Source organism: Euleptes europaea, chromosome 3, assembly GCF_029931775.1.
Source record: "Euleptes europaea isolate rEulEur1 chromosome 3, rEulEur1.hap1, whole genome shotgun sequence".
In the NCBI taxonomy this organism is placed as follows: domain Eukaryota; kingdom Metazoa; phylum Chordata; class Lepidosauria; order Squamata; family Sphaerodactylidae; genus Euleptes; species Euleptes europaea.
In genome coordinates, this window is record NC_079314.1 from 46,878,768 (window position 1) to 47,163,508 (window position 284,741).

At 41.4% G+C, this 284,741-nt stretch overlaps 3 protein-coding genes across 9 annotated transcripts; 2 read left to right on the top strand and 1 right to left on the bottom strand.

Annotated features, from left to right (window-relative positions):
• The first annotated feature begins 1,239 nt into the window (after positions 1–1,239).
• Positions 1,240–70,870, top strand: KMT2E (lysine methyltransferase 2E (inactive)). 3 transcript variants are annotated; one of them, XM_056846964.1, is made up of 25 exons: positions 1,240–1,410; positions 19,824–20,008; positions 20,993–21,107; positions 23,764–23,993; positions 24,878–24,958; positions 29,996–30,054; positions 33,852–34,024; positions 35,375–35,413; positions 39,951–40,163; positions 42,895–43,025; positions 45,136–45,253; positions 46,291–46,400; positions 47,098–47,362; positions 51,010–51,108; positions 56,790–56,954; positions 57,160–57,468; positions 58,565–58,819; positions 58,989–59,133; positions 62,304–62,557; positions 63,111–63,167; positions 63,340–63,897; positions 65,963–66,255; positions 67,928–68,016; positions 68,284–68,375; positions 69,223–70,870. In XM_056846964.1, the coding sequence occupies exons 2-25, from the start codon at positions 19,938–19,940 to the stop codon at positions 70,729–70,731; spliced, it is 5,430 nt and encodes a 1,809-aa protein (XP_056702942.1). In that variant the 5' UTR covers positions 1,240–1,410; positions 19,824–19,937; the 3' UTR covers positions 70,732–70,870. The 3 variants fall into 3 exon arrangements, with proteins under 3 accessions (XP_056702942.1, XP_056702943.1, XP_056702944.1); XM_056846965.1 differs by lacking the exon at positions 51,010–51,108 and having other exon boundaries at positions 1,241–1,410; XM_056846966.1 differs by lacking the exons at positions 1,240–1,410; positions 19,824–20,008; positions 20,993–21,107; ... (4 more) ...; positions 35,375–35,413; positions 39,951–40,163 and adding an exon at positions 42,203–42,327.
• Positions 70,871–83,539: 12,669 nt separating this feature from the next.
• On the bottom strand, positions 83,540–181,355 carry SRPK2 (SRSF protein kinase 2). 4 transcript variants are annotated; one of them, XM_056846968.1, is made up of 16 exons: positions 181,110–181,355; positions 141,825–141,982; positions 132,260–132,368; positions 130,905–130,992; positions 130,563–130,650; positions 128,958–129,064; positions 124,485–124,650; positions 120,420–120,445; positions 117,904–118,150; positions 115,113–115,601; positions 106,541–106,641; positions 106,345–106,452; positions 98,425–98,494; positions 97,643–97,735; positions 97,175–97,267; positions 83,540–84,144 (listed from the first exon to the last, which is right to left on the bottom strand). In XM_056846968.1, the coding sequence occupies exons 1-16, from the start codon at positions 181,145–181,147 to the stop codon at positions 83,960–83,962; spliced, it is 2,166 nt and encodes a 721-aa protein (XP_056702946.1). In that variant the 5' UTR covers positions 181,148–181,355; the 3' UTR covers positions 83,540–83,959. The 4 variants fall into 4 exon arrangements, with proteins under 4 accessions (XP_056702946.1, XP_056702945.1, XP_056702948.1 ...); XM_056846967.1 differs by lacking the exon at positions 181,110–181,355 and adding an exon at positions 180,517–180,572; XM_056846970.1 differs by lacking the exons at positions 97,643–97,735; positions 181,110–181,355 and adding an exon at positions 180,517–180,572.
• Positions 181,356–255,225: 73,870 nt separating this feature from the next.
• Positions 255,226–278,171, top strand: PUS7 (pseudouridine synthase 7). 2 transcript variants are annotated; one of them, XM_056846065.1, is made up of 16 exons: positions 255,226–255,632; positions 257,767–257,851; positions 257,962–258,063; positions 260,907–261,051; positions 263,769–263,786; positions 265,503–265,614; positions 266,609–266,686; positions 268,431–268,559; positions 269,801–269,926; positions 270,748–270,809; positions 271,723–271,883; positions 274,144–274,270; positions 275,204–275,305; positions 275,665–275,794; positions 276,698–276,789; positions 277,986–278,171. In XM_056846065.1, exons 1-16 carry the CDS (start codon positions 255,256–255,258, stop codon positions 278,120–278,122), a joined length of 1,983 nt encoding a protein of 660 aa, XP_056702043.1. In that variant the 5' UTR covers positions 255,226–255,255; the 3' UTR covers positions 278,123–278,171. The 2 variants fall into 2 exon arrangements, with proteins under 2 accessions (XP_056702043.1, XP_056702042.1); XM_056846064.1 differs by lacking the exon at positions 263,769–263,786 and having other exon boundaries at positions 255,229–255,632.
• Positions 278,172–284,741: the final 6,570 nt, after the last annotated feature.

Genomic DNA, 284,741 nt, shown 5'->3' on the forward strand with positions numbered 1-284,741 from the left:
CCGGCAATGGCTGGCTGGAAAGGGAAGGCTTCCCCCCCTCAGCGCCAGCCAAGTCAGGGCACCCGGCTGCCCGAGCCAGGCCTCTGGGAAGCAAAGGGATGGAATCCTGGACCCACCGACTCACGAGGAAAACCCCCCCCCCATCGAACTCACTGCGGCTTTGCTTCCACGAGCTTCGCAAGGGACAGTTACTGGCAGTTAACTTTTAGCTCGCTGAAATCAAATCGCGGTGGTTTGTTTATGGGGTTTTTTTTCGGGGGGGGGGGAAGGGCATAAACAGATCTAACATTGCAAAGCAGTTTTTAAAAACCCACAAACGTTCACAACCTTGTGCCACATGGCTTAGCAGAGACAGTATTGACGAACGTGGACTGATTTTTTTTTTTTTTTTTTGGTGTCGCTCGTAATGGCAAAGACGCACACACACGTTTAGAGGCAATTTCGGAGGGATGTTCGTCCGCAGCAGCAAAATAAAGCAGGGGCCCGGTGGCGACCTTAGAGCCTAATAATGTTTATTTGCAGCATGAGCTTGCGCAAGGCACAGCTCGCGTGCTGAAGGCAGCCTTTCCTCAGAGCCCGAGCGACCCACCGAGCCGTCCGCTCCTGTCAGTCATCCTGTTTCCTCGTCGGGCGCTGCCCTCGTCCCTCCCCCCCCCCCGCCACCTGGGAGCTGAAAACAGACCTGCAGCCTCACCCTCCACGCCAACCCAAACAACCCCCCGCCCCGTCCGACTCCCAGCGCCGCCTCCTCGCAGTCCCACAGCGCAACGCCTTGTGTCTTCCATCCCATTTCGCTCTCCGCTTCTTGGCCGCCTCGCTTTTGTCCTGTTTAACGTCCCCACCCCCAATCCGCCGCCCCCTTCGCCCTAGCTTCTTGCAATGTGGACCCAAAGGAGGACTTTGCCTTCACGGGCGCACCGGCGGTGGTGCAGCCCATAAGCAAAATGGCGGCTGTTTGGCTTCGTCCTGGTAACCCTGCCCCTGCCAGGCGGCCCTGGTGAACCCCGTGCAGCGGGAGGAAGGGAGGGGGAGAAAGCGACGCCATTTTCCCAGAGACGGAGAGCGAGAGAGGCAGTGACATAGGAGGGAGCGTAGGCGGCTGCGAGGAGGGAGACACGGGAGCAGCGGCGGCAGCAGCAGTTGGGGAGGGCGGGAGGGATTGGGGGGATTTGTGCAGCGAGGTCCCCGAGGCTAAAACCGAGCTGGTCTCCGCGGGGCTGAGTGCAAACGAGCAACCTTGGGGGGTCCCCGCTCTTGACCCTCCTTCCCCTTTCCCACAGGCAGCTGAAACGAGGCTCTGTCCTGCTCTAGGCGAGGGACATCTGCAGTGGGGCCGTTGCATTGTTTTGGTCGGGCTAGGAGAGCGGCTTGGTTCAGGGGGTGCTGCTGCCTGGCCTGTGATCATTACAGGTGAGTCCAGCACTGTTTCTGATGATGCGTGTTATGTCCTGGGAGGAGTGCCTCAAAGGGGCACGGAGGGACACCGACCCCCCCACACCCCCCCCAAAGGAAAAGGTTGACAGAGCATCTCATTTCCTCTGGTGCGTGTGTGTGTGTGTGTATATATATATATATACAGCTAGACTTATATGTGAATTGTCAATTGTGAATGTTCTCTTACTCTGGATTTCTGTTTCATCTCTTTGGGGGGTGGGGCGGGGGTTGACTTAAAAAGGGAAAGGGAGCCGCTGTATCTTGTGAATATGGCGCGTTATTGTAACTGGAGATCTGTGAAGGGCTTATGTTTATTAATTTTTGGCAGTTACGCTAGCCTGCTTTAGGTTAAAGAAATAGCAATTGGCGAGCAGGTTATTAACGAGATAAAATAGTATGCGTCCGTAGATCTGCCCCCCCCCCGAAAATTATGTAGGATTTTAAAGGGGAGCCCATTATTGTGAGCTTTGAGTTTGACGGAGACGGCTTCTTCGCCCTCTATGTTCTGTTTTGTGATACGAATATGGCTCTTTGTGGGCCTAATCTTCCCTTCCACACATCCCCCCATTTCATTTACCTTCCATCTTCTTCAGCCTCAGCGCTGTGCCGTAAGACAGACAAACGGTGAACACTTCCAAAGACTTTCTGTGGCAATTTAAAGGGGGGGGGTCGGATATGGGTAGCAGGGAGGGATGATCCTGAGTTTACAGCTATAAAATGGGCAGTAGCAGACTATCTTTTATAACCAGTTCTGTGTTGATAGTTTTTTTCCTCTCACTCTCTCTCTCTCTCTCTCTCTCTCTCTCTCTCTCTCTCTCTCTCTCTCTCTCTCTCTCACACACACACACACACACACACACACACACACACTCACCCCGCCTTCTTCCGATCTCTGTTTGCTTTGCTTGAGCGACAGGCATCAAACCTCCTTTCTTGAAAGGAGTTGGTGGAATAGACCCTATTGCTGCAGACATGGGGGAGGAGGAACAAACGGTCCACTGTGTAGTACTAAATAGGGTAGAAGAAACACAATGTAGTCCGATTGGAAAGTCCCGTACTCCTCTGCAGTCAGTGGTCGAGGAATGTACAGTGAGGGTCCCAGTTCAATACAGATCTATATATTTAAAAGTACCGTTCCTCAATAGCCGCCCTTCCGATTTTTGCGTGGCTTTTGCCTTAGTTTTATTTAGATTACCTTTAAAGGATTACTCACAAAAGGTACGTTTTCTTTTAAAAGCCTAACCAAGATAAATTAGGAACGTCTACAAACATAGCTGACCTGCAAAGGGCATTTGAAGGAACACGTTATACTTTTAAAGTTACTTTCGGTAAAAGTGGACTAAAAACTGTAATTTCCCTCTTTTGTCCTTTAGAGATTCTAAAAATGGCGGCCCCAGGCTGATGTTGTGGTAATCTAATCAGCTCGGGTCTTCCACACCCCATGCAGTGCATTTGTCTGCAGCACATTATAGTCTTAATATGCTTAAATGAAAAAGGCTGTTGTCTTCAGACCAGGAACAAAACATTGTCTCGACCTTAGTACGATTAAAATGCTGTGTTCCAGCTGATTAATTTTATTGGTTGTGTGAGAGAAAGGTAAATCAACCAGACCACTCTTCCTAGAGGAGGGGGAAGACGAGGGACTTGTGTAGTAGCTTTGGTTTTTGTGTGTATGTGTTTGAAGTGAGTTCATATGCATGCCATATTAATCTTTTCACTTTTGTTTTTTAAAATGGTGGACAAGTTCCTGTCTCTCAGCCTACATTTATGCTTTAATAATGGTTAATACATCTATAAAACAATATTAAAATAAAGTGATATTAAAACACTCCTATTCGATATTTCACTTGAGATTGTCATAGCTGTCAAACAATATAATTTCTTCTCTATTAATAATCTTTTTCTACTGGCCAAGTATTTTGCAGGGTTTCTACCTCCCCACCCACTCAAGGAACAAACTCTTTTTTTTTTTTTTTTTGGTTTACTTTTCTGCAGGATTTCTCCCCTTCAATATGAAATAATATTTCTGTACAGAAAGTGATTGTTCTTTTAAAAAGTGCTTATTTTTTGACAAGGGAAAAGTAGGGTTTTTTTAAGTCACTATTAGCTTGTTGTCTGCCACAAAATTAAAAAGATGCATTCCTGATATGTTTAATACAGTTGGGAACAACATGTTTTTTATTAAAGTATATAAAAGCGTCAGTTCCTTGCATTTCTATTAATTTGTAATTCTGACTACTTTAGTACTTTGATTCCCAAGTTTCAACTTCAATATATACTTCTGGATTTTACAAATCCAAAGAACAATATTGTTCTTATAGCAGCCCCCCTTTCTGCCAAAATACTATTAATTTAAATATGTTAACTTTTTCTGTCTTGCATAATTGATAACCTGTTTCTTAAACAGACAAGAGAGAGAAGCAAGTATGCATCACAAAGTTGTTCATGCATGCTTTCAGTACGTTGTGAGGTACAATGTATGATGGTTTGGGCATATTGATTGTCCAGGAATTAAAATCTCTCTTACAGTTGTTCTCATTTTAACAGAATATTTTAAAATCCATTTGGATTTTCATAACTTGCTGTATTCTTGTAAATTTGGAAGAGCAAAATGATCTGTGATTCTGTAATTTTATAGAGGTTTTTGTTTAGGTAATAATCTGGAATATACTTTTGTAATCATTGAGTTTATGTGGTGTGCCTAAAAGTGAGGTTTACTTTACTACTCTTACTTTTGCTTACAACATTTGATTTAACCCATCTGGGGTTCCATAAGAACTGCATTAATATTGACATACTGGAAGGCCTATTTGTGCTTCATTGCACATTGAAATCTATGGTTTCTGAATTATTTACTGAATGAAACCATCAGCAGGATTGTTTGGTCAGAACCCATCCATCAATCTAAGCACTTTATACAGAATTAAAGCCACCTTAAGGTCTTTGTTCTGCATTGTCTCTAACACCCATTGCTGAACATCCTATTCCAGAGTAATGGGTTGTGATCTCCAGTTTGGGAATTACTGGACTAATGGCCTGGTTCCTTGCAACTTTACTTGGAAGTAGGTTCCACTGTGTTCATTGGACCTTACTTCCACATTTGATTTTAGCCTAAATTATTGTTATTATAAAGGTTCATCCCTTGCAAATCTATTTGGTAAGTTCAGACTATGGCATTTATTTGAGTCACTAATCCTGCAAAACATAAAAATTACAGATTTCCAAGTTAAAGGAAGATGCAGCAGTCTCTCATGAGTAAAAATATGCATGAAGGCCTAGAATGAGTGTGTGGAAGAAAGAACTATTTGACTACATATTAGTCTGAAATTAGTGTTGGTCACTTTGAAATGTCTTGAATGCCATGAACCATGCTGTGCATTGTAACAGGTTGGGGCCACAGTACTAGGCTTCAGTAAACAGTTCTGTGGCCTATGTCATTATTTCCCTATCTGAAAATAAATCAATACCTCTTCTTTGGTCCCCTATGCATAACATGTTCTTTTCTCTTTTCAACCTGGAGAATGAAGAAATGGCATACATCTCAGAAAATTAAAAAATTCTTATTTTTCATAGAGCAATGATATATTTTTTATTTTTAATATGGTAAAAAGGTGCAAAAAACTTTGATTTGAGTTTGACTTGCAAAAAAGTTTGCAACCTTGAGCAATATCAGAAGGGCTTTGGTCAATCCAGAAGCATTGATTTAATTTTGAAATGTACTTTCAGAATCAAACTTACATTTAATAAATGCTGAAGTATAGTGCACTATAAAATGCAGCAAACTGAATTAACTCAAAATTAACTAAATTTTGTAGTATATTCCTTGGCTCCACCATCAACCAAAAGGGAGACTGCAGCCAAGAAATTAGAAGGAGATTGAGACTGGGAAGGACAGCCATGAAGGAGCTAGAAAAGATTCTGAAGTGTAAGGATGTGACTCTGGCCACCAAGACTAGATTAATTCATGCCGTCATATTCCCTATTACTATGTATGGGTGTGAAAGCTGGACAGTGAAGAAAGCTGATAGGAAGAAAATAGATTCCTTTGAAATGTGGTGTTGGAGGAGAGTGTTACGGATTCCGTGGACTGCCAAAAAAACAAATCAGTGGGTTATAGATCAAATCAAGCCTGAACTGACCCTAGAAGCTAAAATGACTAAACTGAGGCTGTCGTATTTTGGTCACGTCATGAGACGACAAGAGTCACTGGAAAAGACCGTCATGATAGGAAAAGTTGAGGGCAGCAGGAAAAGAGGAAGACCCAACAAGAGATGGATTGACTCAATAAAGGAAGCCACAGCCTTCAGTTTGCAAGATCTGAGCAAGGCTGTCAAAGATAGGACATTTTGGAGGACTTTCATTCATAGGGTCGCCATGAGTCGGAAGCGACTTGACGGCACTTAACACACACACACACACACACACACACACACACACACACACACATGAGAATATACATGGGCTGATTGCTTTAATATTAACCAGAATGTGAATCGACAGAATTATTTGTGAAAACTCCATAATTTGATGTAATGTTGAAGGGATGTAATGCTATGCAACTTGTACTGAAGGTGGGAAGAGATTGTTGTTTCTTTTCTACAGTTAACTGGTGAACTGTCCTTTTCATTTGGTATGTAGGTTTAACCAGGGCATTTGCCACAAAAATGTAAGCTTGGAGTCTGTTTATTCTCTTCAAACAATACCATACAAAAGAAACAAGGCAAACCTCTTGATATGCTAATTCTGATCTTGAGATTTTTAAAAAAAATAACATTCTGGTTTCTGTGTGTTGTCAATGGTTGATTTTTGCTTTGTTTCTGTAATAGTTTAAAATACATACATTATTTTAATCTAGGAAGAAATTGTGTATTTTTGTATTTGTCAGATGTTAATATAAGTAGGAGGTGGGGCTTTGGGGGATTTTGCTGGCATACTTTTGACTGAAAGAAGGAAACTGCATTGATGCATGTTGTAAAACATCTTAAACTGCAACAGTGTAGTACACCTTTTCATCAGCATTCAGCTGTAAGGGACCTGTCCAGAACCTGAGACAGTTTCATATATCTGAAGACATGAGCTGTGACTCACGAAAGCTCATATCCTGCCAGAAATGTTCTTAGTCTTTAAGGTGCTACTGGACTCTTGCTCTTTTCTACTGCTACAAACATGGACACCCATCATGATCTAGTTTCATATATGTTTGCCTAAATAGCAAGCTATGTACCAATTTGGTTTAACACTCATATTCTTGAACATTTCTTACAGAGATGCTTCTTCTAAATGAACTTTCACATTGGCATTGGTCTGCAGGAGTACAGCTTTTGGAACATAAAAACAATCTGATGGACTGCCCTTTCTCTCACTAGGGCACAGTTATTCGCAGAGCGAGAAAAAAGGGCCTCAGTATTTTATCCCCTAGGTATAGTTGTCCTAAATAGAATACCCAAGAATGCTCAGCATTGCAAAGTTGTAGCACAGATATTCCTTTCAATTGGTGATCTGTGACAGATTTGTAAAGGAAAGGCAACACCCTGCCCTAGAGGGGCTTAGTCCTACACAGCCCACATTTGGTTATGGGTGGGAAGATTTTGCCATCTTGTATAGTTCTGGAGAAAATACAATTGGATATACTTTTCCCTCTCCAAATCAGGAGGCATGTATAAGTGCCAATCTCTCTTGGAAAGGTGCAGCTACAACACTGTTGTGACCCTATGAGTGTCCATGCCCCTCCTCTGAGGTGTTTGAAAGTTAAAGTTTGATTCAGTGGGAGTGGAAGAATATGGAGGTGAGGATAGTGGGGTAAGGAAATACTTGGGCTTAGTTTCAGTAAAGGGTGAGGACATTAAGATTGGGGTGGGGGAGCTTGCATGACAGGAAAAAAAGAGGGAGAAATGTTGTTCCTGTAGAAGCAAGGCCCAGACCTTGCAGATCTTTTGCCCTTGGGGTTTACTTTTCATAATTCTTGGGAATTGTTGGGCTTTCATTTTGCTCCTACATGTCAAAATCTATTAGTAATTTCAAGGTTTTGGTGAATTCCCAGGAGGCTGGAACAAATGATGTTTGCTTTTAGATTTTTTTTTGTTACCAAAAAAAGAAAAAGAAAAAAAAACCAGAATACAGATAGCAGTAAAAGAGACGAGGTAGGGAATAGTAACTCATCTCTGCTGGAGAGATGTTGTTATCTAGAGAAGCCCTGTCTTCTGACCGCTAGAAGCTCTATATAGGCTGTTTCTGGATTCTGAACTTGCGGTGCAAAAACACATTCGCTGCAGCTAGTGGCTAGAAACTTTCATAATTTTTTGCCACCCTGACCTGGATAGCCCAGGCTAGCCCAGTCTCTTCAGATCTCGGAAGCTAAGCATGGTTGGCCCTGATTAGTATTTGGATGGGAGACCACCAAGGATGTCCAGAGGCCGGACAAAGAGGCAGGCAATGGCAAACTACCTCTGTTCACATTCTAGCGTATCTGAAGAAGTGAGCTGTGGCTCACGAAAGCTCATTCACTGCCAGAAATTTTGTTAGTCTTTAAGGTGCTACTGGACTCTTGTTCTTTTCCACCTCTGAATGTCTCTTGCCTTGAAAACCCCATGGGGTCACCACAAATCAGCTATGACTTGACGGCAAAAAAAAAATATTTTGTCAGAATGGAAGTTGTAATTCTCACAATGACAGATTGTGCCCCAGGAAGTAGATTCCCACATTTTCAAGGAAGATGGTACTTTGTGCTGGACTGTTCTGGTGGGCTCTCTGTCTTGGCTGCTTTGAAAACTAATAGGTTTATTTCTAAACCTGGACAACTCTTACTCCTTTGAATACTTTTAACTATGTTGGAGAAGTACAATAAAGCTTTACTGTAGTAAGGTGTTATAGGTACTGTTACTAGTTGGTGAGAATATTAGTCTATTTTTGTTGTAATACCCAAACAACTAAGACCAGAGAGAATATTGATGTTGATTGCCTGAAAGATGTATCCTGAATTCTTAATTGGCTAACAGTGCAGTCCTGAGGAGAGTTACTCCAGTCTAAGCCCGTTCATTTTAATGGGCATAGACTGGAATAACTCTGCATAGGATTGCACTGTAAGTCAGAAACCCAAGCAGGATTTGGTACAGAGCTAGAAACTTATAACTGGATTTGGTAGATTCTACTGAGGTTCACAGTAACAGTTTTGCAGTCCTTTTTATTATAAAAATATTGAAGTGTGTGCCTGTTTCTTCCCTATTCCACATACACATTAGTTTCTTATAGGAAAGAGGAGAAAGGCTGTAAAGGAACCAACATTCTTCTCCGATCAGGTTGTCAGTGCAGCAGTGTGGCCCTATTCAAGTGTAGGAGGGGATTTTAGTGGTTTTGCTGTGAGCTCAGTAAAAATATACATTGATGCAGGATTGGGGGAAGTCACCTGATAGGCGCTGACAGATGAACCATTACAGGTGATCAGTTTACCCACATAGTAGAATTCTCTTATCATTGAATTGATTTGTTGTCTGTATTGGTAAGCTGTGTGAATTTTTTTCGATACACATCTTTATGTGAGGTAAAAGCTGGAATCTTTACAAAGTGGTAAGCCTTCTCCACATTTCTCACGTGGTTGTATTAATAATCCACATTCATTAATGATGTTCCTTCATGTAGTAGAGTACCATGGCTAGAATCTTCTTCAGAAAAACTGTTTGTCTTTTCTGCTTTTTCACCATTGCTTTTAGATTCGCACTGTAAAGTGTTTATATATTTTGAAAGATTTAAGTAGCAACTTTTGGGAGGTATTCATTCAAATTTTACTTATGATTTCATGTGTTTGAGCTTGTTTTTAAAGTGAGAAACTGTACTCAGATATCTTTGATGTTAAGTTTGTGTGTTTGGGTTGGATGGTGTGTGTGTGTACACAGTTAATTTTGATTATAATGTGTGAATTTTTGAGGAGATTCCGCAGGGGTGTGTTTTTTCCATTTTGCATATATTGTTTTTAAAAATCCACATATAGGCAACATATGTGTACCATTTAAATTGTGCTCAGTAGGGGCTTGTTTTAACCTCTTGTCTACATTTATAAACAAAGAGCAAGTAGCAATCTATGGAGGTCTAACATCTTCATTCCATAATATCAAACAATACAGTAACTTGGGAAGAGAGACCGCAGCTACAGAACAATCTAGCACCAGGCCACATCTATGCTAGCAGAATGAATCCGGACAATCTTATACAAGCCTCCAAGAAATTTTGCTGTAGGGCCTAGTTGCCCTGGACCACAGTGGCAGCTTTCAAGCTATGGGAGTTCCTCACCTGATCTCATCTGTGCTACAGTGCCACCATTATACATTGCTGGTAGGTGTTACTGCATCTTGTAGGAGGAAGAGGATCAGTTGATTTGAGAAGTTGGTAGGGTCCCATATGTTGTTACAAAGGTGCTGTTGTCTGGATCCTTAGTCTAAGCAACCTGCACCTTACAAGTGGATTATCTGCAGAACCACCTGCTAGATTCTCCAATCCGATCATTTATAGTAGATATTTCTGTTGGGCAGTGGAAGAGATGAAATTGTAAAAGGAGGCACTAAACATAAAGAGTAAAATTAAGAAAGGACAGAGTAAAAAGAAAAAAAATCTTGATTGACATAGTCTTCTGTCAGTGTTGTGTATCCTGTAGACTCCTCAGCTGTAAATACCTAACTGTAGTATGCCCTTGTGTCATGTGTATGTGATATGCCAGAAACGCCAAAGTAATACAATGGACCCACCCTCCTGCAGAGATCAGGTATCAAGTTAGGAGAACTTAAATATCAAAAAGCAAAAGAATGCGGAGTTGACTGCTATCCTCCAGTGTCATCAAAGCACTATAGGACACCTGTGTAATAACCGTATGAAACAGAGAAACTGGACAATAAACTGGGTAGTCTTAATCCAGTTTAATATTTTTGCAATGGCAACAGTTGAAAAGAAGTTATTTGCTCTTAAACCATTGTTTGTAATGTATAATTTGTGAGCATCAGAAATGGAGTCTAGTAAATGAATAACTAGCGGAGAGCATTTTTCTGTGGTATGCAGCAGTTTAGAGTAAAGGCTACTCTGCTTGCTATTTCTTTGTAAAGTTCGAAATGTTTAATACGGTCCCAGACCAACAATAAAAAACTTTTACATAATAAAAATAGTAGCTATATACATCAATACATCAATAAATATATAATCAAACATTCGTAGGGGAACTATAAAAAACACAAGCGTAACTAGAACACAGTTAAAACTCATTCGTTGGGTTCGACCCATGCTCGTCTAGCCTTCATAATTCGCCATCCAAATTTGGCCATTTTAAAAGTTAGCTCGGTGTCTTTAACTGAGAGCAAGTTAGAAAGGCGAGTCACTCTAGTGCTCCCTGAGTGGTCAGCTATTACAAGGGAAATGTCTTCTCTTATTTTATTATAAATTTTGCAGTCATAAATGACATGTTCAAGGGTCTCTATGCTCCCATCAGAACAAGGGTTTCTCTTCAGATCGTATAAATCTTTCGCTATTTCTTTGTATGATTGACAGTTTAATTATTCTAACCCTTCTAGTTTCACTTTTTATTTAATGGCGGTTGCTGTTAAAATATTCACCTTCCTCTGGGTTTCCAATAAATAAATAAATAAATAAATAAATAAATAATACAATAGAAAAAATATGTCCAAGTCAAGGATTCTCAGTGAGTGGATCAGATTCAGGTCAGCATGGAAGGTCATGTAAATAAGCGGTACTCTTTATATGAAGCTGTTGTCCTTTACTGATTGCAATCATAAGTGAATTTATGCTGTGTTGGAGTCAATAGGATTACCAGCTCTCTATGGGTTTCAGATTTCCTTCTCAGTCAGCACAATTCCTAGATGAAGAGAATGAGACAATTGCAGTAACTGATAATGGGACTCATATACAGCTGTTGTTGCATATTGTTTTCAATATTTATTGTTCTGTCTCCTGGAACAGAATCATTCAGGATTTTGAAAATATGATATAGATCAGTTGGTTTTGGTTCGAGGAACCCTTAATTTCCTCGGAAGCTTATTGAGCATTTTTCAATGAGAAGATGGGTAATGATGGACAAGCTTTCCTGAAATTTATGACCATATCCGCCATCCCTGATCTTCTTTTGTAATGTTTAGTCACAGGAAGGTGTAGTACATATTCTGTATCTGCATTCTCAAGTTTGTGGGGCAATGGCAAAACCTAATGAATCAAGATAGTGCCCATGCAGATTCTGAATGTGTCTTGGAATCCCCTGCACCACCGTAGGATTTCTTGGTGGACAGACGGATGCGAAGGTAGAAAATGTGAAAATAGTTGGTAGAAGTGAAAGGGTGAAATAAGTTAATGTATCTGTACTGGGGTTGCTATGCAGAGGAAGGCAATGGCAAACCACCTCTGCTTGTTTCTTGCCTGGAACACCCCATGGAATGGGTTTCCATGAGTTGGTTGTGACTCAATGGCACATACTTTTTGTATATATCAGAGTTGGTAGGGGAGGTCATAATGAGTGAGATTTTGGGTATGTCTAATGCTGAAAAATCTTTAGTTTTGCATTAATAGAGCTTTCAGGTGAATATTTGCTGAATGAAAGGGAAATGGATTGTGGCAATCTGATGTTTGTGTTTAGACTTTTAACAATTTCTACTAGAAACAGACAGGTTGCTATTGGGGCAGACTTTGTTTGTTTGTTGTTCCAGATAACGAACTTGCATTTATGAAAGCAGAATACAAAAAAAAAAAAAAAGTTAGCATCAGGGTTGATGGTTTTTTTACCTTTTTTAAAATGTTTATAATCCAACCATTGTCATTAGGGATACCTGTGCCTGCATTTACAGAAGTTGAGATGAAGTTGGTGTGGTTGCTTCTCTTTCAAATTCTGATGGAAGGAGGCCCATAATTGGGCGTGTCTCAGGGATGAAAAGTGACTTTAATGGTTTGTTTTACCACATCGAAAGCATCATCTTGGCTTATGCAAAGAATGAGACATAGGCTTTTTTCCCGTGATTTTAAGTAGTTTTGAAATGTGCTGCTTTAAATGTTAAAAAACGCTTGCCATCTGTGCCTTCATTAAAGGCCTGGAGCCTGTGAGCTGTATGCCACAAATTCTTTGCCATCAGACCTCTTATGTTCTCTTCTGTGCCCCCATAAATGTGTTCCTGTTTTGTATTGGTGTGAACCTGAGTCCATGGGCTGTGTTGGCAAGAAGAATGGAGATGGGCAGGGCTAGTTCATAAGAAAAGACCTTGGTCGCTAGAGTCCCTGTAGCCTATAGTCTCAGGTCACTCTTGCTTGGATTAGGAAATTGGTTTGTTTGTACGACACTTAAAACTTGAAAAACCTTTCTGGAGTCCTTCAATGATAAGAAAGAAAGGGAAGGAGAGAAAAACAGTGGTTGGTTAGAGCAGACAAACAGGCTCTTTCCCATTTCTGGGAATCAGAATGTCAGTAGCATTTTCATTGGAACATAAAGGGAAAAGTCTGATAAAAAGAGGGACTGTGGATTCTAACAAAAAGAGGGACTGTGGATTCTAACAACCATCATCAGAAGAAACACAAACACTTGTCATGCTCCTTTTCCTCTAGTGGTCCTTTTTGACCCCTGGAAAGTAGATAGGGATTAATAGCTGGGGATTAATAGACATGGAGGTTAGGGGGCTGCACTGGGGAGAAGACCCTACTGTAGCCCCTTGTTAATCTACATTGGTCCTTTGAGCCCCAGAATCTAGTTTTTGGGAGTTGGAAGGGACTGCTGAAGGGAGGGGAATGTGACAAAGATTTGTGTTCCTTCCATTGGTGGTAGGTTCCAACTACATCAACATTTCAGTAAGGGCCCGGTGGACAAAGTGTTTCCTAGAGTCAGATTTTCGATAGTTTTCCTTATTTGTCCTAGAAACATACACAGAAGTTGAAATAGTGACTTTTAATAGGTGACTATTAAAACTGTCTAGTCTGAACAATATGGATAAGTGCTGTAATTTTTCAAAATATTTCTCTTGGAACACTTTAGCTGACTTCCTGCCCTTTTAGGAAACAACAGCCAGTTACTGAAAGCTATAGATCAGAGATGGGGAACCTCAGGCCCGGGGGCCGTATGCGGCCCCCGAGGACATTTTTTGTGGCCCTCGGAAGCTCCGGGGCCCTGCCGGGGAGGAGGGGTGCAGGGCAGCCCTCCCCGAGGGTGTTCCTGGGGCTGTGGCTTACAGGGGCGCTGCGGCGCCCTTTGGACCTCCTCTTGCCGACTGTCGGCTGTTGGTCGGCAAGAGGGGAGGGGGAGGGATGCTTCCCCCAAGGCTGCCCCCTACAGCCACGATGTGCATGAACACCACGGCACATTGTAAGCCCTCTCACTGCCTGTCGGCTGTTGAGCAGCGAGGGGGGGGGAGAGGCCGGCGGCTCCCGGCAGCAGAGCATGCATGCGGGAGCCAATCGAGCTTCGGGGGGGGGGGGCTTTTGTGGATTCTGGGGGAAGAGGGTATGGAGACTGGGGCCCAGTCGCATGGGGCTCTGTGCGCCGCTGTGTGTGTGTTGGGGTGGGGAGGCTGGGGCCTGGTCGCACGGGGCCAGCGTGTGCAGGTGTGTGTGGGGGAAGGCTTTTCTCTCTTTTCTTCCTCTTTTTCTGTCACTCTTTCTCCTTTCTCCCCCTCTTTTTCTCTTTCTTCGTCTCCCTCCGTCCTTTTATTTCTTTCCCTCCGTCATTTTCTTTCTTTCTCCCCCTCTCTCCATTTCTTTCTCCCTTTCTCTCTTTCTCCCTCCCTCCCTTTTCCTCTTTCTCTGTTTTCCTTCCTCCCTTGCTGATCAACTGTGCGCTGCGCCCCCCTGGCGCCTTGTTTGCTCGGGCCCACCACTGGCTGCCCTCTCGCCTGGGAGGGGGGGAGCGGGGGCACCCTGCAGGCCTTCTCTGTGTGGCCTCCCCTGGGGTTGCCAACCTCCAGGTGGTGGCTGGAGACCTGGCAACCCTAGCCTCCCCCCCACCAGGAGATCTACACCTGGTATGGCCCCTGAATGATGTCATAAATGTGCAAATGGCCCTTGGCAGGAAAAAGGTTCCCCACCCCTGCTATAGATGTATCTAGAATAAGACTAGGCTGAATAAATATTCTCATTAGGAACTTTATCTTTTGCATGTCAATCGATAATTTATTTCGGGGGGAATGGTCCATTAAACTGATGTTTCATTATGAAAGTCAATTGGTGTCGTGTTGAATGAAAGCCGTCGTGTTGAATGAAAGCCGTTGTGTTGGTGTTGCATGTGACTTTCCTGGAAAGAATGACAAACATGAACAATGGAAACCAGCAAAATAATGGTACCTGCAGAGGCATAGTGGCTAAGCGTGGGTTTTCTGTTTGCTATCATGCAACATTTTGTAGAGTTGTGTATAAGCCAAGCTGGCCCAGATGGCCTTTGGGGCTCAATTCTAATTATTATTATACATTTATGTAATGCTTTTTAAGTTTTCAGAGTGCTTCAGTAACATTATCTCGGTAATCATTACAGTAGCCATGTAAGAGAAGCTGTTATTACCATCCCTTACATTGCAGATAAGGGACAACCCGTGAAAAGGTATTTCAGTCTAAGCCCATTGATTTCAGTGGGTTTAGACTAGAGTAGTTCTACATAGGATTGTACTGTTAGTCTGGGAGATACTGTTTTATTGGTGGCCATTTAGTGAGTTTGTCGCTGAGACACAGTGTGAGCCAGATCCTTTCTGGTTAATAATCTTAGCCACTATACTAGCTAGTAGGAAGGAGATGCTTCTGATAGTGAGTGGGTGGGCTTGATCATAATCCCTGTAAAACAGGTTGTGTTGGGCTGATATGGATTTAGCTGTTAAATAACACCATCTTCATATGGCTAGTAATTTGGGAGTTTTGTTTTCTAGGCTAACTTGAAAACATATGGTAAAGGACATTTCAAGCATTGGCAACTGATATAACTTTTTCCTTTTTTTCCAGAAATGGGGCAGTGGTGTCTTTATTGGTGCTGAATTAGAATAAACGTGGACATTCAGATGCTCGTAAAACTAAGAGCAAAACCAATAGCAACTAAAATGGCCAAAAAGTGTGCGAGCTTCTCTCCAGTGCTCTTCATTGGACTGGATGTTTTAAAAAATGGGGGGGGGGGCGGTGTTGATTGTCGCACCCTTTGTATGCTTCTGTTTGCAGTGCCTTGCAGTCTTCCTAGGTGATGGCGTAGCACTGGGTGGAGTTGGTATCACTTTGTACCTTCAGCCCTCTGGGAAAAAGGTGGTAGAATAGTGGCAACTTCCACTGCTAATATACAAATTGGTGCTTAATCAAATGCCTCTTAAAATCAGAAGGAACACACAAGTCCCTTAAAAAGCTGACAGCAGAAGAAAAATGTGGTAGTTCTTACATTAGCAGTACTGGATACTAATTGTAGTTGATGCAGTAAGTAAATAGACAGTGGAAGCCAAACTGGGTAATGTTACTTAATTTGGGGTGGGGCAAGCCACCCTATCATTTCAGTCCTTTCCCACGTCTCAGTCCTTATTTAACCATTTATTTGTTAGTGCTTTTCATAATAAAGCTAACAATACATATAAGATTTTGGTATGAGTTGTTCCCAAAAGTTACTATGAGGTGGCCTGCCTTTGGGACTGCATTTCTGTGTCATATGTTAACTTGCAAAGCAGAATAAATTTCTAAAGGTGTTACATGCATATGGAATAGAGTTGATGTCTAGTTTCTTTAAATATTATCTCAAATTGTTTGGGCACTGATTTGGAGAAGATGAATGAGTATTGTTTTACTTTAGTCATCAGCAGACGGTAGCCCATAAGCCAAATGTCACCTGTGGAAAACTGCCACTTGCCATGTATGTGGCTGTCAGAACTCTTTCTTGTTCATCTTGCTTTCTCATTTGCACTTTTCCTTATCAGTTTCCCGTATTGGGAAGCTGGGGAGAGCATAAGACCTTATTCCAGAATCCATTTCTGACGTAGGTGGAGAAGGAGGGAAAGTGGACTTATGGAACACTTGCCTAACAATGGCTCTGCATTTGCTTATTGCTTCCAGATTGCATATCTTTTTCTCACTTGATTGCCTCTCTCTTCCTTTCCCCCCATTCCTATGCTTCCTGATACAAAGAGACTTGTGTCTGCTGATTTGGCCTATTGCCTTTTCAGTACAGGTTCATCAGCAAACTTACAGCCCATTCCTGAGGATTGGGCTGAAAGTGTAGTGGAGGCAGTGGGACTCTGCCACCAGTGTAAGTGCCCTCTTTTCATAAAATAAGAGGCACTTATGCTAGTGGCGGGGGAAGTTCCATTGGCACCTGGGCACCGTGGAGCTACATGCTGCTCCTCCGATGCTGCAGCCTCCAGGACCTAAATTCCAGAAGAGAAATGCAACGTCAGCATGGGGGGGGGGGGGGCATTCCCAGGGCGGAGCTGACTGTAGTCAGCTTCCTAAGCCCCTCCAGCCCGGGACCACCTCCTCTAGCAACAGTATTACTGCACCAAGTTTTTCTTGGCACAGCATCACTGTTTTCAATGGGGCTTCCCTCCCCCATTTTGATTTTTTTGTTTTAAAGACTTTTTTTAGCATTGCAGCGGCTGGGAAACCTCTTTGGAGGCCACACCATCCCCAGCCACTTCAAGGCTCAGGAATGGGCTGTTAGTTCAAGATCCGCTGCTTAGTATGGTGCTTTATAGGAAAACAGTGTAATCTGTTCTTTTTTTGAAAGGAAGGGAGAATCATGTAAATTTTTCTGAGCTCCTTGGAGGAAGGGCAGTATTAAAAATGGGCAGAACTTTCTAACTGGCCAAATAAAAATACCTATTGTTAATGTTCTTGGGTGTGCTATTTTAAAACTTTTAGAGTAGTTTTGCATGAACACCATGGTTATAAGATGCATGTTGCTTTCAGGTAGTAAAGATGAGTTACTGCAGTTGGTTGAACAGCTTCACCCAGAAAGTAGTAATGAATGGATCACCATCAAACCGGAAAGAGGTATTAAGTGGGATTCCACAGGGATCAGTTCCGAAAGTGGTGCAGGTTATCTTCATTGAGCATTTGAGGTGAAGGATGGACTATAACCCTTGCCAAAGGGATTGGGACGAGTTTAGAGAGAGCCAAAACAGTCACAATAAATTCGGTAAATGCCATTGTAGGCTGCATTTACAGAAATGTAGCATCTAATTTATGGGATATAATAAGGTTGTGTGTTCCTCTTGTCTCTGGGCTCACATTTGTTGTGACACATGACATTGCTTTAGAGTTAGTAATTCACCAATAGAGAGAGAAATCTTGTGTCAGTTAACTGTAAGAACACTGTTCAAGCTACCCTGTTAAAATGCCATATGAACACAGGGACAGTGTCATCAACTGGTGAACATTCTGGGATGCGTAAATGAATTTCCTACCACAGCCTGCTGTACCCTCCAAAACTATTCTCCTGGGGATTGGTAAACTCTGGGAACCGCATGGGGTATGCAGTAGGAAAGAAGAATCTGAAAATCATCCCTCACCCCAATATTTCTGGTTGTAGAATCTTCTGGATTCTATAGGACCCATTCTTCCTGTTTGTTGATTCAGCATTATTAGATCCACGCAATATCACATTCGCAGCAGTGTCAGTTTTCCTTATATTTTATGTTCACATCAGGCTCTGTAGAAATAAAAAATATTCATGACAGCCTAAATGGAGAGCTGAATTTTACATAGCACAAAGCCATTAAAAAATGCATTAACTTTGCAGCCCTAAGAAATATCTGTAATACATGCAATAACAAGTGTCTGTTCTTCAGATCAAGATTTCCTCTGTTTAGAAAACCAACCTTTTTAATTCTGTTTTTCTGACAGATGTGTCAGTTTCATTCCTGCTGAGGGCAGTCAGAGCAGATGGTAAGCAATGAAACAGTTCAGACACATTAGAAGAGGTGTGCTTATCTGTCTTATTCCACACATATTTTACAACTGTAGGGAATAATCTGTAAACTTGGAGTGTGAATACAATGATTTGAGGTGCTTAATTCCACAGACTTAATTTCATATTATCATTGATTATTGAGCAACACCTTGCTCTGGGAACTAATGAAATATTGCATTTATGGGTACCATGCTGAGCTTCCAAGCTTCACTGCGTACAGTGCTACAGCTGTAGTCAAAGTATTAAAAAAATGTAGTTCATTTTGTGGCAAATTTTTAAAAGGGAGAGCAGTTGGTTCCTTGCCTCAGTTGGCAAAGGCTTCAGAAAAGGAACTCAGATGCTTTGTGGTTCAAGTCTTGTTTGGAGCAGGAAGATGGGTGCAAGCTGGTTTTCAGGCTCTTTCTAAAAACAGCTGGCTTATTTCACACAGGAAATTGCCTGTGGCATGAATAAATATAAAACATTATGAAACAAGAATACAAATACGTTAAACAACCACCCAAACCTTGTAGTAAAAGTAGTGAAGCATGCATGCACATACCAAACCCATTTTGCTACAAATGATGTTGGGAATAGTGCTCGAAATGGAATTTTAAGTTTTTCGTCTTAAAAATCTTTCCCCCTCTTCCTTAAGTCATTGTATGATATAACATTTGATGAACTTTCTTTTGCTTGGTAAAATTAACAGGGAAGCCAAGACCCTTTAAAAGGACCAGAGAAACTAGATAAATAAAGGGAAATGAGATTATGGATTTCTCTAGGGCCTGTTTAGGTGGCTTTCATGTTGAATAATCTCTATATTGGACCTATACTGAGGTGGAGTGACTCACACTATTTCATTGACAGATTAAATTTTCTATCCTGTGGTTCCAGAACTGGATATTACTCCTTCCGCCCCCGTGATGTCATCACCCAGTCTCAGCAGATTAACAGTAATGGGGAGATTGGGCCCCAGGTTGAACACTCTATGATTGGTGCAGCCCCAAAGAGAGTGAGAAAACTGTACTGTACTCCCTCCCCTGCTGGTGCTGGGTTGAGTAATGGCAGCTGGAAAAAATTACAGTGTATGCTATGTGGTCCCTGGTCTGCCAATTGGCTATCTGTGGAGAGAACCTTCACATACGTTATTATAACTGTGTTTTCCATTTACTTATTTGATAAAGAGTTTTCCAGTTCTTTTTATGTTGTATAACCATTAGGTCTGCCATTAACATAGAAATGTGTGTGCGTGTGTAATTTGCTCCCTGTGTTGGCATACTTCTGAGCAGAGGTATTAGCTAACCAAATTATTTTGAGCAGATTTGGATAAAATTAGCAAATGCATGTTGGGGGGGGGAATGGTTGAAGCATGTTTTGGCCATATAGACTAAATGTGTTTTTCAGTCTGTAATAACATGTATTTTGCTTGAATTTTTGTTTTTATATCGGAAGAATAAAAGAAAAAACTTTTAATCTGTGTTGCAGTTTTGAAATAAGTGATACATTTTCTTGATGTTGTTAACAGAGTTTGTGGATGCACTTAGATGTTTGCAATGAGCACTGTGGCTGGCATGCCCCAGTGTTTTGGATACCAATGCATACAACTCCATAGTAATCGAATTTATCAGAAACGAACGTCATGAGCATAGTGGTCCCGTTGGGGGTTGACACAGCGGAAACTTCATTTTTGGAAATGGCTGCAGGCTCAGAGTGAGTATTGTAGCATAACTGCAAGTTTGCAGACTTTATTGTGTGTTGTATTTTTAGTCATCTGTAAACCATTTGTTGCCAAATTTCAGTTAACCCACTTCTGAGAGTAAATGACAGGATTGAGGTTTGCTCAGCTTTACCTAAAGCAAGTTATGGTTTTTTTAAAGTATGAGTTTTCCTCTTGAAAGTCTGACTTCAGTTTTATTTGAGAATGAATATATTAGAGCATTACTATTCTAGAAGAAGTTACTACTTTTAAAAAACTGGAATTTTTAAAAGTTCAAATACAGTTTTTAATCATTTTATATAGCATTTTAGCATCCAGCGCGAGGCTCTACTACCTTTTTTCCCCTTTGCTTTGACCTATTTAATTTATTTCATGAGTAGCTGGAGAAAATAGAGTGAGACTCTAAATGCTGTTATATAACTAGTGCTTAAAATAGAAGAATATTAGTCAGGAGCTCCTTAATTTTTTTCTTGCCTTTGGAGGGTGTTGCTTTTATTCTGCTATCCTCCCCACCAAAATGTAGAAAGTGGCTCTGAATATCAATGGCCCAGGAAACCTGCAGTGTTGTGCTTATACTACCACTAGATGTCATTGGTGAAACTTACTGGGGTTTCAGATAATGCTAACAGCATATGGGCAGACTCCTACGCTTCTTATGTATTCACAGAAACAATAACTATTATTGATGCTAATGTACTCCCGCCTTGCAGTCATTTTTGTGCAGCTGTATTTTATGTTGCACAACACTGTGGTATGCGTTGTTCAGATGGAAGCTCCGTTCATCTGATAGTACACTACAGCAATTTGAGTCCTATAGCTAACGCTATACTAGAAATTTTCCTTGGCTTCCATTTGAACTGCTCAACATAAACATGGATTTTTAAAAACTTTTCAGTGACCTCTTAAGTACTGACAAATGAAAAAACAAAATGAAAATGCAAGAACTGTTAAATGTGAAATCTTAACTTTTTTTTCAGACCTGAATCTGTAGAAGCTAGCCCTGTGGTCGTTGAGAAGTCAAACAGTTACCCACACCAGCTATATAACAACAGCTCTCACCATTCCCACAGTTACATTGGTTTGCCTTATGCTGTAAGTTTTTTGTTTAAACAAAACTACTTGTTCAAGTTGTTCTTTAAACCCAACTTCAGATGTTCTTCAATCATTTACTTTTGTGTGACTTTTAATGAAAAAACTCCACTGAAACAGCCAAATCTGGACATTAGAGAGCAGGCTGCTTTTAATTTGTCTCAAATTTCTTGCTTTTGTCCTTTTTAAATAAAGCAGACCCCCCCCTCCCCATGATTTGAATAGAATAGATTTGAAATTGAAATTATTCTGGGTAGAGTGCTGCGTTCCACTTACCTTGATACTATAAATATGTTTTGGCATCTGTTGTACTAGAAATGGCAACTAAAGGGGCAACTGAGGCAACCAGAGCAGCATCTCTAATTGGCAAGTGGGCAGAGGTATCCAGTTCCATCCTGCTTGCCATTACAAAGTTCCTACTGGTAAGGCATGGGATTATGCTGCCATCTCTGGCTTTTGGCCCTCTAAATACATTGTAAGATGCCTTGTAAGGGACTGCTTCTGTTCCCAGCTCATAGAGCTACATCGATGACTTATGCAAAATGGCTGTGTTGCATGCATATAAGGTGGTGAGAGTCATAGCAGATGTCTTTTGAGTCCTTTTTAGTTACCAGATACAGCCTTGAATGTGTCCAAATACGTACCGACGTTTGGCAGAACATGGCCTGGCTGCTGCTGTGCCATCACCCAGCTGAACTTCCTACCTACCCAGTGCTCACTTAGTGACAACTATATCTGATCCTGTGAGCTCTTGTTTCAAGACTGTAAGTGATTTAACATCTGGAAACAATGACGGAGGTTAGATCTAGAGGAATATCATAAGAGTGCAACTGGATCTATACAGCAGTAACTGTATCAGTTAAGTCTTATCCATTTTTCTCTCTGGATTCCCCCCCCCCCAACACACACACATATATATTGTTCCAGTTAGGAACTAGTGGTGGTAACTAGCCAGGTGCAAGTTCCTAAGACATGTATAAGACAAAGACAACATCTTTGGGGAAAACAGTCATTGCCTTTGCTGAATGCTCTTTCCAGTACTTAAGAATTCTGGTGGGCAGGTGAAAGAGCCTCAGAAAGTAATCTGTATTGCTTCTGAGAAACTGGACTGTGTGTCACTGCTCTTGTTAGAGTTAAGAGCAGCTTTATTTTTTGGCTTATATTTTGGGTTGAAATGCTCACGTAGAGACTTCAGAAGTCTTTTTTAAAAAATTATTATTTTAAGTTAAAAACAAATCAAATACAAACATGGGTCTAAAATACAAGATCACAGAATATAATACTGCTACAGACATGAATAATACAGGCTATAGATATAAATAATACAACTTCTCATTCTGGACAGAAAAACATTCCATTTTTCAAACTTCTTAGACATTTGGCAGTCAAATGAACAGGTTAGATTACACAAACAAATATACTCCACTAGTTTCTCCAACCACTTCTCTTTCTTCAGATTATATTCTTCTTCAAATTTGGGGGCAAGTGTTAAGCTTGCAGATGTTACAGCGTTAAGAAAAAATTCATGGACATCTTTAGGAAGGAAATCCACAAAATTGAACAACAACAAAAAAACCTTATGGGATAATAGTAACTCTTTCCTTATACCTTGAGAGATCACTGTAGCAATCATATTCCAGTATTCTACCATTCTGCTACATTGCCACCATATATGTATAAAGTTTGCATTGGCAGTTCCACATATCCAGCAATTCCCTTTAGCCCCTTAATAATTTTTGCCCATTTAAAGGGTGACTAGACTTCAGAAGTCTTAAGCTTGATAACATCTGCAGTTGTCATGGACCTTAATAACAGATAAGATTGTTGTTCAACATGGATCAGAGATAAACATCAAAATTCTGTTAAGCTTTTGTAATTTGGGGGAAGAAATGCTATATTTACTTGTCAAAGAATAATAGAAAAGGAATAAACCTTAAGTGATCTAGTTATTGCTGTAAAGATCCAACTGTACTTTATGATATCCTCACAATCTGCAGTAGTCCACAGATGAAGGTTCTCTTAAATCAATGAGCAGTCCTTGGTTTAACAGGACTGATGTGTAAGATGCCTTTCCAGATCAGGATAGCCTGCCCAAAATCTCACATAATTAATTGAGAAGCCTCTAAATTGTTACCATCTTAAGGTGGCTGAAAGTTAAAAGTTCAGTTAAATAAAAGGTTCAAGAAATTATTTAAGAATGTTTATGCCATACTTTGCCAAATTGTTCAAAGTGACCTATGTCAAGACAATAAAATGGAATGACAAAAATAATTTACTACAGGCCTCTGGAACAACGAAGAATTTTTAAAGTAACAGCAGATTAATTACAGAGAATGAGACTAATACAAATCTAGAACATCCTATCCCATATAGTACAAAAGAAAGCAGAATGAAATAAAGATCTTTACCTAGCAATGAAGGTTCCAGGTAGACATCTCATGGGAGGAGGTTCCAAAGTCCCAAAACCACTAGTGAAATTGCCTTATCTCTTGTCAGCAACCACTTCACCTCTAGAGGAAGGGGTACTCTGAAGAAAATAATAAAGCTGGATTTCTACGGGAAAAGACTGGGGTGAGGGGACTATTGAAACTGTTTCTATAAAAATTAAAATAAACACAAAAAGCAGAAATAGATTATTTTTCTAAAATGATTTTTCCAGGATCATAACTATGGCGCTCGCCCTCCTCCAACACCTCCAGCTTCTCCTCCTCCATCAGTTCTTATAAGCAAGAATGAAGTAGGCATATATAGTGCTCCCAATTTTGATGAGACCTCCAGTGCTACTACTATCAGCACATCTGAGGATGGAAGCTATGGAACGGACATAACCAGGTGCATTTGCGGATTTACACATGATGATGGATATATGATCTGTTGTGACAAATGCAGGTAAAGTAGTCTTGCGTCTACACAAATATTTAAGCATTTTTACTGTGTACCACAAAGACATGCTTCTTATCATGGAGGTCCATTCCCCTCCTCAGCAAACTGTTCTTAGGCTTATCACAGGAAATTGAAAGGCAGCATGGAAAAAGGGAATAAACAGAAGTTGTTGCCATTTCGCCCTTGTGATGGCTGTTATTGTGCTTGCCTGTACAGGCAGGGGAATTGACAGGCCAGCCAAGCCAGTAAAGACAAGTGGGGGTTGCACAATTTAGATCTCATCGTGAACCTATGGAAGATTAAAGGGGAAGCACTGGGCAGTGGGGAACCAAACTTACACTTGTACAGACATGATCCAGTGCCCAGGGACTATGCCATTAATGCCCTTATGACTAGAGGGGAAGCATGGCATTTTATCAAGACGTCTGTGCTGTCTAAAGCAGAACTTGTGGGGGGGGGGCGGAATAGTACGTGTACAGGCAGCAGATTCCCTAGGGATCTATTCTGAATTGTCAGCCTATGCTCACAGGCCAGTTTGTATATGAGCAGTTTCTGAAATGGAAACTCTGCAAAAGAACAAAATTCAGGTCCCTGTGTGACATTTTTGCATGCCCCTTTTGATGGCACTCATGGATTGAATTGTCTCATCTGTTTTAATGTTCTTTTGAAGTTGCAGATGTAGTGTTGTCAAGGGAAGGAAGGTGATGGTGGGTATTGGGGGAATAATACATAAAACAGATGATGTGTAGTAGAGAAGACCTTGTAACTGGCACAGCAGCACAGTATTCTACCCATTACAAGGGAAACTTCAGGGAACTTTGTAAGTCTTGAGTACATTTGAATAGTTTTTGCAAGTAACACTTTCTATATATTTTCCTCCCTAATTTAAGTGTTTGGCAGCACATTGATTGCATGGGGATCGATAGGCAGCATATTCCTGACATATACCTGTGTGAGCGTTGTCAACCTAGGTGAGTAATATATGGTTAATCAGAAATTACTGGTGTCAGAATATATCACTAGAATGGTCTGTTTAATGGCCCTGGTCCAGAGATTCTGGTGCATAGCACTGAGATGAGTATGCAGATGCATGTAAGGATCTCCACTGCTGAACAGGTGGACACCGGTAGCACTGACAGTTCACTTATCAGAGAGAAATGGATACCTGGAATCAGCTTCCCCAAGCCCAAAAGGCAATTAGGGCTTTCAAAAACAAATAGGTCACCATCCATTTGCCTGGAGAGACCAAGAACAGCAATCTGTGCACAGAAGGTGGTTTCCTTATGCAGAACAAGATCAGTGAAAACATATGAACACAAACATATTGACCAACAGATTAGCACTGACAAAAAGTTTGACATTGCAACTAATATTTGACCCGGAAAAGCCATTTGGGAAAAAAAAGTAAATTTATTTTATCTATAGTTGATGCAATATCATTATTTCCTCTTTAACTTATAGTGGAGATTTAATATTGCTTTGCTATATTGTCAGCCACCTGAAATTAAACTTCATATTCACCCCCTTCCATCTTGCTGGCAACATGAACATGGCATAAAGGCTGCTTTATGACGTAACGCAGGATGATTCAAAGAAATAAAGTTGCTTTCTAGCATGTAAACATCAGGGCGACTGGACCTTAGTTCATATAAACATTTGATAAATTTCTTTAAAAATTAAATGAAGTAGCTTTTCCTATTAAACACTAGCCCACAAAAATACTCTTTCAATAAGCATTACTAGCCATTTAACAACTTTTTAATACCCTAGTGTCTACTCTGTAAAACACACTTCACTTTTTATTACATTATTTGTAATAAATCTGTGATATTGTTATATTGTATTGCAGAATTAGTCATTGATTGAAAATGTGGTATCTTGTCCATAAAGCATTTTAAAGATCAGAATGAACAAATAAAAATTCAGTGGTCCCAATCACAAAGCCCAGGGACAGGTTTTAACATGTAGATCAGCTCTCCTATATGAGCAAAAATATGCCAGGTTGTGCACTAACTCCCTAAGCACCCTTGTGTGGAAGCTTATGAACACAGTTATGTGCTAGGGAATGCATGTCCAAATGCATAACAATACGTAAGCATCTGTGTTCTGCTCCTCTGTAAGAGGACAGTTGGAAATCCACCGCCATCATGCAGCATCTATCTCCCTCTATGTTCTGAAAGAGTCAAATGACCTTCCATCCTATAAGGAAAAGGGCTAAGAAATTTGTGCAGCCAGGCAACTGTCTTTCTAGCTATTGGCACTTGAGTGTGCATGAGAATGGCTTGAAGAGAATGGAAACAACCACTACTATTTCTTTAATGTATTTTTATGGAGCCTTAAAGTATGACATTCTCAATGCCCTAATGAGAACTGGGAGTTAGGGTAAGGCAATGCTGTGCATTACAGGTGATAGAAGCAATGCAGTCTTATTGTATTTTATACAAACTACCTTGAGTGTTCTTCTGGATTAAAGTCAATACAAATCATAAATAAGAGTGGAAATCATATTGGCTGTGTGGGCAAAATAATGATGTTGGGAGGAAGATGGACAGCTAAGGGCTGGAGTCGGTCTCTTCAGATTTTCTTCTAGTCCACACGTAATATAACAATGCTAATAAGACAACAGTAATTTAGGAGGATGATCCTGGATGAAGAAACTGGACTGGTTAGGCATGACCCAGTGTTAGAAACAGCTATGTCCAGCTAATTTGTTAGTCCAGAGTTGTCATAGAATAGTTAGAGATGGTTGTGGTCCATACAGTTTCCATCTAAACTCATCAGATGTCCTCTCAAACCAGTTGTCTTTTGTTGATTGCATGTCCTTGGTGTTCAGTACAAGGCATAGAGTGAAGATTCCCTAGATGAGTCCACAGAGGTGGTACTGGAATTAGTGTTGGAGACTTCCTAAGGTTTAATGCTGGGGGATTTCAACATCCATGTTGAGGTCACCATGTCAGGTGCAGCTGAGGACTTCACAGCTGTCCTGACAACTATGGAGCTTCCCAGTGGCCCAATGAATGCTGTAGGTCATATGCTTGACTTTGTAGTTCAGTTTTAGAACTATATTGGGGGTGAGGTTCAGTGGTTGAGATCTGCTTTGTATAAATAAGGTCCCAGGTTCAGGTCTCAGATTCAGTCTCCATTTAAAAGGATGATATAAAAGTCCTCCATCTAAGGTCCTGGAGAGCCGCTACCTGTCGAAGTAGACAACATTGACCTTGATAGATCAGTGGTCTGGCAGTATAAAACAACTTTTTGTGGGAGCTAGCTCTAGCTCTGTTCTCGTGGACAGATCATCACCAGGTGACATTTGGATTTATGGAAATCCCTGACTTTATTAGGTGGATGGATCAGATATGGTCCCAGTCTACTGAATTAAAAGAACTTCAAGATGTTCTCTGCTGCCTTGATAAGCATTTTCACTGATGCTGTCATTAGTCCCTGGAATGAGTGTTTAACATAATTGATCCTAAACACTCTTTCTCAGCATAGTAATAAAGTAGCTCTTTCTTCGTCTGAGAAGTGCTAGAAAGGAAAGTGATGGATAATTATGAAAGTGTAAATGACAGAAAACCTAGAACAAATCTAGTTGGTTATGGCTTGGAGCCCAACTGGTGTTGCTGGTGGCAACTAAACATACTGCCAGCACTGAATCTGTAAAATGCCATCTACTGGAGCTTTTTGAAGTTGCAAGAAATCTTAGCCATCCTCCTATCTCTTGACTAGTAAAGTTGTCATCAGCCTGCCATGGCTTTATTTGAGACGCGTTTTGCTGATAAAATCTCTCTCAGGTGTTCCAGCTTGGACACCACATTGATCAAGAGTTCTGAACCAGAAACCACTTGGCTAATCACAGTTGCTGGCATGATCAGTTGATTCCATTGCCGGATTCTAAGTATTTGAACAGATTGCCTTCCTGACTCCTGTTTCTTCATGGCTGACAGCAAAATCTTGGTAGATATTGCCTATCAGATGGTAAATCCATCTTTGCTGAAGAAGCATGTTCTACCAGCTGTGAAAGCAGTAGTAGGTACTCCTAAAGTCATTGGACCCAACTGTCCTTGGTTGCCTAACTTGGCTGTGGCTCAGTGGCAGGGCATCTGCATTGTAAGCAGAAAGTCTCAAGTTCAATCCCCAGCATCTCCAGTAAAAAAGATGAGAAAGACCTCTACCTCTGAAATTCTGGAGAGCTGCTGCCAGTCAGAATAGACAAGACTGACATTGGGAGACCAATAGCCTGACTCCGTATAAGGCAGCTTCAAATGTTCATAAGTTGTAGTCAAGGAAGGTACTGAGGAGTGGGTCAGCCTCAGTTACTTATGGTGATGCATTGACATTGATTATCACAAGCAGCTGTAATAGGGTGTCAGGCTTTGCTTTAGAAGTGAAGTTGTTTTGGTCACTGTAGTTGATTACCTTTACCAAAGATAGGAATAGGGCTGTGTAAAAATTCTTTGGGGTCTCTCAGCTCTTCCAGTATTATTTGACCAGTGTCATTGACTGTGTTTTGGGGTTAGGTCTTGAGGGAGGTACACTGTTCTACAGTGGCTCCACTACTTCACTGAAAGATGGCTTGCAAAATGTAGTGTAGAGTGGTTACTGTTTTTCCTTATGGGACCTGTCTTATGGAGAACCTCAGGGTTCTATTCGTCTCCCATGTTGTTTAACACATCTGTATGAGACCTCTGGGGGAGTTTATCTGGTGATGTGTAATGTGGTGTCATCAATGTGCTGATGACACCAGCTCTATTCCTTTTATCAGAACCAGGTAAAGCTATTGCTTTTATGTACTGGTGTCTGGAGACTGTAATGAATTGGAAGAGAATGAGTAAACTGAAGCTCAATACGTGTTAAGGCACTCAAGTTGCTGAAAGCTGGTTAGCAAGGAAAATACCCACCTTAGTTTGGGTTACACAATGTCTGACAGATCCAGTTTGATATTTGGGGTTTTTCCTGGACCCAGCTTTCATTGTGGAGTCCCGTGTAATCAGTATGCTCAGAAATGCCCTTTACAAATTTAGGCTGATCTGTTAGCTGTGTCTGCTACTAAAACAAAAGGATGCGGCTGCCATCATTTATGCCTGGGTGACTTCTAGATTAGTCTGTTGTAATCTGTTCTATGTAACGCTAACTATGAATAATGTCAGGAAGTTCCAGTTGGCCTCAAATGCTGCTGCCTATCTTTTGTCAGGTAAAAGCTGTAGGAGATGCATTCCCCCCCCCCGCTGTGCTGCAAGAATTAAATGATTCAAGATTGACCACTAGCCACTAGGAAAAGGGTCTTCTTATTAGTTATGGAACACTCTTCCCCCAAATATTCACTTGTTCCCCTTGCTTACCTCATTCCAGGAACAACTGAAAACTGTTCTCTTTTGCTAAACATTAACATCTATCAATAGGACCTTAATTGCTCAGTGACTGGTTGTTGGGTCTTTTTGTTGTTTTTTGCTGCTGTTTGAGATTCAGAGGTGTTTTTATATGTGTTTACATGCTGTGAATGCTTTTGAATTAGAACATGGTATTTTTTAAAAATTCATTTTCACAATTTGTATGTTTTAAAAGGTAAATAATGCGTGAATGTGAATATATCTCTTTAGTAGTTCTAGCTAAATAGTTCAGCTCTTCCGTCTCATTAATGATTCAGCTAGAGCAGAAGAAGCAAGGGGCTTTAGATGTGTCTACGTTATTTAGTTCTACTGTGTTTTATATCTCTGTTTTGCTCTGGGCTTTATACTGGTATAAAATTGCTAGAGGAGGCAGCTCCATGTTAGGTGTTTCACAGGGAAATACTATACAGAATTATTCCAGTCTAACCCCATTGATTTCTGTGGGCTTAAAGTGACGTAGCTGCATAGAATTGCACCGTAATTAGCGGTGAAAATGAGTTAGTATAGAACATTTTATATTTTTGATTATTTCTTCCATTTGACTTGTAGTCTCTGTAGAAAATTTTCCTTAAATGGTGCACTAACATGTTTTTTTCTCTTTGTTTCTTTTTTAAAAAACAGGAGTTTGGATAAAGAAAGGGCAATGTTGCTGCAACGTAGAAAAAGGGAAAACATGTCAGGTAGGTGGTATCAAAGTTGATAAAATCTAATTAAGTGGATTACTGAACTCTCTAATATATTGACACTGAATACTCTGTACCTTTTGATTTAAAGTCTTATCCTGTTATTGTTTCACCAAGAAATTAAATTGACTTTTAAATTCATCAAACAGAATATGTACATGGAGTGCCATGACAATGGAAATTGGTTCACTTTTCTGCATCACAGTGCTACTTCCTTCAGTGGTGGTTGCATAAAGCACAGAATATACCTCTTTAACATCACCTGCTCTGTTATGCTCTTTCCCCACTCTTCTGAAGGCACAGTGAATGCCACAGAGACTTTGAGGACAACAGTTTGGCTTTCATTTTGAATATTTTCAAAAAATGACTTTTGTGATACAGCAAAATGATAAGTCTTAGACAAACACATCCTTAAATATTATTGTTATATATCTGGTGCAAGGGAAGACAGTATGGTATAGTCCAGTCTCATCAGCTCTCAGAAGCTAAACAGGGTCGGTATTTCAATGGGAGACCACCAAGGAAGCTGAGGAAGGCAACATAAACCACCTCTGCTTCTCACTTGCCTTGAAATTCCCTTGCCGGGGTTATGATTAGGCAGTTGTGACTTGATAGTACTTACGTAAGTATATACTTTTGCCAAGTTTTTTGCTGTTAAAATACTGAGAATACACCTTGACCTGGACTTCAGTTGTAAGATAGGCACACCAGAAGAAAGGCTTAATACATGCATATAACCTTTATTGGCATACCGTAAATAGTTATGATCAGAAAGGCATAATACTCAGCCCGGTCTAGTTATGGACCATTTTGACCCTGTTTCACTGATGAATGTTGACAAGATCCTGGGATCTGTAAAGGCCACTACTTGTACTCTGGATCCTTGCCCATCCTTGCTGTTAAAATCATGTAATGACCACATCAACAAACCTATAGCATCTATTGTAAATTTCAGTAACTCAAAGCACCTTCCCTCGGCCATTGAAAGAGGTAGCTATCAAACCTCTACTTTAAAAAAAGATCCCTTCGGAAAAACAATGTGGCCATCTAATCTCCCCTTTCTAGGCAAAGTGATTGAGAGAGCAATAGTAGGCCAACTCCCATATTTTCTTGGATAACTCATCTGCTCTAAATCCTTTTCAGATATTGGTCTCCCCTCAAAATTAATTCAGAAACTCCAATTGTGCAGCATGCCGTGGCTTGGCTATTATTGGGAGCTAGAGGGAGCGCACGTATTTCTCGCATTCTGCAGATGCTCCCCTGGCTGCCCATCAGATACTGGGCTCAATTTAAGGTATTGGCCATCATGGCCCTCCGTGGCCTTGGACCCTCGTATCTGCCAGACCACCTCTCCCCCCTATGCTCCCCCATGACAGCTTCGCTCATCTGAACAGGACCTTCTGCAGGTGCCAACTTGCCAGTGGGCAAAATCAACAACTGCCCATACAAGTTCCTTCTCTGTTGTGGCCCCCACCTTGTGGAACAGCCTGATTGAAGAGGTCAAGAAGCTTCCCACTCTCCCAGATTTCCACAAACTATGCAAAACTGAATTATTCAAGAGGGATTTTCTACACAGACAATAGAGCTGCACTGTACAAAATGATTCACAAAATTACTTGGATAAATTATTAAGGACTGTGGTCTATACTGCTATGAATAACTTGCTATAAATAGGATCCTCATATGTAATTATTGCATCATGTAATGTGTCATGTTAATATGTAGGTTTTGCTTCAGTTCTGTTTTTAGATTTCTGGTTGGATCTACAACCCTAACCCCATTGCATCAGTTATTGAATGCCCCATCCTGTTGATTGTATTGACTCACTCTGTGTAATCTGGGTTGAGTCTAAGTGAGAAATGTAGACTATAAATAATGTAAATAAGAGTAAAACAAAACAAATATCAGAATACTAGGGAAAAGATATTGAATGAATAATTGGGTTTTCTTGCAGTAGAAACCTTTCTGATGAGTTTTTTAGTTTGATGAATGTCGAACAAATGCAGAAGCATTTTTAGAATGTCAAGATAAGCTAAAATCTTTTTGTGATGCTGCTTTTCATCTTCATGTTTCTGCGAGTTTCCTTTCCTTTTTACCTCTTCATGGTCAGCTTAAGATGGCAGGGTTTGAGGAACTAGACCTTGTTTTGGTCCTTCTTCCTTAGTGAAGACATGTCTTGATCATTAAGTGGTGAATTTATTCTTTGATTGGGTGAACATAACATTTAATTTCTTCTAATTATTCTAAATATAATATTAATACCAACTGCCCCTAAACTAACAGTTGAGTCATAATATATATGCTTTATTCTTACCTTACTACTATGGCCTATATGTCCCTTTTGTTACTATTATCCACTTATATATTATTCAAAAGGATTGTGAAGAACCTTACCAATATAATCTTTATCTAAGCAGATCATCTCTGAACATATTTTGTTCCTACATAATTATTCTAGCCAGGATTAAATGCTATCTCAAATATAGTATAATGCTTATTGAATTTCCATGTGATAACTTACTTCAATAATGCTAAGTCCAATACAATCTTATAATGTAACAGTTTCTAATTATGCAATCTTTACAAAACCTATACAAAATACAGTTCCCGTTTTTGTTGAAACTCTTCACTGGATGTTTTGTTTACTTAATTTGTCAGTTTAGCCATCACTGCTTACTCTGCTAATGTATTTTTCCAATCTTCAATGTCTGGGCATTCTTCTAACTTCTACTTTGATGCAATAACAACTCTTGCTGCTGAGATCATATATGACCCCTCACCTCATTCTTGAGGCTAAAGAGACTTGTTCCTCTTAAAAGTTTTTTTGTCATCAGTCATTCTAGTGAAGAATAAACTACATTTAAAGAAGAAATTAAGTTTAAAGAAGAAATTAAATTTAAAGGCTGTCAAAAATAGGACATTTTGGAGGACTTTCATTCATAGGGTCGCCATGAGTCGGAAGCGACTTGACGGCACTTAACACACACACAAAGAAGGAATGTTTCTGGATTTCCACATTTTTTCTGTGGGCAAGATGTCAGGTTTCATCCTTGGCATCTCCCACTGAAAAAGTCTCTGGTAACTGGACTTTGTCAAAAATCCTTTAAATCCATTCATCTATCCTCTATGGTGATATGCTCTATAAGAGAAAGTAAAAATTCTGTGGTTGTCTGCCTTGTCCACCAGTCGCAGGTTTCCTACTATTCTTTCCACACCTGTGTCCCTCTGTGGGCTCAGACCCAAGATCTTCCCCACCTCTCTGAGGTGAGATTGCCTGTCTTCCCATTAATTCAGTTCAGTACTCCCCCTCCATTCATGCTTGCTTGTATGCAGGGGGAACAGGATCCTATTTTATCTTATAGGAATCATCTGCTCCCAGGTGCTCCACCAGTTGTGTGAGTGGATCACAGCTGTTAAATCTATTGTATGGTGGTATTTCAACAAAACAAATGTAATTGTGAATTTCTTTTTTTTTTTTAGTTTAGTTTGCTATTTAGGTTAGAGCTAATGACCCAGGTAATTAGACCAGTGCTTTTAGAAAAGTAGAAACGTCACTCAATTATCCGATTACCTGAGTACAGTATTTAATAGGCCCTTTTGCACAGGTCCTCTTTAGACCTAATCTTGTGGAAATAAGTTTTACTGATTTCTGGTTACCCATTTTCAATTTCATAAATTTGGAAAAGTTCTGCATGTGAATATTTACAGTGGTTAGTGTGATTCATTCAAGGAATATTTCACTATTGGACAAAGTTTACATGATTTATTTTCATGCTTCCTTTGTGTCTTTGAAGATGGGGATACCAGTGCAACAGAAAGTGGTGATGAGGTCCCTGTAGAACTATATACTGCTTTTCAACACACACCAACTACAATTACTCTGACTGCTACACGAGTTACCAAGGTCACTGAGAAGAAAAGGAAGAAAAGTGGGGAGAAAGAACAAAACATCACAAAATGTAAAAAGGTAAACCAATTTTTAATATTTAGAGCAGGGGTGGGGAACGTCAGGCTCGGGGGGCGTTTAAGGCCCGTGAAATCATTTGGTCTGGCCCTTCATGGGTGGCAGATCTCTAGCTCAGAAGGATCTAAGACTGGCGATCCGCCCCCTCCCCCGGACAGGAATAGCCTCTATTCAAGGCAGATGTGAGTTTGTTTTGTCGAGAAAAGGAAACTTTTTCCCCCCTTGTAGAAGAGTCATTAGCTATGGAGCTGCTAGGACCACCCAAGAAATTGTATTAACCCTTTCCCACCCGGGCCATGGAGAAACATATTCCCTCTGTACCACAAGAGGGCTGGGGGCAGAAGTGGCAACAATGGAGAGGTTAAAGGGGGCAGGGGCAGAATGCGTGGGGGGCGAGTTCTTAGCCAGTGTGTCCTCATTTCATCCCTGCAGGCGGAGGTAGCAGGAGCCGGCTGTAGAATCCGGCCCCAACCATGCGGAACAGGAGCAACTCCGGCGTGTGGCTGGACGGCTATGCCTGGCTGGTGCAACAGACCATCCTGTGCCACCAGGTGGCCGAGTGCGCCACTGGTTGGATGCCTGCCTGCTTGCCCACGCCCGGGGGGGGGGGCAGGATTGTCTGGGGCAGCTGCCTGCTTGGGGCTTGGTCGGCTAATTTTTAAGTTGATAATTTTGTATGACCCGCGAATGATGTTATAAATATCCAAATGGCCCTTGGTGGAAAAAAGGTTCCCCACACCTGATTTAGAGTCTTGAGCAGCTTTCTATAATTTATAGTCACTGCCTTTTAGAAATTTAGAAATATGACCATGCAGGAGATTGGAAGGCAAGGGTCACTTGGTTTGTCTCTCACTAAAATGACCACAGAGATTGGCTACTGCTTAATGGGATGGTATCATAGAGAAGAGTTAGTATAAGGATACAAAGATCTCAAAGGAATGAGAGGGTGGAAGCACAGGCCTAGTGAAAGGAAGGTAGGATAAAGGGAAGTTGGCGCTGGGCCTCTCAGCCATCACAACACATCTTTATGACCGTATTTCCCATGCATTTTCCCATGATTTGATTAGAATCTCATTGATTCTAAAATAATGCTGAGCAAACAGGACAAAGCTGAGAGTGAAAGCTGCTGTACTGCTAGTAAAATGAAAATTCATTCATGAAGCAAAACTTCTGTGGGTTCTTTCTCATAGTGCTGCTGGAGGCTTTTCTTTTTTGATCATTTATAGGAAGTTTTGCTTTGGGTTTTCTTCTGCAAAATGCATATTTTGTGAAAAGTTGTGTTACTGTTTCCCCCCAGATAACGTCTGTTTTAATTAAAATACTTTTAACATGGCAGTTGTTTGTTTATTTCAGGCTTTTCGTGAAGGTTCAAGGAAATCTTCAAGAGTTAAGGTAAATAGAGCTGCTATTGAAATGCTAAATACTTGCAGTTCCATCATTTTGTTTATGGTATAGTAAACAATTATTTTCCTGTCCATTTTGTTTATCGTATGGGAGTTGGAAGGCAATAGATTGGTTCATACCACACATTCATAATTTCATAACTATAACTTTGTATGTGTGAATAAATATATCAAATACCAGAGGCAGAACTTTCATGCTCCCTCCCACATCACATGAAACTCAACACTTTAATTTAGCTCTGATTTAAAGTGGTATACATATGTGTTTACACAACTTTAAGAATTACACAACTTTAAGGTTGACAATGAGGAAATGGAAATTGTTCAAGACTTTCTATTCCTTGGCTCCACCATCAACCAAAAGGGAGACTGCAGCCAAGAAATCAGAAGGAGATTGAGACTGGGAAGGGCAGCCATGAAGGAGTTAGAAAATATTTTGAAGTGTAAGGATGTGTCACTGGCCACCAAGACTAGATTAATTCATGCCATCGTATTTCCTATTACTATGTATGGGTGTGAAAGCTGGACAGCGAAGAAAGCTGATAGGAAGAAAATAGATTCCTTTGAAATGTGGTGTTGGAGGAGAGTGTTACGGATTCCGTGGACTGCCAAAAAACAAACAAATCAGTGGGTTATAGATCAAATCAAGCCTGAACTGACCCTAGAAGCTAAAATGACTAAACCGAGGCTATCGTATTTTGTTCACATCATGAGACGACAAGAGTCACTGGAAAAGACAGTCATGTTAGGAAAAGTTAAGGGCAGCAGGAAAAGAGGAAGACCCAACAAGAGATGGATTGACTCAATAAAGGAAGCCACAGCCTTCAATTTACAAGATCTGAGCAAGGCTGTCAAAGATAGGGCATTTTGGAGGACTTTCATTCATAGGGTCGCCATGAGTTGGAAGCGACTTGACGGCACTTAACACACACACACACATATATATATGTGAACCTATCCTGTATATCAGATATGTTAACTTTTGCTGAGGAATTTTTTTATGAAATAGACTGCCTGAAATCTGTTAACTTTGATTCTTCTTCAGAGCGAAAGCCAGTTTCCCTGATATTTCAATTTACTGAAAGAATCAAAAATTGAAATCTTTCCCAAAATGGCTACTTAAGCATGAAAAGGTTATAAGTTCACCTAGAATTTTAGATCAGACTTCTTAAAAGAAAGATCAATTATATAATTTGTAGAACTAGCAATTTGTGTTGTCTGCAAAGAGATGAAAGTTAGTACCGACCAGAGATGTGAGGGTTTGAAAAATTAAAAGGGGTGTGTGTCAATTTTTTTGGAAGAAATGTTTTGATTTGTGGTTTTCCAGTGGAAAAATGAGAGTTTAGTGAAAAGCTGGAAAATGTTCCTACAAAATATTTTGTATTTTAGAAAGACTGGGATGCTTTATGTTTTAAGCATTATTTTAGCTGTCCTTTGTTTCCTCAGATTTTTTTCTAAAAACTAAGACTGACATTCTGCAGTATTTGGTAGTTACAATTCCTGCATATCCCATAGCTATGTGCAATTCTTAGATCCTCGTGAGATCTCTTCATCATCTGCAGCATGTGAAAAGAAGTGTTCTGTTTTTGGGAAGCATACACACAAAATGAAGAAACATGAAAAAGCAGAGACGCATGTTTGAATCCATGGAAACGTTAATTTCTTTAAAGACCAAAGAGATGAAAATAATGGTTCAGAATCTGATGATCTTTCAGAACCTGATTCTAATCAGAAATAGATTTTGAGATGGTAGTGCTTTTAAGTATACAATTATTGTTTAAATGACATGTGGCTACTTGTCCACATCTGTCATATTAACAGTAACAAAGAGATCAGTGTTGTGCTGAAGTGTAATATGAGGATTTACGGATAGTCCTCCTTACTGTCATCTGTTACTGTTGAGGCAGACACTAATTTTCTTTCAAACAACTGGCAGCAGTTGGAAAGAGGAAGTGTCTGTGGTGTTTACTATACACGGGTCCCACAGTTACCTATGGTGAACAGGTGTTGCAGGTTTTTTTTTTGTTGTTGGTTCTAGATCAGTGATACCCAAACTATTTTGGGCCACTGACCCTTTGGTTCCTTAAACTCATCCCCAGTGCCTCCTCACCTTACCCTATAAAAAGCATTATTCAGAATAGTGGTTTGCTATTCCACTAAGCAATATAGTAACAGTATAATTCAAAACAGAAACAATCAATTGCATATTTATTTAAAATTGAGCTAAAACTTTTAGTTTAATTTATTCAACAAAATTGATGAACTTCATCTAGTGATACCAGCTTTTCAAAGTCTAATAGTCATTTAGCAAGAATCTTAGATACTACATTTAGTAAGTATTTCACTGTTCAGTAAATTGTTAATGCGATGGATGGGCTTGATGAAGTGATACCAGTTTCCCAATGTCTGAGTTAAAGCCATTCAACAGGAATCTTAAATCACCATATTCAGTAATCGAGTCGATTTCTTTGCTTGGAGAGAAGTTGGATGACCATCAAATATGATTTTGGAAATGCAGCAAGGAGCCTCTTAACTACTGTCCATAGTGCAGGATAGTGATCAGAAATTTACTTCTGTAACCAAAACTCTTCTTAAACTTTGGCTTCAGCTGAATGTCATTTTATAGTTTGATTAGTTCTTCCACTACCCAACTTCCTCAGTATCTGAAAATGGATTTATTACCCAATCTGGAATTTCCATTGAAAGAAGATGCTTAGACGTATCTTCATGCAGCATATCCAAATGGTCACAAAAAACTTGCAGATCATCATCTTGTATCCCACCTTTCACTTCTAGCTTAGACAGGCTTGGAAACTGATATATTGTGACAGCCAATATTGCATTTGAATAGAGTAAACTCTGAAATAAATGTAGAGACAACAGATCTGGCCTTAATATGATTGACTTTGTTTTCTTGCAACTGCAAATTCATTTCATTGAACTGTGCAAATAGTTCTGATAAGTAAGCAATATCATGCCTGATCTCTTTGAGTTCATTTTTAGGCAAAGCATTTGTGTCTTCAAAAACTCCACAACGATGTCAAAATGATTGTGAAAGCATCTTACACAGTTGCCTTTTGATAGTCAACATACTTCACTTTGAAGCAGCAAATGTTCAGAATCTTCGTTCTCAACCCAGAGCTCCCAGGACAGTTGATCATTGAGAATATGGGCTTTAATTTTATTTACTGCAGTAATGACAGTGTGTAATGACTTGTGCAGGTGATCACTGAGGTTTTTTGCAACCATATATTGGCGATGAATGACACAGTGAATGGTGAAGACATTTAGCATTGCTTGTTTCGAGTAAGCAGCACACCCACAGTAGTGACCAGTCATTGATGGTACTCCATCAGTTGCACAAGCAAGTATATTAGTAAGCAGAATGTCCTTGACTTTGAAGAACTGCTCAACAATAGGAAATGTTGACTCCCCTTTAGTATCTGATTTGAGTTGCCTTGCAAATAACAACTCCTGAACCAAACTTTGATCTTTTATAAAGCACACATAAGCAAGAGGCAACATTCAGTTGCCTGGCAAAGTTGACTTATCCAGCTGCAATGCTACTTTTGTTGTCCTCAGTATGCTGCACAATGTATCTTCCACATTTTCAGCCATTTCATTTATGCGTCTTTGCACTGAATTGTTGTTGAGAGGAATCCACCAGATTTCAGCACTATGCAGAGGCAGAAACTTGGAGTGCCATTTGCCAGCATCTAGGCTTTAGCCGAGTCAGTCGTAAATAAGTGAACAACACAGTTGAAAGAGCCCACCTCCATTGTCCCCCTGCCTCCCCCTTGCCTCTTAGCGCCCTCCTAGATAATCCCACTGCCCCTCGGGGGTGGTATCACCCACTTTGGGAACCATTATTCTAGATAACACTAGTTGGAGAAGAGATGGTGTTGGATCCAAATAATAGTTGACTGGGGATGTGCTTGCCAAATGGATCCTTTCTGCTACCTTCTGAATTTTGCATTCCCCCATGTCACCAGAACTGCTTATCTAGCACAATGTGGTCTGCAGTGCAGGGAGCTGAAACTTATTATTTGGGACCAGTAGAATTGTGTGCTGTTGTGGGGACAGGAAACAAGAGTGCTGGAAAACTGAACAAAGTACAGAATGACTGAAGACTGTGGGACAAAGTTGGCAGTGAATTGGAAAACAGGAACTCAGTGAAACCATGTGTCATGCAGTGTTTGAAGTGAGGAACGGAGGCACTGTGGAGAAGGCAGAACCGAGGCTGTGCCACTGGGCAGGCAAGGAAGGCTGAGACTCCAGGGATTGCTAGGTCTACCGTCAAGAACAGGCATATTTTGCTGGCTGCACTTTTACTGTCATGGCAACTTAGTGACCTTGGTAAACCACAAGGGCCAAAAAAGGAAGGAGTAGATGGGGGCTGACTTTTGCACTGGTTTGAACTAACCATCCAGTTAGTATTCTCTAAGGCTTCTTGTTTTATACTAAGTTTTCATGTTCACCAATTTCCATGAAGTTCCTAATTTATATTTCTTAATTTGTGATTTTAGGGCTCAGCTCCAGAGATTGATCCTTCTGACAATTCAGGCTTTGGATGGGAATCTAAAATCAAGGCATGGATGGATCGTTATGAAGAGGCAAGCAACAACCAGTACAGTGAAGGTGTTCAAAGAGAGGCCCAAAGAATAGCTTTGAGATTAGGAAACGGAGAGGACAAAAAAGAAGTTATCACCAGCAACGCAATCTTCAAACCTCCAGTAGAGGTAAATGAAAGTATAGTGAAGTAAACCTCTGCCTTGCATGTGATGGCACTAACATCTTCCACTTTTCTAGGGAGAAGCGGGGTTTGGTGTATTGGAGGCATCATCTTCCTCCTTTTCTTCTGAAGGTTTCTTCTGGTACAGGACAGTATTTTTTTGTTCATTTATTTAGTTACCCAACCACTTAACAAGGAATAGTGTGTTACCAGTCATGAGCATTAACTACCAATATAAGTGTCTCAAAATTGGAAAAAAACTTTCAAATCAGAATAATTGTATGTTTTGCAGCATTGTTTTAAAATGTGGTGGTATATGTGAACAAGCACAGAGTCAACCTGACAGGTTTAAACATTCTCTGGTGTCTTACACTATATAGATAAATATTAACATGTATTAAATACAACATTCAGTATTTGAAAATAGCTCTGTTTACAGTACATACTTATATAGTGCTGTTTGTTCTAGAAGGAGCCTCTCTCTGCCACGAGGAAGCTGCTCAGATGCTGTGTCCAGGCAGTCTGAGTTCAAGCTTTTGGTGCTGCTTGTTTTCACGCAGAAGCACCTTCCTTTGAAGATACCAACAGTTCCATGTGCCTAGAAGAAAATAGATTTTCTTCGGGTTGCTGTTACATGGCAGTACCTTTCATATGTTGTGGTTTGTGATGTTCTGAGAGAGAGCTTAATGGCTTCATGGCCTCCAAACCTAACTGGTACTATCCTTTCTTTCATGTTTATCTCCAGAGGACCTTCATGTACAGTGTTCTCCATTACTGTCACATCAGCAAATGCTGACGTAAATGTGGAAAAACTAATGCATATTTGTTTTAAAAAGAGTGCATAAACATTCAGCTAGAGAACATGTCAATAAGTATTGGTACAAAGATCATGTAATGCTCATGTACTGTACCATGCAGTAATCATCTTTTTAGTCAAATACATGTAAAAAGTTTAATGACTTAGGTAGTCTGTGCTTCTCTCCCCCCCCCCCCCTCAGATGAAGCAACAGATTCAGTGGGTATGTACAGGAAGATAACAAAGCTAATCTGACTCCATTTAATTAGCATTCATGTCCTCCATTTAATTAGCATTCATGTTAAATTCTGCTCTGGATTGTTATTAACTAAACCACCTTGTGTGCTCTGATTAAAAAAAACTGTTCTGGGAAGATTCAGTCTGATTGTAAACAGAATAAGCAAAAAAACCACTTGATATTTTAAAAACAAAACAAATATGAAACAAAAGAAACACCTAACTTATGTACATTTAGATGTCCCAATACAGCTATTAATTTTTAGAATTTTATCAAGCTAGGTTGAAGTAATATATTGCATCATTATTGTAACTATCTGTTCTTGAACGCTTGTGCCTTTTTTCTCAGTGGAATTTGTGGTGATTGAAGAGCTTGAATATATAATGTAATCTTAACAGCTGTGAAGTAAAAATCACAACAGTAGTATGATAATATTCTTTCCAACATGAAAAATAAGTTAATTGCCATACATTAACTTAACATTAATAGTCACAGCACCTATATCTATCTTTACTGTTTTTCAAACTGTGCAGTATTTTTCTGTACTGGCACACCATACACCCCTTCCACTAAATCTCCACCTAGTAGAAGAAAATTATGGCTCCAATCCAATGAGTATTTTTTGAAAAATAGTAAATGTAGAGATTGTCCTAGCACCTGTTAATTTACGGACGTTCCATTCATTGTGTTTTATGTTTCACCAATGGCAACATTGAAGAGCCTGTTAGAAAGTTCTTACCTTTAATCAAGAGTGTTTACCTTCCATTCCCTTTTTGAAACACTAGGCTAATCCATCTTCAAAGATGTCATGCGATATTTTCCCCAGTAGTCCCAAGTAAATATTCCTTGTCAGTAAATTAGAGAAGGGACCAGCACACACTATTATACCATTAGCTGCCTGTCATGCCATAGAAGGAATCTGCAAGCTATTCGATCACTTAATGTTGGTAGGGAGAGACTAAACATAAAGGAAGTTATCTTCTCAGATCTTGTAATAAGAAGCATCTTTGCTTCTTTCCCTCTAGCATCAGCATGGCGCACGTGACGCACTCCTTGGAGGAATGTCCCTGCTTGCAGAGACCTTCGCCTAGATATAGGCCAATTCTCTTTTGATCAGAAGTGACACAATTACAAGAGGTGTGAGTTCCTTAGTTGTTGTGTCAGAGTACAGTAAGATTTTGCTTAGAAAGGCATATTCCCATCTAAGGCTATTGAAACGTGCAAGAGGTTTCCTTTTCTTAGAAAGCAGAATGTTGACGAGATTTTCATTAAAATGCATCTTACTTGCGTCTGTCCTTTGCTCTTGCTTGCAAATAAGAGAAGAGACTGCATATTTCATGTGTTGCCATTCCTTCTCTCCCCCTCCCATGAGAAGGTGTTAAACATCTTTGAGGAAAGAGTATCCTAATTTACATTGAAAGGTTTGTCTTGGTTTACAAGTCTCAGAATGTACTGATACTCTGAACATATCCTTTCCAAAAAATAAATTAAGATGTTTATGTAAATATAAACTGAAATATAGAAGCATTACCGCACTTGTTTATGTCTTTATTAAGCAACAGTAGTTAGTTTTTCCCTTTCCAGAGTAAGGTCAATTGACTTTTTAACAGAGAAATAACTTTAACAAATTTAAATTACAAGTTGTTCTTTATAGGCTGTGATCCACTGGATTATATCATTGAAATTCTTCTTTTCTTCTTCTAGAGCTATATTCAAAAAAATAAGAAAATCCTAAAAGCTGCCAAAGACTTGCCTCCAGATGCACTGGTGATTGAATATCGAGGGAAGTTCATGCTGAGAGAGCAATTTGAAGCAAATGGATATTTCTTTAAGAGGTACATTTCTTTAAAATCTTGCTTTTATTATGTACAAGCTCTGGGATTCTACAGTTACCTTTATTTTTCTGAGCTTCTGGCGCACATGTCTTTGTGGCAATGAAGATAACAGCTTTCTACATCTACTCAATCTACTCAGGTTTTCTGAAATACTATGAAGTTAACTTTCTTCACCTAATTTGACAGTCGGGCTACTCCTCATATCCTCCACAGGACATTTGATACTTCATGGTCAGGCTCTTCATTTCTTTGCCTCCCCTGGCCTTTTCCATTCTTTCTTGTGCTCTGCTGTTTTAGCTTAGCCTGCCTCCATCACTCAAATCTTCATTTTCAAGGGAAATCTCTTCTGCCTGTCAGTTCCTCACAGGACATCCCACCTCTGTGATTTTCCATTCATCTTTCAGAATAAACAAAGTATTTGAAAGGAGCCAAGTCTGTGTTTGGACAGCAACTTGCCTAGTTGATTTAATATTGTTAACACTAAACCAAATTTGAAGGAAATGCAGAGGAGGGACTAGAGTGGGTGCTTTGTACATCCCTTGCTGATCTAGCCCCTGGTTTGCCAAATTGTGGGGTAGCAGCAGCTAGCACAGGGATTGGCGTAGTTTCCCTTTGGGCATTTGGCACAGTAAATTTGCACAACTGATATTTTGAAAACTTCCCCAGTTACATTTGTCTCCAGCCTTGACGTATTATGTTGTTCTCCTTTTTTTTGTTGATTCCTCCCCCCCCCATATCTTCCTCCCCTTTCCTTGTCTAGCGCTGAATTGTTTCCTGCTTTATTCTGTAACATGCCAGGTACTTCGAGGTTTTTGTATAAATGAGTAGTACCGTATTTTTCGCTCCATAACATGCACTTTTTTCCTCCTCAAAAGTGAGGGGAAATGTCTGTGCGTGTTATGGAACGAATGTGCGCACAGAGCCGGCTGGGCGCGCTGGAACGACACGAGCCGGCTTTCCCCGCCCGCCTCCCAGCTGGAAGGTGGGCGGGACGCACAGAGCCGGCTGGGCATGCTGGAACAGCGAGCCGGCTTTCCCCACCCGCCTCCCAGCTGGGAGGCGGGCGGGGCGCACAGAGCCGGCTCGCGTCGTTCCAGCACGAGCCGGCTTTCCCCGCCCCGATGGCCAGCTGGGAGGCGGGCGGGTCGCACAGATCCGGCTCGCGTCGTTCCAGCGCAAGCCGGCTTTCCCCGCCCCGGCGGCCAGCTGGGGGGGGGGCGTGTTATGGTCAGGTGCGTGCTATGGAGTGAAAAATACGGGAATAGTTATCTTTCACAATCTGAAATTAATTTTAGCGGGGTACTTAAGCATCCTAGAAGAAACTGAAGGTTCAAAATCAAAAGAGAGCCCCAAAGTTCCTTACCTATGAAGAACCTCCTCCTACATTTTCCTGTACTTACAATGAAGACTTCTCTTTACTTAAACATCCTTAGCATATTAACCTACATTATCCAGTTTATAATGTGCCACAAGTTTCCATAGACCAAAGGTTTCTGCCAAGAAAGGAAATCATTTAGTAAATGTAACTCCAGATAAACTGGAAACAAATGAAGTGTACTACTCTTTCCCCACCTAGGTTAGCAGCCAGACTGCCTAAAGTGAGAATTCTTTCAGAATCCCAAGTACAGAAGAGTGAATGTAAAAGCAAAAGCACTCTAAGATCCTCCAAGAAACCATTTGCTTAGCATTCTGACAGAAACTGTCAGCTCTGAGCAGCTCTGATTACATCCTGAAAAATGGCAGTGGCATCCCAAAAGATGGGACTTTGAAGGGGTGGGATTTTTATTGCCTGTACTAGGAATGCTCCATATATGTACAGCAGGTGGTGCTTGGTTCAGCAGAATCAGTATTTTATTAACATTTTATAAGGAGATTGTTACATTAAGCCAATTTTTGTTGTGGGTGTTCCTTACACTTTGATAGTAAATCTGGAAAGCAGTTTGAATATATGGAATAGTAATTCTTATCATGGGGGGAGGGGAATAAATGTCTTATAATTAAATATTTGCTTCCTAATTTATACAAGTTTTTCGAAGCTATTGTAAAAGTAATTATTTTTATCGTATAAAATACTTTAACCGATGAGGGTGCTTTTTTGTTATTGTTTCAGGCCATACCCCTTTGTTCTGTTCTATTCTAAATTCCATGGGCTAGAAATGTGTGTTGATGCAAGAACCTTTGGAAATGAAGCTCGGTTTATCAGACGTTCTTGTACACCCAATGCTGAGGTAACTTTTTATAAATTTTGAAATGTTTCGTGGTTTGTGTTGTGTGAAGCAGGCCCTTACACTCAACTCTGCTGTATTTGTTTTGATTCCCAGTAATACAATAGCAGATAAACTCAAAAACTTCAGGGAACACATTTTACATCAAATGCCATGCTTTTCTACCAGTGAAAAACAGAGCAGGGATTTTTTTTACCTCTGATTATTCTTTAATATTACATCTATGTTGTTCATTCTAGTGGACCATTAAAACAGGTAGGATTGGATGATGCAGAACCACAGACAAAGTGAATTCAGTGGTGGGATTCGGTTAGTTTTCACTTCCTATAGTGGTCCTGTACTGCTTTTCAGTGGGTGCGGAGGCTACATTGGGGAGGGGGGATAGTATGAATCCCTTTCACATTGTGAGACAGGATCCAACCCCTTGAATATAGGCATATTATAGAGGGGAAAGGAAGGGAAAACTGCACACCTGCGTAAGCCCTGAATTGCTTTGCACAGCAAAAATGTTATGTGTGCATCAGTTGCTGATACAGGAATGGGGAGGAGGGGAACACGTGAGATATAGTTCGTTCTGTGAATGACTTTTCTGTCAGAAATTGTATTGAGCTTTCCTTGGTAGACATTTTTTGGTTGGCTTTGCCTACTGTGGCAGCCGTTTTTAGGTTGGCTTTGTCCCCTGTGGCAGCCATTTTTTGGTTGAGCCTGCTACCCTATATCAGAATTCCAAAGATGCCCACAGGCTAAAAAAAAGTTGGGGACTCCTGCACTATATCCTTAAGATTAATTTTTCCAAATTTGTAGGGTTTGTAGGAATTCTTCAGAATTCTGCAGTTTTTCTTCTAGAAATGTATAGATGGGTTATATCCTTTGTGGGCTAGTTTATAAGTTAATTACATAAATAAAAATGCTTTCTTCTTTAATCACCTATTTGTAGCCTTTACTAAAGAAGCAATTACAGAATAGGTTACTTGAGTGGAGAAATCTAAGAATTTTTTGCAGCACATTGAGACATACTTAAGTCTGTTTTCCTTGTTTAGGTTAGACATACTATTGAAGATGGAACCATTCATCTTTATATCTACTCCACCCAAAACATTCCAAAGGGAACAGAAATAACAATTGCATTTGATTTTGATTATGGAAATTGGTAAGTGTAACTGAGCATCATGCATCAGGACCATGTTGTTTACCAATATGATATTGATGTAGTCATTCCAGTTTCTTTTTAAAATTGCAGTAATTGATTGCCCTGAGAATGCAATGATCTTAGAAGTCCTCCTCACAAGGAGTAACAGGGAATCTGGGAGAGTTTTGCTTCAAATGGCTTTAGGAGCGCAAAGTCAAGCTTTGGTGTGCACACTGCTAATGAGCAAGACTTCACGTATTGGACAGGGATTATCAAAGAGCTGCTTTAAGCAAGCCTTGTGGAATTTCTTTGAACAGCAGACCCACGTCATCACATTGCAAACTTATTTTGAGACTTTTCTCGGTTTCCAAGGTGGTTTTGATGGAGGATAAATAGCTGCTGTTTGAGAAACTCAAGATCAGAGCTGCTTTGGGTTTGTGGAACTAGCAGCACAGTCTGTTGGCTCCTGGCTTATGGTGGTTGGCATCAGTGGCAAAGTCTAAAATTGAGTTGGCATCCATTACTTTATTTGAAAATTAATTTGGTAAGCGAAGATTAATTAAGGTTGTAGTCCCTGTGAACTCTGTGGGATTTTCTTCAGAGTAAGTGTACATAGATAGGATCAGGTTGCACAACAACAGATACCATTGTGTTAACAGTATTTGAACCTCCAGCAGTTATATTGATTGTTATGTTTAATTTTTCCATTTTTTTAAAGCAAATACAAAGTGGACTGTGCTTGCCTCAAAGAAAATCCAGATTGCCCAGTTCTTAAACGAGCCTCTGAGCCTACAGAAAACCTCAATACTGGTTATGAAACCAGAAGGAAGAAAGGCAAAAAAGAAAGGGATGCTTCAAAAGAAAAGGAAACCCAAAATCAGAACATCACCTTGGATTGTGAAGGAGCAGCCACCAAAACGAAGTTTCCAGACAACAGACAGAGAAAACTTTCTCCCCTTAGGCTTTCCATCTCAAACAATCAGGTATTGCTGCACTTTCTAGAGTTCAATTTACATAGGAAACACTCCTTTTGATGCTGAGGCACAGGTGTAGGCACTCATTACTCTAATGTGTGTACAGAAGACCTGCTCAGTTAGCTTCCCCATTTGCTTTGGTGGAGGGGCAGCTCCGTGTGCAGGTGAACTGTGGACTTCGGAGCGCTGTGTAACTTTGGTGCTCCTGATCCTGCAAGGAGCCACTGGGTTTGTGTATGTTTCAGTTAGCTTTAAAATGAAAATATATTGTACTCCAGCTTCATTTCTTTATAATTAGTTGCCTTTATTGAACTATCTCAGAAAGGATCAAAATGTTTGCTTCAGATGTTTTTTGCAGATTGCTAAAGTAAGAGTATCATGCTGTGCCTCATGATCCCAGGATCATTCTCTTTGATTTATGGATTATCATAAAAATATGAATACTAGAAGCCAAAATAAGAAAATTTGTGCCTCATGAAAACCATAGATGTATGTATATACTTGCTTATGCAACAATTCTTACTGGATATATTTTAGGTGAAAGATTCATTCCCATCTCACAGCCTCTTCCCATCTTATGTTTACACAAAGCAGGATGCTCCTAATTGTGTGTAAATTATTTTAAAATGTTTACTGACATCTTATCGGAGATCAAGATATTTCTTAATCTTTAACTATTCAGCTTTAAGGGGATGTTAGACATATAATTGTCATGTTGGAATTGTCAATGTATCTAATTCTCAACATGGCCAAGTTTGTAGATACTTTAATCCAGAGACTGGAACCATGAACAGATGGGACAGCTCTTGCTACCAACCTGTGAAAAGTTTCAGGTTTGTAGAAAAATCTGAAAAATTTAAAAGGGGAGCTTAACCCCCCATAATGGAAGCAGAGCCTGTAGCTTTAAGAAACAAATGGCCTCATTGGTTGTTGTTAGGCAGTTGCACAGTATTGCCAGCCTTCAAGCCTTGGTTTCTGTCAGTAAAGGGAAGGGGGCAGGGCCCTTGCTTTGGCCTTTGAGGGATTACTCATTGGGACCAGGCCGGGCAGCAACCACTGGGTGACTTGATACCATGCAGCTTGCATGATTCATCAAGGCCTGGCTGCTTGCACTGGTTCAACAGCAGGCACCCCAAGAAAGCCAGAGTTGTGTAGTGGTTAGAATTTCAGGCCAGGATCTAAGAGACCCAGGTTTGAATTACCACTCTGCTGTGAAAGCTCACTGGGTAGCCTTGGGCCAGTTATACATTCGTAGCATAACATACCTCACTGCATGGCTGTGAGGATAAAATGGAGGAAAACGATGTAAGCTGTTTTGGATCCCCATTGTGAAGAAAAGTGGTGTATAAATGATGCTGTGTATGTGTGTGTAAAGTGCCGTCAAGTCGCAGCTGACTTATGGCAGCCCTTTTTGGGGTTTTCATGGCAAGAGACTAACAGAGGTGGTTTGCCAGTGCCCTCCTCTGCACAGCAACCCTGGTATTCCTTGGTGGTCTCCCATCCAAATACTAACCAGGGCTGACCCTACTTAGCTTCTGAGATCTGACGAGATCAGGCTAGCCTGGGCCATCCAGGTCAGGGCATAAATGATGCTAATAAATAATAAATCCAACTGAAGATGGGAGGCAGATAAAAGTTGGATTGGAGGGTGGTAGGAAGGAGAAGAAGAAGCAGGGATATATGAAGATACGGGAATTGCCAGGAGGAGGGGAAAAGGAAATAGTATGGGAGAGGCCTACAAGGGAATGTGGGGTGCCCCGGCACTGCATAACTGAGCCATGGTTTTCCAAAGTGGAGGCTGCTTGGGGAGAGGAGGGAAAGCTGAAGATGGGGAGCAGATAAAAAGGCAGGTTGGCTGGTGGATGGGAAGGAGAGAAGAAGCAGGAAAGGGAGAACCTATAGGGATTTTCAGAGAAGGTAAAGAGGAAATAGTGGAGGAGGGGAAAATTAGATGCCCCTTGTGAGCCCCCACTTGTAATTCTACATTGCAGAAATACACTATAGGAAGAGGTTTTAAGTGAAGATTTTCCAAATCATGTCTTTTCAGATTTCTAAAATGTTGGCGGGATTAGACTCTTACAAACGGTCTATTTGATGTTATATCTTGCTTTTCAGCCAACCTTAGTCACTACTCTTTAATTCCTTGTGAGGAGTCAGAAGTAAGATAGGATTAATAAAGATATTGTGATGCTTGGAGAATATGTGGTTTCAAAGGTTATTAGATGTGTTTAAGGGATTACATCTAAATAGTCAAAGCCACTGTTTGGTTTCCCACTGAGCTCATAAGGCACAGCATGTAATTTCTGATCTGCAGAGACAACATAGTCAGGGTTTAGTGTTCTGTTGGCAAGGACATATCTGCACCTTGTGTGAATTGTTAATTCAGGACACTTTTTCGTACTGATATACTAGTGCTGCTATGGTGGCAGTTACACTTATTCATGCTTAGTGCAGTCATCCTGTACTGTCCCACCCCAGGTGAGTTCTTGTTTTTCAAACTCACTTTAATTACATGCATGAGAAGATGTTTGTACACAGACTACTGGCAAAACACAACCATCACTCACTGGCTTACATCTGAGTTGAGAAATAATACTGAGATTCCAGTTCATTAAATCTGAACTTCACTGTTTGTTTTTAAAAATTGTTAAATACAGACCTGAGACGGGCAAATTTGTATTGTTTGAGAAGCACTTTGGCTGAAAAGCAGGCTATAAATAAACTTTTTGTATTTTGCATGTGCATGTATGCATTCACCCCCACCCTGAAAAGGTGGGATTCAGGCAGGTAAGGGCACTCTCCAACACATCCTCAATCCCTCTAATTCTTTTAAATTCAAATGTTGCTGAAAAAAAGGTTTGGGTAGTAGAGACCCACAAGGAAACAGTGCCCCTAAAGTTGTGTCATAGGGACACAAGGTGTTCGTTGGTAGTTTTACTGGTATATGTGCAGGTATACGTACATTTTAATGGCGTGGGAAACTCGACGTGATAATCACAAAAGTACAGGAAGACAGACCATTTGTTACCGATGGGGGCGTGTGTACTAATATATCCCCAAGTAGTATTCCTTTCTCTAGCTGGTATTTTCACGATAACATCCTTTTGTACATTTGCTAAAATCTAGTACTTGTGAAAATTGGCTCTATGGATCTTAAAATTTGTTTAGTGTGAAATTTATCATATGCAATATTTTACATTAAAAGAAAAGTTGCACTAAATAATAGCTGCATTAAGATAGGGCACCTTAGTTATTCTGTTCCATGATAAAGTCTTGTATAAAATTGTCTACCAGCAAATTTCTCTAAGTACTATTTTTTTGTGAGGACCAGAAATAAGAACAGGTAAAACAAATCTGGCTTACTTATAAGTAGTCTGAATACCACTGTTTAGAGACTACATGTCCTGATAAGAGACTTGGAACCACCAGCTACTACCTGTGATGAGAATGGAAAATATGGTTTAGTCAAGTTATTTATTTGTAGTGCTATGAAAGTGTGAGTGCTATGGTTTTTGCATGTTGCACTGGTTAATCGGTTGGCTGATGTTGCAGTCGTGAGGCTTCTTAGTATTATGTAGTATGTAGAGCTCCCTAGGTTATAGCAGCAGCAGCAGCAGTAGTAGAGCTTCTGTAAAGCAGTCATTTCCATCTTTCAGGAGCCAGATTTTATTGAGGATATAGAAGAGAGAACTCCTATTAGCAATGAAGTAGAAATGGAATCAGAGGAGCAGATTGCAGAAAGGAAAAGGAAGATGGTAAGTTGGGAAGCTAGTAGCTGCTTAAAGCTGTCACTAAAGTTGAGTGACAGCTGCTCTTCCCATGCTGATCATTGCTGCCTTTCTTAGGTATTTAGCATTTGAGAATATTTGAAATTTGCTGCTGATATGTGCTAGCAACATCTAAAGTTTGCTGTTTGAGTGAGTGAATGGGTGTAATTCCATTTGTACCTTGTTACCCTCTGAAAATGGAGTGTTTGCTTATGAATTGTTTTCTGTTGTTGAAGTGTCACAGTTTACTCCCTCCCCCCAAAAAAACCCTTACTATACTTGATCTTGATTATTGCAATTATTTTGCTTAGCTGCCTTTAAATGCAGGGTTCATGGTTTCTGTAAGTAACTACTTAAATTGGATACATTCCTGTAGACTGTGAGCAAAAAAAATTATCCATGCAAAGAGGACAAATGTTCAAATACTTATCCATGTTTTAAAAAGCGCAAGACCCCTTCCCCCCGGAATTTCCACATTTTTCTGGATTTTGCTGTTACATTTGTGGCTGTAACTTGTAGGAGGCAATAAAGGTGGGATGTTGCAAGGGGAACTGAGCAGCAGAGAAAGTTTTGGGGAGAAGAGAAACAGTTACATGTCTCCTTCCTGAATACCATTGATTGGCCCATAATAGCTGCTTGGTTTTCCCTGCTTGTTGAAGCTCCTAAATCTTCTTACCTAGTCTCCCCACTTTTGTTGAATATGACAGGTAGGTAACAATCACATTGCTAAATGTTTCTAAGAACGTGCCTCTCTTGCTCTTGGTATAAATTCCCCATGTGACATGGTTTCTGACATTCCTCCTTCTCTTCAACATTCCTTCTGTCTGGGATATGTCACTTGCTCTTCCTGCTGAGTATCGCTAAAGCTACTTTATTCTAAACCTGACTGCTTGCCATCTACCCCATCCTGTGTGTTTGCCTGTCTTGCTGATGTTGCCTTTGGAGTTTTGTACTGACCTTTCAAGTTGAACACTTGATATTCTCTGTGAGGAGGTAATGAGCCTGGGGTCATCATCGTCCCGTTTCCCCCCCCCCCCCCCATACTGCAGTGCCATTCAGTATTCCACTCCCCGGGGAGAGGCAACCTCATTGTGGGCAGAGCAAAATTGAGGGAAGAGTTTCAGTCACTCCCATGTACCCTCTTTTTGGATCTCCTCCTGGCTGGTGTCTGTTAGCTGTCAGAGAACATCCACCCACTCACCTCCTTGGTTATCTGAGCTCCCAATTAAGAATTCCACCCTGGAATGCATAGGCCTCAAGCTGGCCCTCAACTCATTGAAGCAAGGGACATCACCTGGGAAACTCCGTGGGAGAACCCTGCCCTTGCTAAAGGGGAAGTCCCCAACTCTCTTCCAGGGCAAGGAGACTAAGCTGGTGGTCATCAGTGGTGATCATGCCTCCCTTTCCCCTCCCCTCCCCAGGTGGGTGGGAGCAGACTCTTGGGGATGAAGGCAGGGCCTGGCATCTGTCAACTCCTTGCTCATCCACAGTCCCTTAAGGAGCCCTTAATATGAAATGGCTCCTCGTCGCCACCTTGGGCAAGGAACGCCCAACTTTGCTTGGGGAAGTCCAGGAAGGTAGAGGCAGACTCTAGACACCCCTTCCTGTTTTTCAGCCAAATCTGCTGCTCTTCTATAAGGTAGAGAGGGGTATCTCTTTCTGGAAGATACTCTTATCAGACTGCTTTCACAAACTGGCAATCTTGAGGTTCCTTTCAAGGCTTTGTACCAGGTCACAGCTGACTTCTGTATTAATTTCAAGGTTCTTACCATTGAAGGTGTGTAGCTTAACACTTCCTCCTTCCCACCATCATTCTGTCTAGGCTGCACCTCTTTGTTCTGTTCACAGTTTATCTGTCCTCCCAGCTGCATATATATGTCTGCTCCAGTGTCTCAGCCCTCTCTTTTTCTATACATTTTTGCCATGGTAGTTCCTCTGCCAGGAACAACCTTCACCACTCCTTCCGTCAGGTTATTTTCTTCTTCTTTTCTGGATGTGATGGTCACCACTGTATTTCTTGGTGCCCTCTTGCTTCTTTCCCCAACAAGTTGCCAACCCCTGCTTTCTTCTACTGTGGTAGAAGTACTTCAGAAGACTGCAGGAGCAGGACCTCTGGGCCTGCAGAAAGTACCCATTCAAAAATAGCTGCCCCAGTCATAGGAGGATGCTTGGCGTGAAACTTTGCAACATGTTGTAATTGTCCCCCCCCCCATGGCAGTTGTTCGTGATTGTTCTTGTCTCCCATGGCTAAGGGCCATGGGTGGTGCCCACTGTTCTTTCACAAAATTTCAAAAGTACCCACAGGCTCAATAAGGTTGAAGATCCCTTGTTTAGACTGATGGGTTTCCTCTGACAAAGCTTGGAGTTGTATGACTAACCAGTCAGTCAAGCACCTTGCTCAAGAAAGCGATATATGTTGAGAGTTGTTTAAATCTTGTAGATCTAAAGAGGAGTCTCACAGCTGCCTCCTTGAAGGCAACCAGAAGGAACTCTCTCACCTGATGAACCATTTACCATTTACGACTCCAGAGATTGAGCCAGGTAGTCTTCTTGTTAATGGTGTAAGCCAAGATAGGCAAAGGTCACTTACAAACCTGGTTGGGCTTACACTTTAGAATAGCTTGTTTACATCCTTTTGCTCCAATAATGGAATTCATTTTTTTAATTGATAAGACTACACTCCAGTGTCCTGAAACTGATCTGCTATAATAACAGAGTCCCAAGTTGTTACAAATTTAAGTAGTTTTATCTGTGAAAAGCTTAGCAAGAGGATCATAGTGGGCCATTGGGCAGTCTAGGTTTATACCATTCTAATCTAAGAACCCCCTTGCTACCTGGAATAGCTCTGCTGGGCTGCTCTGAGCAAATGTAATGGTGACAGACACATGAGCACACTGTGTCAAACTCATTTGTTACGAGGGACGGATATGACATAAATGTCACTTGGTTGGGCTGGGCCATGCCTTGCCAGCCCAGATCGGGACTGAGGGGGTGGCTGCCTTAGCTGGCTCATGGGCCGGATAAGACCTCTCAACGGGCTGGATCTGGCCTGCGGGTTGATTGTTTGACATCCATGCTCTAGACTATTATGCACTCTAGACTGTGTTGGGTCATTTCTTTGCAGTGAATTTTCCTCCATTCATGTTCTAGACATTTACCAACCTGCTTCACTTTCCCAGTTTCCTTAGTATACCACGTACAGGGCAAAAGAGCATTCTGAGAAAGAAGCGGAATGCAATAAGTGTACTTTGGAGGTGTATGGTGATGTTTTGGAGCCCTGACTACAGAGTGAAGAAAGGTCAGCTCTGTATGGTAGTGGGTGGGTACTGTGACTTCCTGCTAGCACATGTCTCCTGAAGCAGAAGGAGAGCACAATTGGCTACTCCTTTCCACTACAGCCAGCTTTGCCAATTGCCTATCCTGAATGATAGCAAGAGAGGAGGATGTGCTCAGAGGAGATAGAGAGAAATGCAGTTGGGAGATGCTTGCAAACAAACCCTAAAGGAGGACTGGGATGTGCATCTTATTAAAAAAAATTAGTAACCTTGGGATTAGTGTAAAAAACTCCTTTGAAATATTTTTTCCTTTGGAATGAGTGAAATACCTTTTTTTACTATAAGCTTTTGCTCACTCAAAATGTGTACAATGCATATTTTTGTGTAAGGCAATCTGCTTCATTAAATAATGAAATTTCCTGTGTATACTGTAGATGTATACAACATATTTTCAAAGATATGTTAATTGTTTAAATATGGCTAATTTTGTTTACAATTACCATGGTGTTGAAGAGTTCAGTTCTCAATATTACACAGCTTAACTCAATGGGTTGTATCCAGCCAGCTTTTTATTCAATTCACCCTATTCCTCTCCTTAATATAGCCTCCATCCCACACAGTTTTTGTCTATGCAGGTTCTGTGATCCCCAGCATAGTATTTTGGGTGGCTAAAGGGGACCGTATGCCCCCTTTTTTACCAGTGGAAAAGCAGGTTAGAGCTAATAATGTATCTAACTATGCTGTTAGTCCTATTGTGACCGTATGAAACTGTTTCTGTCCAAATAATACACTTTCTTTGTTTACTGCTAAAGTTGAAGTATTCTGGAACAAGTTTTATAAATAGAAAAACAGCCAAAGATGTTGCTTATCTTCATGTTCAGGTCCCCCCCTGTCCCCCGCACCAGTTTTGGGAGACAGTGGCCTGTATCCTACCACTCCACTAAGCAGTTTGAAACCTTCCTCTCACTTTATTGGCTCTTCCTTCAATGGAACAGAGGTACAAGTCGGAGGAAAACACTGTAGCTGAAGCAGGTTTCTCCAGCCCAAGGAAAGATACCACCCAATGAGATGCAGCATTTTTAATTCTGTGTTTGTTTGTTTTTTGATGTGTGTGTGTGTGTGTCACTTACAAGAAGTGTTGTCTACCAAATTTATATAAATGCATTTTCTACACTTCAGAAAGTCTAAACCTTAGTACCCAATAATCTGCCTCTTTAGACCAGGCCTAAACAATTTTTTTTCATAGCTAGGAGCCTTACCCAAAATTAAGGAGCCCAGATTCATCCATCCCAAACACATGCTTTTCTTTGTTCTCCCCTCCCACCTTTGGAGGAAAAATCTTTGGCCAACTCACCAAGCACAGCTACCTGCTTGCCTTCAGCTTTCCCCCAGCTGGGCATGTATCCTAGCAACAAATTAACTCTGTGTTAGAAGTCAACAGGGCATTCCTTTTAAGGGCTGACTCCCCTTTCCCAAATCCTCTGTTTAAACTCTGTAACAGAGTTTACAGGCTGAGAGCCACTAGAGCTTTAGGCACCAAGAGCAAACTTCAGGGCGCCGTGGCAACCAATGGCAATCGTCAAGGCCTGCTCTAGATTCTGAAAAACTGAGCAGTTTTCCCCCTTAAACTTATTCCTACTACGTAATCAGTAGTATAATTATGAGTACCATTACATCGTATCAGCTGGTGAAATCTTAAAATGTTTGTATTTTGGTACTCCCACCCCTCCACATAATTAGTTCAGTATTTCTACTGACAAACTGAAAATAACTATATTGATTAAATACTGAATGTATTTTTTAAATAGCATTTTTACTAGACATGCAGAGAAGACAGTCTTCAAATGTTTTGTAAATGAATTGCTGAATTGAATGATAAATAGATGTGGTATAAGAGTACAGCATTCCCAGTACATTTGCTTGTCAGCTAATGCAGACGTAATTCTGTGGTTGAATCCTAAGCAGTGTGAGTTAGCACCAGAGGAAAGTAACTTCCCCACCTTGAGTGGAGCCTTCTGTGTCCTTAGCCTCCCCCAAAATTGTACTTCTGCCGGTCACTAACCCAAGTGTGGGGAGCAAGTTGGGAGTCTACAGTAGGAGGGGGGAGTTGGCAAAAATCTCCCACCCCTCCTTTGCTGACAGAAAAGCTGTCCCATGGGAGGAATGGTTGCTGCACCGGTGGAATGGGCATCTGAGCGCTCAGGCCTGGGTTCCTTGTGTTTTGGAGCTGTTCATGTCAAACACAGGTCTATATAAATATCACTCCCAGTTTGCCTGAACTTGGCTTGTATAGAAACACATTTGGAACAGTGATGTATTTCACATACTTGCATTGTAAGTGATTTGTCTTGGATATGAATTCTTTGAAAATGAATAATTTGTTCCATTTTGCAGACCAGAGAAGAGCGGAAAATGGAAGCAATCCTTCAAGCTTTTGCCAGGTTAGAGAAGAGAGAAAAAAGAAGAGAACAGGCTTTGGAAAGAATCAGTACCGCTAAAACAGAAGTTAAGTCTGAATGCAAGGATGCACAGATCATCAATGACACCGAATTTGTTCAGGTAATTTCAAAAAGTTTTATTAGTTTTGAGGTGGTTTAAGAGCGAGGCATTCACAGCCACTTGGCGCCAGCTTTTATGATTTGGGCAACCAGTAGTGACTCTTTCATTCAGATGTGTATAATCTCAGAGAGGGGATTCTGTTCTGTTGCAGTAGGTGTGTAACTAATCTTTGTGTTACTTCTTTATGTTACTTTTATTGTACCAGGAACCAGCAAAGGAGGAAACTGCCACCAAGCCAACCCCTGCCAAAGTCAATAGGACAAAACAGAGGAAAAGTTTCTCTCGTAGCAGAACTCATATCGGGCAGCAGCGGAGACGACATAGAACTGTTAGCATGTGTTCAGATATCCAACCATCCTCTCCCGACGTGGAAATTAGTTCACAGCACAATGAACCTGAAAACACTGCACTTTCAGCTGAGCCTGAAACAGAGACAACTGTTGCTGAAATAGTTACTGAACCAGAAGCCCCAGCACTTAATAAATGCCCCACTAAATACCCTAAAACAAAAAAGGTATGTGCCCTTCTAAACCTAACCAGCTCTTTCCTTAAAATGCATATAAGCAGGGGCATAGTGTCTGTCACCAGCTCTGTTTTGGGATGAAAGGCTGTGTGTGTATCTTGGAGAATGTGGGATAATGTCTGAGTACCCCAAGTCATTGAATGAGATTATTAAAGAAGGCAAGGTTATCTCCCAACACACACATGTGCACACACAGTTTCTTACTCTAAGGGAAATAGGAAGGCTGTAAATCTGCTGTTGCTAACGGACAAGTTGAGCACCCACACACAGGGGGATTTCCAGAATCATCTAGTCCAACCCCCTGCACAATGCAGGAAACCCACAACCACCTCCCCCCTACACCCCCAGTGACCCCCACTCCAGGTCCAGAAGATAGCCAAGATGCCCTCCCTCTTAGCATCTGTCTAAGATCATAGAATCAGCATTGCTGACAGATGGCCACCCAACCTCTTCTTAAAAACCTCCAGAGATAGAGCGGTCACCACCTCCCGAGGAAGCCTGTTCCACTGAGGAACAGCTCTAAAAGTTAGAAAATTCTTTCAAATGTCTAGATGGAATCTCTTTTGATTTAATTTCAACCCATTGGTTCTGGTCCGACCTTCTGGGGCAACAGAAAACAACTCGGCACCCTCCTCTATATGACAGCCCTTCAAGTACTTGAAGATGGTTATCGTATCCCCTCTCAGCCTTCTCCTCTTCAGGCTAAACATACCCAGCTCCTTCAATCTTTCCTCATAGGACTTGGTCTCCAGACCCCTCACCATCTTTGTTGCCCTCCTGTGGACACGTTCCAGCTTGTCTACGTTTTCATGGAGGATAGGGTTATCCTAGTCATGATGCATACCTATTCTCTCCAGGATCAGAGGAGCATGCCTGTTATATTAGGTGCTGTGGAACACAGGCAGGTTAATGCTGCTGTAGTCGTCTTGCTTGTGGGCTTCATAGAGGTACCTGGTTGGCCACTGTGTGAACTGACTGCTGGACATGATGGACCTTGGTCTGAATCAGCATGGCTTTTCTTATGTTCTTATGATGCAGTTGGAAACTTTATGTACTGCTCTGGTAACATATTTTCCTTTCTGTTCAGCACTTGGTAAATGAGTGGTTAAGTGAGAAGAATGAGAAGCCAGGCAAACCGACGGACAGCCTTTCAGAAAGGCCTCTGCGTATAACGACAGATCCGGAGATTTTGGCCACCCAGTTAAATTCGTTACCCGGTCTCACTTACAGCCCACATGTCTATACTACTCCTAAGCACTATATTCGTTTTACATCACCGTTCCTTTCGGAAAAGAGGAGGCGGAAAGAACCTATGGAGAACATTATTGGATCTTGTAAGAAGGTAATGTTTCATCTCAATTTACACTTCTTTAGATGTTAACATAAATAGAGAATTTGAAACCAACATGCCATCTGATGTGAGCAAACCAACTTACGTTGGCATGTGTAACATATAAGCAGCCAATAAGAATTATATATAAAATTTTCATTAGTTTATTTGTTTATTGCAGCGTTGGTTGAAGCAAGCACTGGAAGAGGAAAACTCAACAGTTGTAGATAGATTTAATTCACCATCTCATGAAAGATCTAGAAGTCCTGCAATCAATGGTGAAAGTAAAAGCCCCCTGTTGTTGAATGACAGCTGCTCCTTACCAGGTGAGGCTTTTTCATATGCTACAAAGCAGTCTTTTGAAATAAACCCTTTTAAACACAGACAGGGATATAGTGTTCAAATAGCCAGGCAGCCAATTATTTTTCGCTGCTTTGTTGATTATGTTATTCATTCATTTAGCATGCTTATCCTACACTCCAACCAAAACGGTTGAGTCTGTTTACAACAGGGGTGGGGAACCTTTTTTCTGCCAAGGGCCATTTGGATATTTATAACATCATTCGTGGGCCATACAAGATTATCAACTTAAAAATTTGCCTACTATATTTGGTCAAACATTTAGCCAAGAGGCACAACCGGAGATGGCTCCAAGTGTCTGCCACGTAGAGCGACTCACTTTTGAGCTCTGCCATCCCCAGCTGGGCCCGAGAGATTAGGCAGGGCAGCAAACACAAGATGGAGTGAGCAGCAAGCCACTCAGGGCTTGTAGGCAAAGGAGCCCCGGCCAGTAACGCCCTGATCCGGCACTTTCCAGCCCTACGCATCTTTTGCAGGACTTAGAGGGGAAAGAACCAGAAGGGAGAGAGGGTTCCAACCAAGCCCCAAGCAGGCAGCTTCCCAGATGACACCCCTCCCACACAGGCAAGCAGGCAGGCATCCAGCCGGTGGTGTACTCGCCCACCTGGTGGCATAGGATGGTCTATTGCACCAGCCAGGCGTAGCCGTCCAGCCGCACACCAGAGTTGCTCCTGCTCCGCATGGTTGGGGCCGGATTCTACAGCCGGCTCCTGCTACCTCCGCCTGCAGGGATGAAATGACACACTGGCTAAGAACTCCCCCCCCCCCCGCACGCATTCTGGCCCTGCCCCCTTTAACCCCTCCATTGTCGCCACTTCTGCCCCCAGCCCTCTTGTAGTACAGAGGGAATACGTTTCTCCACGGCCCGGGTAGGAAAGGGTTAACACAGTTTCTTGGGCGGTCCTAGCAGCTCCATAGCTAATGACTCTTCTGCAAGGGGGAAAAAAGATTCCTTTTCTCGGCAAAACAAACTCACATCTGCCTCGAATAGAGGCTATTCCTGTCCGCGGATCACCAGTCTTAGATCCTTCTGAACTAGAGATCTGCCAGGACCCACGAAGGGCCAGACCAAATGATTTTGCGGGGGCCCCAGGCCTGACGTTCCCCACCCCTGGTTTACAAGGACATCAAGCATACAACAATAGAAAATATGACATCATAACAATATGAGTATGTGTTAAAGCCAACCTAGAAACACCAGTGAGCTGATAAAAAAGGAATGCGATCAAATCACAGCAATGACATGTGAACTTGAATTTCCCAAAACTTTAAAACCAAATCCTCAGCAAACCAGCTGTAGGCCTGATCAAAGCAGAGCATCACCAGAAAACTTGCAAGGACCATCTCCGTGCAGGGGCCAGGATGAATCAAAAGGCTTTTGCTTGGTGCAAGGAAATTAATGGATTGGGCACCAGGGAGGGAGGGGAGGGGAAATATTCCATTGAGGTGTCACAACCATCTTTAGAGGTCCCCTACCTCAGTTTCTCACATTAGGGGCACATGATGTAGGCCCATGGAAGGTTCAGACAGGCAGGTTCTCAGGGGAAACAGGTGGTCTTTTAAGAATCCCAGATATAGACAATTTAGGGCTTTAAATGCCAACACTTACAATTGAGCCTAGTAACAAACAGGTGGCCGGTAAAGTGGACTATGCTGCCTAGAATCAGTACTGCCTAGCAGTCTTGCTTCTCCAGTTTGAACCAAGTGTGGGTTTCAAACTGACTTCAGAGATGCAGCCCCATGTAGAGCACATTGCAGCTATCAAACCTGCAGATGACCAGAGATGTGGCCAGAAGGGCCAACCAGCTGAAGTGAGTTAAAGGCACTATGTGGTACAGATAAGACCCGAGCATCTCCAAATGGGTAATTTGTTCTTTAAGCCGGGGTGGAGTAACGCTGTCTGGAGGATGCTGAGTCTCATTTCCCTGATTGGCCTTATGATGGACAATGATTGAGCTTCTGTTTATTGGCCCTAACTCAGCTTATTACTATCTTGTCCCCTGTTCAGAATATCCACGGTTTCATTTGCTTTTGGTGAAAAGATGGTTTCACCCTCCTACACATAATATTCAATGCTGAGTCTATGGCTGACCTCACCCAGAGCTCATGTAGATGTTTAAAATCAATGATGGCAGAGTAAAACCCTGTGTGACCCCAAAAATTGTACAGGTGTGAACAGTAGTCTCCCCACACCATCTTCTGAGATAGCCAAGAATGAAAGCATGGTGTCTTCTCCTCCACCCAAAGCCAGAGAGATTCAGGAGAATCAACAAGGACAAGCTCCTTGTCTTGCTATAGGGCATCTGGCAGGTTCAGTCCCAAACCCAGGCCTGCAGTTGGATTAAAGTGGTTTCTCAATCTCATCTAACCCTGCCTCTACCTTTTTGAGAATGTTATATCCAAATGCAATATTTGCAACCCTCTGGTGCCAAGGAAGGCTTCTTCAGAAGAGGATTGTGGTTTCCTTCCTGCTGTTTTGTCTTCACACTTTTCTTTCAAAGTCCCAATACCTGAACCAACGGAATCCCTAATAGCTCGTGTGATTAGCTGCTTCTCGCTCTGAAGAGGAGGGCATCTTCACAGTGGTGATTTCTTTCACTTGCCCAGGGAGGCAGAAACAAGATCTTTCACTTCCTGTCTCCTGAGGGTATCAAACTTCCCCCCCAGTTCGTTTCCTGTCTCGCAAAGGCAGAGCAGCGTTTGTGCATCTCTCTGCTGCCTTAGGTCTTCTCTTAAGAACCTTACCCTTTATTTCTTCTTAATTCTATTTCTAAGTCTTCTACCTCTCTAATCTACCTTTTTCCTTTATCTTGCTAAATCTCCTCTGATTTCTATTTCTCCTTGGAGCCTCTACCGATGGAAGCTATTTCCCACCAAAACAAGATGGCGGACATTCAAAATGACAAGTACAGTTCTCCAGAGGATTTGGACCCGGGCTTCCTCATGGCTATGCCACAGTTCCAAGATGAGGCCTCTTGCAGCTCCCTTACCATCCAAGAGAAGAACTATTTTAACCTTTGTGTTCATTTAATATCTGGCCAGCCTACTAGCAATTGTATTCAAGTTTGTCCTTATGCCTTTATTGAGAGTCTTGTTATGCCTGTTTTCTAACTTTTGTTCCTGTTGTAACACACAGACCTCACCACGCCACTAAAGAAGCGAAGACTATATCAGCTGTTGGATTCCACCTATTCAGAAACCTCTACGCCTACTCCTTCTCCATATGCCACACCAACCCATGCTGACACCTCGGCCTCAGATCCATTGTTGTTTGCTACTCCACCTAGAATAAAAGTGGAAGATGAAACCTGTAAGAATGGTTATAAGCCCATTTGCTCGCCTGTTACTCCAGTGATTCCCTGTATTCATGGAAATACAATGCACTTTGAGGTGAGCCTTGCACAGAACTTGCCTTTTTTCAGAAGTGGTACAGTTGATGCAGCCATAACAAGGGGATCCACTAACTGCCCTGTTCAAAATCTATCGGAGTGCCTTTTTAATTCATCAGATTTCAATATGTAGATAAATATCTAGTAAGTGTTAATTGCTCAATCCATCTACTTCAGGCATCTACTTTCTACAAGTTAGTAGAACTTGGGAGGGCTTGAAAACCGTGTGCCAAAACCCTATTTCTGATAAAGAGAGGCACATCTTGGTATTGTTTCCAGTAAACAATGCAGGAATTCCATTTGTGCATACAAGCTGTTGCTGGCTTGGGGCTAGCATCCTCCTGCTCACATAACATGAAATAGTTTGTGCAGAAATCAATTGTCATAAATCATTTCAAAAGTAATTTGCAGAGTTTTAACCCATGAGGCAGGTGGAAAGTCAAACAAGCACTCAGGAAGTTGTTTACAAAACTAGATGTGTTGTCTCCCCTTCCAAAACCATTTCATGTGTGTAATTTTTTTCCCATTTTAAACTTTTTTTTCTTTTGGTGCAGAATATTTCTTCACCTGATAGCTCCCCTGAAGTTAAGAGGCGAACATATAGTCAAGAGGTAAGTCTGCTCAAGATGTCTTTGGGCAAAGACTCCCATTTGGTTTATTATTCAACTCTTTCTGCAAACTGGGCAAATTTAAAGCAGCTGTGTGAAAGGGGATGTTGTTTTAATATATTGCAATGCTATGTTAAAAACTAGCTTAACATCAGAATGGTTTTCTTTTGTGTAGGGATACGACCGGTCATCAGCAGCAATGCTAGCACTTGGCTCCTTTCGGAATTCTAACCTAGCAGAGATGTGTCTGCAGGAAATAAAGACTATTGGATATCTTAGTCCGAGGAATAGAACCGATGGCGCCAGGCAGTGCTCTGGAGAAAAGGAAATGGCTGCAGACCTCCAGTTGGGACTCGAAGTGATTGAGCCAAGTGCACTGGATGCCCCTGGCCACGACAGGACTGATTCAAGCAGCCAACTGGAAACGGCTCACTGTGGACGGGGAACAGTTTACTCCACCTGGGTAAAAAGTCCCGATAGGACAGGTGTAAATTTCTCTGTGAATTCTAATTTGAGGGACTTGACGCCTTCACACCAGTTGGAGGTCGGAGGTGGATTCCGAACAAGTGAGTCAAAGTGCCTGATTCCAGATGATGCAAGAGGCATGTTCATGGAAGCGTCTGTTTTTTGTACTTCTGAAGATGGACTTGTAGCTGGCTTTGGAAGGACTATCAGTGGTGACACCTTGATGGATGGAAATTGCACACCCCAGAATCCTCCACAAAAGAAAAAGGTTAAACCCTTAACCATAATTCATGTGTTTTTTTAAAAAAAATATTGCATAACCAGTTGTGCAAGAGAAATTTTGTGCTACTTAAGTCATTTGTGTTCTACGTTGTTTCAAGTTCTTAAGTGGATTACTACAGACCGCTTTTTAACCAACTTAACACAGCATTATTAAGGTTTATCGGAATGGTTAGCCGTAAGTGAACAAATACTGTGTAAAGTTATTTTCAAAAGTTTTATTTTTAAAACTTATATCAATTTCTTCCACAGCCTGGTTGAACTTTGAATGAGTTCTGAGGAATACAGATGACTGGGATGAAGTGAAGAAGTTCAGATCAGTGGTCATTTCAGTATAGGAACAGCTGGAGACTGGTTTGGGTCCACATGCTGACTCCTCGCTTAGTGGCAAGGAGTCCTTGGATCCAACTCAAAGTGATTGGAACAAAGGGGGTGGAGTTGGGCTTGCTCAGCCGTGCAGCAGCTGCCTTGCGGTTCTGCGGGGCTGCTGACGCCAAGCAAAATTCACAGAGACCTGTTTGTAAGAAATACAACAGTCACAATGACGGTACTTCTTTAGCTTCCCTAATTTCATTTGTTGCTAACTTATATGAGTAATATATTGCACTTTAAAGCAACTAGAATCTTAGAATAGAATCATACAGTGGAAAGGGGCCATCAGGGTCATCTAGTCCAGATTATTGTCTGTTTGGGTATTATTCCCTAATGGGTGAATGTAAATGTTGTAGCAGCATTAGAGGAATAAGGATAGCTTTAAGGCAACTTATTTGCTCAGTACGTTCTTGAGATCAGGAAGCTAAACTACTGGGGATCAGTGATGAAAGTCCTAAATCTAGAGTGAGCAACCCTTCATTTGTTTGCTTTGTGACCAGGGGGCACTCTCATTTAAATAAATTTGTGAACACTCATCGTTCATAGGAATAGACAATTTATTGTATAAAAATCCTTCCTGGGAACTAAAACTGCTTTTCAGCTTCAAAGGCAAAAAATAAGAGGTTTTGGGTTTTTTAAAGTTTTTTCCACATTTCAGGAATATTTTTACTTTAATAATTCTGCTCAAACCATTAAAGTAAAAATTCAGGACCACACTAGAGCACAATGGCCAAAATATTTAATATATTCCCCTTATCCATGCCAGGAATACAGTGTACACATTTGCATATATGCAACATAGAATGATCCATTGTTTCTTCGGAAGTGAATAAATAAAAAGCTCAGCTACAGAGACATACCAGATCTTTCAAGAGAGAGAAATGAGCAAGTTGCTGGCTGTGGGGCAGAGACAGCAACATCAAATCGATAGTCAACAGGTTCCAATTTACACTCTGCTGCTGCGCCAATCAATCTGTGCCTCAGCCTCCCAGATATACTGTAATGGCTCTGACTCAACTCCTTGTTCTAGTGTAAAGGTCAGCAGGCACAGAAAATCCCCCCCATCTCAATTCTCACATTTTACATACAATTCCTCATTATTCACCTCCTTCCAATTTTATATTAAGCTTTCCAAAACTTGTTTATTGGTCTAAAAAGCAGTGTAACCTTAAAAGAGTGTACCAAAATGAACATAAGACACAAATATCTGAAGAGATGGCAAATACCGTATTTTTCGCTCCATAGCACGCACCTAACACGCCCCCCCCCCCCAGCTGGCTGTCAGGGCTGGGAAAGCCGGCTCGCGCTGGAACGACGCGAGCCGGCTCTGTGCGCCCCGCCCGCCTCCCAGCTGGGAGGCGGGTGGGGAAAGCCGGCTCGCTGTTCCAGCGTGCCCAGCCGGCTCTGTACGTCCCGCCTGCCTCCCAGCTGGGAGGCGGGCGGGGAAAGCCGGCTTGCGTCGTTCCAGCGCGCCCAGCCGGCTCTGTGTGCACATTCGCTCCATAACACGCACAGACATTTCCCCTCACTTTTGAGGAGGAAAAAAGTGCGTGTTATGGAGTGAAAAATACGGTAATACTTTGAAGCTAGATTTATGTTTCTTTGTTTGGATTTTACAACATTATAAATTTGCCTAATATCTTGAAATGAACTCAGCTTTGCCTTCTGCCTTTTAAATATAGGTGTCACTTCTAGAATATCGTAAAAGGCAGCGAGAAGCCAGAAAAAGCGGCTCGAAGGCTGACAGCTTTCCCCTTGTTAGCATGTCACCTCATGCTGGTGGTGGAGGAAACAACCTTAGTGCTGCTGATGGGTATAACAGCAGTGAAAATGGGGAGCAAGTGGAACGGGAGCACACTGGAAGTCTCCCTCTGCCCCTGCCAGCCACTGATTACAGCACCACTTCTGAAGAAACTGAAAACTCTTCTTCGTCAAAAGAAGCTTCAAGCGAGAAGAATGAGCCAGAGGTTCAGTGGTAAGCTATTTTTGAAGCTTTTAATGATACAGTGATGTAGTTGATACGGTGGCAAAGTGAACTTTTGAGCATATGTCCTAACCCACAAGTTCAGGTGGTACTTTCTGGAAGCCATTAAGTTGCAGTTGAGGAGGTCTGGCCCATTTGCTTGAATGCAGCTTGGCAGAATTAGATTTAATGCTGTGAACGCCCATGTGCATGAGAGGAAAGACATGGTTCTGAGTTGTCAGGGTCTTCATCTGGGTAAGCTGCTCATCTTTCCTGTAGATGACTGCATGTTGTATTTTTAAAGTGTTTTTTTTTCTGCTCTAAAAATGAAGGATATAGTTGTGGTCATAACAGAACAAGAGAAAAAGCTGTACTAAGTCAGCAACAGCCAGGCAGTTCCCATAGAATTGCTGGCAGGGTAAATTGTTTCAGGAGGGTTCCTGTGTTGGTCAGCAGTAGAAGAGGTAGAGTCAAGTCCAGTAGCACTTTAGAGACCAACAAGATTTTGGGAGTATAAACTTTCAAGAGTCAAAGTTCCCTCCATCCGATAGAAGAAGAGCATGCATTGGATTTGTTTTAGTCAGTACCCTCTCCTTTGTCTGTAAATATCTTATATCATCTTCCCCCTCCCCCCCATGTGCAACTCTTTGGGGTCTTAAATCCTGAACAGGAAATCAAACCATTAAAGGTTAGGTTCAACTTCTCCAATTCTCCTGTGCAGACATTAGTTTTTTTTAAAAAAAAACCAGAGAGAAATAAAAGGGTTGCACCAGTCACAGGAGATAAAAATTGAGGCCAAGGCCAATGGTGCAAAATAAGGTAAAAACATTTTATTACTTTGCTAAAATTCTCAAAATTCTGTATGCATTTCGCCAGGAGGCTTCTTCAGGGGAATCTGTTAGTCTTGCAGTGATTTTCTAAGAAGAGTACAGGATCAGTAGCATAGGGGATTTGGGGAATTTATCTCCTTTAAAAAAAACACCTGTCATCTAGATCAGTGTAAAATGTGTGCAGTGTAGCATCTTTTGAAACACACATACACACACACACATATACTCTTTCTGGGCCTGAGTCAGATATGCTAACTGCTCTCTCTGTTCAGCTTGACATGGAAGTGGTCCATGGACCCTCCCCCCAAAGAACTTCCAGAGTGCCTGGTTTTTTAAACGAGGAATGGCTTTGGTGGTTGTTGGTTCAAGACAACTCAGATAATTGTGTGTGTGTTAAGTGCCGTCAAGTCGCTTCTGACTCATGAATCAATGTCCTCCAAAATGTCCTATCTTTGACAGCCTTGCTCAGGTCTTGCAAATTGAGGGCTGCGGCTTCCTTTATTGAGTCAATCCATCTCTTGTTAGGTCTTCCTCTTTTCCTGTTAGTTAATTAGTTAAAGGCTAAACTCTGGTTTATTGACACACTTTCCTGCAGCAGTTGCCACTTAAACAGCTCTGGAAGTATTGAATTTTCACATCTAAACGTGGGTATTGAAGAAAGCATAACCTGAATTGCCAGTGTAAAGATGGCTGAATTATAACAGACATACAGTTTCATGGCAACAGTCCACCATATGTTCATGCCCTAACATTTGACAACTTTTACCATCTGAGTGTGAATTTGTGTCCCCCTAAAAGTCTTGAATTCCGAATTGTGAAGAATTAAAATTTAAGTTAATTATTTTTTTTTTAAGGACTGCTTCAACTTCAGTGGAGCAAGTGAGGGAGCGAAGTTATCAGCGAGCGCTGCTTCTAAGTGACCATAGGAAGGACAAGGATTGTGGTAAGAAGCTGTCTCCTTTAACTTCTAGCAGTGTTGTAGTGCTCTTAGTCTGCTTCAGCTTGAGTGTGGGGGGGGGGAATCCTGAGCATTTCAGGCTGGAGTGGGATGGGGGTAGGTGAGAAAGCATAGTCCAGATTTATTTCAGTCCAGAAATATGCTTCAGCGTTAAATTTTTCCAGACCTTCCATTGTTTGATCCAACCCACAAGAGAAGTGTTTCTTAACCATGAGGCAGTTTTTCCAATGCACTTTCTTACCCTTATTGCAGATCCTGATCCTGAAAACCCTGAGCCCACAAGTGAATGTCCATCCCCAGATACTTCTCTGAAGACTTGCAAGAGTCCTTTAAAAATGAACAAGGTAACGTAAAACAATCCCAGTCCCTAAATGTGCGTGTACATGGCTTCTTTCCTGGTCACTGTAACTTGAAGGTGGTGATCAGAATTTAGCTTTATGTCGTCTGTGAATAGAGGCAGTATTGCTTTGCCTGCCAGTCAGTGGCTGAGGACAAATGGGAAGTTTAGAGCCCTGAGACTGCCCGGCCACTTTTGAGAACATCATTCTGGGAAGTAGGTGCTCGTCAGAGCCATAAGAGCAGCCTTGCTGTTCTCAGTGCTGATGTACAGTTTTGTTTTATGAGTGTGCATTTGTGTAAGTTTGTACTTAAAATGGCCACCTTCACTACTGAAGCTGTTCAGTTGACCCAGAAAGCTTTTGGGTGGCATCTAAAACAGACACATTTGCAGGAGATACAATCACTAATGCACTGCTTCTAAGCCTGATGGGAAGTCACTTCTAGTACAGTAGAATCGAACTGTTTTTCTGTTCAGATGTGGTTTTGAAGCCTTACAACAGTGTCATGGTGTCCCTGATAACCACATGATATAAACAGACCAGCACTGAAACAATCAGATTGTTAAAATAATTGAATAAAATAAGCAGCTGTGCATCTCAGATAAAAAGCAGTAAGAGACATTTTATCCTGGAAACCTTAAAAGAGAGAGGAGACGCAGACTCCAAGCTTGCAATTGAAGGTACAACATTTTTCAGAAAGCAGACCGGGTTTACAGAACGTAATCTCATTTAACCAGAGAATCTGTTTATTAAATGGGCCAATAAATTTCATAAGAACAGATGTTGGCCATTATGTGGATATGTTTTAAACACGAGTGGATCAGCATTTACTGCTCTTTTTTCTTTATGGTAGCCTTCCTCACCGAGTCCTGCAGCTCCTGCCCACTCTCTGGGGAGAACACCTACAAAGCAGGACGCCCAGTGGGACGCTGCAGCAGCCACTCCAGAGGCTGAGGGCTCAACTCACCCCAAACCTGACCAGCAACCCAAACAGCTGACAAGCACCGTCGAAGCACTTTCAAAAAACCACCCATCCCAGGCCCATTTGCGCAGCACAGCAGAGCCTCTCTCTCACTCCCAAAAGCTGCCTTCTGCGCCACTGAAGCTACACTGTCCCCCTTCACCTCATGTAGAAAACCCTCCCAAGTCCTCTACTCCTCACACACCTGTTCAGCATGGCTACCTTTCACCGAAGCCTCATTCACAACAATTAGGATCGCCATACCGATCTCATCATCCTCCGTCACCTCAAGTCGGAACACCTCAGAGAGACTCTCACAGAAGTTTTTACCCAGCAACGCCGACCCTTCAGCCCAGCACGCAGCCACCGCCGCCCAGCGGGACACTCTTTTCCCAGGCCTCTTCTGTATCTTACAGTCAGTTCCACCAACAAAGTCTCAACACCAGTGCCCCGCCTCCGCCCCCACCCCCGCCCCCTTCCTCTACTTATTATCAAAACCAGCAGCCCCCCTCAGGAAACTTTCAAAACTACAGTCAGTTAAAAAGTAGCATACCACCACAGCAAACTGTGTTTCCCTCTGGACCAAATCAAGCCCTTGCTGGTACAGCATGCCAGCAGCCAGTTTCAGGGCACCATGTAACCAGTGGGCATTTTTTGCCATCACAGACTCCCAGTATTCACCATCAGACTCCAGCCGTTGCAGCTCCGCCGCCTCCACCACCTCCTCCTGCGCCTGGACCGCATCTCGTGCAACAGCAAAGCTCTCATCAGCAGCATGCGGTGGCACATGTCGTAGGGCCGGTGCATGCGGTGGCAGTAGCTCCTGGATCACACCTCCACTCTCCAGCTGCTGGACATCATCTGCCACCCCCTCCTCCTCCTCCCGGCCCCCTTCCTCACCACCATCCTACTCACCCCACAACAGGTCACCAAGGTTTGCAAGCACAACACCAGCACGTAGCCAATTCAGCTCCTCCACCGCCACCTCCGCCACCCTCCACTGTTCTAGGTTCTGGTCATCACGCGGCATCGGCACAAGGACTGCACCATCCATCTCATCCGGGGGGCCCACTTTTTCCTTCCGGTGCTCACTCAACGGTCTCCTATCCATCACAGCCTCCACACCATACTCCGTTGGGACCTGGACCTCAGCACCAGCCTGCTGGAACAGGCCCCCACGGTCCACTCCCAGGGCAGGGTCCTCACCTCCAGCCTCAAGGACCAAACAGTATTCCAACACCGACAGCTTCAGGGTTCTGTCCTCATCCTGGCTCTGTCGCCCTTCCTCACGGGGTTCAAGGACCTCAGCAGGCGTCTCCGGTGCCTGGGCAAATATCTATTCACAGAGCGCAGGTGCCACCGACTTTTCAGAACAATTATCATGGTTCAGGGTGGCATTAAAATGGACCCCTTCTAAACATTTTAAAAATGTTATGTAAAAACTGTATATTTCATATGTACCTGTTCAAGGTACTTTTTAAAGCTTGTACATGACTTTGTATAAAAGCAGACACCAGTGCGCGCGCGCTCTCATTGTATTCTTTCCATTTTTGCTTTGAAAAATTCCTGACACTGTGCCCGTTGAGCCAGTATGAGGCATTTTTTACTTTGTAAGTGAACATTCCAACTGTTTGTTCTGGCAGTAGATTTGATGCTGCAGAAACTTTAACTTTTATTGTTGCAGTTAAATTCATTTAGTGAATGTTTTCTATATTTACTTTTTATACATATGTAATTAAAATAAGTACACAGCTTAGTGATGGCACTAACAGGTTTTTTCCATCTTCTGTCAACAGTTTTCGTGTGCATATAGATAGAAAATGCAATACAGATTTTTTATAGTTTGGTGTGGACATGGCTCTTATTTCAAGTTATTTGCAGACATTGTAATTTAATGTATAGATTGTTTCTAATGTCTCCTACAAGTGCTGTAAATACTGTTTCCTTTTGCGTGTAAAACTGCTTAACGCTTCTCATTTGATATAGTATTGTACATACAGGTCTTTTGCAAAAACGTGTGATCTTTGTGGAAGTAGTACAGTATATGAACTTTAATTTTTTTTTAATATACTGTCACATTGCAGCACTGGTTGGGCATTTTAATTCATGTTAATAAATCACAATTATGTCAGTTTTAACGAACTGTCTTGAGAAGTTGCTGTTAAAAAAGATTATTGGTGTTGGTATTGAAATTACACTGACAAGTATTACACTGTGAGGAACACCTGAGGCCTAGAGAAGCAAATGGCACGATGACTAAATTCTGCTCTTGCCAGGATGAACACACCCATTCAGTCAGCTCACCGCTAGGGAAAAACCCAGCCTTGTACTATCATCTATCACATTTAGCTCTAACAACTTTTAAAATAATATTTGAGGCTCCATAAAAACAGGGCCGGCAGCAACTGGCTGCACCTCTGTACTAATGCCAAGGCCACATAGAAATGGCCACCACAGCAACACAAATACTTTGGCAGGGGTGGTATTCATCCACTGGTGCAGCAGAACTGAGCAATGGGATGCTGGGAGGAGGACACCTGACCTGTGTGGGTTCCACTGAATTATGGGGCAGATCACCAAAGGATGTGTGATATTTAACTTTATGGACCTAGTTCAGCAATGCCTCAACCTTGTTGAAGACGTGGGCATTGGGGATTTTGCGAACAGGCAAGGTGTGCCAAAAACTCAAAACCCTGTAAGGTTCGTCATAAAACACTAGGAGGCAGCTGTTTTTAAAGCGACAATCCCTAGAGCTGCAAAAGCCATGCTTCTTGGGCTCTTCTGAAACCCCTCCTGCTCCAGTGAGGGGAGGAAAGGCTTTTGCTTCAGAGAAAAGCAAGGGAGGCCCCAGGAAACATGGCACCCATGACCACCACAATCTATTTTCCTAAGTACCTTTAAGAAGTCAACTGGAGTGAAGTGACAATCATTTATGACACATAGTCCAGCTACCTTGCAAGTTGGTGCTTTAAAAGATTTGCCTAACTTTAAGCCAGTTCCAAAGCACTGCAGAAGGCGCCCTTGGTTCTGTTCAGCAACAAAGAGCGAAAAGTATGTCCCAGCTGTGATCAGGGCTGCATCCTACCAGGGTGGGCTTGCACTATTGTTAGGCTACAGCCATCGCCCACAACCCGATTGGCTTGTCCATCCAAGGACAAGTGACTGCTACACTGTAACCACTGTAATAGCCAGCGGCACAGGGAGACCCTGCAGGTCTCCTGTGGAGGAAGAGCAAATGTGTGCTGAATTTTCCCTGGGCATCAACTTCCTCATCTCCATAAATAGCTTAATGGCATGGAGCGCTTCTGAATAAAATAGATGCAGGCAGACTGCTAAATACTTTTGCCCTGTAGTCAAAGGCGCACATCCTACTACGTGTTACTGAGTATGAGAAAATGATCCTGATGAAAACAGTACTAAAAAATTTTATAGTTACATTTTTTCTTCAAATGGAATCAGGTCTATAATTACATTGGCATCTTTGTCCTTTTAAAGTTTACCTCTGTATATCTTCAGCACTGTACTCCAGTCAACATCTACCTACAGAAAGAAATGCCTCAAAGTGAGCAGCAGAACTTAAGCTTTGCAATGTAGAGAAGCATTATGGAGTAGTGAGAGAACTTTCAAATCTGTATGCAGTCTGGTTTATATCCCACAAACACAAGCACATTTTACAAGCATGGCAGAACATCAGCATTTCAGCAGCTGCATAGAGATTCAGGTACTTATTCCTGCATAATGATTTGGCACAGTTCAGCACCGCACACTGCATAAGAAACACCTGTTTACCATCAGTAGAAGGTATTCTTGTAAGAATACCTCCTTATGCCATGAGCAGGGAAGCGACTTGACAGCACTTCACACGCACACACACACACGGCACGTGCATTATTATTTTGCCAAGCCTTCCATTATCTTGAGTAGGCACTCAACCCACCCACGCCCAGACCATGCCATGCCTGCTCCATATAAGAAAAAGGCTGAAACACTTGAGGGGGAATCAGTATTCTCCCCACACACGCGCCTCTTGATTATTAGCAGCTGTAGGAAGGGTGAAGAAGAATCTGCGTTGGACAGAATGTTCCAAGATAGCAAATGGAGCCAAGTCACCATGATAGGACAGGGTGACTGTCCCAGCAAATACAAGTATCGAAAGAGCATTTCCCTCTACACACACCACCAGCCTCAGTCATGGGAAGGGAACTCTTAAGAGGTTGAAGGGGGAAGGGGGACAAAGGGGCCTTATTTACCTTCAGAGGGCTCTTTCCCCACCCATCATCATCAACAGGACCTCACTTCACCCCTCTGTACCTACATTACTAAAAGTGGTGAAGGACGTTCAACAGGATCTGGGGGGAAACGACATGAAAAAGGAGATGCAATAGAAGGAGGGATGAGGACTACCCCCCACCTACTCTTCCTCCCCCTCCCCACCCAGGTGGAGACAAAAAAGGGGTCCAGCAGATACCAGTACCATTCCTCAGAGGAACCTGGCTCTTCCTGGATCGCAAAACCACCCATAGGGGCTGCTGTTGCAGCACTTCTTTGAGGCCCAGCGGCCCACGAGGCTGGTGCTCATCCCCATCTTCAGCCTCTAGGCCTAGAATCTCTGCCCTCCTCTGGCCATTCAGTCACTTTACTCCAACTCGGCTTCAAACTCCATGGCTTCAGATAAGGAAGAAGGGGGAGGGGTCAGAGGACGAAAAAACTGCTTCTGACCCAGCCTCAACAAAGTTGTTACAATGGGAGGATTTTCCACACCTGGGGAAGATCACATCTGGTCTAAGATCTGCAGGACAAGCCACTCTTGAGGCTTCTCAAGACAAGATACTATTAGATCTGTTGGCAGCATTTGACACATGACCAGCTTATATTGGTGGACTCCGCAAGGAGCTTGGGGGTCTAGCTGGACACTTTGCTTACCTTGGACGAACAAGTGTCCTTGGTGGAGAAATTGGCGTTTCTCCTCTGGGTTACACCTCCTACTCACTCCAAAGCAGGGTTTTGGCAAATTAAAGTGATCCCTAACAGGACCAGTAGGAGGCAGGGCAGTCCTGCCAAAGGCATGCTCCAGAATCGTAGAATCATAGAGTTGGACCACCAGGGCCATCTAGTCCAACCCCCAGCACAATGCAGGATATTCACAACTACCCCACACACACCCAGTGCCCAGAAGATGGCCAAGATGCCCTCCCTCTTATGAACTGCCTAAGTTCATAGAATCAGCATTGCTGACAGATGGCCATCTAGCCTCTGCTTAAAATCTCCAGGGAAGGAGAGCTTACCACCTCCCAAGGAAGCCTGTTCCGCTGAGGAACCGCTCTGTTGGAAAATTCTTCCTAATGTCTAGATGGAAACTCTTCTGATTTAATTTTAACCCATTGGTTCTGGTCCAACCTTCTGGGGCAACAGAAAACAACTCGGCACCCTCTTCTGTATGACAGCCCTTCAAGCACTTGAAGATGGTTATCATATCACCTCTCAGTCTTCTCCTCTTCAGGCGAAACATACCCAGTTCCTTCAACTTTTCCTCAGAGGACTTGGTCTCCAGACCCCTCACCATCTTTGTTGTCCTCCTCTGGACACGATCCAGCGTATCTACATCTTTCTTAAGTTGTGGTGCCCAAAACTGAACACAATACTCTTTAAATTAACAGAAGGAAAACTAGAAACTAGAAAACTTATTGTGTTAAACTTTTTCTTGTGAAAGCTAGCGAGAAGATTACCCCCAATGCGAATGAACTATATCTAACCATGGCCTGAAGAAAAAGTGATCCTGAGCAGCTCCATACCGAGTAGGGCAAAGATGACTTCACCCCACTATTTATTTATTCAATCATACTTATATCCCACCCTCCCTTGCCAGGTGGGGCTCAGGATGTCTTACATCATAAAATTGAACAATAACTAATAAAATACAGGGGGGACAGCACAATTTTAAAATTCCAGTAAGCTCTCAATAAAGCTGATCTAAAAATAACCAAGAAACCGAAGGACGATGACACCTCAAAAAAGACTTCCACCCCGTACTAAAGATATCATACAATTAAAATCTAAGCAGTGATTTGGGGTCTAGAATAAACCATAGATGGCCTAGATGACATTCTGAGAGGCTAGAGAGAAGACTGGGCCAAGGAAAAAGGAGGGTTTTTTCCCCCAAGACTCAAGCCAGCAGTTGTTCTTAAAGTGCCTATATAATTGTCGCTGTCCTCAACCATAAGCTTGGCCGAACATCTCTGTCTTGCAGGCCCTTCGAAACTGGGCCAGATCTTTCAAGACCAGGTCTCCTTGGACAGAGAGTTCCACCAGGTACGGGCCACAGCCAAAAAGGCTCCGACCCTAGGTGAGGCCAGCCGGATAGACTTTGGGCCAGGGGTCACCAGGAGGTTGTCAGAAGATGAGCGTAAAGCTCTCTGAGGGGTTTATCAGGGAAGGCAGTCCCGTAAATACGAGGGCCCGATTGTTTAGGGCTGAAGAGAAAAAACCTCCAATGTTTCATTCTCCTTCAGTAGGGGGAAGTTATCTTCCTCTGGGATGTACCACAGCTAAGCCATGTCAGGAGGGAAAGAATTCAGGATCAGCAATCCACTACCTGTTGAAGTATTCTGCACCCAAAAGCAGCCGATTAGATAATGCTTAACAAAAATAAAAATGACCAGGTGGCTGTCCTCCATTGATCAACAGGGGTTGATTAAAATGTTTCCGTTGCTGCTGCTGCATTAGAATGTGCAGTGGCCAACTTGGGCACAGGTAGATGCAACACTTCATATGCTTTGAATATACACTGCTTATATATACAACAGTATCTTTTGAAACTCTCTTCCCCAATGTATGGGAACTGTGAGAAACAAACAAGGCATCCAATTGACAAAGAGCAGCCATCTTTTTGATATAACAATGCAGAGCCCTGTGAACATCTAACTTGTGCCGTAATTTCTCTTTTTCATGCACAGGATTTGGACAAAAGGAGGGTTTAGTCAACGTCTTCAGCATCTTGTTTAAATTCCAGGTCAGAAACTTCTGGCAAACGGGGAGATAGTTGAGTCTCTGCATAAAATGTGTGATAAGGCTGTTGGAAGAGAGGATTTTGTCATTATCCAGCTTGAGAATAGATGCAAATGCTGATACCTCCCTTTTTATATTATTTGCCCAGATGCAGAGCCCATTAGGGAGAAAGAAAATTATGTCTTTCTTGCGAGGAACGAGAGGGGCAGGTAATTTCTCCTACACTACCTGTGGAACACTCGCAGGTGAGTTCATAAATGCAGATTGTAGATGGTTTGTAGGAAGCTAGCATGATCTCAAGCACTCCTTGGGAAAATACCTGCATTCTCCAAGGCTCTCCTTTCAATTTCCACATGTCTGGTTCTAGCCATTCTGGCTCTGGGTGAAAGAGTGGACTTTGTTGTAGTAGGTCTGATGATGGAAGGATCTTCCAAGGTCAAGCTAGTGCCATGTTGATGAGATCCGAAAACCAAGGCCTCCTGGGCCAGAAGGCAGTAATCAGTATCACTGGGGCTCGCTCCCTCAAACCCTGTTGAGTAGTTTGGCAATCCATGGAAGGGGAGGAAACACATACAGGAGACCCACTGGCCAAGCATGAGTTAAGAGTATCTTCTCCTTCTGCTTGAGATATTTTGAATCGAGATAGGAACTTGGAGACTTTGCAATTGTCTGGAATTGCAAAGAGATCTATGCAAGGATTCCTGAAGTGACACACAACAGCTCCAAAGACCCTTGGATTTAGTGACCATTACCTCTACCTCTACCTGTCTACCTCTACTCTGCTCAACCACTCAGCTTCTGTGTTCAAGGAGCCCTGGAGGTGCTGAGCTTGAATACTTGCAAGGTGTTTTTCTGACCAAATCAGAAGCAGAGTTTCCTCCTTCTGTAGGGTGTGAGATTGCGTTCCGCTCTGATGATTTATATGTACTTTTGCTGTGACATTGCCTGTCTTGACTAGGACATGCCTTCCAGCTACTAGATGCTTGAAGGCTGGCAATGCCAACATGACTGAATGTAACTGCAGCCAACTGACGCTGTGCATCTGTTTTGTTGTTGTCCACCTCCACTGGGCCATCTGAATCAGGCAACGGGTTCTTCAACCCAGAAGACTAGCGTCTGTCGTCAAAACCAGGGGATCTGAAGGATACTCCTTTGTTTGGATTGTTCTCTTTGCACCACCAAGCCAGAGATAGATCTGTGTAGTGCTGGTGGGATTGGAAATATCTTGTGATGTCTTAGAATGTCCCAACTGGAATGGTAGGAGGGGACAACAATGAAAACGAGCCCACTGAACCATGTCCATGGCCAAAATCATGAGGCCTAGAATTTAGGCTAGGACCATAACATTTTCTGACTCTGGCTCATAGCAGCCTGGATTAGTTTTCCCAGCTTCTCCTCTGTAAGAAAGACCTTTCCCCAAGCTGTGATAATCCTAGTTCCCAGATGGATGATGTCCTGGGTAGGGATCAGGTAACTCTTAGAGGCATTCACTAAAAAAACCCGAAGATGCAGAAAGAGGGTCTTTTCTAGATCCCATTGTGCACATTCCCTGGACGAAGATCTTGTCAACAGGTCAACCAAGTAGGGATATACATGGCAACCCTCAGTCCAGAGGGATGCCACCAACACAATCATGATCTTTGTAAATACCCTGGGGAATGGTGATAGGCCAAATGGCAAGGCCCTGTACTGGTAGTGCAAACCACTGGAGACAAAGCGAATAAATTGCCTGAAGTACGGTGGATAGGAACATGTAGGTAGACTTCCATAAGGTCGATTGAGGTAAAAAAAACACCTGCCTTGGTGGAAAATCTGAGAAATTCTCTTTGAAATTTGCTGAGCATCTTGTTGAAGGACTTAAGATCCAGGATTGCTCATTTGCCCGGTTTCTTCAGCATCAGGAGAAAGATGGAATACACTCATTTGAAAAGTTGATCCTGAGGCACTTGTTCTATGACTCCAATTTGTAAGATATGGAATATGGCCTGAGACATCAGGGAATGCTGCTGAGGATTCCTGGATCTTGGAGAAAGGATAACTTCAAAAGACAGACTATTTACAAAGTCTATCATGTAATTGTATTGAATAATTTCCCCTACCCATGTGTTTTGTGTAGGTCTGTTCCAAACATGGCTGAATAACTGAAGCCAACCCACTATTATATAGTCAGGTGGAGGTGGGCTTTTTGTTGAACTGACAATTATCTGCTCTGGGCTGATGGGAAGCTGCAGGTCAAGACTTGTTCCTGTCCCAATATCGTCTGCTACTTCTGTTGTCTCTATTGTTCCTTCCCATGAAAAAGGAGCCAACAGGACGAAGGGAACCTTGAGATCTGTTCTGAGAGTTCATGCCTCTAACGGTGGTGCTAGATGGCATAGCCTTCCTTTTTTCTTTGGCTTTGACCAAAACCTTATCCAAAGTCGAATCCCCAAAGAACTTCTGGCCAAAAAAATTCTCAATTGAGACAATAGACTTGGAAAAGAGGTCAACCTTCCAATGTTTAAGCCACAGATTGCAGTGAATAACAATGCTGGCTGTTTGATCTTGGGTACTGAAGTGGAGAGCGTCCTGAGAGGCATCCACCACAAACTCCACTGCTCTTTTGATCTTCAGCAACATCCTTCTCTGTGTGAGGGGATCTGGGTTCAGGTTTTGCAGAAGGTCATCCGCCCATATCACAGTGGTTCTGCAGAAATTGGAGAGAACTACAAAAGTTCTAATAGCAAGGAAGGAGGCTTCATGCAACTTCTTCAGTGCTATTTCATTTTTCTCTATGTAAGGCATCATCTCCATCTTCAGATAACACAGCCCCAGATGCATAGCAGCCACCAGGGCATCGGCCAAAGGACCCTTTAAGTCCTCCATAACGAATTCAGGAAGTGAGTAGAATGTTTTATCTATAGTAAGCAAGCTATTCCCTGAACCAGGAATAGCACATTCTGCTCTCATCGCCTCTTCAAAATGCTCAGGGGAGAGGCAAACAGATGAAACAGACACCGGTTTCTTAATGCCTCACTTGTCCAGATTGGAAGAGATTGAAGGTTTAACCTGATCTGTGGAATCCTGTTTATAGATGACAGCTTAAACGGCTTTGGGTTAAAGTTTCAGGGGGAGGGATGTCCTCCCCTGACCATTCCCCTTCTTTTTCAGAGACTACCAACTCAGTTCTTGTGACTGTGTGTCATTCCACATTATGCTCAGTAGATGGCAGTGGCACTTCATACTTGTTGGGCTCCTGCTGGTTGTCCTCAGAGATGGTGGAAGAGTCAAAAGCCCTATCCCTTAGCCACTTCACCAGAGAATTTGACAGGGAATCAGCACCTTCTCTGCACCTGTTAGGATGCCTTTTTGATGTACAGGAAGTCTCCTGAGAAAAGAAGGAATCCAAACGAAGGGTGTGTTGGTCACTACAGCGCCTCTTACAGGGCCTGCTCTTCTGCTTTTTCCCTTTGGAAACTACCTGCTGCTGAATAGACTATTGCCAAGGAAGAAAGCCTGGGGGTCAGAGGTTGCTTGTGAAGCAAGAAGATTGGGCAGGCATGTCAGAAAGGGCATCTGAGGAAGTCCTCTGAAGCCCTGCGCCCTGCTGCAATCAATCAAAGGTGCTTAGAAAGACGGGAAACCCTCATAAAAGGGAAAGGGCGGCATTACCACTACATTGGAAGGCAGCCCTGAGGGAATTGCCACAGCTGTGCTACATTGAGAAGCCTGCACAGGCACTGTGGAGTCTGGGGGTGGGACATCCCAGCCATACCACCGTGGGGCTACCTTTACCAACAATGAAATAGGGGCTTCTCCGTCCCTTCCTCCAAAGCATCAGCTGGGATGCTGAAAGCCCAAGTGGCCAAAACTGAAGCCTCGGCTGCTGCTAGGACTGGAGAGGGGATTCTAACCGATTGCCACAACCCCATGCCTGGGGCGACGATGGCTTGGCACGGTGTGGTTCTGGAGAGGTGAGCAGCAAAGAACCATCTCTCAAAGGGGTCTTGGCCTTTTTTCCTTTGGATTGCTGCCGCAAGAAGCTTTAATGCTGCTGAGGCCATTGATGAGTTTTAACTGCCTTTGACATAGTAAATGGCTGGAAATAACTAGTCCAAAAGGCCCCAATAAACTAGGTTATCACAATCTGTCACACTTTTTTGGGCCTACAAGATGGAGCTGGCTAAGTGAGTCTTGTCTGGAGCAGCAGGGCTTTCTGACTGTGTAAGGTCCACCTCCTACTGGTCCTGTTAAGGATCAATTTAATTTGCATAAACCCTACAAATTTGAGCGAGTAAGAGAGATAACCCAGAGGAGGATGACTTCCCGCTACTGAAGGAGAATGGGAGTAACTAGACAGTTCTGAGCTGGAGGCTACTCTGATGTTTCAATGCTTGCAGCTCCAATATGACAGAAGAGGCAAGTTATGTATTTAACATAATGTTTGTAGAATACATAACTCTCACATGCAATCTTTGAAGGAAAATTTGTTCAGATCATGTATATGTGTGTGTTTTAAAGACTTGATTTCATGCTGAAACTAGTCATGCCCATTTACATCTGCACAATTTCTTTTCCTGCCAGCCAGCCATGAGGGACGTACATAATGTTTGTTTTTGTCAGTTAATTATCTGCTGGGTCGCCCTCTCTCCTTCTTGCTGACCTCTGTAAACTCTCAACCAGATACTATCACAGAAACCAGATTCAAATATTAATGGTTATTTTTTCAATTTGGATTAGCAGTTGTTTGTAAACTGCCTTTGTACTCGTCTTGACTCCAGTTGCAGGGAGAAGTGTTTTAAATAAATACAAAATAGTTATAATTAATATATGAAAAGCATTTTCATAGAATCATAAAATCATAGTTGGAAGGGACCACCAGGGTCATCTAGTCCAACCCCCCGCACAATGCAGGAAATTCACAACTATCTCCACCCCTCACCCCCAGAAGACGGCAACAAAAATCCTCCAGGATCCCTGGTCTGGAGAGAAATTGCTTTCTGACCCCAAAGTGGTGATTTGCATTACCCTGGGTTTGTATGAAAGGGCTGTGAGAGCCAAAAACTGACACAACCCTTCCTGCCCTCCCTATCATGATCTGCCTAAATTCACAGAATCAGCATTGCTGACAGATGTCCATCTAGCCTCTGGTTAAAAACCTCCAAAGAAGGAGGTTTTGATTATTAAATCTCAGAATGTGCAACTCTACCAGCCAAACAAGACAGGCAAGGCGCATACAAACCAACAAAGCCTCATTCCCAGTTACCGAAGACCTGTTCAGTCTCTGCTTTTTAAGCACTCATATTATGCCACATATTCTCAAGCTTGAATTCACATCCATAAGGTCTAGAGACATAAGTAACTGAGGCTTTCAGATCCAACTGAGGCAGTGTGGTGTAATGGATAGAGTATCAGACCAGGATCTTGGAGACCCAGGTTCAAATCCCCACTCTGCCTTGGAAGCTTGCTGGGTGTCCTTAGGCCAGTCACACATACACTCAGCCTGACCTACCTCACAAGGTTGTTGTTAGGATAAAACGGAGAAGAGGAGATCGTTATGAGCCACTTTGTGTCCCCACTGGAGAGAAAGGCAGGATATAACTGAAGTAAGTAAATAACTAACAAATACAATAAACAGTAGAAGTGCAGCTCAGTCTGTTGAGGCATTGTGGGTTCTTATATTTATGTTCTGAAAACAATCCTGTCAGAAAGTGAGGAACCAAAAAATGAAAGGGATGCCTTGTCCCCAACCACACAGATTTGCATAGTAGTGAGGGCAAGCAGAAGAGGAATATGTCTCTCACCTACTGCCATATTTGCAAGGCTGTACACTATGCATTTGACCTCTGCACATTTGATGATGATTTAAGCCAGGTAAACAGAACACATTCCATCTGCATACAGCTCTCATTGTGCCCTTATATGAAAAAGGGGTTATCTTTTCTGAACCTTTTATGCTTTATGGGTAAGCCTCTGTTTCCATCATGATATGCAGGCAGCAACAAAATTAAAAAGGAAATCCTGGTGGAAGGCTACTTTGGTCTAGCTAGGTATGGATTTTACTCTATGTACCCCTTAATTTTATAAGATAAAAGGCAAGGGCAGAAAGCTTATGCACCAAATAGCTTTTGACAACTTTTAAAGTGAACGGTTTGCATTTACCACTATCAAAACATTGCAGGGAGCACCACAGTTCTGAAAAAAACAACCACTTTAATTAGACAACTGCAAGCACCTCAAACAATAGGTTATTGTTACAACACGGGGTACCATCTCACAATCTAGTTATTGCAAAAGCATGTGAATAAATTTAAAATGGACAAAGTCAAGAAAAAGTGGCACCATAATGTGTAAAACCAGAAAAAAAAATACATTCACCCCACTGACTTCTAAAAGAGGCTAAAATACGCCTCTGTATTTTACATTCTAAAATCTGTATTGCCTATGAGTTCTCTTTTGGAATCTACTTTAGGTTTTTTCCTAGGAAAACACTTAAAATTTTGTGTGCAACTTACAAAGGAAGATTAGTTCCTTAATATGTCAATTCATGGGAAAAATAAGCTAGTGCAATTTGTTTTAGAAACATGTAAAGCTATATATGGAAGGAGCATGATCTTTTTTGTACTATAAATTTTGAGTCCTCTCTGTTCTTTCTTTTCCTTCCTGAAGAGGGCGCATCTTTTTTTCTTTCTTTAAAGGTTAAAGAGTCTGCCCAAAGAATCCTTCCCCAAATCTCTTCCAATTATTAAGCCTAATGCATCAACCCTCTTTATCAGAAAGCAATATTAACAAGCCCTCCCACCCAATTCACTGCAGAGCAAGTCATCCAATCTCTCCTTAAAAGCACTTGAAACAGGCAGACGTTCCCCAGTAGTGCTAAAATGGTAAAACTATTGAGTTCTCCTTGGAAAGAAGTCTTAGCCTTCCTTTACAAGGCCTTTTGGGGAGAATGAAATGTCATACATAGGAGCAACTTTCTTTCCAATCCCACCTGGGCACTGCTACAGAAAGGAGCTCTTGACACAGTTCCTGACAGCAGCTCCAGATCTGCTGCATGCCGTTTGGATGCTACAGCTCTCTGGATTTCGTAGCATTACTCAGAAATTTGTGTGTGTGTCCCCCATCCCATTTTTAATGGAAATAAACATTTACAGGGTGCAGTTACATACAATATTTTACAAGAAAATTGTCCCTTTGCCAGAAGATTAGAATTGTACATTTTTTTTCCAATTCTGACTTGGTAATGCCTCACGCTTGTAAATAATATAACTCAGCTAAAATATTTTCCATAAATAGTTACAAAACCTGCCAAAAATACATGAGAGGAGAATAAAGGATTTTTTTTGTTCAAAAAGTGGGTGTCTGAATGCCACACAACACAAGAAACAATGCTTAAAGACACATTAGTAAGTGTTTTCTGCAGAGAGTCAGTAAAACTACCAGCTGAAGACGAAAAGACCACCCCTCCCAAAAACACAGTGCACAAAAAGCTAAATGTCAAACAGTACCTCAAAGCAAAATAAAGGTCTGGGATTGAAGCCAGCTCATTTATGATCCTGTTAAAGAGAACTTATGACAGTCACCGTTTAGGGTCTGATGTGTGGGGGACACGGGGGCTGGCCCAGGGTGAGAGTCGGAGATTCTGCTAAGAATTCAACCAAGGGTGCCTGAGGCATTCACCCGCGGAGGCCCGCTTCTCTGGAACCATTTCTAGCATAGGGATCAGGAAATCTGTAAACTCTGCTGCATCTTCTTGAGGCCAACCATACTTTTCCACAAGGACATCAAAGAGGCTCCAGGGCTTCAGCTTCGTGATGTGCCGAAGTTCTCCTGAATTGGGGAAAGAACCAATTAGTGTGACAACTGGCTTTGTAGCTGGCTGGAATAAAAATTTCCCCTGACCATGGAAAACCTCATTTTATTCACAAGCCAATGAATAAAGAGGCTTGAATGCATATAATCACTCATCTGGATATTTTAGCCCTTTCTATTGGCAAAGAATCAAGGTAATAATCACAGCCTGTATTATCAAAAGGAAAGAATTTACATTTCAGATATACAGGTATATTCATAATATATAATAACACACACCACTTGCCTCACTTCAACCCAGCAAATGTCAGAACTGAAAACTGTAACATGCACTTTCTTTTCTATTTCTGCCTTATATAATTGTTTGTAAATGCTAACATAATCAGAATTCATAAATGAATACCAGAGCCTTATAAGTATGCAAACGTAAAAAGTTTATATGGCTGTTATAATCTGCTGGCTGGTAATCCTTGCTGAAGTTATGGTGGGTTGGTGAAGGGGAAATTTAAACTCCAATGAAGGTATCCCACTACCCAATTAACAATAAACAGATTCAAAGTCTTTATTCTACAAGAACTACTGCTTTTATTGATTAATCAAGACAAGTGCCTGACACCCAAAGGAATCCACAGCAGTTGCAAAGATTCAAAGCACAGTTTAGGCAAATATAGAGTTTCTGACATCATAGTGACATGGTGACTAGCACATTTGTATATAACCAATAACCATTAATCAAGAAAGGCACAGCCAGTAAAAGAAGTCTCATCCCACTAAAAACTCAGCCCTCTCCTGCTCAGAATCTGGCAGCCTCTTCAACAGTGTGGATGCCTAAAGAGAAGGGAGGAGGGCAACCTTTAACACAGAAATGAGAGAGAATAGGCAACAACCATAACAAAACAAGGACAATAACTGTAACTGCAGGCTTGTCTTGAGCAGAAGATAAGGAAAAATAAACTCTCTTGCTAGGGCACCAAGTTCTTAGGAGAAGATTTTTATTACAGAAACAGGAATATAGGGTAAAACGAAGTGCATAGCACAAAAAATAATACACATATATTAAACAAATTATTTCTTTTAAACTAAAAGCATAAATTTCTTCATCATTATTACTCCATTTTGTTCATTCACAGAACGTCCAACATTTATTTCTAATTGCACCAATTGTACAGTAATATCTTTCATCATCACATAGTATTTCCCCCCCATTTCAGTTTAAAGCATAAACACATAATTGGATAATTGAAGAACATATCACAATTAACAAAATACATGTTTCCAATAATCGACTTTATATTTGATAACTTTTGAAACCATGACCAAATCTTCCCACTTTTTAATGTAACCCTCAGTTTGGATTTGTTTAGCCTCCTTTAAAATATTTTGCATCACTTGTACTTGGTTCTTAATTTCTTGGATATTATCATTAGGATAATACAACATTCACTTCCCACTAAGGCCCATACTCCTCCTTGGGCAGGTAGTAAATAATCTAAAACCACTTGATTTTGCATAACAATTTCTTCAGCTGTTGCAATTCATCAGCAATAGTACCGTATATACTCGCGTATAAGCCGAGTTTTTCAGCCCAAAAAAAGGGCTGAAAAAGCCGAACTCGGCTTATACGCGGGTCAATACGGTAAAGGGGGAAGGGAGGAGGGAGGGGGGAACTTACCGCCGCCGCAACCTTTCCCCAGCCGGGAGCGGCCTCCAAAGGCCCCCTGTGGCCACAGGGAGGCCGCTCCGCCGCCCCCGCCGCCTTTTCCCGGCCGGGAGTGGCCTCCAAAGGCCCCCTGCGGCCGCAGGGAGGCAGCGCCGCCGCCCCCGCTGCCTTTTCCCGGCCGGGAGCGGCCTCCAAAGGCCCCCTGCGGCCGCAGGGAGGCCGCACAGCCACCCCCGCCGCCTTTTCCCGGCCAGGAGCGGCCTCCAAAGGCCTCCTGTGGCCGCAGGGAGGCCGCTCCGCCGCCCCCGCACCACTTCCCGCCACCAGGAGTGGCCTGGGGGTGCCTCCTGCAGCTGCAGGAAGGCCGCCGCCGGATCCGCCGCTTCCCACCGCCAGGAGCCCAGAAGGTAAGCCTGCGGGGGGGGAGGGGTTATAAACCGACCCTCAGCTTATACGCGGGTGCCTAATTTTTCCCCATTTTTGGGGAGAAATTAGGCACCTCGGCTTATACGCAGGTCGGCTTATACACGGGTATATACGGTAATAGGATTAAGGCTAGTATAACTTTGGTTGCTGGCACAGAACTGGAGGTGGGGGCAGTCAAGGGCCTTAGTTCACTGCTGTTGTCTTGGCCTGGAAAGATGAATGGAATAAAGAAGGCCCCAGAAAGCATTCCATCTTCCGATCTGGTACCATGGTTTGGTTCTGCCACAGGTGTCTGGTGGCTTGGAGTCTAAGTTGATGTCACACTGGCCTGTTGGATCCCAGGGAGAAAGGAAACCTGCTACTCAGGGAATGGAGGAGTTCTAGAACAGCCAAGTTGTGTAAGTGCGCCAAGGAGCCCCTTAGGTGAGAAGCTGGCCTTGAAGATGAATCAGGATTTGTTCTAGGCTGACAGTGGAGTCCCTTTGCTGGAAGGATACTTTGGATGCTAAAAGGAAGTTTGATCTGTTGGATCTCTTCCCATCTTGTTTGGAAAAAGAGGGCATTGGCTTCTTCTTTCCCTTCATCTCCACAAGGACTTCATCTGGTACAGTATCCCCAAAGAATCCAGAGGCTCTGTTGATCTTAAGGAGGTCTCATTCGTACCTGAATGGGCAGAAGCTAGGACCTTAAAACATTTTTCAGCCCTGAGTATGAATGCTATGCTCAGGCAATGAGGCTGCACTTGCTCTGAGAGCAAGGTCTGGGACTTAATGGGCTCTAAGGGAGTTGTCCCCATCTATTTAGGAGAATTGCAACTGAAACAAGATGGCAATCAGGCTTACCTTGAACAATCTACAGGGCTGCATATACTTGCCAAGGCCTCCTGGCCATGCAGAGTTGATAGGATGCGAGGTGCCAGCTTTAACTTAGCTGTGGGCAGCTCTATAGATGGGGCCATCTGCCACCAGTGCTTCAGAGTGGGAAAGGGCTGGCTGTTCATTCGCTGTCCCTGCAGATACTTCAGCAGGGGAGAGGACAGCAGCAGCAGAAGCAGAGGAGTTGGAACTGGTCGGCAAGCAGTTAGTTCTGCAATGCCTTAGGCCAGAGTACCCTTCCCCAGAAAGGAGTAGAAGTTCCTCTCAATGGAGAAAGTTGATAGAGGGTGGGCAGAAGTGGAACGTTCCCCTGCCCACTCCCCCTCTTCCTAAACTGAAGCCATAAAGTCTGAAGCAAAGTTGAAGTACAGTGACTCAAAATGGCCAGAGGGGGCAGTTCTGGAAAGCGCGGGTGGAGCTGAATGAAGAAAAGCTAGAAGAAAAGCTAAAATGTCTGCTCCTGTGAGTAGCTCTAGGATCCAGGGAATAAGAGCCAGGCTCTTCTGAGGAATGGCTGGATCTATGGGATTGCCTCTGTGGAGGTGGGTAAGGTTTAGAAAAGAAGTCTTCATCCCTCTGTCTGTGGCATTGCTTTTCTTTCATCTTTTAAGCCCTTCTCCCCTCAAACTACACATAATGTCCTTCACACTCAGGCATAATGTAGGAATAAAGGGCTCAGTAAGTGAGCCCTGTTAAGGATGATGGGAAGGGGAGGAAAAAGGAGAGCCCTTCCCAGTGGTAGGTAGTAATCTGTATGCCCCCCTCCCCCGCTTGCCGTGGGAATCCCTTCCAGCCAAGGAAGATGGTGGGAGAAGGAGCTCTCAGTTGATAGTACTTGTATTTGCCGGGGCCTCCTGGCCTTGTGTAGTTGATGGGAGTGAAAGGTACTGGTTCAGAACAGCTGTAGGTGGTTCTGTCAATGGGCCCATCCACCACCAGTACTTTTGTCCACTCCTTGTCTTTGCTGGTGCTTCGGCAGGGGAGAGGAGAGCAGCAGCTGAAGAACAGGCACCACTATCGCAGTCAGAAGAGCTGCAGGCAGCTCTGTTGATGGGCCCATCCATTATTGTACTTCAGAGTGTGAGAGAGCCAGATGTCCATCCCTGCCAGTGTCTCAGCAGGGGGGAGGAGAGAGGCAGTCGAATAGCAGGAGCCAATGTTGCAGAGGCTAGTGCCAGGATCTTGAGGGGAAGAGCGGCCAGGCATTCCTCTCGTAGTGGCTCAAGTCTGGTAGATGCATTGGGGCATTGTTCCATCTAGGACAACTTAATATACTTTCCACTACTGCTGCTTGTGAGCAAGAGGCAGAGACCAGCGATTTTTTAAAGGTATTTTTGGGTGAATTTTTAATAAGCAAGGTGGGAGAGCTGCGGAAGCTCATCCATCTATGGAGCAGGGCATGGACTGCGGAGGTGGAACGCCTCTTCAGGACTGGAAGCCTTTGCAAGAAATCTGCACATAACCTGCCCACAGAGCAAGGAGCAGGCACAATCCATACAAGGATACCTTCCTCCACTGAAGCAGAACTTCTAGTTTTATTTTTAAAATCTACTTCTAGATAATTTTGTGGTATTTACACTACAGCATCAAGCCACAGATCCCTGTGCCCATGTGGCAAAGATACAACAGTCTTCTGGGAATAGAAGGGGCAAAGGGATGCCTGGATCTTGTCCCCCTCCTCCAGATGTTTGTGCACCCACATGGATCCATCTATAAGCATCATCATAAGCACTAACCAGAATGCTACATGAAGGGCTTTATGCTCTTTTGGATAAACCAAAAAAGGCTGAGAGAACAAAGAAACAGGAAAAAAGTAGTATGATGCAATATATAAAGGAATAAATTCAATTATGTGCACAAAACATAACACCAATAATTTAATATAGAAGCAAATCAAAAACAGGAAACAACTGTGCAAATACAATCAAATAATACACACTGTAAGAAGTCGGACCCCTCCTCTCACTAAGGGGTGCCATGGAGGCACAGGGGCCAAAGACTGGCATAAAAGCAAGACACTGCTTCCCACAAAATGGATGCCCCTCAAGAGTTTTGGGATCCATCTTGTGTGTCAAGCCTGGGCAGGAAGGAGGTTGGCAGCTGAACTTTTCCCCTGGCCCTAAGGTATGCCTGGCTGGACAATGGGGCTAGCTAATCCCCACTGTGTCACCCTAAGGTGATTTAATCAGTGCTCCAAGCAGACTATTACTTAGCCTATCTGCACCCATCCCAGTAATCAATTAGTATTAAAGAGAATAACCCAGGCATTCTCTTGGCTCCTGATGACCCATCAAGTCACTCCTACCCTTTTGTTGGAACTCTGGAAAAGCAATCAATTCTTTATCTGTGGCTTTCTTGCAAGCTTACCTCATACTGTCTCAAGACCATTTTGGTGTATAAATATTAGTCCTTTGGCCATTCATAGTGCGTGTGTGTCCTGGATTCGTGCAATCACCCCCGCCTGCATGTGGGCTTCCCTCTTTGCTCCTGGTAACACTGGTTATTTTCCTCCTCAGTGCTGCTTTCCCAGGTTATCCCTTCAAGACTGGGAAGTATCACCCTTCCCTGAAACCCTATCCAACTTCCTCCCTTTTTCTTAGTCAGCTCTTGTAAGCTTTGTGTGTGTATGTTCAATGCTAAAAAATTATTTACTGTTTTTATTATTATTATTATTTAATAAAACCTGTTTCATTTATATACCCGCCTGCTCATTTAAGAGTTCTCACCCGGACGACCCTGGTATACATGTGTTATCAATCCCAGTTACCCCCTCTCGCTCTCTGTCTCCAGCAAATTCCCCCAACATAGGTGGAGACTGCCTGCTTAGGGTAACAACACTGCCAAATACAATAAAACAGAATGCCAAACACATTCTGGTACAAAACCTTCATCAGAGGCTCATGACCACAACCAGCAAGTTAAACAAATTAAATATTTCCACATCTGGGTATCTCTGGTCCGAATAACAACACCAATATATGTGTGTGAAATTAGCATGGCAAGACACACACATATAGTGATGTTGTTATTTGTACTAGAGATACCCAGATGTGGAAATATTTAAAGACTGGTTTTATACAAAGAGCATTTAATTCACACTAAGAAATTAATTTTGTTATCTTTCTAGTTCTTGTGATTTCTCATGTCTTTTACATTGTGAGTTAGATATGATTGTGCTAATTACAGTCATAAGACATTGATGAAGTCTTTGTATAATAATAATAATAGTAAAATTTATTGCAGTCATAGACCAAAAAATATCAAAGTACAGATTCTATACTACAAGTCTAACACAAATACCTTATATAAAATTCTATGTAAAACAGTATGAAATATAAGGGTAGATCTATAACTAATACTATTCTTTATCATTTCCAACAACCCTTTTCTTGCTTTGAACTTTGACCACATAAGCTGATGAATCTGGCCACTTGCTTCAAAATAGTGGGATTTTCTTTTCTTTTTAAAGATATTTTATTAACATTTTCAAAAACAAAGGATAACAAACATATACAAACACTTCCATTCATACATTTTGTGCTTACTTCAGGTTATCAGTTTACATGAACATTGTTTTGTTGTTATGTTGCTGAACTTAACTGTGTTTATACTCAAGAAATTTATCTTTATTTACTACTTATTCAAGATATGTATTATTTTCTATCTGTATTAAAAAAAAATCTACAGTTTCCAGTTAGCATATTCAAAATAACATTCCCATTTCTTCAATGAGTCTTCAATCATTCTTTCTTTCAAGATGTTAGTTAATCTGGCCATCACCGTGTATTCTTCCATTTTTTGTTGCCACTTTTCTAAATCCAGAACAGTCTCTTGTTTCCATGATGCTGCCAGTACTATCCTTGCTACAGGCGTCAGATATCCAAAAAGTTCTTTATGATTATTTTCCAGATTCTCTGGTGCCATCCCCAGTAACATAATTTCTGGATTCATTGGAAATTTGATTTTCAAAATCTTTTGCATTTCTTGATGAATCTGTATCCAAAATTTCTTAACTTTTTTACAAGTCCAGCACAGTTGAAAATAGGTTCCGTCTTTTCTTTGCATTTCCAGCAGCAGCAGTCATATGTTTTGTCTATCTTTTTAATATCCATTGGTATGATGTACCATCTGAAAAATTATTTGTACCAGTTTTCTCGCAAATTATTACTGGCAGTGAATTTAATTGACCTAGTCCATAGTCTTTCCCATTGCTGCATTGTTATCTCCTTCTTAAAAATTTCCACCCATTTAATCATGCATACTTTTGCTCTTGTTCCGTTTCAAATTTGAGCAATAGTTTGTAAATTTTCCCCAAGATATGGTCTGTCTCTTTACTGATTAGATTTTCAAAATCTGTATTCTTTTTTAGTTTAGTCCGTGGATAACAGTCTTGTCGTATTTTCATGATCATTTGTTTATAAATTAGCCAGTCTACTTTTTTGCTCCACTTCATTTCATCCCAAGATTTTATTTCCTCTTGTTCATTTAACGTGTCCTGATATCTTATAAAATCTGTGCATTTTCTCTCTCCCTTACTTAAATATGTATCTGTAGGAGACATGATTACAGATGGTAAGGGACTTAATCTGCTTTTGTTCCTGATCCAGGTCTTCATCAATCCATCTTTAATAATGTGTTTCTGTGTAAAGATCTCTGATTTTTTTGTTTTCCATAAATAATAGTGGAAACCATGGTCTCGTGTTCCCTTTCTATCTTCAACATTTTTTGATTTGGGTCTCTCATCCAATCGGCAATCCAAGATAGTCCTGCCGCTTGATGATATAACTTAATGTTTGGTAATGCCAGTCCTCCACTTTTCTTCTCATCTTGCATGACTTTAAAGTTGATCCTTGGTTTTTTACCAGCCCACACAAATTTGTTAATTAGTCTTTGCCATTCAGCCAGTATTTTTTCTTCTATTTGTATTGGGAGCATTTGAAAAAGAAAAGTCAATCTTTATTACTGCTATTCTTCCCGTCCAAGACAGATTTAATTTAGTCCATCTTTCTAGGTTGTTCTGTATCAACAGCCAAGTTTTTTGATAGTTGTCCTTTAACAATGTTTGACTTTTCCCAGTAAGGTAGATTCCCAGATATCTTACCTGTTCTTCTGTTATTTTGCATCCTGTTATTTGCTGAATATTTTGCTTCTCCAAGTTTTCTATGTTTTCTAAGATGATCTTTGTTTTATTTTTATTTATTTTGTATCTGGATAATTGACCATATTTTTTAATTTCTTTCATAAGATGTACTATTGATTCTGCCGGATTTTCCAAAGTTAAGACCACATAATCAGCATAGCATTTTAATTGGTACTCCTCGCCAGAAGCTTTCAGACCAGCAGTTTTTTCATCTTGCCTTAATCTGGTTGTTAGTACTTCCAAGGCCATGTTGAACAAGAGCGGAGATAGCGGACAACCTTGTCTAGTGCCTTTATTAATTTCAATTTTTTCAGATAATTTCCCATTAATCACTAATCTTGCTGATTATCTTTGATATATGCTCTGAATCCATTGTATATATTTATTGCCAAAGTTCAGGTTTTGGATAGTCTTTAATAGAAAGTCCCATTGAATATTATCAAATGCTTTTTCTGCATCTAGAAAAATAAAAGCCGCTTTGGATTTCTTCTGTTTTACACGTTCTATGGCATTAATAATGAAACGCACATTGTCCTGCATAAGTCTTTTCGGGATAAAGCCAGTTTGATCAAAGTGTATGATTTGGCCTATTTTTTCTAAATCTTCCAGCCAGGATAGAAGCAAATATTTTATAATCCACGTTTAGTAAAGATATCGGTCTATATGAAGCAGGCAGTTGTGGATCATTTCCTTCTTTATAAATTAATGTGATATGCGTTTCTTGCCACGTTTCTGGAATCTTTCCGCTTACTGGTATATCATTCAACAGCTTTTGCAAATGTAAGGCTCCTTCTTCTTCAAAGCATTTGGGTCCAGTGCTTTGTTTATTTTCTGGTTTGCAATTGCTGAAATGATCTCTTGCATAGTGATGTTTTGGTTCCACCATAGGTCATCCTTTTCAAAAGTTTTCAGCTTAGAATCAATGATATATTTCTCAATTTCATCTTGTTTGTTCCTTTGTGTCTGAGTTCGATATAAATTTTCAAAATATTTTACAAATTGATCTTTTATATCTTTTTCTTTGAAACTGATTCTGTCCATTATCTTAACACTCGATATTGTTTTTTTCCCCAGCCTGTCTTCTAAGGGAATATGCTAGAAATTTTCCTGGCTTGTTGGCATGTTCAAAAAACCTTTGTTTTGCAAAAAGGATTTTCTTTTGCATCTCCTCCGTATCAATCATGTCAATTTCTGCTTTTTTCCTCTTTATCTCATTCAGAATGCTTTTTTTTACTTTTATTTGCGTGCTGCTCTTCCAATCTTTGAATTTCTTCTATCAGTTGATCTCTTCGCTGTCTTTTTTGTTTTTTTAAGTTTGGAATTGATAGCTATCAATCTTCCTCTCATGAAAGCTTTGCTTGCATCCCAGACCGTGTTGATTGGAACCTCTGGTGAGAGATTCAGTTCAAAAAATTCCTTCAGTATTTTTTTGCATTGGAGTATTACTTCTTTTTTCAGCAATAAGTTTTCATCAAGTCTCCATCTCCGGAATCCTGGGCTGTGATATCTCCAGATCAGTTCGATTGGGTTATGGTCGGACAATAATTTTGGTGATATTTCCACATCTTCTAGGTTATTTAACATTGTCTTGGAAATCCAACACATATCCATTTTAGAATATGAATCATGTCTTTGTGAGTAGTGTGTATACCCTCTTTTAGCATTGTTTTTAATTCTCCACGCATCTTGTAGTTGCAATAAATCCATATATTGTTTAACTATCTTTGGCAGGCGGCCTCCTTTGTGATTCTTTGATCTGTCAATTTTGGGGTTTATAACACCATTCATATCTCCAATCACCATTATTTCTCCCTCTTGTTTTTCTAGTAATACTTGGAATATTTTCTCAAAAATTGTTGTCTTCCATTGCTTGGAGCATAGATGCACATCAAAGTCTGGATTTTCCCCTCCATTGACCTTAGCTTAACCACAAGATATCTCCCTTCCGGATCTTTAATCTCAGTGATTATTTGGAGATGTGGATTTCTTAAGCAGATCACCACTCCCTTTTTCTTTTCTTTTGCTGAAGCGATAATAGCATGTCTCAATCTTTTATTTTTTAATAAATGTTCATGTGCTTGTTTGATATGTGTTTCCTGTATACAAATTATATCTGTTTTTTGTTTTGTCTTTTGATGGAATACTCTTTTTCTTTTGGATAGTGAATTAAGTCCATTGATATTCATAGAGATTATCTGTAGCTTCTCCATCTTTGAGATGTTTTAGAAAGCCGCTGCCTCACTCAGTTTGGATGCCTCTTCTCTTTCTGCCTTTTCTTTCTCTTGCTGCCAGTATCAGTTTTTTCTCTTTGCTTCTGTTGTCATCTCTTAGGGCTGGTGATCTTCTCTGGTGATCTCTCTTTGCTGTTTCTGTCTGTGGTTTGCAAATCTTTTATGAGCCTATTCGCTTGTACTTGGTTGACCACTGTTTTCTTTCTAGTAGAGAAAAATATCTCTAGTCCTGCTGGGATGATCCACCGATATCTAATTCCTTTACTTAGTAAGATTTGTCTAAGTTGATTTAATTCCTTTCTTTTTTCCACTACTGAACTCGGTAGGTATTGGAAGATCTGGATTCTTTTGCCTTTATATTCCAATGGTTTATCTCTTTGCAGTCTTAATATCAAATCTTTCGTTGTCTTCTGCGTGAATCTCACCAGAATGTCTCTTGGAAGACTGTTTCTTGCTGCGTATCTTGAGTTAATTCTGTAGATATTGTAAATTAAGCAGGGTTCTTCTTCCAGTTGAAGATAATCTTGAATCAATTCAGTGAAGCTCTTTAATAAATTATCATAATGGGATTTTCATCAATTAATACCTTTTCCAACCATACCCACTCTGAGCATTCCAGGAGTTCAGTTAGTAAAAGAGAAACAATCCAGGGTACTACAAGCATAAAAAAAAAAATGTACCAGCGTCTCCACCTCACCCAATGTACATGGGCAGAGTCTCTCTGAGTATAGAATTTTTTAATATTTGCCTTCCTGTACAGCTGAGGGAAGAGCCCTGTGGCGCAGAGTGGTAAGCTGCAGTACTACAGTTGAAGCTCTGCTCACGACCTCAGTTCGATCCCAACGGAAGTTGGTTTCAGGCTCAAGGTTGACTCAGCCTTTCATCCTTCCGAGGTCAGTAAAATGAGTACCCAGCATGCTGGGGGTAAAGGGAAGATGACTGGGGAAGGCACTGGCAAACCACCCCGTAAACAAAGTCTGCCTAGTAAACGTCAGGATGTGACATCACCCCATGGGTCAGGAATAACCTGGTGCGTGTACAGGGGACCTTTACCTTTACTTTTTTACAACTGAGGGCATAGCCTCACATCTGGCCAGAGTAAAAGCTCTTCTAGTTTGATGGGCATCAAGTTGCGAGAGATAATGGGCCAGGGCCATAATATACCTAAATTTCATAGGAGACCTAAAACTAGGTGACTTATTGAGATCATGTTGACGTTCTACATCCTCTATCCTCTGTTTAACGAAGTATTTTGCCTGTTCATAATCTAACTTCAGGAGAGTACTCAGAGAGTACTCTCTCCCTAACTTATTCCTAACCGCCTGTATCCACTTAGGCTGGAAAGATTCTTGGACTAACAGCTGAAATAGGCCTCTTCCATTTACAAGTCTTTGTATACATTTATATATTGCCTCATACTACTTTTTCTGTTTGTGCTCTCAACCTTTTTTGGTTGGGTATTGTTCCCTTTTTTGTGATTTGTGCTCTTTTGCAGAGGTTGACTACAAGCAGCAACACATACTGTACGTGGAAGATGATCTGTACACAGAATTAAACCTTTGGAAACCATTGGAAATTTGTCATCTAGTCACCAAAAACAAATTACAGTTTTGATTGCTGAGCTAATTCATCTGTACATGGAACACATGCCTTAATGCTGGAAACTTTCTGCCAATGATCACTCTACATAGTCTACCACTCACTGAAATGGATGAGAGCCTACCTGTGCTGCTGCACATCAATCAGACACAAAAACCATAATTCACACCAGAATTGGTCCATATCATCACCAGTAATTTTCTTTCAAACCACTAAGGTTTCAAGGTATTGACATGATTACACTACAGAAAAGAGAACCCCCATGATGGTCCATGTCAGCCGTAAAATAATAATATTCTTCATTTATAGGACAAAGTCTTAAATGACTAAATGCTTTTGAGAAAGCACCCTTTCACTTGAAAATGCCAAGTTGCAATTTTCGATACATTGATTTTTGTGATTTGAATGTTTGCTCCACACATGAATAAAAACATTATCATTCATTGTTCAAAAATGAAAAACCAGCAATGGGACACAGAAGACAGGGCAGCTTGGCAAGAAAGGTATTCACCACTTAACTACTTTAAAAGTTTTGATGATGACCAACAGAGCTTATTTTCACCTGACTGTACAAAGATATCAAATGCAATGCTGAATTGGAAGCCTGAACATGAGCAATGCAAAAATGATTTCCCAAGGGCCCTGCAGAGACATCCTTCTGGTGATAACAATTAAAGAACGTTCAGAAAAAATATGGCAGTATTTAACACTAATTTATCAGCAATATCTTTGTATTTTGACCTTGCATATTCTCCCCCCATTCTTCCATGCCTCAGAGATTATTGTGATGACTCAAATATGCAAGATTAAAAGGAGGCAATAGTGCAATCTAAATGTTTTCTCTCATTTTAGTGCTGCCAGAAAAACCAGGATATTTATTCAACCAATTTTCAAGACTGCAGTAAGAAGTAAGAACAATTTTATTTTTATTCCAACATTGTGGGTATTCTAATTCAATCAGCACTTCTTTTTCTTTAATCTACTATTGCCTATGTTTCTTAAAAATGTCAACATGTACACATCTTTTAAGACATGCTCTTAAAAACCAATATGCTTTTACCTATAAATACATGTACACTGTCTTTTTTTGTTTTGTTTTTTTTGAAAGAGCTGTTACCTTTTCTGGTGAAAAACTCCTTGGAATATTTCCCCAACATAGTGTATTTTCGAGGGATTTTTCCCAGCAGTTCAATGATCAATGCTATGTGATCTGCATTGGAGAACATTTCCAGCAAAACAGAAACATACAACAGTTTAATCAGTACGGTGCATGCACACACTAACACTGGCCTGGTACAGACAGAAACAGATTACTTCTCGTTGAAAATGCAAGAAAGTTAGGCTGTGTGGCGAGGGATTTGTTCATTTGCAGGGTAATTTAGAAAAGCAGTTCATTTGGCCAAAAGAAGTAAAAAGGTAATCTGCATTGTTAGTTTTTACACCAAGCGAAACAATGTTTCACCATTCCTTTTCATTTGTTTTATAAACAGAGATGCAATTTTGAGAAATGTGTTTTAGTGGCACAGATACTGCCAAGTCCACTTCTGTCTGCATCACGGCACCTTTCAAAAAGAGGAGGTACTACCTCTGCGATTGAAGAATTCCCGAGAATATTTTCCAGAGAGAGCAAAGTGCCTTGGGATATTGCCTAGCAGCTCTATGATGTGTGCTATGTGGTCTATGGAGGAGAGAAAAAAAGGAGACAGGAATGGGAAGGGCAGGGAGAGGATGGGTAAAAGAAGAGGAAAGAAACGGGAATTAGTTTTAAAAATCCAAAAGAGTTCCAAAAACAAACAATGTTTGCAGCAAACCCATGCAGAGGATTCCAGAACCAGCAGAACTCTGGCATCATTAGTGGCATTTAGGTGTGTGGGGGAGGGAAGAAAAGCAAATCACTGATGCCTATGGTGTTACCACTGCAAAGGACACTGTAAGCATGTAAGCATGGAAAGATGGACTGGCACACAGATGGAAGCAGGAATTAATTCTAGCTAGTATGCTTTTCATTTAGTAATCAGCTGCACACACAGAATACTCAAGAGTTGCAAAATGTGTCTAGTCTGCTGTCAAAGATGCATCCAAACTATAGCAGATGTTTACAAAATGCTGTGGTGTTTCAATGTTTCCACACAGATGCAGATCTTACAAGACAGGAGACTAATCCTTTTCAAGGCTTAGGGAAGAGGAGGGTGTCTGCAGAAAGGAGATTTGCCCACCTACTGCTACTCATGGGACTTTGAAACTAAAAAGAGAAAATGTGATGTTTACATTCTGAAATTAGAACTTAAAAAATCTACTTAAACAAAATCAAATGCATCTCTGCATCTTGGAAAAGACATAGGGTGACGGATTTAAAAAGACAGATACCCTCATCTCTGGAATAGTCTTCTCCAGAATGTGGTTCAAAGAGATAATCACCAGTCGCGAGTTCAAATGCCTACAATAAAACAGAGGGCGATAAATGTTTCAGAAGTATTAAATATCCCCCTCCAAACACAATACCATGTTATATAAAGAATTACACTGAAACAATAATTTAAAAAAGCAATTCAAGTGAAGAGCAGCCCCTGGAAGCCATCACAGCTATAGGGGCTACGTGCATCTCCTGCAAGAGGCCCCCGGTTCCATTCCAAAGCTCGGATCTAAACAGTTACTTCAGGCACCTTCAAGAGCTTGGATATGCCCAGCAAGACTTCTCCTTCCCTGCTCTTTAAGAAGAACAGGCCACCACACTATATATCACAGCCTCTCTGTTCCAAAAGGCGTTTGGTGCATGGCACAAAAGGCTCCCTAGAAAATACAAGACCCAAACCCTCTCGGATGATAGTTGGACATGTTCTTTGGATCCCAGCCCAGCACCCCTGATAAGAGATCCAAGACAGCAAGGCAGGGCAAAGCCCGAGTCTGAGGCATTCAAGAGGCCCACTCCATGGCAAAACTAACAGCTTTAACCTACAGTAGCCCACAGCTGAAACAGTGTGAGATTGCTAACTTTATCCAGAACCAGTAATACTGGACTATCTCCACCGGCTCCTCGCCTCTGCTAAGAAAGCTGCTGGCTTGACATGTTTTTAGATTACTTTCCCCTATTTGCTATCGCTGTCCCCTGTTTTTAAACAGCCGGGGTTAGAGGGCATTTTAAACCATGTTCAAAATTTACATTTATATCTGACAACTACTGAACTAAAAATTATGTGCATAACATCGGATTCAGAAAAGATTTCAGGGCAGACAATTTTTCCCCACGCAGGAAAATTGTGCACAGAAAGTAAGTCGGGCAAACAAATCTAAATGACTTTATTTTGCACTTATATCTTTGGCACACTGAACATGTTATTGTGAACTTGGTATCTGTGGTTTTGTAGAACTATTTTATTTGTTTATTATAATGAGAAATGTAGGGGCAGTAGAAGTATGGGGTAATGTGATGAGCACCTGACATTATACATGGTACAGAAAAAGTGTCCAGAAACCACAGGGGGAAAGCCTGCAGTCAACACAGAACGTATAAACTATGGATGACTGTGAAATCAGATGCAATCAGATTTTGGGCTGCTTATCCGATCAAATTCCATTAAACTTTGCATTATATTTCTCCAGCCAACATCAGATTTTACCATTTCCTCCTTGGCAAGCTTACCTTCTAGTTCAAGTTCCTCATCTCAGAGCTGTACTCTAATCCAAACTATTACACTGAGTATACCCAAAGTGCCCTGACATGGATTGCCCAGGCTAGCCCGATTTCATCAGGTTTCAGAAGCTAAGCAGGGTCAGCCCTGGTCAGTATTTGGATGAGAGACCACCAAGGAATACCAAAGGCAGGCAATGGCAAACCACCTCTGAATGTCTCTTGACTTGAAAACCCCATGAGGGTTCACCATAAGTCGGCTGCGACCTGATGGCAAAAAAAAAAAAGAAAAAAGAAAAAGAAAAAACCACATACAACAAAAACTTGTATTCCAAACAAAATTAACTACCGTTTTTGGCAGCTAAGAGTTGAAGTTTCTACTCTAAACTAATAGCCACTCATCCATTGTACTGAAAATGAAACTAAGGTTTTCTTAATGGAGGAAAGCTTTAGTTAATTTCTTCTTCAATACACTGGAAGAACATTCAGGATATTGGTTTGGATAAGAATGCAACTCAGAGACCAGGAACTTGAATTGGGAGATGTTTACCTGCGGAAACCCCAAAATGGGAGAAGGGCTGCTTAGATCACACTGGGGAAGCCAGAACGTGCATTGTTCTTGAAGTTTTCCATTAAGCAGCAAGTGGCAATTTCAGTTTCCCTGTGCAATGATGTCTTTTGCTCCCCTTTTGAGGGGCTTCAGGATCATAGAAAACCAAACACAATGCAAAATGCAGAACAGTATAGTAACATCTCACAGAAAACAAAACCAAAACAGGGTTTTCTTGGTCACAGAATGATGACCAAGGGTCATCAAGATTTTTCAAGATTTTTTTCCGGGTTTTCAAGATGATAAGGTGCATAGCTTTCAAAGGAGCGGGAAGAAAAGAAGAGACTCTTGGCTGTGGAGAGTGAGAGGACAAGAGGAAAGGGAGGTTACATTTTTTTTTCTTCCCTTTCTTCTTTGTACTGGAGGATCGGAAGCATCTTTGGAACAAATCCTCTGGTGGAAGGAGGGTTTAAACAGGATAGATCTCTAGGAATTCAATCATACCCACAGGAGCAAATTGCTGCTACTGCTTCTAATTTCAGTCTGTGAATTCTGAGAAACAGATTTTTAAAACATGAGACCTAAGATCCTTAGCCTTTACACCTATCTGGCTGGATTCTGACCCAGCCTCTAAATTCTATAGAAAACTCGGTATGTATAAAAGTGCTGAAAGAACTCCAGCTCTGCCCACACTTCTCATTATAGCAACCACGGTTAGCAAAAAATGGAGGTGTAACACTTCACCAGCATCAGCTCTGAAAACCAAAGAAAGGAGGAACTCTGAGCATAAAAGGAGCACAAGGAAGACTGCAAGTGGGGGCACACCCCTTTCCCCAACCATGGTTAAGAGGCAGGGCAGAGTTATGCCTGCCCAAGGCCTCTCTCTCTGAGCCATTCCCTTATCTGTAAAACAGGAGCCTAATTACAATTTGCCTACCAAGGCTACATTTCTGTCATAAATGTAATATCACTCTTCTCACCAACAGATTTCCATAGCAGCTCAGAGTTGTACAAAAGAAATCATAAAACATTTCAGCAAACCTATAACCATTCAATGCATTTTGCAAGGAAAATGGCATCAGGGTTGTGCCTCAGAGAATCATGCTCCCTTTCCTAGCTTTATTTTAAGAAACAGTTAAAACGAACATTATTTGGATGTGACTGATCCCACCACTGGAACGCATGGAAAGAGGCAAGCAGTCTACATCCAGGATTATGGAATCATACTGATCCTAAACACTATGTAGAATTCTGCCTGTTATAACATGCCATTTTTGGTCTGTATAGATTTTGTTTTTACTACAAGTGACATTGAGAATTAATTAAATACATGAAAAAGATTGGTGTAACTTTATATTCCTCACATAGCAGTTAACTTTAAACAGCATGAAGCTTCAAAGCTTTTTTTTTTTTTTACTTGTAAGGCTATATGGGGTGGACCTAGTTGGCTGAAACAATCCCTTCCGTTAATCACTCCATCAACCAGTTACTGAACGTATGGAACAGCACACTAAATTAAGTTTCAGTTCTTGCAAACTGAACTGGCCTGAGAAGTTAAGATGTTAACTGCTATTAAAATTCCTTAAATGGCCCAAGTACATCTCATGGAAGATGGTTTCCATCCATCGCAACAATACTTGATCAGACCTGGTGCCCAAATGGCAATTTCTCAGTTCTCTCCCTTTTGCAAACATCCTGCAATCTGGTGTCACTTTATAAGGTGGTCCCAAAAACCCTCAAATGCCTCCCCAAAGCACTCCTACACCACCAATGACTATATCTAAATGGTCCCCTATGGCTTGCAAACTGAACTGGGGGTCATCTTGAAAAAATCAGAATGCAGACTACTACTGACCCCAGGAGTTCCTGAGTTGGATCTGCATTTCTGTACAGGAAGGAAAGTTTAATTTTTGATGCTGATCTGATTGTGGCATGGTCACACCTGGAGTTACACCACCCACTGGCTGAATCAATGACTGACCCTGCCAGACCTGCCCCCTGGGAGGCGGCCAGAAGAGTAGGAGTTCACCAGTTTCTGCTGAGCGGCAAGAAGAGGCTCCCGGGAAACAGAAGCAGCTGCTACAGCTCCAGTTGGGCACAGAGGGGTCTTCAGGAATGAAACTCCACAGCTGGCTTACACTGACTGAGGCTCATGGGCTTCTCCTTATGGCAGGAGGGGTTAGCCTACATAAAGTAGAAGGTGAAAGGGATAGGATTGTTTTTCCTAATCATAAGGGAGAAAAACAGAGGTGGCAGTTAAGCCAAGCCTCTGGGAACAGCGAGAACAAGAGCTCAGGAAATAATTGCCTTGAGGCATGGGAAGAAACATCTGTGCAGGACTGTGGTAGGATGGAGTAAACCAGTCAGAACAGCCACTCTTTTCCTGATGAGGACTCACTATGGCAACCAGGGACAGACACAATGTCACACTGGAACCATTTTCAAATCAAACTTTTTTTTACTGACTTAATTGGGGTGTTGCATACTCCTACAGCAGTACAGCAGGCTTTCAGGCAGTGTCAAACACATTTATCTGGCAATTTCTCCCATAGGACAAAACAGGAATTATAACTGTGCAAACTATGTGATTTCCCTGTCAGAAATTTATAGCCTTCTCAATCTCAAATGCCTAAGAGCTCTTTGGGAAGAGAGAAGATGGAACATTTAATGCACTTTAAATACTTAGGATGATCTGTATTAATATACAATATCATTTTAATTGGTTAGATTCGCTCTTTGTTAATTTTATTCATGATTTAAAAACCTCCCAAAGTTGCTTTTAACTTATTGATCAAGATGTTTTCCACATGCTAATTACTGCACTGACGGAGGAATTGCAGCAACCTCCTGGTCCTCCCTGCTGCCACGCACCTGAGTGGTGACAGCACCAGCAAAACAACCTTGGAGACATGTGTGCTCTCTCTTCCTTTACTCTAGAGAGATGGCAATGCACAGTATCTCTGACAAAGCAGCACCCAAGACACATAAATTCACTCTTCAGTAGCAGGCCCTCTTTGTCCTGTCATAAGAACATAAGAAAGGCCCTACTGGATCAGACCAAGGCCCATCAAGTCTGTTCACACAGTGGCCAACTAGTCATCCTACAAGATGACTGTCATCCCACAAGAACGCTTCTCTCATCAGCAGAATGACATGAAGGGCAGTTCTTAATCTCTTTTCTAGTACTGCAAGTCTCAATTGTGTTTTGGTTTAAATAATCCTTTTTAAAAAAAACACCTAGGTATCTGGTAGATATGCAACTTTTCTTGCATAATCATTCAATCCCTCTCCCCCCCAAAAAAAAAATTTATTTGGGTGCTAAGGCAGAGCCATGGATTAAAAATGTACTAAAAAAACATTTCTCTTTTTCAGTCCATTTGTCTTGTGACCGACTGTGTTGCATCCCAAATGGCTAATGAATGCACAATGCAACAATAAGAGCTTGACATTGGGGGCAGTGATTGCTAGAATTACTTGCCCTGGCTCTGATCCAAGGAGCCTGAACAAAGTTAAGCAACGGAATCACAGTTCTCCTTCTCATTCCCAGCAGTGGCACTGGCCAATCTAATAGCAGCCAAGGCAGATTGCTGTACATCACAGCTTTCCAGCTGGTGTAATGATATACCTTGCCACACTGGCTCAATCCTTTACCCCTACAGCACACTTCTTGCTCCCTCTCTCTACTGAGCAAAACACAACTTGATAAAATAATAGGGATCCATTCAATGGCAGCATAGCTTCTGACACCATCAGCCACAGATCTGTTCTTGCTGTGACAACCGTTGCTGCTTTTCCTCCCTCTCAGAATGCTGGTTTCAGATGAGGGTGGCTAAAACAGCCACTGAACAGACAGGAGGCCCTCGTGCCTCGCGTGTGCTTGTGGTCTGACAACATCATGACAAGCCCTATCCTGTGTCCTTCGCCATCAAGCAGGTCCTGTCCATGGAGGTCCAGCCCACTTTCAATCTACATTTGCTGCTTCTTGGAGGTTAAGAGACAAAATGGAAGAGGCTAATGAATGTCTGCCATCTATCTTCCGCCATCTGAGCATTTTAACTAGCATCATGACCATTAACAAGGGATTTGTGGTATGCTGCGCAGATCTGAAATGTGCCATACAAAGAAGGGTTTGCTTATAGCTCAGCAGGCTCAAGAGCAATTCTGCATTTCAGCAGAAAATTTTGAGGGCTGAGCAACACTGCTCTTTAGCTGAGCAATACTGCTCTTTAGCAGCTCTGAAGAAACCCCTCAGTTAAGGGGCTTTCATGGTAAGCCCTCATCTTCCTTGGGATTGGGGGTGGAGAATGTATTTCTGAAACCGGAAGAGGATCTGAAACTGAAGAACAAGGAGCATGTGTAATCCTAACAGCCTAACTGAATGTCATGGAATGAGTGCTCACACACATTTTGTGCTGCAACAGGCTAGGCAGCTTTCACACCTTCAGTACACATCTAGAGAAACTCCAAAATAATAGTGGCACATGAAGCACAAATTCAACAGTGACTCTAAAAAATAAACCAACCGCTTGCACAGGTGCATCATAACTCACAGCTGGTGCGCTCACTGAACACTGTTTTCTGAGAAACCTATAACCCACTTTTAATACTTTCAGCTGTATTGCTACACTTGTTAGAAGACACTCTGCAATCCCAAGGGCATCCATAAAAACAGCATGTTGCTGTTTTTGTAAATAAATGCTTGCACGTAACAGAATATTGTTGGTGTCTTAAAGAGAATATTTTGTGGAATAAGCATGCATGAGCCACAGCCTAAGAAGCATGAAACATTATACTCAGTGAGTAGAAATATATACACATGGGTACAAACAAGAGGACAACAGGGGAGGTTTCTACAAAGTTAGGCTTTGCAAAACACAGATATAAACAAGATCCAGTTAAAAGAGTAAAAACAACCCAACCAGAGAGTGTCTGGACCACTCTTGACCGCTGATGAGTGGGCAAAGTAAAAGTGAATAGTGTACATAACCTGTGTGTGTGTGTGGGGGGGGAGAATTACTTTCTGTAGTGAGCTAGCCTCTCTTGGGCCCTACAGAGGCTAATCTGACAGTGTCAAATATGCACATATTTCCAACTCAGAAGATTCATGCTGCAGTCTCCTCTTGATACTTTTCTGGCAAATTCCAAGTCAGTGGCACTATACAACTGATTAACAGTCATTCTAGCACACTCCTTTCTTCCACTGCATACAGCATGCACCTGAAGACTTTCTGGTTCTTCAATCTAGCTCCAACTAGGAATGCAGTTGCATAGGGCTTGATTACAGACAATGGACTGTATGATGCATTCTGCATGGCAGCTGGGAAATAAGTGTAGCAGTCAGTTGGTTTCTGGTATACAATAATATTTATATGTCCATCACATAGTTGTACACTGGTGTCCAGGGAGTAAACCTGCTAGTCCAGGCTCAGGTTTGTAGTTGGCTGGACATTGTTAAAGTCCCAGTGGAATATCTCAAGGGCCTCTTTCCCTTGCATACAACGAATATCGTATGTGATAATACATGTTGTTACTCTTTAAGGTGTCACAAAACTCTGTTGCTTTGGCTGCCAAAGTTCAAAATAAAACAGAAGTCCAGTGGCAAAAATTCCGCACAGCTAGCCCTTCGGAAGCTTTCACATAATACAATTACTGTATTCAGTCACAAAGAAAATACACATGCAACTACTTCTGTACACCCAACAGGGCTCTTCAGTGGGATTCTCTCAAATAGCAACCTCTATGCTGCCTAGCAAACCATTATTATTTATATTGCACCATCTGTGTAGGTGATACGTTATAGCACAGCACAAGTAAAAATAAAAGAGAAACACGGTTTGTGGTGTGCAGAGGGGGATCAGCTGTTCAAAGAAAATTAAATTTTAAAAATATCTCGCAGGGTGCATCTAAGGTATTCTTTGGATTCTGGCCAATGCCAGAAGTCTGTAATTCACAACTGTGATCACTTGAGTTATTAACGCTTCCCCCCCACAAAAGTGTTAGCTTCACATATTTTCCCATTTAACAACTATCATGGCCAAAAAAGCCTAAATTTATCACAATATTTTTGATTGCATGGCAAAGCAATGCAACCCCGTCATCCTGTACTCACCATGCAGGCTGTGCTCCAGATATCAGCAGGTGTACTGTAACCAGCTCCTATTAAAACCTCTATGGATCTATACTGCCGTGTCTGGATGTCTTCTGTGAAGTGTTTATGCTGAAAGAGCAAGGACAACAGTAATGAGAACAAACTCAGAACTGAGTGATGCAACAGAAAGACAGACTTTCAGAACGGCGACACTTACCACCCAGCAAGCATTCCCGAGGTCAGCAATTTTAACTCTAATTTTATCTGCATTCCTTGGATCTAGTGGATTCACCAGTAAGTCGGCAGCACGGGTCTTTGCTATTAGAAGGGGGGGGAAGGAAAGTACCACAGTTAATATCCATGGCATGCAAATTTAATACATCCCTTAAGGCCTGATTGTAAGGCTTCTTCCAGCAATTGTAGAATTGTATGCCCAAAGAAGCAACCTGCCATGAAATTCTATACCTTTTGCCATCAATCTCTCCTGCTAACTCCCAAAACCTCAGATTGTGATATCAGTAACAAAGGACATTTCAGAGCATGTATCCCCATACTTATATCGGTCAGTAACCCAAAATGCTACCTAGTGTAATAGTAAATAGAAGCCTTAAAATGGTTTACCATCTGTTAAATTTGCCAAACCAAAAACCTGTCCTGCATATTTTCTTCTGTCAATGCAGGTTTTGGCCATCAGTTTGAAAGCTTCTTTCCTTACCCTCCCCCCTCCCCATTAAGCCTACAAAGCAAACCACAAACAGCATACAAAGGAAAATGTAATTAAGTTTAAATCAGCTATTAGTCACACAACACAATTACAGCAATTTTTTTGAAGAAACCACAGTCCCATAGATATGCATAGTTATGACAGACAATAAAGTGGCTTGCAATCATTTTGCAGCCATGAGGAGCAAGCTTAATAAGACAAGACAGGTCCATCTTGCTCTGCCACCTACCATTTGCAAACAATTATTGAAAGGACACAACTGAGGCTCTGCATTTTTCATTTCTCTGAATCACCCCAGTGTGAAAATTGACTCTTGAGCACCCTGTTTTCTGAAGAATTTGCTCATGGTGAACTATCTATGAATTATTTTCTTGCTTTAGTTAATCACAAGTGTAGCCCTAAAACCAGCAGAATAGGAGAATGAATCACTCATTCCTCTTGCTTCACCATATGCATTACTGGTTTTCACCCCCTCTTCAGTGTTCTCTCCTCCTGTTCCTGGTTTATTCCCTAGGAAAAGATCAACTTCTTCCTTTTCTCCTTTATTCCAGCCTTTGAAACACATCACATGACTTCCTCTCCTCTTTCTGTGTTGGATCACGATGCCACAGCAAACTTGTATCTACCTATCTGGCAGTACAGCAACTCCACAGATATCAACCCCCAGAGGGATTTACAAGTCAAATACTTCGTGAAATAAAAAAACAAGATAGGCAATAAATTATCCATTTTAGATTATGGTACTACTATTAAGACAAGAGCCACATGTCAGTAATGAATTTATTAAGTCTTCAGACTGAACATTTCAAATGTACAATGCTGATAGAAACAAACTGTAACAATGCCCAGTACCTTTTCCTATGATCAGTGAAATAAATTGGGATCATGCTAGATTTTGATTAAAAACATTCCGGTTCTGTATTCAAACATTTCTTAAGTCCAATATGTTTAATCATAATCTTTGCCAATTTACGGAAACATCCTCTCTGCCAGTTCTTGTCTTCCAGCTAGTTGTGGTTCATTAGAATTCCTGAAAATGATGCAATTCCCTGAAGAACCCTATTATTTCTAGTTCTGTTTGCCTACCAACGCACAAGATGTCTCATCTCATCATACAGCAGCAGCTCGGGCAACTTTCTTCCTATGGATTCAGTATTTGTCTCCTTTCTCCACCATCTTAATTTAGAGGTGGTCATGGACAGGTCATGCCCTGCTTTCAGCCCCAGCTAAATCTCTCAACCTCTGCCACCCTCTCCCCATGCTAGACAGGAAGGGCAAAGAAATGTAGATTTATGCCTGGCAGGCGCCTCTCTCATCTCCTGTTTGGAGCTACACATGCAATAACCTTGTGGGCCTGCCTGGTTTCTGACCTTGCAGGGATCTCTCCCAGTATGCTTGAAGGGGGAATCTTGCCCTAGGCACAGCTTACTACATGAGATTCTTTTACCTTCTAGCAGTAAAAATTGTTTCTTGATTTTCATTACCCTTCAATTTATCAAGCAGAGTATTTATTTTGTATGTTCATTTGCTGACTGGCTGGTAAACCTGGCTCTGTTCCACACTCTATCTGCAATAATTCGCACACCCAGCTTCTAAGCAAAGTTTGGACCGAATCTGAACAAGCTCTAAAAAAAACCATTCCCAACAAAAATATCCACACACTGGTACACAGATAGTGTGGTGAAGTGGTCATAGGCCTGAATGTAGACCAGGGAGAGATTCAGTTTCAAATTACTGCAACAAAGATTACAGGGTGATCTTTAAAGTCAGTCTCTTAGTTTAACCTACCTTGCACAATTACTGTGAGGATAAAAGACAGGGAAGTCATGGGTTGGATCCCTCAGATCCATTTAGCTAGTGGAGGCCTTTTTTCTAGTGGAAAAAGCCTTCCTCCAATACAAGAGGCAATGAGCCGCTGGCATCAGAGAAAGAGTCCTTACTCCCAAGGAAAGTGCTGCCACTAGTGAAACGGATCTGCAGTACATCTGATAGCCTGTGAATTTCTACATGAGGTGTTTTTTGTTTGTTTGTTTAATTGCATTATCTTTTGCGACTTTATATATTTATTTAAAAATGTATATCCTACCTTTCTGACCAATCAGGACCACCAAGGTGGCTAACAGTGCAGTGAAGTGATTAGAGTGTCAGACTAGGATCTAGGAGACCCAGGTTCGAATTCCCACTCTATCATGGAAGCTTGCTGGGTGACCTTGGGCCAGTCATACACACTCTGCCTAACCTACCAACTCCCAGATTGTTGGGAAAATAAAATGGAGGACAAGAGAACAACGTGAGCTGATCTGGGTCCCCATTAGAGAAAAAGGCAGTGTAAAAATCAAATAAATAAGCAAACAAACAACAATTAACAGCAAAACATTATAAAGTACATCTTAACACAAATTGAAGCCAAAAGTAAAATACACATGTAAAACCTCAAAACCAGCAATTAAAACATCGGGCAGGAAGACAGGGTTATTGAGGAAATGCCAGCCGAAACAAAAAAGTCTTCATCTGCTGACGGAAGACAGTGATGGAATAGACAGAATAATAACCCTGGGGAGGGAGCTGCTTAATTTTTGCACCATGACTGAAAAAGCTCTCTCTTGGGCTGCCACCTGCCTAACCTCAGAAGGCGGGGGAACCTGAAGCAGGGCTTCAGAAGATGATCGTAGCGGTTGGGTAGGTTTGTATGGGAGTGGGCAGTATTGATGGTATGCTGGTCTTAAACCGTATAGGTCTTTTAAGATCAACACCTGCACCTTGAATTGGGCCCATAAACAAATTGGGAGCCAGTGCAGATGGGCCAAGACTGGAGTGATATGGTCCCTATGACTCACTCCTGTCAACATCCAGGCTGCAGCATTCTGTACCAATTGAAGTTTCCAAGCACTTTTCAAGGGCAGCCCCACATAGAATGCACTGCAGCAATGTAATGTTACTAGGACATGCACTGCAGTGGCCAGATCTTTTTTACTCAGAGTCCAGAGCCACAACAGAATGTTTATTTTCAACAACTCAGCTGAAACATATGGGGGGCACAGGTGGTTATTTATATCCTGCACTCTCAGGATATGAATTATACCCTGCACTCTCAACCCTTCTGGGCTCATGAGGCACCTATCCGTTACAGTAAAAATAAAACAAAAAACCTTAACAATAAAAATTTTAAACCCCAACAGTAAAGCAACCCTGCAAAATGATCAGTCAAAAGCCTGAGTCAAAATTAAAGTTTTAGCCTAGCACTGAGAACCACCAAGGCTGGGGCACCACCATGGACACAAAAGGCCCTTAGAAACTTCTCAGAAAGTACAAGTTCTACCAGATACACTCACATCACCTCTCCTGAATGATCAGGGTGTGTTTGTGTGTGTGTGTGTGGGGGGGGGGGTAACAGCAACAAATATTTTTTTCTACTTGAGAAAGGCTGTCTCTCTTCATCCTACATATGCCTGTATCCAACGGACTGTCAGTGGAAGGAAAATACCTGTCAGCACCATACTGCAAACACTTTTACAAGTGTTTATGCAATACTACAATAGGGATGTTCTCCAGCACTTCTCATGCTTGTGCTGGATCAAATGGAAGAACACCTTTGCATTTAAATTTACTTCCTCATGCAGCATGAGATACAAAATAGTTCTTCTGAAAGATGGGAAGGCCCATGGGAAAAACTGGACACATTCTGAGGACATCATTTTGTTTCTGGGTTTCCCCCTTTTCTTTAACAAAACAAGAGGGGCTTCTATTTTCATTTCATTTTTTTCTTACCTCTCAGATGGAAAAAATAAGGTACATATGCTAAAACAAAAAAAGGAGCAGCAATTTGTATCTCTCCTTCTCCCAAGTATAGTGCATATTCACAACTTTGCTTTTGGAAAACTAAGGCACTCTTACATTTTAAAAATATGCCATGCAGCTTATGAAATTGAACCAAGTTATAAATTATACATTATATGTTCTTAAGGCATTGACATAAGGCTTGATAAAAAAATAAACATTGCGTGTATTTCAGTTTTTCCAAAGTTTCAATTTTTTGCTAAACAAAAGTGCAGGGGGCTTGGTGGCATGGTTTCGAAACTTCTGCAAATGTTACATCTCTAATTCTTTCGTAAGGCACCTTTGGCTAAAATCCCCAGTTAATTCCAAACCTAGGAAAATTAATCCAAATTTAGCAGGGATAGCTACACAACTGCATCACCAAGCACAGAATCAATTTCATATGTTCAATTTTAAGATTCTATCCAAGAATTGACCTCTAGGAAGATACTGCTTTTTGGAGATAAAAAACCAGACTTATGCTGGCAGTGAAAGCTGATACCTTCTACTGAGAGACTGAAACAATGCTAATTACATAAATTATATCTTTTGCTAAACAAGAATTTTGATTGTGTGCTTTATTTACAAATATTTTAAATATAGAATTGTTAAACCTGATGCACTCATAATACCCTGCAGTTTTAAGACCTCCAAAACTACTTGGTATTGGTACTATCTCATGCAACATTTAACACCTGGAAAAACAGGAACTCCTGAGGATTTAGAATAGGAATCAATCACTAATTGTACATCAAGTATCCTGTAAGCCTAATTATTAATCATGCTACTTAGCTCTCACGGCTGAGAATGCTTAAGAATACTTTGACTATTCCAATTACCTAGGAACCAAATTAAGCTGTCTTATCGGCAAGTATCATTGGTCCACAAACCTCAGTATTGTCTACTCTGACTGACAGCAGCTCTGTTAAGGTCTCAGGCATGGTAAGCCTTTCAAAACGTCTGCCACTTGCTATCTTTTAATGAGAGATGCTGGAGATTGAAAATCCAACCTGCAAAGCATTTCCCCTGACACTGAATCAGGGCCACTCCAGAATATGAACATTACCCAGTGTTTGCTCAGCAATAACTCAGTTCCCCATGCTTTGTCAAATAACACAGAATTCAAGTACCACAAATGACAAACTTTTGCAAATTTCAAACTTTTTTTTTTTAAAAAGACCACCAAGTAAGGACACTGAAATGGCATAAAATAATCAGCAGTCTGCTCTGACAAAACTCAAATTAGGAAAATGCAAGGCAAATACTATTATTATTTTAAATATTTGAGGCAGCAGTGGTTTACAAGTTTAAGGTAACACTCCTTCAGGTGATACTGACTAGTAAGCCAAGTGCACCACTGTTGAAAATTACATGTTACCCTTTTCTACTTCCATATTTATCGCCAATTACTTCCTTTGTAAGACGCTGATTATAAAGGACCATGTGGTGGCAAAAGAATATGAGTTGCATTTCCGTGGACAGGATTGGCCAAATGAGAGCAAGGTTTTCAGTAGGGCTGCCTGAAGCTCACTTTCACCAAACTAATGCTGTAATGCGTGTTGCCGAAAGCCACCTTGCCACAGACCTCAAGCGGACCCAGAGGAACATAAGCAGGGTATAGCAGCCATTAAATACAGAGAGGTCAGCTACACTGTGTGTTCCTCCTTTCTGGCTACATCCAGTTCCTGATCTCCAACATTTCTGTTCATATTTCTTCATCTGTTTAGCCAATAAGGTCTCATTCCTCATCCAGCTGCTGCTGAAACTTCTTTATTGCTTGTCCTGAGGACTCCTTCAAGTCCCGGTTAGTCTCCTGCTGGCTTTACTTTTGGGCTGATCTTTCTCTGGTACAACAGATATCCTTTGAACACCCTATTGTGGAAGTGCAGGAGGAAAAATAAATTGTTACGCATGCTGTGTAATGAATCGAGTTATGGATATATCTGTAAAACCCTTTCCTCCTCCCTCTCCCATTGCTTTCTGGTCCACTTATTTTTTTTTAACAAAGCATAGTACACCCAAGAGTTCTCTTGCATGACTAACAAACCTCACAGGTAAAATCCTCTCATCTCAGACTACAGCAGACTGCTCTGTTGGCTGTATTCAGAACTATGTTCATCCAAAACATATTGGGGAAATGTTTGGGTGGTTACCCAAGCAATCATTATAGCAACAGCATCTCTTATTCCCAATTAAATTGCCTCCCCACCCAGAAGATTGTGGCCTCCAGAAAGTTTAATGCTAACCAATAGTAACCAAAATGTTCAGAGGCATAGGGGGGAAAGGAAAGAACTAAGCTTACCTGGATTTCTTGCTGAAGTGCAGATTAGAAGCAGTGCTTGGGATTAAGGAGGCTTGGGAGTTCAGAAATATGCTGCTCATTTATCTGTGTCAGGGTCAATTACAGGTACATTAGTAGACAGATGTCTTGAGCAGGAGACAAACGAAGAGGCTTGATAGAGGCGTGTGAGGCAAAACGGCTGCTTTTTAAAAATCACTGGAACAATTTCAAAAACCATCTCTGGTCTTGCCATTTTGCATTCTTTTGTTACTTTGTCATTATGAACTGGAATTAAATATTTTTAGAACCATCCAACATGAAGCATCAGGTACAGCTAAGGCTACACTGTGCCATAAAAAGCACTGCTGTCAAACACCAAGGCTGAAAATAGGGCTCCCCTGCGCCCAGAATCAGCTCTCTTCACATTTGGGAACTGGATTCTGCAGGAATGGTGAAAACACAAAATTTTATTTGTTCCCATCCAATAATAATCCAATAAAAAAGAAACTGAACCACCGCTCATACTTTCAGTCCATGAAAAAAAAATCATAAATCCTTTTATGAATTCCAGGAGTGTCAGTCGTGCTTCATTGCTTGATATTTCACTCAAAGATGTTTGGTCTTGTATTTGGATTGTTACATGGCCTAGCAAACAGCCTGCTGGTTCCACATGTCTCTTACCACTAGTAAGGGCCCCATTATCCACAGCTAAGCACTTCTGAGCAACGCTCTCTCTTTCCTGTTTTCCCACCCCACTTCCAATATCAGAAATAATGTTGGCTTAGTATGGCTCCAATGTCTAGAACACACAGGTAGATAGTTTCCCAAGACATCAGGATGGAAATGAGACACACAGAGAAAAGACACATACGGCCTTCCTAAAAATGCCCCTTCCTGTGGTAAAATGGCAATGAACCCAGAAACAGCTGACCAAATACTGCTGCATTTGTATAAGGGGACACACAAAACAGTAAAACCTTGTCTAGAGAAGCAAACAATGCTCCAACTTGCAGCCAGGTGCATTCACAATCAATAACATTATGGGAGATGGTCTGTATTGCAAACAAAACATATGTGATATGCACGATAGGTAGCCGTGTTAGTCTGTCAATAGCAGTAGAAAAGAGCAAGAGTCCAGTAGCATCTTAAAGACTAACAAAATTTCTGGCAGGGTATGAGCTCATACCCTGCCAGAAATTCTGTTAAGTCTTTAAGGTGCTACTGGACTCTTGCTCTATTCTACTGCTATGTGATATGCAGTTGGACTTGTTCCTTTTATGCTTTGAACAGCAATCCCCCAGGTCATGTCACAAAATGCTTGGAATCTCCTTCAGCATCAAAAATCACTCATTATGTGGAACAGAGAGCTCCTGTTTTGAGAAACACAAGCTGAAAGCAAAGACAACTCGAGGCATTTTGCTGCCTCTCCTGTACTGTCCCATTGAGTGCAAAGTGCAGTGCAGAAACATCCAGCTGGCACTCAAGCCTGGCAGCAGAGGGTGTACACTTGTGTTGCTCCACCGGATGCAAGAAGCAGCTGCCTTTCATGCCAGCTTTGGCTAACAGCAGGGCAGCTCCTGCCAATTTGGAACCCCAACCAACCATTTGCTTCACTCAGGTATCAAACTGGCCCTGGCCCAAAGTCCCACAAGTTGCGTGAAAATAGCCACACAGTTCATTGGGTCCTCAAACAATTAACATTACTAAGAGTAACTCACTTCTAAAAATGTCTAGAGAAAAGTTTAACAATACATCTACAAAAAACAGACAGATGTTCCCACTAGCATCATGTTTTCTACTCTATATTTCATTTTACAGTGACGATATATCTGCCAGGTTCAGGAATTTCTAGAATAACAGCAATGATTACAAAGAATACTCAAGGCACTTTTACATTGTTTAAGCCCACTGACTGCTTTCTAAAGAAAACATGATCAAACAAATATTAAGTAAAAGCAAAATGCTTACTTTTTGGCAAATCTCCGGTACTAGATGCTGAAACTGTCCTGCTCCTATCATGGGATGGAGTACTTTCCTCTCTTCCAGTTCCAGTTGACTCTTCAGAAACTACCGAACCACAAGCTACAGAATCTAAGGCTCCAGAGAACATTGAAGCTGAGAATTCAGAAAACTGGGACTCGGGGATTTTATGACGTCCATTTGGCAAGTCACCATTAAATTGTTCGTAGGAGCTACTGTAACTGTAATCACTTTTTGCATTTGGCTCATCAAGATTATATTGCTCAGCATTTGGGCATTCTTCCTCTTCCTCATCTTCATCTTCAAGTTGTTCTTGTAGTAAGAAAGGACCGTTTATAATGTGGCCGTTTGTTTTCGGGGACTCTATCCAAGCAGTATCCGTAGCTTCCAAGTTGAGAAGTTCCTGTTCAACATCATCATCTTTTTCTGCATTTTCTTTTTCTGTGTCTTCCTTTTCATCCTGATCTTCCGTTTCACCTTAGCGATAAATACACATATTTATATATACACACACTGATTTATATTGTTGCTTATAACACTATGACAAACACTCTTTGAAATAAATACACAGCATTTAAGTTTGCTTTATTTTTAACACTCTTTTCACCACCAAAGGAATGATATAATCTATTACAAGCAAAGTTCATCAAAGGACTGAGGTTTATAAAGAAGCACATGGTTGCTTCTTTAGCTCTATCAAGGCATCAGACTGGTATTGAGTATGGTGCTCTGTATCAGTGCATCCTTCCTCATTAGTGGTCTCTTGCAATGAAAGCCTCCACAGTGATTGCACTGCATTGTGGACTGTTCTGCACAAAACTTATCACGCTGAGCAGGTGGTTCATCGTAAGAGTAATAGGACCGCTTTAGTTACGTCTGTGTTTCTATTCACTATTCACTGTACCACACACTCCCCTTATTCAAGTATTTCTTAAACCTACATTTGTCTCAGCCAAGATTCCAACTTCCACAATGATTCAAATATTAGCTAAGCATGGAAACTGAGCAACTCCGCATGATTTTTTGAATGACACCATTTATTCTGGATTTAGAAAAGATACACACTGTACTCTTAGTCTGAAGCCCCAATTTTTGCTTGCAACTTCTTGTGAGAGGATCACTGAACAAATACAGGGCTCAAACTGAACCCACAAAAGAGCCATCACTGGCTTGTGTTTAACATCAGAATGCATGCTAAAAGATGCAAATTACCATAATAAAATAACAGGAACCATAATAAAACGGAGCAAGAAAGGATAGAACAATATTAATCTGGCATATATTTAATGCAAACATGATTAGTGAAAGAAAGGAAAATGGACAACATTGGTTAAGGCTATAAAAGCAGAAAAGGGCAAAATTATGGATGGAATGGAAGATAATTGTGACCACTAAGGCTTAGACAGAAATTAAACTCAGTGTGACTGACATAAGAAAGATTAAAAATAAATAATCCCTAGATACAAATTTCTTGCATACTACTGAATAAAACACTCACCAAGGAGCTAGTTTCTGTAGTTAAAATGAAGGTTACAGTAATAAAACTGAGGGAAGCCAAATGTTAGAAACTTCAAAGAAGGCAACTCAATTTGCATATGACCCAGATCTAAACAGAACATAAGAGCAAGTTGACATGTGGCAGCATAGAATTATGCCACAGTAAGACCCATGCTGTGTATTAGTAAAATTTTCCAATACATATCTTGAAGATGGGATTTAGGTGCTTTATCTTTTTTTTTTTTTGCATTTTTGCTTAAGCCTCACATTTTTCACAGAAGAGGCATGCCATATTACTTCTTAAGCAAAGGTGGTTAGCCAAACCATAATTTACAAAACCACTACTAACCATGGTTACAAACTGTGATTTTGTGCTGTGGTCAGCAAACCTGTATATGCCTCTATAGACATTGATAACTAAAAGTGAAAGGAAAGAAACACAAAAGTGAACTGGGCACTCCCAACTGCCTAATCATGGGATAGCTGCATCTCTCCTGGTGGCAGGGTTGGTGAGCACCACATCAGGCTAAACCAACCTCGTGGGCCAGGAAACTGGATCAGCAAGGCTAAAGAGGAATAGTCATAGCAAGGTGATAAGAGTTCAAAACTGTGATGGGGCCAGAAGCAGGAGAGACAGACACAGTCAGGTAAGGGATCAAGTCCAAAACTGCAACAGATTCAGAGGAGTAGGAAGAAGGGACTGCAGAGATAGGTCCTTCCACCACAGACAAACTACTGAGGTTAAAGAGCCAAGTCAGAGGCACACTTTATATAGTCCCAGCTCTCCTCTGACTGACTCCCCAGGTCACAGGTCTATGCTGGGTTGTTCCTAGAGAGGCCACTTGCAAGATGATGCTGTGGTTCGTAAATTGTTCAGCTTGCTTGTGACAATGCTGGCTCAGAGAGCAAGGTGCTGGGCCAGGATTCCCAGGGTTTCGTATCTGAGACCCCCAATGTCTAATATCCAGACCTTTGGACTATCTGTCCAAGATCCACAAAGCTGCTTATGTTGACTCATAAGACTGTGATGCTCATTTGAACAACTGGCACCCATAATACAAATTGTTTCTAAACTAATCAGTTAGAAAGTGAGGAGAGGGGAAGTGCTGTTTGAGGGGGAAACTTAAAAGCATTTTGCAGTTCTCAGAATTAGTTTCACGGTTCTTCAGTTTTTAGTCAGTCTCTTTACATTAGCAACCTATAATATATGACGTATCTATTGAAAGAGACTCTTTGGATACATTATATTTTGCACTGAAATAAAACAACAACACATACATACCATCCTCATTCCCTGGTTCTTCATCTGCCACTTCCTCTAATTCAACTGTTTTTAGCTTGACTTCTGGATGGTATTCATCTTCTTGATCATTGGATGGAACAGTAGAGGTTACATTTTCTTCTATTTTTTTTCTTTCTGCTTCTCGTTCCAATTCCTCTATTTCTTGCAAACGCTTTTCTAGTAGCTCAGCCTGCCTCTTTTGCTTTTTTTTCAGTTTCTTCTTTTTGTTCTTTGATATCTTTCCAATCTAAAAAAACATAACCAAGTTACAATTAGTATCTCATGCTCCTTGTAATCCACAAATGCAAAGGTTATTTTATTTTTAAAAATATACACCTGTGAATGGAGAACAATGCTATAGAATTGCTCTTCTGTATAATTCTAAAATAAAGAGAATTTAGAGGAGGAAACAGTCTCAAGCTAAAATAACAAAAACAGTTAAAAAGTTCATGGATATATAGGATCATGAGAACAAACTCATTATTGCTTATTATATAAAATCTTAGCAAGTACAATAAACTTAACCTTCAGGCTACCAACTGCTCCTTTTTACTTGTGTGCGAAAGGTTTTCTAATACCACATTATTCATTTGTTTCACAGCACTCCATTTCAATACATAGGATTGGATCCTACCATACTGTTACACTAACCGTGTATTCCTGAGGGGAGGCAAAGCATGTTAAGGGCCAGCACGACCCCATGGTGGCGTAAGTGCCCAGTTATCCTGGGATAATGGGCACTTACACCATCACGGAGGGCATTTACAGTGGTGCCTGGGCGCTGGAGAGCTGCACCAGCCCCCCCGCCAGCACAGCCACTCAAGGAACTAAATCCTGGAAGAGAACGCCCGCACCGGCATGAGGGAGGCATTCCTAAGGGCAGAGCTGACAGTATTTGGCTTTCTAATCCCTTTCACCCTGGGAATGCCCACTTGCACAGCGGCATAGCTACGACACCTTTTTTGATGTCGTAGCCTCACTGTACTCAATGGGGCATCTTTTTCTTTTATTCTTTTTTTAAAAAAAAACCTTTTTACCTCCCCACAGGAATTGGATGGTTGTCTTCCCTTGAAAGACAGACAGCGCATTCCTGACCTTTAAGGGCGAAAGCTTTTAGGAGGCCAGGAAGGTGCTGCGCCAGGATTTGGCCCCCGCGCCGGCACCCAGGCTACTTACGATGGCGATAGTGGCCCCAGCGTGGAGGCCTGGTTGCCTGTCACCGCCACAGCAGCGCCATGCCAGAACGCCAGTGGGGCCTTCCGCTGGCATCCCACCAGTGTAAAGGCCCGCGCCGGCGTTGTGGGGCGCATTCTGGAGTCCCAGGAGGCATTCCCGGGCCTACCGGGGGGGCGAGGAGCTGCCGTTAAGACCCAAGGGAGCCCATTCCTGAGCTCTGGGGCCAAAAGAGCTCAGGAAGCACGCAAGTGGCCGCACCGGTGTCTGGGCTGCTTGTGCTGGTGCCCGGACCACTTGTGTCACTGAAAGAAACAGGGACGCCAGCGTTGGGGTGCTCACGCTGGCCTTCCTGCGCTGGGGTGGCAGCACAGCCCTGGGGCATCAGCTTGACCTCCCACCGGCATCCCAACAGTGCAAATCCCTGTGCCATCATCCCGAGGGCATTACCAGGGCATTCCAGGGGCAGAACTGCCAGTAGGCAGCTTCCTGACCTCTTTCAGGCTGGGAATGCCCCCTCTGACAACAGCATTGCTACACCAGGTTTTTCTTGGCACAGCTTCACGGTTTTCAATGAAGGCATAAACTTTCCAGCACATCTTGAATGTGTTTAATGGGGGAAATGCCCCATTTCCCAAAAATATATGTTTAAAAGGCTTTTTTAAGCCTTTCAGTGGCCGGGGAACGGCTTTGGAGGAGCCGCAACGGCATGTCGGCCATGCCGTCCCCAGCCACTGAAAGGCTGAGGAATGAGCTGCAAGTACATTATTCATCATGCAACTCTCTCCGTATGATCTATCTATAGTTGCACACAAACAAACTGGGATCTCGTAACTCACTCATAACGTATCAAAATTTAAGGATACTTCCTCAATAGATAGAAAGCTAAAATTTGACCAACACATGGACCAAAACATGCTTTCCAATCTCTAGAAAAAAAAATGAGTACTTTTAATAGATCTCATCCTCGGCGTCTAATAAGAAATATCCTTCATAAGCAGCAGCAAGCAAGCTTAGGCATGACTCTGGGACAACAGAGGGGCAGGGGGAATTTGTGTTTCATATACTTCAACAATTCCTTAGATTGGGTAAGGGGGAAATTCTAGGAACAGCCAGGAATATGTTCATGCTTGATAAACTATATTTAACAGTTTTACTATAATGGGAACAAAGTCTGGAGGAAAAAATTATCTACAATTACTTTTAGTCAAAATGTCTTATTTAAATACAAAGCCTGCAGTTTTATGAGAATCATTTATGAACTTTGGAATGTTATCAATTTAACTTGCAATCAACCAAATGACAACAAGCACACCCAATAAAAACAGCAAAAGAATACTCACAGGCTTTTGTTGCGGGGCAGTACTCACTGGAGGAGGAAAAACACATCTGGTGTCAAATCAACAAGTTAGTGAATTTACAGTCTATACATTTAAAAATATATAAAAGGAAATCTGCTAATCCAAAGGCTGATGGCCAGATCAGCCCTTATTTTGCCCAGTCTACTGCAGTGAAAAAGGTCCACTAAAAAGATCTATAAAACTGGAGGAAGGGGTGACTGTTCTGGATTCTGACTCTGGGAGAAGGAAAGTCAAACATATCTTGACTGTGTTTCAGCTTTAAGCTTCACAAGAGATCTTTATACAGACACAGAGAGAGCACTGGGAAATCTTCAAACTGTTGCCATGAGCTTTAAGCTGCCACTTGGTTGGCTTCTGTCTATTACCTCCTTCTGTCTTGGACATATGACTCTTACGTCTTATGCCATACTCAGTCTTAAAAGCCTAGTTTGGTGCTATTTGCAGAATAACAGGAGGTGAGTTGTCAGGAGAACAGATAGGAGCAGGATGCCCCAGCCTAATCGCATTACAAACATGATGGTAAATGGCTAGCCGGCAAAACGTGCCACAAGTTCATAGTCCCCAGCACAATGGAAGTCCCCAGAAGAAATTTACTCAAGCATGAGCTAAAGGTGCTTAGATAATTTTTCAAGGTATTTCAGTTCAGTCTACATGTACATTGGCACATTCTTTTCTAAGAAAAAAATATCCCAGAGACCTTGGCTTTTAATTACTATGTTTGTTTGTTTTTTGTCATTCCCTTCTTCCTTGATATTAGTCTGACTCCAGAGATGTATTTTATTCCACTAAAATAAACCACCTGTTTTTCTACTTTTTCCGTATCTCAGTTTCCCTTCCAATCTTGCCTTGGTGCCCTGTTCTTTGAAATGGATAACTAAAACAGTGTTGTGGTATAAGTCCAAATTTTGATGTGTTTCCCTATAGCACTCGTGACTATTTTGGTGCAACTCTTTGGCCAGTTTGGGAGGTTGGTTCATTCACACAGAATACATGTCTAACATATAAGCGAACAGGCCACATGGAATAAAAACATGCAAATTGTGCAAACATGCAAATTTTGTGTAAACCTTCCAGCATGTTAACACATAAGCTAAAAAGCAATCCATCTCCTAAATCATCCATTTCTGTTAGTTACATTTTATAAGATACTGATGAAGTCTAATGCTGGCAAAGACTAATATAAACAAATGTAGAAAGGAGATGACTATTAAGCCAAAGCCAAGGAATAAGAACTATATTATTAAGGCATTCACCATACAAATCAGTTGGAACTCACTATTGGTGACTTCAGTACTGTAACTGTGCAATGAAGGCACATTTGAGGGGTGCATGCATACGCCCATTGTGGTTTGAATGTTACAATGCACATGCAATTTCTTATACAAATATTATCTCCATGTAAGAAAATCAGGGTGGATTCCAGACTTTGGGGGGCTCTTCAGAAGATGCCCATAGACGAGCTCTCTGATACTGTTCCCACAAAAGGTAAGCCCCGAGCCAGGGTTACGTGGGTGAGCAAGCAAGCAAGCAGTAGTGCAGCTGCTCCGAGCTGTCATTGCCGTTCTACCACTTGACCCAGGAAAAGCAGCTGCCACTAGTGTGGCTCCACCCACTCCCTTTTTCAGGCTGAGGGACTGGGCAGTGCCAGCTTCTGGCTCCAACAGCAACAAGCTGCAGCTGCTTCCTTCCTCTGCTCTCCAGAGCAGGGAGAGGAGAAACCTTACGGAGACTGCCACAGCCAGAGTAGTATGATTGCGCATACCTAACTGTGAAGGATGTCCAGGCCTGCCTCTTTCTGCTCTGGGGACCGCAGGAAGGAAGCAGCAGTTTCTTGCTGCCAGTGGAGCTGGGCACCACAATGCACACTCCCTCGCTTTGAGGAAGGCGAGGGGTGGCGGTTCTTCCTCTGTGGCAAAATTGCTGCTCATTTGTTCACCTAGGGCTTTTCTGCACAAGGGCCCTTGTTCTCTGTTTTCTTAGCTGCTGATTGGATAGCAGCAGAATCGCATCAAACTTTTACACATCTTCCTTCCATCCACAGTTTTTCAGCTGCCAGAGTTTATTTTCTTACAGTTGTGTCTCAATTCAATCAGGTTTTCAGAGAGAGGGTGCTGTCATCACCAGCAATGGCACAGCAACACCCCTTGTTTCCCCTTCCCCCCCCCCTCTTTTATGAATACACATGCACTGTATCAATATATCAACCTATTGCAAGAAGAAGGGATAGGCAGGCGCATACATGAGAATCACCTCATGGCCCCTGTGGAGACATGCTCTCCACTCTAAGGTTCATCCCAATATTAGGAAGTTTGGGGCTGCAAAATGTTTTTTAAAAGTTTTTCTGTTGACAAATGCTAGGTAAGTGGAGAGGAGTCAATCACTCACCCATCCAGTACTTAATGTTTAGTCTCTATCAGGCCAAGAACAACGAAGCAGGTCAGCAGGGCCCCTCTGAGACAAATACCCCCAAAATCCATAAAATATCAAATTCCCATGAAAAATTAGCATAGTAAGAGGGGGCAAGTGCTATCTGAGTGTGCTTAAATTAAAAAAAAAACTTGCCAAAATGCAAGGAAATTTTTTTTTCTTTCTTTGGGGGGAAAGGGGAGCCAGGGCATATCAACAGAGCCAAGAACAGAGGCAAAGAGCAATGAGCACTCCTGGGCCTTCAGAAAGTGCAAGGAAGCAAATGGTCATGGCAAAAAAGTTATTTTTAATTCAGGGCAGAGAAAGAACACTGCAGCAAGCACATGTGAAGAGCACTGATCGCTCATGTGCAATGTTCTAGAGATACATCAATATCAGACGAGTGTTTTAAAAATAATTAATAGAAAATTTACCAACCCAAGGGACAAATATTCCTTATTACCGAGGTGGGGGAAAGAAAGCAGAGGGCAGGGTTGTCCCACAGTCACGAGCCAGTCAGCAGAAAGTGGGTGGGAAGTAGGAGGAACCAACAAAAGAGCAGGAAACATTACCCACAAGAATAAATGTGATTCAGAAATGGTTCTTTGAAAAAGATTTGGGTAAAAGTCGTCCCAAAAGAAGCAGGGGGGAAAAGAGGAAAATACGAGACAAAAACTAATGTCTGAAAGGAACATGTGGAAGCCAGAGGATAAACTAAATCAGTTTGGGCCACAACAGACGCAGTAATGCCATGTAGAAATGCCCCTAGAGGACAAGAGGCCCAGCAGCCAGGAACTGCACCACTACTAGCTCATTCACCTCACCGGGCACTGGGGGGCTCACACCTGACCTATGTAGGATCGGCACAGGAAGAGGAGATTTGGCTCTCTCCTCTTGGATCTGCACACACAGTGGCAAATGGATTCTCCTCTTCCTCCTTCTGCCACAAAGCAGAGAGAGAAAGCAGCAGCTACGGCTCACCACTGATAGATGCAGAGTGGCAGGTCAGGAATTGGCAGTGGGCCCAGCCAGTGGTGGGCTCTTCTGGTGTCCCGAGGCCCCCAGCAGCTGCCCAACATCCTGATACTGGCATGAAGAAAAAACATTACATTAAGCAGAAGGAGTTCACGTGTTTCATAGCCTGAGAGGAATGAAATGGCCATAAAGGCTGGCCTCAAGCTGACAGAGAACTTTGTGCTATATAAAATTATACTGAATGATCTTCTGAATACTACACTGAAGAAAGAAAGAAGAAAACATAGTATACCTTGTCCAGCTCAAGGGAAAATCCAGTAACATTTTAATGTACTGTTACATTTAGCAAAACACATGATTGAATGTGTCCCAATGATGAAAGACAACGGTGTGGCCCTTACCCAATCATACTGCCCCACTGACTAAACTCTGGTTTGGCTGCCAAAAGGACAGATATATGAGAAGAAGAGATACACAGCCTTCGGACTGCTTTCTTATGATAAAATTAATGCTGCTACTACATTATTAATTTGTTAATATCATTTTACACATTCAAATTAGCCTTGCTGAAATTTATAATTCCCATTAACTAAAATTAATTAAATATAACTGCAGCCAGGACTGGAATCTTGCTGTACTAACTGAATGTTTAAATTACAACCATACCTGCTGAGCCAGAAGGAGGAGGAGCACCAGCCTTCTGCCACTCGGTAGCTTCTGCAGCCATTCGGCGCACATAGGTGTCATCCACACACATCAAAATGTTTTCTGGTTTGATGTCCGTATGGATGATCTTGCACTTGCTGTGGAGATAATCTAAACCTTGCAACACCTGATCACAAAAATAACAACAAGAACATCATCAGAACTGAAATCTGATGTTAGAAGGGTTTTTCTAGTTTTGAGATCCAAAATATCATGCAGAAAACCATTTGACAGAAACCGATTTCCCAGGGTAGTGGTTTAAAAAACAACAACAATGGAATTTAAAATGCCTTTGGTTGCCAAAGTATGAAAAATGCTGCAATCCAGGCACTATTTATTTAAAAAACTAGTCTTCGTTTCAACAAAATATTCCTAAGTCTGGAGCAACATATACAACAAATAATGACTATAAAATAAGTTTAAACGACAGTAATATGTATCACACACACATACCAGCTCTAAAGGTTTTAATCAAACTAAAAACACTATCTTAAAATATATTTATTTGACTGTAAGGGCCAAACCAGCAATGTTTAATCACCTACTGGTTTGGCTTGCACTCTGTTTACAAGTAGCAAACACAGGAGTCAAACATGTCACAGTTAAGGAGGCAGATTTCTCACAAAAATGATTGCACATATATCATTATAGTCAAATATTATATACACAGTAATTATATACTGTTTTGCTGTACCTACCTGCAACTGAGTCTGCCATTACCACTTCCAGTGGTTAAAAAGGAAGATTCTTAAAAGAAAAAACAGCCTTTGACATTTTGACATGAGATTTGCTACTTAGGCATCTCTGTTATTTTATGGAAGTATGATACAATGACTGTCAATGGCTGGCAACTGTCCAGATCTGTATAAATTTGTGCATGCACATTCTTGTATTCACTCATAGGAACTATATCCTCCTCTGCTCCCAGTAGCAACTTCTGAGGCAGATTTTCAATTTTTAAAATGTCAAGAAAATATTCACATAATTCCAAGCTCCAATAACCTCAGGGTCATACATCTAAGCATACATAAATTGTACCAATATTTTTGCAATGCTACCAAGAGTCCAAAGCCTTTGTTAAGAAAAGAGGTTTATTACAGCATGGAAATGTAGATTTAAGTTATTAAGGCTGAACATTGATCTAGTATCTAGACAGAAATAGCTGTAATGCAATTGAAAACATTTATTTTATTATACTTTCATCCTACCCCTTCATCTAAGGAGTTCATAAAGGCATAACATTACTAAGGCAAAGAAAGAAAGAGAGAACTGAAAGATAAAGTTGGATATATCTGGCATAATAGTGATATTGCACAGCAAAAAAAAGAATTAATTGTCAAGCGAAAGAGTGCAGAATAAAAAGGGTATAAGAACAAAGCCTTGAAAAACCACAAAAGAAAGAGGAAACTGAAAAGAAAAAGAACCATGAATAAATTTTTAAAACAATTCAAGAAAGGAGCACAACTAAGAATAGTACTAACAAATCCCAGAGGATAAAATGAACTAAGCAGAGTGTGGATCAACTTTTTCATCAAAAGTTGATAAATCAAAGAGAATTAAAAAAAAACCTTAGAACATTTTGTGGAAGCTCATTAGAGATTTTACACAATCTCGATGAAATGTTAAGGTCAAAAACCAGACTAAAAAGAATCGAAAGAGGTGTGTGAAGAAAGAAAACTGAGGCACTGGAACTTCATGGGCTGAAACTTGCTCACAGAGTTTAGAAATAAAAGAAGATAAATAAGACAATAAGTAGAGAGGCAGAGGGATTCAAGAAGGGTATTGGTTTTAAAAATGGTGTGAATAGTTACCATGTTTATAGGAAAAAAGAAAATGGCCAGAAGAATGAGTGTGAAGATCCGGATGAGAAAGAACGAAGCAAGAGAAAATGACGTTAATATGAAAAATTATGGGGTTATAGTTAAGAGACACCACTTCAGAGCCAGTAACTGGAGAAATAAAGGAAAAATAGGAAGCAAGAGAATATGGTATGATGAAAGAAGAAGCAGAAGGGATAGTTTGAGCAAAATTATCATTATCTCCTTTGCTCAAACTATCCCTTCTGCTTCTTCTTTCATTAGTTTTCTAGTCACAGCTGTTCAGCCATCCCTTATAAAAGACTTTGGACAAGGCATGGGCAACTCTACCACAAGACAGAGTGCTGCATTCATACAGCATGCCAATCCAGCATATACCAGTGATACCGTGGCACAAGTCAATTTTGATGTTCTTGACACCCACCAGCTAAGTTGTGGCATAGTATGCAGAGTGCATGTTCATTTGTGTTTTTAAAAAAAGAGGAGTTGAGGTCTGGGTACATTCTAAAGATCCATTTTGACTAGTAGCCACAGGCTCTATCTGTACACTTTTATAATTTTATAGTCTACATTAGTCTTTTAGAATGGCATTGCAACTCAGAGACAGCACAGCTCTCCCAGCGCTCCTCCTGGTTCACACAGAATCCTATTAATTCCCAGACATATTGGTATCTATTGGACTGGGACAGAAAGCTAGGACCAAGTTCATTTCAATCTAAATTTAGAGGACTTAATTCTCTTTTGTATTGGGGAATTTTTTTTCTAACTATTGTCTTCTTTGGTTCTTGTAGGTTATCCGGGCTGTGTAACCGTGGTCTTGGAATTTTCTTTCCTGACGTTTCGCCAGCAACTGTGGCAGGCATCTTCAGAGTAGTAACACTAGTGTTACTACTCTGAAGATGCCTGCCACAGTTGCTGGCGAAACGTCAGGAAAGAAAATTCCAAGACCACGGTTACACAGCCCGGATAACCTACAAGAACCAATGAACTCTGACCGTGAAAGCCTTCGACAATATATTGTCTTCTTGTTCCATGGGTCAGGATTACATATTATTGCACCTCTCAAAAATATCAATAAAAAGTGCACTTTTAATAAATTATATCAAGAATGGACATTCATACACCATGAGATGCAACTGGGGATTATTAAGGTGTCAATATTCCACAGACTAGGACTTTGTCAATATTTTATAAACATGCACCTTCATACATTACTGTTGGAAAGGGATCTTTTCCACAACCACCATTTTTCCCAAATGATGCGTTTAGGAAACATATTTACTGTCTGTAGCACAGATTACAAGCCCCGTGGCGCAGAGTGTTAAGCTGCAGTACTGCAGTAAAAAGCTCTGCTCACAACCTGAGTTCGATCCCGACGGAAGTCGGTTTCAGGTAGCCGGCTCAAGGTTGACTCAGCCTTCCATCCTTCTGAGGTCGGTCAAATGCGTACCCAGCTTGCTGGGGGTAAAGGGAAGATTACTGGGGAAGGCACTGGCAAACCACCCCGCAAAACAAAGTCTGCCTAGAAAACGTTGGGATGTGACGTCTCCCCATGGGTCAGGAATGACCCGGTGCTTGCACAGGGGACCTTTACCTTTACCTTTAGCACAGATTGGTTTTAGGGAAGGGGAAGTGCTTTAAAAAAACTAGTTACTAAAAACTAAAACATATTTTCTTATGAAGAAAACCCAGGGAGATCATTTATTAATACATTTTAAAATGAGCAAATAAAGCACTCTGAAGCTTATATTTTAAACTCAAAAAAAATATTTTATGTTTGACAATGCACTTTAATCAGCTGTGCTGAAAATATATTCCCTTACAGTGACAAAAGGGGCTGTTTTCAACAAAAGTCCATTCAGGGCTGTTTAGTTATCTCACATTACTTAAATTGGACCACGGATAGCATCTGAAAAGGTTAAATGCAAGTTTGAAACACTGGACCAAATGAGATGCACACCAGGAGTTTCACGTTAGGCATTCTTTTTTAATTTAATGTTCATGCAGGTGTGTACCCATCAGCTCACGATAACAGGGCGCACAGCATCTCTCCAAGACTATTTCAGGTCAGGAACATGACAATGGGGGAAATTATTAACTCTCCCCTTCCACATGCTGTGGTCGCAATCCACACCAAAAATTTAAAATAAATAAATAACTGGGAGCGCTGAATCCACAACTTCCAGCAGACAATAGTGTCCAAGGATGTGAACACCAGAAACGTGCACACATCCCACTTTTGCCTACAGAATTTCCCTCCAGCAAGTAATTTTAAAATGATTGGCAAATTTTAGGAAGTGCCGCACAGAACTTCACAGTACATGCCAAAACCAGTGGTTTTTCATCGATACGTAACATCTGATTTCCTGCAGCTCAGTATTGTTAAGTCTTGATGTAAGATGCACAAATATCATGAAATGATTGCACATGAGCTGTTCAAGCACATGATTCAAGCACTGTAACGACAAAGTGATAACTGGAGGCACTGCATGAAATACGGACTAGATCAGGACTTCTGAAAAGATAGTCACGTCAACCCGAACTAGGCAGTTATGATCAACATCAACAGTAATAACACATTTGCAGGAACACAGCATTAAATATGAGCAAATCTTACCTGTCTGATTATACTTTTTACACAGTGGATAGGAAGGCCCTGGTAGTTGGACTTGATTATCCATTTTAAAAGATGATGCCCAAGCACTTCAAAAACCATACAAACATCTGATACTCGAATAAGGACAACTTGGCAAACCTTTTTGCTAAATTTCTTTAGAAACTGCAAGTGTAAATATTCCAGGCAAGTCAAATGAAACAATGGGCAAATACTATTATTGTGATGGTGAAATACGTATGGAACGGCTGGTACAGAAGTAATGTTAACTGAGGTTCAGGGTCCAAGCCTGGGATTCTGCATTCCCAGTTTCCCCAGTCCTCCTCATACTGGTCTGGTATTCCACATCTAATCATCAGCAACCTGTGACCACCCTCACAAGGATGTAGGAAGAAAAGCTTAAACATTGTAATTTTATACAGGTTGAGTATCCCTTATCCAGACTGCTTAGAACCAGAAGTGGTCCGTATTTTGGATCTTGCCGTATTTTGGAATATTTTGGAATTTTTGTAAATACATAATGAGATCTTGGGGATGGGATCCAAGTTTAAACATGAAATTCATTCATGTTTTATATATACTTTATACACATAGCCTGAATGTAATTTTAAACAATATCTTCAATAATTTTGTGTACACTGAACCATCAATGGCACAGCTGAGGGCCTGGGAGTAATGTCTGTATGGCAGATCAAAACGTCCAGTTTTTGGATCAGTCTGGATATCGGATGTCCGGATAAGGGATACTGAACCTGATCAGTGTTATTCCAGTCTAAGGCCACTGAAATCCACAGACTGAGACTGAAGTAACTCTTCATAGGATTGCACTCCTAGTCCCTATCAAAACTGGAAGTGCAGACTGGTAGGATAGATATGCGTATACAACCCATGGGTTCTAGTAAAATATTGTACAAATCAAAGATCATAATAATGGAAACATGTTCTTGGGAATCTTTTTTTTTCATATTTAGGAAATGTTTAGCCTATCTTTCTCCAAAAAGGGACTCAAGGTAAGTTGCATTGGTTTTTAAACCACAACCAAACAATTAAAATCGACATATAAGATAGTTAAAACAAATTCAGATAACCAGGAAGCCTTCATAAACTAGAAGCCTATTTAAATAATTCCATCTTACACTGTCATCGAAATGTAAACAATGTGGGGGCTTTCCTGATCTGCACTGTATAGGAGCCCCAGCTGAAAAAAAGCTCTGTGTCAGGCAGGTCCCGATCTAATTTCTCTGTAAAATGGCCTTCTTAAGTACGCCTTAGTCTGAAGAGCAAAGCTGTCACCCAGGATGAAAACATGCAGATGATTATTACAAAAGACGTGTACTATTAAAAGACTAAGCAAATCTCTCCCTCTTGACAGACAGCACCATAAAGTTACACTTGGACCAGTAAGCACTTAAGTGCCTCCCAACAACTCATGACTTCCCAGTCTGCTACAACATACCATTCTGAACTTCCAAGTGCCTTTTCAGTACCTACTTCTTGTACTCTAGCACATTAAAGCAATAATACTAATGTTCTAAAATTAACCTATACTTCAAAAGCGTTTGTATGTCTTTTAAATCCAAGGTATTAAGTAATCAGAAAAAAAGATACGTATGCCATTCATGCCGGAAATTTTGAAGTCATCAATTAACTGAACAACCATGTCTTTATTTGGATCATTAGGGTCACTTTCACGAACCTAAAACACACACAAAAAAATCCCTAAATTTTAAAACAGATTCAAAGCAACATCATCAGAAGAAAATAATTTTAAATAATTTATTTTAAGGATATTTAGGAGCTAAGAAAATAAAATGTCTCGCACTTTTCATTTTTGCTGTCTTCTGCTTTACAAAATGCCAAAAGGAGAGTTAATTACAAAATTATAGATTTATATAACAATTCAGTTCATGGTCAGAGTCCTTAAGCATGAGGTGTGCTTGTAATACTTACACATTTAAGCAACTTTATTTCATCCAAGGCTGTCTCGGTATAATGCTGAGCACTTTTTACAACTTTCATTGCAACAAATCTTTTTCCCCTTTAAAAACAAACAAGCAAGTGAGCAATATAACAAAGCCAATACATTTTTAAACTCTAAACCTGTTAACAGAAGGAAATGTTTTCTATTTATAACATTAATTTAATAAAATGCTTTTTCTGTTCTAGAACTGTAAGCTGAAAACCAATCCTGCTAATTATTTCAACAATATTCATTGACTGAAAGCACAGTTTTTGAAGAACTAAAGGAATATATACTATGCTGGTCCTTTACAAGACACATTAGCTTGGCAAGTATTGGGCATCCAGTTGCCATGGCACCTAGAAATTTCATTGTGGCACCTAGTATTTTCAGCAATGATATTATTGTAGCATCTCTTAGCAATTCTCAATGGAAGTGCAATGATTTGGAGCCAAGCAGTTCTTGTGAGAATGGGAGGAAGGGATCTCCTTTCAAAACCAAAAAGGCTTCATTCGGGATCATGGGACCTGCATAGGCAAAAGCCACATGGAACGGGGACTCTAATAAAGAGAGGAGTTAGCCAAGACTGAGCCAAAAAGTTGGCTCGATCCAAGCCAACGCTTCTTTATCATTTCAAATCAGAATGTTTTGTTTTAGGACAAAATAAAGGTCTGGTTATTGCTTGTTTGTATGTAAACTTAACTTTGCACCAATCAATACAACTGGACGGATTCATTTCTTGTTGCTTTCTATACTGTCTTCAATATTCAATTAAACTGAGCTTTTTGAAGCAATAATGACAAACTGGGAAGAAATTAGGCTAGGGTTAGAGGCTAGCTTTTTGTTGGGGTTATGATTGTCAGGGTTACCCCTATATTTATAGGCTACAACATTTTTGTCATGGTTTAATAAAATTACAAGGAACTGTGAAGATGTCAGGTTTCATTGTACATTTACTTATACATTTTTTTAAATTAAAATATGGAACCCCAAAGGCTAAAAAATGAGTCTGACACCTAATGGTCTTGGGCTGGCTCCTAGAGCCAAAGAAAATTTGTCAAAGCCCACATTCGCTTCCTCATATGCTCAATAAAATGTGTAAATTCAATAAATACTGATTATTTAGCAAGGAAAATAACAAGAGTTTTATGTCTTACAAGTTTTATAAAACACATGTTGGACTCAAAAAAGAAGACTGTATTAATATCCCTATATAACACTACTTCTAGCAAATGGACAAACGTTTGTGTAAGCTCAGCTGTGTTCTTGGCAAGTATTCTAAATAAAATAAAATAAAACACAATTAATGTGCATTAGAAATCTAAAAAAAAAAGATATGTCTTACTGCATATCCCAGCATAGCCAGACTGTAGAGAAGTGTCCCCATCCTAATTTTCTGATAACGTGATACCGGCCATTGAAAAGATCTCCAATTTTTACTGGATGATAGCCACCTTTAAAAAAAGGAACAGATACAACTTACAAACAGAAATGTTTAGTTTTATTTTTTAAAACTCAACGAATTCTATAAACTTTCTCACACACCCAAGCCAAAACTTAATTCAATGGAAGTCAATCACACTGGTCCCAACAGGGCTTTCGCCCAAGTTAGTGTGCAAAGGACTGCAGCCTCAGTTACATTTAGAATTAATAGTAAAGTATTTGGATCAAGGCTCTTTACTTCCCTTCCCTTTTCACAAGTGTTAAGTAAAATTGAAAGCTGTGATTCTCTAGAACAGATAACCAATTTTTGTGTTATTGTGGGGCTACTTCAGATTTGTGATCCAAATGCTGGAAAGCTATTATATTGCAGTAAGTGACAACTTCACAATAAGTCAGTTAGAGAACACATGCACCCAGACACAGAAAAACATAAAGACATGTACATACATATTATATACATAAGATATACTTAACATCAGATGATAGAATCACCAACTCTGAGCTACAAAACACTGGGCTTTTTGCTTACAAGTAAAACTGTGGCCAATTCGCCCAGTCTTTTTGCACTTCCAAAGTTTTAAACATATCTTGATTAAAATTTGGCAGGACCTAAATAAGACTAGCAGTCTGCCAACCAAACCTGGCTCATGAGCCTGTGGGTCATCCCTGCTGGACAGCCTAACTCTAGGTATCATTTCCTATTATATTAGATCAAATAGTCTGGCTCCAAAACACAAAACAAAAACAGCCTTGCCTCAAAAAATTGAAACAAAAGGATATCCTATACCAAAATGCTCATGAGGATGTACTCTATCATGTATAAAAGAGTCTCTCAAAAGAATCCCCTGGGAACATTTCCAGCCCTTTATATAGTGCCTTTCTTGCCCTTTCACTCCCATATATGATCTATAGTTTCCCGACAAAACAGAGAAGAATGAATTCAAGAGACTAAATAACAAGCTTCAAATCAATACATGATACCTGAATTTAAATTCAAGCAGGATATACAGGAGCCAAAATAAATTAAAATATTATTGGAAACACAAGGGAAGTCAGACAAGGCACGCTCCATTTTCTCCAGTTTGTTACATCTGAAATGTATTTCAGATGTATGTATTTTCCTAAAGTATTGAAATTATAATATCTTCTAGTGACATTACCTAGTATAGTGAAAGCTTTGTTATCTAGTACCTGAAAAGCTGGAACAGCCCATTAACCAGCATCACCCAGAGGGCAAGGTTCCCCCCATCAGTTACCATACCAATGTATCTTATAGCATATGTATACATTACCTCTGTCTTCCCAACTGGCCAATTCAATGCCTCCAGCTGTTGCTGGGCTTCTGACAGCTGGCACTGCCAATTCACTACATCCTCAGCTGTCTCCTGTTCCCTCAGCCTGTCTCAGACTATTTATTTATAGTCCACCTTTCTCATGGGGAGGGGCTGTGGCTCAGTGGTAGAGCATCTGCTTGGCATGCAGAAGGTCCCAGGTTCAATCCCTGGCATCTCCAGTTAAAGGGACTAGGCAAGTAGGTGATACGAAAGACCTCTGCCTGAGACCATGGAGAGCCGCTGCCGGACTGAGTAGACAATACTGACTTTGATGGACCAAGGGTCTGATTCAGTATGAAGCAGCTTCATGTGTACATAGAGCCTCAAGCTGTTGGGAGCCAACTCTTCCAGAAAGCTCCTGGACAGCTTTTCTGCCTGCTGCAAAGAACAGCTTTGAGGCTGAGGGGAAAGGTCCTGCCAGATGTCATCATGGCATTCCCAAAGGGGTGAGGTTTGATGCCCCCGATAGAGGGTGGGAAGAAGCAATAAGCTTGAGTAACCAGCACATCTAGCTGTATCTGTAGAAGTGAGATGTGGCTCACGAAAGCTCATATCCTACCAGAAAATATTTTTGTTAGTCTTTTTTTTTTTTTGAAAATTTTATTGGTTTTTATAATAGAAATTTTCCATAATAACTAAGAACATATAAACATTACAGAAAGAGAAAAAAAAAGGAAATTTCTTTGACTTCCCCATCACCTCTGTCCGCCTCTTAATAAAGTATTTTATCCCAACGTAATATGGCCTGATCTTAATTATTTTTAAACTCATTTAAATTTCATTTAAATTTCATATAACATACTCTATTGATATAAATGGTTATAATTCTTAATATTGATAGTGTCATTTAGATCAGATTAAAAGGTATTCTTGCATTTTTCCCAGTTTTAATTCATATTCACAATATTTCATCCAAGCCTCCCATTCCCCCATAAATCGAACATTGTCTTTTTGATTTATAGTGGCTGTAAGTTTTGCCATTTCCACCAGTTCAAACATTTTCATAATCCAGTCTTTTTTCCCAGGGATATCTGCCCCTTTCCATTTTGCTGCATAGAGCAATCTTGCAGCTGTTGTAGCGTAAATCAAAAAGTTTCTTTGTGTTGACAGGTCATCAGGTATCATACTTAGTAGCATCATTTCTGGTATTTTGGGTATATTTTTTTGTAGTATCAGTCTTAATTCATTATAAATCATATCCCAAAAATCCTTGGCTTTGTCACAGGTCCACCACATATGGTAAAAGGAACCAACTTCCTTGTTACATTTCCAACATTTAGGGGACGTCATTTTGTAAATCCTTGCAATCTTCTTAGGTGTTAAATGCCATCGATACATCATTTTATAAATATTTTCTCGAACTGACTGCGTATTTATTCCTTTCAGGTCTTTCGACCATAGTCTTTCCCATTTGTTTAAAACAATATCATGTCCCACATTTTGAGCCCAATCAATCATTGTTGGTTTAATTGTCTCCTGCTCACAATATATTGTTAAAAGAAGATTATACATTTTAGAAATCAGTTGAGTGTCGTTGTCTAATAACATCTTATGAAAGAGCGATTTTTCTTTAGAGAATCCATTTTTCATATCTTGTGCAAAGACTGATTTAATCTGACAGTATTGAAGCAATTGTAAATCATCTTTAAGTAACTGAAAGTCTTTTAGTGAGCATTTTTTCCCTTCCCAGTTAATTAATTCCTGGTAAGTAATAAATTTGTCCGGTCTAAGTGGGTGTAATGTCAACATTTCTTGGGGTGATATCCACAACGGTGTTGCTGGTTCAAAAATATGTTTATATCTCATCCAAGTACGAAATAAGGCGGATCTGATTATATGGTTACGAAATGATGCATGTATCTTGATTTTATCATACCATAAATAGCCATGCCATCCACTTATGTAAAACCTTCAAGATCTAACAAACGCACATTGGATAAGTCCATCCAGTCTTTTAGCCATGTTAAAGCTGCTGCTTAAGCGTAGAGTTGAAAATTAGGTAGTGCTAAACCTCCTCTAACTTTAAGATCCACCAAATATTTATAGGCAATCCTCGGTTTTTTCCCTTGCCAGATGTAGTTTAATATGTCTTTCCTCCAGGTATCAAAGTATTTGACATGTGATATTATAGGTAAATTTTGGAATAAGAAGAGTATCCTTGGTAAAATGTTCATTTGGACTGTTGATATACGTCCCAATAATGACAACTTTTTATTTGACCAAATGATCATATCAGTTTTTATTTTACTCCATAGTTTAAGATAATTGTTGTTTATCAATTCTTTATTCTTCACAGAGATCCAGATTCCCAAGCATTTGACTTTGTTAACTTTCTCCCAACCTGTATATGAAGTAAATTCCTGCTGCTGTGTTTCTGGTAGATTCTTGAATATTGTCTTTGTCTTTTCTTGATTGACTTTAAATCCCGATATTCTTCCAAAGTCGTCCAGAGTCTCCAATAATATCTTCATTGATTGTGTTGGGTTTTCTAAAATTAACAAGAGGTCATCCGCGAATGCTCTCAATTTGAATTCATGTTTTTTAATTTTTAGTCCGCGAATGACCTCCATGCTCCTTAGCTTACAACATAGTGATTCCAACACCAACAATAATAATAACGGAGATAGGGGACAACCTTGTCTAGTTCCTTTCTTGATTGAACAATTGTCTGACATCGATTCATTCACCAAAATTTTTGACTGTTGGGATGTGTATATGGACGATATACCTCTCAAAAAACGGTCTCCAAAATTTAATTTTTCCAGTATCTTTTTCATAAAATCCCAGGAGACCATATCAAAAGCTTTCTCTGTGTCCAAGAATACAAAGGCCGCCGTTTGTTGGATATTCTGGTCATAATATTCCATTGAATCTAATAAGATTCTTATATTATCTTTAATTTGCCTTCCTGGAACAAAGCCTGCTTGGTCTTCGTGTACAAGGTTCTTAATAAAATGTTTCATCCTATTCGATAAGACCGAGGCATAAATCTTATAGTCCACATTTAACAGCGAAATAGATCTATAGTTTGATGTTTTTTCTGGATCTCTTCCTTCCTTAGGTATCAACGATATAAATGCATGCGACCAAGTCTCTGGGGATACTCCCTTATCCAAAATTGTGTTACAAAGTAATACAAAAAAGTCTACTAAATTATCACTAAATATTCTATAAAATAGTGCAGTAATTCCATCTGGTCCAGGTGTCTTGTCCGGTTTTTGTTTCGTTATTGCTTCTTGTAATTCTTCCCTTGTAATTGGAGCATCTATCCATTCTCGTTGGGTTGTTGAAAGGATATTCATCTGTATTGAATTTAAGAAGTTGTCCATTTTCTGTTTTGAAATATTTTCTTTCTGATATAGTTTAGTATAGAATGAAACAAATTCCTTTTGTCTTTCCAAAGTCGAATAAACTGGTCCTTTAGCAGATTGGATTTTTGTTATAATCTTCTTTTGAAATGAATCTTTCAATTGTGTTGCTAAAAATTTTCCAGGTTTATTAGCATGTTCAAAGTATTTTTGTTTGGCAAATTTTAAGTTTTTATTCATTTCCTCCATTATTACCAAATTTAGTTGGTGTTTAGATACAGAAATCTTCATTTGTATTTCATTTTTCTCTGCTTCCTGTAATGCCATAACAAGTTTTTGTTCCAAATTTTGTAGATCCCAAAGTATATTATTGGTAAATTGTAGTTGGGTTTTCTTCCATCATAAATCTGTATCATAAATCCTCTTAGAACAGCTTTAAATGCATCCCAAACTGTGTTCAACGAAGTTTCCCCATTAAGATTAATTTCAAAAAAATCTTTAATTAAATCCTGTAGTTCTTTTTGAATCTTGTTATCCTTTAAAAGTTTATCATTTAATCGCCATCTGAATGCTTGTTTATTGTTCCATTCAAATGTAACCGGGTTATGGTCAGAAAAAGTTCTTGGTATGATTTGGATTTTACGTAATTGCGTAAAAATAGATTTACTAGCCCATATCATGTCTATTCTGGAATGTGAGTCGTGTCTCGCTGAATAAAAAGTATATTCTTTAGCCGTTGTATTCATTGTTCTCCAGATGTCTTGTATTTCCAATTCTGAAGCCATGGTGAAGAAGGTTTTAGGTAAACATCCTTCATTTTCGTCTTTTGCGTTTGATTTTTTATCCAAAATTGGGAGGATAACACCATTGAAGTCACCCATCAAAAGAATCTGGTCATTTGCATACTGAGAAATCAGTTCATGTAGTTGTCCATAGAATTTAGCTTTTCCTTCGTTAGGTGCATATATTCCTACTACAATCGTCTTTTGCCCCAATATTTTGGTCTTGATAATTACAATTCTCCCTTCATTGTCTTTGTACAGTAGTTCAGGACTAAGGCTAGAATGAGCATATATCACTACTCCCTTTGTTTTTGTTTTAGCCGATGCAACAAATGCTTGTCTAAGCATTTGCCTATCCAGGTATTTTTTGTGTTTTGTTGCTATATGAGTCTTTTGTAAGCAAATTAGGGAGTATTTGTATTTCTGTAAATATTTGAAAATTCTAACCCATTTGGTTTTTTCATTCAAACCGTTCACATTCCAAGAAATTGCTTTTGCCATGATGTAGTAATTATTGAAGCAAAATATTCAGTCTATAATGCAGTGCCTCCTTCTGCTCCCTGTGGTTCTTCTTCTTCTTCCTCTTCCTTTTGTTCCAGGGTTAGTCCTTTAAGTTCTGTTTTGTATTTCCTCAAACATTTTCCCATATCTGATGGAGATAAGATTGTCATTTTCATTTCTTTGTAGGTAAAAGCCAAGCCTTGTGGCATGATCCAACGATATTTGATACCATTAGCTTTCAGAACAGACACAAATTCTTTGTAATTATTCCTCTGTGAGAGTAGATGTCTTGGTATGTCCTTTAATAATATTAGAGGAATATCTCCTGCTGAAACCGGGTTATCATAGTGGATCTTCATGATCCTGTCCTTAATCCTAATGTCATAAAAAACAATCATGAGATCTCTTGGTTTAGATCTTTTCATTCTAGCAGGTAATGGTATTCTATAAACTCTGTTGATAGCTTGGTTCAAGTCTTGTTCCTCTATTTGAAATAAGTAAGCCAGATTAGGGACTACAGTTTCTTTGTTATCTCCATCATATCTGGAAAATTGCACAGACGAAGGTTGGTTTCTCTAACTCTCATCTCCATCATTGCTATCTGGTCTTTAACAGCTGTCTGGTTAGTTTGTATTGTTTCAATCTGCTTTTCTTTGTATCCTTGTGTATCCTTGTGTTCTTCCATCACTTTCTTAACTGATGAGTCCATTGCTTGCATGTCCATCTTCATAGTATTCATTTGGGTCTTTACATCTTTAAGGTCTTCTGTAACCACATCTAATTTTTGGTTAATAGCTTGAGATGCTTGGCCAAGATTTGTCATCATAGCAGTCATCTGTGTCATCTGTGTAGACATCTGTTCAAACTGTTTAGTTGTTGCCTCTGTTTGCTTGGCTAACATGTCTTGCAATTTCTTTTCCATGGTTAAGGTTTGTGTCGCTTCTTTCAATTTTGTATAGGCAGGGCTATGTAGTGAGCCAGAACGGGGTCGGGATGCAGACATTTACATTGAAATAAGGCTGGTAAAATACATGTCCTCAGTCAGGACCCTCTGATTAGTTGTTGATAGAAAGTGTTTCGATGATCAGCTTAATAATTTTTCCGCATTGAAAAGACCCCTATTTCGCTTTAAAACAGCTTTTTAAAGTTTTAAAATACCAGCGAGTTTTGCCGGCTGCTCTAGGTCGGGTCATTCAGGAAGTATTCCGGAAGTTAATTTCGCCGTGGACCTTCTACCGCCTCTTCTCGATGATTGTTTCCTTCAGGAACTATTTCTATGTTGCTCGAGTGCGACGTGTATCCGGTCCTACGACTTGCTTCCTGCTGTTGTGAGCCAGATGATAGAGAGAGTGGTATAGAGGGTCTTCCTTGCTGCAAACGTGGCAGGAGGACTCCCTTTTTTTCTTTTCTTCTTTCCACCGGAAGAAAGAAATTCACCCTCCCCTTCCCTCAAGAATACTTCTCATTGGTGGAGATTTTAGTCCATCTTATAAGCATCTTTCTAGCTCTTTGTTTTAGTTTAAACTGATCAACTTGATAAGGCTCCTGCCTCTAATCCTGGTGGATTTTATAAGTCAAACTTATCCGATTCAATTAAGGGAGTAACAAGGATACTGGGAATGTCTTCATCTACCCCCCGGTTATTCGGTAACGTCAGTAAAAGACGAAGGGTTCTTGTGTACTCACTTGAGCGTCTAGAGGTGAGGTTCTTATCTTAAAGTAGTCCTTATGTTGGTTATAAGGTGGTGGAGGGTAGAGCCTTATGCCGAAGTTGCGTTTTGGCGATTAACTTCCCTTGGTGCCCTCGCAGGACCGGCGTCCAAAACTCCGGGGGACTTATGGAAGCCCCCTCGGAGTATTTGGGAGGTCAAACTGCGTTTGCGGGCTGCAGGGAGTTCCTGCTGTCCGACCCACTTGCAAGGGTCGGGTTGGGGTTCATTATAGCATCCCAGGATTAACGCAAACTTGGATTTCCCCCAGGACAACCTGGGGAAACGTGGCGCTCACCCCAGCGGCACCACCGGAAGTCGTCCAATATTTTTGTTAGTCTTTAAGGTGCTACTGGACTCTTGCCCTTTTTGACTACTGCAAACAGACTAACACGGCTACCCACTGTGAATTATCACCACATCTGATTATCTGACAACCCCTTTCCCCCATGAGTATCAAATAACAAAGCTTTTACCATATCTTATTTCATGCTACTTGTTCTAAATAAATATTCTGCATATAAGCATCTCCTTTTGTATGCAGCATTTTATACTCCCAAACCGCATACGAAATGCTAGAACTTGTTGCCTGTAAAACAGTGATTTGACTTTTTAAAAAGCACAGGCCTTAATAAGAATTTGTTCTGAATGGGAAAATATACCAACATTTGTAACTTGAAATGTTTCTTTAAATAGACAATGAAGGTAAAATTCTGCTGAGATCACACAAATCTATTGTGCAATTCAGGACTGTGCAGAAAAGAATAAAGTGTCATACGACCTCAAGAATAGTCTTGAAGAGTAATCTCTAAGAGTACTGGTATTCTTAGCTGGATAGTTTCACATGAGTGTTGGAAAGTCTGCCTTTTGTGAAATGGATGAATGGGAGACATCTCCACAGTGAATGTGAACTGGTCCATAATGGCAAAGAATTTCCATTGCACACGTGATTTTCTGAGATAATTTTAGAATGATCTCTAAGCACATGATGTGACAGAAAGTTAATGAAATCTAAAGACAAAACAGTTCATTGTGCCATACAGTAGGAATAAAAAGGCTTGCACATCGTACAAATTCATCCTCTGTCAAGACAATGTGTTGGATTCTATGGAAGTGCAAGCAGAAAGGACACAGAGACAGAATTTTTCCTGCTTTCCCTTCCCCCAATTGCCCTCCCCCAAAGTCCTTTTGCTGAAGGTCAGGGGACCCTTGTAGTCAAAATGTACCACAGCACCAGGGAGGGTTATACTGATGAGTGTGAATCTAATGAGACTACGTTAAGTTCCCTTGAAAACAAACTGAGTAGGCTGATCAATATTCCCTGAATTAGATTTTATCCACTGGATGTGAATCATAATATACAGGATCAGTATAGCTTGCCAACACTACGGTGTATTTTCAAAAAGCAGGTGTTAGCAACTGACAGCTTCCTGCCTAAGTCCCATCACCAATGAGGAGCCACCTGGCCCATGTTGCCAAATCTCTCTCCTGCTGATTCCAACAGTCCTGAACCTTTGCCTTGGAGCTTGCATTGAAAAGGACAAGTCTACTGAAATGATGACCACTGCAGCTACCTTTTTACTCACTGCCAGATTTTAAAAAATGTTATTCCCCCCGCCCCAGAGTAACCTGCCCTTGTCTGCTGACCATTTCATGATGTAAAATGGCAAAAAAACTCCAAGTTTTTGTATCATCTAGGTGAGAAGGCTTAAATTATCTTGAATTACAGGATACTTCCAGTAAAAAAGTTTGAGGTCTTCTAAATTGGGATACGTCCAATAAAAAAATGGCAAATTTGTACTCATCATGGTTACATTTTACACATATGCTAACCTTTGCAATAATCAGCAGGATCTTCTTGCTCTTCATCATCAGATCCCAAAATTTCTTCTTCAGGTTCTGGCGGTGACGGCTCTGGCAAAGGTGGAGGTGGCGGTGGTGGTGGAGGTGGTGGTGGTGGTGCAGAGGGGACTTTTTGTTGAGGCTCTGGCCTACAAATGCAAAGTCATACACTGAGTTGAAAAAAATGGTTGCTCAAATTCCTTTTTGAATGTTTAATGACAACTTTCTTTAGACAACTTAATTATGTAGGCTACAGAGAATAAACATGGTTAACTTCTAGTGCTCAGAAATGAAACAACTCTAAAATAGTTACACTTTTCTAAATATTAGTTCAGGAGTTTAAAATCGTTAAATTCAGAGGATGCTCGCTATTGGAAAAAGCCGCTAACCAATCATGAAAGAATAACTAGACAAGACTTCAACTAGAAACTAGTAAGGCATAAAAAAAAAAAAACCCTTCAGCTGAGAAAAAGGCAAATAATGCAGCACAGAACCAACAGGGAGAAGAAAACAAATTATTTGGGAGGAACTCGTCCTAAGTCTGGAACACAAGGGTTGGATCCATCCAGCTCTTTTCATGCAATCATGCCCAATTTTTCTCCTAACTACAATTCCCATCAGATGCCGCCTTTGTCCATGCACGTCTTATGTCCCCTAGCATAGACTATTTGGTGGTCAAAGGGGACTTCCTTTTCTACGAGCAGAGTCAAAAAAATAGTTACAACTTAAAATCACTTGTTTCTATTTATATTTTGCTTTTTGCTTTTGGCTCAAGCTTACAATTCCAAATTAAACCCATACATAATACAAGAAAACCTCATTACCTACCTACCTACAAGAAAATACCTGTAGTTCAAATCTCACTAGACATCCTAGCAAATAAAAATGTCTTACAGCAGTTTCCAGCCTTACAATTTATTTTTTTAGATTTAATATCCTGCTTTTCCATAAAGCTTAAGGTAAATTACAATAAAACAGGATAAAAATCTATGCACAAACTACAAGAAAAAATTAACACAAAAAGAATTCAACAGTTTTGCTTAAAAGCACAGGCCTCAGTAAACAATTGTATTCCAAAGCCCCATCCTTCCAGGTTGGAGGGAAAGAGAGAGAGGATCTCCTGGACAGCATACAGAAAATGCTGTCAAGCAAACAGCTGCACTATGTGCCACCTACAGTGAGGGCACTACAGGGAAGAGCTGCTGGGCCAAAGTAAACAATGCTGATGCATGAATTCATATAGGAAGAGGTGGTCCTTCCGTATATGAATTCCAAGACACAGATATTACTATTAGTTTTCATAGCACAATTTAGGTTTTTCATTGATAGATTGTTTTCATTCATACCAAGCTAGCAAATAATACAGTCCAGCAAAAGTGAAACTGAACAAACCAAAGGGTCATGACAGAAGCAAAAGAATCAACACAAGCCCTAGTATAAGATGTCTGCCCAATGTTGTATCTCAAGGATGTAACACTACATGTTTTAAATGCCGAACTTATAATTAGGGATAAATAAAGTAATCTTTAAATGCAAGATCTGCAAAGAGCCTTGTTTCGAAGTTGTCCTCATAAAAAAGAAACAAACCAAAGGCAAGCAATAATGATATGAATAATTATATAAATGCATATATTCATGAAAATGGTGTGACAAAATATCACAGTGATAGATGTGTGCATAACAAAACTATTCAATATTACAAATAAATAACATAATTAACACCATATAAACTATGAATGAAAAAAAGATAAATATCAACATTTTTACACAGAATGAATATCAACATTTACTTCCTGTAAAGCAAAAATCTTAAGTCTGAAAGAGCAAACTATGTTGAAAATGTTCAGTTAAAGGGGCCCCAAGAATACTTCTATGAATATTTCTTTTATGTTCTGAGATCCTAGTTCTTAAAGGTTTAGTCTAGTGGTTTGCCCAGCCCCAGCATATAGTAAGAAACAACTTGCTGTAAATGGCAGTTTGTAAATTGTTTGAAATGATATATTTTCTGATCTAGAAGACTGATAAAAACCTTTAAACTGAAACCTTGTGGAAAACAAAAACTGAAAGGACATCCTCTAATGTTTCCTTTTATTACTAACGCTCAAAAAGCGATTTTGTACAACAACCCATTTTACAAAGTGGTTACGTTAAAATGTTGAGCTAGATCCTACCACCTCTTCTGCTGGTGGATGATAAATGAGGAAACATTTTAAAAACAGAGATGTGGAAAAAAATAATGAAAACTATGAGGAAGAAAATCCCCTTCCCCTTCCCCCCCCCCCCCCCCGGCCGATGACTTTTCTTCAATTTCCCCAATGGGAATACTGGGGAATATTTTCTTCTTTCGCAAGAGCAAAATGCTTTTAAAGACTAGTTTGACTTACTCAAAAGGTGCAGTATAAAGAGTTTTATGTAAAACAATCTACTTCAGTATATGGCAATTTCTGTGTATTCTGTATTCATATACAGATACATATTTTTAAAATCTATTCATTGTTCATTGTTAACATGTAACTAATTTTGTCAACAGTTAATATGCTACAGTATACCATTGCAGCATTTACTGTTTTCAATTATTTCAAGTTTCACTCAATATCCAAACAGACTGCCAGTCTTATTATGATTGCATGAAACTAGTTCTTTTAAAATTATACATTTTTGTTTGTTTGCAACACAATTTGTTTTCTAATTTCAACTTTTATTTTCTTCCTACCTCGCAGATGGCAAAAAATGTTTTTAAAAATTCATGTGTTGTTAGAGTAGCATAGGGTGCAACAATTCATACCTCTCACTCTCTGGTATATTCATAATTTTGCCCATAGAAAATTAAGGTATTTATAATTTTAAAGTTCATAAATATGGTAAGTAGTACAATTTTATATTCTTAGTTACAAATGATGCATTTATGTTGCTAAAGCAGCAAAATAAGTTTTAATTTTATGAGGAGGTACTTTACTTTGTTCAGATTTAACAGCCCATAAGCCATACACCAAGAAAAACATTTAAGAATTAAAACAACAAAGAAGAATTTAGCTACATTAACCATACATGCTTTACAAATGCCACTCAGAAATAATCTTAATTTATGGTTATCAGAAGTGGCTGAATATTTTAACAACCGTTTCACAAGAAACTTCTCCCTGGCAACAGTGTTTTGGAACAATTTTAAAAAGTGCAATAATGAATCAACCACTGACAAGGAGCAATCACAGAAATGTTGTTCTGAAGCAAAATGGCCCCTCATCTGTGCTATAGGTAGTGCATTACAGCATGCAAGCATACATGATTGCCTTAATTTGGGTATTGTCAGAATATAAAGACAGGATAGAAATTCAAATTCGGTAAGTATTTGAATCCCAGATGGAGCGGGGAACATTTCTGTCTGGTGTCTTGGCAGGAATAAGTTCCAGCCTTGTTTAAAAAGCATCTTAATAATTTACACTCTTTCCTTCTCCACCAAAGAAGTAAAAGACCTCAAAGGAGCCAGTTGGGCAATTTTTAAATCTATGGTTTTATTTCACCAGGAGGACCAACAGTACTCTTGAGCTGCCAATTGAGTAAGTGCTAGAAGGTTCTCAGCATTATGTGGCCTATATTTAAAACAGATTATGACTTTCTAAATCTAAGTAGATTTTTTTGGGAGGCCCAGTTCCAAGTGCATAACTGAAGATGCTACACATGGAGGTAAGGCAAGAATTTTATTTTTTTAAAAAGAAATCTGAAGTAATTTAACTGGACCTGAGAATCATATTTAAGAGACATATAGCATGCAAGGAAAAACTAGCACCCTATATGCTCTCAATAATGCTGGTATAAATTTAGCACCCAGGCTAAAAAAAGAATTTAAGTGCTAAAAATAGTTCAGTTTTGTTTAACATACTGAATATGCTTAGATCAAGATAAATCTGACCTGAAGACAATCTCCAAATATCTAAATTCATTGTCCATTTGCATTGAGTATGTGCCAATTATCCACCAATAAGGAAGTACTGCATATTTTTTGTGTTATATTTCCACTGCCCCCCAAAAAAAAAAATTCCCCAGGGCTTTAGAATTTATGGAAACTTTACATCTCACTGGTATCAATTCTCAAATATTAGACAATATTTTATTGGTGCTTATAGTCTTTCCTCAAACATGTTTGTACAGATATTTGGCAATTTATTCTCAAATATTTATATCAAGGCCCATCCATAAAAAACACCTGAAGTGGTTTGGTCTGAATCAACAGCTATGGTTCCTCTTGCACAATGAAGTATAATTTCAATACAGTGTTTACCACTATCAAGGACACTTTTTACTGAGTTGGATATCTGAGCTAGTAAAACCATATTAAAACCAAAGTAAAATCCCGGTGTAAATACTAACCTAAGGTTTTCATTGGCTGGCCTATTCTGCCAAATTCTCGTTACAAGGTCTACCACTCATTCAGCATGACACATGGTAAGGAGAACATGATTTGCCTCAGGGCATGGCTGTCTAACCTTTGCTTCCTGCTCCTATATGGAAGTTTAAGAGAATCATGCTTATTTCCAGTCAGTACAGAAAATAGAAACCAGTGCCACAGACACATAAGAAAAGACAAAGATGATTAGTGGGATTTACACAACTTTAAAATTACTTTTCCTTGTATACTTCTGTCAAGAGATGGTCACCCTTGTAAAAATCAACTTGACAGTCTAAAGATCAGCATTTGACGAGGCCATAAATTTACAGCAATATCCTGCTTCCTGATGTGTCATCTAAGTGTACAGAGTAACACAGGAGGGAATTAAAAATCAAACGTTCAGAACCCTTTCCGTTCCCAAGCCAAGATGAAAAGCTTGAATTGCACCTTACATTTCAAAGCAATCTGACAACTGCTCTCAGCAATGTCAGAGGGGAGAGGAGAGTCTTCTTCCTCTTCGAGAATCACTTTTTGCAACACATTCTTAATTGGCTTATACTGGTCAGGGGGTCAGTGGTCCAGTTTCCTATGAAGTAGTCTATAACCATTTGACAAGAGGAGAGGAGCAACAATGTGTGACCCCTGATATCATCAGGAACAGCAATGGGTCTGAGACCATCTTCCAGCATCTCATACCTGATGCTTTCACTTAAGCTAATTTGACTGCCTTCGTGTCTGTGTGTGTTAGAAAGTTAGACTTTGTTATTTTAATGCACCTACTTGTCTGTCTTGCCCTGACCTGGGTGGCCCAGGCTAGCCTGATCTCGTCAGATCTCAGAAGCTAAGCAGGGTCAGCCCTGGTTAGTATTTGGATGGGAGACCACCAAGGAAGTCCAGGGTTTCTGTGCAGAGGAAGGCACTGACAAACCACCTCTGTTAGCCTCTTGCCATGAAAACCCCAAAAGGGGTCGCCATAAGTCAGCTGCGCACACACACACACACACACACACACTTGTCTGTCTTATATTTTTAAGCCTGAACCTTTCCTATAATCCTTTTAATAAAGCCTGTTGCTTTTTATTGGTGTGTTCTACTGCACGTGTAAGAGTCCAAACCCAGCCTCAGTCGAGCTACCAGAAGGGGGATTTATTCCAGGGACCCGGGACAGGGGAATTAAATCACCCTGGTGGGATGGAAAACCCCATTTCTTTACATGGAATTTTGAAATTACTTTTTCTTGAAAACCTCTATGCCATTTCTACAGCCTCCTTTATCTTAATTGAGTGGCTGGGTTCTGCAGTGGATAATCTTGCGGTACACACATGTTTGAGTGTTAGCAACCTTCAGGAAGGATGAGAGAGAAAATGGATACTATAGCTCTGCTGGTTTGCTGGTTATTTAAATCATAGTGATGCTTCAATATCTATAGAGAAGTCTTCTTGAATGTGGATAGGATTAGATCTGAATGTTTGTAAATAACTATACTAATGCCACTTACAGTTCACAAGGACAGATAAGTAGTTAAGGTACCTTAGCCATTGTATATAATTCTGTTAAAATGGGAAGAAGCGATTTTATGTTATTACTTTTGAAGTCATAAATAGCACTTCAAAATGCTCTCCAAATAAAGACTGCTTTTCCACTAACACTGCTACTTTATTCATGAGTTTTGATTTGCTGTTTCTGTGGCTAACTTTGAGGTAGTTTTGGTACTGGAATTAATTCAGCCAGATAAAAATATGAAAGGATGGGATAGTACATGATATGGCAAGGACAGAGCACTAGAGAATATTTTCATACTTCTGGTTTGCCAACTTAATTCCGCTAACACATCTCATACATAGTGTTACACAGTGTTCATTTGAGGAACTTTAAAAAAAAATTCCAGCTTTCTACAACAGGTTACTCAAGGCAGCTAAAATGCCAATCAACAATTAAACACAAATCATTGTTAAGCAGCAATATGTGAAAATTGAGCTTAGTTTTTGAGACACAGCTTACGGCAGGGGTCCCCAAGCTTTTTGAGCCTGTGGGCACAATTGGAATTCTGACATGGCATGGTGGGTGCAGCAACAAAATGGCTATCTCAGGTGGCAGAGCTAGCCATAAAATAATTGTCACAGCTTAACTTCCGTAACACAGTGCAGATCCTTGTGCTGTGGTGGCAGCTGCTGCCAAAGCAATGTTTAAAATAACCTGCACAGCCAATCCAATCTCCAGGAGTCCGTCAGAAGCCTTGCTGGGTAAAAGCCCTACCTAGCGCCACCCACTTCCTAAAAACAACTGGAAGGCACCAGAAAAGGTGTCAGCAGGTGCCATGGCACCCACAGACACCACACTGGGGACCCTTCGCTTACAGGTTATTTTTCTCTCATAGTGAAAGAGGATTTTGGAGTCATTCATATCTAACTATACAATGTTCAGGAATTTTTTTTACTCTGGGGGAGGGAAACATGTTACAGTAGCTGAAACCATTACAACTAAATTGGTAGTTTGAGTGATTTATCATTCAAGATCCAAAATACTAGCTTAAACAGAAGCTTCATTTGTAAGCTTGCCTGCTAGAACATACTTAGAGTCATTTTTCCGCTTACTAGAGTGGTCTTTGGTAGTTGGTGATGGGAATAGAAATCTGAGCAAGTTTCCATAGTAACAATGAAGTATAGCAAATAACACAACTATAGTACTCCTATTTGGAAATACTATTACTCATATTTTTGCATCCACAAAAATTTAGAACTTCCCTTTAAAGCTTAAAATACTTAAAAATCAGACAGTGGACAATAATGTGCTATATATGTGACATTATGCATTTATTTTCATTTGAATATTGACTGGTTTTCCAATATACAATAAAGACAGGAACTGAGTTTTAGTTATAGGTTTGCTGGGAAGAATTATGAAGACACTTTCCCTTATAATGATAGTCAATAGCATTTCTATGAATGAAAGTATACATTTTAGTAAGTAAACTGATACGTTTCTACTGAAGCTAAGTTTTGTTGTCTGTTCTGATTGTCATTCCACTATTTATAAGGTGACTATCACACTAATCTTTACATGCACAGTTAAGGATTTGCCCTAATGTTCTAAAGTTTTAATTTGTTTTACTACGGATCTGTTTTCTATTTATTTCTATCCCTTACTTCCAACAGAATGTACAAAAGGTACTTTCCAATAAAAATAGAGAATAAAGCCAACAAAATAATGGCAAACGATCTGGTAAAAGATCATCAGGTATTAAGCTATGAGTAGGTTTTAAAATTAGGAGACAGACCACCATAATTCGAGTTTTTTTCAGATCAGTCATTTGGTGAAAATGAAATATAATGGTTTATAATCAAAAATCAGTGCTGATCAGCTACTAGTGGTTTAATCACTAAAATTTACTCGTTAATACATTTATTATTAAAAATAATAAATAAATAAATAAAAAGTTTGTTCTGATGGTGTTTCATTTCACACATATTATACATAGAAACACGTAAGGCCAGTGTCTGTTTGGAGGCAAATCTATAGCAGATTTCTTTAATATATATTTTCTTGATATATATTTCTTAGTCATGTTCAAAATTTCAACCTTTCCATAAATTTTAATTCAATTTGTTAATGAAATGTTAGGTCGTAATATACCCCATGATCCAAAACTAATTCTGCTGGGTTATCTAGAAGGGCACATTGCAGTTGCAGATGTAGAATGTGTTTAGAGCTTACTTTCCACTGCTAAATTGGCAATAGCAGCAAAATGGAGAAAGTTAGAACCTCCTTCAGAGATCCCCAAAGAAATAATATTTAATGTTCAGATAAATTTATTGAGCATTGGATACTGTTTATGTTTTAGAATAACAAGGCAAACAAGAAAGTGTTTCCTTTTGTGTTTTATGAGTTATTATAATGCCTCTATTTCTTTCCATGATTTGGAATATCATCTACAGTGAGGGGGGGAAAGTATTTGATCCCCTGCTGAATTTGCCCGTTTGCCCTCTGACGAAGAAATGACCAGTCCATAATTTTAATGGTAGGTCTATTGTAGCTGTGAGAGACAGAATAACAACAGGAAAAACCCCAGAAACCCAGAAGACAAAAGTCAGAGATTGATGTGCATTATAATGAGTGAAATAAGTATTTGATCCCTTTGCAAAAGATGACTTAGTACTTGGTGGCAAAACCCTTGTTGGCAATTACAGAGGTCACACGTTTCTTGTAGGTGGCCACCAGGTTTGCATCCATCTCAGGAGGTATTTTGTCCCACTCCTCTTTGCAGATCCTCTCCAAGTCAGTAAGATTTCGAGGCTGATGTGTAGCTACTCGAACCTTCAGCTCCCTCCACAGATTTTCGATGGGATTAAGGTCTGGAGACTGGCTAGGCCACTCCAGGACCTTAATGTGCTTCTTCTTGAGCCACTCCTTTGTTGCCTTGGCCGTGTGTTTTGGGTCATTGTCATGCTGGAATATCCATCCTCGACCCATTTTCAATGCCCTGGCTGAGGGAAGGAGGTGCTCACCCAAGAGTTGATGATACATGGTCCCGTCCATCGTCCCTTCGATGCGGTGAAGGTGTCCTGTCCCCTTAGCAGAAAAACACCCCCAAAGCATAATATGTCCCCCTCCATGTTTGACGGTGAGGATGGTGTTCTTGGGGTCGTAGGCAGCATTCCTCCTCCTCCAAACACTGCGAGTTGAGTTGATGCCAAAGAGCTCGATTTTGGTCTCATCTGACCACAACTTTCACCCAGTTCTCCTCTGCGTCATTCAGATTTGCATTGGTAAACTGCAGACGGGCCTGTACATGTGCTGTCTTGAGCAAGGGGACCTTGCGGGCTGTGCAAGATCTCAGTCCTTCACGGCGTAGTGTGTTACCAACTGTTTTCATGGTGACTATGGCCCCAGCTGCCCTGAGATCATTGACAAGTTCCCCCCGTGTAGTTCTGGGCTGCTTCATCACCATTCTCATGATCATTGCAACTCCACGAGATGAGATCTTGCATGGAGCCCCAGACCAAGGGAGGTTGACAGTTAGGGTTAGGGTTAGGGTTGTCACCTTTTCACCAAGCTGCTTGGCAATAGTCTTGTAGCCCAGTCCAGCCTTGTGCAGGTCTACAATCTTGTCCCTGACATCCTTGGACAGCTCTTTGGTCTTGGTCATGGTGGCTAGTTTGGAATCTGATGGATTGCTTCTGTCGACAGCAGAACCCTAACTCTAACCCTAATCTGGCTGGTTGATAGGGGATCAAATACTTATTTCACTCATTATAATGCACATCAATCTCTGACTTTTGTCTTCTGGGTTTCTGGAGGTTTTCCTGTTGTTATTCTGTCTCTCACAGCTACAATAAACCTACCATTAAAATTATGGACTGGTCATTTCTTCGTCAGAGGGCAAACGAGCAAATTTAGCAGGGGATTAAATACTTTTTTCCCTCACTGTATGTATCTATTTCTCAAACATGGGGAGATCTGTTAATATCTAAATCCGCCGATCAGGCCCACACTGAGAGAAAGGAGATTTTTCTCCAAACTTGGGGGATCCCCCAAGTTTGCAGGAAAGTCTGAAAACTATTTAAAAAATTACATGGGAGGGTATTAAATCCCTGCCAAAACAAGAGTGTTGTCTGCAAACGCAAAATCATCACACGTCTGTTGGCAGCTGGGCATGGTGACTGAGGTGGGAGCCATGCTGAGAAACATGGTGGAAGCTGAGAAGCCAGGATCCACACTGCTCCCAGCAGCATTGGCCGGGAACAGTGCAGGGTCTAGCAGCAGACACCAGGCACAGCAGCTGCAGGGAGCCGCCTTGGGACCACTGAGGAAGGCCAAGAGGTGCATGTGTTGCCATGAGGATCAAAGGTCTCCTGAGAGCCTCCTGGCAAAGCAAAGCTCCAATGGTCTTGATGCTACTGAAACTGATACTCAGTCCACAATGCTGGGGGCAGCAGGCATGTGGGCGAGAAAGAGGGAGCCTCTGCCACCCTGTTGCTGAAAATGTTGCTGAGGCAGCCAGGCCAGGCAGTCACAGCTACGCCTCCAAGGCCAGCAGGTCAGTGGTGACAAAGCGCTTGGAGCACAGGTTGCCGCTGGCCAAGCAGGTGCATGCCTTCTCTGGGCTGGCCGTGCTGGGCACTAGCTCCTTCTCCTTGGCTTGGATGTCTTCAGTCATCTCCTCACGGCCCATTATTCTGCTGTAGCTCCTACTACTGCACTTGGAAAGGGAGAGCAACATGTCCAAGCTTTTTATCCTGCTCCCCAAGCTGTCTGGCATCAATCAGTAGCCTCTTGTCCAGGGTACAGGTTGCACATCAAAATCAGATGTTGTGGCACACCCATTTCTTTTTAAACTTTTAATTTGGGGGTTAACCCCAAAAACAATAGAAGGAGTGTTTATATCTTTTAAGAAACAAAGGCCCTGGTGTCTGTTGCTAGGCAACCAGTATCATTTTTTGACAGTAAAAAGCAGGGTGAGGGGGCAGATTTTTTTCCAGGGCTGTTTTGGCCTTTAAGGGAGGACTCACCTGGACCAGGTCCACCAGCACCCACCAGGCAACTTGCTACCACATGAATTACATGATTCACCCAGGCCCAGCTGCTTTCTACTGCTCAACAGCAGCCACCCCACAAAAGCCAATGTGATGTATTGAATAGTTTCAGACTAGGATCTGGGAGACCCAGGTTCAAATCCCCACTCTACCACGGAAGCTCACTGAGTCACCATGAGCCAGTCACACACAGCCTAATCTACTTCACAGGTTTGTTGTGAAGATAAAATGAAGGAGAGGAGGATGATAAAAGCTGCTTTAGGCCCCCATTATGGAGAAAGGTAGGGGATAAATGAGGTAAATAATTAATCAATATAGCTAAAAATGGGGGTAGATGAAAGGTAAGTTGTTTGGTGGGTGGGAAGGAGAGAATGAGGCAGCAAATGATGAGAATATAGGGGCTAACAGGAGGAAGGAAAGAGGAAATAGTGGGGAAGTGGAAAATGAAATGCCACTGCAAGTCTTCGCAGCTTTCCCACTGGCAATTATTGAATGCTGCAGATATTTACATTCAATTCTTCATTCCACACATTTGAGTGATCAAAATCTTGTCTTAAAAAGCATTTAATATTCAAAAACAGAACATATTTTACAAGAGTGTTTGTCAACACTCCTAAAAGGTTCCACTGGAAAAACTGGAAAATGGGGGGGGGGTTTTTCACCTGGGGGCTCCTATGCCTTTACATATCTAGATGACACTAATAAAATAGTAGCAACTCATCGTTAATGGGTTTTAATGTGAATTATGAATGTTTTAATATGTTTAGGAAGTAGCAAGCAGCATACCCTACCTGGGAGTCCCACCCCAGCTAGATCACAGATCAAGAGAGTTGGAAGACCAAAAGGCTATCTAAATCAGTTCTCTTGCTCCAAATCAGGGACATCTATTAAGTAGCAGCCTCACAGACTAGCCCAGTGGTTGGCAAGACGTGGCTCTTTGGCCGGTTGAGTGCGGCTCTCGAGGAGGAGGAGGTGGCGCGCTGCAGCTCCTCCCTGCAGGTGGAGGCGGCGAGTGGGAGGGCGGCTGTCGCCTCGCCTCTGCTCCCCCCTGGCTAGCGACCCTCCACCAGGGGGCGGAGGTGCGGGGTCACGGCCTGGGCAGGCCGGGCCGGCTGGCCGGAGTAAGGGCTGGGGAAGCACGCCCCCTGGAGCCGGAGGGCGAGGAGCCGCGGGGAGTCGGCTGCGGCCGAGGTAGGTGCGGGGCAGGGCGGGGACGCGGGAAGAGCGGGCCGGGGGCGCTGCCTTCTGCCCCGCCCTCCGCTTCGAAGTCTCCCTCGCCGCGGCCAGGCTGGCACTTAACACACACACACACACACAGAGATGCACATTTTCCCCCAACCAAATTCTCAAAACTCTGCAGGGGGGCTTAATTTTGAGTTTGGAGGACACGCATGGGGGAAGATGTGCATCTACGGAGTGGCAAAGCCAAGGCAAAACCTCCCGGGCACTCAGTGAATAATTTTGGGGCTGAAACCTGTCAAAGTGTTGTGGGGTGTGGCAATGGAAACGATCCATGAACACATAAAGGTGCCTTCTACTGAATCGGAAGTCAGTATTGTCTACTCAGACTGGCAGGATCTCAGGCTGAGGTCTTTCGCATCACCTACTTGCCTAATCCCTTTAACTGGGGATGCTGGGGATTGAACCTGGGACCTTCTGCATGCCAAGCAGATGCTCTACTGCTGAGCCATGGCCCCTCCCATAAAAGGTCAGTGTTCTATGTTGAACATATAAACAGTGTACCTACCTATATAGTTTAAGTTTAAGAAATTTAGCTCTCAAAAGAAATCTCAGTCATTGTACTGTTGATATTTGGCTCTGTTGACTAATGAGTTTGCCGACCACTGGACTAGCCTGCATAATCCAAACTACATAATCCATCGCAGAAGGGTACCTTCCAAGAAAAACAAATAGTTCTGGACAACTAACACATGAGCCAAGTAACCCACTCACAAATTAAAGTGATGAAACTTGACTAGCCAATCTGACTTGGAGGTACATTCCTTTTCTGACCAAAATATGCAATCAAACAGGCCAGAACAAAACCTATCCACTGAGTCACTCCCTAGGAAAATTCTATTGGGCACAATCCTTCATCATGTAACATTCTGATTCCTGACTCTAGGTTTGAAGGCCCTGAGGTAACAGACCTTACCAGAGGAATGGCAGAGTCAGCAGTAATTAAACCAACATTCCTGTCCACAAACAATAATAAGTAAATGTTAAGAGTACAGGCAATACACTAGTGATTTAGCTTTCTGTGAGTTAGACTGAAACAGAGCAACATCAATTTGACATGTTATGAATTGCAGCCAATTCTGTATTTTTAAGAAGCACTTTTGTAAATAATCAAAATGAGTGTATAGTATAGTATGTTCATGTAAATTCCAAGATGTAATCTAATACAAGGACATAGCAAAGTTTAAAATGAAACATTTCAAACACCATGGTATTTCCACATTGATGATATGAAAGAAATACATTTCTGAGGCACACGTAATGTTACAATATGATGCAACATAAATTAATACACAGGCTGGAACTAAAGGAAGTTTTAATTTTCTCTATAATTTATAAACTACAATCCTATCATTGCTGCTTGAGGACAGGAAGAACCCTTATTAAAAATAAAATTACAACTTTATTACATCACTTGTACCTAAATACATTACTTGGAATAAGGCCCCATTCGTTTTAGTCGAAACAGAAACAGGGGCATTTCAAAAGGTTTACAAAATATCTGCACAGGAGACATTTCTTGTAAGAAGACTACAACACATAGCTGTGATACGCACAGATTTTTCAGAACGTTCATAGAGTACCCAAAATTGGCTATAGCTTCCCAACCTACAGCATGTACACCATGAAACTTAAAAGCACATTTACAAAAGAAAAAATCTAGCAGTCCTAAAAACAAATCTATGTATGAGACAAGCCACTTAAATTAATATAAAACCCCTAACAAAAGTCTCATTTGCCCGAGGATGTGTATTATACTTCAAAATGTTCCCCAGATAGCCCCAAATTCTAGAGCTGAGGAGCTTTTCCTGTTCATTTAAAATGCTATGTAGATGATTAAATTATACGAAAAGTAGAAGGGTGATATATATTCCAATACTTACGCAGAATCAAGTTACTTAAAGTTTTCACTCTTGAAACAGTGGAATGCAGTAAAGCAAGAAGGAACTATAATGAAAATTAAGTGCAAATATTTTGCAGGTTGCCTGGAGATAGCAGTTGACATAGTCTCTTCTCAGAGCCAAAGGAGTTTTACTCTCTTTTTTTCTCTTTCAAGTTTACTTCCCCTTTTTCAGAGAGATGATGAAACTGTGGTTTACAGTGCAATCCTATGCAAAGTTATGCCAGTTTAAAACCAATTGATCTCAATGGGTCTATACTGGAGTAACTCTGCATAGGATTGCTGTTAGCACATTTATTGTAATGAGCTGACTAAGTAGTCTTCTGTGTTGAGGCAACAAGAAATCAAAGCAGGTGATTTCTGCATAAGGACATGAAAACAAAGCCCTAGAGATGGAGGTACATAACATGACAGTCAAAGATAGTGTCATGAAAGCCCGATTTTATTGGCTGCCATTCTAAGTTGGCAAAGTCTATCCAAGTCCATTCTGCCAAGAGGCCAAAATCTTTCCTGCTTGCCTTTTGTTAGAAAACTTGTTCGGGTACCTTCAATTTGGAAATTTCCCATCATTTTAGCATCCCATAGAGCTGCAAACGTATTTATCTGACAGATTGTTTTAGCTTTTATACTGCCTTTCAGCCCCAAGACAACTCACAACAAAGTCATCAAATATCAAACACAATCTAAAAATATTCAACACTTCACAGGAAAACCTATTCCTAAGATACAACATAGGTATATGACCCCAGACAGTCAGTCTAAGTGACAATGCCCTTAGACTTCACAGTTGTTGAACTGCAAGCTTAGTTGAGAAAGGAAACCCTTACTACCCCAAACAGTACACTGAGTCGAGCTAATCAACAACACCTCGGGACTTTTGCCCTTGATTGCTATGTTGTCGTTTCCTATCCTGTTCACAAATGTATAGTCAAAAGTTGTAATGCTGCTAGAAGGGCCTGGCAACTGTAGCTTCCTCCAGGTCTTCATATGCCACTACTATCTACTTACTGTGTGCAACTGATTTGCTGTAAGCATAAAGAGTACTTTGCATCCATCAGTGATCAACAAGATGGCGGCAAATACTACCAAGATGTTAGTGCGACGGAGGAGCTCTGTACGTGAGATGTAGGGCACAATCAAATCAAGCACCTTCAAACTTCATTTATTTCAATGGGAACAAAAATCAAAGATGCTTCAATTATGTGTCTAAAACCTTTTGAGACCCATATTAAAGCTGAAATTTTAGCCATTTAAACTTGATTTTTTTAATATCATTAGATAGTCATCACCAGTTCAGATTTAAACAAGTTTTCTACCTGTACTAGGGCAAAGGAAGAGGAACAATATATACATTCCAGGGGTAAGCACAGGTCACAAGTTTAACAGGGAATCCAACATCCAAAGAAAAATGAACACACAGATGAAAAAAGGGCCTCAGAGAAAAAATTCTTACTATTAAAATTTATGCAGGACAGCACTTGTAAAAAAAGTCATAACTTCATTGCCTAGCTGCCTTCTAACAAGCTTAGAAAATTTTCAGTCACAACCCCATTTTTGAAACTTCAATGTTCATGGCAGTCGTTTCCAACCTTTTCGGTAAGTTAACCCACAAGTCCAAATTTACTTGGTATGGTGACCAATTCTGAACTGGCCCAAGGTTTTTTGGCACCTTAACCAAACTATAACCTTGGTGCCCATCTAGTCCAGCACTCTATTTTCTTCAGTGGTCAAGTAGAGGCTTAAGAGAAACCAACAAATACCGACAAAGGGCATAGCTGCCCCCAAGCAAAGCGGCATTCCAAAGTGCACAGCCTTGGCATATGGAAGTTATATTCCAGCCTTTGACCACCCTCTTCTCCATTACTCTAATTCCCTTTTATGATTCCAAGAAATTGGATGTAGTAACCAGAAGGACACATTTTACTTGATTCTTTATTAATCAATATGCATATGCAGTGAAGAAAAAATACCAATTACTGTATGACATGGAAGGTCTTGGTTTCCAAAATACTGGTCAAAGACTTGCCTCAGATTAAGAACTAAAGTTCATTCTTTTAAGAACCACCACACATTATGATTTTCCTACAGGTACAATACAATACTTTATTACGGTCAATGACCAGCACAGGGTCCTACAGGTATATTATTCTGCATAATGAAATGTGTATACCTATCATTTGTAGTTAAATGTCACATTTTGCTTACTGAGAGAGCTTACACTTAAGACCCATTTTACGGCCATCCTGAAGGAAAGGGCCAGAGTAGCCTTTAGGGAGGGCTGGCCTGTGACCCACTTTCAGAGGTTTTGTGATCCATTTTGGGTCCCGACCCACCATCTTGTAAACACTGGTCCATGGAATTTCATATACAGGCTTTTCAGAAGGATAGCTCTTCCCTTTCTCTAAACCTAAGTCTGCCCCCTAAGAGAAGGCACAGCAACCTACTAGCTCACCAGCTTGGCTAGACCCACTGTCACAATGAGGCAGGCCTGACATGTTCCAATATTCACTCCCTCAGCTCCCTTGTAAAGTTCTTCATACAAATGCCTGACAGACTCAACAGGAGTAACTTGACAACCAAACTGCTGCAGAAGCAAGCCAATAGTTTCACTGACTCTCCCCATCCTGTACTTTGTTATAAAGCAATAAGGCATAATTATGTCACTTGAGAACAGTCCTAAAAGCCAATCACTTGATCAACCTCCCTGTCCTGTACTAGGTGACTGTGATTCTCCAAACTGGATACTTCAAAATTTCAAGAGTATTAACTTAACAAGAACAAACAATGCTAAGTTAGGACTTTAGAAGATTTGCCTGCGCTGAGATGTATAACAGCACTGAACAGAGCAAACCCAACTGTGTCATTCCACAAATGGCTATTTGTTATGCACGGTGTACTACTGGGAAGGTTATGCTGATTGAAAATATAGCAGTAATAGTATGACATTATGCAGCCTTACTAACATATTATTTCTATTTAACACGTACATTTCTGCAAAGGGGAAATTTACATTATATGGAGAAACAAGTGGTGCAGAAAGGGAAATACATAGTAGCAAGGACATTTCTTTTACTGTAACAAGATTATAAGATGAATCAATAAAAAGGCCTTTTCTATTTTATAGTTTATTCAGTCATAACAATGTGGCAAATACTGTCACAAGGAACGAGTAATCCCTTCCCCCTCTTCCCTATTGTTAACGTTTCCATATTCCATGCACAAGTTGTCCATCTGAAGGGATTAAAAAACCTCACTAGACTTATATACCACTTTACAACTTTAAACGTAGCTTCTAAAGCAGCTTTCAAAAATTGTGCTAAACAGATTAGTACTTAAATCACAGACAATCCAACAGTAGTTACAATAAAAAACAAGAAACACAGCAGCAGTGACATTTTGTTAATTGCAATTCTTACATACACTCACCCAAGCGGCTGACAAAGTGGTTGTCACCCACCCCTGAAATGAGATCATTGAAGGGGACTGGTGAACATAATGAGAAAAAACCATTCCAGGGTGTCAGGCAAATTAATTAAAATAAATCTACTTTTAGCAGATGTCAATCTTGTACTCAATCAAGATGGTATCTTGAACAGGGCCTCATCTGTAGAGGGTTCGTGTGGGAGTAGATATTCCCTCAGATACCTGGATCCAAACTATTATGCATTTTGCAAGCCTTATTCTTAAAATCTTCCATCAATATGGTAGAATTAAACCTTCTCTCAAAGCCTTTCATTCACTCAGTTCTGATGGCTCCATTCCTCATGGATCCTACTGCATAGTGATGTCAAAATAATGCTGAGGGGAGAATTAATCATTAAGTGGATCCTGGTATGGGGCAACTGCAAAAATGAAGAAAAAAATATTAAATCTATTATTAAATGACAGTTCAGCAAGCTTTACTTACTCAATGTACATGACATGTTGCAAGCTTAGCCAGTTTGGATTGAGGGGGCGGGGTAGAATCTGAATGTTTGTTTTAGTGTAAATTTGCTGTGTATTCATACCATGTCTAGTAAGAGAACTTTAAGATTTTTCTTTTATGTCCTCTTCAATTACCCATGAATAATAGTTTAGCTATTTATGGACAAACAGAATCTGCAAGAATGTAGAAGCCACTGAAAGCTCAGAAGAGAAACACCTTTGCTCTCACTCCCCAACCCATACAAGCGGGTCTAGGAAAAACTGATCGTTCATTTAAAAAAAAACCTTTGATGTTCAGCTATATTAAACTAGACCACCCAGGTCACAAAAGACTGAGCAGTAGCAATGAAGGTACGTAGCCTCCATGTATTGCCTTGATCTGTGGGAATGTAAAATTGGGTGATTCCAAATTTTTGTTGTCCTTGGTTGTAAACATATACTTTGTACGGTCAGTTTCTGCTTTATCTGGCATACTAGCCGCAAAAAATATATATATTTATATTAAACTAGATCAAAGAACGATCCTAAGCATGTTTACTAAGAACTTGTTCCCACTTATTTAATTAATATTCTCCCTAGAGTGTTTTTATGAATCGTCTGAAAACTTAAAATATTGAAAGTGACTTTTGTAAATAAATAAATAAATAAAAATCCAGTGTCAGAAGTGTTTGGTACCTACTAGCACACCATTCTATAACTTACTGATGGGCCATCTGCCTTTTAAATTTGGTGGCAGAAGGTAGAGGAAAACTTCCAATCCACAAATCTAAACAGTTTTATGATTACACCTCACATAACTAAATTACATTAACATCCCCCCAAGTATTATATGACTGAAATGTTTGAGGTTAAGGTTAGCAAGATCTGTTTATGGCAACTAGCAGAACATTAAAAAAATTAATGACAAGGAAAATATGGTCTGTTTTAAAGGGATCAGACTGACAGACAAGGGTTTTATTAGGCAAAAGCAGATATTTAAAAATGCAAGAGGACCCACAGTTATAGATGAAACTAAACAAGCATTTAACTAAACTTAATTAGGGCATTCCTTTTTGTTGATGTTTCTTCTGTTAATTGCTAACATATTAATAACAAGTCTAGCTTAGGGGAAGTTTTTAATGTTTGCAAACAGAGATAACAGTGTGGGAGTATGATAATAAAAGACCACAAAAAAGCCGAAGTATTAAGTGCAACTTAACAGAAATACAACGTAATTAAGCATTAAAGCTGAAGAAAGTGCTCATTGTCAAATCAAATTGCAAAAGTAAAAAAAACACAGGTTATTTTCAGCCAGAAACTTATTCAGACAGACATCTCTCTACAAAAGACAATCAAGAACATGTGTTTTTACAATACAACAAGCATTTAATGAAATGAACACCAAACTGATTAATCCATGTATGGTTTTGTGCTCAGGGCAGTTTTGTTTCTAATGGCATATTTTTACACATGTCAAACATTTATGAGTACCCAGCTTGCTGGGGGTAAAGGGAAGATGACTGGGGAAGGCACTGGCAAACCACCCTGCAAACAAAGTCTGCCTAGTAAATGTCGGGATGTGACGTCACCTCATGGGTCAGGAATGACCCGGTGCTTGCACAGGGGACCTTTATCTTTTTTTTTTTTACAAACATTTATACTAGAAATTTTTACAGCTAAAAACAGTTTAAAGATATCAATATATGTGAAATAAGCTGAGTATGGTTGTCCCAACTTATTAAAGGTCAGGATGACAACAGTTATGCGGACAGTGAATTTAATACTAAAAATTGCTTTTCATGTGGAAAGGCTCCACATGACCTCTGTAACACCCATAACAGGCCCACCACAGAGGTCAGTCCTAATACATGGAAAATCTCTGTGACAGTACTACGCATTCTGGATCTGACAGACTTGTCCAGTAAAAACAACGTAATTTGAGTTTCTACTACTCCATCCTATCCTATAGTCTAAAGTTTAATGGGAAACCCTCATTCTTACAAATCCTTTACGAATCTTGTTCTATTGATCCCAAATCATCTTTAAACCTGAGAAACAATGCATATAACACAGAAGCTTTTTATCTTCTAAAACAATCTTGTACTATATTACTCCCCTCATAGAAGCTCTATACCTCAGCTTACTGACTTCTCCAATGCTACTTCAGAACATATAAGAAATGTTCCTGGTTCAGGCCAGGAGGCACACATGTAGCAAAGAAGACGACTAGGAGAATTCCAGCATTGCCCACCCATCCACTTAAAGAGGTCTGCTATCAGACACAACTGCTTGAGCCTTTTCCTGACATGCAGTCTCCTAAATGAGATCATCAAAAGCTGCAAGAAGGAGAAAAAAAAACTTCCTGAAAGGTACCTTTCAAACCATCTTTTAATAAGTTTGTAGAAATGAACTGTAACACCTTCCAACAGGCCCTTCTTACCAACATTCCAGGTGGCCAAAATCATTCACATTATTAGGCTAGGCAAAGACTAAACTTCTAATTCATGATTCTACTCTTAAACCTTTATTTATTTGCAAACAGTTTATTATTACTATTATTATTTTATTTGTATCCCATCCTCCCCGGCAAAGCCGGGCTCAGGGCGGCTAACTGAACTGAAGAATAACTCATAGGACCCAGCTGCCATTCTCCAAGTTATCTTCCACACACTCTAGAATTTATTGAATGTATCAAATCAGTACAACTCAGAGCTTAGGGATTAACAAACTGAAATGCACAAAAAAGTGAAGGACTCCCATACCCTGTTATTGTATGGGGTCAGGAGACATATGTACCTTAAATATATGTCAGTGTCAATGTAGCTAACTCTTCTGAGACCAAATCCACAATGAAATAGCCCTTCCACCACCTCTCACTCCTAACTTAAAGGAACTGCTGGCCTAGGTTCTTCAACTAGCTTAAGGAATGCCCCCATTTTAGGCAGTGACACAAATCAATAGATATAAGGGATCTTGACAGAATGATCATGTTCATCTACTGAAGCACTGAAAATCCAGATAAAATCAAACAGAATAACAAGTATCATAACATAGGTTACAACAGGCTGAGATTCTAACTGATCAGGGCTCTTGGGATATCAGGTGCTGAGAACAGGTCTGTGTTGCATAGCAGAAAGCCCTCAGGATAATTCAAATACAGCACCAATGAGCTCCAGAGGAACAACCTTTCCTTCCCCTGGACATACATAACATGATTCATCATGTTTAAGGGAAGAGGAATAGAAAGAGCAAATAAAAAAAAAAACAAATCATGATCTGCACTCCTGATGTTTAGTAATTGTAGTATATTACATTAATGCAGTTGGTTAGAGAAGCATTTGAAAAGTTCTGAATTAAAAAGCCAATCTTAAATTTGTATCACTTTGTCCTTTCCTTGCATATTAGTATGTCCTATCTTGTCCTATCTTCTAAGCCATGCAACAAGCTTCAGGACTGACTGCTTAGACTCTAGTCCATCCCTCACATGCAACTTGAATGTTATAATGATTGCTTGCATCTTTGTAGAACTGAGAAAACTTGTATCCTAAACTGCACTAATATTGATGAGTTAAATGTTATTATAAATGGCACTGTTATTGAGAAGAACAGCAATGTCAATAAAGGGCTATAATATTTCCACTGAAGTCAATGGAACTTCTTGGAAATTTAAGGACTGATATAATTAACACAAACTGACCTCTGAAAATCTTGTTCGTGTTATTTTACTAGACATTTCACTGTTTTTTCAAAATTAAGCAGTTCTGTTGATACTCCTTTGAGAAATCAGAGATGCTTACTGGCTTGCACAAATAAAAAACACATTACAACTTAAACAGCTACTTGAACGTAATACCACATATTGCCTACTGTATTTGTACAGATGTTTATTTCATTGAAACGACTGATCAATATACCTATGGAACGCTCTAATGAAGAAGAAGATGATGTTTTTAAACAGAAAAAGACAGTATAATCTTGTGAAACACCTTCATGCAGATTTAACAGCCACTGTTCTAAGGAGTTGTACTTATTTAGCTATCTGTTTCTAAATTAGTACAATTACAAACAGTTTACTGTTATGTACACACCTGTGTGTGAAGCTGGTAATTCTTTCATTCAGGTGTTCATTTTTTTAACATCAGGCATTCCAAAATCAGAAAAGTAACAGTTCAAAGTTTCCACACAGCAACTAAACACTAATTTTCATTTAATATTTTGTACTTTAGCATGGATATCAGTACAAAACACACAATGCTCATCCCATGATTGCTAAGCTTACTTAGGAGTCTTTGGTGAGGTACCTTGTCCAAAGCCTTATGGAAGTCCAAGTATACGATGTCTACTACATCCCTTTATCCAAATGTTTGCTAACCTGGCTAAAAGAACTTCAAAAGGTTGGTGAGGTAGGACTTCCCTTTGAAGAAGCCATGCTGGTTTTCCCTCAGCAGGCTTTATTCTTCAATGTACTTAATAACTGCCTCTTTAATACATTTTCTACTAATTTACCTGGAACACATGTTAGGCGAACTGGCCTGTAATTTCTTGGATCCCCTCTAGAATCCATTATAAAAACTGGAAATGAAATTTGCTATTATACATTGTTTTGTGATATACCTTTCCCAAGCCTTCAGGGCTTACTACCATCTCTCTTCTCTTGCACCGTAAGTTGACTACAGACAGGTTTTCTATCTCTAGCTACATCCCAGTAATCTTTCACGGTCAATCATCTCCACTTTCTGCCATTTGGGAACACAACTGGCAAGCATAAAGAGATGCAATGCATTTGGGTCAGCTCTAGCCTATTAAGAAGTAGAGCCATCAATAATGTGTATTACAATTTCTTATATATGTTGCCTGAAGCTCAGTCAAGCTCAGTCAAGACGGAGCTCAGAGAAATGGACAGTACAATAAATAGGAAGCCGACAAGAGATCAGCCAGAATGAAAGAAGATAGTAAATATGCACTCTCAACTTTTTAATGTCTACACAAACCTTAGGGTGGAGCCCACAGATTCAGTCCACTAACAGTGGCAACTTTCCCTGATGCTTTGTGCTGAAGGAAGGCAAAGCTGTTTGTATAATGGGTCTGTGGGATCCATCAAATTATTATTGTTTCTGAAATTACTTGGCAGGTAGCACTTACTGTGCAGGGCCGAAGCCCATTATAATTAGGACACACAAAAGGGAACATAGACACACTGCAGTAAAAAATAATAACATAAAGTTAAAAATACATAAAAACACATTTAAAAACACATGAGCACCTTCCCTATGTACAAATAAACTATTTCACCCTTTAGACACAGCTGTATCCCATAATTTCTTGGCTGCCAAGGTAAATTGTGCTACTCTATAAGAGACATTAGATGAAAGCTAGATGAAAAGCTAAAGTAGAATGTGACAGAAATAGAATCAAAAGTCTAAGTGCAACGTTCCAGCGACTAGCACGTAGAGACAAAGAGACCTATTATAATAACCAGTGTAAAGAAATAGAAGAGAACAACAAAAAAGGAAGAACAAGAGATCTGTTCCACAAGATCCAAGAAATCAAAGGGAAATTTAAAGCACGGTTAGGCATGCTGAAAGATCAGCATGGAAATATATTAACTGTACAGGACAAAATAAAGAAAAGGTGGGAACAATACACCTAAGAACTATACAGAAGAGATGAAAGGATAAAAGATTCTTTCCAAGAAGAATCTTTTGAAGAAGAACCTATAGTTTTAGAAAATGAAGTGAAAGCTGCATTGAGAGCAATAGGGAGAAACAAATCAACAGAAGCAGATGGGATATCAATAGAGCTATTCCAAGCCACAGAAATGGAGTCCATCAAAATTTTGACAAGAATATGCCAACAGATATGGAAAACAAAACAATGGCCCACAGACTGGAAACAATCCATTTACATTCCAATTCCCAAGAAAGGAGACATCAAAGATTGCAACAACTATCGGACCATCGCATTAATTTCTCATGCAAGTAAAGTGATGCTCAAAATCTTACAGCAAAGGCTATTACCATATATGGAACGAGAAATGCCTGATGTTCAAGCTGGTTTCAGAAAAAGAAGAGGCACTAGAGATCATATTGCAAACATATGCTGGTTACTGGAGCATATGAGAGAATTTCAGAAGAAAATCAGCTTGTGTTTCATAGATTACAGCAAAGCTTTTGACTGTGTGGATCATGAAAAGCTATGGCTGGTTTTAAAGGAAATGGGTGTGCCACTACATCTGATCGTTTTATGCGCAACCTGTACTCTGGACAAGAGGCCACAGTTAGAACAGAATATGGAGAAACGGAATTGGCAAAGGTGTCAGACAAGGATGTATTTTATCTCCCTATCTCTTCAATCTATATGCAGAACATATAATTAGGAAAGCTGCATTAGATTTAGATGAAGGTGGAGTGAAAATTGGAGGGAGGAACATTAATAATTTGAGATATGCTGATGACAGTACATTATTGGCAGAAAATAGTGAAGATTTGAAAAGACTACTGCTGAAAGTTAAAAGAGAAAGTGCCAAAGCAGGACTACAGCTGAACATCAAGAAAACAAAAGTAATGACTACAGGAGAATTACACAACTTTAAGGTTGACAATGAGGAAACTGAAATTGTTCAAGACTTTCTATTCCTTGGCTCCACCATCAACCAAAAGGGAGACTGCAGCAAAGAAATCAGAAGGAGATTGAGACTGGGAAGGGCAGCCATGAAGGAGCTAGAAAAGATTTTGAAGTGTAAGGATGTGTCACTGGCCACCAAGACTAGATTAATTCATGCCATCGTATTCCCTATTACTATGTATGGGTGTGAAAGCTGGACAGTGAAGAAAGCTGATAGGAAGAAAATAGATTCCTTTTAAATGTGGTGTTGGAGGAGAGTGTTACGGATTCCGTGGACTGCCAAGAAAACAAATCAGTGGGTTATAGATCAAATCAAGCCTGAACTGACCCTAGAAGCTAAAATGACTAAACTGAGGCTATCGTATTTTGGTCACGTCATGAGACAACAAGAGTCACTGGAAAAGACAGTCATGCTAGGAAAAGCAGGAAAAGAGGAAGACCCAACAAGAGGTGGATTGACTCAATAAAGGAAGCCACAGCCTTCAATTTGCAAGATCTGAGCAAGGCTGTCAAAGTTAGGACATTTTGGAGGACTTTCATTCATAGGGTCGCCATGAGTCGGAAGCGACTTGATGTCACTTAACACACACATAAGAGAGATACTGGTCCAAATCAGAAAGAATGAAAATTAGTTTCTCCACCACAGAAGAAGCACTAATACCTCTTAAGATCTCAGCAAGAAATTTGTATCTGGGTTCTGTGTAAAAAAGAAAAGAACAGAATATAATATGGAAGATGTTCTGGGACCAAGACTTCACAAATAAACAGATGTGCAGCAATAAGAGTTTGGGTGCAGTGACCATCTAGAGTAACAGAAGACACGGATTGAAGCCACACAGATGGTGGCAAACCACCCCACAAACAAAGTCTGCCTTGGAAACGTCGGGATGTGACGTCACCCCATGGGTCAGGAATGACCCGGTGCTTGCACAGGGGACCTTTACCTTTACCTTTTAGGAGGCTCTTCCGTGGTCCTTTTTGAATAATTTGAACAAGGGAGAAAATCTGGCACAAGATTTCTGTCCAGGACTGCATTGACTTTAAAGATCCATTCTTGTATAGTGAAACCAATCAGGGAACACCCCGAGAATCATCCTCTAAGGGATACTGAAGAAGGATGTTGTTAAAGCCAGCTATGCAAGCAACATCCAAGTGCAGTAGTGCAACGCTCTGGCTTAAAAGAGGGCTTATAGAGAGATTCCTTTGCTTTCTCCAGAATCTGAATAGGGCAAGATGCAGGCAGCTCTAACTGAAAGTAAACCAAGTTCAGCCTATACCAAAGCTGCTGGAGTACAACAAGGCAATCCTAAAATTCTCTTTAAAAAGAGCTTTTTAATAGGTTCCATGGTTATGACTGAGCATTCATTCCAGCCCCAGATGTCTACACCATATAGGACCTGTGGAATGGCCTTACTCTGTAACAATTCCAAAGCTGTCACCTTTTGAATTGTAAAATTTCAAGATAGTACCTGAAGTTCTCAGAACTAAAGTTCTTGTTACCACCAGGTGGACCATCCAGGAGAGGGCTTTGCTAAAGATATATAACGGTTCCATGCTGTTCGATGGAATTGCCATCTATTGACCACTTAAATCTTCCAGGTCTCCTGCTAAAGACTTATTCTTGGCAAAATTAATTCTTAAAGGCTCAACCTTATAAAAAATACTCAATTTATGCAACATCCTTCTTAAACCAATGCACGTTAAGGACACCAGCACCATATCGTCTGCGTACAAGAGGATCAATACTTTCCAGCCTCCCAAGGATGAAGGAAAAATTAATTGCCGGATAAACTTGGAACAGTATCATTTAAACACAAGTTTAAAAGCAGCAGAGGAGCCAAAACACACCCCTACTTGACCCCCCCAAGTAAGCAGAATCTCCTCAGTTAGAGAGCCTGGCCCACCTTAACTCTAGCAAATGTATCAGAAAGAAACCCCCATAAGAACCTTGATTCTTGAAATCAACATATACTGTATACAGGTGAACAATATCTGAATATTTCAACTTCACATCCATGAGCTTAGTTATGCCTAGCACAAAAATACCACCTTGTTAGGCTTGATCCACATTCTAGGGACATGTTCATAATTAGATATATTGTTGGATTTCTTTTCCCTCTGCCCACTAAGGATGCATTTTAAAAAGTATATTTCAATTGGAATGACAGCCTGGATTAGAACAAAATACAAGTAGAATCAAACACTATGGAATTTTGATGGATGTGAAACCAAGACTTAGAAAAATCCATTGCAAGTCTAATCCACTTCAACGTACCCTAGCCCTACAAAATAATTATTACAATGGCCCTGTATGATAAAGAACAGTAATTACATAATGTAAGAAGAGCAGCCCAGATACAGAAAGGAGTATAATGTTATTCCAGTCATATCATCTTTTCCACTGAGGGATATAGATTGCTAGAAGTTTGAAAAACTAAAAACTCATTGCACTAGATTCCAAGTAAATATGTTTAAAATAGATGACATCTGGTTGTACTACATTCTTTTTCTTTAACTTGTCCCAGTCATTTGCACTATTGATTCATGAAGGAATAACATGTAAAGAAACAGCCTGTCATAGCTTAGAGATATTGCTATGTCAAATTGCAGAAGCATGAAAATCTGTCAGACACTGTAGCACAAAGCCTTTCACCAAGTGGTACTATATTAAGATCTCACTTTTCCACTGTCTTTACTATTTAGTAAGTTTAGTATAAAGATTCTTCGGCTAAGGCCATGCAGCTAACCAAAAACACAAAGAAAGCATTTCTGACAAAGTCATAATTTTAACTTTATTTAGCATTTTTAACATCACCACAGGAGCAGGAGCTCCACATTCTAACAATCTATCCACCTGCTGATTTTTGCAAAAGCCTTCCCTCTACAATTTAAGTCAAGGGTCTCCAATAGGTAGACTGCAAGTTACACGTAGCTTGGTGGACTGATGAAGAGTGGCTAGTCCAAGAGTCCTTAGAAGACCGGGGGAGGGTGGGGAACTGAGAGCACGAATGCTCCGGTTAGATGGAAAGACCCGAGAAGGCTCAATAGACTGATCTGTGCAAAGGCAAGTGGAAGCAGTGCTACCACCAGTTCTTTTCCTTTTCCGGGTTGAGAGTGGCCAAGAGGAGGGTGAAAGAGCTCACCCAGCTCTGGCAGGAGCCACGGGGCTCTGTGGCTCCAAAATGGAAAATCCTGGGGAGGGGAAAAAACCCATGGCTTGAGTATAGACAGTGAAGTTGGGAATGGGAGGCAGCAGTGTCTGTCTCTTGGGAGCCAGCAAGGGGTTCACCTTTTGGGGGAATGGTAGTTATTGTTTTTACTTTTTTTACTTTTTTCACAAGACCACTGCTATAAGAAATGTGTTTCTCTGTGTGTCCTTTGTAAAGGCCTTTATTTAGCACTACCTGTACCATGATTTGCTTTTTCCTTTCTCTTAGCAAAGGGCTGCATCATGTTAATATGAGCTTTCATGGAAATACCGCTCTAAGATTAGTTTTTAATAAGGTGGTTGTTTTTTTTATTTCATAGGCATTTTCCCCTGTGTTGCTTAGCTTGTAACTTCATTTCTGGTGCTCTTCATAGAAGCATTACATTTCTAGAACAGAACAAAACTTTGATAGCTGGGGGGACAAATTTCATATATTAACAGGGAATTTTTTTAACAGTTTAGCAGCTTGGGGTATTTTTTATTCGTCAGAAACAGCCTTTATTAAAGAAAAGGTTGATGACAGGTTTACAAAAAAAATAAAATTAGCAAGGGTTATACTCAAAGCCAATTAATCAAGTAAAGCTTAAAAATAAAACCTAATACAGGAAACCTTAAATATTGCCCTTAACATATAATTCACATAAAGTAAAGTACTAATGATGAGCTACAGCTTGAAGCAGATTTAAATAGGAAACAATCACCTTGCCTTGAGTTTATGTACATTATATCCTTTCTATGACATCCATACATACATACGAAGTGAGGATAATGCAACTTACCTCCCATGACATTTAAAACAGCACTGTGAGGATATAAACACCCATACCATGATGTGGCCATCAGATCCCAGAGTTCCCTCTTCCCCTAACAATCCCACCCTGGCAAGGAAAGCAGCTGAAGAGGATTGGGCCCTACTGGAATGGGCCCTAACCCATACTGGGCATTTTTGCTTAGCCAAAGCATAAACCAGCTTAATGCCCAAGTCTACCCATCTAGGTAGAGTTTGGGGTGATGCAGCCTTACCCTTTCTAGGACCCTTAAAACAAAGTATTTTCTTGTCTAAATGACTTTGTGCAATGTAAATAAAAAAGAAGGGCCCTTCTTATGTCAAGGGTGTTTTGCAGGAGACCGGGGCTCAGGGGAAAATATAGGAAGGACAAATTTCCTGGGACATGTGGAGCTGTGAGACCACCTTTGGGTGGAATGGTAAACTTGGCCATAGGACATGGGTTTTCAACAAGGGGGGAATTCCCCACCCCCTGGGGAGGAACTTTAGGGTTCTAGGGGGGAAATTGGGACCACTATTCAGCAAAGTGTGTTGACCTGTAGATTATGTACAATCTGTAAAATTGTAGTTTGTTTTTAATTTAATCTGCAAGATTCAATAAAGTTTATGACTATATTAGGAAGGGGGGATTATATTCTGAACAATGGTAAAAGGGGGGAATGGAGCAAAAAAGGTTAAGAATCACTGCCGTAGGACCGCTTTGTCTCAATGGAACTGTGTAAAAGAAAGGTCACAACACAGGGCAGATAGCTCCCCTACCCTTCTGGAAGAGGTAATAGCCACTAAGAAGGCTACCTTGTAGGACAAAAAACGCAAGTCAATTGTGGCCAAGTACTCAAGTGGTTTACATATGATATGCAATGACACTAAAGACAAACTCCAAACCAGTACAGTGTCTTAATAAGTGGGTACAGATTGGATAAGCCCTTCAGAAAACATTTGGACAGAGGCAGAAAAAATAATGCATGAACCCAACATCATCATGGTAAGCAGAGATAGATGCCAGATACACCTTTAACAAGGTCATAGCTGAACCCTTATCCTTCACACATAGGAGAAAAAGGAACAAGAGGAAAGAGAGAGATGCTGGGCTCGTGTCCAGTTGGAAAAACGTCTCCATTTATGTGCTGGCACTGTCCAACATCGAGGTGAGGGTTGACTCCAAGAAGGGCTACGGTGTCGAGAAATAGTTCAGTGCTGGGATGCCTCTGATAGTTGCGGCTAAGCTGCCAACTCCGTCCCTCAGACTGGTCAAAGTTCTTGGTGTCGGGGCGAAGACAAAAGTAAGTTCTCCACATGCTCGGACTTCTTTTGTAACTTTTTTACAGGGGGCTACAAAGCAGCCCTTTTAGGTGAAGCTACCAGTTGTGGTGGAAGAACGGAAGCTGTAGCTGGCACTGAAGCCACTGAGGGATTGCAGGCTCTTTTCTGCGTAGTATCAACTAGGGCTGTTGAAAAAAAATTCGGTAGAATTCGGATTCGGCAAAATTCGGCCCATTTTGATTCGGGCCGTGCTGAAGTTCAAACTCCCCCGCTTTGGATCCCCAGCTGGGAGGCGCAGATCTGTTTAAAGAGCCCCCTGAAGGCGCGCGGGAGGGAGGTAGAACAGATCTGTCCCAGGAAGAGGGGGGATGGGTTGTCAAGCCCCTCTGCCCTGTCTGCACAGGCAGGGCAGAGGGGTTTAAAGACCCACGCCCCTCTTCCCGGGACTTCACTGAAGGCGGGCGGGGGTCTTTAAACAGATCTGTACCTCCCAGCCGGGAGGCACAGATATTTTTAAAGGGCTCCCCGCACGCCTTCAGGGAAGCTCCCTGAAGGTGCGTGGGGGCGGGAAACAGAAGGCGCAGATCTGTTTAAAGGGCCCGAATTCGTCAAATTTATTTGGGAACACCACGAACTTGCCAAATTCGGCTCCCCGTTTCCCCCCTTTTTTTGAGTTCGGTTCAATCCGAACCGAAAAACCGCCGAATCGGGGGAAATTCAGCTGTTTTTCAGTTTGGGCCGAACTGAATTGACAGCCCTAGTATCAACCAGCTTATCAACATTATGTAAGGATTTCTCCAAAAGGGAGGCCTTAAGCCGGGCCGCACGATCCTGATGGGCCTTTGGAGTGAGGAGCGACATGCTGGGCAGGTCTCCGCAAAGTGGGCCTCTTCCAAACAAAAAAGGCAGTCCTCATGCCTGTCATTTGGGGCCATCTTGGATCTGCAAAAGGTACCCTTTTTCAAAAGAACCATATGTATTTTATTGAAAGAGATATTTATTGTTTTGAACATGTTTTACCTCAGAAACAACGCTCAAGAACAGACAAACATGTTCAACCTCCACAGCGACAAAGGAAGAACTGAGGGAGGAGCGCTGGCCCTGCCCCATCACGTGGCCGTTTAGGCGGGAATCGCCTCAATCTCAGCAGCAATGGGGGGAAGCACTCCTTTGGTGCTCTGAAATTTCTAGAAGCTTTCTTAACAGACCTTCCATGCAGGACTGCACTGAAGACATGACGATGAATAAATGTTTAAATAAAAAAACCTGGACAGCAAATTGCAAAAGATCAGTAAATAGCTACCGTATATACTCGCGTATAAGCCAGGTTTTTCAGCCCAAAAAAAGGGCTGAAAAAAGCCAACTTGGCTTATACACGGGTCAATATGTTAGGCGAGGGGAGGGGGGAGGAGGGAGGAGGGAGGAGGGGGGAAAACTTACTACTGCCGCCATCCTTCGCCGCCGGACCGCTCGCCTTCCCGGGGCCTGGGAGCGGCCAGCGGGACCTGCCTAGGAGCAGGCAGGCCTCGCCGCCGCCCCTGCCCCCCCCGCCCCGCTCGCCTTCCCGCGGCCTGGGAGCAGCCAGCGGGGCCTGCCTGGGTTGCTGCCGGGCCCATGCCGCTTTCCGCCGCCCGGAGCGGCCTGGGGGCAGCCTCCTGCGGCTGCAGGAAAGCCGCCCCCACCGGGCCCGCGCCGCTTTTCGCCACCAGGAGCCGGTCAGGTAAGCCTGCGGGGGGGGGGGGAGGAGTTATAAGCCGACCCTCGGCTTATACGCGGGTGCCTAATTTTTCCCCATTTTTGGGGAGAAATTAGGCACCTCGGCTTATACGCGGGTCGGCTTATACACGGGTATATACGGTACTAGGGTCCAAACATTCAAACATTTTTTTTTTAGTTCTAGGTTTTAAGGAGAAATAGCTACTAATCTATAATAATAAATGGATTTCACCAATGTAAAAAACAAAAAACAAATAGTAGATAAAAGCTTGCTTCTTATCTATTTTCTCTGTTTTGTTTTATTTTTGAAGTCAATTTATCAACACCAGTTTACTTTCATACATTCTTTTGACTTGTCAAAGAGAGAAAATAGATAAGAAGCAAACAACATGGGCTATTTTGCAGTGATGCCTGTACCACATATCTGAAGGATCATCTCCTTCCATATGTTCCTTTGCACCAACTAGTCACCATCTGTTGGCTATCCCACCACTTAGCGTGGCCTGTCTGACATCAATCAGAGCCCAGGTCTTTTCCATTGTGGCTCTAGCTCTGTGGAATGGGCTCCATGAAGAGGTGAGAGGGAGGCCCTCTGAGATCTTCAGGAGGTACTGAAAGGCCTGCCTGTTTGTAAGACATTTGAGGGGCTTTGAGCAGGAGACATAACAACTACATTCATACAATTATACCTATATAAAGCTAACTAGAGCTTACCTGTTTTTTCCATTGTTTATTTCTGGTATAACTGATGTACAAACAACATGATTTTAAATAAGCTGTGTGCATTAACCCAAAGCGGGCTTACTGAAGAAACCTTTAAAATTTGCACCTGATGAAGCAGACTCTAACCCATGAAAGCTTGTGCTTTTGCAAATCTGTCCGCCTTTAAACTGACACCAGAGTTTTAGTTCAAGACTTGATGGAATAATGAAGCACCTACTTTCTTGTACACGCAGCCCCAAACCAAAAGCATTGGCCTGCACATATGCCGGGGTGGGGTGGGGGGTGGGACAAGCAGGCAAGATTGCTTCATAACAAAGGCTGCCTCTATCTTCAGTGTTGCAGAATGCCCTGCATGTGAACCCCTACTCTCCATTAGAGTTCTAGATGACCATTTGGATGAGGACCAATGCATTCTGAAATTACTTCCACAGCTTTCTTTTCCTCTACATCATAGTTTTTAGCATTATTCCTATTCTCTTTCAAAGTTGCTGAGTACTAAGATAGGTCAAGTTCCCCAATAAATGCATCAAAAAAGTAAACCTTTCAGTCACTCAAAAAAGATAAATTACTAAAAAGAAAAAGATAGAGCTTATCAGGCTCAAGGCTATAAGCCAAATGGAAACAAATGGGAGAAAAAACAACCTCTCTTAATCCTCCTTTTTCACTACTGGATGATGAAGCCATGTCTTTAGATACTGTTAATATCTTACTGACAGTTCATGAAGATCTTTCATCCCCTCTTGCCACTTTCCTTAAGTGCTGGTTTGACTACCATTTGTTAAAGGAATTATGTGTTGCGTAGAGCATTGAGTTAAATGTGGAAACCCTGGTTCAAGTCTCTAAATTAGCTGAAAACTCTACAAGGTAGAGTAGTGACAACAGCTCTCAACTTACACTCATAAGAAGAGATAAACAGAAGTTTGATTATTTATTTAAAACATTTCTATCTTGCCTTATCCTCTAGGACACAGGCCAATGCACAGAGTAGCAACCAAGGTACACAAACATGCATTAACACATTTAAAACAGATTAAAAGACACAACTGACAAAATTAAAAGCATTCAGTCTTGATAACACCCAAGAGTTTAAGAACACATAGGCTCAACCAACTCACAGCCAGATCTATAGAAAAGTTCACCCACCACCAAATGCTCTCCAGAAGTGGACAACCTTTCTAAATATAGCAATATCACCCGCTCTGGCAGGCCATTCCAAAGGACTGGGCCCACCACGGAGAAGCTCTGTGATCTCACTGTGACCCTACAGAAAGTCATAAGGGAGGGCACCTGAAGGAGGAGGCAGTCTGAAGAGTGCAAATAGCTCATGGGAGTACATTGGGAGATGTGATTTGATAAGTATGAGGGTCCTAGGCCATGAAAGGCTTCAAAGATAATCATCAGCACTTCGAATTTCTATTCCGTATTTACATTAAAAATGCCACAAAATACTAAAATATGCTACACTTTCTGCCCTGACTTGGATGGCCAAGGCTACCCTGATCTCATCCAATCTCAGACGCTAAGCAGGGCCAACCCTGGTTAGTACCTGGACAGGACCCACCAAGGAAGTCCAGGGCTGCCACAGAGAGGCAGGCAATGACAAACCACCTCTGTCTCTTTCCTTGGGGGTTGCCATAAGTCATCTGTGGCTTTCCACCAGCATGCTTTTTATCCACATGTGCATATGTACATACACTCTAATTCTGGGCCTATCAACATCACCAGTAATCGCTGACTTGTGAACTTGTGACACTACGTCAAAATCAAGAGAAAACAGACTCAATTCTGCACATACACAAAATGTATAATGGGCTGTTTGAGTGTTGCTCCATCTTTCAAACAAAAAAAGAAAAGGGTAGATATGCAGCATATGAAATCATAACAAACATTTCAGAAATTGTGAATATGATTTGGGGACATTGTTTTTTCCATTAATGAAGTTATAGCAAGTCACGAGTGTTTTGAAATAAGTTTTATACACAAAACATAGACAGATGAGGAGAAAGAAACAGAGACAGAAGCTGGAAGGGGGTCAAAAAGACATCTGGTCCAATTCCTTTGTACAAAGCTATGAAAATAAATTGGACAAAGAAAGGCACTCTCAGTTCTGGCAGCTCAGTTCTTCTCCCTATCCCAATGACCTACCACTCTACAACCTTCCTCCCACTGCAACTGTTGTTTTCTGATCACTGCCTCGGCGTTTAGTTCTCTTCCGTAAGTCTTTTAAACCTCTGAGAGGGACCCCTGAGATGCTGCTGCACTGTGCTTTGTTTCTCTAATCAGGAACAGCAGTGGCAACTGTAAAAAGAAGGGGGGGCAGCAACAGAAAAGGGGGTAGGTGGTACTGTGGTAACAATAGCAGTGGGAGGATTGAACAGTAGTGAAGTCTGCCCCTTTGCCTGCTCTCAACCAAGAAAAGCTGCCACTTAGCCCAAGTGAGTAGCAAACCGCATAAGCACAATAATGTTCCATTCTGGTTGGAGGATGTGGGAAACTCAGAACTCAGGGAGCCACTATCACAATCTACTTGCCTCGAAAAGGCTACCACATGGCTACTGCTACCTTGCTACTTCATGTGGGCAAGTGGGTAACTGCAATACCTCCAAAGTTACCTTGCCAGATCACTGCATAAGCTGCCCAGTGATGCTCAGGTACACAGAGGCATGCCAACTGAAAAAGCCTATGCTTAATTGAAAGCACAGAAGTTTTCCAAGTGCCATGTCCAAAAAAAACACCCAAATCAAACAAAGGTAACAAGAAGATCCCCTTTAGCAGGGCACTTGCCCTCCCTCCACATCTCACTAAAGAATTGCATGTATTTTGAAAACAATATTAGGCAAAATAAATCAAACATCTATTTTTTTCCATTCTGTGCTTTTCTCAACTCTTACCACTTTGGTGTTTTCCAAATCCAGTACCCAAATTGTTACACTCCATTACTAAGGCCTTTTTCCTGTAAAAGCTTAACTAGATGCATAAAATTGCAATGTAGTAAGTACTTTAAGATCACACGATTCTATGTACATGTGCACGATATTGTTATTAATGTGAATGTGTGCAATGAAGATATGGAGAATGTCCATAAACAAGCAGCGGAACAGAGACTTTCTCACTTTGCCCAGCATCCAAGTGATGTCACAGAACAGGCACAAGTGGATGATGTCAGTTCAGTAATACATACACTAGAGAGTCAATCCATATATTCTCTGATCTGAGTCCGAATATAGGTTGAACATATACAAAATGTCTATCAAATCACATTCTCCAACCCCATGAACGATTACCTAGGTCAGGGGAGGGGAACCTTTTTTCTGCCAAGGGCCATTTGGATATTTATAACATCATTCGCGGGCCATATAGAATTATCAACTTAAAATTAGCCAACCAAGCCCCAAGCAGGCAACTGCCCCAGATGACCCCATCCCCCGCGTGGGCAAGCAGGCAGGCATCCAACCAGTGGCGCACTCGCCCACCTGGTGGCACAAGATGGTCTGTTGCATCAGCCGGGCATAGCCATCCAGCCACATGCCAGAGTTGCTCCTGTTCCGCATGGTCAAGGCCGGATTCTACAGCCAGCTCCTGCTACCTCCGCCTGCAGGGATGAAATGAGGACACACTGGCTAACCCCCCCACCCCTGCGTATTCTGGCGCTGCCTCCTTTAACCCCTCCATTGTCGCCACTTCCGCCCCCAGCCCTCTTGTAGTACAGAGGGAATAAGTTTCTCCATGGCCTGGGTGGGAAAGGGTTAACACAGTTTCTTGGGTGGTCTTAGCAGCTCCACAGCTAATGACTCTTCTGCAAGGGCGGAAAAAGGTTCCTTTTCTCGGCAAAACAAACTCATATCTGCCTTGAATATAGTCTATTCCTGTCCGCGGAAGAGGGCGGATCACCAGCCTTAGATCCTTCTGAGCTAGAGATATGCCAGGGCCCATAAAGGGCCAGACCAAATGATTTCGCGGCCTTAAATGGCCCCTGGGCCTGATGTTCCCCACCCCTGACCTAGGTGATGCACGCAATTGCTTATGCTATGCATTTGAACAAATTCACTCCACCTTTGTGTCCACATGCACAATCATAACTGTTTACACAGAATTCACACATTCTATACACAAACACACTCACACTATAGACTGCAAGGAACATCCACAATTAATCTTGCAAGCAAAAATATCCCACAACCAAATATGTACTCTAAAATTTAAATTTCCAACTAGGTGGCGAAGTAAGCTGGCTTTTTGTTTCCCCTATCATCAAGTCACATCTGACTTATGACAACCCCGGTGGGGTTTTCAAGGCAAAGGACATTCAGAGATGGTGTGCCATTGCTTCCCTCCATCCTGGTATGCCTTGGTCATCTTCCATCCAAATACTTGTCAGGGTTGACCCTGTTTAGCATATGAAATCTGACGAGATCAGGCTAGCCTGGCCTACCTTTCTCAAATAGTTCATAAAAATCATGAATTATCTCAGGTAACATATCTCCAAAATTTGGTAGTACAAGTGGGAACTGCAAGGACTTGCAGGAGGCATTTTATTTCCCCATCCTCACTATTTCCTCTTTCCCTCTCCTGAAAACCCCCATAGCCACTCCCCTTTTCCTGCTTACTTCTCTCCCTCTAGGGTTGTCAACGTCCAGGTGGGGCCTGGAGATTTTCTGGAATCACAATTGATCTGCCAACTACAGAGATTAGTTTCTCCTTAGGGTCGCCAGCTCCAGCTTGGGAAATTCTTGGGAGATTTAGGGAAGCAACCTCAGCAGAATATAATGCCTTCCAACTGATCTTGGTCATCTGGAGAGCAGTTTTTAAACCTCCCCCATGTATTTTTTTTAGATTTCATATTTTTCTGCAAACTTAGGGTACTTTCAGGTTTGTAGAAAGATCTGTCTTGTCCATTCACTAGACTTAAGCATCCTCACATTTAGCCAACTTGGCTATTAATATACAGATACAAGTTCAACATGCTGGAAATATGCAAATATTTAAACACACATATTGAGCTCCAGTCAAGAAATAGTCAGTCATGCTTACAGAGCTTAAGCATGACCAGCTCCTTCTGGATTGGGGCCACCACATATAAGACTGCCATAAGGCAATAATGTTTATAAAAAGAATGTTTATGTATTTATATCAAAGGACTAAGAAAATCCCACAATGATAATACATAGCGTTCAGAAGAACCATTCCAAATCGACAGGGTGGCATTCTTTTAAAGAATTTTTTTAATCCAATTATATTTACATTGCATATCTGTTTTTGTACATGTTATGATCTATGCTTCTTTCCCCAATCAAAAGCCTTTTTCGTGTGTCATTAGCACAATGTGTGCTCTTAAATTTACCTCTTCCTTATCTAATTATGTGCATTAATGCATTAAGGAGGTAGATTAATTACAGTCAGCTGCCAGTTTTCATCCAGAGTTAAAATACATTTCTGAGCAGCATGAGCTATCAGCTCCTTCAGAATACATGTATTTAGCAAAAGAGAACGTTGTAGTTGGCTTTACCCCAGCACCAGTGCCATTCCTTAATAGAAATCCTAAAATCACAGTTGGCATTCTTTCCCTGTGCTATTTTCATCTCCAGCCTCCTCCCTCACGTCATCATCACCACCATTTTATTGGCATAACATTTATAGCTCATATAGAACCAGGTTAGGGATGGAAAAACTGAACATCAAACCTATTTAGCATTTTAATCCTGAGCTTTGGTTTCTATGGCAAAACAACTAAACCCTTTGATTATGTTCTCAAATTCTGGAAATATGCCTTTAAGAAAGAGAAAAAATAAGAAGTGTTCCCCTTGTTCCCCACCCCACACACACCATTTTATGTATGTCTCCTTGCTGTGATATTTAGTCATAAAAAAGCAAGATAAAGGCAATCCTTGTTGGTTGCTGCCACATGCTTTCTCTCTCTCTCTCTCGCACTTACAAATCCATTGAAATTCTTCCTGTTTTAAAACTGTACATGGTAGAATGCAAAGGCTCCTTTTTTAATGATATGCTTTATCACCTATTGATTAGTTTGGATGTACTAATGCACTGGAATGTATTCAATTATGCACATTTGGGTAACATTCAATTTACAATTAATACCCACATTTACTAAACAATTATGCTATCACCAACAAGAGAAATGGCTATTAGAGACAGAGCTATCAGAAATTAAAAGATTAACATATTTTTAAAACAGGATTGCCACATATAAAATACGGATATATACTGTAGCAGCAAAATTAATTTTAAAGCAAAATGTGGCTAACAGGGTTGGTTTTTAAAAAAAAAATACAATGCTTAACAGAAAAGCAAAGACTACAAAATTAAAACTGCTTATGAATATTAAAAGATTTCATATATAAAATGATTACTCTAAAACACTTCTGAGTCATTTCGTCCTTACCTGCAGGCATGAACCATTACTGCATGCAGCGACTGCTCCATTTCCTAGCACAGACTTGAAGCAGCATCACATCTCTCTCCCAGAATGTGACTAATTCATAGGTTTGCAATTCCTAAGCTATTTTCAAAGGACACTCCCTTCTAGCACAACATGATGCTTTTTAACAGACTCTATTTTCTGCTAGCCTAAGTTCATGAACAAATCTAATTTTGTAAGTAAGATTATTTGTAATTGCCATACAAAACATCTTTCAGTCGGCATTTAGAAATCAAGATGCTGGGGGGGGGCGCACACACACACACACACGCACACACACACACAGACTGCAGCAACAGTATAAACATACGTACGTACCGGAAGACGACAGTATTATGTATTTGCATGCTGCAAGGATTAGATTTCATTTTTAAGATTTAAACAATAACCCTTTGCAAACGTCACAAAGCTTAACCAGGAAACACAGATTCAATTAATACAATGGCGAGCATGCAAAACATCAACATAATCCACAAACATGACAAGAAAAAAATACCCTGTGCTGCATCTTAGCAAAATTACACCATTAATTGTTCATGCAGGAGATGTAGCTGTACCTTTCTGAAGAGGACGACTTCTCAGAGTTAACTGACATCAGCAGCTCAATCTTCTGCTTGATTTCTGGAAAAATCAGAAAATATTCACAACCAAAGACTGCCTGCCCTTGCTTTCCAATGCCTTATTAGAGAGAGATTTTTTCCTAATCCCCTTTGTTCCAAATGAAGCCACAGAATTCACTGTACTTCTGCAGAGGCAGTCAATGGGTGCTATAAAAGAAAAAGCTCCAGAGGCATCAGGCCTTGCTAAACTATGCACATGACTGTTTATGAAAGCAGGAAGTACCATTCCTTTTACATGGAGGGGTGTTTCCTATTTTGAGGTTGAACTGACATTTACCAGATGATTCTTAAAACAAATTACACACAGAGGCACATTCCAGCTACTAAGAAAAATCCAGCAAATAGTTTACTGAGTTACACAGCTGGACAGCTAGAAATTTATTTGCTGTAAGAGGCTCTTTTTTCAAGAGATCTCTAAAACATGGTTCATTTATTATTGTCATGAAAAAACATGTTTACTCAGTAACGTACAAATGAGAAATAATTATCAATAATAACTGACAAATACCATATACACACCAGACAATGAAAGCAAAAAAAGAAATTCCTCTCTCCCCCCCCCCATATGAAGTTCTCCCCTCCTAGTGTTCTCATCCAACAAACAGCAACACCCACTATCGAAGCTGGGCTGACATATTATATTTTCCTGAGCAGAAGTGGTCTGACAACATCAGCCAGTTGATGACAGCCAGATCAATTTTACGCCTTCTGGGGGCGGGGGGGGGGGCTACCATGCCATCTGTGGCTTCTTGTCACAAAATGATGGCAAAACATATACAACACCCACCAGACAAATTTTTATATGGGCTATGTTTTTCAACTGTTTCTCACTGATTATTTCCAAACATTTTAAAAAAAGACAGCATGTATTATAAACTTTATCTTGGCGACATCTTTTTCTACAAAACACATGTAACCACTCAAAAGCATCTCAGTAAGCTATAGAGATGGAAAGATAGCAACCAAAAAAATTTCAGCAAGGTCAACTTTTACAGCTTTTATACATACAAAAGGGGAACAATACATAGCTAAAATTAAAGGATAGGCAGCAGGAGGCTTGTTTATCCCTTAGAGTTAAGAACTGTAGTAAGTATCAACGAAGTATCATCCAAATAATAATGTGCAAGAGCTTAATGACATTTAGATGGTACTCCTCCACCCCAACATCATTTCAAAGAATTGGCAGATAATGCTGCTTTACTCAATTCAATTTCAATTTATTATGGTCATTGACCAGCAAAACTCAACATTAGTTAGATCTCATCTTGAGTATGGTGTTGAGTTGTTACAAACAGAATGTCAGCAAGCTGGGATACAGAGGAGACCTACGCAGTGGGTTCCTTTGACCCTTCTCCATTTACTTGAAACTTTGTATCCCATTCCTCCATAAGTTCAGAACAAATTACAAAAAAAAAAAAATCAAACAAGTGGGAGGTAAATACAACAACAGCACATCCAACAGCTCACTGGGCTGCAGTCTAGACCAACAGTGCATTCCTGAGCTTTCGGTGTGGGAAAACGGCAGGGAGGAGGTGCCACTGCAGCGCCTCCTAACCCATTTCCCCAGCGCCGAAAACTTTAAAAAAAAAGCCTTTTAAAATTTTTAATGGGGCTTTTCCCCCCCATAGAGAAAAGCAAGGCTGCGCGTGCTAAAAAGCAGGTGCAGTCTCACTCTTCTCGCCGCCGGCATACCCGGGCTAAAGGGGACAGGAGGCTGTCTAATGGCAGCTCCTCCCCCCTCCCCGAGAACACCTCCCGGGATGCCCCTCAGAACGTCGGCACGGGCCTCCCCGCCAGTGTTGGGGTCACTAACGCCGGCGTAAGTAGCCTGGGTGCCAGTGCGGGAGGCCCTAATGCCGGCATAGCACCTTCCTGGCCTCCTAAGGGCTTTCACCCTTAAAGCTCAGGAATGCGCTGCAAGTATGTTTAATTAAGAAAAAGTTATGAGGGAAGAAAGAAAAGAAATTCTTAAAGATGAAGACGAGTTATTCATTCTACCCAGGAAAGTAGCCTTTAAATTTAAAATTTCCATTAAATGTTAGAAAAATATTTCCTAGTAACAACATCTAATGGAATAAATTGCAAATTTCATCAGGTGTTCATGAGGAACTCTGAAGACACTGCATAGCCTGCCTTAAAAGCAGAGGGGTAGAATGGGTGATCTATTAATTCCTCCCCAATGCTACCATTCAGAGAGAAAACAAATGGAGATACTGTGTGAACAAAAGAAGCATATCTGAGAAAAGTGAGGTAGACTAGCTTCTTGTCATCATTTAGAGAAGATCGTAGAAACTACTATTCAGAAGAGGGCTGGCTTAATCCAATATGGAAAGGATAATTACTTCATCTGAACATCCTCTAAGTAATAACATGACTATGTAGATCACAGTCCAAATACAGCATTATCGCTGTTTAGCACTACTGCAGAATGTGCAAAGTTGAATGCTAACTCCTTTGCAAAAGGGGTCAGTGATAGGAAAAATAGGAATTAATGAATGAGCAATTTAAGACAGTCTATGCAGAGAAGAATGGAATGGAGTTAAAAGAAGTAGATGTGCGATGCTTACGGCTAGCTAGAAAAGCTTTGTGGTAGAGCCACAGAATCTGGAAAAGGTTTGGACAGTAAGACTAGAGGAAAAAAAGGTAAATAGCATCACTCTGGTTATTATGACTTCTGTAGAATATAATATAGAGAGCCAGGTAAAGGCCTTTCTACTCTCCAAAGTTTTAGACTGCTCTATAGCTGGTTTCAACTACCCCATCTATGTGAACTATGTCATATGCTGATGTTTTAGGGTTTTAATGCGGGTTTCAGGACATCTTATCTCTTTAATGTGATGTACTCCAAGTGCATTCCTGAGGTGGGGGGCTGAAAGCTCTCTGGAGGTGGTGTCACCTCACTGCCAGTATAAGTGACCTCTTATCACATAAGAGGCCACATACACTGGCGGCGGAGGCAGTTCCGTCAGTGCCTGGGTGCCACAGAGCTGTGTGCCGCCCCTCCGACGCCGCCGTCTCTCCGGGACCTAAATCCCAGAAAAGATATGCAACGCCAGCATGGGGGGGGGGGGCGTTCCCAGGGCATTTCCACGGGCGGAGCTGGCAGTAGTCAGCTTCCAAACCCCTCCAGCCTGGGAATACCCCCTCCAGCAATAGCATTGCTGCGCAAGGTTTTACCTGGTGCAGCATCGCTGTTTGCTATGGGGAGGAAAGCCCCATTTTCTTTCAAAAACCTTTGAAAGGCCGGGGAACCTTTTCAAGGTGCCTCGGCTATGCCATCCCCAGCCACCACAAGGCTCAGGAATGAGCTGCCCAACTGATGTCATCCTTCTTTTAGTCTGATATTACTGCAGTATAGCTGATTTTAGGAATTTATTTTTTGTTATTTATTAGTATGATGTAAGGTGCTTCATTTCTCTAGCCTCATTTACAAATTTGTAAGGAAGTGGGATATAAATATTTTAAATAAACAAAAACAGGTTGAACTTTATATGAGGTTTATTTGCCAGATTTAAATTTCGAATAAAACAGCTTTGCAAGTGGTAGAATTGATTAGGCTTGCCTTTCTTTGTATTGATGATGAATAGGTTCCTGTATGCATTTCACAGCTTAAGACACTGCTATAGTGGGCCTCCCCCACCCCGACATCCAAGTCTGGCCCCTTCTCAGCCATAGCCCCTACCCGAACCCCAACATTCTTGAGGCTGCATGCCAATCAATCAATCGACCATTATTGGCATATATTGAGGCTGCATGCAAGGAGGGTTTAGACATGCCTTGAAGTCAAGCCCCTCCATAGTCTATTCCTGGTCAGAGCAAGAAGGGAGGGGTTTACAGCACCTCCATCTCTCTCTTACTGTCGTACTTTTGCCCCAGAGAATCAACAGTCAGAACTCTCTTTGGCCACTCTTCCCCCGATCCATAAATGTGGCCACACATCTTGTGCAGGCCCCCTCGGGTCTAAGCCTCATGAGAACTCCTTCCCTAGTGGCTCTCACTTGGCATGGCCACACCCCTTAATACCCTTGCTGTCATGCAACAGTCATGCCTCCATTAGCCCCCCAGACCTCATGATTAGAACCAAGGTTATTGGCTACAGTGTTCAATAATAAACAAGTTTGGAAACAGCCAGACCTTGTGAAAAGTGAATCCATTAAAAGCATACATGAATTTTTATGCTGCTGCAGAAATTAGGGAATATGGCTGACGCTTGGTGAAATTAGGTCTTAACTGTGACAAGGAAAGAGCTCCTGGTATCATCAGTTCCAGGTGATTGAATGAACATCCCTTGATAAGGTGTAATCACTCCTTATCTCATTTTAACTAGCCTCCTCCACCGCACGGGTCTGGTACCACCTAACAAATGGAGCATTTCCATTCTAGCACTAGCTGTCCTCGGGAAATGCTGTATTATGGGACAGATGATATCACAGCCCCACCCTATGATGGCAGCAGCAAGCTATTCTGGTTTCCTCTATTAAGGTATCACATAATGTGATTGTCAAAGTGGACTTGTTTCAAGCTTTCACAGAATACTGATAAGTGAAATAGTAATTCTATAATCTGTTGGTAACAAAGTACAGAACCGGGAAAACTACTGTGGGGGTAGCGGGCAACTGTACATCACCTTTTGAACAGAAAAGTAATGACGGAAATGGTCAACTAAGATAACATCATCTGCCATCTATATGGGTTGAATGCAGTTTGAAGTTGATCTCCAAATAGTTCTCTACCTGCTTTTACAGTAAGAAGGAAGGAAAACATCACAGCAGGACGCTGTATGAACTAGGTGCCAGGTTCAATTACTGGCATCTTTATTTTAAAAAAATCTCAGACTGCCTTGGAGAACTGTTGCAAATAAAAAAGACATGCAAATCAGAGCAGCTTGACATCTTCTGCATTCAAAATAATACAATGTTATTGCATTATAATAAACGGCAAGCAAGGCTGAGGTGGTTTTGCAATACTGTGATACAGCAACATTCTGAATCACTAAAGACCCTGAACTTGTGATGGAGTAAGCCTACAAAAAAAAGTATTGTAGCAGCAGTAAGCTTTGTCAGAAGTAGATAAAATTTTCCTGCGTAGCGCCTAGCAATGCTAAGAATTTAGTTATGGTTGACTAGGGGGACTGATCCTATGACATCTAACAATTCCAGTAGTATCACATATATAAGCACAAAGTATTTGTTAATTTCTAACAAGAAATCCTAAAACTGCTCTATCTGTATTCAGCAACAAGATGTAAGTCAAAAGTCCATAGTATATTGGAATAGATAAAAGTATAATTCTTTAAAAGATCTTATATATTTACATTCTACCTTTCCTTATGGGAGCCCAACACAGCTAACAACAAATTCAATTAAAAATAGCTTATACAAAACGTCACAACATTATAACACAGGATTAACAGCCCAAACCTTTCACTCACAAATCCCTTAGAAGTCAAAACTGTTATGTCCAAGTACTCAACTGCCCATTCATTGGCTGCTCAGTCCTACAATGACATCAGGTCATTTCTCAGTCAACAGCACAGAGAGGAAAGGAATGCAGGCATCAGAGGGTATGGAGATGACAGAAATAGGTTAAATGGAGAGGTGAGCAAAAATGAAAGACAATGTTTCGTGCGCTGATGGACACTTTGCTAGTTGAAAATACGTAGAGCTCTCAGAGAGGTGAGCAAAAATGAAAGCAATGTTTCGTGCGCTGATGGACACTTTGCTAGTGGAAAATACGTAGTGCTCTCAGAGGTATAGAATAATAACACAAAGTTTGTATCAAATGACTACTTTTTGCTTTTTTATGCCAAAATCCAAAGTAAAACAGTTTGTAATAATCACCCTAATGCTTAACTAAGAATGCTCATATTTAACATCAATCCTACAGAAACCTAAGAACCCTATTTTTCCTCCATTGGAAACAATGGAAGATGGATTGGGGCATCCACTTTGGGGGCACATAAAACTGGACCTCCTGACCCAATCTTTACCAAACTCCAGGGTTCTTCTAAGGAGAGCCACAAGCAGCTCCACTGAAGAAACAAGACACATTATAAGCTGAACAATTTTCTGATTTTGTATTAATGTGAATCAATACAGAATGGTGGATTGGAAATATATGGCACAGCCAGGACTGAAGAGGGGGGCGATGTTTCTTTGGATTACAAACTTGCCCTGTAGTTTGAAATCACTTTGCAAGCACAACAAATTGAGCAGGCCAGATAGAGTCAAGATGCATGTGCTAGAAAAGCTTTTAGATATTCCTAAAGAGAGTAACTCCAGTCTAAGCCCTTTCATTTCAATTCATTTCAATTGGCTTAGACTGGAGTAATTCTCTTTAGTAACGCACTGTTTGTCAGAGCTTGAAGAATTTTTCCTAAACTGAGAAGAACACATTTGCCCATCACCTCCTCAGTCTTTTTGGTTATATCATGCCTACCCATTCTATTTTCTAAATTAAGCAGACCCAATTTGGACACTGTACAACTCTAGTCTTTATTATTCATCTACATGATAGCTTATCCATAATTATTTCAGTTGAAAATAATGTATTGTGTTCATGCTGATAACAGCTGGTTATGCATTTCATCTTCTTAGATGTAAAAATGTTTATCAAGTGTTTTCAAAGAGAGTGAGAAATGACAGAGGTAAAAAAGAAGCATGTAGCAAAAGATTTGAATGACAAGCAACACAAGACAGCAGCAATCTCCCATGTATCAAAATGGAAATTGCTGGAAACTGTCTAAATTAAGGGAGAGTGGATATTATAGTAGGGTGAGTTAAATGCTTTTCTGTACCCACACTGTTTGCTCTAACTACTGTACCCTGGCATTCCCCACCTCTGGTAGTGCTCCAAGCCAGCTGACACTCTGGTAGTGCCAGTAATCCTTCAGTGGCAAAACAGCAAAACCTATCATTGACAGAGGGTGACATTCCCCTCCTGTTCATGGGTTATGCCTGCATGTTCACATACATGGGTTATGCCTGAATGTTCACATTCTCTATCACAAACACCCACACACCGCTTTATATGAATTCAGAGGCATCCAAGCTGGATCTGTTACTCTCCAACAAAAGCTCCACAGCGCAGAATGTCAGATAAAATAACACTCAGAAGAAAGCATGCTGGACAGATATATTAGAAGTACTGAGAGTCAAAAAGCAAGGCATGGAGAGTGTTGGAAAGCCAGTGTGGTGTAGTGGTTAAGAGCAGTGGTTTGGAGCGGTGGACTCTAATCTGGAGAACCGGGTTTGATTCCCCACTCCTCCACATGAGCGGCAGACGCTGATCTGGTGAACCAGGTTGGTTTCCCCACTCCTCCACATGAAGCCTGCTGGGTGACCTTGGGCTAGTCACAGCTCTCTCAGAGCTCTCTCAGCCCCACCTACCTCAATGGGGGTCTGTTGTGGGGAGGGGAAGGGGACATGATTGTAAGCCGGTTTGATTCTTCCTCAAGTGGAACTCTTCTTCTTCTTGGTGTCAGGAGTGCTAAACATGGTACTAGAAAGAAAAAGGGGTCTTGATATCTGAAATGGTGAGATTTCAAAGAGGTGGATCAATTCTGGTGTAGCTGCCACACCTGGAGATGATCACAGTTGTAAATCAACTATGTGAGGCACCTAAAGAACTTTTAAACCCCACAGATCTCAATGGAAGACAGTTTCAGCACATGTTCTCCCCCTCCCCAAAGTCAATGAGACAGAACAAATTAGTCTGAAAGCTAGCTATGTATTATTGTATTTGCATCCTCCCTTTTCCCCACAAAACCCAAGACAGTATATGCAATTTCCTAGGGCACAGACCGTCTTTCATTCAGGCACTAACCAGATCCAGATTTCACCAATCTTATTTTCAGCAAGATATACCTGCAGACCACACCTTGGGATCCAGAAATAAATCTCAATAATTTCAAATGGGAAGGGCTGAACAAGGTCAACAGGGTAGTCATCTCACTAAGTTAGATAGGCGAAAGGGGAAAAGGTTGAACAAGCTGTGGACAAGGAAGATGTTCCGACAGAGGCTTCAGAGAAGACAGTTTCAATATTATCATTAAAGGAGAAGACAAATTTTTGAGTATGGGACAGGCCAAGGGATAGGGCAAACATCAATAGGCCATTAAAGGTGAAGAAAAGGCTTTGAAGATCCCTAAAGCTGGTATAGATGAGGGAAGTGTGGCAGTTGCAGGAGAGGACGGATGTCCAACTCTTTTTGTCTTCCTCCAGAGACTTTCAACTGGTTGAGAGCAGTAATGAAGATATCAACAGAAGGAGTAAGCCATGGCTGGGGATGAATGAATGAGAAACTGGGGCTTGTAAATAAAATATTAAGAATAAAGATGGAAGGAACAGCAAGGTCTACAAGGAAAGTGGAAATGAAAGAAGAGACAATGCTTCTGAGAAGGCTACCAAATCAATAAACTGCAGATCTCAGAAGGAACAAGAGACATAGAGAAGGCAGACTGTGTAGAAGATAGAGGTGAGGGTTAAACAAGAGATATGTGTTCTTCATTGACCATCAAGTTTACAATTCTGTATAAAAACTGGCAAGTTGTAAGAGTTCCAGAAATATTACAGTTGTAAGAGTTCCATTAAATATTATACACTTCTACAGAACTATTTGTCTCAGACTGTTATATGCCTATAGAGTTCCCACAATCCTGTAACACTATCAAAAATGTTTATAAACCAAGGGGAAAGAATGCATGGGACTCATTTTCTGTTCTCTTTATGGTTCTCTAGCAGATTCACAGATTCAGTTACAGCAATCCCCAGGGAAATGTTTAAAAAGCACAAGGTGCAGTCACATGTTTAAGGTCAGATAAGAGAATACAGAAGAAACCAAGAGTATTAAAAATAGATTTCTCAGCTTCCAAAAAGGTATTATACTCTGCATAGCACATTATGTGATAAATTCTGAAGCAATATGGAGTTGATGAAGAAGCTGTGAGCTTTGCTAAGAACATTCAACAAGATCCCCAGTTTTTACAATTGGCAAGCTGAGTGAAAGGTTTAAACAAGCAGCAGCAAACATGACTTAATCTTATTCAGTCTCTTCCTCACTCGAGTAGTTCAGAAGATGGAAAAAACAATACTAAAGAAAAAAATCTTCTGTTGGCAACAAAGTTAAGCATACAAAACCATTAAAACAGATGCAAGAGGGAGATGTGGAATATGTGGAATGAAGAACAAAAAGCTGCAAAAAGAATAGAAAGGAGCAGTGTAGACAAAAATAAGGTAGCAGGCACTGTGCCATCTGGGCAAGGCTGCTCAAAGAGATTAATTGTTACTTCCAAGAATAAAAAAGTGAGAATACAGATGACGTGCAAGACTGAGAGTGCCAAAGAAGACATCAGGGTGGAACTCATCACTGGCACAAACATTAGTCAGCCCAGCATCTATGCATTCTCAGAAGCAACACCCAACAGAAAATATCATTAGTTTCCAAAATGCAAACAGCAATCTTATGCACACTTACAAGCAAGTTAATCCCACTGAATTAAATGGGAATTTCTTTTCAGCAAAACACACAGGATTGTGCTAAAATAATATGACGACTCTGGAGCGTGTCCAGAGGAGGGCAACCAGAATGGTCAGAGGTCTGGAATCCATGCCCTATGAGGAGAGACTTAGGGAGTTGGGTTTGTTTAGTTTGGAGAAGAGAAGGTTGAGGGGAGACATGATAGCCATGTTTAAATATTTGAAGGGATGTCATGTTGATGAGGGAAAAACAGTGTTGCTTACCTGTAACTGTTGTTCGTTGAGTGGTCTTCTGTGCAGGCACACATGGGACTGCGCAGGCGCAGGACAGCCACGGAGAAGATTAGCAAAGCTTCTGGAAGAGTCGGCTTCCAAGGAGCGCTCCCCTCCCCCCCGTCAGTGACCAAGCCTTAACGGCTTTTCCCGCCCAGGAGTCATCTGACCGGGGGGTGGGGAGTACTCTTCCCTCAGTTCTCCTATCGCCACCGCGGGGAGTACACTTTTACGGTGCCAGCCCACAGAGGGAAAGGAGGGAGGGATGTGTGCCTGCACAGAAGACCACTCAACGAACAACAGTTACAGGTAAGAGCAACACTGTTTTTCGTTTCCGTGGCTTCTGTGCAGTCCCACATGGGAGAATAGCAAGCTCACTTACTGTGGAGGTGGGTGTGTGATGGTCAACGAAGTAACGTGTTCAACACTGCTTTCCCCACAGCTGCGTCAGCTGAGTCAACATCTACGGCGTAGTGATGAATGAAGGTTGTCGGTGTGGACCATGTCGCCGCCTTGCAGATGTCTGCGATGTCAACCGTCGAGGCAAAGGCAGCTGAGGCTGCTTGCGCTCTTGTGGAATGTGCATGCAGGTGAAGAGGGCAGTCTACCCCTGCTGATTGATAAACCAATCTAATGGCCGATACCACCCATCTGGATAGTGTCTGAGTGGAAACTGCCTTCCGCTTATGTGTCCCCTTAAAACAAATAAACAGATTGTCATCCTGTCTGAAAGGTTTTGTTCTCTGTAAGTAGAATAACAGTGCTCTACGCACATCCAAGGAATGTAGTTGTTGTTCGGAAGGGGACTGTGGGTTTGGAAAGAACACAGGCAAGGTGATGTCCTGTGAGAGGTGAAATTTTGAAACCACCTTGGGGAGGTATGCTAAACTTGGGCGCAGGACGACCCTATTAGAGAAGAACTTGATAAAGGGAGGGTCTGCCCGTAAGGCTCTCAGATCACTGACCCTTCTGGCCGACGTAATGGCTATCAAAAATGCTGTTTTATAAGATAGCAAAGTCACGTCACAGGAAGCCATGGGCTCGAAGGGTCTTGTTGTTAGATGTGACAGGACTAAGGAAAGACTCCACTGGTGAACTGGAGCTCGTACCTGGGGAAATAAATTCTGTAGGCCCTTCAGAAACTTCTTACAAAGTTTATTAGAAAACAAAGAGAAGGAATCCACGCCGTCATGGAAGGCAGAAATAGCCGCTAGGTGACATTTGATCGATGAATTAGATAAACCACCGTCTTTCAGGGACAAAAGGTATTCAAACAATTGTGGTAAACGACACTTCTGCGGTACAATGTCCTGAGACGAGGCCCAAGCAGAAAATCGTGTCCACTTGAGTGTATAAGATCTCCTAGTGGACGGTTTGCGTGCTGAGAGGAGAACATGGGCCACCCTGTCTGACCATTGTGTCACCGAGTGACTCTCGAGGCTGCTAGGCTCAGTAAGGCTGGGTTGTGGTGCAGCACTTGCCCCCTGGTCAGTGGGAGGGGGAATCAGGAAACCTGATATACCTCTGCTGGGACATGTTCCAAAGGGTGGCAAACCACAGCCTCTTCGGCCAAAATGGGGCTACTATGATTAAGTTGGTTCCATCCTGGAGGGCCTTCCCTAGCACTTTGGGAGTCAGAGGGATAGGAGGAAAGGCGTACATCAGAACTGTTGACCAAGGGAGCTGAAATGCGTCTCCTAGTGACGACGCTTCCTGAGATGCCCTTGAGCAAAACCGAGGGCACCTTGTGTTGTCTTGCGTAGCGAACAGGTCTACTTCCGGCCAACCCCACGCTTGGAAGATAGGTTCTAGAAACCTGATAGGGATGGACCACTCGTGGTCCTGGGAAGTATCCCTGCTCAGGGCATCTGCCATAATGTTGGAACAGCCTGCCACGTGAATGGCCTTGAGGGATATTTGTCGTTCTATAGCCCATTCCCATATAAGGGATGCCTCCCAGCATAAAGCTAGGGAATTGGTGCCCCCCTGCTTGTTTATGTAGAACATAGTCGTGGCGATGAGTACAGTTTTTTGAATGAGAATATCTGCAAAAGAAAGGCCAAATCTGATAGCCCTCATTTCCAAGAAATTGATATGCAAGGTGGCCTGGTGGGGGGTCCATCTTCCCTTAGCTGTAAGGGTTCCACAATGTGCCCCCCAACACCCCATGGAGGCATCTGTAAATAGCTGGACGTCGCGTGAGGTGACACCGAAACCAGCACCCCTGAGAAGGTTCGTCTCCTGCGCCCACCAAGTCAATGAACGAATAACTGTTCTGGGAATAGATAACATTTTCCCCTGGGGGTCGACATTGATTCTGAAGGCTCTCAAGAACAAATTTTGCAGGGGTCTCATGCATAACCTCGCGTATGGGACCACCGCAGTGGTAGATGACATGAGTCCCAACAACTTTTGAATCACCACCGCCTTCTGATACCTCTGATGTGAAGAACCTCACCAATTTCTGAATGGCCCTAAGTCTAGGTATTGGCAGGAAAGCAGAATGCTTATCGGCACCTAGGGTAGCTCCTATGAAGTCTAACACCTTAGAAGGCATGAGACGGGATTTCTCTAGGTTGACAATTAACCCGAGGTGTGCCAAGGTGTTGGTCACCCTAGTGAGAGAGTCGGCTAAATCCTGACGAGACCTGCCTACCACCAGCCAGTCGTCAAGATAGGGGCAGATGGTGCAATTTTGTAGCGTTAAAAATCCCACCACCTCCGCCATCACCTTCGTGAAAACTCGCGGGGCAGAGGATAACCCAAACAGTAAGACCGTATACTCATAGGTGACCCCCTGGCATCTAAATCTAAGAAATTTCCTGCATTGTCTATGGATTGCAATGTGGAAGTACGCATCTTTGAGATCCACTACTGCAAACCACATGTCAGCCGAAAGGAGGGGTAAGATATCACGTAGGGATAACATCCTGAATCTCTTGGTCTGGATGTACTCATTCAGATCCCTTAGGTCCATAATGGGCCTCTTGCCTCCACCCTTGTTAATGAAGAAGTATCTGGAGTAGAATCCTATTTGCTGTTCAGTGGGCAGGACAACCTGAATCGCTTCCTTCAGAAGCAGAGTCTGCACCTCTTGCAGGACCTCTACTGAGATCCTGTCTGTTCCTGGGCCAGGATTGGTACACGGCGGGGTATCAATGAACTCTAGGAAGTAACCCAATCTTATGATATTCAAGACCCAGGAATCATCCGAAACCTGTAACCATTTACTAAAGGAAACAGCCGTTCGAAAAACATTGGTAACGCTGATACAACTGGGTCTGGCAGTGTTTCGCCAGGTAGTCAGGACACGTTCTTTTTTTCCCCTTGGTTGTCACGTGGGGGGTATCCTCCCTTCTTACTCCGACCCTTAGGCGTCTTTTCCTCTTCCTCTTTTCCTGCTGGGCAGCGGGGTAATGGCGGGACTGGGTTTGTTGGTATCCCCATGACTGGGGCCTATTGAATTTCCCAAAATAAGAGGACTGAGATTGCCTGTAGAAGGGTCTAGGCTTGTATGAGAGACCCGCCTGCTGGGTAACCCCTAAGGACTTCGCTGTTGCTTTCTGTTTCCAGAGATTATGTAAAACCTCATCAGTTAAGTCACAGAATAGCGCCTTAACATCAAAAGGCATATCCTCAATCCTAGCCTTGACATCTGGTGCCAGTGAGATGCTCGCAGCCAGGAGTGGCGTCTGAGGACTATACTTGATGCCATGCCTCTACCAGAAGAGTCCGCCATATGGCGGGAGGCTGCAATCTGGTTCTTATCCAGTCTCTGGCCCTCTAACTGGAGGCCCTTCAAGAGGCTCTCTTGTCTTCAGGCAGAGAATCAAATACCTCTGATACCCGGTCCCATAGAGACATTTGGTATCTTCCCATAAGGGCGCCAAAGTTGGCAATACGGATACCCAGAGCGGCTGAAGAGTAGAGCTTGCGCCCTAGTCCATCTAACTTATGTCCTTCTTTATCAAGGGGTGCCGAGGGGGACCCTGATTTGTATTTAGCAGACAGCACCTCAGTGATGATGGAATTGGGCTGTAGATGTTTATATAGAAACTCAGCCTCTTAAACATTTATCTTGTATAAATTCTCGATCTTTTTAATCAAGGCTACCATCGAGGCCGGTCTTTGCCAGTTAGCCATAGCAACCTCTTTAATGCCCTGGAACATGGGCAGCTTAGCCGGTCCTGTATCAGAGCTAAACAGAACCCCCATAATGGGGTCAGATGGTTTGGGGTCTGCCTGAATGGCTAACAACCCTAGGGCCTTTGCCATACGAAGTAAGAGTTTGGAAAAAAAAAACCTTAGGTCTTCCATGGGGGAAACCGGGGTGGGATCTCCCACGTTGTCATCTGGGGACGGAAGGGAAGTGTCTTCCGAAGCACGCCTCCGACCCCAGTTCGCTGCCATCGTCGCTGACTTTGATGTCGATGACTTGCCTGGGTCTCGACGTCGAAGCCGCCACTGAAGGTTGCTCCTCGGCGCCGGCAGCTGTCGAAGTCGAGGAGAGAGGATCAGCAATGCCTGGATCCAGTCTCGGACCCGCCGAGGTTGTGGGTTCCCTGTGGCGTCGAGGAGGGTTGACGTCAAGCGGTGGGGGTTGGATAGCTGCGCGATGTCGGTGGCCCATAACAGAGTCACCTCAACGTCAATGGTAAGCCTCGGCGTCGATCTGGCGGTAACTCTCGGCGTCGACCTGGCGTTGGTAATAGCCAACGTCGTACTGGCGCCGAGGGTCAAAATAACTGAAATGCGGATACCAGGGAGGAGGACAGTATCCCCATGGACCCCAGTCCTGATATGGGACACGATCCCGACGGTACGTCTCCGTCATCAGGAATTCCTCTGGGTCGGAGATAACGACCTCGGGGACCTCAGGGACTTCATCCTCCGACGAGGAGAACTGAACCTCCAACCCCGATGGCGATGGGGTGTGAGGGCACCTTAAGGCAGGTGCAACAGCACTCTGCAGGCGATGGTGTGGGCTCCGGCCCCGTTCCGCAGAAGGTGTTGAGCCTCTACTCGATGGTGCACGGCGTCGTGGCGAGGCGGATGTATGCCTCGGGGACCCGGATCCCTTTCGAGAAGGAGCTCGGTGCCTTGGTGATTTCTCCTCGATGTTGACCGCTCTCTCAGGTGCACTCGGGGTCAATGCACTCGACGCCGACGGGGCGATCCTCGAGGCGGAGGTTTCTGGTGCGGACCGAATAGACTCTCCCCCTTTCTTTGTTTTGGGAGAGGGTGGATTCTTCTTCTTGTCCTTGTGCTTTTTTGTTGGTGGTGCGGACATGGCCCTAGCGACCCTAGGCATGTGGGAGGTCCCTCTCTTGGATGAGGTAGCCGGGGAGTCTAGGGAACTTGGTCTCGGAGCCTGATCCGGACGGAGGGACTTTTCATACAGAGCCGCCATTAATTTCTTTGCTCTGTGTTGGCGACACCTGTGTGTAAATCATAAATCACTCTTCCTAAGTCTTCGAGGTAAATTTATCTAAAAAGTTTACCTCAGTCAGTAGATACGCTGAAGCTCAATATTTCGCTGTTCTCTCTGCGGCGGCAGAATGAGAACTGAGGGAAGAGTGCTCCCCACCCCCCGCTCAGGTGACTCCTGGGCGGGAAAAGCCATTAAGGCTTGGTCACTGACGGGGGGGGGGAGGGGAGCGCTCCTTGGGAGCCGACTCTTCCAGAAGCTTTGCTAATCTTCTCCGTGGCTGGCCTGCGCAGTCCCATGTGGGACTGCACAGAAGCCATGAAAACGAACTAGCTTGTTCTCTGTTGCTCCAGAGACTAGGACACGGAGTAATGGATTTAAACTAATAGAAAAGCGATTCCACCTAAACATTAGGAAGAACTTTCTGACGGTGAGGGCTGTTCAATGGTGGAATGAACTGCCTCCCCATCTTTGGAGGTCTTTAAGCAGAGGCTGGATGGCCATCTGTCCGGAGTGCTTTGATTGTGGGATCCTGCATTGCGGGGGGAGGGTTGGGGTTACTGGGGATGTGGGGGGGAGGTAGTTGTTAATTTCCTGAATTGTGCAGGGGGTTGGACTAGATGACCCTGGTGGTCCCTTCCAAATGTATGATTTCTATGACTTCTATTAGGTATGTCAGGCACTGTTACTGGTCCCCACAGATGGGTAGAAGCAAGAAAATTAAAGACCAATAATTACAGTAGCCTTCATATGTCCTACATTTAAGGTTTAAAATGAAGGCTAAACCTCCACAGGAAAGCAGTTTTCTTTTAAGATGCTTTCAAGATAACTTTCCTTATCTGGTAGAAACAAGAAGCTAGTTCAGACAAACTGTTATGCCTCTAAATCCACCAAATATTTACACTCAACATCCAACACACATAGCCTTAAAAAGAATGGTCAATTCCCAGACCTGTAAGTGGATACAGACTGTGTGATTCTGGCCCATGTGGATAGTACCTTCCTATACAAACATTACATTCCTATGAGGACAACAGGCAAGTCTGCAGCTTGTGAGCAGAATAAGGCAGAACTATCTTTTTTCCTTGCCATGCACAGATACCACAGAGAAGTTCACCGGAATTGGTCAATATAATAATTAAGCAAGTGGCACCACTAAGTTGTATTAATGAAAAACTACACCAGATCCCATTAACAATGGGTTGAATTTAATCTGTTTTTAAAAAGCACAAATGGTGCTCTGCTTTCAAAACAAACCTTTTGCAAGACACCTGCCTTTTAAAGAGCCTCCCCAAGCCACTTGAAAAGCTGCTTTTGTGTTTCAGGTACCCCTCCCCACAACCCAAACCAGGAGGAATGCAGTAAAGAGGATGTTGTCCAAGTGAGAAATCCACAGATTGTACACTTCCTCCTTGAACAAACAAAAAGGCTTTTTGCTAATCAAAGTGCACCTTAGGATCAAATCAAAGTAGGCTTCTTAAAAGGTTGGATCTATAGTTACATTTCCACTCGCCCAACACTCCACTTACCCATTGCTAAGGCCGACTCTTACAAAGCATACCATACTGTTCCTAAAGGAACCTCAACTCTCAGGAGCAGCTTTTTCAAGGAGCAAAGAGGGCTGCAGCAAGAAAGGGGAATTGAGCAAGCTCTCGGCTCATAATCCTTTGGATCTAACCCAGAATTTATAAATATCTGCTTTTTCATATTTACTGCCCAGATACTGGTAATCTTTTGATGGTTCACCAGTCTAGCAGAAATTCAAACTTTATTCAAACTAGTATGTTGCATTTTCAACAATTCTCTGGACAGATGGCAACTTTGCATGGCAGATGGTATGATCTTCCCTCCTAAATACAAGCAACCTTCTTAAACCAATTACCATTATGAATGTCTTGCTGAAGCACTATGTCTTCTCTTCGTCTTTTTTATCTCTCCATTTCCAATATTTTATATAACCCCACAGGTTTCTTCTTTGTTATATGTATTAGTTGGAGTATATTATTAAAATAGCAAAAATCATGTGATTTTGATGTTAAATATAAACATGCAACCTGACAATACAAAACAGCATATAATCTATTAACATTAAAATACCACAAGCACTGCAAAATAAAATCAAACTCTCATCACTGATAATCAGTAGCCAGGCAAAGATATATGATTCAAAAATATCTTCAGCTCCCAGTGGAAGTTATATGGAGATTACTTGGCAGATCCTCCAGAACTGAGACCTCCAGCACAGGAGAAACTATAAAAAGATATAGTATTAAAGTTACTGGCAAAATTGTATTATTGATTATAATTTAGGATTCAATTTGCAAGCAGCTGCCTCACAGTCCAAAGCAACCCGTCTGCCCCTGGCTGTCAGGGATAGCAACCTGAAATGATCCTAGCAGTTGCAACAAGTGAGTTCAGGCATCCCTGTTGTTTCTGCATTTAAACTAAAGTCTAAACTGGACCAGATAGAAACCACTTTGCCAGAAAGAACCAAGCAAAATTGTCACTTGATGACTGTGATGAATAACTTCTAGTTTCGTCCTCCAAGCATCCCAGCAAATCCCTGCCTACTGGGGGAGAAGGCAGGTACACTAAACAGTATCAGCCAATGAGAGGCTGTGGAAACTCTGGGGGAGTAGAGTAAAGTGGAGGGAAAGTCTGTCATTGCCTCAGATAGGACTTGGGGAAGCAACAGAGAAACAGGAAAAACTACCAGAAGAATAGTTAGTGAAGGAAGGAAAAGAACTCAGATATCTATAGTATAGGTCAGTGGTGGCGAACCTATGGCACACGTGCCAGAGGGAGCACTCAGAGCCCTCTCTGGGCACGCGCGCCGTTGCCCCAGCAGAGTTCGCCTGAGTTCATTACTAGAAAGCCAGAGGGATGCGGGGCCGGGCTGCTCCCCTCCCCCTCACCACGCACGCCTGAGGGCATTTCTCACATCACCCGCCCCTCTGCCCAGCAGCCCAATGGGAGTTCTTCCTCCCTCCCCTATCACATGCGGCAGGGCGGCATGTGACAGTTCTTATAGCCGTTCCCTTTCTCCAGGGAAGCCTGGGAATTATAGTTTTGGGGAGAGGGTTAAGGAACCTCTAGCAGAGAATTTTTACATTTGTATTTGCATCAATTAAAGACCTCCAAAACATCCTAACATTATTGGCCTTGCTCAGGTCTTGAAAACTGAAGGTTGTGGCTTCCTTTATACTATAGATGTGGGGCACTGTGAGATACAGGAGCTAGACTAGATAGGTCCAACGCATATACAGCGGAGGTGAATCAAAGGTAGGAAATGCACTCAGATGCCTTTTTCAGAGCAGGCCAAAAGGTATGCAAATTCAAAAGGAACCCCGGCTGAGAATCACTGCCGTAGATTGTTGATTCAGGGAATATATTTGAAGAACTTGATATTTCCTGCTTACACTGATTACATTTAGGAAATCTGGAAATGGAGCTATTAGAATTTCAAGAAAGCTCTATCTGGAAAAATAAATTCTATGACCTGCGTGAAACACTTGAGAAGACAGAAGGGATGACAAAGGACAGCACAGTTAGTTCTGAAAATGAAATCCTTAAAGTGTGGAATTCTCTGCCAAATAATTTTAAGTCAATGAAAGCACTTGGAATTGTTTTCCTTACTTTGTTTGGATCATCTTATGCTTGTGAGAAGCTGTTTTCAGCTTTGAATTATATCAAACCTGACACCAGAAACAGACTAACAGACGACCTTTCCTTTTATCCCTTAGAAGCTCCTTGATCAATTGATCTTGAGCAGCATATATCTAGTGTTGGAGGGATATAAGGACTGAAACAAATCTTGCCATTGACAATGTAGCCTTGCGGTCCCTATCACTTAGTAAAAAAGGCATTATGTCAGTCAGAGGCATTGGATTTGTATATTAAAAGGGGGGATTCAGAGGATGATAAAGAGACGGGGTGCTGTCACACATGCTGAATAATGCACTTTCAATCCACTTTAAATGCACTTTAACGATAGTTTTCAAGTGGATTTTGCCATTTTGAGCAGTAAAAGCTGGATTGAAAGTACATTATTCACCATGTGTGAAAGTGCCCAGGAATAGAGCAGGTATCCTGTGTTATCTAGGGACACAGTGTGTTCGTGACTTGTGAGGTGATTGAGGGAAATATCCCAAGGGACAAGCTGACCTTATTTCATTAGGCCCCACACCACAAGCCCATTCCCTTCCAGTAGAGGTAGAAACTGGGCCTGGGGCTGTCTGCCACTCGGACGGCAGGGCCAGTGGCCATCCTTGTGGCCACTGCATCTCCTCCCGTGTTGTCTCCTCCTCCACTGGTACGTCTTGTGGGCGCCATAGGGTCACTATCTAGTCAGAATCATCTCCGAATAGGTGACTTGTGGGGAGCCGGGTTAAAACAAAACAGGATCTAGTGACCAACTTGTGCCTAGAGAGTATGTCTGGAGAATTAAAGCTAAAAAGCCAGATTCAATAGTAATGGTGGCAGAGATTATGGACAATATTGAGGTAGAAATGGGAAGTCATCACTTCTCCTCAGATACCAAGAAAAGACAAACATTTAAAAGGTGGGAAAATACCACCTCACATAAATCCAGTACCCAACTTCAGAGTACCTAAAGAAATGCAGTGTGGTTGCCACTATACAAGAGCCAGAGATAACCCCAGAGAGACCCACCACATATGACACAGATGACTCTCCCTCCATGGGCTCAGGTCTAGGAGAACAAACCACAGACCACGAATCAAATTTACTTTTCAAACTATTCTATCTCCAAGCACCTCTCTTCTCACAAACCCACGTATTGCTATGGTTTTCATTTTTAAATTGGAAGGCATTTTGGGGATCCACCAAAAAGTGAAATATAAATAAATGTATGTAGTTTGTTCAAAGAGCCCCGTGGTACAGAGTGGTAAGCTGCAGTACTGCAGTCCAAGCTCTGCTCACGACCTGAGTTCGATCCCAATGGAAGTTGGTTTCAGGTAGCTGGCTCAAGGTTGATTCAGCCTTCCACCCTTCCGAGGTCGGTAAAAGGAGCACCCAGCTTGCTGGAGGTGGCAAAGGGAAGATGACTGGGGAAGGCACTGGCAAACCACCCCGTAAACAAAGTCTGCCTAGTAAACGTCGGGATGTGACATCACCCCATGGGTCAAGAATGGCCCGGTGCTTGCACAGGGGACCTTTACCTTTTCTTTGTTAACTAATTCTTGTCTTTTAGCAAATCCACAATATTAGCTACAATGGGATTTCTCTGGCCACCTCCCTCAAAACATTCATCAAGTCTAATCCTGCCTCTCTTTTAAGACTTGTTTGGATCACAAGTTGACACAGGCAAATATTGCACAAGCAAGTACTAAGCTTGTAAAAGCACCTTTAACCTCTAAGCAGTTGCTTTTTGTTTTACCCTTTTCACACCCATTTCCTTCATTTCATGTTAGCTTGTCTAAGCGCAACGTTAGTCACTTGAAAATGGGAACTAGGCTGGGAAAGTAGATAAGATGATAGTTACTAGCATTTTGCATACATAAAATTACATCTTAGTTTCTTGTTTTAATCCCATTTAACTCTCATGGAAGACAGTCTTCAGGCTCCAAAGTCCTTGTACAAATGGTTAACACAGCAGAAATACATTTAATTTGTTCAGGAGTTCATTAATAGACCCAATTTTGGGGAGGAATTCGGATATTCCCAGTATAGAGGTTCAGGAATATCCAGGTTTACTTTAAAAAATCAGGTCCATTAGGAGCCAAATCCAAATTTTACCCAAAAACATTTTTGACACCCCTATCTAGAACTGTAATAGCAAGCTATAAACCTGGCTGAGAGGTCTTTTAGCCCTATCTTGGATCCACAAGAATCCCCAAGCTGTGTGAACGTACCAAAGACTTTATATTAGATGCTAAATGAGGTTTTAATGGTCTGTGCCAAAATACTTTCAAGCAAAATGTACTTTCCTATCACACAAATCCACAATTATATAGATTTAGACAATGCCAAAATGAAAGTATTCATCCAAAAGGGAAGGAAAGGTAAGTGTCCATACAAAAAAAATGCATTGTTATTGGGCATCTGAATTTTAATATAATCCCCAAGGACATATTTGCTGCCATGTTTTCAGACATGGAATAAGCAACAAAACAATTCAAGCAGTTAAAGCCAGACCTTACATTACACTGATGAAAGAAAGCAGTAACAACAACAATTAAGGGGGGCGGGGTCCGGTTTATGTACAATACAAACCAACCTCTACCCCATCTGTTACTCCTAAACAAATACTTCAGACATCTGAAATTCTCACTTGGCAGGTTTCCATTACCTGAACATTTGCAGCTATTACACATTTGTCTGTACATAAGAGAGGCTATTATATACAACTAACATTTGCTAACTCAGCACACAGCACAGCAACTATGATGAATATAGGGTTTTCTTTGTTTCACCATTTGACTTAAACCTTGAATGTACAAGTTTGTAGTAAGTCTACAGTAAAATGAGTTACACGTATGTGACTGCTGCCACAGCTACATACAGAGACAACGAAGTGACTTCATATTAACCCAAATGGGGTAGACATGAAGCATCTCTAGAAACACAGGAAACAATGGATGGCCTGATACTAACACACCATAAATCAAGGGAAACCAAAGCCACACCAACCATAAGTATCTAGGCTTTTCATTTATTTGACCTGCTCGCTGCTCACTTAAATATTTAAGGCTATGGAACATTATTTGATTTCAGCAAAATTCTTATTGAACCACACTACTGATGACTATTACCCTACTTTCACCAGAGCAGCTCCTTTGATTAACCTTTGATTGGTTTTCAGTGCAACAAGCAGTACCTGAATGTGCTTTACTAATTTATTTCAGCTTTATTAATTTATTTATTTTTCCTTGGAACACATCCTACTAGATACGAGTACATAACCTATGGAGAGTTGGGTTTCCCAAGAACTGAACAACTCAGAAAAAAGCCCAGTGTCTTTATTTTAAATTGGCACAGTACTTAAAGGACACAGCCAAAACACATGCTATATATATATCACATACATAAGCAAGCCAGTACAAATATAATAAGAAACCAAGAACAAAAAAGAAATAGAGTGATGATCTCCAGGTAGCTCACAGATAAGCAGTCGAGAACCAAGACTATTAACCAAATATAAATATTCCTTAGTGTCTAAGCATTATTTCAACTCTTAACTGGAAGGGACCAGAAGCACAGCAACTGTTAGCTTTGCCGCTAGTCTCATAATAAAGGTCAACTAGAAGCACTTAACCATGGGAAACTATTTTCAAAGACATGGAGAAGACTAAAGGCTAGTTCATAAGCGACTGTGTATTTACCTATGAAAGTATCAAAGAAGACAGAGCGGCTTTGTGAATTCCCCAGGATTCTTGTGCTCTGGGAACTAAGTACACTGCCATGGTGCTGTAGGAGTCCTTTTCCCCACCCATTCCTTTCTTTTATCTTCCTCCCCCTTTCCATGTATCTACTCTAACCATGTGAACTCTTCCTTATCTTAAACCCTTTGTCCAAGCAGCTACTTACAAGCCAGCACTTTGTTGATTAAACATATTGTGACATCAGAAGGTACCTAGGGTAGGTAGTGGGGATGTGTAACCCCACAAGCAGACTTTATGCACAGGTATTACGATATATCCACCACTGGCTTATTTGGTTGGATTATTTAGCTTGGGGATGAAGTGGGGCATTGTATTAATCTCTTATCTAGATAAGTCTATATCGTTTCCCTTCAACTGATCAATTCTGAGTTAACTTCATCCATATTTATTCTTTCTAAATAATGAGGTTGATAAAATACCCACTGAAAGTCTGCCATGCTCCTACAACTAAAAAGCAGGAGGATGTGGTGATGGCTGCCAACCTGGAAGGTTTTAAGAGGGGAGTGGCAAGGCTCATTCACACAGCAACAAACCGGAGCTTGGCATCACACTCGAACCACTGCTCACCCTCAGGTGAGGAACAATACAAGAACAATCCAAATAACAACAATGAATGATATTTATCAACCAGTGTGGACACTAGGGAGAAGACAGAACCATAAAAGCAATCAGTAACATTGGGGGTAGCATTTTCTGATGGGGGAGAATGAACAAGCCAGAAATCTTTTACAGGTTAACAACAAAAAACACCATCTGAGCCTTAGAACAGAAGCTGCAAAATTATTTCCAGAAACAGGAACTACTACGAAAGAAAGGGAAGGGAATTAAGATTACGGTGGCTCTGAGGGGGAACAATATGCAACACAATCTCACTATGTCCTAATTTCCCCCCAAACCAGCATTTCTTCAAAATGGCAAGTTGAAATATTGAAGCAGCTACAGATGTGTGTCAAAAGACACAAACTGTAACTAACATAGGTAGCTAGTCTCTCTTAAAATGCTTAAAAGCATAAACATACAGATTTTGTAAATCATGCAGCACAACTAGAAAAAGGGACCTGAAGTAATGCTTTTACTCCTGGTTCATTTATTCTTCCCCTATTTCCTCTGCACCTATTTTAAGGTTAACATTCATATTTCTTTGGTTACGCTCATATATGAGTCATCAAACCAGTCCTTTCACATAATTAAATTGGTAAAAACCTGTTCTTATTTGCATTTGAAAGGAGAAAAGTAAACAGAAATATGCCTGAAGAAAAATGCATCAACAAAGCAAGACAAGATAGATTAGACCAGTAGTTCTCAAGCAGCAGGCCAGGACCCAGGAGTTGAGTTGTGACACTCTGACAGTTGCAAGGCCAGGAGGGAGGAGGTGGAACAAGTTGAGCTGATGGAGGAAGCTATGGGCTTGCCTCTGCATAAAGAGAAAAATTAACACAAAATGCAACTTGTTGCTCCATAAAGGTCTAGATGTATAAATCTAAAAATAAAAATTGTTCAGTGTTAATTAATACGAGACTCTTGCATTGCAGAGGAGGGGGGAGTTATTTTACAAGTGGATCCTGAAAAGTAGCGTAAACTTAGAAAAGGGTCCCACTGCAAAAGTTTGAGAATCACTGATTAGACTATTGTATGCCACTCTACATGGGACTGCTCATGAAGACTGAAAAATTCAGTTGGTTCAAAATGAGGCTGCCCACCTGTTACCATTTATTTCACACATTACACTGGTTACCAGTGTGTTTCTGAGTACAATTCAAGGATCTGTTTTTAAATCTTAAACCCCTAAATGGTTTGGGCATAAGGTACCTGAAGGACCATCCACTCCCCATGCAAACCTCATCCCTCTTAAGAGCTCCCATGGGATCCTAATTAAGATTCCATCTCAGATGGACATATTTATCAGGAGCAGGGCCTTTTCAGTAGTTGCCCACACATTACTGAGCTCACTCAAGAAAAACTATTTTTTTTATTTTTAACGTGCCTTTTAATATGTTGTTATTACTGCTTGTGGGGCAAGCCGCTTTAGAAGTTTTTCAACTATATAGCTTATAAGGGGAAAATGTAGCTCAGTAGCAAAGAATTTTGTTTTACATGCAGAAGCTCCCAGGTGCAATTCCCAGTATCTTCCATAAAAAAGATGAGATAGTGGGTGATATGGAAGGCCTTAGATCCCAAGAGAGGCATTGCCCATCAGAGTGGACAATACTGACCTTTATAGACTAATGGTCTCACTATGTATAAGGCAGGTTCATGTACTCATGAGTATATTAATTTGAGTACAGAAATTACATTAATTTGAATATAGAAAATTTATAAAAGAAATAATTATCTGGTATTTTTGCTTTTTCTCTGAGACAAGAAAATAAGAATAAAATATTATGTTCTGAGGAAAGGAACAGAGTGCTCATTTGAACAGCGTGAGAGGTTACAAGTTTGAATGAATATGTTGTTCCCACTAACATTAGACATATGGATATTTCCATTCAGTCCACATCCTTGCCTGCCCTTGGAGTCTTCAGTGAAGATACACATCAAATGTGTCCCTGCAACTAGATCCTAGAAGGAGTAAAAAAACATCATTGACATACATTCATCTCTCTCTTCCATCACACACAGTCTTCAACGAATAGTATATTCTGCACACAGTCCAGTTTTGGTGGGAGGGAGGCCAAGGTGCACAGCCCCAAGACCTTCCAGATTTTACTGCACACACAAGTCCAAGGGAATAAGGGACTATGGAAAAGAGTAATACCAGAATTAATTATCAGATAGTTCATCTACAAGACCTGATTTGACTACCCTGCAACCTAAAAGAAACAGAAATGTTTCTTGCACAATGTTGGAAGGCACTATTGTCCACTCTGATTTTCTTACAAAATTCATTTTTCTGGGAATTTTTCCTGTTTGTTCTTGGTATGGCACTAGTAGTTCGTTAAGATTTGTAACACTGGTTTGTATGAGAGCACAATTAAAATAACACACAGTATTTGCCTCCCATTAAAAGCCCAACATGCAAATAATAACACAACCATGGTCTTTCCTATTACTTTCTTTGTGTTGAATATTCATAAGACTGATTGCCTTATTATCCACAGCTAGACTGAGTATAACAGAAGTAACACCAGCGGCCCAAAACAAAGAAAGGCCCCAAGTGAAATACCAATTATAGGCAGAGTTTATTTATTTAGATGTGTATACCCCACTTTTCCCTCCAATGGGAACCTAAAGCAGATTACATCATTCTCCTCTCCTCCTTTTTATTCTCACAACAATCTTGTGAGGTAAGAAAGATTGAGAGCAAGTGACTGGCCTACGTTTACCCAGTAAATATCCATGGCAGCATGGGTATCAATCTTGGATCACCAAGATCCTAGTTTGACTCTCTGAGTACTACACCACAAGCAATGCTCCAGTGAAACTATCCTAGCAGGTTGAGGCAAAGTGTAGGAAATACAACCTTAAAATGTAAAATACAGAATTACTTTGTAATATAATTTAACATATATTCACACAATCTCTATTCTAGGCACAACGTTTCAAGATCTTTATCCACAACCAGTAATCTAAAATGTTTTTAAAAATGTTTCTTCATATTTGGTTCTCAGTTACTAAAAACGTCAGATATCACCTTATGCTACAGAGAGCATTCTTCAGTCACTCACCTGGTCACCTGTAGCAAATAATATTCATTCTAGATGACCTTCCCCTTGTCCCTTTGTTAAATCCACAAGTAACAAACATGGAGACATGTGAATAGTCTAGTAAAAACTACGCCTAAAAATGTTGTTATTTGCAAGACTATAAATCATAGAGTTCCTATCAATTTTATATAGATAAAATTTATAGACATTCAAAAGTAAGATATTTACACTAATTTGATTGTGCTTACAAGTTTATCAGTATCACAGAGGTAATCACCCCACTTCCTTTGAAAAAGACCTTGTCTATTTATACAACTAGTAATGAGGGCAAATTAAAGCTTCCTAAAAGCTGTTCTTCACTAGTCTCCTTTTGAAAATGACATGGCCTATTTATAATCCTAATTTAGAGGTTTTTACTTAGTTTTATTCAACAACGTCTCAACATCATTTCCAGTGACTTGCAAATTAAGATGCTGCCACCTAGTGATTTCTCTCATAAATTACTCCAATTCAAGACTAAGTTTTTTTCAGATGTGTGTGTAAAGTGCCTTCAAGTCGCAGCTGACTTATGGCGACCCCTTTTGGGGTTTTCATGACAAGAGACTAACAGAGGTGGTTTGGCAGTGCCTGCCTCTGGTAAATCATCAAAAAAGTCATCTTTAATTCACATACAAATGACAGTTATTTCCAATAACAAAAAACTTTCTGTATAACATTTTAGAGGCGGTCTTCTTTCAAGTAAATGTAGTATGTGTTAGCCAAATTAGGATCAAAGCTTCTTTGCTGTCTGCAACTCAATCTGTACACTTCTCCAAAGCCACCCATCTGAATCCAGCATGGTATAATGGTTAATAGCAGCGGTTCGGAGCAGCGGACTCTAATCTGGAGAACTGGGTTTGATTCCCCAGTTCACATGAGCAGCGGACGCTAGTTTGATGAACCAGGTTGGTTTCCCCACTCCTACATATGAAGCCAGATGGGTAACCTTGGGCTAGTCACAACTCTCCTAGAGCTCTCTCAGCCCCACCTACCTCACATGGTGTCTGTTGTGGGGAGGGGAAGAAAAGGTGATTGTAAGCCGGTTTGATTCTTCCTTAAGTGGTAGAGAAAGTCAGTATATAAAAACCAACTCTTCTTCTTCTTTGGTTCTCTTGGGTAAATGAAAGGAAAGAGTAAAAAAGAAAAGAAAAGCAGATGATGTACAACTGTCACTGCAATGAACCCTAAATATTTCCTTTCTAACCTTAGGATCCCAGCTGATTCACAGAATCTAAAAGGGACACTGATCCTCATCAAACCATATATGTTCCAAATTTTGCATGTAAAGCACAAAACTTCAGTAGTCGTATCTATAAGGAGCTCTTTTTAAAAAATTTAAGAGCACTCAACACCTATCTCCACGTACCCACCCTGAATGCACAACAAAATACTGATGATAAAACAAGATTAGGAGGATACAGCCCCCTTGCAATTCAACTTCCCTAATCTTATTGTTCATCACAAGCAAAAACCTCTGGGTCAAAATTCGAAGATGCAATCCCACCCACGCACCCCCCCACAACCACTCCTGGTAACCACTGTTATTGGATTAGATACAACCCTTTTTAAGGAATGCTGAATTTGCTCTGCTCACACAATCATACCAGGGTGGGTGCCAATTCCTTTTTCTGGATATTGACCCAGTGATACATCCTGTGCTAAATGCACACCAACCATAAAAATAGCTTTCTGGAGGGGGACAGGACGCTGCACAGGGAATGGAAGAAAAATTCAGTTTTGGGGGGTATCATTTTGGGAGTGCCATCTACAACCCCTTTTAAAGGAAGAAAAACCAGCCTGGCACATTTGCGCCAAGCATTTTAAAGTTTAAATCCCCTCCCTTCTCCATTATAGTCTATGGAGAATCTTTCTGGGGCTTTGGGGGAGGGCTGTTTTAAAGATAGAGACCCCAAATTTTGAGCATAGCTGCTGGTGACCCTCCTTACAATAACCCCAAGTTTGGTAAAGACTGGGTCAGGGGGTCCAATTTTATGGGCCCCATTTTTCCTCCATTTGAAGCCCATAAAATTGGATTCCCTGACCCAATCTTTACCAAACATGGGGGTTCTTCTCAGGAGAATCACCAGCAACTATGCTGAAAATTTGGTGCCTCTACCTTAAAACTGAACAAAAAAGGAACAACTGCAACAAAAATTAAAACCAAGGAATAAGAAGTTGCGTGGAAACAATATGTGTGTGTGTGTGTGTTAAGTGCCGTCAAGTCGCTTCCGACTCATGGCGACCCTATGAATGAAAGTCCTCCAAAATGTCCTATCTTTGACAGCCTTGCTCAGATCTTGCAAATTGAAGGCTGTGGCTTCCTTTATTGAGTCAATCCATCTCTTGTTGGGTCTTCCTCTTTTCCTGCTGCCCTCAACTTTTCCTATCATGACGGTCTTTTCCAGTGACTCTTGTCGTCTCATGACGTGACCAAAATACGACAGCCTCGGTTTAGTCATTTTAGCTTCTAGGGTCAGTTCAGGCTTGATTTGATCTATAACCCACTGATTTGTTTTTTTGGCAGTCCACGGACTCCGCAACACTTTCCTCCAACACCACATTTCAAAGGAATCTATTTTCTTCCTATCAGCTTTCTTCATTGTCCAGCTTTCACACCCATACATAGTAATAGGGAATATGATGGCATGAATTAATCTAGTCTTGGTGGCCAGAGTCACATCCTTACACTTCAAAATCTTTTCTAGTTCCTTCATGGCTGCCCTTCCCAGTCTCAATCTCCTTCTAATTTCTTGGCTGCAGTCTCCCTTTTGGTTGATGGTGGAGCCAAGGAATAGAAAGTCTTGAACAATTTCAATTTCCTCATTGTCAACCTTAAAGTTGTGTAATTCTCCTGTAGTCATTACTTTTGTTTTCTTGATGTTCAGCTGCAGTCCTGCTTTGGCACTTTCTCTTTTAACTTTCAGCAGTAGTCGTTTCAAATCTTCACTATTTTCTGCCAATAATGTAGTGTCATCAGCATATCTCAAATTATTAATGTTCCTCCCTCCAATTTTCACTCCACCTTCATCTAAATCTAATCCTGCTTTCCTAATTATATGTTCTGCATATAGATTGAAGAGATAGGGAGATAAAATACATCCTTGTCTGACACCTTTGCCAATTGGAAACCATTCCGTTTCTCCATATTCTGTTCTAACTGTGGCCTCTTGTCCAGAGTACAGGTTGCGCATCAAAACAATCAGATGTAGTGGCACATCCATTTCCTTTAAAACCAGCCATAGCTTTTCATGATCCACACAGTCAAAAGCTTTGCTGTAATCTATGAAACACAAGCTGATTTTCTTCTGAAATTCTCTCGTATGCTCCAGTAACCAGTGTATATTTGCAATATGATCTCTAGTGCCTCTTCCTTTTCTGAAACCAGCTTGAACATCAGGCATTTCTCGTTCCATATATGGTAACAGTCTTTGCTGTAAGATTTTGAGCATCACTTTACTTGTAAGATTTTGAGCATCACTTTACTTGCGTGAGAAATTAATGCAATGGTCCGATAGTTGTTGCAATCTTTGATTTCTCCTTTCTTGGGAATTGGAATGTAAATGGATCGTTTCCAGTCTGTGGGCCATTGTTTTGTTTTCCATATCTGTTGGCATATTCTTGTCAAGATTTTGATGGACTCCGTTTCTGTGGCTTGAAATAGCTCTATTGATATCCCATCTGCTCCTGGTGATTTGTTTCTCCCGATTGCTCTCAATGCAGCTTTCACTTCACTTTCTAAAACTGTAGGTTCTTCTTCAAAAGATTCTTCTTGGAAAGAATCTTTTATCCTTTCATCTCTTCTGTATAGTTCTTCAGTGTATTGTTCCCACCTTTTCTTTATTTTGTCCTGTTCAGTTAATGTATTTCCATGCTGATCTTTCAGCATGCCTAACCGTGCTTTAAATTTCCCTTTGATTTCTTGGATCTTGTGGAACAGATCTCTTGTTCTTCCTTTTTTGTTGTTCTCTTCTATTTCTTTACACTGGTTATTATAATAGGTCTCTTTGTCTCTACGTGCTAGTCGCTGGAACGTTGCACTTAGACTTTTGATTCTATTTCTGTCACCTTCTACTTTTGCTTCTCGTCTATCTCTGGCAATTTTAAGAGTTTCCTCAGACATCCATCGAGGTTTTTCTTTTCTTTTGGCTACAGGAATAGTCTTTGCACATTCTTCCTTGATAATATCTCTAGTTTCCACCCATAGTTCTTCAGGTTTACATTCACTTGAACTTAGTAATGCAAATCTGTTCCTTACATGGTCTTTAAACTCTTCCGGAATATTGCTTAGATTGTATTTTGGTGCTATGAATGTTTTGGTGTTTTTCTTAAGCTTTATCTTGATTTTCGATATTACCAGTTCATGATCTGTACCGCAGTCGGCTCCTGGTCTTGTTTTGGCCGAGAGAATAGAGCTTCTCCATCTTCTGCTTCCAATTATATAATCTATTTGATTTCTATACTGGCCGTCTGGTGATGTCCATGTATACAATAGCCTATTTGGTTGCCTGAAACATGTGTTTGCAATGAACAGATTGTTGTCTTCACAGAATTCTACGAGGGGTTCTCCTGCTTCATTCTGTGCTCCTAGCCCAAATCTGCCAACATTTGATTCTGCTTTGTTTCCTACTTTTGCGTTCCAATCACCTATGATTATCAGCATATCTTGTTTAGGTGTGTGATCAATTTCTTCCTGAACACTGGCATAAAAACTTTCAATTTCTTCCTCATCAGCATCTGTAGTTGGGGCATAAACTTGAAGGATGCTTATGTTGATAGGCTTTCCCTGAAGTCTGATTGATATTATTCGGTCAGACTTTGCATTATAGCTCCTGACTGCCTTTGCTACATCTTGCCTCACTATTAAAGCAACTCCGTTTCTTCTCTTTTTGTCATTCCCTGAATAAAACACTTTGTAATTTTCTGATTGAAAATGTCCTAATCCAGTCCACTTTAATTCACTTACTCCCAGGACTGAAATGTCTGAATGTCTGACTGAAATATATACAATATATATAAATGTATATTACCAAAAGTAAATACAACTTATCTCGGTCTACATAAAATACCAAGACAAATCAGGAATACATGATCAACAAAATATCTCAGTATACATAAAACATCAAAACAGATCAGAAATGCCTGACCAGATGTGTTTTGACAGTGTCTTCTTCTGTGGTCATCAAATATGGACAATATACCACAATGAAACGTTACTCAGAGACAAGAAATATGTATTGAGCAAAGAGTCAGGGCTGCTCTTCATAGCAATATGCAAACCTAAATAATTTATTTCTTGTACTCAAGTAATGTTTCATTGTGGTGTATTGTCTATATTTGATGACCACTGAAGAAGACACTGTCGAAACGCGTCTAGTCATGCATTTCAGATCTGTTTTGATGTTTTGTGTGTGTGTATGTGTGTGTGTGTGTGTGTGTGTGAAGTGCCATCAAGTCGCTTCCGACTCATGGCGACCCTATGAATGAAAGTCCTCCAAAATGTCCTATTTTTGACAGCCTTGCTCAGATCTTGCAAATTGAAGGCTGTGGCTTCCTTTATTGAGTCAATCCATCTCTTGTTGGGTCTTCCTCTTTTCCTGCTGCCCTCAACTTTTCCTAGCATGACTGTCTTTTCCAGTGACTCTTGTCGTCTCATGATGTGACCAAAATACAATAGCCTCAGTTTAGTCATTTTAGCTTCTAGGGTCAGTTCAGGCTTGATCTAGAACCCACTGATTTGTTTTTTTGGCAGTCCACGGAATCCGTAACACTCTCCTCCAACACCACATTTCAAAGGAATCTATTTTCTTCCTGTCAGCTTTCTTCATTGTCCAGCTTTCACACCCATACATAGTAATAGGGAATATGATGGCATGAATTAATCTAGTCTTGGTGGCCAGTGACACATCCTTACACTTCAAAATCTTTTCTAGCTCCTTCATGGCTGCCCTTCCCAGTCTCAATCTCCTTCTGATTTCTTGGCTGCAGTCTCCCTTTTGGTTGATGGTGGAGCCAAGGAATAGAAAGTCTTGAACAATGTCAATTTCCTCATTGTCAACCTTAAAGTTGTGTAATTCTCCTGTAGTCATTACTTTTGTTTTCTTGATGTTCAGCTGTAGTCCTGCTTTGGCACGTTCTCTTTTTACTTTCAGCAGTAGTTGTTTCAAATCTTCACTATTTTCTGCCAATAATGAAGTGTAATCAGCATATCTCAAATTACATAATGTATACGTAAAACATCTATAATTAATCAATATTAATTATTGATGTTTTACGTATACTGAAATATTTTGTTGATCGTGTATTCCTGATTTGTCTTGGTATGTTATATAGTTTGTATTCACTTTTGATAGTATAGATTTATATATACTGTTTCTCTGCAACTTCTTATTCTTTGCCTCTACCTTAAAAAACAGTGCCTCCCCAGAGCCCCATTACAGCCTCATAGGCTATAATGGAACTGAATTTTTTCGGACTCCTGAAAAACATTACATACCGATAAGAGTATTTGGGGAAAAATCGGAATCCTGAAAATGTTCGGTTCCAATGTACCCAAATCCAAAATTTCCCAATTTTTTTTTGCACAACCCTACTAAACTACACTTCAGTATCTGCTGAGTTACTTGACAGTAATTAATAATACTGGGTAGTTTTATTCCACCTTTAATATACTAACATAAAGTCCAGACAAGCTCAAGCACAATCCTTGACAAGACTGCTGAGATGAATAATCAAGGTTTAGGAAAATATTGAGGCAAAAAAACCCCACCATCTTATACTATTTATTTTAAATGCTGAAAGCCTGTCTAAGCAAGATAGATGTCAAATGAACCATCTTTTCAAGTTGACTTTCACTTTTCCATCAGTTTAACTGTACCAGCTTAATAAGAAACCTGACCTCAGCCATTTTCCACAGTGTTGTGTATGTCTAGAGTTGATTATTATTTTATTGCATTTCACATTAATATCCTCTCCAACTTTTTTCAGTGAATGTTTTACCCTAAGACATATCTGAAAACTTGCAAAAATGAGTACTTGAGGCACTAATGCTTGAGAATCTATTAAAGTAAAAAGCAACTATGTGTAAAATTATCTTACATATATCCAAGCCTATTTTAAACCTCCTTTCATTTTCAACATTTCAATGGCTATTCCAGGAACCAATTATGCAAACAGTAGCATCCTTAGCAAAGTTACATTTGTCAGACAGATGTACAAAGTTATCTAATCTAATTTCAAGATATTAATTTTTAGTCCCAGACCAATAAAGCTACCCTTCATATCATGATCCTAGGCTAGTTTGAATTATTATAAATATAATCGAACAGGGCTGCACTGAAGCACTGCAGACCAATCCAAATCACCCTCCCAACAGCTGCTATTAACTTGGAAAAGCAAACATGGAAGATCCAATCAAAGATCTCTGCCTGCTCATCTAGCTAAACCCAAGGTAAGAAAAATATATATAGCAAAGCAGGGTGTCTGCTGGCTAATGAGTTAAAATGGAGCAAAGGAAAAGATTGAGTCATCCTATACAAAAGCAATTTGGTTTTGTTATATTTTAGGGAGAGTTCTTTTAGGGACGCCTGGGTTATGAAACTCATACAACTGGGCTACCTTATTGAACTCAGGTCCACCCCCCAGAGTTCCTTGACAAAGCATTCAAGAACCCTGGACACCATAAGACACCTGTTGCAGATCGGGGCGGTAGAAAATGTCCCCTCTGAGGAACACTTTTCCAGCGTGTACTCCGTTTTCTTCACTGCCCCCAAAATGAACGGGAATTGGAGGGCCATTCTAGACCTAAAATATATCAACAGGCATATGCTCTCCAAGCAATTCAGAATGGAGACCCTCCATTCCATAACGGAGGTCGTACAACATGGAGCCTTCAGGATGTCCATAGACCTTCACATCCCTATCCACCCCTCACATAGCAGATTCTCCTACAAGGACCTTTATCTTCAGTTCAGAGCCCTTCCTTTCAGCCTGGGTCTTCTCCTTTCACCAAGGGTCTTCTCCAAGGTGCTGAGAAGAGAAGGGATTCAAATCCATCCCTACCTGGATGACTTTCTCATCTGTGCTCCATCCAGACAGGCATCATTGACCCACACTTCCAAAGTAATCCAAACCCTAGAAGACCAGAGCTATCTCATCAATCGAGAAAAAAACTGGTGCCTCTTCAGATAATCCAGCATCTGGGTGTGACAATAGACACTACTGTAGATACTATCTTCCTTCCAGAGGACAAGGCAGTAAGGATCTCTCTAATGGCAAGGTCCTTTGCCAAGGTCCACCGGGCCCGCCTCATGTCCCTAGCGAGCCTGCAGGGCCTTATGATCTCCTGCATCCCAGCAGTTCCTTGGGCACAGTTCCACGCTTGGCCCCTGCAATGGCTCCTACGCCCACATCAATTACAAATCACCCAAAAATCAACAATTTCTACCTCTCTGCAGGTGAAGAAAAGTCTCATTTGGTGGGGCAAAACATCCAACCACAGATGCCTGCTTGGAAGGTTGGGGACCTACTGCCCGAAAACACATTGTCCAAGGTTCCTGGACTCCAGCAGAAAGGACATTGCATATCAACCTGCAGGAACTCAGGGCTGTTCACCTGACCTTCTACACTTCCAACCGGTCCTACAAAACAAACACGTCCTAATAAGGACCAACAGGTCGATGCTTTTCTGTCTCCCTGGCCACCAGAAGTCACGTAAACCTTTCTTCCCCTGCCCATTCTGCCGAGGATACTCAAAAAGATCCAATTCGATAGGGCAATCGTGCTACTGATTGCTCCAGACTGGCCACAACAACCTTGGTATGCCTCCTAGACGAAGATGTCATCACAGAGACCCTGCCGTCTTCTTGTATGTCCAGATCTCCTGTGACAGGGACTCATCATCCATCCAGACCCCAGATGGTTCAAGGTAACCATATGAACATTGAAAGACTTCCGTTAGCCAACCTGGATCTGAGCATAGACGTCATCTCCACCATCCTAGAAGCTAGACATTCTTCCGCTAGGCGAATCTATGAATACACCGGGAAGATGTTCGTTAGATGGTGCAGTAGGAAAGCCAAAGACCCTCTTTCAATAGGCCTCCCTTACTTTCTCGCTTTTCTCCAGGACAGTTTACATCAAAAGCTCAGAACGGCGACCTTATGTAAGCAGGTGTCAGCCATCTCCATGGTCATCCCCTGGCTAACCATCCACAGGTCAGGGCCCTGCTCAAGGGGGTCTCTCAATCCAACCCTTCCATCATCCACAGATTCCTCACCTGGTGTCTTAATGTGGTGCTCTGGGCCCTTACCAAAGCCCCATTTGAATCCCTGAAGGAGGTTCCACTCAGGTATCTCAGGATGAAGGTGCTCTTAACAGCGATCACCTCAGCCAGGAGAATTTCCGAGTTGGGGGCGCTCTGTATTTGTAAAGAACTCTGCATTTTCCATAAGGACAAGGTGGTCCTGTGTCCAGATCCCACCTTCATTCCAACAGTTAACACCATTTTTCAGTCAGAAGGAATTCCAGCTCCCATCCTTCTGTCTGAATCCTTCCACCTCAAAAGAAATAGAGTGCCACACCCTCGATGTACCGAAAGCCCTTAGAATACATATCAACCACACCTACCCTTTTAGGGCCTCAGATGCTCTTTTCGTTTTCATCTCAGCTCCCAACAAAGGTCACAAGATGTTGCGCCCTTCCTTGAGTTGTGCGCTCAGACAATGCATTGTGGAAGCCTACCGTGCCAGTAAAGTGCCGGTGCCAGATGCTATCACGGCCCACTCCATTCACAGTGCGACTACCACTGCAGCCTTCAATAGACATGTCTCCATCGAAGAAATCTGCAAAGTGACCACATGGTCCACAACTTTCACCTTTGTGTGCCATTACCGTATCAATACCTACACATCTGCTGACACTGCTTATGGCAGAAGAATTCTGCAATGTGTATTACAGAAACAGGAAGATTAATTCCACCTGAGAAAGAGTTCTGGGACATCCCAAGCTACAAGATGCCCTTCCCTCAGAGTGGGAATGGAACCTTGTTTACTCACCGATTGGGTTCTTTCCGCTCTGAGGTAGAAGGGCATCTTGCCTACCTAAAGATGAACAAACAAGCCACCTGGGTGCAACTCCATCAGCAGCAAGGGATGCTCCATTCTCTTCTTCAGCCACCAGTCTGACTCATACCAGGAAAGGGGGAAATTAAAGGCTACTTCCTCTTTTGGCCTTCATATGTTTTTTCTCCCCAACATATTTTCCTGTTGTGAAGTCTCTTATCGTTCAGTTACATATTGTTAAATCACTTACTATTCAGTTATGTGTTTTGTTCTATATTATTTATGGTTCTACCATTATGGTTGTTTCTCCTGTCTCTACTAGCTTGCTAGTGGAAAACTGGAAGCTACAGTCTATTCCCGCCAGGGAGACAGGAAATAGAAGTTTAGTCCTGCCTCCCCTAGCATTGGACGGGAATAACCTGAGCTACAAGATGCCCTTCTATCTCAGAGCAGAAAGAACCCTTTCAGTGACTAAACAAGGTTCTATTTCACTGAGGGAGTTCAAGGCACAATTACTAAAAATGTAAGAAGATAGAACTAAAAAAAAATTAATCGTAATCATGCACTAAAAAACCCCACAACAGAAAACAAAACTAACTTAGCCATATAACAACAAATAAAAATAAAACAAAGATAAATATTAAACAAAAACTATTTGAAACAAAAATAAAAACCAACACCACTTTATTTTACAGAACACATCTACTATTACGGTATTACAATTGTCCAAAAAATCTACAGGATGATCAAATGATTTTTTTACATCACCAATACCTCCAGATTTTATAGCTACACTGCCTTCAGCACAAGGTTCAGTACAAGGTTCTGAGAGAGATCGGATTGGATCCTACCACTTTCTTCCATTAAGGACTCTTGTCTGCCAAGAATTTTGTTGCCAGAGTAAGACTTCCTCTGACAGGAAAAGACTTGGCAAAATGAGTAAAAGGGGTGTGGCCACAGGTCAGCATCTGCTTGGCATGAAGGGTCCCAAGTTCAATCCCTGGCACCTCCGGTTAAAGGAATCAGGCAGTAGGTTATGTGAAAGACCTCAACCTGAGATCATAGAGAGATGCAGCCAGTCAATACCAACTGTGATAACTAGTGATCTGACTCAGTATAAAGCAGCTTCGTGTATTCCAAAGATCTAGTCCATTAGTAAATGCTTGCTAACTGCATCTTTCTATGATATGTAAAACCAGAAGCCAGTAAGGAAAGTCAATACAAGTGTGAGCTAATCAACAGTATTACTTAAGATGCGTAACCAACAGAAAGTGAAAATACTGGGCATTAACACTTTATTTCAGGCTTGCTCCTTAAATATAACAAAGCATGTGGTAAGAATCAACTTGAAAATGTAACAGCTCCATAATTTTTCTTTATCATCTAAGTCTTCACTGAAACCCCGTAAATTCATCATATACTGAAAAGGCTATTAAGAGTTTTGCTGATTGGTCTCTTTCTAGACATGCTCAGCAAGTTTCATCCAGCAATCACATATCATATGCTAGAAATCAAGAACATTAGATGTTTATGTGTTTACTTCATACCCTGCCTTTCTTCTCAGTGGGGATCCAAGGCAGCGGACTTTGTTATCCTCTTCTCCATTTTATCCTCACAACAACCCTGTGAAGTAGGTTAGCCTGAGAGTGTGTGACAGGGTAAAGGTCACCCAGCAAGCTTCTGTAGCACAGTAGGATAGGGGAGATGGTCTGCTTCATGGACTTGAATGGATACAGCTGCTGCTGTCGCTACCATATATTTACTGTGGCCTTGCTTTAAGTCCATTTCAGAATCATTGATTGTGCATATTACAGCAGTGAACCCATGAGCAGCTTAGGTTACACATTTGGCGGCTCTTGAAAAAAAAAAAAGGAAAGGTCCCATGTTATAAAGTGTGACTCTCTCAGTGTAAGCATTTAGCTTCCAAGTAATATTAGCATTATTTCGTTTAACTCTGGTAAAAGTTTCCTAAACCCTAATAAATGAAAGCTGATCACTTATGTACTAAACACAGAATACCAAGAAAAATATAACTATGTGAATATATGAAGATCACTACAGGATAGTACCAGACCCTCTCTACAACCAATCCAAATTTTTTAAACACGAGGTTTAGTTTTTTTTAAAAAATCTTTAATTGTAAACAACATTTAAATTGCTTACTGAATATATCATATTGAATGTTAATATGTTAATATCTTCTTGATGTAGGTTTTTAATTGTTAAACAATTAGAAAACAATTAGAATTGTAGAAAAGAATGTCATCAGGGAATTCTGAGATTAAATTTTTACAGTAGCTAAAAAAAACACAGCCCTGACCTAAATGGCCCAGGCTAGCCCAATCTCTCTCGTCAGATCTCAGAAGCTAAGCAGGGTCAACCCTGGATAATATTTGGATGAGAGGCCACCAAAGTAGTCCAGGGTTGCTATGCAGACCGACAATGGCAAACCACCTCTGTTAGTCTCTTGCCTTGAAAACCCTACTGGGTTGCCATATGTCAGCTGTGACTTGACGGCACTGTACACACATAAAAGAACACAAATCCAACACATAAACTCTACATGCAAATTTGTTATCTTTACTGACATTCAAGAGAAAACTTTTTTCTCATTAAAAATCAGCAATCAACAGTTTCTTAATACCAGGTTTAATGCATACATCAATCAAATTATAATTTAAGAAAACAGGCATTACTTTATCACTTTGTATCACTTTGCCAGGGATTTCAAGGGCTTCTTGCACAAACAAAAGATACTTCTGCTCCTGCAAGGGGGAACTCCAATTTCCATACATTTCCTTCTAGATGTAGCCTTCCCCCCACATGTCACATTTTATATACCATCCCAGATAGTTCCTCTTTGGAACTGTCTTTCAAGGACAGTAAAGAGGCAGCAGGAAAGCCTTATACTCAGAGCAGAAATCCACTGGTGCAGTGACCCCCTGACTAATCATTTAAAATCCTGGTTTACATTAATGTGAACTTTTTGTCAATTGGTTATAGCTGGTGAAAATCAGTGACTCGAGACTCTGACAAAATGTCTGCATTATTTGGATGCATTTGCACAAATGCTGCATTTATTAAGAAAAGATCCTTTCTTCCAGTAAGAAGGAATGATAAAGGTACAGTACAGTGCTCATGTGGAGCAAGGAAAATGAAATGCAACAAGAGTATTATTCCAGATGCATCCGAATACAAGATTAAGGCTGTGCTATAATTACACACACAATTTAAAGCCAAGTGTAACCCATAGTATTTAAGCCACATTTCTCAAGAGCACTTTAAAAGAGCTGAGCAGTTTCACCATTTTTCCCAAAAACCAACAACCAACCTCCAGCAAGAAAGAAAAGGATATTTAAAGATATAAAGGAAAGAAATGTGCTCACACAGCTTCTACAGCAAAGCTGCTACTCCTGGATGCAACTGAATAGACTGCAATACTACATCTGGACAGGCTCACTAGACTTAAGAATTTTTGCATTGTTTAGCACCAAGCAAGATATTTAATTGAAAGTGTCATGTGTAATACGTAATTCAAGAATATGCTTAGAGGGCAATTCACCAACTACTTGTCCTAGAACAGGCCCAACTCAATGGAAGTACAACATGGCAAAGGTCCACTAAATTTTTCCTCTGTGCCAACAAAATGCATATACAATGTCATCTCAATGTTTTTAATGGATCCATTTACAAGGAATTTTAAATCAATACGTGTTTAATCCACACAAAAAGGCCCCAAATCCAAAATTAAGCAGTGATCTAATACAATGTTAAACTATACATAACAAAAAAATATATAGATGCAAACAAAGCCTCTTAAGACAAAAAACTTTGAATAGTACAAATAATGAAACAAAAAATGTTACAAATAGTGTCATTTTACCACTCATAGTTAAACAGCAGTAAGCACTAGCATAAAAGATAACTTGTCACTCCACATTGCATCAGACTTCAGGTGGAGGAACAAAAAATGTCAACAATACAACCTGTGCCCCTTTCTCCCCCCTCCCCAAAAACATAAGGCAGGAAGGAAAAAAATGCACTCGTATGACCAGAAATTGGAGGTCTCAATCTTTTCAATACATACCCAACAGGTATTACCCATTACTCCTGTGAAGTGGTATAAAAATGCAATAAACAGAATATACTCCTAAATTTTCATGGGCGCTCAAAACATTTGGGGGCAAGGTACCACACAGTGGAAGACTTAATTACATGTTCTTAAACTTATTCTGTAGATATCTACCAGGTATCTACCTACCACACAGTGGAAGACTTCATTGCACATTCTTCAACTTATTCTTTAGATATCTACCAGGCATCTACCTAACCACCCAGAATTGTTACAAGTATTTTGCCTCAGCTTGAATGCCACATATACAGGGCTGCAAAAGGGAAGAACCCTGAACTTCATCACAAATTACCATAATTATAACTTACAACAACTACAGAGAAACTGCAAGGCTTGATTTGGTAATAAGGTCTCTCCTTCAGAAGAACCCCCAAAGCATACACTTGAACAAAAACTAGGAACTTTAATGACAGGGCAAAGCACTGAGAAACTACAACAGTTATTGGGGAAACAAAAATACAGAATTTGACATGTCTTTTTTTAAATAATGGCACTAGACATTACTCATAAATAATAATAATTTATTTCAGAATGTGGCAAACATGACCAAGACTATATGAATTACTGGTGTAGATTTGAAATTGGGCATTTTAAATGCTTATCCCTCCTTATCCTGAGAGGCAAACAGCGTCACTGTAGCATACAAACATGGTTTCCAAATGACACATACACAGAATGGCGGTATAAGAGATAACTGATAGTATACACAGATGACAGAGCATGAAGAAAGAAGACTCAGCAAGGAAACTTCTTTTGGTCATTGGTTTAAAACTTTATCGACCCTGTGGTATAAAGCAAATGTTAAAGATGTTGTAACATCAAGCTGCTAGTATAAGATTCTCACTGTTTTTTCCCTAGGCTGAGATGAAGCTCCCATGTAAATTAATAATGTAAACAAAGAGAAAGACTTATTGAAGGATTTTACTTTTCAAAGACTTCCTAGAATTATATTTTTCTTTGTTCTGGAAGGAATAAACAAATCTTTAACCAGCATTATGAATCAACATCTTTAAAATGTCATTTTTATTTCTTTTGTAGTGACATTTTTGAAATAAGTATACTGGAAGACCATAAACCTCTACTTGCAATTTATTTACAACTAGTTTTGTGGGGCCAATTACAAGCCACCGCTCTAATGTTCAGTGGAATAACCAGGGATGTTATCCCAAGCAAGAAAACATTATATACTAGGCTGCCAAGTCAAGGAGAAGAAATCTAGGGAAAATTTGGTCTATTGGAGATATAATGCTAGCATTACAACACAGAAAAAGAAACAGGATAGGGATTTCCCAGTGAAAAGGCCTGAACATAAGGCTGACACCCAACAGAATCGAAAATCAAGAACACCTAAGTAAATATTCATAGAATCATAGAGTTGGAAGGGACCACTAGGGTCGCCTAGTCCAACCCCCTGCATAATGCAGGAAATTCACACCTCCCCCCCAAACCCCCAGTAACCCCTAATACATGCCCAGAAGATGCCCAAGATGCCTTCTCTCTCATCATCTGCCTAAGGTTATAGAATCAGCATTGCTGACAGACGGCTATCTAACCTCTTCTTAAAAACCTCCAGGAAAGGAGAGCTTACCACGTCCCGAGGAAGCCTGTTCCACTGAGGAACCGCTCTGTTAGGAAATTCTTCCTAACTCTAGACGGAAACTCTTTTGATTTAATTTCAACCCGTTGTTTCTGGTATGACCTTCTGGGGCAACAGAAAACAACTCGGCACCATCCTCTATATGACAGCCCTTCAAGTACTTGAAGATGGTTATCATATCCCCTCTCAGTCTTCTCCTCTTCAGGCTAAACATACCCAGCTCCTTCAATCTGCTTCTTTATGAATCCATCCAGCTAGTAAGACCTTCAGAGGTAGGGTGGTTAATTACCAGAGAATGGGCAATTTCATCATGGTACTTCACTTGTGGAACTGCCTCCCCATGCTCATTCACTTGACACCTAGTCTTTTGAGCTTTAGGCAGCAAGTGAAAGCACTTTTATTTTTCCAGAAAGTCACATAAATCTGGAACTTCCCTGTTCTTTTGCTTCTTTTTGTTGTTAGTTTTGAGGATTTTAAAAATAACATGAGATGGCTTACATGTAAGCCATCTCAAGAACCCAATAAGTAAGTGGCAAAATACTTTTAAGAAATTTTAAAATAAATATGAATTGACTAGACAAAGCCAATTCAAATTCAGCAGATCTTATCTATGAAGACATAAAGTTACAACGTGGTCAAATAAATTTTATTTATTTTATTTACATTATTTATAGTCCACCTTTCTCACTTGGACTCAATGCAGATTACACAGAGTCACTACAACTGACGGATGGAACAGTCAATAAACCAAGCAGAGCCTCTTCCGGATCCGGGGCGAACGCCGCGGCAGAGCGAACGATCGCTCTCTGGGCTTAAAGCGGCCGGGGGCAGAAAACCCGCCCCCTCCCCTGCGGGCGAGCGGCACCCCTTGATGAAGAGGGGATGCTGAGTGGAGCGTCGGTAAGCTCCTCGTCCTAGGAGCGCCGCTGCTTCAAACGAGGTGGCAGAAGCTCGGACGGGTGAGCGAAGGAGCGGGCGCCATTGCAATCTCAAGAGCCCGGGAAGCGGCGGAGAAGACTCGGATCTTGCATAAGGTTTTTTTTTTTCTTCATTATATGAACTTTAAAACTTAAATTCACTGAGGTGTCTGACAGCAATTGGGAAAGAGGATAAAGCACTCGATTAGATCTAAGACTCGCTAACTGTACAAAACGAAACTTGGCTTTTTGCCATCTGTTGTGCACTTAAAATTCAGCCTTGCCAGCCAAGTCAACTTTTAAACATCTTGAATAAAAACCAGAGGATTTAAAACACGCTGGCAAAGGAAAGTAGACTGAACTAACAGATGTGCTAAAATACTTTCCCAGATCTACTCTATGAAATAAGTTTAAGTTCCAATGAAAGACTTTTAACCTGATGATTTAAACAACGTTTTACCCCTCCTCCCTATTCTCCCCTTGGATTACAAACAGCCTTTGCAAGTTGGAATGGGAGACAAAGAAAAGGAAAGAAGAGACTTAGAAAAACACCCCAAAGGACTTAAGGATACCAAACAGCTTCAGATCCAACAACTGCTACCAATTCATAGAAGACCAGCTGTTACCAGTCCAGCTGTGTCACCAACTACTTCACCAGGATCTGTTGTAGCAAAGATGGCACAAAAAAAAAAAAAGCTGATGCCACCCTGAACTCTATACAAGAACTGGTGGCTAAAACACTTCAAGAAGTGACATCTGTCAAGCAGGAGATGGAATCAGTTAAACAAGGTCTGAATCAAAACACTGCTGCCATTTCTGCACTGCAAGACTCTATATCATCTCTGACAGTGAGACAAGATAAAATAGAAGCAAAAGTACAAAAACAATCAAAAGACAATAAAGAAACCAGAAAAAGAGTAGATGTTCTAGAGCTCTCAATGGAAGCAAGCCAAGAGAGAGAACAGAAACGTGACGACAATACTGCAATGTTAGAACTAAAAATAAAAGAGAGTTGGATCGGTATACATGGCATCAAAGAAAAATTGGAGGGAAAGGATTAAAAAAATTATTTGAAACTGCTGTTGGCTGATTTTCTTACGGAAGAAAAAGAAGTTGTAGAAGGAATGATCGTAACAGCCTACAGAGTCAACTCAGCTTATGCAACTCAACACAAAGTTCCAAGAGATTGCCTGGTACAACTTTTTTCCAGAAGTCACCGTGACCTGATTTTGAATAAAAACTACCAGAGTCCACTTACAATAGAAGGTACACAGGTGAGGATGCTGAAAGAGATTCCTGCAAGGCTACTGAGAAAAAGAAAATATTTTGCTGAGATTGTGGAACGCTTAAGATTTAATAAAATTCAACACAGATGGGAATATCCTCAGGACATTTCTTTTCTCTTCAAAGCTAAAAGGTTCAAGATTACAGATACTGTCAAAACTGAACAATTTCTTAGAAGATATGATGGAGATGTGTGTAAACCACCAACTCAACCATCGAAAGAATTGGCTGGAAAGGACCTTCCAGAAGAAGAAAAGACGGCAGAAGCAAGTGGGGGGGGGGAAACCATCTTCAGACGAGGAGTCTCAAGAAGAAGGCTGAAATATTCATAAAGGGACTTAAGGAGTCTTGGGGGGAGGGGGTTAAGAATAGATTTAGTTAAATAAATTAAACATGGGGTTTGATTAAATATTGAAATGCTATAAATATTGTCATGATTACATATTGAAATGGTACAAATATTGTCATGGAATGTTAATGGTTTAAATTCTCCTAATAAGCGAAAGAAAATATTTTACCATTTTCAGAAATCAAAAGCAAATATTTTCTGTTTACAGGAAACTCATATTTTAACGAAGGATATTACAAGGTCGGAACAAACGAAATTGGGTAAATTATTTACAGCATGTAATGAAAAAAGGAAAATAAATGGTATAGCTATGTATATTCCGCTAATTTTAGAACCTAAAACTATATATAAAGATAACGAAGGGAGGATTCTCTTGGTGGAAATTGTATGTGGTTTTCAAAAATATTGCTGGTTGGTATATATGCACCTAACACTAATCAAAAGAAGTTTTATAACAATGTGACAAAAATATTAGCTGAATATGCTAATGAAAAAATGATTTGGATGGGTGACTTTAATGGAGTGATGGATCCAAGGTTGGATAGATCTGTAAAGAAAAAAAAGGGTAAATGCGAAGGTAAACTACCGGGTATTTTTAATCATTTGACAGAACAGTGGGAAATGTTTGATATATGGAGATTGATGAATGGTAATAAAAGGGGATATACTTTTTATTCATCTAGACACCTTTCTCATTCAAGAATAGATATGTTCTGGCTCTCTAAAAGTATTACAGGTATATCTGAAAATCCTGAAATTTTACCCAAGGTATTATCAGATCACAATGCGATTTTGATTAAAATTAATTTGGGGCATAAGGTATACAAATCTTGGTCTATAAATGAATACCTACTGAAAAACAATAAAATAGTAGAAAAATTAAAATTAGACATACAAAATTATTTCTCTGAAAATATAGATAAAGGAATTTCGGAGGAAATAGTTTGGGATGCCGGCAAAGCAATAGTTAGAGTATTATTGATACAACAAAATTCAAGATGGTATAGAGAGAGGGAAATGCAAAAGAAGAAGATTTTAGAAGATATTAAACAGGGAGAGAGTCAGCTAAGAAAAATACAAGATAAATTAGCTAAACAAGAACAGGCAGAAAGGTTGAAAAAGCTACAATATCAGTATGAACTTTTAATAACTTCAGAAATAGAGAAAAAATATGTTTAATAAACAGAGATTTTTTGAACATGCCAATAAACCGGGGAAATTATTAGCTTGGCAATTGAAAAATAAGGAGAGGAAATGACCTATATTAAAAATAAAGAAAGATGGCAAAACAATAACAGATAAACAAAAAATTATGGAAACATTTATAGATTACTATTCAAATCTTTATAGACAAAGCAGTTTCTGAGAAAGAAATAGAGAGGTACTTAAAGCAATTTCATTGGGATGGAATTTCACAAGAATATAAATTATTGGATTCTAATATAACTATGGAAGAATTAAAAACAGCTATAGGTAAAAGTAAGTTAAATAAATCTCCAGGCGAAGATGGATTTACTGCACTTTATTATAAAACTTTTATAGAACAATTATCGCCAAATTTATTAAGAGTGATGAATCATTGCTTGCAGAATGGATCCATCCCACATACCTAGAAACAAGCAAATATAGTATTAATACCAAAAACAAACTCGGATTTGTTGGATGTCAAAAATTACAGACCAATATCATTATTGAATAACGATTATAAACTGTATGTAGCTATTTTAGCTAATAGATTGAAAATGGTACTGAATCAGGTTATACATGAAGATCAGGCTGGTTTTCTTCCAAATAGACTGATTAGTAATAACATTAGAGTTGTGATTGATCTTATAGAATATGCAGTTATTACACCTATAGCAATGATATTTTTAGACGCTGAAAAAGCGTTTGATAATGTAAATTGGAGATTTATGAAAAAAGTAATAGAATACATGGGTTTTGGACAAAATTTTCAATCAGCTATTGGAAATATTTATACTTATCAAACAGCTAGATTACTAATTAATGGTAATTTAACATCACAATTTGAAATACAAAAAGGAACAAGACAAGGTTGTCCTCTTTCACCTTTATTGTTTATTTTAACATTAGAAATTTTATTGAGGAAGATTAGAAATAAAACAGATCTGATAGGCTGTCAAATTGGGAGAAATCACTTTAAGGTTAAAGCATATGCTGCTGACTTAGTTTGTTTTTTAACCAATCCTATTACTCAAATTGATGAATGGAACAAAACAATTGAGGTTTATGGGAAACTAGCAGGTTTTAAAATAAATAAAACTAAAACTAAAATATTTGTTAAGAATATGACATTGTTGCAGCGGCAAGAACTATCAAGATGTTCAGGCTTTTCTATTGAACACAAAATAAAATATCTGGGCATTTGGTTAACCTCAAATAATCTTAATTTATTTAAAAATAATTATATTAAGATATGGCAGCAAATTATTATAGATTTGAAAAATTGGGGGGGAAATACCTCTATCATTATGGGGCAAAATCTCAGTGATTAAGATGATGGTTTTACCTAAAATGCTTTTTCTATGTCAAAATTTACCTATTATAAAAGGGATTAAAATTTTTAAAATTTGAAAAAAAGATATTTCCTATGGGGAAAGGAGAGACACAGAATAGCATATAATAATCTAATTGAATTAAATGAGACAGGAGGTTTAGGATTACCAGATTTAAAAATGTATTATGAAGCAGCCTGTTTTGTTTGGTTAAAGACCTGGATTTTGTTAGAGAATGTTAAAATATTAGAATTAGAAGGTTTTAACCTATATTTTGGATGGCATGCATATCTATGGTATGATAAGGAGAGAGTAAATAAAGAATTTAACATTCATGTAATTAGAGTTGGACTATTCCAAATTTGGAAAAAATATAGAAGGATTTTAGAAAATAAGACCCCGGGATGGATTAATCCAGTAGAAGCGTATAATAAGAGAGGGATACAGTTAAATTTAGATATGGAGATATATAGAGAAATTATAGAATTTAAAGAGGGACAATGGGTTTTAAAAGGTAGAGAACAACTTAAAATAAAAGATTGGTTTGTGTATTATAAATTAAAAAATATATTTAATAAAGATGAGCAGCTTGGATTTAATAAAGACAAATCTACGATGGAAAAATATTAATAAAGGGAAATAAAGGATTGATAGGCAGGCTGTATAGATTATTAATTGAAATTAATCTCGAACAAGAAAGAATCAAACCAGTAATGGTGAAATGGATGAAAGAGTTAGGGTTTAATATTGATTTGGAATTATGGGAAAATTTATGGAAGAGAGAATTTAAATTTACAATAACTAATGAAATTAGAGAAAACGTATATAAAACGTTTTATAGATGGCATATGACACCAGTGATGATATCCAAAATGAAAAAAGGAGAAATGGATTTATGTTGGAAATGTGGAAAGGAAAGAGGAACCTATATGCATGTAAGGTGGACATGTAAAAAAATTAAACATTTTTGGAAAAAAGTCATTAGAGAAACAAATAATTTAATTAACGGTAGAGTAAAGAGAAAACCTGCATTTTGTTTACTGGGAATGCCACAAAAAAAATAGGTGAGGATAGGATTATTTGTCAATATAGTTTTGCCGCTGCAAGAATTGTAATAGCTAAGGTATGGAAACAAAGAAATAAACCTTTAATTGGGGACTGGAGAGAGAAAATATGGATGGCCAAATGAGGATGGCCAAAATTACAAACTTCCTACAAGGAAGAGATATGGATGAGTTTAAAAAAACATGGATAAAGGCCGCCACATATTGGGACAAATTGGCAAAAATGTACTTTAATAATTTAATTAGTGAGTTATAGATATAGGGTTTAATATCTTTATATTTTAAGGTAAATGTTTTTACTTTCAAAACTGTCAAGACACTTCTACGGAAGTCGGGTGATGGGTCACTTTTTTTGGTGGGTGAAGGGTTGAGGGGGTATCGTTTTGGTTTGTTATAATTATAAAATTATGAATGTTGCAACTGGTACAAAATGATACTCTTTTGTATTTTCTTTTTTTATTAATCTTTTCTTTGTTGTTGTTTTTTGTTTTTATATGTTTGTTTTTTATGTTAAAAAATCAATAAAAATTAAAAAAAAATAAACCAAGCAAAAACATTCAGAAGTTTAAAAACAGAACTGAAGCAAAGCATATATTAATATGACACGTTAAATGATACAAACTTCCATAGAAGGATCCTAGTTTCAACAAGCTATACACAGTAGTATAGATGATAGTCCCTATTAATTTTTGTAAGTAACTTTGTGAACCATGTAGTGCAGCGCAAGTCTATTGCTGGCATAGAAAAGTCCTCTTGAAGAATTCAGTTATGCATAGTTTGCAGAAAGCCATGAGAGTGGGAGCCTTCCTGACCTCCGCAGGCAGGCCATTCCACAAGGTGGGGGAGAAGGCACATGTATGGGCAGTTGTTGATTTGGCCCATTTGCAGGTTGGTATCTAAAGAAGACCCTGCTTTGATGAGTGATGCTGTCATAGCAGAGTGTAGTGGGAGAGGCAGTCTTCCAGATAGGAGGGTCCAAGGTTTTGTATGTGATCGCTAATACCTGTACCATAAATTGATCCCAGTAACTGATGGGCAGCCAGTGAAGTGCCTGCAGGATGGGAGTTATATGCATGCTCCATCTAGTTCCCAATAATAGCTGAGCTGCGGCTTTATGATTTGAACAATGGAGATTACTAGGGCAGCCCTAAGCAGAGTTAAACCCTTCAACACCTGACTTCAGGATATAGGGTATATAAAACTATACATTTTTAGAGCAACTCATGGAAAGGAAAGCCCTCTATAAATAGAACAGTAATCTTTTTAATATGTAAAATTTCTCAAAAGAAAGGCTGTCTACCGCCCTTCCAAAAAGGAGGGAAACTGAAGCATATAAGCAGTGTGCTCCCAGAAGGCATTCCTTGGGGATATGAAGAAATCAGGAGACAAAACAAAAATAGTATGAATTAAACTCAGATATAGGACCTCAGTTCTTTTTCACATGAGGTGGCCAAAGGGCTTAAAAATGAAGTCACAGAACAGAAATCTAGAATTACTTTATACTGGCAGACTGGGAGATACAAAGATGGAAAAGCTATTATCCCAGGTGATGAGGGAAATAGCTAGACAGTGTGTTTTGATGCAATGGAGTATTATACCTTTATGACTGGAATAACATCTGCAGAAGTTTATAGGATCAGAAAATTTCTGGTGATTTTTCTCAAAGTGATAACGGTAATCTGACAAAACATACTAAGGTAGGCAGAAATAGGCTATCAGTGCATGGGGGAAGGGCCAGCTAAGACGAGCCGACGTGCCAACAAGAGTATCTGTATCAGACAAAACCAAAAGAGCAGGGAAGATTGCAGAGATATACCAGCTGCACCTAGGATATATTTTTAATAGTTTTTTTGTGAGAGCTAATGGGAAAGTAAATAGATAAAAAATTGGCCTGGTTTTCACTGAGCTAGCAAAGCAATGTCTACACTGTAAGGGAGATGGAGACTCACATCATTTAATGAACACATGAAGCTGCCTTATACTGAATAATACCATTGGTAAATCAAGATAAGTATTGTCTACTCAAACTCAGAGCAGCTCTCCAAGGTCTTAGGTCTTTACATCATCTACTACCTGATGCTCTACCACTGAGCCACAGTCTCTCCCCATAATGCTCCTCCATACCAAAATCAAGTATCTCACAGAAAACTAGCACATCAAAGAGAAGGCTAGGTGAGAACATATGTCCTCGACATACTATTGGCAGACAATTTTTTTGTATGAGGGAATCATTGAGTCCACATCTGAAGTAGCAGAGCCCAGACACATTTCAGTGAGAACAAGGCACTTGACAGGTCTCAAGGACCAAACTACACAAAATATGTAAGTGTGATTGGACACAATTACAGATCCCCAAAATCACATGCAGTTTGGCCCTCATTAGAAACTTCACAAAGAGGATGGACATAGTAAGGAACATGTGGATGCTACCATCACATGTACATGGCAATCAATGTACTAATGAAAACCATACATAATTGGGGTATCTCTACTACATACAAAAAGGCATACAGACTCAGTTACTTCTATCAAAGTCAAGTCAGTAACGGAGGGGAGGAATCCAGCATAAACAAACTATGTAGTAAACACACATACATTAAAATGAAGCAACTTTGAAACGGAGAAGTTCCATGTTCAGTCACAGATTCTTTTGGGAGCCCTACCACAAGTCATTCTTGCTCCATCTTATTTCCCCAAGAAAATAATGACCTCTTTCAGAGTGGCTTTCAGAATAAAATAAGGAACTGCCGTTACTAGTCTTGATCCCTGGAGATAGAGAACAAGGATAATGCAAGGCCCTGACACTACCAAGCTGAAAGGAGGCAAGCTGGGTGTCACAGAATAAAGATGAGAACACTGTATACTACACCTAAGAGGTTATGGTCACACGTCATACATAGGAAGCACAAGGGAAGGATATGGAAATGCCAATGAAGAGATGCTGCATTATATTTAACATCCAGGAAGGAAAAGGTGTGTGTGGGGGGCAAATAATTGAAAAGTTGGGGGGAGAGAAAGGATGTATATGCCAATATCAGAGATATCTATGGAGAAGCTCCATGAACATGCTGCATTAAAGAAAAAGAGAGATCTTAACATTTTAACAAGGTTTTATTCTAGCAATAACTTTTACGAATTAGAGCCCACTTTGACAAAAGCATGACATGTATCTAATAAAGCAGGGGCTAGTCCACAAAATCTTATGCTGAATAAAATCTTGTTAATTTCTAACAAGAAATTCCTATTCTTACTGGGAAAGGGAGAGAAAGGTTAAAGACTAACAAGATTTTAAAACCTCCTGTCCCCAAAAAAGTAAAAAAAGGAGTCTTGTGGCACCTTTAAAGGCCAAGAAGTTTTTATTCCACCATAACCTTTCATAACCAGCATAATCACATCATCAACTGGAGTCAAAGGCTATTTATGCATGGGAGGTTTTGCCTTGGATTTGCTGCTCCCCAAATGCACATTTTTCCCATCCAAATTATCAAAACTCAAACATAAGCCCCCATGCAGTTTTGAGAATTCAGATGGGAAAAATGTGCATCTGGAGAGCAGCAAATCCAAGGCAAAACCTCCCATGCATCATGCATAAATGGCCAACGTGCGCTCTAGTCCACAAAGGTTTATGCTGAAATAAGATCTCCTTAGTCTTTAAGGACCTGCCTCTGACTCAGCGGGCCCCAGTTCACCTCTTCTTTTGTACATGTTTAAAAGTCCTGACCTGGATGGCCCAGGCTAGCCTGATCTCGTCAGATCTCAGAAGCTAAGCAGGGTCAGCCCTGGTTAGTATTTGGATGGGAGACCACCGAGGAATACCAGGGTTGCTGTGCAGAGGAAGGCACCGGCAAAACACCTCGGTTGTTACACACACAAAGGTCCCACAAGAGTTCAATTTTTACGGGGAGGGGGGAATAGTTTACTCAGTATATCTGAGCGGGTAGGAAGCAGGCTCACTGCCACACGCATCAATGCCGGCTGGGAGCTCCAGGAGCCAGCTGGGCAAGAAAGAAAGAGACCCAGGATGTCAACCGGAGGTTCTCTCTCACGAAACACGCGCCGAGAGGAAAGGAAGACACGCTCAGAGCTCTCCCCGCCAGAGCGGCCGAAGGCGGCGGCGGCTGCTGCCTTCTGGCCGGCAAGCAAGGAAGGGAGTTTGGGGCTGGCCCCGCAACTGCCACGCGCGACGGGGAGGGGGGGCGACGCGTCCCGCCGCGGGAGGGGAGCCCCGATGCCGCCACGCACCCGACGGGCAGACTCACTTTTTGTGCTGCGGCGGGTGCTTCTCTTTCCTGCCGACCGCCGGCAGGTGCTTGGCGCGGCGCCTTCGGGCCTGCAGGGCCAACACTGAGGGAGGGAAGGAGAAAGAGAGAGGGAAGCGGGTCACCCGAGGCCGGCCGGCCGGCGGGGGCCGGTGCGCCACAGCGCCTCACGCTCGGAGGAGGACGAGCCTCCCCCTCGTCGGACCCTGCAACCGCCCCAGCCCGCTCTTGAGGGACGCGGACCGGCCGGCCGCGGTACCTTTGCGGGAGCTCATCGCCTTGGGGGGCCCCGTCGCCGGCCCTCCGCGTCGAGCCACGCAGAGCCGCCGCCGCCGCCTCCTCCTCCTCCTCCTCCCGGCCGGCTTCGAGAGCGAACGCCGGGCGCCAACCCAGGAGCCACAGCAGCACCGTTAGCGGCTGCGGCTGCGCAGTGCCTCCCGAGCCCGGCGTGGGAGGAGCTGGGGCCGTCGGGGCGGTAACTAGGCAACCGGGATGAGGCGGAGGGCGGGTTGGCGGCAGGGAAGGGGGGGCGTCGCTTGCTGACTGAAGCCCAGGGCCGATGCCAGTCACTTTCGCACCCTAGGCAAGGCTAACGACCTCTGCCCCCCACCCCCACGCATTGCTAACCAATCTTCAAAAACAGATGTCTTGTAGAAAAAAATAAAAGCACAAAACTTTTTATAAGACGTTATAATTAATTATATTCCATAGCACTGCTGGGGTACTTATGTTAAAATAAATACATATAAATGTCAGTTGCATTTCCCCCCAAGAAACCAATCTGTTTAAAACCGTGCCCCTCAGGCCAGTTCTGTGCCCCTCTGAGGTCTGCGCCCTGGGCGACCACCTAGTTCGCCTAATGGTAGCACCGGCCCTGCTTAAGCCCTCATCTCGGTACTTTTGGTTCCCTGAGCCTTGCTCAATTGCACCGTGAAGAAGCCCCCCAGAAATTAGAGTGCTCCCCTAGGCTGCCATGGGACTCAAGATTTTGACCCCAAATAGTACAGCAATTGGCCCCAATATTTCACCATAGCTTTGTTACATCTAGGCTGGACTATTGCCGTAGATTCTACCTGGGGCTACCCTTGAAGAGTGTTCAGAGGCTGCAGTTAGTGCTGCCTAGGAATTAAGAACGCTGACCTGGATGGCCCAGGGCCGGCTAGCCTGATCTCCTCAGATCTCGGAAGCTAAGCAGGGTCGGCCCTGGTTAGTATTTGGAGGGAGACCACCGAGGAATACCAGGGTTGCTGTGCAGAGGAAGGCTCTGGCAAACCACCTCTGTTAGTCTCTTGCCATGAAAACCCCAAAAGGGGTCGCCATAAGTCGGCTGCGACTTGAAGGCACTTTACACACACACACACACACACAGGAATTAAGATCACAGGGAGAGGCCCTCCTGACTGCCCCCTCATTCAAAGAAGCTTGTTTGGTGGGCACAAGAGACAGGGCTTTTTTTTGTTTTTTGGGCAGCCCCAGGATTATGGAGTGGCCTCCCCAGGTAGGTGTAGCTGGCCACCTCACTTTTAATCTTCAGGAGGCAATTGAAAGTTTTATTTAGGGCTGCATTTTGACTCATTTAGTTTTATTTATTGTCATTCCTAATTGGGGATTTTAAATTATGGTGTTTATGTTTGTGTTTTTTAATATTTGTTCTATTTATATTGTAAGCCACCTTGAATTCTGCAAGGTAGAAAGGTGGATAATAAAGGTTTTTAATTAATTAAATAAATAAATGTATGTCTTCACTTAATAAGTATGCAAAAATAACCAGGAGTCTTTTGTTGCACCTTAAATCAAAACGTTTTACTCCTGCCTTTCCTACAAGGTGCTCAGGGTAGTGTTACAGTACAAGATTCTCCCCTCCCCATTTATCCCCACAGCAGCCCAACGAGGTAGGCTAGCCTGAGATAAATACCTGGCCCAAGATCACTGATAGTGCCACCCTTCTGAGGCCATTGAAGAATGTCACTCTGCTTAGTATGGCAATGTCTGTGAGCTTTGTGGCAGCTGAGTCTCCCCAATACTAATCTGTCATTCTAAGCATGGCACATTAAAAATTGTTATTCCACGATAAGCTTCTGTGGACCAAGTATGCCATGTTATTAGTGTATTCTTTACTCTGTCCATGGAAACTGTGTGTGTTTTAAAGCAGGGAACTGAGACTGACCATCCAACATAATAAGGAGATCTGTCTGTTGCCACTTGCAACCTATTGCAACCTATTCTCAGAAATCCTGCCTTGAATAATCAAAAAGGAAGAACTGGAAGGTGACTGATCTTCTGGTGGAACTTTGTTTATGAGGACCGCTGGCTCTCTACCCACTTGGTAATACAACACTAAGTCTTACCTGGGGCAATTACTTTAATTAATCTCCAGTTTTGTGAAGGACTGTCACTTCTCCCTCGCTCCCTCCCTCTTCTTTACAAGGGACCTGTGTGTTTTGTTTAGCACAGGAGATATTTGATTAACTGTGCCTTTCCCATTCACAAAGGGAGAACTCAATTTTATTCCTCTCCTTTGTCCCAGTAACTTGGTAGTGCAACTAAAAAACCTGTTTTGCACACAGCACCATTAAAGTTAATCCAGTTTATTCAGCAACACATCCTATTTTCCAGTATAAGACTTCAACTGCAGATTTTGTACTTTACCACCATGCCTTCAAACAATTTATTTTCCACCCTCCCTTTTTTAATTGAACAACCAGCCTGATAAACAATTCTACAGAACTCAAAAGCTTGTACACTTGTTTTGTGGAAGGCATGGTTTTGTGACATTTGGACTGTTCTAATTAAAACTATTGTGCAGCTTTTGATTTCAGTATTGCAAAGATGCTGGAGCAGCATTTTGGATACAAGTTCCCACCTGCATAAATCATATTGGTTCTGGGCCGCATAGAATTCACAGTGGCTATGAATCCTTGTGTAGCAAGTGTGTAGAAGTTCCATTTGTGAAACCCAATCGTTTTGGCACACCACAACAAACATTCATTGAAACAAGTTTGCTGTGGCATGCAAACAGCCAAGTTCAAGATATATATCAATCCCTAGGCCTAAACCTCTTAACTTGGGGAGGTCACCGTCAGAGATTGCCTGAGATATTTTAGTGCCCAAGGCAAAAACTCCAAAGGCTGTCATTACCCGCACATCCCCAATAGCAGCAAACAACAAATAATAATAAAACTACATAACAAGTTGCTACCCTTTTATTGTACACCTAAGGGAAGCCACAGCAGCCTGAATAACCCAAACCAGCCCCAAGCTTGTCAGAGCCTGAAAGCTAAGCAGGGTCATATCCATAGTCAGTATTTGCATGGGAGACCACCAAGGAAGACCATGGTTGCTATGCAGAGGAAGGCAATGGCAACCCAACTTTGCTCATCTCTTGCCTTGAAAACCCAATGAGGGATCACCATAAATTGGTTGCAACTTGATGGCACTTAATTAACATAGTGGTAGTATACTACAGGAGAATTACACAACTTTAAGGTTAACAATGAGGAAATTGAAATTGTTGAAGACTTTCTATTCCTTGGCTCCATCATCAACCAAAAGGGAGACTGCAGCCAAGAAATCAGAAGGAGATTGAGACTGGGAAGGGCAGCCATGAAGGAGCTAGAAAAGATTCTGAAGTGTAAGGATGTGTCACTGGCCACCAAGATTAGGTTAATTCATGCCATCGTATTCCCTATTACTATGTATGGGTGTGAAAGCTGGACAATGAAGAAAGCTGACAGGAAGAAAGTAGACTCCTTTGAAATGTGGTGTTGGAGGAGAGTGTTATGGATACCATGGACTGCCAAAAAAACAAATCAGTGGGTTATAGATCAAATCAAGCCTGAACTGACCCTAGAAGCTGAAATGACTAAACTGAGGCTATAGTATTTTGGTCACATTATGAGAAGACAAGAGTCACTAGAAAAGACAGTCATGCTAGGAAAAGTTGAGGGCAGCAGGAAAAGATGAAGACCCAACAAGAGATGGATTGACTTAAGGAAGCCACAGCCCTCAATTTGCAAGACCTGAGCAAGGCTGTAAAAGATAGGACATTTCGGAGGACATTGATTCATAGGGTCACCATGAGTCGGAAGCGACTTGACGGCACTTCACACACACACAGTGTACCATGAGGCATCCATGATTATTTACAGCACCTTGCATTGGTCTAGTGTTTGGGAGGGACTTACTCCATACCCGGAGACCACAATTTGGATGTTGTGAACACAATAGTGGGTCTTATGATGGGGGAGAGCGGGGAGGGGAATGAGTCCACAGAACCTGCTGCTGCAATGAGTTGCTGACTTACTCCTCACTTCTGCTTCTGATTCATGGTGTAAACAATATCAGAACAAAGGAGTCTGTATCCCATAATAACTAATTTATTAACAAGCACTTACAGCGTGATCATACATAGCATTTATAATCAGGATATCCGAGTCCTTCTACTTACACCCAGAGGGCAGGAGGGTGGAAGAGATAAATCATAGAGTTGGAAGGGACCACGAGGGTCATCTAGTCCAACCCCCTGCACAATGCAGGAAATTCACAACTACCTCCCCCCCACACCCCTAGTGACCCCTTCTCCATGCCCAGAAGATGGCAAAAAAAATAAAAAAACCTTCAGGATCCCTGGCCAATCTGGCCTGGAGGAAAAATGACTTCCTGACCCCAAAGGGGTGATGGGCACTACCCTGGACATGCAAGAAAGGGCCACGAGAGTCAAACACTGATGCAAACCTTCCTGCCCTCCCTCTCATGATCTGCCTAAGGTCATAGAATCAGCATTGCTGACAGATGGCCATCTAGCCTCTGCTTAAAAACCTCCATGGAAGGAGAGTCCACCACCTCCCAAGGAAGCCTGTTCCACTGAGGAACCACTCTAACTGTTAGAAAGTTCTTTCTAATGTCTAGCCAGAAACTCTTTTGATTTAATTTCAACCCGTTGGTTCTGGTCCGACCTTCTGGGGCAAAAGATGAGAGATGAGGGCTGGATGAGATGGCCAATTAAGATAGGGGCCGCTGCGGCCAAAATGCCACCGGCCGTTATAATGGTGCTTGTGCCATAAACCAACCATGATAGAGTTTAATTATAATAAATTCATTAATAACCAGAAATTGCAATTCACTAGGTTGGTGAATAGGCATTCTGTATAAACCACAGCTGTAAACATAAAAAGTTAGATGGGTGCAACTTTGTCCACGAACTGTACACAATATGAACTAATTCAGAATATGGGGGACCTTTTACTCTTGTGGGGCCCTGGGGCAGCTTGCCCCTTTTGCTTTCCTTTTTAGTACCCCGGGGCTACATAATGTTCTCTATGGCTTTTCTTTTTAAAAAATCCACCCACATTGCCTAACAAACTGTTCTTAGCATTGTAGGGAATTCTTCAGAACTCTCATCCAAGCAGCAGCTTCTAAAAAAGGCTGCTTGGAAAAAATAGTAGAAGAATAGTAGAAGAACCCCACAATGCCTTGTACATGGTCCTGTGCAAACCTTCAGGAGCTGCTTGGTGGATGCCCACAGGATTTCTTTATTGACTGATCAAATAAACAATACAAAGAAAGAGAGTCTCCTAACGAGCCAGAATCCTCATTAGCATGCCGGTCCATCCCTCTTGTCTTCCACAGTCTCTCTGGCCTTCACTCCCTCTGCCCATTCTAGGGTAGCGGTGGGCTTCTACAAATTCAGATTGTTCATTTCACCTGGCTAACTGCAGTTCTTGTATGCTAACCTAACACGAGCAGCTCATGTGAAAGGATGCCTTGAAGACAATGCCAATTATATTGACGTTTTGACAACAAGGCAAAAAAGGATTTGTTGCTCCAGTGCAGATGTGAGGTTTAGCTAATGTATCAGCAGCTGCCAGATTTTTCCCTTTCCTTGGTTTTTTCCCTTCTACTTTGTGGGCCTGCAAGTCCTCTGTGACTGGCTGGCTCCCTATTTTACCTCACCTATGATGGGGTTGTCTATTTTCTGCTGATACATAATATAGGGGTGCCATCTTGTTATGTTAGTCTGAGAGTCTGGCTTTTTAAATTCTGAATGTGTTGTTTTATATTGTGTATTTTAAACTGTTGGAAGCCGCCCGTCCGGAGCCCTGCTTGACAGGGAAAGGGGCGGGGTGAAAGCTGATTAAAACAAATAAATAAAATTCTGTTGCTTTATAAAGAGCTCTTTTGAATGAACTTTGTCAAATCTACAGAGCTGGAAAAAGACCAGTTATCCACCTCCAGGCATTTGAAATTCTCTGCACTCCTACTGCAGATTCCATGCTGCATTCAAGACCAAAACATTTTTCTAAGCTATGGTAGCCAGCTTCTAGGTGGGGTCTGGAGATCTCCCAGAATTTAAGTAGTTCTCTAGACTACAGAGATCCCCTAGAGAAAATGGTTTCTTTGAAGGGTGGATACTTATATACCCATTATACCCGGCTGAAGTCCCTCTTCTAACCCTGCCCTCCCCAGCTTCTACCCGCAAAATCTCAAAGAATTTCCCAACCCAGAGTTGGCAACTTTGTTCTAAGCCCAGTATGTAATGACAGCAATGAGATTTAATTCAGATCATTACAGCTTTTTCCTATATAGAACAAACAGCATAATTTACCCTTTCACATCATCTTCTGCATTTAGCAATAAAAAGCACAGATCAAAGGTTTACAGAAAACTAGCTTGAACATTTTTTTTAAATGGCAAATTCATCCAGTGGCTTAAGAGCCACTATGCTGTATTAATGCCATATACTGCAGGATACACTTGTAGAACCACAAGGGGCTAGCGGTTCTCCCTGGACAGGACCGTCAATCCAGCACGTCACAGGCCTTCATTCCTCCCTCCGTATCCTAATGAGCACCTCGTGGGACCTGGAGATCTCCCAGAGTTACAAGTGATCTTCAGACTATTTATTTGTTTTATATTTAAAACATTTATTAGCTGCCTTTCTTCCTTATGGAGCCAAAGGCAGCTTCCAACAAAGATAAAATACATACAATACAAAACATAAATACCAAAATTTAAAATCACAATTCAGGACTGCTAGTAAACTTAACCAAATGTATTCCTAAATAAAACTGTCCAACTGCCTCCTAAAGAATGAAAGTGAGAGGGTCAAGCACATCTCCATAGAGAGATTGTTCTATAAATGTAGAGCTGCTACCCAAAAGGCCTGCTCTCTTGTGCCCACCAAACAAGCTTCTTTGCCTGAGGGGACTGTCAGGAGGGCAGCTCCCTGTGATCTTAATTCCTGGGCAGGAACATATGAAAGAATATAGTCTTTCAGATAAGCTGGTGCCAAGCATTTGGGAATGGATCGGTAGCCAGTGTAAATACTGTAATATTGGGGTCACATGCTCCTGATAGCTGGTCCTGACCAGCAGTCTAGCTGCAGAATTCTGTACCAGCTGTAGCCTCCAAACACTGTTCAAGGGTAGCCCCAACTACAGCGCACTGCAATAGTCCAGTCTAGATTTAACTAGGATATGAAACCATGTGGCTAGATCTGACTGAACCAGGAACAGACATAGCTGATGTGCCAGCTGAACAACCACAGCCACTTGGTTTTCTAAAGTCACTGCTGTGTCAATTAGCTCTCCCAAGCAGCAAACCTGGCTTTTCAAGGGGAGTACAACCCCATTCAAGACAGGAGAGATCTGCAGTCCCAGGCCTGTCTTTCTATTAACCCAGAGAACCTCTGTCTGTCTTGTCAGGATTAAGTTTAAGGACTACAGAGATCACACCCCCTGGAGAAAACAGCTGCTTCAGAGAGAGAACTATATGGCATTATACACTGCTGATGGAACAGGTCATAGATAGGGTTGCCAACCTCCAGGTGGTGGCTGGAGACCTCCAGCCGACAGAGATCAGTTCACCTGGAGAAAATGGCTGCTTTGGCGATTGGACTCTATGGGATTGAAGTCCTTCTCCTCTCTAAGCCCACCCTCCTCAGGCCCCACCCCCAAAATCTCCCGGTATTTCCCTACCCGGAGCTGGCAACCCTAGTCATAGATATAGACTGTTTGTCAAGTAATTGCAAACTCACAGTCTAAAGCATAAAAAACCCAAGTTTATATAATCCTGAAAAATGTTTCAGGCAAACTAGTCCAGTCACAGTGCCCATTTTATTCTTCTTCCAAACACCCTCCCCCAAATAACAACTAACACCAAAAAAGGAACTCATCTAGATATATAATGCAGTATCAGTGCTAATGCTGTCAAGACATTTTGTGTAGACTGAACATATTCAACGATTGTTATGAAATAATAAACATTACCAATGTGAACTTCAAAAACAAAAGCTACGTTTAGGACCTACTAAAATAGCACCAAATGGCATGCAAGGTTTCAGGTACTATCTAACTTAATTGAGTTGGATGTTTAAAAAAATAAAGGAAAGAAAAAGAGAACATCTCAAGTCATGATTGCAAGGCCTCATCTTGTAAGCATCCTGTGTGAAACATTGAGCAGGGGGTTCAGATTTAAAATGGTGCTGGGTGTCAGGTTGCACCCTTGGCTGTCTAGGTGGAAGAAGCAAAAAATTGAAGTGTCTGACTTGATAATATAAAAACCAAGAGCTGAACACACAAGTCCCTTAAAAGGCTAACAGCAGAGAGAAAAACATCTTAGCTATGGTATTTACAATACTGGAAACCAATTTTCGTTGCTATACTAAGGTTGGAACCAGAACAGGGTAGGGTGAGATTAGTAATTCAGATTACTGTGCATAATAAGCAGAGAGCAGGAAGGGCTGAGCCTTGAAACAGTAGGTATTAATGATGAGACCTAATAGTACAAAGCTTGTTTGATCATCTTTCTCACCATCATGAAGATTTAATTAACATTACAGCGAAGTGATCTCCTGAATTTCTACAGTGGGATTTCCGCCACCAGGACTATTCCATGCACAGTGTACGTTATCAATAAGGAAATAAAACTTGTTCATAGTATTCAGTTACCTCTGGTATCACATGGTTGTATATATGGTTCCAGAGAAGGTCAGGTGGTATTTCTGTCATTTTTCTTCCTTGGCATTTTGCTATTAATCCTTTGCCAGCACACATGGTCTAGAGAGTGTAATAGATGCATTTGCCTTCCTCAGAGATCCTGACAGTTCCAAGCTCAGTTTAGATGCAAACTCCATTGTGATGTCATCACAATGGCCTGGGAAGACAATGAAGTTGAGATCTAACTCAAGACAGGGTATCTTACCCTAACAAGTAGAATCTCTTTATATTTGTTAGTTTTTCTTCTCAATTTGGAGCCTTTTTGGATTATCTTTTGGTCATCTGTGACTTGATGGCAAAATTAAAAATTGTAGTGTACACTATCCCCAGCCATGTACAGAGTATCTCTTTTTTATGAAGAAGTGGTATCCTAAGCAGAGTCACACCTTTCTAGTCATAGAAGCCCCAGATTGTATTTTATAAGGGGGGTATAAGCAGAGCAGGTGCCAAAGGTTAGCATTTTCTAGCACCCACTGATACCTATGGCAGACAGGAGTCCTGCTACCAATCAGAAATGCTTGGTTCCTCCATTCTCCCCAGTTGTTACTCCTGAGGTATCACAGGTAAGCCTGAGGCAATCTCCCATTTCCTATGGTAGGCTACCCATGAAGAAAGTAGAGCACAATGCTTTCATGCTCGTATTAGCCTTGCTGGCATGGTCAGTGTTAAATACGTGAAAAGGAGTCACACTCTACCAGGGCTGTAGAGAGCGGGGGGGGGGGGCAGTGGCTAAGACTCCCTCTGCTCCCCATGCCACTTAGATCAAAGGAAACATCATATAAAAACAAATCATATCACTTGCCTTGCTCCATGGGCCTCCCAGGGAGACCAGGCCCCTCAGGATTTTGTCATCCTAGCCCAGTGATCTCCAGCATAGTACCGATGGGCACCACAGCACCTGCTGTTGTGTTTCCTAGTGCCCACATCTTTCCTGAAGTATCTCTTCACCAAAGCAAAAACAAATCTGAGGACATTTCCACACACGTTATTTCAGGGGTGTCAAACTCAATTGTTATGAGGGCCAGATATTACATAAATGCCACTTGTCCAGGCTGGGCCATGCCTCACCAGCCCAGTGTCCAGCACTCAGACAGCCCATTCTCAGCAACAGCAACTGGTGCCCACCCCAGGCAGAAAATATGAATGATCATGCTAACAGAAGGCCCTCATGACTCTTCATTGGGGCAATCACTCAAGTATAGTAGCTTGTATATAGCAACACTGTTCCAAAGATTTACTGGTGCTATTATTAGCACCAGTTACCAACCTCCAGGTGGTGGCTGGAGATCTCCTCCTATTACAACTGATCTCCAGCCAATAGAGATCAGTTCACCTGGAGAAAATGGCTGCCTTGGCAATTGGACTCTATGGCATTGAAGTCCCTCCCCTCCCCAAACTGTGCCCTCCTCAGGCTTCACCCCAAAAATCTCCAGGTATTTCCCAACCCGGAGCTGGAAACCCTAGCTATTATGATTCTTCTCTTTCCAGTTTGTTTTTATCAAGACAAATCTTTCACATTCCATACTTATTACTCTTTAGGAGGCTTTATGAATTGTGTTCTCAACTGAGGGAGGATAATTCTGAGAACTTCTGTTCTACAATGCAGCTGCTTTATAATGGACATCTCATTCCAGACCATTCCTTCTCAACAGAATTCCATGAAAGCAAGACTCAATGGCTCTCAGTAGTAATAGTAAGCTATGAAGCTTAAGATAGCCTGAGAGCTTCTACTAAGGAGACTGAAATGCAAAACCTGTACAGTAGCTGATGGGATTTCTGAACTTTAGAGATTTTTTGAACTGCTTACCTGATTTTACTTATTTGTTTAAAAATTCATATCTCATATTTCCTATTTCCCCTAAGGCAGCTTAGAAACATGACCACATGGCCAAGCAATGGGTTAAAATATAGTACAGAAACAACACCATAGACTCCTGGGCTCCAAGACCAGAACAACCGCTACAACTACCTGATGTATCCATCCAAGCCCTGATTTGTTAACTGCTACAAATAATGCCTTTGAGAAAACTTTCACACTTAACTTCTTTACTTAATTCTCACATACCCTTCTTGTCCAAGTATAAAATGTCGCAAGGTGGAACAGAAAGTTAATGTCAACTGATAGTATCTAGCAGTTAAAGCAGCTTTTAAATTTACATAAAAGATGTAGAAAATGCAGGTGCATTTTATGGAGAGGTGTTTTGAGATTCTAGTAGACCATTATGTTTGGAAAGACTTCTGGCTTTTTAGACCCTAGGAGGAAATTCCTTGAACAAAAAGGTGGAAGACTTTGGGCAGCTTCTTCTTATATAGTTTAGTATTACTATGAATTGAACTTTTCGGCTTCTCCCTTTCCACTGCAGCCTATTTATCTCCACAAAGTTATGCTTTTGTGGGATAGGGATCCCTGAGGAAATGACATGGAGAGCGTTTGCCAGCAGGATGGGGAATTCAGTAGAAATTGCCAATTTAGTCTGGATCCAACCCATTGAGTCTAACAATGAGAGTGTGATGAATTATTGAACCACAAGATCTTGCCAGTTGAACTGCCACAACTGGCTGCATGAAAAGCCTTTTCAGGCGTTACACCCACATGTACCAGGAGCTCTGCACCAGATGTATCAGGAGCACAGACTGACTGATATGTTCCCAATATGTGCAGTCACTATGTTGTCTAAACAGAGGCATTGTGCAAATTTTGTATGGACATAAAGATTTGTATGCACAAACCAGAACCCTGAAAATCCAGGGGTTGGTTCATGCATGTGCAAATGACATACACTGGCCCTGCTCAGAGAGCCTAAACTCATAGAAATCAATGGGCTTAGACTGGAGTATCTCAGCATAGGATCACACTGTTAAAGTGGAACAAACTTGAGCCAGTTTCCAGAAATCTGACATCAGTACACTCTCATAATAGCTCCATTGTCTCTGTTTTTTACTACTTTGGGGACTATGGAATGGAATAACCGGTAGCTTCCTGAACAGGTAGATAAAGACTCTAATATGTTTCAAAAAACCTCAGCACATGACGAACCCTCTAGCCAATCTTAAGCACTTTTTAAGTTCTGATAGTTTTAACAGGAGAGATTTGTGGCTTAATCTTATGTAAGGAAGTACACATTTAATTCAGCAGTTCTTTCTAATCTTTGAAAATACAGACGCTGCCTTAAACATTAACTTTACTTATCAATTGAAATCAGTGATACAAGTGTTATAAGTTGACTGGATCATGCTCATTATGATCCCGATAGAAACTAGGACACAAATCATGCATATTTTGAATCACAGTTGTCATATTCTGCTAATGGCATATTCCATTCACTTTTAGTACACATTATTTTGTTCTTTCGGCATTCTGATCATTCATTTGCATTTTCCATTCTGAGAAAGAGCTGACACACTCAGTCTGCTGTGGACAAGTTCCCATTCATTACATGCTGGGAGGCCAAGTCTTCTGGCTCTTTCAGTGCATTCCTGAGTGGAATGCCTGCGCTGGGCTTAGGAGGCAATGCGGCTGCCCTGCCTCCAAAGGTTTCGTCCCTGCCGAAACCTCCTCCTGGCACAAAAAAATCCATGCAACCCTCAGCAGAGTCACCCTTCTAAGCCCATTGAATTTAATTGTGCTTAGAAGGGTCTAACTCTGCTGAGGTTGGCACTGTGGCAGCCCTGGGAGCCTAATCTGGTTCCCCAGAAGTTCCTGCCTGACTTTGTTGGCTTTCTCACAAGACGATACAGGGGCAAAATGCTTTTTAGAAACCAATACACACTCTTCCAATAAACGAAACACAGACTTTAGTTGAGCTCCCTGTCATCATTTCAACGGCTTGCTCCTGTGAAAGATGTAAGATGAGACAAACGGGAAAGAACATCTGTGGTGCGCAAGAGTTTTGCCAAAGCCTTTTGTTGCTGTTCATATTAAAGAATAATTTGCCCGTCTTTGCTAGTGGATCAAGAGGGTTACTGGCCCTCTGGCTGTTGTCTGTTCAATATATGAACCTACAGAAGAAGGGCCTGCAAGGACATGTGGAGGGAGATCCCACTGCCTCTTCCATGCCAACCTCTCTGCCTTTCCTACCTTTGGCTCCATCTTCTTCTGGCTTATATCAGGTGAGACCACTGGCCTTTCAAGATTAGCAATGACCACACTGACTGACATTGGCTCTCCTCAGCCTCTTTCATATCAGCTATTACCTGATCCTTTTAACTGGGGATGCTGGGGGTTGAACCTGGCTCCTCCTGCATGCAAAGCAAATACTCTTCCTAGGGTTGCCAATTCTGGCTTGAGAAATTCCTATAGATGGGGGGGTAAAGCTTGGGGAGGGCAGAGTTGGGGGATGGGGGGAGTACAGCGAGGATGTGATGTCATAGGATCTGCTCTCCTAAGCTGCCATTTCCTCCAGGGGAACTAATCACTGTAGTCTGGCAACCAGTTGCAATGCCAGAACTCTGGGCCCCACTCTAGCTCTCCAGTCCCCCCAGCAAGCTGGTTCCTGCTTCTCCTCCCCGCTTGCTACTGCCTGCATTTTCACTTGCCATTTGGAGTGGTAGCCTAAAGCACTGACTGAAATCTGGGAAATTATTTTGGTGATGGTTGCCAAAGTCACTACCAAATTGAGGAGGGGGTTTGTACAAATAATTTTTTGTTCCAAAACTCAGATTTGTATGCAACCCCAGAACTGCATCAAACTGTGGAAGTGTGAAAGAAGTTACAGGTGGGACACATGTCCCACTGAAACCACTGGAAATGGCTATTGAATCAGTGATCAAACATATAATGCTAGCAACAAATCAATTTTTATTTACCAAACAAAATGAACTGAACCTGAATCCACTGTCTTCAAGCAATGAGTTCTTTCGACCACTGTACACCAATGGGTATAGCTACTTGCTACCTTCTGAACAAAAATAAGAATGGTCTTTTAAGATGCATCTGATGAAATCACAGTAGTTGGGGATGATCTGGGATAAGACTAGAGGGGAAAAATACGGAGACAAGCCCTTACCCAAGGCCGGCACTCAAAGACGACCCAATGGCAATTAGGACCCACCAGGAATCTCATCAGAGGGTCCTCATTTTCCCACACGAAAACATCCTAACAGCATTACCACATTTTGTTTACCACTTTGACTGAACTTACCTAACCGAGAGGGCTGCCAACTCTGGGTGGGAAAATTCAGGAATGTGATGCCATAGAGTTCACCCTCTGAAGCTTCCATGTTCTCCAGGGGAACTGACAGCTGTAGTCTGCAACTGTAATTCCAGGAGAACTCCGGGTCTCATCTGGAGGTTGGCAACCCTAGTAACAATCATTAGTATGTTCCTTACTTCACCTGGAAATGATGCCCACATTTGGGACTCCAGCTCCCATTTCAGCAGATTTGGCCTCATGTTGTTGATCCTGCATGTTTTTCTTGTGTGTTTGACATCTTGAATGTAAGACGTATATTTTAATTTGTTTTAATTCTCTTAACTGGCCTATTATGTCTTCGCAACTTGGTTACTGCATTGTTTGCCTGAATCTGAGGTGGTAGGGCAGGACAGAAATGTTTTAAATAAATAAATTACCCCTTTATTTTTTATTATAACATGCAAGACAAAAATATAGAGTTGAACAGAATCTGAAAACTTCTAATTCCAGTGGTCAACAACCAAGATCCAATTTCTCACATTTTATTACAGACAGTCAGTCCTGTTTGTCTCTGTAGCAACTTAACAACTTCCTAGGATGTGCAGGGCTGGCTTTGTTTTTGTAAAGATAAGAGCGGGAGGGGACCTTCAATAGATAATTCTATCTGTGAAGAAACAACATACGGAAAGAAAGCACGGAAGGAGGGAAGGGAAAGATCAACCCACCTAGCAAATCAGAAGGTTTCAGTGGTTGGACTGAACAATGTATTTCCTGTAGTCTGCAACACAAACTCCAATGTAGGTAATGGATCAAGATAATTATGATTTGCCTTCACAAATGGGATACTAATACTGTGTCCTGGTGGGCTCTGCTTTAAAGAAACTGTCCCATCCCCATTTCATCTTTAGCTATGGATGTGGGCGAGTGTTACCAAGGATTCCCTTCCTACTAGATGTGTGCTGTCTGCCCTGATTCCGTCCTGGCTAAATTTGCCTTGGCAGCCATACTAGGAGCTAGCAATGCCTTGCTTTGGAGAAGGTGAGGTCAAAGCTCTCAGGCTATGCTAATGAGTGGCTGAAACCTTGGGTGGGAGACTGATTCATTGATGGGACATCCGCATGCCTGCCCATTGCCACAAGGGCTTCCAACACCAGGCACCCATAAAGAACATAAGAAGCCACCTTGCGCTATCAAGGTAACTCCATCAGCAAATGCAAGTCTTCCTGAGTGAAGTCTTCAAGCAGTCAGGTCAGCTGATTACCTTTTGCTGACCTTGCCTAATTGTCTCCTAGCCTATTAGCCTGCCCCAGGCATGGCGGAAGCTTCCATCCTTCCTGGATGCAATCTCCTTTTGTCATCTTTTATCACCCTCCACCCCGTTAACTTAGTCAGAGCCAGGAAATTCATAGATTCTCATCCTGGACACCCTGAATTCCTGGACCTTACGTCTTGGAAATTCTTTTATGCTGGCTCCTATAATAATCACTGCTCTGCCAGCCAAAACTGTACAATCTCATCGTCTCCTCTTGCACAGAGGATGCCAATTCCACTTTTCTTTGTCTGGGACTTTGGGACATTTACTTGCCAGATTAGAGCACCCCTGCAGCGCCTGACCTTATTCTTTCCTTGGGATTTTTTGGAAATTCTGCCAAAAGTCCCTACTCTCAACCTGTTTATCACTGAAGCAGACAATGTACTAGAAGATTTTGGTATTCTGGGATCAGCTTTACAGAAAAACAAATGGAGGAGATAGGAATATTTCTGTCTTTAGCCCTGTGTGTTTGGGGGTGTGCGTGTGAATAAAGGTCTGTGGCCCCAGTGGTTGAAGTTAAGTTGATTTTGGTATCCTGGTATCTGCTTTAGCGTAAAGAAATCAAGCAGATGGGAATATCTATGTATTTATCCATTTTTTTTGTCTCTGTACGTCTGTACATGGGGGGGGGGGAATAAATTTGGTTCCCCTATTATGGAAAGTGAGGTGTTTCTGCTGCCCTGGACCCTACTTCAACCAAAAATGCTCCCATATTTTCAGGCCAAGGTTCCTGAGAAGCCAATATTTACTCTAGATTGGGAGATGCATTTGGAGATTCGTACTGACTATCCAGTATGTGAGTGTTGTTCCAAGAGATTGGAGTTTCAATCCCCACTTAGCCACGAAACACACTATTTGCCCTTGGGCCAGTCACACACACTCTCAGCCTAACCTACCTCACTGGGCAGTTGTGAGGACAAGACAGCGGAGGAAGTATTTCCTTTCATACACAAATACAATATTACTCTAATTGTCTCAGTGAAAGCGTTTATGCCTTCTTTTCTCTCCTCTTACAGAATCCTGTTTCTTTGACTGAGATTGACTATTGAGTGAAAAAAATTATATTTTTAAAACCACATGATTAATTGTTGCTGGCATATGGTTTTTGGAAATATAAATTCCATGTTGATCCAGCCAGGATCGAACACATGCGTTTTCGCCAAACGTGGTTTTGATCCTGGCTGAAACAGGGAATAAAGGAGGCTAAAGCGACCGTGCGTTTTCGCCCTAAGTATGGGCCAGAACCGGGTTGAGCCCTGTGCTCCCACCCCCGTTCCCAAAACTGAAAAGCCATGCCCCTGTCTCAACTATAACTGACAGTTAAAACAATCTTTTTTTGCTTTGGGTGCATGCTTCTACAGGCAAAGCGGCGATTCACAATTAGCACTACTAGTTGCCCAGTGAATAAACAGGGAGCGTTACACTACCCCCACTTTGAAGCGAGCTCTTCGAAGCTTCTGCTGCAGGAATAAAACCGCGTTAATCTTCAAATGGCGCCACCGGAGAGTGCAGTCAATACTGCTGCGGCAACCGTTTATCATGCGGTGCGAAAGCAGACCGTGGCGGACTGGGTCTAAAAATATTGGTGGCCAGGAGACAAAGGGGGCCCACCACCCGCCCGCATAAGGCTATCGTTTAATTCTTATTAGTTTTTATTCGTAACACATTGTCTACTGTTTAAGGGGGGCCCACAGGGTCCACCTGCCGTCGGGCAAGCGAACTCAAGGGCCAGTCCGCCACTGAAAGCAGGGAGTCCCGGGAACCTCGCCCGTCCGCGGGCCCCCGGCCAGCCTCCTCTTCCAGCGCGGCCTCCGCACCCGCACGACGCGAGCACGCAGAGCGGCCGGGACCAGCGGGCAGCCCTCGGAAGGAACGCTCGCCCAGCGCGCACGGAGGACGTCACGCGCGCGCCGTGCCCCGGAACAGCCCGAGCGCTTCTCGCCCAGGCGCCGAGTGCGCGCGCCCCCCCCCCCCGCCTTCGCGGCTGCCTTGAGGCCGTTGGAGAGGCTGGGCACGTGTGCGCAGGCGGCCCCGCTCGCCCCCATTCGCTTGCGAAGCCGGCTGCGGGTAAGTAGCCTTCGGGCGGCGCCCCTGCCAATGCCGCCCTGGAGGAAGAGGAAGGAGAGCTGACGCCGCCGCACGGCGCGCCCTTCCTTCCTTCCTTCCCCGGGGAGGCGCTTCCTGCCCGTCTCGCTCTGGTGCTGCATAAACCCGACGGTAGTCAAAGCTCTTTCCCCACCTCGTTTAGGGTGCGGCCCTGGCTCAACGGGTAGAGCGTCTGCTTTGCACGCGGAAGGGCCCGGGCTCAATCCCGGGTATCTCTCCTATGAGCATATGTGTGGACGGATGTCGTCCCCACGATCTGCTTGTGCTGTTGGGTCGTGCGTTGCCAGCCTGCAGTTGCGCACGCGGTACACATGCCTAAAATGTAAAGGTCCCCTGTGCAAGCACCGGGTCATTCCTGATCCATGGGGTGACGTCACATTCTGACGTTTCCAAGGCAGACTTTGTTTGCGGGATGGTTTGCCAGTGCCTTCCCCAGTCATCTTCCCTTTACCCCCAGCAAGCTGGGTACTCATTTGACCGACCTGGAAGGATGGAAGGCTGAGTCAACCTTGAGCCAGATACCTGAAACCGACTTCCGTCAGGATCGAACTCAGGTCGTGAGCAGAGCTTTTGACTGCAGTACTGCAGCTTAACACTCTGCGCCACGGGGCTCCTAGCTCCAGTTAAAATTGTGCCAAATCTATGGATTGTCTTTGGGTTTTCAGGAGGGTGCGTGGGCCGGAATTATCTTGTCTGGTGGCGCCTGTTCACCAGCCTGGGGGACGAGGGTCCAGTTGCTGTGCCGTACTCTGACAATTCCTGTGCTGTAGTTTAGAAATATTGCTGAAAAACCTTTTCTGCATTTCGTAGAAAGCCACTGCCTCGCACGACATGGTGTGCATGCACCATGTACATTCGGCTTTCATCCAGGGCCACCCACACAGAGAGGTAAAACACAGGGCAAAACAGTTTTGGGGCTCTCCTCCTGCACGCCCTCCCCCTCTATCCCATGGCATATTTAAATATATAGAATAGCAACCTAATAGTGTTATAAAGATTAGCACAGTATATCATGTTGAACAACCACAAGTTCTTTAATAAACATGGATTTGGATTCTCTGGAGAGGCAAATAGGCTTCCTGTTGGACTCTGTAAGCCACTGTCCTGAAGATCAAATGTGAATGGGACATGTAGATGCAGTCTTGTTAGTCTTAAAAATCTGAACCTATACATTGGGGGCCCTCCCTGCTTTCATTGTGGTTGTGTGTGTTGGAACACCTCCCTTTGATAACAAGTTAATGAGTAGCTCAGTGTCCAGCCATACCAAGTGTATGTCCCCCCCCCCCATCATTGCTATATGTAAAACAATCCTTCATTTGCCAGGGCTTTAGTATTGTTTGGCAGGATTAGTAAAGTATTACTAGTGAAAGAATGAGCCCACCGCTTTAAAAAAACAACAGAGACAGTGCAAGTATTTTCTTAATTGTTATGAAGAAACAGAGACTGACATGGAGGGCTGAAGTATTTATCACTGCTGATATTTTATTATTTACCCTTATCGTTGCACTTAATATTTTCTACCCTTTCCAAAGCTGTTAATGCCCTGCCTTCGCTTGCCCACGCTGGGACACTGAAGCTGCTGGCACAGTACCCCATTCCAAAAAAGTGAGTCATGCTGCAATCCTAAGAACACTGCCCTGGGAGTCAGCCCCGTCAAATAGACCTGAGTAGAATTTTGAGTAGAGATGTTTAGGATTGCTCTTTGGGTTGCATTCCGTCTTCAGCAGGTGCTTAGTATGCCTTTCCCTCCAGTGGGAGACCAAACGTGGCTTACATCAGTCCTGTTATGTAGGTCAGGCTGAGAATGTGTGACTGGCCCACCGTCACGCAGCAAGCATCCATGGCAGAGCAGGGGTTTGAACTGGGATCTCACAGCTACTGGTCTGACACTCTAACCATTACACCACACGACATCACTTCTTCACAAAAGCCATTTATGCATGGGAGGTTTTGCCTTGGATTTGCCACTCTCTAGGTGCACATTTTCCCCATTCAAATTCTCCAAACTCAACAGTAAGCCCCAATGCAGAGTTTTGAGAATTCAGATGGGGGAAATGTGCATCTAGAGAGCAGCAAATCCAAGGCAAAACCTCCCATGCATAAATGACCAAAAACATCTGCACACCAGCTTTGTGTGCAGTATTGGCAATATGTCTTTTTTAATGGATTTTAAACGTCACCTTGGTGGAATGGTGGGAAATAAACCTTGAGAATAATTCAGGGAGGAAAAGAAGTGAGATCTTCGTAGCTATTGGCAACAAAACCAGCACGATAAAATAATTTGATGATAAGCAGAAATAACTTACAACACCAAATAAAATGTTTGTAGAAAGATCAGAAGTGGAAATGGTACTTCTGGCACAATCCATTTGTCATGTTTTAAAAGTGATCCTGGACTGTACCACTTCAGATTGTGGGTGGCAGATTGTCTGACAGAATGGTCATGGTTAGGAGAGAAAATCCCTGCACGTAGAGAGTTAGAGAGAGTTCTGACTTAGCCTTCTCCCTGGCATGTCAGCTTTCTATGTATAGTGAGGTGCAGAGAAATCATACAGCTCTACCACATCATGAGTTATTTTGTCTTATACTGGCCCTAAGATGTTGTGTATGTCTACCTGGCCAGTGGCATTTTCACAGAATAATAACCAGAGTAATATAGAATTGGAAGCAACTCCATTCAGCAGTATTACTAGATCCTTGTGATGCATTAGCATTTTGCTGGATGAGTTAGCTGGAAGAATGCTGAGAATCCGGAGAAGGTGGAACAACCTCAGGCTCTGTGTTTTTTCCAAGGCTGCTCAAATACATCTCACGGCTGGTGTGGTGTTAGAGTGTTGGACGATGGCCTGAGCATTCAAGTTCCCATTCTGCCATGAAGCTGACTGGATTGGCACCATCCACTCCCTCTCAGTCTAATTCATATGTCTTGGTTGTTTTGAGGACATCACCCTGAGCTCCTTGCCGGGTGGGATGAAAATAGGGTAGATGGCTGGGACCCAAGGAGCTGTGTGGAAAATCTGTATGCTAGCAGTGGGGAAGCTGAGACTCTTTCTTCAGAAAGCTGCCCCTGTGCCTGATAAATTGCTTCCATACATCATTGTATACTATTACATCATTGTATAGTATGTCATCATTGTGCAATTGAAATAATCTGCAACTGGATTGTTATGTATGGATGAGACAACCCGGGAGGTGAGTATTTGCTGTAGTGCTGTGATAGCAGCTTTGATCTATAATGCAGCATGTGGGGGGTTTGTGTGTATGAGTGTGGGAAAAATACACCGAAGTGCAATTCATATGGTGGTGTTTTGTGCATGCTCTGATATAATAGAAGGCTGCTTTTAATCTTATGATCAATATGTGTCCATATGTCTACTAGATATCTGTTGTGATGGTATTTCTCAGAAGGGAGAATTTATTTCTCAATAATTTAGAAATTATGTTAATATTAACCAATAAAAATTGTCTACATTAATAACTGGGCAGCACCAATATATTTTTTTGATGAAAAAGCTACTTTTTGAGCCCATTCCTGAAGGGGGCCCCCTGAAGCTCCTTAGGAGCCAGTGTGACCCCCCGCCGGCATAAGTGCCACGCTATCATTAGGTGGCATCTACTCTGGCGCAGGGGCAAACATGCTGGCATCCAGGTACCGCTGGCCTCCGCCGCCAGCACAGCCCCACCAGCAGCGGCATGGGGAGGGCGTTCGTGGGGCATTCTTGGGGGAGGAGCTGCCACTAGGCAGCCTCTGCACCCCCTTTCGCTTCAGGAATGCCCCCTTTTTTGGTGGTGCTGCCCCGTTGGAGGCAATGGGAGATCCCCCCCATTTTCTCTATTTTTATCTTTTAAAAAGCCCTTTCTTTTTTGCTTATGCGGTGCCCAGGAAGCCTCTGAGGAGGTGGTGCACCTGTGCTGCTCCTGGCCGCCACTGATCTGTCCCCCGTTCAGGATTGGGCTGCCTGTTGGTGGTGGTCTGTTAAACTATCTCATAAAGATGGTGTATTGCAATATAAAAGTGGGGGAGGACCATTTTAGTTTATTATTTAGTTCCCTTTCTCCCTTTTCAGAACAGTGTATTACGCTTCTTATGCTTTACAAATGGAAGCCAGTGGAATGGCTGCCGTATCTCTGAAGCGTCCTCTTTCTGAGGATGGTGAGTCAAATGCTGATGAAAATAAAAGGCAAAGGTTTTCAGAAGATCCCCTCAAAGGAACAGAGAATCCTGACCCTATTATGGCTGAGGCAGAGCTGGAGGCACCTGGGAAACCTGCTCTTAAGGGCTTAAACAATGAAACTGTCCTGATGGAGGAAAGAACAAACCAAAGTGAAGAAGAAGAAGAACTGGAAAGGAGTGATGAAGAAGGAGACCCAGAGAGCTTTGCAGACATGATGAAGCATGGCCTGACTGAGCTTGACGTTGGCATCAACAAGTTTGTTAGTTCTCACAAGGGCTTTTCTGGAATCTTAAAAGAGAGGTAACTATCAATGTTTTACTAGCTAACCCCATGGATTGGCTTCAGCTACAGAGAACTGTACCATGTCAGTTGGACCAGGAGCTTATACTTCAAAACATGGAGAACTAGCTAGCTCTGTTCCTGCTTACCTTCTCCTTTCTTCTTATTTGGTCACGAAGCTTAGTTCATGGAGGACCAGTAAACAGGGCACAGAGGCCAAGGCCTTCGCTTGTTCCCTCCTAGCACTGGTATCTAGAGGTCTGCTCCCAATGAATGGGGAGATTCTCTTTAATCACCATGGCTAGTAGCCGCTGGTAGACCTCTCCTCCATGAAACTGTCTAACTCCCTTTCAAAGCCATCTATGCTCGTGGCCATCAGAAGATCCACTGGCATTGAATCCCACAAATTAATTACTTGTTGAGTAAAAAAGTGTTTCCTTTAATGAACTTCTTTGAATACCCCTGAGTTCTCTAGTATTATGGGAGAAGAAGAAAAAGCTCCCTCTATCCATGTTCTCCACCTCATGCTCACTGCTTTGGCTTTCTTCCTATAAACACCCCCTTCATGTGATTATTATGGTGTAAAGCAGCCCGAGGTGAGCTGGGTAAATGCTGTGTGAGGGTCTGCTCCCTCCGTAGCAGTGCAACTGTCTTAGCACATACTACTGCTGTGCTAAGCAAAGATGGTGGGGACATATCAGGCCCTCCATGCCAAAGGCAGTATACATGCTGGTTGTCTTGTGCTGAATTGAATCCTGTTAGCTGCTGCTGCTGCTCACTCCGATTAGTTTGCCCTTATCATATGTATTAGAAACTTGTACTCTTTCTTGATCGTGGACTTTGCAAAATGCTAGTATAGTTAGCAGAACTGTACAATGCAAGGATCTGTATTGAACAGTCTATCTACCAGCCTGTGTATAGCTTAGAAAGATTATTTTGATCCTTGAAAGTTAATTTGCATAGATGATTATTATATACATTCCTTCCAAAATGGCTGATATTTACCTGTCTGAAAAACTAGGAGTCATCTGGTTTCTGTTTACAGATTTTAGGGGAGTCCAAATTAGCAAGATGGGTTCTTTTTTTTTTTTAGAAAAAATACCTTTGCAGAAATCATGGTATAGCCCTGTTGAGAAACCTTGCAGATTGAGTTACAGGACCATCCTGAGTGTGTACACTCAAAAAGTAAACCCCATTTAGTTAAATGGTATTTAGTAAGTATGTTTAGGATTGCAGCCTTAGTTTCCATAGAATTGAGCTAGAAACTTACTTTGGAACTGTACTCTGCATGAATAGAGATGTGAAGGCCCAGAAAAAACCTAGAAATTTTCAAGAGGAACCCCCCCTCCCCGAGGATATTTTTCAATTTTTTCAATGGAAATTTTGAGGAGCACTGAAAAATTCTTAAGAAATATTTTCTCTTTTAGAATGAGTGAAATGCTTCTGAAGGCAGTGTTTTCCATGGCTTCTAAATTTCTGGAAATTTTACATCTCTGTGCGTGAATCATGATCTGGTTTGGTGCCTATGTAATCGCTAATAGCAGGGGAATAATAGAGAGGGGAGATTATTCCAAGGGATTTCCCAACTGGATCCCATTTTGCAAGCTGTGACTTGCAGTTAGCCAAGGGAATATCAGCCCTGGGCCCTGCTTATGCTAGTTTAATGAGGGCTTCTGATTCTGTACATCATTTAAAAAATGCTATACTGTTTGCAAGAGAGACAGAAGAACATATAGGCTTCCCCTTGTTAAATTTAAATCTATAATCTGTGTTTTTAAACTCAAGTGTGTTTTAATTACATATTTTTAAATATCTTGTTAATTGTGCCCTTGTATCCTGGGGTTGAATTGTCATTTATTTATTTATTTAAAACATTCATATCCCACCTTGAGTCTGAGGTGATATGGTGGGATATGAATGTTTTAAATAAATAAATGCTTCAGAAGGGTTAAAAATCAGAATGGGGAAAGGGTCTTTTTATGTTCCTTAAGCAACATGTTAGGAAATGAACAAACAGAAAAGCAGATTTATGGTGTGAATGAACTGATCTGATAGATCTCAGTCAAGTTTGCATTCAGGACACATGTCTGAAAATGGAATTTCATGTCAGAAATGGTTGTAGAACTCTGTTAACCTATTTGTCTTTGTTTATTAGATATTCCGATTTTGTTGTTCATGAGATAGGAAAAGATGGTCGTGTCATTCATTTAGATGACTTCTCTGTGCCAGTAGTTGATGAGGTAACTTTTTCCTCTTTTGCATAACCTCCCTAACTAATTAAAGTCTTTATTACAAGCAGGGTGTACATGCAGATTTATTTTTACATCCTGTCATGTATCATACTTATTAGGATCCACCAAAAGAGATCTTTGCTGTGTTGTCAGCTGAAGAGAAGCAGCAGCTAGAGGACCTTCAGCTTTTTAAGAATAAAGAAGGCTGTGTTGCCATTGAGGTAAACTGTCAGAACAATATATAAACAGTAAGGCTCATCACTAGCTGTGCTTGTGAGTTGGCTTGAATGACTGCTGGGCATAAAGGCACACTTATAAAATAAATAAATACAATTTTTGCCTAGACTGTACCAGTTCATTCTGCAGGTGAGGACACACATGACTGAACATTCATTCCTCAGACCCCCCCCCCCTTTGAGAGTTGTCTCACCTGTTGCCTCCAGCCATTTTAATTTCCCAATCTGCCCTACTGTTGGGACACAGAGAAAAAATAATGGCCACACTCGCTTTCAGAATATAAAAGCCAGCAAGTAATCCTATGTCTCCCAGCATTAAATAAGAAAGTATGAAGATCCCTGCTGGATCAGTTCAGTGATCCATCTGGTCCAGTATCCAGCTGCCATGGTCGACTTGATTCCTCCAGAAGGCTTGTAAGCAAGGCATAGAGGCCAAGGCCTTCCCCTGATGCTGCCTCCTAGCACTGGTATTCAGAGGTTTGCTGCTTCTAAACATGGAGGTTCCATTTGGCCACTGTGGCAAGTAGCCACTGATGGACCCTCTTTTCCATGAATCTGTGGCAGTGAAGTCTACCATTTAATCACTCCTCAAGTAAAGAATATGTCCTTGGAAATGGAACCCACAGATGCCTTATTATCCAGAGAACATAAGACAAAGCTGAAGTTTAATTTTAGATTAAGCTCTAGGTAGTCAATAAACATGGGTGGTATTCTGGGTGGTATTATTTAGTGGTTGTAAGGCAAGCTTCCCCCATAAACGAAGTCTTTTCCGAAGATCATCTTTCTCAAGTTTAAAAATCGCTCCCTCTGTTGGCTAAATTCATTATTTCACAAAATACTATTGAGAATGTAAGTGGCCTTGTTTGGTCCATGGACTTATTTATGTAAGAAATGTACTTTGTTCATGGCCCAGCTGTAAGACATTGTCCAGCCAAGAGTGTTTAGGCTGACGACTACTGAGTGCTACACCACCATTTCTCATGTATCAGACTGACATAATTGGGTACATTAGTGATATAGTTATGTTTGTGCCAGAGAAAATCTATGTCTGCCATTTAGCATTGCAGATATGGTCAGAACTTAGGTCGAGGGCACTCAGTTGAATGTCACGTGTTGAAATGCCATTGATAATATTCAAATGCTGTGTTGGCTTTTTTACTTTTAATATTGCAAATACAAGATTTATAGCTGATGTATCTCAACTGTGCATTAAATCACTGGCACGTCTAAGAATTTTCAGTTGCTGGATTATTGCAGGAACCTGAAATTTTGCTATATGATGCTCCCAAACACTGAGTCTGCTACTAAGGTCTGTTTTAAATTGTCTGGCTGCTATGGGTACCATTCAAGCTCTACTCCCATAGTATGGAACTTTGCAGTGCAAGCCTAAGTAAATCCCACTTAGGAGTCCTAGTAAGGGAGTTTAGGATTGGAGCCCTGAACGTAAAAATTCCAGCAAGCCCTCTAGCAGTTTTTTATAGTTAAAAAAATAGAAATAGAACATATTGTGTTGCATTTTGGGTGACAGTCCCTTAATGATTCCATCAAAAATTACTGTTGCCAACCAGCCAGGAAAAACATGTAATGATAGTAATAATGTTTACTATTATTATTAACTTCATTTGTAGCCCATCTTTCTTACTGAGACTCAAGAGGGAAATTAAACAAACATGATAAAAACCATTCAGTCATATGGCAAATATCTTTAATAAAACAATTCAGTGGGGGGTAGGGCTAAAGAACTGGAAAATAATGCAAGCAAACAAAAAAGAAACCTGCCTAAGGCAACACAGTAGTCAATGCAGGCAGCAAATGTAGGCAAAGGGACTCGCTCTGTGGATTGTGGAGAGCCCAATTTGCAGTTTTTTTTCAACCAAAAGAGCCACATGGCCACGGTATGCCCTGGGCACCAACCCAAACATGTACAAACAATAGTAGATAATATAGCCCTTTTAGTTACCAGAGTACCTTTCTTGGGTTGTCTTTCCCCACTACTGGGAGTTTTGTTTTGTGAGCTAGCATTCAAAAGTGGTATGTCCCATTCCATCACCTTATTCATCTGCATAAACTGACCCAGCCTCAAACACAGAACCCCTACATCTCCACAACCTTGATATAATCATCATAGGTTAGTTGAGTTGCATTTTAGAAACAAAACAATTTAATCTTGGGGCCAGAATGATGAAATATTTCCAATTTCTAAAGAAATATCCTATTTTCTTGGAACATGGGTTGTACCATATGGAAGAGATTTCAGGAAGAAGACACTCAATGACAGTAAAAAGGAGGATGGTATGTACAGGGAGCATTGCAATATATTACAATACACTTCCTTACAGAAGCCATCTCCTGATCCAATCCATTATACTGTTGTTTATAAGAATGCTCTCCTGAGTATTTCTGTTTTGCACATTCGGTGAAATGACAGAAGCACAGGGCAAGACCTTCCTGAGGTTAATGTGCAGAAATGAGCAGTTGACGTTTTTCACGGCATCACCTGATCATTGCTTCAGCTGTAACTGATATTAAAGGGACAGGTAGGGGGACCAGTATAAAAGTTTGAAACCCTATTACCAGCAGTTTCCAGTGAACCCACAAGTGCTCCCTCTGTCGGGCTTGGTGTTAGAAATATTTTTCTGCCTTAGGCTGTAGAAGCTAGGAAGCATTAATGTTGCATCTGGGCTTGCTGATTGGCTGCCTGTTTGGATTTGTTTCAGAATTTCTATACCAAGAGCAGAAGACATCTAGTGCTTTATGAAGATACATTTTGACAAACACCAAAGCTTTGCCTTCATTGTTGTTCTTATTTTTTAAACAATGCTGCTTAGGTCATTGAAGACACTAAAGAAAAAAGAAAGGTGATTCACCAAGCTGTGAAATCCTTGTTTCCAGGACTAGAGACTAAAACAGAAGACCGGGATGGGAAAAAATACATAGTTGCTTACCATGCTGCTGGGAAAAAGGCGCTTGCAAGTGAGTTCAACCATTGCTTTTACTTCAGAACTGAAAAACAGAGGTGTACTGAGATCCTCGCAACCGTAGCACATGTGAAGGTTGACTCTTGTGTTTTGAATAGTAGGGCAACGGAGTCTTGGAAGAGCTCCCTTTTTGCTGTGTCTTGCATTGTGTAAAGGGCCAATTTAATGCTGTTTTTACTAACCTATGACAAAGATCATTAAGCAAGTAATTGTCGTTTACAGTCCATGTTGTTAAAGTCCATTGGCACATGTTAGAAAAATGGCATTTTAGTGTAACTTTGCATATGAAGGAGCTAAAATAAAATTTTTGTAGTCACAGAACAGAAAGATTTCATTTGAGTTCCGTCTGCATATTGTTCTTCAACTTGTAGCTTTAGGGGGATATTTTTTAAAATGAAAATACAGTGAATTTATCAAGTATTAAACAAATTGCAGAGATCAGCCTACACTATTTTAAAAAGGCTAATTTATTTCAAATCTGATAGCTACATCTGAACCTGATTTTTCTTCTTTAAATTATTGGCTTAAAAGTGTAAGTTAGAATCCTGACTTGTCATTTCAAACTTTCTGAAGAAGTGTCCCTTGAAGGAGCTTAACATCAATTCTCAATGAAGGAGAGAAGGTGCTTTAATTAGTTTTACGCCATTTGCAAGTAATGGCATTGGGTGTCATCTGATACTATAAATTCATTTCTGGGTGTTTGTTCATGCTAGCTTATCTACAGGAACGTCATCTGCATTCAAGAATAAGTGTGGGCAGCTGGCCCAACATTTCTGCGGCCTCATTCTGGTGTTCCCATGAAAACAGCAGCAGTTTGTCTGTGAAGAGAGTCAGCCTGTGGCAGCTGAAACGTCATGAGTGCTTGTGGCACTGTTCTAGTAGATAGCCAGGGGATGAAGGACTACAGTAGACTGCCCAAACTGGTGTACCTTGAAATTAAGGGAATGAATGCCGGAGGTTCTTGTACACTTAAAAAAATATATATGTATCCAGATCTGAAGAAAGCCATGGCCCTCACTGCTGGAAAAGCCATTCTGTCATAGCAGCCAATCTGAACTGTGGGGCCTTTGGCTCTCAGATACAGAGGTTCAAGAGACCTTAGTTACATGAGTGATACTCACCAGCCAGCTGCCAGAAGCAAAAGCCATTTAAATGCTGCTAGGCTGCCTGCTGCCCTGACCTAGGTGGCCCAGGCTAGCCAGATCTTGGAACCCAAGCAGAGTGAGCCCTAGTTAGTATTTGGATGGGAGGTCTCCAAGGAAGTCCAGGGTTGCTACACAGAGGCAGGCAATGGCAAACAGCCTCTGTGCATCTCTTGCCTTGAAAACCCCATGAGGGGTCACCATACATTGGTTGTGAGTTGACAGCATTTTCCACCACCAGGCTGCATGCTCCAGTGACCACATTTTCACATATAAATATCTCTGGTACCTTGTTAGAGAAGAGAGGGTTTCCTTCATCCCCCATTCCCACTTATTATCTAGCTGTAAATAGTATTGGATTTTATTAAGTGAAGATACTTTCTGGTCTAGCCTTTTCACTGCTCGTTACAGAGGTCGTAGCTTACCTCTTTCCATCTAGCTGAGTTCAGTTCTATGGGAGGGTCGGGCTTAAAGCATGGAGTACAGCTACCTAGCTTAGGCTAAAGTAGCCACTTACCAGAAGAAACGTCCTCACTTCTCTTGCGACGCTTTTGCCAGCTCGAGATCAGTGTCATTGCCTGCTAATGTATGCAGACTGAGTTGTCGGGTTGAAACTGTAGGGAATCCTAACTTAGTTGTTCTAAAGGCCTTGGAATTGAAGTATCGCCCAGAGTGGCAATATTGTGCTTCCTTGCCAAGCTTTAAACAAACCTGGAAACCTTTTTTTGAACTGCAGCTATCTATTGTTTATTCATATAAATATGATGTAAAAATAGTATATCAAAATTTATTGGAAAACGTAATTGTGTGTATGTGTAGTGCATTGAATATATAAGATGATCCACATTTGCATGCGTTGTGCATGGAGCATGCATGTTTAGCAGGTCCAAAAGAAATCTCCAGACAACCCACGCTCTCCATCTTGCCCTGCTCGGCTGTTTTAGAAAAATGCATGTGTTGGGTTATCAGATGGTTTTTCTAAATTGCCAAGGTAGGAATATAAACAGCTTCTTAGGATGGTATAAAATCTGCATTGCAAGGGCCTTTCAGAATGTCTGCATTTTTCAGAGATATATCAAAAATTTATTTCAGCTATAAAGTTATTCAATGCATATGATCTCCATTCCTCATAATATGTAAGTATTTGCAGGGTTTGTTTTGTACCGTGACCGGGGTTGGGTGAAGGATGTCTACCACAGCTCTTGAACCCCAATTGGTTAGGCTCCCTGGTTTGAACTGGACTTACAACTTGATTCTGTCCTGAACACCTGAACAATTCCACCTGTGGTTATTTCTTGGGTCTCTGAATCGCAGTCCTCGATGTAGTTTGTTACGTCTGTAGCTGAAACTTGCCATTCGTTCACATTGTCCTCTGCACGATTCCATTGCATAGCTTCCTAAAAGGGATGTCAGTCACTCCATTAACTGTGGAATGCTCCAGATATGTACTGGCATAAAGTGTCATCTAACCAATAAATGTGCATGCTTCCATCTGAAGCACTTTGATAGCTCAAGAACAAAACAAATAAACATTGCTCTCTTATGCTCTTTATCCTATGCATGTGATCAGAGGTCAGAACTTCAACAGGTAAGCGACGTTGGAGAAAATGAAATGCCTATCCAATAGACAGTAATTCATACCAGCTAAATAGTGAAGAATTTGGAGGAGTTAACAGAAAGTATACACTTGGTTATTCTGATCCTATCTGTTTACTTAGATGTAAATTCTAATGTGCTCAATAAGTGTACTTCTAAGTAACTGCATAAGACTGCAGGTTTAACGTAAACTAAGCCGCAACAGAGAATCAAGTTTCTGATTTATCCCTGATTAGGATCATTTAACAGTAAAGACAGATAACCTCTTAAGATTCCTGGTGGTATGAAATTCTTACCGCTTGTTTCAGGAAATAGCCAAGGTCCTTGGAAATTATTCCAAATTCTCCAGCTCTGCTTTGTGGATTATAGCCAAGGACCATGGTCTCTAACTGTAAACCTCCTAAAATTGTTCTCCATACAAGATCTGCACCTAGAGCAACAGAAGACAAAGTTCAAAAGCAGGTAAAGATAAGTTCACATGTTCTGAATGAAACTGCTGAGGGCAGATGCAATGCAGTGCCATCCTAAACAGAGTTGCACCCTTCAAAGCCTGTAATGGATTTAACTCTTCTTAGGATTGCACTGTTAACCATGGCTAATGTGAAGCCTTGGCTTGCAAACCCACTTTCCCAGTGGATTTCGCATATTGTTTTGTGGCCAACCTTTACCCATGGCTTAAGTATTCAGATGAAGCCTAGCAGGTAAGGAAAGCATGAAGAATAACTGTTGCTTCCTTTAGGACACTTACCTTAGGTTGGGGGAAAAGAATGTTACAGGTCACCCACAGTGCAATCCTATGCCAAGTTACTTGAGTCCAAACTGATTTAAACCAGTGGGTTTGCGTGTGTATATGATTGCAGCGCCAGTGAACTTCAGTGGGGTTTTGAGCATGGCTTTCTATGTCCATGTCCAACACTCTGGTCACTATACCAAGCTGGCAAGAAATACAGTAAACAGCAGTGGTTAGGATGCCAGAGGTCCTCTGTTCCACTAGCAGAGATGCTTTCATCCAGCAGGGGAAAACTCCTTCTGCTGGAAGAGAACATCTCCACTAGCAGAACTGGGGGATCCAGCCCAGGAAGTGCAGTTGTTAAAAATTATATAATGTATGAACTTGCTCTTAAGATACTCAAGAGCCATCGTGGTATAGTAGTTAGAGGGTCAGACTAGCATCTGAGAGACATGCTCTGCCAAAGAAGCTTGCTGGGTGACTTTGGGCCAGTCTCATACTCTCAGCCTAACCTACCTAACAGGGTTGTTGTAAGGATAAAATGGAGGAGAGGAGGATACATCAGCCACTTTGGGTCCCCATTGGGGAGAAAGGCAGAGTGTAAATGAAGTAAATAAAATTATCATTTTAAACTGGTAAGAATTATCTTCCTGATGTTGCTGGGACTGGAAAAACCATGATAATTTTTATTATTTTCTGATTGTGACAGAGTTGGGTTTTTTGTTTATTTATTTATTTATTTTTGCCCGCTAGCAATTGTTGAAGAATAAGTTGTGTTGTGGTAGCACTGGACTTTGAAGAACTTTTTGGCAAGCTTCTAGCTTTCCCAGATGAATTCTGAGATCTTAATTTTTTTCCAGAGTGGAGAATGCAGTGGCAAGTGTACAAACGATGGTTTACAAAAGATACTTAAATGGAGAACAGTGATCTTGTTCCTTCTTTTAACACATTGTATGTTTTAATGTTTTGTCTTTAAAGATCCAAGAAAACACGCTTGGCCAAAATCTAGGGGAAGCTACTGCCACTTCGTTTTATACAAAGAAAACAAGGATACTATGGATGCCATCAACGTGCTTTCAAAATTTTTAAGGTATTTTTTTAAAAAGCAGATGGTTGATATACAGTGCAATCCTAAGCACAGTTATACTTTTCTAAAGCCATTGAATGCAGTGGACATAGAAGGCTGTACTGTGTTTAAGGCAGCCTTGAGAGTTTGCTGTGGAAATAATTTGGATAACATTGTAGCACGGGTACTATTACTGGTCATCTTCAGAAGCTAAGTGTTTGTAAATTTATTTATTTTTCTTTATTAAAACATTGTATATTTAAACATACATGTTGTAATTGTTTTAGTGAACTGGCAAAAAATTGTGCATGGTTTGCACATGGATTACTGGCACTGTTCACTTCTGTCATTCTTCTTTCAGTAAAGGATCTCTAAGATGTCCTTCAGCTGCATTGAAATCTTTGCCATTCTCATCACATCCTGATTATTCTAGCATCCCTCCCATATATCTTAAACGCTTCATTTTCTTTTAGGAAGAGCTACATTTGGCTCTACATTAATCGGTTGCAGACCCTGAACTAAAAGTCTGTTGCATCTTTGCAAGGAGCCCCAGGTTGCTGCAAGAAATTCTGGCTCTGAATCTGGCCTGTTCTGCACTGTACCATTTAAATGGATTATATTTAACATAAGGGGTTACCGCACTTTGTATTCCCAGTGATGTATTAAGAGTTTGAAAATGTTATAAAAAACATTGCTTTAAAAAGGGTTTTGGATACCACAGCTAATAAATGATTGGAAGACGTCTTCACAGCTAAAGGGGCCAAACAAAGTGCGAACAGTATTTTTAATAACGTTTTCAAACTCTTAATACATAACTGGGAATACACTGAAATTGCGAACAGTATTTTTTATACTTACTTTTTTATAATGTTTTCAAACTCTTAATACATTGCTGGGAATACATAGCTTTAGTGCATTTTATTCACCCCTCCCTCTCTATTTACTGAAAATGTGTATCCTGCCTATTTTAAAAGAACTGTTTTGCTAGTGCTAAGTTTTTCTTTTTTTCTTTTTAAAGAGTTAAGCCAAATATATTTTCCTACATGGGGACCAAAGACAAACGGGCTATTACTGTTCAAGAAATTGCCGTTCTTAGGTAAGTAAAAACAGGAAGATGTTTGGGTAACTGGCCATCCTGGGAAATAACTTAATTTTGAAAACTCAAATGCTTGCAAGATCGAATTCTTTGTTCCCTTTCATGGTACAGTCTTTATTATACAGTTTGTGGGTTTATTTGGGAAAAGCCCAATTTCACACTGAAAAGTAGTGTGGAATTTGATTCTTTCACATTCATTTAATCCAAGCATCCCACAATTCTCCCTATGTTGCAAATCAGGAATTAGAGTCAAAATCTCAAGGCTTCAGTATCTTCTACCGGTGCCATGAGTTTTAGAGACACCATGAACTGGTCACTGGGTTTCCTGACTCAAAACACAACTTCCATAATAGCTTCTAGTTTTGGTAAACCAGTTATGCATGATTGCTGAGTTACATTCACATTATATAGAATGGGTGGGCTCAAACACAACAGCACACCATATGGGTTTGTGAGTGTGGGGCTTTATTCAAGTAGCAACAAATCATGGTTTGACATTATGGCTGAGCCAATCCAGCCTGTCTTGAAGCTCTTCATAGTTTGAGAGCCAGGTTGGTGTATTTTTTTCCAACCAAGATATAGCCATGTTTTAAAGGTAAAATACACAAAATGTCATCCATTACAAGTTACACATGTTTCCTTTGGGTGGTTGTACATATGGAATCAAAGAGTGGGAAAGGATCAGTCTCCTGGTTCTGTGTTTTTACTGGGGAAGCCTGGCCATATAAACCTAAACCTGCCACTTGGTACTGATGGTGACAACAGGCAATCAGTGAGTGGATTATAAGATGTGATAACATTTGAATCTAACAGCAGAGATTTTGCTTTTTAACTGGTATTTTGTTTTTTAAAGCTTCAGGTGTGTTTGCACCCCAGTTCAAATGTGTGAATCAGCTCTGACGTGGCAAAGAGATGGTCTGTTTCAAGAGTGTTCCTGTATGGCATTGCGCAAATCATTCATGCTTGGTATTGGAATACTGTTTGTAGCAACGGGTGCTTTTTGGGTAGTGTTCATGGTGACCTTCAGCCTGGTCCCATCCAAGTTCAATGTAAAACAAGATTGACATATTTTCCCCCTTCTATCTTTTCTAATGAGGTGAAGAGGAAGTCCTCTCCCCTTTGATGTAGAGCAAAATATGCAAAACGTAATTGTTCCGGACAGGAAGGCATTCTTGTAGAGAGAGCAAAGCTGTGGTATAATAGATCAGCTCAGGAGGTGACTTTTATTAGGGTTAAAGTTCTTCTTACGCTGGCTGCCTTAAGTAGATATGTTTGCGTGCATTGTTCTGGTTTTTCTGCTGTTCTACAATCTTAGTTCAGCTGCATAATTTTTGCTGTAAGATTCAAACGTTGTCATATTTTGTAATCCAATCACTGATTGCCTGTTACCATATTTTGTTATGTGTTTACCAATCAATTGAAAAGTTTATCATATTTGTAATCCACCTTGGATCCCAGTAAGAAAGGTGGACTATAAATGAGACAATAATAATTTATTATTGGTCTCTTTGGTCTTGGTTTAGTTTTCACATTCAAGGGATTGATTGGCTGAAAATATAAAAGACAGTGGTTAATTGGGGCTGTTGATTGATTCCCAGCAAAGAACATAAGTGAGAGTGTGGTAGGAGAGCATTTAGTGAGTGCAGGCATGGCTGTCTTCAGACGTAATAACTCTAGCCAATTGATTCCCTATGTAATGACTCCATTTTTCTTGTGAAATCTCCACCCCCATCCCCATGTACAGAATCACAGCACAACGATTGGCTCATTTAAATAAATGCCTGATGAATTTCAAGCTTGGAAATTTCAGTTACAAGAACAATCCACTGAAGTTGGGAGAACTGCAAGGCAACCATTTCACAGTGGTTCTTAGGTACAAATGCTGTATTCCAAAACTGTCCTGATACAGATTGGTTGGTGCTTATTGTAAGAAATGCTTTGAGTCCAAAAGACAAGGTAATCTGGCATGAACTGGTGTACAGTGTTTTGTTTTGTTTTTAATAATAGTGACAAGAAATGGTTTCATGTAGGAGAGGGCCAAACTTTGTTACAATGAATGATCAACAAAATCGAAATTCAAGTTTCTTTCCTCTTCATTGGCCAAAGCGTAACTTGATCCGGCAGCTTTGACCACATTTCTTAAGTGACCCTTAATATTAGCATTATCCCTGACTTGAATATCCTCTTTAAACCGTGGGATGGTTTAGTCATGGGTTAGATTTGTATGTGTCATTCTACCCTTGCACACTCTGATTTGGTTAGGTGGCTCGCAATCCTTTTATGGACAAACAAGCGTACACCAGCTTGGGTGTAATGTCAAAGTATGGCTTAAATTAAAGTGGAGTTGCAAGTCAAAGCCTGTAGAGGGAAAAGACTGTGTGGGGAAAGTCTAGAAAAATCTCAAAAGCCAGAGAAAGCTGCCATGGAAATGAAGGTGCCTTCTCCAGCAGCTGGTCTATCTTCCTGTCTGTTTGCTAAAAGCAAATTTTCCTACTTACTGGCTTCGGAGGTGGAATAAGTTGGTACTTTGCTTCCTGGATCTGAGATCGCACTAAAGGCCAAACTGCAAAATACGCCTAATGTGGGTCAGGCTTGCAACTGAACTTGCAGTCAGATGCACATCAGGGGAACTCACCTTAAAAAGCACTCATTTGCTTGGTGCTGCGATGGGAGATAAGGAGCTTTCAGTTTCCCTTCAAAGCCTGCATTTGCCAGTGCTGCAGCATGGGAAGGGGAATTTTCGACCCTTTTCTCTGGCTCCATGTGTCCTATGCATTTTTTCTCCATCATGAAGTAAGTGCCATTGATCTGGAATATAGATTACACCCAAGTAGCAGAAGACTGCAAGATGGGTATAAAACCTAAGAAACGAAAGCCATGTATTATCTTGTTATTTATTAGGACTGAGCAAAATGACACAGAAGAGCATGCAAGCTTTTTCTTTCATCAGGCTAGATTTTTTACAATAGGAGAGGAGGAAAATGAGGTTGAGGAAGAGAGAAAAGATACTTCCAGCTTCTTATTTGCATCCTATGTTGTAATTATGGATGGCTTTTGACACTTCTAAAGCACGTATGCATGTGTTTACTTTCCCCTAAAATTTTGACTTGCCAGAAATATAACTGGAACAGAAGATCAAGTTGGACAAGCCATGCTCTCTCTCAGGGAAATTGGATTCATTAACTACTACGGAATGCAAAGATTTGGAACCACAGCTGTCCCTACATACCAGGTTGGAAGGTGTGCTGCTTTTATTTTGCCTATGAGAGATGTGTGCATTCAGAAGCCAATGAATGAGAACTTTGAACTTGGGTAGGATGTGGGTGGATCCAAATTCCCTTGTGTGAGCCTTAGATTAATGCTTAAATTCCCCTTCCCATCTGCAAACCATTGTTCTGTGGCTGCTGCCATTCTCATGGACCCCTCACACTGAAGAGTGTCTTTAGGAGACACTGGGGGCTGTGGTTATAAAGGGGAAATGGGAAGGACCTATTCTATAAGAGGAACTCTGCTTATGTTTCTATAGATCCTGCCCACAGCTTCAAATCCTAGAGCCGTAATTATCTTGCTAGATGACCTTGAACAAGTCCCTAGGTTGGATCCCACCTAGATTTTCAGGGGTGCAAGGGGAAGCATTTTTCACCTATCCCCCCTCTAGCTGGCAACCCTAAACACCCCCAGTGCTGCTTCTGAAGGATGAGGGACCCCCCCAGGAATAACTGGGAGGGGGAGAATGGGAAGACTACTATGGGAAGGAGAATTGGCAAACACTGCCCTTCCTCTTGTACCCGTGGAAGTCTAGACAAAATCCATGCCCCTATTTCTCTGTCTTAACTCCTTATCTGTGGTAGAAATAATAGCTAGGACATAATTGTGGAAGAGATTGGGTAAGGAAAATGAAATACAAAATTTTGTACACTACGAATGGTATATAGAGATTAAAATTTCATTTTATGTACATGTACACCTTTTTTTGAAGGCTTTATTTAAAATATTGTGAATGCCCACAGATATTTTTCTTTGACTTTAGAATATTAAGAATTGTTTGTTTTTCATTTCAGAGCCATTCTGCAGAATAATTGGAATGAAGTAATGGATTTAATACTAAAGCCACGTCCTGGAGGCAAGCATTAAATATTTTACGTATTCAGACTCTGATTTCATTGAGTACTGAATAGGGAAGCCTGCAGTAACAAGTCAATAGGAGCACTTTAAAATATTTTATAGTTGCATTCTTGTTTTTTGACTTGGAAATCAGTGATGGATGCGATTCCCAACCTGGGGTCCGTGGACCCCCAGGGGTCCACGAGAACTAAATTAAGGTCCGCGAAACAAAGTTATACACCCATAATAAATTAATATTTTCAATTAAAAGTTCTCTATTAGAATAATATATATTCAAATATTATTCTAAGTTTAATGTTTAACTAACAGTTATGATTAAAGTTTATTTTCAAATTCTTTGAATTTTTATTTTGAACCTTGGGGTCCCTGCACCGAACAAAAAAGTCCTAGTGGTCCCTGGTCAAAAAAGGTTGGGAACCACTGCCTTAAGGTATAGTAGTATATGGGGGGAATTCATGTCAGAGAGAAAATTCAAGTTAAATAGATGCCCCCCTGATTCCTGTCCCATCTTAGATTTTTGGCTGCCAAAGCCAGCTCAGGAAGAAATGGGATTTAAGGATAAACTCACTGGTTTATGGATTATACCAAGGGTGGAGTCCTCAGACAACCAACCTTCTTTGCAATAAACCTGGTACCTGAATTTATTGTGCAAAGGCATACATCAAAAGAGACTGACACTGGGTTTGATTAAACAAATTAGGCTAAATGGATTGAAATTTACAACACACATTTGCCATTTCAGAAGATTAATTCAAATATAGTAAAGTTCTGAAAGGAAGCTTCAACATAAAGTTATGTAATATTGTTATGGGTATTGTTCTTTGACGTCTGGGTGTTTTAAATTTAATGTTTTAAAACTTGCAAACATCTGTGCAAAGCTAAAAATGTTAAGCTTCAAACTGTCCTTGCAGCTGAAAAGGGATACTTGGTTAAGTGCCGAGAAGAGTGGGCAAAAACGAAAGACCCGGCTGCCGCCCTCAAAAAACTGCCAGTGAAAAGATGTGTGGAAGGCCAATTGCTACGGGGACTTTCCAAGTATGGACTGAAGAATATCATCTCTGCCTTTGGCATAGTGAGTGTGGTTTGTGATGATGGTTTGAGAGTCGTCACTGAGCTCTGACCGTATCTGGAAATCAACTTGGAGGATGAAGTCAAATTTAGGTACAACAGAAAGGTACAACATTTCCTGGAATATCTTGCCAGGAGATGTCCATTTCCCCTCCTCTTGGTATTTTAAACAAAGGTTTGATAGTTCTGGCATGGTATGGGAAGCTAAGTGAAACGATGATGAGGTACATTATTAAATGCAGGAGAATACAAGAGTCTGAATTATGAGAATACTTTCTTCTCCATCACCAGAGGAAGGTATAGTGCCTCCTCTTTGCTTTGCGTGCGCAGCTTATGCAAATTTTGTTGCAAAGGATTCCACTATCCTGAGGAGGCGGTCCATCTCTCCAGTCCATGCCCTGCTCTGTGGGCGGACGAGCCTTCACAGCTCTCCCACCTCCCTTATTAAAAACGCAGGCAAAAATATTGTCGAAGGCTTTCATGGTCAGAGTTCATTGGTTCTTGTAGGTTATCCGGGCTGTGTGACTGTGGTCTTGGTATTTTCTTTCCTGACGTTTCGCCAGCAGCTTTGGCAGGCATCTTCAGAGGAGTAACACTGAAGGACAGTGTCTCTCAGAGTCAAGTGTGTAGGAAGAGTAATATATAGTCAGAAAGGGGTTGGGTTTGAGCTGAATCATTGTCCTGCAAAAAGTATCAAAGGTAATGTGCTAATCATTGTCCTGTAAGTATCAAGATAATGTGCTAATGAGGGTGTGGCATGTTAATATGGAACCATTGTATCCTGAAGTGATCTGTTAATGTGTGAAATCCAAAGCTAATCTGCATGGCTATTGTTGACTGTAGTCTTTGTTAGTCTGGAGGTTTTCAGGACAGGAAGCCAAGCCTTATTCATTCTTAAACTCTCTTCTTTTCTGCAACAACAGCGTATCTTCTTTAGCTGCCTCCTCTCCCCTGAGGAGAGATAATTTTATCTACCACTGGGTGGGATAGCCCTCTGTCCCTACATTCTGTCTGAGTTTGAAGGACGTCAAGTGTGATCTGAGGAGGAAACGGCACAAAGAAAGAAAAAAAGGGGGAGAGTAATACCACAGACAGAAGAACAATGATTCTTTTTCTTCACATGCCCCTCCACAAAAGGTTGGGTAATTCACAGATCCAGCTATTCCTCGGAGGAGACTTCCTCCTATTCCCTGCATCCCAGAACAACTCACAGGAGCAGCGGTTTTAGCTCTTCTAGGCGTTCAGCTCCATTCTCCCTCTCCAGAGCTAAGCTTTGGCCATTCTGAGTCACCGCGCTCCAACTCGGCTTCAGACTCCAGTTTAGGAAGAGGAGGAGTGGGCAGGGGAATGTTCCACTGCTTCTGGCCAGCCTCTAACAACTTTCTCCATCGCCCACTGGTTCCAACTCCTCTTCTTCTGCTGCCACTCTCCTCTCCCCTATTGGAGTACCTGCAGGGACAGGGAGTGAACAGCCAGCCCTTTCCCACTCTGAAGCACTGGTGTTGGATGGCCCCATCTATAGAGCTGCCCACAGGTAAATTCAAGCTGACGCCTCACATTCCATTGACTCTGCATGGCCAGGATGCCTTGGCAAGTATTTGACAGCCTTGTAGATTCTTCTAGGGTATGCCTGATTGCCATCTTGTTTCAGGTGCAATTCCTCCAAATAGATGGGGACTACTCCCTTCTAGAGCCCATGAAGTCCCAGACCTTGCCCTCAGAGCAAGTGCAGCTTCCTCTTCAGAGCATCCATGCTCTGGGCAGAGAAGTCTCTTTAGGTCCTCACTCCTGACACATTCAGACTCCACCAAGAACCTCTTTAAGATCAACAGAGCCTCAGAATTCTCTGCAGATGACCACGCAGGGTCTCAGTGAGAATTCTCTCTTATGTGATTGTGACCCTAGAGGTGGATCTGTATCCATCAGAAGCTTGGCAAGACATGAACTGGGGAGTTGAATGCCTCCTCAGAATAGTGGAGGCCCTTTGCAAAAGAATTTGCATATGGCCAGCCTGTGGAGCAAGGAGGCACATTTCATACAAGGATACCTTCCAACCCACTGATGAGAACAAAACTTCACTGCAAGTCCAGTTTTTTGTTCTCCTGGAAACAAGTGTTCTTCTCATATTAAGATGTAACATAACCAAATAATCATCTGATTGACATACAGTTGCTTCCTTTCCTATTGTCTGAGTTGTAACTATACAACTTCCATTTGTATACAGTGTCCATAGCTGAATAACCTTTTTCTTCCCCTTTCCTCAGATCCCAAGAAATAATCGTCTAATGTACATTCATAGCTATCAGAGTTATGTGTGGAATAACATGGTGAGCAAGAGAATAGAAGAATATGGACTCAGAGCAGTGCCAGGAGATCTAGTACTGAAAGGAGGTAACGTCTCAACACCATTTCACATTTGGAGCATGCAGCAGACAGCCTGCAAGGCATTTTGGTACAGCCTGCTGACCATTTGTTAGGTTAAAACTCTTAAGAGCAAACTGTCATTGCATTGTTGACTGAAATGTTCAACTAGATCCAAAAAACTTCAGAAGTTCAAAATAGGTTCACAGCTAAAAAGTTCAGTGGGTTGGATCTGACAGCAGAATGCTGCTTGTGAAAGGACCCTCCCCCCATCTGCTTTTGAGGGTTGTGAGATCCTTGGGAAGGAATGGAGGAGAGGGAAACTCATGGGAATTGCCTCTCCTCTCGCCTGCTCCTGCTTTGTTCACACAAGGCTCAGGGGAGGCCACTTCCCACTGCAGCTTCCCACCATTCCCAAGAGCCCCCTGCCCTCAAGAATGGATGTGGGGGGAGGGGGCACACAGGAGGCTGTGGAAAGACAGGGAAGGCTGCACAAATCTCTTCCACAATATTGCTCATAGCTGTCTGGGTTCAATCCATTTTTTAAAAACCTCCAGAATAACAACTGGTTTTCAACTCATGTGATTTCTAAGTAGCTTTGATGCCACTGATAAGATTGATCAGCAAGCTGAAGAGAATTTAAAAATAAAATGCCACACAAGGTGGCATTTGGATTCATGATAGTCAGACAATTGAAAAATCCTTTGGAACAGATCTCCTAAAATCCTGCTGTTGTTCAGACAGGGGAATGTTTATAAAACTACATTTTTTAGGTAGTTTGTACATTTGTGGATAAATGTGTTCATTGGCAGGCCTCAAGAACTTGTGTCTTAAATTTAATGATTAAAAACTGTCCTTTACCGGTTGCCATTGCACTTGGATCCTATTCCTGCTGAAACATTTAAGGGGGGGGGGAATGTTTAGAAAAACTGTTACTAGAAAATTACTTTAATTTTTTTTAAGGTAGTGCTGTTTATATTGAAGAATCAGACGTTGACAGTTACACTATCCATGATGTGGTGATGCCCTTGCCTGGATTTGATGTCATCTATCCAAAGCATAAAAGTAAGAACTTCTGCCTCTCACAGATGATATCTCCTGAAATGGAGGGTTGGATGGAATAGAGTGCATGCCAAGAACTGGTTCCCAGTATCACTGTAAATAGAATGTAGGAGCAAGCAATGACCAAATAAGTCAGTAATGCTTATTTGAGTTTGGTTAGGCAGATTTTTTGTAAATGAACACATGTGCATTAAAAAAAAAACCTCACTGTTTTAAAGAATGCTACACTTTCACTCCTTTTGAGTAGATTTCAGTGTTATAGATCAGCAGTTCAAAGATAGTCTAAGAGGACAAAAGTTCATTCTTTGTAACTGGCTGTGCTAAATTCCATCCTATATGTAAATACATATGTTTTATTTCAGTTGGAGAAGCTTACAGGGAAATATTGGTAGCTGACAATCTTGATATCAACAACATGAAACATAAAATTAGAGACTATTCCTTATCTGGCGCATACAGAAAGATTATCATTCGTCCTCAGAATGTCAGCTGGTAAGTATACAATGGCCAGGATCCAGAGAACCAAGTGGTTTCTTGTGGGTGCTCAGAAGGACTTGGGGGTTTCATTTTTGAACAGTGGTCTGCAAGCCATGTGACTGTTTCTTTTTGAAACAGATGGGATTGTTGTCTGCTAGAGGTGTACGAAGCCCTCTGGTGTGTATATGCCAGGTCCCATCAAAGCATATGCTTGAGATCAGTAAGCAGTAACTTCTGAAGCATCAAAAGGCAAAATTTGTGCACCCAGGTCAAATGTGACGATGGAGCATGGCAGCGAATGTGTGGAATTATGAAGTCCCTGGGTGAAGGGTGTAGATGTTGTAGCCCCACCCTGACTCCACCTGCTTGGCCCCATGTCTGCTCCTTCCAGTGGCCTCAGTTCAAGAGGGAAGTGAGTTGGCAGACACCCATTCTGATCCGGCTCCTCTCTTGCACTGCCTGCACTATTCCAACCTCACACACATGGTCAGGAGCCATTTTGGTTGCCACAACCTCACCTTGTCTCTGCCTGCTCATTGGCTGCTTCAGCAGAAAGAAAGACAATTTAACTTTACTGAATGTACACATCATCTTGTCAATTAATCTTTTTAGGCTAGTCTTGGGGCAGATTTATGATGCACCAAGAGTTTTGGAATATCATTCAGAGACTCCCACTAGAATCAATATGTAAAAATGGGGTGAGGTGGGATCTTTATTTCTGAAAACCTTGAGAAATTGGGAAGTACTATATATGTTGATTTGAACTTAGAAGATAGAGTGCTTTGGAGGATCTATTTTTACTGTTATGTTTGTTTACATCTCATAGTGTCCCAGACTGGTGTTATCCTAACATGATAATCTACTATATTCTTGCCATATTCAAGCACATTTTGAATCTGACTTTGTATTTTTATAAAGGGAGGTGGTTGCATATGATGATCCTAAAATCCCGTTGTTTAATACTGACTTAGATCAACTGGAAGGAAAACCACCTGCAGTTATTGCAACGGGTAAGAATAAACATATTTCCTGGTATTTATGTGGCATATTAGGTTGGTTAGCGTAGTCACTGTTGGTTGACAGATTAGAAATTCATTTTTAAGCAGCAATTCACATTTTTTGTTTGGGCTGAAACCTTTCAAAATAAGTCTTTTTCAAAAGTGAGATTCTGAAAGAAAATTGAATTGGAAACCAGTTGTGTCTGAGTGTTTTTGTTTTTTTTAAGTTGTCAGCAGAGGGAATAGGATGGGCGACTGACAAAACACCCCTCTGTCAGAAGATGGAGGAGACTTGGGAGGGCCGGCCGGCCGGCCAATAGTTTTGCCCTGGCCTGGTTGTTGTAGCACAAGGGCCATCAGCAGAGGTCATTGAGCCAGTGTGGGCATCGACATACGACACACAGAAGGTGTTAGGAAATGGTTTTCAGCAGCAGCAGCAGAACATTTTCTGGTGTGGGTGAAGCTGAGGCCCAACACTATTCATCACTCATCACTTGCCTCTCAGAGGAAACCTCCAGGACAAATTCATTGTTGATCAGGACTCTAGGAAGGTGTTGGATGCTCTTCCTTCACTCTTGCTGCTCCTGCAAGCATCTTCCACTGATGGGTTTAGCACTTGGATTTGGTAAAGCCACCTGTAGCAGCAGTGACAAAGAAGCCAGTGCAAATATATTGAGTATTTTTCCTGCCGGTGGCCATTTTTAATTGCATGTAACCTCTTTGATAAGACTGCCCACAGCGCAAGCGTTCCGTCTTTTTCGTAGTTCTGGGGTGTAGATTGTCATCCAGATCAGATCCTGGGAGGGAGTCTGCACCCTAGCCCTGTCGAATTCCAACAGATGGTGTGGATTATGCATTTCTCTACAAAGATCCTTCTAGCCATGGGTTTTTTTGTTTGTTTGTTTGTCTTCACTTAAATAAGGGACATTGGGACTAGGGTGTTTTCTGCAACGTTTGTTTAATAAGTTCATAGGCATTATCGTAGATGTCTCTTCATAACATTAAAACCAGCTGAAATCACATGAAAATGAATAGGCAGGGCACTTCAGTGCATGTTTAACATTACATCAACATCTCCATAATAAATAACTGATAAAACCTGGTTGATGTTGGTGCTGTTTTTTGGAAGGAAATTGATAACAGCAGAACTGCACAGATGCCGAGTTATTGTGTGATTTTCTAATGGCTCTTTGGCTTACTTATGACAGAAGGAAAATACAAGGCTCTGAAGATTGAGTTCTCCCTTCCACCTTCTACGTATGCTACCATGGCCATCCGAGAAGTACTGAAAATGGACACAAGCATAAAAAACCAGACACAGCTAAACACTGTATGGTTACGCTGAAGGTCCTATACAGTAACTGGATAAAGATTTCATCCTGTGAAACTGGTTTCTTATGTACTTCTTCTAAAGTTATTTCTAATAAAATTGTATTTTTATATTAGGCTACAGTATACAATTTTAGGCTCCTTGTAACATGGTGTTTGCAGAAGTTTAACTTTCATTTTTATACATTCTGAGCAAACATGGTGCCTAAACTGGTTGCAAATTGTAATTTGACCAGTTTACGAGAAAATGAATGGCTTTTTTAGCAGTTTCAGATCTTCAGCAATGTTTAAAGTGTTCTCAGAAATATGGTTGTAATTCATCCTCATGAATTGGGAAAAGATTAAAACTGATTAAAATCATGCATAATTCTGCAGTTGAAGAAGACTAATCAGAATAAGGTACTGAAAAATGCATCTTTACATCCAGCAAACAGATATATTTAGCCTTAAGAATGCCAATAGGATTTGGGCTCCTAGCCAATTTTGTTGGCAGAATGTTCATGTCTCATATGATATGTACAGCTGTTTTTATTTGAACTATAGTTTTTATTAAACGTGCATTTTTCATGACCCTTTGAAACTTGTACTACATAACATGTAATGAAGCAAACAAACCACATAAGAGATTATCATCCACAAATGCCATTCAGATCCAACTGTTATGGCTTGTCCATTGCCGGCAATGGGTGAACCAGGAAAACCTAATGACAGGATTAAATAGCTATTTTGAATTTGACAGCTACCATATTACATTTTTGGTTTTAAAACCAAACAAGTCTGTTTCACATTTCTGTTTATTAAATAATATGAATACATGGAAATCTGCTATCTCTGTGTTTATTGCTTCCTTCGATATTTGTTCAATATCAGCTAACAAAATGCATACTTCTACAAGACCTGAGTGTAATGTACAATCAGAGATCATTTTCTGGAGTTCATTTGCTAGTCAGCCCTATTTTCCAACTTAACTAGGATAGAGTTATGCTAAGAACAGAAAACAGAAGGGGAAGGTGACATCAATATGCCTCCTATATGTGATTGCTATATAGTTCTGTCTCCTGGAAGAAGGAAAATCCCATAGGATAGGACTTCTCTCATGCAAGACGACCTGTACCGTATATACCCATGTATAAGCCGACCCGCGTATAAGCCGAGGTGCCTAATTTCTCCCCAAAAATGGGGAAAAATTAGGCACCCGCGTATAAGCCGAGGGTCGGCTTATAACCCCTACCCCCCCACAGGCTTACCTGACAGGGCTCCCGGCGAAGGCAGTGGTGGTGGCGGTGGGCCCCCCGCAGGAGGCTTCCAGGGCGGGGGGAGCCGGGCGCGCCCCGTGGCGGCAGCCACGCGGCCTTGCAGCACCCGGCAGCAGGCTTCCCCCGGCCCTTCCAGGGCTGGGGGAGCCAGGCGTGCCCGGTGGCGGCGGCCGCGCGGCCTTAGGAGGCCCTCACAGGGCGCTCCTGGCCAGGGGAAGCCGCATGGGCCCGGCAGCGGCGGCGGCGGCAAGTTGCCCTCTCCCTCCCCCCTCCCCTCCCCTCCCATATTGACCCGCGTATAAGCCGAGGCCGGCTTTTTCAGCCCTTTTTTTGGGCTGAAAAACTCAGCTTATACGCGAATATATACGGTACTTTCACTAACCACTGGTTTTATACTCACAATGGAAGCTGTCACTATTCTCAGCTCTTTCTTCCCAGAAGGCCTAGGGCGCCTGACACCAACTCTGCCCCGTGCACCCAACAACGTCCAAGTCCATTCAATATATATGGAATGAGAAATGCCAGAGGTTCAAGCTGGATTCAAAATGGGAGAAGTATTAGAGATCATATTGCAAATTTAAGTTGGTTACTGGAGCATACAAGAGATTTGCAGAAGAAAAACTAGTGTTTCATAGATTACAGCAAAATTTACTGTGGGGATCATGAAAAACTATGGTTAATTTAAAAAGAAATGGGTGTACCACAGCATTTGATTTTTTGTTGTGCAATCTGTACTCTGGACAAGAGGCTACTGTTAGGACAGAATATGAAGAAACAATGGTTTCCAGTTAGCAAAGGCATCAGACAAGGATGTATTTTATCTCCCTCTTTTAAATCTATATGCAGAACAGAAAAATTGATTAGATTTAGATGGAGTGAAAATTGGTGAGAGGAACATTAACAATTTGAGATACGCAAAAGATACTACATTACTGGCAGAAAATAGTGAAGAAACAACTTCTGATGAAGGTTAAAGCAGAAAGTGCCAAAGCAGGATTACAGCTGAACATTAAAATAAAAGCAATAACTGGGGAATTACACAACAGAGATTGGGAAGGGCAGCAATTAAGGAACTAGAAAAGATCCTTAAGTGTAAGGATGTGTCCTTGGTGACCAAGATCAAAGTAATTTATACTATAGTATTCCCCATTACTATGTATGGGTGTGAAAGTTGGACAATGAAGAAAGCTGACAGGAAGAAAGTTGATTCCTTTGAAATGTGATGTTGGGTTTTACGGATACTACGAACTGCCCAAAAGACAAATAAGCGGGTTCTAGATCAAATCAAGTCCCAAACTCCCCAGAAACTAAAAGGACCAAACCAAGGATATCATACTTTGGACGCACATAAGAAGACAAGAGTCACTGGAAAAGACAATAATATAGGGAAAGTCGAAGGCAGAAGGAAAAGATGAAGACCCAACATGAGACGGATTGACTCAATCAAGGAAGCCACGACCCTTAGTTTGCAAGATCTGAGCAAGGAAGTTAACGACAGGACATTTTGGAGGACATTAATTCATAGGGTTGCCATAAATTGAAGCAACTTGATGGCACTTATATAACAACTCCTGCCCTAATCTGGATAGCGCAGGCTAGCCCAATCTCAGAGGCTAAGCACCATCCGCTCTCATTTGTATGTGGATGGGAGATCACCAAGGAATATTAAGAGTTGCTACGCAGAGGCAGGCAATGGCAAACCACCTCTGAAGATCTCTTGCCTTGAAAACTATACAGGGTCGCCATAAATCAGCTGTGAGTCGACAGCAAAAAAATAATAATCCTTGCAGCCCACCCATATCCCTAGCTGTTTTTGTCTGCTGAAGCAAAATAAAACAAGTTCAGTAGTATCTTAAAGAGTAAATATTTATTCAGATGCTATTGGTGATTGCGCCTGGGAATGCAATGTGTTTGTGTAACAGCAGCTAGCTGAAAGAGACCTGCTGGGCCGTGTCCGCACTTACCATTTGCGGCACTGGCTTCCACGGGCTTTCCTTGCATGTTCGCACTTACTCTGTTTGAAGGATCTCTGAAGCGTCATCAGAGCGCACTTTCTCCGCAGTAAAAGGATCCGCTTATTAGGCGAAGTAAAAAAATAAAGCGACTTCCTCATGGGGAGCCTTACAGTGGGATCATGCAATCAGTGTTGAATCCACTTCCTGCTGCCAGCCAACCACCCCACTCCTCCCGCCTCCCTAAGGGAAGCTGGACCAATCGCCGTCCTCTTGCTTCCAGAGCCGACTGGGCATGTGTGGGAGCCCGTTGCTCCCAGCTTATCACATGCAGCGAAGAAAGGCAGAGCAGTGCGAGCAGAAATTTAAAAGCGAGTTGGATTCTTGTGTACTGGACACGTTGCAATTACGAAGTAAGTGGCTAGTGCGTAAACGGGCCTGCTGTATCTATTTATAATGCCATTTCCTTTATATACTATGTTCTCCAGATACCATAAACACATTTTTAATAAAGTGCAATACTATGATCCCAGAGGGGTAGCTATTGCACTAGCAGAAGCCACCAACCTTTTTTCAGTGACAGCTAAATTGAGTAATGACAAAATTGAATATAAAATTAATAAATGAAAAATTCTTTCTCTCCGGTTCCTAGCATGTTACCAACTTATAAATCACAAAATAAATAACTTACTAAGTTTTGTTCAGTCTCAGAACAGCAAGATGAAAACGTCTATAAATAGCTTATTATAAACAAATCTTAGAGTGGTATTTCCATGAAAGCACATATTAACATGTTGCAGGGCTTTACCAAGAGGAAGGAAAAAGCAAAAAAAAAAAAACCGCATCATGGTACTAGGTTGCTACCTTGCCAACCTCCAGGTACTAGCGGGAGATCTCCCGCTATTACAACTGATCTCCAACTGAGCGAGATCAGTTCACCTGGGGGGGAAATGGCCGCTTTGGCAATTGGACTCTATGGCATTGAAGTCCCTCCCCTCCCCAAACCCCGCCCTCCTCAGGCTCTGCCCCAAAAACCTCCCGCCGGTGCCGAAGAGGGACCTGGCAGCCATACATGGTACAACTAATGCTAAAACAGACCATTACAAAAGAAACACGTTTCTGATAGCAGTGGTCCTGTTTAAACGGTAAAAACAATTACCATCCACCCCCAAAGGTGAACGCCTGGCTGGCTCCCAAGAGACAGACGCTGCTGCCTCCCGTTCCCAAGGGCTCTGTCTACGCTCAAGCCACGGGCCATCTCCCCCCTCCCCAGGATTTTCCATTTTGGAGCCACAGAGCCCCACGGGGTTGGTCAGTGGTCACACTATTAAGGATAAATTAATTTCTTTTCTTTTTTTGTAAAAGGAAAAAAAGAAGAAAAATGTTTCCGCGAGCTAAATAAAACGGTAGACATTTTAAGACAACAATAATCATTAAAGAATAAATTGCCCATTGATTAACTATTAAAGAGATTAAGCTGCCAGAGCTGGGCGAGCTCTTTCCTCGATCCCACGGGAGGCGACGCTCCCCGTTTCTCTTTCACCCTCCTCTGGGCCACTCGCAGCACGGAAAGGGAAAAGAGCCGGCGGCAGCCCTGCGCCCGCTTGCCTTGGCACAGCTCGGTCGGTCGGTCGGTCGAGCCTTCGCGGCTCTTTCCGTCTCCCCGCAGCATCGTTGCTCTTAATTTTTTCCTGGGTCTTCTAAGGGCTGCACGACTCCAGCCACTTGCAGCCGCCGCCTGTTGGGAGACCCCTGGTGCTCAGTCGGTGGAAGCAGAAATAGGCCGGCGTCTTGCGGCACTTAAAAAAACTAACAAAGGGTTGACTCCTGTTATCAGCATTCGGCGGAGTCCCTTCTTCGCACGCAATGAAGACGAGCCTCCGTATGCAAACAGTTATTCTGCTTTGTGGAGACGTCTGCCTTGTGAAGACCTGCATTTGATGGAAAGAGGCGCCAGTCGGCAGCGTGTCCTGGAATAAAAAATAAAATCCCACCGGGCTAGTGTTGAGGGGTTCGATTGAGCGGTGCGGTTTTTACCTCTGCTGCGTGCCTTGAGCCCCAGTTAGTGAGAGAAAGGCGGGCGTACCGTACTTTGAAATAAAGACCGCTTTGTGCCTTCTTTTTGTTTTTACACCACGTAGAATACGACCCGTTAGGCAAACCAGGGAAAGACGGTTACTCGGAAGCGCCCCCTTCCGGCGGTTCTTGTCAGAAATCCCTCAACGACCGAAGCGAGGAATGGCGTCAAATGGAAGCGCCTGGTTATCCACGTGATCAGCGGCGAGGAGGCGGTCCCTCGTGGCTGCCTCTACCGCAGTGTAGCTCGCGCCCTCCTCTCGCGTTGCTAGTAACGGTGTTGGGAGGCTTCGTAGTTGGGTGAGGACGCGGAGGAAGGGAGGAGGAGGAGGAGGAGGAGGAGGCGTGGCCCACGCGTCAGGTGAGTATGCCGTTGGTTGTCGTCTTCTCTTCCGTGTAGTTTTAGAGTTCCAGCGGGGCCTGTCGGGCTCCCTCGCGGTGGGTGAGGCCGGGGGGTGGTGGGGATGCGCCATGTCATCACGCTGCCTAGCCAAGCATTCTGTTTCCGACAGATGCTAGCCAGATGCGGCATTAAGAGAAGGGGATACATGGGGACGGGGATGCAGTTTCACTCAAGCATATGGTGCTCAGGAGTAGAGTTTATGAACATGGAGGTTCTGTTTAGCGATAAGAGTTCTCGGCTGATTGGCCTAGTCGTCAAAGATATCTGTTGCCTTTTAAAGATTTAAAAATTAATTGTACTTCGCTTTTATCCCTTCCTTTCTCTCTCTCTGTACATTATTTTCTTGTGCTTCATATTAGCCTCACAACAACCCTGCAAGGTAAATTGGAATGATATTGAGTAACCAGTCTATGGTCAATTGGCAAGTTACATGGCAGAGCAGGGTTTTAGGTTCAAAACAGCACAGTTTTAGGTCTTCTGGAGCCTAGTCAGATGTTCTAACCACTACACTTATAATAACACTGCATATGATGGTGTTGCAATCTATAAGTGTTTCTGTTGGACCTTTCGTTATGAACTTATTCCTGAGGGAAAAAGAAGAGTTGGTTTTTATACTCCGATGTTCTCTACCTTTAAGGAGTCTCAAACCAGCTTACAATCGCCTTCCCCTCCACCACAGACACCTTGTGAGGTAGGTGGGGTGAGAGAGTTCGTAGAGAACTGTGACTAGCTCAGGGTCACCCAGCAGGTTTCGTGTGTAGGAGTGGGGAAACCAACCCAGTTCACCAGAATAGAGTCTGCCGCTCATGTGAAGGAGGAATTTTACAAAGAGAAGATGTGATATGATGGGAAGGGGGAATATTTATTTATTTTAGTGTATTTTTTAATTCCCTTGATCCAAGGAGCTCAGGTAGTGTATGTGGATTCCTTCTCCTGCATGTTATCCTC

What these genes read in the sequence shown, in the direction of transcription:
- KMT2E (XM_056846964.1), top strand. Translation starts at nt 19,938, where the DNA reads ATGAGCATAGTGGTCCCGTTGGGGGTTGACACAGCGGAAACTTCATTT. An exon ending in AAAAAGGGAAAACATGTCAG is followed by an intron (nt 30,055 to 33,851) that starts GTAGGTGGTATC and finishes GTGTCTTTGAAG; the next exon opens with ATGGGGATACCAGTGCAACA. An exon ending in GTCCTTTAAAAATGAACAAG is followed by an intron (nt 68,376 to 69,222) that starts GTAACGTAAAAC and finishes TCTTTATGGTAG; the next exon opens with CCTTCCTCACCGAGTCCTGC.
- SRPK2 (XM_056846967.1), bottom strand. Translation starts at nt 180,557, where the DNA reads ATGGAGCAGTCGCTGCATGCAGTAATGGTTCATGCCTGCAG. An exon ending in TAAAAAGTATAATCAGACAG is followed by an intron (nt 124,651 to 128,957) that starts GTAAGATTTGCT and finishes TTTTGTGATCAG; the next exon opens with GTGTTGCAAGGTTTAGATTA. An exon ending in TCCTCCTTCTGGCTCAGCAG is followed by an intron (nt 120,446 to 124,484) that starts GTATGGTTGTAA and finishes TTCCTCCTCCAG; the next exon opens with TGAGTACTGCCCCGCAACAA.
- PUS7 (XM_056846065.1), top strand. Translation starts at nt 255,256, where the DNA reads ATGGAAGCCAGTGGAATGGCTGCCGTATCTCTGAAGCGTCCTCTTTCT. An exon ending in GTGCTTTCAAAATTTTTAAG is followed by an intron (nt 265,615 to 266,608) that starts GTATTTTTTTAA and finishes TTCTTTTTAAAG; the next exon opens with AGTTAAGCCAAATATATTTT. An exon ending in ACCTGCAGTTATTGCAACGG is followed by an intron (nt 276,790 to 277,985) that starts GTAAGAATAAAC and finishes TACTTATGACAG; the next exon opens with AAGGAAAATACAAGGCTCTG.